At 41.5% G+C, this 231175-nt stretch overlaps 2 protein-coding genes across 2 annotated transcripts; one reads left to right on the forward strand and one right to left on the reverse strand.

Moving 5' to 3' along the window:
- Window positions 1-2519: 2519 nt before the first annotated feature.
- LOC137281872 (cyclic nucleotide-gated channel alpha-2-like) lies at window positions 2520-152645 on the forward strand. Its single transcript, XM_067813547.1, has 4 exons — window positions 2520-4060; window positions 99012-99305; window positions 140809-141114; window positions 147513-152645. Exons 1-4 carry the CDS (start codon window positions 2707-2709, stop codon window positions 148499-148501), a joined length of 2943 nt encoding a protein of 980 aa, XP_067669648.1. The 5' UTR covers window positions 2520-2706; the 3' UTR covers window positions 148502-152645.
- Window positions 152646-192887: 40242 nt separating this feature from the next.
- LOC137282726 (pseudouridine-5'-phosphatase-like) lies at window positions 192888-202175 on the reverse strand. Its single transcript, XM_067814512.1, has 5 exons — window positions 202028-202175; window positions 200635-200760; window positions 199234-199326; window positions 195530-195762; window positions 192888-195100 (listed from the first exon to the last, which is right to left on the reverse strand). Exons 1-5 carry the CDS (start codon window positions 202086-202088, stop codon window positions 194918-194920), a joined length of 696 nt encoding a protein of 231 aa, XP_067670613.1. The 5' UTR covers window positions 202089-202175; the 3' UTR covers window positions 192888-194917.
- Window positions 202176-231175: the final 29000 nt, after the last annotated feature.

Consider the following 231175-nt stretch of genomic DNA (forward strand, 5'->3'; position numbering starts at 1 on the left):
AAACTAGGTTTGCTTCAAAAAGAGTTAAAGAGAGGAACAGTAGTTAATTTCAATGCATTTAAACAGTACAGCTTTTCATTTCTCGCATACAATTGCAAATTGAGTAATTCTTTCATCCGTTCACATCCATCCACCTCAGTGAACTGTAGAGAGACAAGCCAACAGTTGCGATACCAACACTGTTCTCGTTCTGAGAAAATGGCGAGTTATGTAATATAAAAAAAGAAAAACGTAACTTTGTCGATTTTATTTACACCCTTTAATCACGTTTAATTAAGATTTTATCGCATTATAAATAATTGATATTATAACACAAGTGTAGGTTAAATTCCTATATCCATTAAAAATTTCCTTTGTTATAATGTGTAAACAAGCTTCCGTTTCTCTGTTTGTTAGTTAGTTTGTTATTCTTTTCGCTGGGGTGAGTAAACTTGGAGTTATGTTCTATTCTAAACTACGTATATTTTATTTTCAGTCAAGCAAGCAAACAAATCCGACTTTTCGGTACAATTCAGTCGACTGCCACAAGCATTTTACAGCGTTCTTGTGGCATGTTCTAACCCAGGCTTCAAAGGACGTTGACGCTTCCCAATACTTCATTACAGTAAATATACACATTACACAGATCTCAAGCAAAGGAAAGTGCTCGTTATCTTTAAACAGGATTATTAAAATATTGTTCTCAAGTGGAGACGCTTAAGTTCCTATCGCTTTATACTTCGAAATCGGTAATTTGTTCTAAGCATTTTGCAAGATTTGAAGGACACGCATTAGTGTCAACTTCAAACAGGATTCGAACCTGATTAGCAGTGACTATATGACAAAACCACTAGCCTACGCACAACAGTAGATTTCCATCAATAAAGGCATCTGCGCTAGCTGTGTGATCAGGCGTCCTCTCCTACATTTAATAATATTCCCCGATGTATTCACACCAATTGACGTTAAATATCAGAGGTAAAGCTCGCTGAAGCCGCTCAATGTTATAACAATCGCCATATAAGGTCATTACCGACGGAAGATTAATCAACTTAGCAATTTTATGATTGGAATCAATAACGAAGAAATAGTCCAATCCTTTCTGGAACAGGGGATATTTTCAAGAAATCATTCAGTCTTATTACTAGTTTGTGGTGCGATATTTAGCGCCGCTTCTGGGTAAAATAACCCCTGTCGTTGCCTGCGTGTGTACGTTGGAAATCTGAAAGCAATTATTGGAAATTGAAATGTTGGCGACTCAAGCGAAGGCGTATTGGTTCAGCCGGTTGGTCAGCAGACGACTAACAATGCCAACTAATAAACCCTCGGTCGCCCGTCACCTCTCGCGCTCTGCACGTGGCGCATGAGACATTCAGCACTGGTCTGGCGGATCGATACCAAGTCAGTGACTCTACAGATAAAACGTTTTCCCGCTGGATATTGTCAGCGATAGTAAACGCTGACCACTGTGAATTTTAAGCAGTCCTTGAGGACATATCGAGATGAACTCTGATTGAGGCATACCCTCAACATCTGGTGTCGTCTGCTCCTTTAGTAAGTTTCCAGTGCCACGTGGTGAACACTAGAACCCCCCACCCTTTATTTCCTTCCCTCCGGCGTAGTCTTCACATTCTGTCAGAGTCGATACCAACATATATCATCCTTCTGACCGCTGATTTGAGCTCGCGCGTGACGTCATAACACTCTGCCCGCCCTTTTCCCGCGTGTTCTGAGCTCGGGCTAATCTGCTCACTCAAACCATTGAAATCAATTTCTAATTGGCTTAGACTGAGAAAGTCATTACCTTGCGTCGTTTGTACCAGAACTCTGTAACAGTTCTATCTCAACATTCTAGCGGTGTATTTTTTTATCTTTATTCTCAGTTCGTAAATCGCTACTTTTCATATATGATAGCACATGGAATTATAAGCCAATGAATATGCACCAGCCTTTAAATCAGTCCTAGCTGGCCAAGTGGGTTCCATCTATATTTAACGTGTTTTACATTCAATACAACAGCCTGGAATGGCCTCTTGTGATAAGGACGGACCACAGCTTGAGATAGTTCGCCCAGTCATCAGTATGACTGTATTTCGGAATATGGAAGTACGCGTGATGGTGGCGCGCTGCATCGCCTGCCGCTTGAGTAGCCCTTAGTGGCAACTGCTGTGCGGAGGAACCAACGCTGTGTATACACAACTCACCAGATGCCCTGCCGCTGCTGCAGCCGTTTATATGTCCATATGTCGCAGTGTCTGCCGGCCGGCAGGTAGAACAGGGAGCTGATGATTCGACTTGTCTCTCATCGCGAGATGCAGAGCGAGGTGATGTGGATCCCAGTTGTTGCGTTGTAGCGGACTGTCCGGTGACAGGCGTGTTGTCACCACAAGAGCATGTGAAGTCACAGGTACCGCATGCGCGTCTGTGTACATGTTGTGGTGATATTTTCGATGTGACGTAAGCCTGTTTCACATACACACACTCACACACACAAACACACATACACACGTGGTATGCAGTTCCATCGACCTGACTTAACTGTCATCTGTCGTCTGCTCGTGTGAGGTGTTGATGCAGAAGTGGGATATTGTACGGACGCGTGGCATTGCTGGTGTGATATTACAGTGTGGTGGTTATATTCTCTGAAAGCTCAAATCTGGATGTGCCCTTTGGACGGAGTACACGTGAGTTTTTCGGTGGAGACACCCGTATGGAGGCTCTAGGACCATGTCGGGTGCGTTGGCGCGAAGAAAGACTAGCGACACTGGTTTGGCGGTCAGATACACGCCGTGCGCCAATTCAGAATTGGATGGGGATGAAATTGAGGAAATCGCCATAGTGAGTAAAGATGCAAAAGAGTCACTGGAGGATGAGGTTGAGGTGGAGGCAGACGTCGAATGTGGCGAGCAGACGACAACAGCCAACGGTCCTCGCTCTCTCCCAGGCTTGGAGATCTTCTCTTCACCTAGTGATCGCACCAAGTTGATTGGTGAAAGATTAAGTTCCAGCGACAAAATTAGCATCTCCTCGCCCATCTATTCAAATAAGGTTGTGGAACAGAAATCGAAGTCAACGTCGAAACAAAGTCTGTTGGATATTGTTAGCGGCAAACTGGATCTTGTCAAAACACGGAAGCGCTATTCCCTTGCACAGTCCTCGCTCATGAAAAAGCCCAGGCCTAGCGAGGCCAATATTGTGACATCGCGAGGCATTCGGAAACAACGGAAGAAAGAAATCGAGGACAAATTCGGCAAGAAGAGTGTTAGGGGTGAACGATTCGAAACTGCAACATCTGTGAGCTCGGATCGGGATGGATGTAACTGGACGTTTGTGTTTGACCCCTCAGGAAGACTCTGTTACTGGTGGTCTTCCGTGGTCAGTATGGCGTTCTTATACAACTTCTGGGTCATTATTTACAGATTTGCTTTTCAGGAGATTAACCCAGATAATCTGTCAGTGTGGTTCACATTGGACTACACCGCCGACTTTCTCTACGTCCTTGACATTGCCTTCCACTTCCGGACCGGTTATCTGGAAGACGGCGTGTTACAAACAGACCCAACCAAGTTAAGACTTCATTACATGAACACGACCACTTTCTACATAGATTGTTTGTGTTTATTACCATTAGATTTTTTGTATCTTTCCATCGGTTTCTGCTCAATTCTCCGATGTTTTCGCCTGGTCAAAGTTTACCGCTTCTGGACATTCCAAGACCGAACGGAACGTCACACCAACTACCCCAACGTTATCCGTACCGGCACGCTTCTGCACTACCTGTTGGCGTTGTTTCATTGGAATGCATGCTTATACTTCGTCGTGGCTACACGGATGGAGAAGTCCCAGGACACATGGAGGTTCCCCAAGGATAACACGAACACAGTCCTGCAGTATCTTCACGCGTTGTACTGGAGCACCCTGACCCTCACTACTATCGGGGACCCACCCTCACCCGTTACTATGGGAGAATATTTGTTTACTATTTTTGAAATGGTGTTCGCGCTGTTGCTGTTTGCAACGGTGTTGGGACACATCGCCAACATTGTGACAAATGTCAGCGCTGCCAGGAAGGAGTTCCAAGGTAGGTGATATTTACGTTACTTAATTCACACCTGATTATTCTTGTTTTCAGACGATCTTGACAACTTGTATCCGAATACTTATCGACTCCATGTCTGTATCCCATTACATCTTTCATTGTTCCATGGCTGCCATGTCTCAGGTATTGTCCATGGCATGTTGCGACATTTGGTGGTGTAACCAAATGGCGTTTACGTCACAAATATTTGCCATGAGAATTCAGCCTATATCAATTGCTTAGTTCATGATTATTTATAACCCGGCGTTCGTTCAACCCCAAACCCCCAACCTCCGTGCCATCTGTCTCTAAAGAACAGTACATTGGCCGCCCACATGCATGAATCAACATACACATATATTGTTCAGTTTCAATAGCGTGTATCGATCTTATGTGTACACGATGTACGCAATACTCTCAAGGACGCATCAGTTCCATTACTTCAGTGTCGACATGCCAATCCTCAGATCTACACATGTTATTTTGTTATTTGTATGCTGGAATATTCCATACAGTTCTGTCAGGACAACGCAAAATATGTGTTTTTCATTGCTTTACATGAGCTTTTCAGAGTTCAATATTTGGTGAAATGTGTATTTATGTGTCACAGCATGAGTCAGCCCCATTGAGTCGAAAGGTTGAATTTGTCAATATCTTATCTAAAGTTTATTATTATTTACTGTGTATTGCATCTGACGGCAAAACTATTTGAAATTGTTAATCACAAGTCGCCAAGCACTGTTACACATGTCCCACCCTGTAGAATGGGTGATATGTAAAGAGCATTAATCAAAGGAGGTGTATACAACATTGTCTGTCTCGCGGCCACTACAATGACCCAATTGGGTGTAACATTATCTTTTGAACACACTGTCACACTCACGTAAAACATAATCAAAGGAAGATTAGCCCTGATAACGCACTAAAACACTGACCACTACAATGTATTGTCATTGTCCATGATATATTGATAAGAGCTTTTCGAAATAGTTTTGAATTTGAATATACCACTGCGCTTTTAATCGCCGGTCATCCGAGGGTAATCTAAAATGAATATGTGACAAGTGACAAGAGACACTTGTCTCTTGTCACTATTAAATGAACATGAGATAACATGCTTTCTAAACCAAAATTATGTATGATACATCACAATATGTAGTAATAATGATGTTTACACACACTGAATGAGATAAAGTATATTGAGGTCAGTTTGACCTATTTGGCCTTATCACTTAGTGTAAGAGCAAATATATAATAGCGACACATCAGTGTTGTAGAAGAATAAACACGTGTTGATAAAGGATTTCAATAAATTTAACATTTCTACGTTTACACTATTTGGAATTCTGTTTATATTTTGCTATCATTATGTAGGATCGGGTTAACTAAGCGTCATGCTTTACGAAGCATACGTCATGGACGTTGAACAACGCGAGAACATCGTCATTACGACGACGAAAACACTCAGCACCATCTGCGCTTTCTGTTGTGTATATTTCTATATTACAAACCAAAGTACCTTTGTTCAGTAGGGAAATGAAATAACCTGCTCAACCGGAACGTCATGGGGCTACGTGCAAATATCGGCAGCATATGGCTTGGACCGGACGAAGCCTGGAGTAGCGAATTGTTGAGGATAGTGTAATTGGCTAGTCCAATAACTAGCCCTCATAACCTTATTGATCCTCGAACACTCTCACCTTCTAGCGCACCTCAAGGTCATAGAGCGTTAAGCTGCCGCTGTTAACAGCGGTAAACGATAAAAAGATATCTCCTGATCATATAGCGGGCTATATATGCCCTCATAGTAGCGGTGCCACCTTAACATGTGTTATATATCAGGTAACGTTTGGTGAAATATGTGATTTGAACACGTGCAACAGCTGTCGTCAGATGTAGTTGAAATGGTTTAACACGTTAAATGTGTCCCTGAAACCATCAAGAGAAACAAGCTTGAACAAAATATATAATATTAAAAAATACAAACTATATGATAATAAAATAATTAATACATCGTTTTTGTTGGCTTAACATGTTATCAGATTTTGTATTTATTAATAAATCCCGCAGATATGTAGCTTATTGCTGACGTAATTAGTTCATGTTAACACTGTCCATATTATTATTAATAACCAATATTTATGTAAAGGCAAGAATTGTATTGATGTGAACTTCTTTATTGTGATAGACACGGCTTTTATACCCTACTCCTTCGTGAGGTGATGAAACGTCGTGTCTGTCACAACTTCATCAGGTGAGAAAGGAGGAAGAATACACTCCGAAAGGTCCATCTCAATAAAGAAATTGACATCCATAAAATTCTTGCCTTGATGTGTGTCACTTCTCATTCAAAAACTCAGCGTTAATGTAGTTCGTACTAAGTGTTTATATAACGGTACATAGTATCATTTAACATTGTGATGCATTAAGTTACGGGCTGATATTGATACACAGTAATTGATAATTATGTTGCTATTTACAACACTGCGATAATCACGACTGACATCGCCCAAATATTATTTTCTATTTACTATTCTCATTGTCTATTTTGCCGCACATCTTGTGAGCTCTACCAACGTGTGTATATTGTGATATAATGTCGTATTCTATATCATTGTATATTATTACTTAGAAGTGTAGTATATGATATATAATTTCCACATCCATGTGTATTCTATATCATGGTGTATTAACATATCTAGATGTATGGTAAAACATTGTGTATGATAACGCCTAGGTGTATCCCGTGTGTTTTGTTTCACTTTGTATTGTTTCAGGTGTAGTCTACATTATGGCATTGTGCATCGTTGTCTTCAGGTATATCTACAACATTGCTATAACACCTAGGTGTATTATATGTGTATTAATACATCTAGGTGTACGATATAGTATTCTGTATGGTGCTATAACGTTGCTTGTTATAACACGTAGGTGTACCCCCTGCGTCGTGTATTATTATAATTGTGCATCATGTGCCAGGGTGTATTTGTTTACCTCAATATATGCTGTAACATTGTGTATCGCCCTCAAGTCTACTATTACCTAGATACAGTTACAACCGAGGTCTTTATTTTTGCACGTTGAAATTTGGCATCAAGGTGTAGACAGGTATACTGTATGTTTTTGCATAAAGGAGTAGACAGGTACATTGTGTAGTTTGCACCAGGGTGTTGACTGGTACATTGTGTATTAACAGGTACATTGTGCATTTTGCACCAAGGTGTTGACATGCATACTCTGCATTTTTGCATCAAGGAGTAGACAGATACACTGTGCATTTTTGCTTCAAGGAGTAGACAGATACATTTTGTATTTTTGCATCAAGGAGTAGACAGGTACATTGCTTATTTTGCATCAAGGAATGCATGAATACACCTAGATGCCCACAGCACTATTGATTATCGGATGATATCTCGCTATCTGTGTACTGGTTTTATTAGCGTCACCTCTTACCACGGCCAAGTGTTTCTCTAGTGCCGTCTTCCATCAAGCTCCTTACTGGCCGTGTATGTAGATTAGCCCTAGAATGGCAGTACCAGGCAGATAAACAGTTATCGTGACTTGGTGGCGATGCCCAGTGACAGCAGAGCGTAGTCTATACCCATAACACGACATAACTAGGCTATCGATAGTTACGAAATCCGTCGAGTGTTGCATAACAAGCGAGATCGCGCTCCAAGCTTTACTCTGTCAGTGTCGCCGAACAGGAACATTGTCGGCTTGGCAGAAAGTGAATGCGACGGCGGGATTCACTGTGTCTGACGTGGAATATTCGCGATTTGCTGAGGTATTTTCATCGTATGAAAAGCAGTTGCCGTGCAGACTGTGGTTTTGTCGCCGAATTCTGTTAAATATTAACACCATGGCGAGCACTTGAGTTTATGATTTACTGATATTTTACGACAGGGAGATCGATATGGCAAATATATTTGTGCTCTCGATGCACATGTGCAAATTAGTGTCAAAAGTACATGCTAATTCTGTGAAGTGCAAATTGTTGCTAGTATCAAGCACATGGCATTTTACTGATTTCATTTAGAAGGTTTTATTCTGAGTATTATGTGCTTATGAAAGCAAGAACTGTACAATGCTGCATTACGTGAAAAGGTAACCAATAATATGTTAATGTTCATGGTTTTGAGCTGAAATGTCAGTTTCTATCCCCAAAGATGGACTAGTCACTTATATAGACCAATTTCTATTGTTATGTTTCATGACAAATAGGGACCTTTGTGCGTTGGTTGAATACTTGATGACACAAATTGCAAAGACGAAGCCATATGTCATACGGCGGGCCGTGTCTTTGTACTTGCAATAAGAGCAGAATGGCGAGTCCAACTCAAGCGTTATGTAACATCCAATTGTGATGAGATCTGCGGGGATTATAGTCTAAGTGTACCATCCGCGGGGATTGTGGCTGTGTAATGGTAGATTCTCGTGATGCCGTGACATTGATTGTTGTGTTGGTTGATTCGAAGCACAGGGGACAGTTCAGTACATGCAATTACATTAAATTGCGGAATCAGAATATACTGATAATACGTCAGTTATACTTCCACAATGAACCATCGCAATGGCTTTGGATTACATTGGCTTACGTACACTCATCATGACATGTGACTTCTGATATCGATTTACGAAGGATCGTTTCGATATGTCTGCTGTCTCAACCGCAATGAATAGGCATTTGCACTTTGGGAACAGACGAAAACTAATACACATCTTAATTCATCATCACTGTTTCCATGGGATCTTGTATCTGCCTGTGATCTCTTCTTGATCGATAATATTAATTCGCGGAAAGTCAAATACGAACTTATCATTTTCAGGCGACTTGGATCGACTGTAGTCAGATCTGCACAGGGAATTGCGGCGCATTCCGTCACCATGCAGTCATGAGTTAACAAACATTGCGTTTCTTCTGTAATTAAAATTCACAAAGAATTCAGTAGAATTGCTGCAAGAACCATGTTCATTGTAAGATTACTACCGACTGTTAATCACGAAACAGACGTCAAAATAGCCACGAACAGCTCGGTATACGATATCATTTTGACTGATGCCGAGTGCGAATGTTTATGAAACAAATATACTTTTGTTTTTGATGTTAAAATCATTCATATGTACCTCTAGTAATGGCATATTCTTTCTTATTGCAGAAGTTCATGTGCCATGTTGTCACATCATGTTATATTAACTGCTTCTATATAAAGGAATTGGGTGGTCTTAAGTCCTTTTGAGGAGTATAAACCACTGTGACCCGTTGCTATTAGAATTCGGATAATAAAACTTGTGTTTGATATGATGAACACTTGATGCACGATAGCTACTGGTAATGGTTCTACACGTGACAGGCGTTTGGTAGTTCGAGTTCTGTTTCCTTGGACTTCTGCCCCCAATGAAACACGTACAGTACATATGGTCACGTCGTTGAATAACTGTTCGAAGTGTGACTCTTAACGTAGCAGTGAATGGGTACCCGTTAGGGTGGAATGGTTTTGTGACTGTAAACTTCCATTACCTCGTAAGTATCTTTGGTTGTACTCTCCCCAGGGAGCTGAGAATGGTACTGTAAACAACCACTCACCTGAAAGTGGAAACTTGGCTGTTTTAAGTTAAGCCCTTCTGTAACCAGATGTGTAGCCATGCAATCACTAGATCGATTAGGGTAGCCTCGTGCTTAAAGCGTTCGCTGGTCACGCCAAAGATCCGAGTTCCATTCCCCACATCGGCGCAATGTATGAAGACCTTTTCTGGTGTCCCCCGCCATGATATTGCTGGAATATTACTAAAAGCGGCGTAAAACTAAACACACTCGCACTAGATCCATAAGAAGTGATCAACAGCTTACTCCCACCGCCCATCGAACAGTCATGATGGTTTTGCCTGTTGTACCACATAACGTAGGAGAGCCCCTTTAAAGCCACACGATGTATATCACACACATAATGTTCTGTGTAAAACGAGCAATTTGCTACCATACACATAGATAGAATATATATCGATACTTAAGGGAATCAGTATTAACTAGAAATGATCTCGTTTAACCGAGAACCCAGACTGGATAACGGAAGTACAAGACCGTTTAATACAAATTCGTTTCCCAAATCGATTCACAAAGGGCCATATGGTTGATTTAATATTATTTCCGTATCTGTATTTGCAAAAGGACACCATATTTTTCCCTCTGTCGTATGAGCTCACATCATGAAATATTACTCAGAAAGAGTAATGCGACAGGTTAGCCATTGCATGCATTTACGTATGGAAATCGGTTCTCATAACAAGCTAAGAAAGATAGGCTGTTTTTAATGTAAGGAACTTGGACCACATGTTATAATTCACCGCATACTCCCCCGGGCGGCCCTATCTCGCAAATATATGTCAGTCTCCATGCGAAAACAGTTGGGCTGATGTCGCCACTCTGTCCACAATTGCTCTCAACCACCGGAGCCATCATTCAACATGTCTCCCTACTTTCGTAATTGTCTTGTACATGTCTTCATCGCGATAGCCGTGGTTTCGCACCTGGGTCACTTCCGGTAGCGAATACTTGTTTTGCGTCACAGGGCAATTACTGCGATGACTGTAGCTATCTGTGTTCTCTATCTGTCGCGGGACTCCGATTTGACGTGGCTACACAGTGATGGCTGATGGCTTGTCTGCTGGTTTCGCCTACAATCGCCTACATTAGTAACGTCTAACCGCAACTGGATTTTCTGTTCACCTGAGTGCAAATCATCCAAAATTCGTATTCCTGTGGGTTACAGTTCGACCAAGACTTTGATTGCCTTTTTGCCGAAAGATCAAACCTAGACACAGACAGATGACAACAGCAATTAATGCTTGTTGTAGGAGCGCACTAATGAGATCAGATGGTAAGGTTCGCTGACTTGGTTAATGGACGTAACTGTATCTCAGATATGTCGTTCGATGTTCATGATGTCGGTCACTGGGTTGTCTGGAAAGGCTTGATTATCAACCGATATTTCAGTGTGTCGCGTGAAACTACAAACGATCAAACTTTTAATTTGGTTTTAGAATACAAATAATGAAAGGAAAGACCAACAGGCAGGTCTCACAGGAGCGATTCCGCTTAACGATCAAAGAAACACTACATCATACGTTGGTTCGAGCCACAGGCGCCAATATTTTTGTTTTTTCCTGAAAGGCTGTAATTTAAGTCAGGGCAAGTCAGACATGAGGTCGAAATGACGGGCGACATCTTTCGCCGTCAGTCATTTAAAGACAAACATTGCTTGCTGGACCTTGCGATGTTTTGCCTTTTTGTGTTGGTCCAAACGATGGCATCACCACGATGCCTACACTGACGATGCCGGCAAACGGAGAGCTGTTCACGACCCAGTGCCCAACACATCAACGTCAGTGAATTGATCGGGTCAGTCTGCAAGTAAACACTTGGGTTGATCGTTTAGAAATGATATGATTAGTTAACGATATTAGAGGATTAAAACGCAATTAGAGTCTAATAATTTGATGAACATTGCCATAAACCGATGCACGGCTGTGTCGTTAGATCGCCGTGACATCTTATGACGTCATGGAATTGTAGAATTTGTCATGTAATTGAGTTATACCACCGTTACGGCTCCTGGGAGATATTTCATCCTGAGTTCCGATGGTGAAAACCGATCCAGGAGAATTCGTGGCCTAATTACAGCCCTTGCTATGTAGACACGCTACCAAGTGCTCAACGATCACGATATATCCGATGTTTAATTCTGTGGTGTTCTGTTGCAGCCGGGGCTTAACGATCCAGTTGTAGTCGGTTGCCAACGGTCCTGTTGCACCCGTTGCTGAACGACCCGCTGCAACCGGTGCTCAACGATCTCGCAGTACCGCTGGCGAACGATATGGCTGCTCTAGCTGGTTTACAGTCGTGTTGCAACTTGTGCTCAATGATCTCGCAGCACCGCTGCTCTACGATCTCGTAGCACCGCTGCTCAACGATCTGGCTGCACGAGCTGCTTTTTGGTCCCTGTGCACCCTGTGCTCAACGATCTTGCAGCAGCGTTGCTCAACGATATAACAGCACCAGTTGCTTAATGGTCCCGCTGCAACCGGTGCCCAACGATCTGGCTGCACTAGCTGCTTAGCAGTCCTGTTGCAACTTGTGCTCAATGATCTCGCAGCACCGCTGCTCAACGATCTGGCTGCACCAGCAGCTTTTTGGTCCCTGTGCACCCTGTGCTCAACGATCTTGCAGCAGCGTTGCTCAACGATATGACAGCACCAGTTGCTTAACGATCCCGTTCTAAAAATTTCCAACATGTATTTCGATGGAATCTGTTTCTCCAAAATGGCCCAGGCGTAGAATTTAAGAGAGTTAATGCACCAGAATCGTGTTCAGAATGAGAGAGCTGAACTTTCACATATTCGCGCATTGAAACACAATGTGATCTCGTCGGTTAATTTGCAGGCAGCATGCAACATGGTATGGGGGGATGTCGGTGCATTCAACAGAACAACCCATTCCTTGCTGCAGTCGTGTTTTTCCGCCGGCTCACCGCACCACCGCTAATTGTACTGGTTATTTCCGCAGATACCTCGGTGCATAGTAATATTCTCAATGCTGTCGTAATGGGGAAATGGCTTCTTTTCATCCTCTGCTAATCGGCGTGTAAACACTGACTATAGATCCACCTTTTCTCTGTAGTTACACAAGGATTTGAAATAGCATAAATCTTTACGTAACGTCTCGCGATTAATCTCTTGATGATATACTCCCGAGAAATTCATACAGATTTACAATTTGTCTCTGTTCATGCAGCAATTATCTGCCCTTTTCACGATGAAATGCTTGAGTAACACAACTTAATGTAACGCCTGTGGTTCTTGTCTAATGAATATTATATGAACACAAATAATTCACTTGTACCTGGCTGATTATGTATTGATTTCAATGTTTACTGTTCGAATATTTGTTTGAAGTAGATGGTAAACTTAGTTATGATATTAGGATGTGTTGTTTAAAGAACATGTGTGAGTGAGTGAGGAGTGAGGATGGTTTTACGCCGCAATATCCTAGCAATTTTACGGCGGGAGACACAAGAAATCTGTTTCACACATTTTAACAATGTGGGAGTCGAACCCGGGTTTTCGGTGTGACGACCGAACACTTTAACCATCAGGCTACCCCACCGCCCCAGGGACCATGTCATGGGTGTACATGGTCTTGTTGGTTAAGGTAAATCTCACCTTTTCCAATACACAGTCACATCAGCGACTCCATGAATTTGAATTTATATTCAATATTTGTTTAGCTTCTGTTTTACTGGCTGCTAACAGTACTGTATACTGTCTAATTATATTTTATATTATATTCATGTCGTGAATGCATCAACGTTTTCCGTATTTAAGTCCGCTGTGGGAGCTTATCTTCATTAGTCCTACCTGGATCCGTTGAACATCGAACTGATGACCAATCTTTCCAAAATAACTACCATCCACATCACTTTCAGCAACAATAAACACAAAAAACGACAGTGAAATGTTCCAGGCTTATTCACTCGACGTCGAATAGACCGGCATATACATGAAGTGAAAATAGGACTGTGTATTGGGAAATAAATTTTGTTGCAATATATTGCGATTCGGGCACTCGTGTAGCGGTACGTATTGCGATATATTGGGAACTTGTGTGTTTGACAGTAAGTGCCACTAACATGTCGATCCTATTTTCTACATTAGTCGCTAAACATATATACTCATGGAAACAAATAAAGGAACACGTGAAAGTACAAGTGATCCCATATTTATTTCCAGAATTTCATTGATAGTGCAATACATACCTTGTGAAGAGACCTGGAAAAGAATAAAGGAACACTTGTACGTTCATGTGTTCCCTTATTTGTTTCCATGAGCATATCATGTGATTCTGATAACATCAATCTCAAAATTAAGTTGCATAGTCAGGGATTCAATTTTTTTATACAATGCATAGTATCACAGGATGCCTCTTTGTCATTGAATAACGAAGGAAAAAAATGTTGTTAATGAAATTTTAATTCAAAACATAAAGATAATCACAAACGCAAAAAGCCCCACCTATATATGTTCTTTACCCAATTTACCGGTTCTCAGAAATAATATTGCAAGATATCGTTTGAAAAGCATATTTCGATATACCGGTATACCGGTACTTCAGTACAGAACTCTGTGAAATGATGACTTAAGGCGTTATGTTGCTAAAATATTGTCCTAAGCAAGTAACTCACTCGATATTCTCATTCTCAATGTGTGATTTGGTTATCGATGCTTTTCTCGGTTCTCAATGAATAATGACCAGTTTCATGTTGGCAAATATTCATTCAAACTTACAAAACACAATTTGATTCATGAAGTATTTTCACGACCTGTGCCTTCTTGACAAAGTCAAATCTCCGTTGGACTTTCGGATGCACTTGAGTGCGGAATAGTCAACATTCTGCCCGGGACTATAACGACACTTGTAGACACTTCCGTTCTGGAGTGAGCCCATCAGCAGCGGCAAGGTAATTAGTAAGTGTTTGATCAATGGTCTAAGAACAAGACCAACACTATACGAGCTCGATTATTGGCTAGTTGGCACCGCAGCGCCACCTAGGAGTAATCACAGCGCTAACTTGAGGGGAACATTCTTAGTGATGTCAAGGACCTTTGGCAGTTACAGTTTCTTGAAGATATGCCCACCCCAGGTCTTCTTGAAGATATGCCCACCCCAGGTCTTCTTGAAGATATGCCCACCCCAGGTCTTCTTGAAGATATGCCCAACCCCGCTTTTTGGATTCGTTTTTGCCCCTGTTGATGGTTTAACGTTATTGGAAATATGAATTCGGTACAATCATTTCATCTAATGTGAAATTCTTTATGTACGTCTTGGATATTATTTAGATTGGGTAGCTTAGTTAATGAGGTGTTCGCACGTCACGCTTACAGTCCGAGTTTAATTCCTCCCATGGGTACAATGTGCTGACGTCATTTGTGTAGTTATCTACCGTTTTACTGCGGCAGTTTTAAACTTGAACAAAACCACGCTCTCTCTGTCGTCATGACACCAGTTATGTGCACCTACTTTTTCTCTGAACAGTGTGTTACAAGCACATTCACATCTTTGATAAATTCAGTTGACTGATGATCAATCTTCAACATAAAAGATTCCATGATTGATTATTTTATGCTATCGATTAAGAAGGATCAGCTACTCCCTTACATTAAACCATGTACAGTAACGTGCAAAAGAAATACCTCTGAAATGAAATAGTAGGAGAAAATCCATAGTGTGCACCACCGGACTGACGTAATGCTAAAACTGATAAAGTTGTAGGTTAATGGGAGGCAGCTAGGTTTACACAGGCATTGTACGGGCAAACAGTCATTGGCACATATAGTGGCGCCCCCTTACGGCCTGTGCGACCCACCAGGTGGAGGTAACGATTATAGATAAATCCCAGCCTAGGCTTGTTTGGCTGGTGAAAGATGCTTTCAACCCGTCTCATGTCACTGCAGTGGTTTGTCAATACTGTACAACACAACACATTGTCTACGTAGACTCTCACGCACTGCATGCCAATAGCATCCCTTTATCAGACCAATGTTTGAAGGAGGAAGCGTGTTGTGTTATATATCTTCCTCCTATAGGTCTCGTATGTAGTTACATTGATCCTTGTTAGGAGATTGGTTTGGAACATGTGGCGTTTTTGTTGTGAGATGCGTTATCTATCACTCTATGGTAATTCAATAGAAACAGTGCGAGATTCGTTTTGTCGCAGACAAAGGCAAAATTACTTCCTCAAAGCATATTTCAGGGCGTCAGCTTGGCAATGAGTAAATCGTTTCTTCAGGAGTATTGATTACGATTTGTTGAAGATCAAATAACGCAAAAACAGCTGATTGTATGTGAATTGTGGAGACGTGGTCATGGCGTTAATTAGGTAAAGAAATTTCTTTTTCTTATACATGAGTTTCACGACAACGATACATGCTACGAAGTTCATATGTAATAACTGCACCAAGACACTTCCTAGTATATAACGGACTGATCTACTAGATGAACCATGGAGATCAATGGAGAGCCATACACGAACTACATTTACGGACAGACGACTAAGTACACTGCGAATATTACGAACTGCACTACTAGGTACACTGCGAATATTACAAACTGCACTACTATTTACACTGCGAATATTACAAACTGCACTACTAGGTACACTGCGAATATTACGAACTGCACTACTCGGTACACTGCGAATATTACGAACTGCACTACTCGGTACCCTGCGAATATTACGAACTGCACTACTCGGTACACTGCGAATATTACGAACTGCACTACTAGGTACACTGCGAATATTACGAACTGCACTACTCGGTACACTGCGAATATTACGAACTGCACTACTCGGTACACTGCGAATATTACGAACTGCACTACTAGGTACACTGCGAATATTACAAACTGCACTACTAGGTACACTGCGAATATTACGAACTGCACTACTCGGTACACTGCGAATATTACGAACTGCACTCCTCGGTACACTGCGAATATTACGAACTGCACTACTCGGTACACTGCGAATATTACGAACTGCACTACTAGGTACACTGCGAATATTACGAACTGCACTACTCGGTACACTGCGAATATTACGAACTGCACTACTAGGTACACTGCGAATATTACGAACTGCACTACTAGGTACACTGCGAATATTACGAACTGCACTACTAGGTACACAAAGGTGTGAACCGGACTGTTTTTGAAAGCCTACCACTTTCCTACAATCATCGATTTCAAGATTGGCAATACACTTGCTCTTTCTTACTGATAGTTGAACTCTAAGTAGATTTGTGACAGGGCATATTTAACAATATTTGGCATATTTGTTCGACAAATCAGTTCTACTTTTTCTTCCTCCTCTCTGGTATTCAATCAGGTGTGACACGATGTGCTTGTTCGTCCAGTCTGTTATTGCCGTTCATACCACACCTGGTATATATTGTACACCACCCTGCGGGAATAGAGATGACAAACGATCGTTAAGCATTGTTCCTGTACTTCATACATTCACCTTCATAATTCTGGCTACAGATGCGACACACCTCACTTCATCACTTGAGCCTAATTACTCGGGGATGCTGCTTGTGCAGAAGCCGTGTTTTAATTCTTAATGTGATCTCCCGTTTGGCCATTAAGTGTTGACATCTGCTGTAGGCAAAACGGTTCGACTTTGGGAAATGGAGTTTCGGTTATCCACTGGAGGCTGATCGGCGCTTGCAGTTCAGTACGTGGGTTGTAATCTTTGTCAAGGCTGTTCTTTTTATCCAGCAATCGGCTTGAAAATGCTCTCTGGACGCTGACCTGAAAATGATCTGGATTATTATCCCCCGCCGCGCGTTTAGCGCGAAGTGGAGGATATAGTACTAGGCTCCGTCCGATCGTCCTTTCGTCCGTCCGAACATCCTAAGAACCGTTGACTAAACCCTTTTCATATTTGGTACTGACCTTGACCTTCATTTCCAGGTCACAAGGGACATGAACATTTTGCTCTTGTCATCTCAAGAACCATTTACCGGATTTTGTTCAAATTGAATACCAAGCTTTATCTAGGGAAAATGCAAGGCCCAGTTGATTTTGGTGACCTTCACTTAATTTTCAAGGTCATGGCGACACTTTGAAGATTTCAGCATGTTAATCTGCACGTTAATGTTTTCTATATAAACTGTTAAGACTTTCCTTGAATGTATTTCAACAATCAGTTTCTTTATTACCATTTCGTACATATTTGGTACGCCATGACATTCATGTCCAGGTCAAAGTGAGTCTTGAAAATACCTGTGCGTTTGAAAACTATAGAGCAAGATGTCGAAAGAAGTTGACTGGTCATGTTTTTGTTGACATTTGACTTCGTCTTAAATAACGATCTTCACTTTCATTCCTTTCAAAAGTTCTTTGGATAATTTGCGGCAGAGGAGTATGCCCCCTCAGATAATGATAGATTGTATGGTATTAACATGTGAATTTATTGACCAAAGTCCACATGTTCAAAAGTATGCTAATATGCTTTTGGATTCGCGATAAGGAAATATGGTCATAGATGAATAACGAGTTGAGAGGGCGTTTGAAAAAGACGACTCGACAGTATAGTAAATATCTATCCCAGCTTGAATTGTTTATTGTTCGTAAATAGTACCACTTGTTTATAACTGAATTTATACTGTGGCTATTGGAAAAGGGGTTATCCCAGTGGCATGGGTTGGAAACCCAAGAGGATAAAATGTTTAAAACCCATTTCCGTTTCCCCTGGTTATGATATTTGCAGGAATACTGCTTATAGCGACATGAAACCATACTCACTCACACAATGAATGGTGGTGTTATTTTGTCGAAGCTTCATTTCTATAACATATAATTAGTGAGTGTGTGAGTGAGTAACGAAGTACTTGTCCTCTGTCGCAAAAACTATTTGTTTGTTTGTTTGATGTTTTACGCCGCGCTCAGCAATAGTCCCCATATATGGCGGCGGTCTGTAAATTATCGAATCTGGACCAGCCAATCCAGTGATCAACAGCATGACCATCGATCTGTGCAACTGGGAATCGATGGTAAGTGTCCACCAGGTCAGCGAGCCTGACCACCTGATCACTTTAGTCGCCTCTTACGACAAGCGTTGTCGTCTTTAGTGGCAAGCGTGAGATATAATTATTTTTTATAGCTTGAATGTAAGAGATATATACTATATTATAACTTGAACTTGAGTTTTGGTGATTCTCGTTCAATTCATCTACGTAAGGTTTGCAGTCGGTTACCCCAAGTTCGCTGAGAAATTCATCTTGGATGTACCCAAGTATATATACATAACAAATTAGTGAGTGCTTTCAATGTGTCTAAACGTTTGATGGTGGGTAGTATATAAGACAACAAACAAACGTAAGACAACAAACAAACATAAGCCACCGTCAGGCATATGGTTGGAATATGACTGAGTGTAGCGTAAGACAACAAACAGACATAAGCCACCGTCAGGCATATGATTGGAATATGACTGAGTGTAGCGTGAAACAAGCAAGGCAAGTCACCGCCATATAGCTGGAATGTTGCTGAGTGTATCGTGAAACATCAAGCAAGGCAAGTAAGTCACCGCCATATAGTTGGAATGTTGCTGATTGTAGCGTACTGCAACGAAACACACGCCACAAATGTCAATCAGAGCTCTTCGACAGGATTCAGGTTTGTGACTTCTGAGTCAATTACCACATACTTGATAACATGATATGACTGTTGTTTCAGTGCCCTAAGCCACTCAAGCACTTTAATATATTTAACGTGTCCGTGCAAATGGTTCGTAACTCACATTCTGGCAAATATTATTTCTTCTCTGTGGAAGGTTTTTTCGTCAATTGATAATAAACCTCCATTACTGCTTGACGTTAAATGACCGAATGTTTCCTTTGTCTTTGATCTCGGGAATAGCTGACAAGTTTAATTAATTTAGACCACACGGGCAGGATTTGAAAGTGAAAGTATTCACTGCTAAGTCATTGGTGAGAAACTCTTTTCGAACAGGCGTTCAATTGGTGACGTCATAGTGAGTAATCCACTTCGTACAGAAATTATATTGTGATATCATAAGGAGAAATACTCTTCAAACAGAAGTTTGATTGATGTCGTCAAAAGGAGAAATACTCATCAGGCAGACGTTCATTAGTGACGTCACAAATAGAAATACTCTGCAAAGCGACGCCTATTGGTGACCTCTTGTAGCAAATGAGGTGCTGGTACAGTTCAACTGGTTCGCCCAAATTTCATAATTGTCTCGTACATGTATACCTATCTCTCATCTAACAAGGCATCAGAATTACAAACTTCTTTCATGTTCTATTGATATGTCATAATTGATCGGAGCTCTTTCCTCATGTTTGGACAGCGCCCTTAAGTGAGTGAAAGGCAGAGCCAAAATCTTTGAGATACCAAAGATTTTGATAGGAAAGCTTTCAGGACTAAAACAAATACATAAAATACCGAAAGCTGAATGCAGATAATGTATTTCAGCTTAATTGAACAAGGTGTCATTATTAGGAAAGGAAAGGCACATGTTACTTTGTCTTTCGCCAGTTTGTTAAGGCATTTGTGACTTCGTAGGTGTCTGCCTCTGGATGTATATTTCGCCCACCTACTGTTGCATGCACGCTTGTGTAACATCAGTCTCAATCCTACGATGTACAATAACGCAGGCGCCGGATTGTGGTTGGATGGGTGACTCCCGACGATGTCTGTCATTCAGGTCTTCCTTCGAGCTGAACGCAGATCATGACGAGCGTTGTATCTCCTTAGCGACATAATTTGTACAACATGTTGTTGTTTTGTTTACCTGGCACAGGTTCCCCACATGGGTGCAATATGCGAAGCCCATTTCTGGTGCCCCCGCTGTGATATAGTTGCAGAATTTGTAAAAGCGGCGCAAAAGTAAATTCGCTCTGTGCCGAGCGACGCTGCATGAAAATAATACAGTCCTACAGATCAACCCCAGGCCGCTCCTTAGCCCCGAGCAAGCCAACTTCAACTTACAGAGCAGTCACAGCTGTTGAAAGTTATCTATTATCGATACCCGCAGCATCTGCATTTGTCTTATATAATAGTAACAATAATTTGCCTTAAGAGATTTGATTTCCATTCAGAATGTACATTATTAGAAAGACATGTCTGTGCAATTTGTATAAAATGTTTAATATCTATTGATGTTAGAGTAGCATTGTGTTGTCGGCAGCGCAGGCTTCTATCAAGTCATATTCACTGGAACACGAACCTGATTGTAGCGATATAATACCCCGCAGCAGCCAGCCAGTGAATATCTTTGTGAGAGAGATTCATAATCAATTATTTATACGCAATAAAATGATACAATCCTTGTAACTAAAGATGAAAAAATTTGATTTATTTCTCGAACATATGGTGTATATGTTAATACCTTATTCGCTAGTTGATGCACCAGTTAAAATGAGCGATTTCTCTGGCAGTTTATAAGCTACACACTATTACTGTGCTCCTCAAGTTTACATTCTGGTTAGAACTGGTCTTCAGCAACACCTGCCGGTCATAAGAGGCGACTAACGGGATCGGGTGGTCAGGATCTCTGACTTGGTTCACATTGCGTAAATCGATGGTCATGCTGTTGATCACTGGATTGTCTGGTCCAGACTCGATTATTGACAGACAGCTATAGCTAGAATATTGCTGAGTGCAGCGTTGAACACCCAACGTTGTGGTCCTCTCCAGGACTAAATGCTTTCTATTTAAATTACCATGCAACTAATACTGTGTACGTATAAATTATGATGTCATTGTCACAAAAGGAATGTGGGGATAGAGGGCGTGTAAACATGCGCACGCATGTGTGTGCAGAAGTCGATTCATGCATTTAGAAGTTGCACTGGTGCAGTGCATGTTAACATTTTCTTGTAACAAGAACACATACTTCAGATGGAAAGACGAAAGATGAACTGGCTTGAAGCTCGGTAGAGCGATGACTACACGGACAATGGCTGAATGGCGGTTACTGATGAGAGCAATATTAAATGATATCATCAACCCTTTGAAATACGCATTTATTAGCTCATAGTGTCATCTTGTCTGTAGAAACAGTGATCGTTTGTGGCCTTAACGTTATAACTACCGCCCTACTCACAACAGACACGGTTATGGTGTGTAAAGGATTAAACCCCGGAAGCATTCGTCCGAGAGTAGCTGCATGTATTTTTACAACGCACTCTGTCCAGAGATGGTTAATCTGCCAGGTGGCTTGAAGCGTGCCTACATTCTCGATCTGGTTCTCAAGGGTTAACTACTGTCGATGATGACTTCCGAATCACATCAGCGTCTTTTAGCAGTCTCAAAGACGTATTCGTGAAGATCTGTCTGGTCAGCCCACGTCCAGACACCCAGCGTCCTCCTATCCCCAAACCCTCCCCGCCCTATCCCCCTATGATCACTCCACCCAATCGAAGCCACAACAGAGCAGCCTTCCTCCAGAGGGAAATGCTCACATCTGTCAATATGTCGCTAATCAATAGCCCCAGTGTTAAATGAGAGTTGGAATCTAAAGCCTTTATCCAGGCTTTTGTTAACTATACTAATTAAGACTATTGACCACATAGGAATGTCTTCAAGAGGCGGCAGAGGGCGCTCTGTCCGGCCTTTGACGTAAGATTTGTAGGGAAGGATCTTGTGGCTGTCGTGAGCTGTCTCTAACGTTATGCGTGAGCACGCTTGTTATTTCCCACCATGAAGTCAGAGAGAAAAACAGTCGTCACTACGGTCATCCATCCAGATTGAACCCGGAGCAATTATCAGATTATTCACTGCTGAATGCAGGCCCGGGCTTATGGCTACTTCCGGGGTTTCCGGAAGGGATCATTCATTGTTTCCTGGCGCTGGTTAACGAAGATACAAGGCTGGCGTTAATTTTGACCTTCACAGGACGAGGGGTATCTAACGGCTGCTCTTGAAAGTGAAGTCGACAGGAACAGAATTCACGACCTGTTGGAACTCAGATTGTGTGAACAATAGTATGTTTAACTGATGATGAATTATCAAAGTGCTATGTGAAATTGTTGATGCGGAAAATATAGGGACAAATCGATGCGTTTGTTATTTACGATCAACTGAACATCGACAGGTAATAATTGATAGGTTTGCAGATTTATCACTAGGCGTAACTGAATCAACGTCCTGGTGACTAAATAGAGGTTTGATGGGAAATACAACTCTCCCACGTAAAACAATGGGTCAGAACTGGTCTTCAATATCCACCCTTGCTGTAAGAGGCAACCAGTGAGTGAGTCAGTGAGTTTTTGTCCGTCTTTAGCCATATTCCAGCAATATCACGGGGACACTCGTGGTCTTCACTCATGGGCTTCACTCATGCTCATTTGTGGAATCGAACCAGGGTCTTCAGCATGACGAACGAACGCTTTAACCGCAAGCCTACCGAACCGTCCCATCAGACTACTAACATGATCGAGTTTACGGACTTTGCTGATACATGTCAGCGTTGTATTTACGTACATTGTTGTTCATGTCAGTCACCGGATTGATTGACGGAGGTGCGATTATTTTTCCATGCCTACATGCTACACATATGTGATTAATACGATTTTACGCTTCTTGTATTAATATCCAGTCAGTATGACGATGTGGCACCAGAAATGAGCTTCACTCATAGAAACCGTGTTGGGATTCGATCCAGAGTTTCAGGCGTGACGAGCGAACACTTTAACCAGTAAGTCATTCATTATTCCTCACGTGTATGTAACGGTTATGGATTCAATGTACCAACATTATCTTCTTGCACGGTAAAATAAGATGCCAACGAACATGCTTTTGACTTTTTGGGGATCGAACCGGGAACATTTACATCACGAGCGAGTACGGCATCAACTGTGCTACCCTGCGGCAACCTTGCGCAATCAAAGGATCTATAGGCTTTTTATGTGGTGAAATTCTTTCCCAGTTTGATCGATATCAAAACAGAATGTGACCACTGCCTTTCGATATCTTTAACATGCACCCAATAGTATCGGCCAACAAGTAAAAGTATATGATCATAACTATATCCTGATATAATAAAGCTAATATCCTCCGTACGCTTTTCAACAAATTGTTTGTAATGCATTTCACAACGTTTGATTGTCAGTGCACCATAAGAGAGGATTATTTATTGTGTCAATCAAGCAGATGTTTCGATCAGAGCGGCGTGTTTGGCTAGTATGAGTATCGCCGTGGTGTATAACCCGTCTACACTATAGTACGGAGGCTTTCTATTAGCGGTTTGGAAATAGCTCGACAGTCTACAGCAATATTGACATGAGACAGACACTCTGAAAATATTGATAATGCTGCTGGATTTATTGGTATAATTTGTCGGCGTAAGACGGGATACATTTTCCAAGTTCATCCGGGTACTCTTGGAATCCGTTCAAGACAAGGTTGGATACCAGGGTACCCGGATGTGGACAGAGTAACGGGGCCATTAAACTGTGTTGGAGGTTACGGAAACCCTAGGACGGGCGTTACCGAGGATTTGATTTATCCCCAATCAAAACTCCGATTTATCTTAATCGAGTCACTGATTTATCCTCTCGAGACTCTGATTATCCTTATGGAGGAGACGGTTTCTCCTCACGGACGCTTTGATCCATCCTTATCAAGGCTCTGAGTTATGTTCTCGAGGCTCTTAATTGTCATTTGCGGTCCAGACGTAGCCTCTGGAGAATCTGACTTAAAATGTAGATTTTGATTTGTTTTGGTGAATATTAATTGTGAACGATATCACCTAAATACAATCAAATGGATGTTATTTGCTTTCTTTAATGTTAAAACTGTGGAAATTGTGATTTCGATTGAATAATGCAAGGACGGTCACCTAACTATTTTCAAACTCGTCACGTCATTGCGATGCCTTCTATCGGACGTTTTAAACCCAGGGGTGCCCAAAGAAAAATAATATTTACACCAATGCACGCTCAGTCAATAAATGGGTTTCACACATTGTATCTACTCTACTTACTACTAAATAAGCAGGTAGGCACACAGTGTACAAGCTGTTGGTGTTGTCAGTCACCCGTTCGCCATTGTCCTCTGTCTAGCTGTGTTTATATATAGAACACACACACACACACATACACACACAGAGACAGAGACACAGACACACACAGACACACAGACACACACACACACACACACACACACACACACACACACACACATACCATGACGCTGAGGAATGCATCAGCAGTGCAAAACAATACCCAATTTTGACTATTCTCAGATATGGACTATGACTGGTGTTAAGGGATAACATAGCTGTGAATCCACGTGTTCGAAACCGGTTACCCTCAATGTGCGGAGTGGTTTCCAAATTGTTCCAGTAAGTGGAGCTAGCTGAAGTTACTAGCCCACAAAGAGAGAGAGAGTGTGTGTGTGTGGGAGAGAGAGAGAGAGAGTGTGTGTGTGTGTGAGAGAGAGAGAGAGAGAGAGAGAGAGAGAGAGAGAGAGCTTAAAAAAGTGACCCACTGAAAATGCACCAGCCAGTCAGTGACTGTGGAGATTTACTGACCCGATTGCATTTTCACGAGCCACTGGCTAGCTGATTTCCATGTCCGGAAGTACGATTGAGTCGCTGAAGGTGGCTCAGTGGTCGAGGCCCTCAATAAGGAGTGTGTTCAGTTCCCATAATGTTACTTTCGCACAAAAATTGCCACATGCGCCAAAGCAGTGTTTTCGATCTGCACACTATCAGATCTATGATAGCAGCGTTTAGATAATCGAATCTGCCACCAGGAAACCGTGATCTATTTTGTGAACAAACGTTCAGAGGTGCGGTAGCTTGATGAATAAAGCGTCCGCTCATCACGCTGAAGACCCGGGTTCGACCCGCAATTGGGTACAATGTGTGAAGCCCAATTCTGCTGTGGTATTGCAGGATTACTGCCAAAAGCAGCGTAAAACCCTACTCACTGAATGCACCATTCTGAAGAGATCATCTCCACTGCTGAGTGCATGTTATAGTAATGTAGGCAATGCTCCGCTCGTTTAGAAGAAAATGTATGGTCGATTCCCAGCACTGGTTAATCCTGAATCAGGCGTCTTTTTTTGCCTGAAGGCGACAAACCGCTTTCGGTGGCTGCTTATTCGACAATTACTCGGCCTCTGGCCAGCTAAACTGACCTCCATTCTATCACTGACGGTGTTAACAGGCCAGGAAATTGTCGTCTCTTCGCAGTGCTGCTCTTTCTCTTACAGCTCCGTAAGCAAGCAATCATCGTTTACAATGCATTGTGTGAAGTCACTTACTGTACTTAGTATTCCATGGTGACAAGAACGTCGCTCCTGACCCTGGCCTTGAACTTGGACTTAAGTTATTCAACAGAGACTGTATGCCCCCATCTGCATATTATCTATGACTGATGTATATGTCATATTTTATCGTTTAACGCCCCAGTGGGCAGAATCCAAGCTGTATGACAGCAGAGGCCCGTCCTGAGTAGAATTGATCTTCAGTAACCCATATGCACTTATCGTTAGCACATTTCAGTGTAACCCATGCTTGTCGTTAACACATTTCAGTGTATTGTAATCGCGCATATTGATGTTCATGCTGTTGATCACTGGATTGTCTGTTCCAGACTCGATTATTTTACAGACGGCCGCCATATTGCTGGAATATTGTTGAATGCGGCTTTAAACTACAAACTAACCAACCTCTGACAGCAGCCTGTAAATACTCGAGAAAATCGTGATCTATATGATGAGCACCGATGAGGAGACACCATCGAAAAGGCCCCATTTGGTCTCCTCATCGGAGACCTGTTGACCTATAAATCATAACCCGAAACCCTTGTCATGTGATATACAAATGGCATACATTAAATATATCGACGAATGATTATTTTAAGCGATAAACAATGCAGATACACTCGTAGACTGCGGCTCAACAAGTGCCATCACCCAATCCTGAAACAGTAAGATGTGTCGATTTATCACGATAAAACAGATGGTCCATCCTTTAATAAAAATAACATCTGTTATACACATGATTACATGTTGCCAGTAAGGTATAAATGCTAATACCTTTCATTTAGACAGACTAGTATTATGATAAACTGATAGCGACAAATGGATATATTCACGGAGTGGTAGAAACATTGATAGGCTGCCAAACAAATAGAGTGAATGACTTTAGTCTTTTACCAACATTCCAGCTATATCACGGCGGTGGACAACAGAAGTGGGCTTAACTCTACAGACAAATAGAGAGGATGGCAAATTGATAGACAAACGGATAAAACGATAGATAGATAGGCATATAGGTAGATGAGAAGGTAACGTGACCTTTAAGGTAGGTCAGGTTAAAGACATCGCCTGTACGTACATTTGACACTTATACTAGAATGTAAACATGAACACATTAACGCAAATAAAATCACTTCACGTTTAAATGTGGGTACATAGTCACGGAAGTCAATAAAAGCCAAATTAAACGGAAGCGTGAAATAACTGACGACATGTTCCAAGTCGCCATAAGCCCTCTTAATCCCTCTACACCGTCTATGACGTTGCTACACACGTCGTAGACGTTAAAGGACAATTATTGTGAACAAGCCGTGCCAGACTATCAGCAGCAGCAGCAGCAGCAGCCAATATGGGTTGAGGCTGCTATAGCTAAACATGAATAGCGTTTGACACAGGTACATATTTAGATTTGAAATCGACTATCTACATATACTCTCAGCTGTTGCTCTGGTATGAATGCACATATTGCAGGCCGTCACTTCAGGCTGTCGCCATACATCAGGTCCACGACTCATTGAACGTATCGAGACCGCCATATTTCAACTCTCACACCAGTAACGATAAGTAGGGCTACATTGAGGCTTTTGCATTATGGATGCGTATATAGCTGTATGTTATTGGAAGTCGTCTGGATTTAATGCGTGGTGTATGTTGTGGAAAAAATAATGGTCACATGCGCATGCACCCCCTAAAAACTAAACGAGCAAACAATAAAAAAAAATAAAAAATAAAAAAAAAAAATACACGCACGCATGTGCACGCAGGTGCACCACAGAGACATTATAACACAAACACATGAACACGAACACAATTGTGGTATAGGGAGATACTTATATGAATTTATATGTGTGTGTTATAGTTATATACATACATATATATATACCCCTGCGTTCTTGAAAGTAGAGGGACGGTACGATATCCCAGTGGCTCAAGCGTTCGCTAGTCACGCTGAAGACCCGGGTTCGATTCCCAACATGGGGTACTCTGTGTGAAGGCTATTTCTGATGCCCCCTGCCGTGATATTGCTGGAGTATTGCTGGAAGTGGCGTAAAACCATGCTCACTTATTCAATACGACGAAATGTGTGCCAGGAAACCTTTCAGTCCATTCATCCGACAGAACATGCGGTCGCGAACACCTGGTATCATCACTGATTCTCAGCGGTCCATTTATAAGATCTTTACAGCTGTCGTGCCAGTTACTGCAAAGAGAATCTATATCTGAGGATAAGCAACACTTCTGAAAATGAAAACCCGACGACTTGAAATCTCGCGGACTTTGTGCCCTAGTGCTTATGTCCTTCAGTTTCGGAGTGCGGGTTCGTAACATGAAGTTGACTCAACTTAAAGTATTAAGTATTCGAATCTTAGTAAAGTACAAATTAATTATTTGCAGTTTACTAAGAAAGTGATTTCCAAAAATGTCTCATATTTGACCACTTTCTGGAAGACATTCAGAATCAGTATTTATATGCGGCAATTCTTGCTGAAGAAGGCGTTAAGGTGCTAATTTGTTTTAAGAAAAGTAATAGACACAGACTACAGGCAGATACAGGGTATTATAAAGTGTATAATATCTCACGTTATGAGAGCCCATGTCCTGTTAATTATCATCAGTATACTGTTTTATCATATAGATAGATACTTATTAATATATTATGTATAAGCTTTAAATATTCATATTAGCAAAAAGGAAGTTGTTATTAGAAAATGTAGTTTCTTTTCAATATGGCGCGATACAGGAAAAGATGCTGCATCAGCAAACATAAACTGCTACTCAACAGATGTTTAGAACCACCTGGATCCTTCATATTACTGCTATATTTGAACGAATCAGATGGTTCTTTATTTCATTTGAGCAGGGTAGATGTTTAAATTAAATACATTCCGTGTGTGCTGTACGTATATAATATTCATCAACGGTTTAGTCTTTAAGATGTTTTGCAAAATCTAGTTTACAACTGCTGACTGACTACTGTCTTAACTTTATATATGTAGCTGTGCATACTCAAGGACAAAATTAATGACCGTTACATAGGTATGTATGATTATCTCCCTTTAACCCTCGTTTTCGGAAACTCGGTAATCCAGCATAGACACATTTCATTGTCAGTAAGTCAACGAATGAGAACGGCTTCACATGACTCAAGCAATATTCCAACAATATCACAATGGCGGAGTCAATGGTTTTACACCTGTACCGGTTTAAGGAACCGGAACCGGATCTAGTGTGTGACTAGCGAACACTGATCCCCTTCACGATGTGAGCTAAGATTGGTTTATGGAACCCGGTCCAGATCACGACAGCTGATGTTCATTATCCTTTGCGCTTGTAGAAATTGAAATCCTTTTTCATGTTCGGAATGCCTCCATCGTTTTAAAACCAGGTTGACACCAACCGCGCTTGTTGCGGTAAAATTCGTCTTGATGGTTATATCTTCAAGACTCATTTGTGGGGAATCGGACCCGGGTCTTTCTTGTTACGGGCGAACACTTTATCCACTTGGCTACCACATCGACCCAGCAGGACGAAGGCGCATGAATGTTGTTGGTATGAGTTGAGTTGGTTGTCAGTATGAACCCAACACAGACGAAAGACCAATAATTGTCAGAAATAGACATGTGGTAACGTCTATTATCAGCTTATTGTGGATGTGTTTCTGATCGTGTTGACACCCTCATTTATTACCGTTAAAGGGAAGGAAGAACGCCATCACTTCGCTTGTCTCGAACAGTTCTCTAAATCGGTTTATGTTTAACAGGGGGGCGGAGGGGGATTGTAGCGAATACGTGCTCTGCCATCAGTACGTCGTTTAGGATGAAGTGATGGTATAGTTCCAGCATACTTCTGTCGACATAAGTGTCTAATTTCATCAGTCCTCTTGTCTCGAACAATGGTTATTTCTATATGATGGTAAACATGGCAAGAAGCAGGAATTAATTTCTTAAATCAGTCGTCAGTTAAGACGAATATACGAGTTTCTTCGACATGTCCAGTTTCAACGATCCGCATGTCTCGCTCAATGGTTTACTGGTCAGTTTTTCAGTGACATCGGAACTCTGTGAATGTCGACCTCATTCTCATTTCATCTTAGCGCAAAAGTAATCTTTTCTTTTTAGATCTAATTTGTGTTTGAAATGCCATTCAAGAGCGTTCTTGACACTTAAAGGAATTAATTGAACGTGATTACCATATAACTTTAGTAGTGCCAGCAGGAATTCTTGATGGCAATGAAAATTTCACGTGAGTGACACGTGTCTTCATTTGTGATTGATATCATAATACAAAATTTAGAGCTTTTGTTATATACCGCTGATTTTCAAACACAATACGTTTATCTCCATTCTACCATTACCGTGCTATTCAGATTTTAAACAAATACTTAACGTGTTGGAAAATCAGAGGTATATAACGTGATTATATACCTCTGGATGACTTCGATTAACCAATGACAATCCAGTATTTACTGAAGTCATGGTAGAATTTGTGTTTGAAATGCCATTCTAGAGCGTTCTTGACACTTAAAGGAATTAATTGAACGTAATTACCATATAACTTTAGTAGTGCCAGCAGGATTTCTTGATGGCAATGAAAATTTCACGTGTCTTCATTTGTGATTGATATCATAATACGACATTAATAATATTCAGAGTAATATTATATTTATTTGAGGGCACATTGAATGGCATACAAAGCCTCCGGGTAATCGATAGTTCATCACCATACATCCCAATACGAAATACATCGTTAGGGTCATACCAGATAAATATTGCAGCAAGTCATTGTTAATGTACGGGTGAGAGAAAACACCGGGACTTGTAAGTGTTGATGTTGTGGAGGAGAGGGTACGTTTCTTGGCGTCGTTCTGTCTCGGGGGGTGCCATCAGTCTCCGGGGCAGGGAAATGACGGGTTAAGTAGCCCCAAGGGGACATTAGGTCGGTGATGAAGTGTTAGGATGATGCTAGAGCGCTGTCAACGGTTGCCTACTCTCCATCAGCACTCTGTTGGTCTTTGAACCAAGATGATTTGGGGACGAATGATCAAAGTCACACACTGTTCTCTACAAAACGGTACTGGAATCTGATAAATGATATTTACATTACACGACTGGGCAAATAAAAACCTTCCCCATATGTGCTGTTGTACTGTTTTCACATTTAAAAATTGAATATTTGAAATCAACATTATGATCTTAGCCATTCCTTCTAGTCAGTTAGTGACTGTGTGAGTTTTGTTTCACGCCGCTTTTAGCTTATAGTTCCGGCAATACCATGTAAGCAATCGAATCTCAGTCTTCTTTGTGGCGAACGATCGCTATACCCTCTACTATAGCACAGAACCTCATGTTACAGCAGGGGGATATTGGTCGTAAAGATTTACCTCCCTTGATATTATCAAGATCCGGTGATCGTAGGTTCGATGATAAACACTGAGACACAGTGGGATGTATCCCCTCACTCACTCTATAACAACAAAATATACAACAAATAAGTTCATTACAATGGTGTCAGTGACAGGTACTGATGGAAACCCATTTACGCCGATGTCCATTGTTGGTTGCCTAATACAAGCCACCTGATATAGATGCGCAAGTTCTTTAGTATTGACACACGACGTTTCTGGGCTAATACGTATACTTGCCCCTTCGTCGGGGGAATGTGAAGAAAGGGCAAGTATTACCCCAGAAACGTCTAATACCAATAATAAAGAGGTTTGACACCCGTATCAAGTGTCTTGTATTAGTTACAGACCGCCATCATATAGTTGGAATATTGCTGAGTACGGCGTAAAACTGAGTGCGGCCAAGAGAGTTAGTGAGTGAATTATGTCACTTACACAATGGCGTATCAGTGTCAGATTGCACGGAAGTCCCGAATTTGGACTCACTAAACTCACGACCACAGATAAGGGACAGACAAACCAAGAAACATAATGACCTTTGGATTCGAACCACGATCGCAGTTTTATTCCAACACCTTACTGACAAAGATGGAGAGGTTTGACCGGCGCAGCAAACCCGCTTACGGGAAGGAGGTGTTGTAAGGCAATGAACAAACCCATTTAGTTTGTGAAAGGTAGAGTAGATGAAGGCTAGTGCACGTGCAGTACATGACGATGAAATTGGCTGCACACGCCTTGCTGATAAGACTCTCGCGTGGTCGGTGTGGCACTTGTTCGCGGACAACTTGGTACCTCTTCGCCCACAATGGCAAGCGCCATTGGACGGCACTCATTCTTCGGGTCAGTTGTCAGGTCGATGCTGAACTTATCCTTGTTTGCCAGTAAACGTCTGAGAAGAGGCAATTGTTTGCAACCAACGTCATATTCCGAGTTATCTGCCCCTGTAAGTGCCAATCTAAGTTATCACTGTACTTATTTCAGTACTACACCCACTGAAGGCGGTTAAACCTGTCGGATTCGAGTAGCCTTATGAAACCGCCTACCTAAATAAGAAGAATTCAACAGCCTGTCATAATTGAACGTGTGCCAGTTCCTGATACCTTGCGCTAACGCTAACATTAACAATCCATCTATCATAATCCTGTTTTCATGGCATAGAGCCAGTGTATATTGTTATGACCAAGTCCCACCACCACGCAACTCGCCAGGAATGTATTTTTAGCAGTATCTCGTTGAATCTCGCCCAATATCGCGTGTTCTGCCACATTATTCCCTGTTTCAAGTACAGTTAATGTAACCAATTTACATAGGAAGCGGGCATTTGCACGTGGCCTAGAGTGAGATTAGTGAAAAGGGCACGTGGTGCCCTACACACACACCAACAGACAATTCACATTGAGGCAGCCAGTTAAACCACAGGGCAAGCTTTGATAGCAATCCACTGCGCATGCCCCGGGGATAGGATCGCCGCCATGTTGGCCCCCCGCCACGGATTCATCTGTAAGCCATGTTCTTTTGGGTGAGGTATTATATCATTGCGGTTAGCGTATCGCGCCATAAAGAAACTTGACCTAGATTGGTCTGTCTCCGGAAGCAACGTCCAATCCCTTGAACAGCATCGTGCAATTAACGAGCGCATTTGAAGGCAGTCATCTAACGCTCCTACTAACTTGATGCCAAAAATTGTAGTATTTCTTCAGTATGAGTGTTTTACCGTGACGAGTTTCTTTCATTATTTTGTTTTGGTGCATTTTAGGGCTATTTCATTATCTGATATATTCAGTCAAGATGTTTTATCAATGTTAATAACTCTAGTGTTGTGTGCAAAAATGGGGATTACACGTGTCACGTGTCAAAGTAGATCGTCCATTTTGTGTATCCGTCAATCACCTTCTTTAAAGGAGGCTTGGGTTCCGGCCTTAGCTTGTCGTTTAATCTTTGTATTTCTGCTGACTCGACCTTCAGTGCCAGATCACTATCGTTATGTAGAGACTGTATCCCAGTTTGACACGAAGCACCAATTACAATGTCTGGACCGAGCCAGAAACTTAACGTGGAACATATTCCCTTTGTCATATCAAAGCCTCTGTTCTTATTCACGACATGAGTTTGATTACCATTGCTTTTGAAGATATCTGATTTATCACTTGTTTGTCGGCCTCTCAGCCAGGTTAGAACATAATTTAAAAGATGAAAAAGAGGAACTTTTCTTAGCAAACATTAATGCTTTGCTTTTGATAATAAATGTTATGTTTAGATTACTGGTTATTAATATTGCTTAGGTGGGGGTCGGGGGTGGGGAGGGGGTTCATAGTAAATGTTTTGGGCACTTAATTATGCTTAACCGATAAAAGGAGACGAGAAGCATGTAAATTATCGAGGAAAGACGGAATGTACGAGGGTAACACCACATACTCTTTCACAGTGCCACAAACATAACATTCCCCTTCCTCATAATGCCAGCCCTTTCTTCCACGCAAATTCACCAAAAGGAGTCAAGAATTTCCTCACGTTTAGGTTCTGTCCCAACGAATGTCTTTTCAGTTTAAATGAAGTTCTTTTTTCTACCATTAGTTTTTTTCAGTTACATGTACATATGTTCAGAGATTTAGCGTTACGTAGCAGTGCTGCGCCATGACACATACAATGCATTGATGACACCTGTTTTCTGGGTTTAGAGAGCTCGGACGGACAGTCACACAATCTCTAGGTTCTCTGGGTCTGTTCTACCTGTGGACCTACAAATCACCACGGAAACACATTTTGGAAAAGCCTTTTTCTGAGTAGAGCCACAGAGCAGTGTTCTTTAGCACCTTGAACATCTACTCCGCAGATGATGTTGCTGTAACATTGCTGAAAGCGGCGTAAAACCATACTCACTCACGCACTCATTCTTTTGTACGGCAACAGTTATGCAACTTTATTTAAATATGGAAAAGCTTAGAAGTTTTGACTTTATCACACCAGTGATTTTGCGAACACCTTGTGTCATCACCGATTTTTAATAATACATTTTGTTACGGCGGGTAATAGGAGGATTATTCACGGGGGTTAACGTTTTCAATTGCTTGCTTGACACACGATTGACCCACCTACAAGTTGAATGCGTTTGAGGTCTTACTGCATTGGTCTTTACGGTGGGACAGTGGGTAAGACTCCAGTTTTCTTTTTCCAGTCCACCTTTTCTATTAATGACCTCTTATTCTTTCATTTAGTGCCCTTGAAGTTTTTTGCTGTGCGATCGGGTAGCAGCATGATTAAATCGAAGACCATTGTTCGATTCTCACTGTGGATGTAATGTATCAGTTTCATTCCCGATAGAAATGAATATCTCGCAAAGGCGTCTTCTATGAAACAATCTACTCACGCCCGCAAGCAAATTCATGCACGGCTGGAGAGGCTGACCAAGATCTCCGTCAAATCTGTGACACTGAGGAGAGCAGTATGCGTTTTGTAAATTTCCATGACAGGTACTTATAGAAGACGGAGTGAGCTCGACATATTGTGCGAGCGTTAGTAGCAATATGTGTAGACTGCCGCTTCCATATATGGTATAGTCGCTGATGTAATCCAGCTGGCACGTGCAAACCCCCGCGTTTCTGGGCCCTACTTGGCTAGACCCTCCCTGGATACAGAAACCGATAAACACACCACTGTGGCGATGAAATCGATATTTTAAGAATGTGTCAATATAAAACTTGATTAAAAAGCAGGTGTCCCATTATATAAAATATTCATAACGAATTGCATGAAATACAGTAATATTGAATATTTTGATTCATTACACGGTCGCAGTAAGTGAATACTATAGTCAGAATTATTTCTAATATAGTTTTAGTATGTGTATTGTACGTACATATTTTTGTAAACTGTACATTATTGGCGTTGAATATTAATTCCGTTACACTATTGAGAATGTTTTTGTACTGCTGTCGTACCAATGTTTTGTGTGGGTACGTTCTATGGCCTCGACATTAACACAGACTTTGTCCATCAATTCATGTGAAATGTATTTCTATCACTAATAAATCTCATTTGGTTTTCTCAGTACAAGAAATAAATGAGACTAACTGGGCAGGTGATTGATTTTGCCAGGTAAATGACATACAGAAGACCATTGTTCGCTACGATACATTTATATTCATTATCATGTTAAACAATAAATAGTACATATTATAAACAAACACACGGTTACATACCCTAACATCCCAATTAATAACTCGCATGTATCATACCGGGAGGGTCACGCGTACTTATATATCTTTCCATAAAATAGGGGTATTTCTTAGTGCACATTTTATTTTCATTTGGACAATACAACAGTAGATAAGTCCCAACTAACAGCAACCCAAAAAACGATTCTCAAATGACATCACTCCTTCTTTGCAGTGGTTATCTATCCCTTGTATCTGATCATATGATTCAATAGTTGCGACCCAACTGCATAGATCTTTGTCCATAAAGTTGATCACAGTATTGTCTGGTCCAGATTGGATTGTTTACAGATCACAGCCATTAAGCGAGAATACTGCTGATTGTGGCGTAAAACTAAACTCACTCACATCATACCTTGAAGTAGGGGATGAGAGAACAGGGATGAGATTATGTCGTGTTTAAATAGAAGCGACAAAATTCTTTCCGACAAAATCTCTGCCAAAAGCAGTGTCGACTGCACAATTATGATTATATCATGAGCAAATATTATTTTTCAGCACTGTTACAGCTGTTTTATGGTGTTCGCTAACAAATCAGGTCTGAACCAGACAATCCAATGATGTTCTACCAATATGACGGCGGAAACACCAGAACAGGGCTTCACACAATGTACCCATGTGTGGAATCAAACCCGGAGTTAACGTGACCACTGGGCTACTCACCTGAATGCCTTTTGATATCGATAAAAAAAATACCGAGGCTAGTCGAGAATGTTCAATCCTTTGCAGACCAGTTGTGGTAGGTTTTATATAAATGACAATAAGGTGAATCTGTTTATCACCCCGAATATTGTTTAACACCTTTTCAGTTCCATATTTATAGCCAGTGGTTTAAAACATTTACATAGTCATCCATGGCGGAGATAGTTATAATATACCACCCACCACCATGGTCCCTCTTGGATGGTCAGGAGTTTATGTTTGTTTGGGGGCTTTTTGTGTTTGGGGCTTTTTTTTTGTGTTCCTGTTGTTCGTGTTAAGTAGAACACACACACGCACGCACACACACACACACACACACACACACACACACACACACACACACACACACACAAAATCTTTCATACCTTGTCTTGCCTTGAAAACCATGATTTCTCAGTTAACACGTTTAAGATACTCACTCACTCACTCACTCACTCACTCACTCAGTGTATTTCCATGTTGACACAACAATTACTATTGTAATAGCGATAACCATTTGATATGCGGTATTACAAGGTCGCGTGTGCCTCAACCCCTCCGGGCGTTCCACGTCGCCGACACAACGTCCCCAGTAATCGACGTTATTGACGCTAATGTTTCCTGTTTTGTGATTTCCCCTTTCGTAACTGGGTTCAGCGGCCCATTATTCAACTAGGTCATGGACTCAAGATCTGGCTGTCAGCGGGCACGGCTCTCTCTTGCACTTCTCTGCACCAATCACAATTATCATTCATAAAAACACACCGCGATCGTCCCAAATTTGATTTGAAAGTGTTGGTGTGATGTGCTAGTCACGCCAGGTGGGCCTGTGTGCGGAAAATTCTGGTACAGGTTTCAATTATTTCATTCTGTAATGAAGTTCATGACAGTTGGGTAGCTCTGCGGATAATGTGTTCGCTCGTCATGATGAGCGTTTGAAATCGATTTCCCACAGGTTTCGGTAATATTTATGAAACATTCTTGGCACATCAGGAACCTTACCCCTACCCACAGAAAAAAAACCTGTTGCTATCCGGTAAGATCCGTGTTCAACTTCAGCAACCCATGCTTGTCGACTAACGGGATCGGGTGGTCAGGCTCGCTGATTTGGTTGACACATGTCATCGTATCCCAGTTGCGTAGTTCGATGCTCATGCTGTTGATCACTGGATCGTCTGGTCCAGGTTCTATACACACTAACGGTTGTTTCACATAAAGTAGATGATGTTGATTAAACGTTTGATCTGCAATATTTGTGCAGTATCTTATGCGTCTCCTTGTTTGTAATATGATGATGCTACGAAATGCACACAGTCCCCTGGTGTTAGTGCTGAGGGGACATTGGGGTAGCCCAGAGGTTACAGTGTTAGTTCGTCAAGCCGAAGACAATGGGTTCGATTCCCCACAAGGGTACCCTGCGTGAATCCCTTTTCTGGTGTCCCATGCCTTACAATTGCTAAAGGCTGCACAATACCCTTTTCTAATTCTTTCACCCAATGTTTGGTTTCCCCATCATCAGTAGCATTTCTTTGAAAGACAGTGGTATAAAACGAACCAGTCATATTCCAGTCACGCGAAGCCGTGGAAGAATATGTTTGAATGAACCAAATGAATGACAGCTTTATTTCTCTATAAAACCATACACATTCAGGAAAATTCTGTTTGAAAGCATTGGCAACATAAGACAATAATTTCTTGACCAACCAGAGGTTGTATTGATGTTTGGAAGCTGAAACCAGTTCCTGCTAGATGTATCGGATCATTATAATAAAGTTTATCAGATCGATTTATCGCACACCATTGGTTCCATTCCAAGATGGCGTAGGCATCACAAACTTTGAAAACGCGTTACAATACTCTTTTACGTAATGGTAGGTAAGGTTAAGCTTAGGCTTAGCTTAGCTTAGCTTAGCTTAGCTTAGCTTAGCTTAGCTTAGCTTAGCTTAGCCTAACCCTGACGTTCTCAGGAGAAGATTTGGTGCTGTATACCGATGGTGGCAGTGTTTCTTTACCGTGTCCGTGAGTTCTGTCAAGATGGGAAACTCATACTCTCACTACCACCACCTCCCTCCCCCATCCCCCCTCCCCGCACCCCTCTCCTCACCCAAAAGACCCCGACACACCCATCTGTTTCACTCCCTTTATATGACTCATTTCTTACTTATTTCCATGAGTATATATTCTGATTACAACCGTATACAATTTATTTTCAAAAGCAGAGTGCATGTTTCTACCTATACTCATTTTCACAAAACACATTTAACAGATTTGAAATTTCTTGTCACTTGTAACAAACTCTGCCCAAGGTACATCTTAAAGCCACCAAAATACTTTGGTTCTCGTTCTGACGTTATAAACAGAGTTTGAAATTATACAATTTCACGTCAAGCATAACATCAGTTGTGCCAACAATGTACTCGTTAACTCCGAAATATCCATTTTCGAAAATAGTTCTTACGAGTCCCTTTGGCCGTTCTGTCGGAATTATTGGACCCGTAACCGAAAGCTAACCAGAAATCAGTGTCCTGCGTTTCATCGTCTAGGCTACCGCGTCAGATAAATGACCTTTTATGCATGAGTATCGTCCCCAGGTCGCTCGTCAGCCTGCGCTTTGGCCGTCCATAACGACTCATTATAACCATAACGGTATGCAATTCTTAAAAACCTATGAATATAATTGTTGCCCGAATGAGATTTACCACACAAGGGGAGATATAACAGGGACTCTTTCAAAGCGTTACTATAGTGACGTCTTCTGGGAGGAGCACGTGCGGGTTGGGCATGGCGGAGCATAAGGATTAAGACGACCAGCACGGACAAGGTCAAAAGGTTATATCTTCTTGTCAGAGCCGTCGGCCATCTTTGATTTGATTGGCCTCAAGAAGATTGGGTATAATTGTTGCAGTCCTATTCCTTTATCAACGTCTCTGTTTGGTAACAGTCCTTTGTGGTCGCCAACATCAATAACGAATCGAGGAAGAACCAGCTAGTTATAGCAGACATCTTGGGAACCAGGCCGTGTGCCAATTAAAGCCGTTATTTGTAATATTAAGCCTAAGTCACAGTCCTTACAAATGACCGACATGGAGGCCCTTGAAATTCGGTCAGTGATTCAGGTTAAAATTAAATACAATTACAATTCAGATGGGAATTTACGTAAAAATTATTAATGTTCTACTGCCAAATAACGCAGACAGTAAAATTTGTAATTGTCTTTATCCAACTGCTGTTTTGGGATTAAATTACATGGCGTAAAGTATAATGCCAGTAACGATACTAAAATGACTTGAAATATATGGATTTGAAGGTAATGTACCCGGCACATCTATCACTAAATATTCTAGATCTTCATGTCATTAACTCACTTTTATTAAGGTTCAATGGGTTTGTGGACCAAAATAATTCGCAAATGTGTAATAACATTAAGAATTAAGTACAATTTTTTTTTCTTCCCTCGAATCAGCTAACAATTTTCTGTAATGCAAAAAGACTTCAAAGAAGATCAATACTTGGAAGGGAGGTAACTCTTTGCCTGGCATGGAAAAAACATCTTAAAAGCACCGTTTTCTTTCCGTTTTTAATCCACATTATGGGCCAGTCACGTCAGTACCTTCTAATTCGATGTAGTTTTCTTTTCTGGAATATAATAAGTTTTCATAAATATGATTTTGCACCTCACTTACATTCTGATGGTTAGAGGTACTTAATCTGCCATTAATCAAACAAAAATATATTTCTCTGCGGTACTCCTTAATGATGTAGAATTGTTGTTTACAGTCAATATCATTATCTGTTTTGTTGATATAAATAAAGGTTACTTCAATTCTTTTGAATTAAGACATTTATAAATTAACGGTAAGGTTTTAAAAATGTCACTCCCACCCGCTGTCGATTCAATAGCATAGAAAATGAACACTCCCCCTCCCCCTTTCCCTTGAAAAAAATGGTTGATCCTTTAAATGCTTCGCGGACACCCTCTCACATCTCTCCATCACTACGCGTATCATCTCACAAGCATCAACACATCAAGGTCAAGCTAAAAAGCCCCTAATACGCTGCTTCGCTGTTGAAAACAAACTGGATGCAAAGCTAATGGCCTATGTTTCATGTCATCATTTAACAATTAGTCATGATTAACAACTTCAGACGTTCTTTGGTCTCATCTAAATGGCGAGATTTGTCGCCCATCGCAGTGGCCGACAGTTGTATTTAAAGTCAGCACTTTCTTCAAAGGGGAATATCAAGTAAAAAACACTGCAGTTGGATACAGGGTGATTGCTGGAAATCAGAATCTCGGCGGTGACGTCACCATGGTTACGGACGGTCAGGCCACAGTGACGTCACCATGGATACAGCAGACAATCGGTGTTGGAAGTAGTGAAAGAAAACACAAATTGCTGGCTCAGGAAAGGTCAGAGGAACAAGCTGTTGTTGTAATTGAAAAGCTGCCGAAGCAAAAAAGTCAGAACAGAAACGTGGGCAGGGCGAGTAGCATCGACAGCAGTTGTGACCTATGTGTCCAAAGCGAGGCCTGCCTGCTTGTGGCGCTTAGCTGGAATAATAACCTATGGAATACTCTTACAAGCAAAGAGGAATTTGACTTTCTAAACACCAGGCTGTATCAAAGAAGTGGTTTTAGTCCGGATTCATAGTATTTGGTGTTGGGCGTAACATTGACGTCACAGTCATGCTTGTGATAATAGCATGACGTCATCCGTTGCATTCCCGTACTAAAATACATAGGCTATAAAACATGACGGTATATGTGGGTCGAGCACTATTTAGAGAATGTAAAGGTCCCGGGGTAGAATAGGCCTTCAGCAACCCATGCTTGCCATAAAAGGTGACTATGCTTGTCGTAAGGGGCGACTAACGGGATCGGGTGGTCAGACTAGCTGACTTGGTTGACACATGTCATCGGTTCCCAATTGCGCAGATCGATGCTCATGTTGTTGATCACTGGATTGTCTGGTCCAGACTCGATTATTTACAGACCGTCGCCATATAGCTGGAATATTGCTAAGTGCGACGTAAAACTAAACTCACTCACTCACTCACTCAGAGAATGTAACCTGTGCAGTGAATATCGGGCTATGAGTCCCATTTGAATTATCTGGGTGAACTTTCAGTATTAACGCGTGGGGACAGATAATTTGTAATTCCTAATCGTGGGTAAGGTTTTCGCTAATACCCATTTGTGAGAATGTAGGAACATATTACTATCCTCATTTCACAGAAACACCAGCCCAGCTACTCTGTTATTGGAACGAGGTCACATTGACTAAAAATGACGTTATGCACAATGAGTGACGTCATTTGATGTCAAGCTGTCATGGGTCTCAAATAATGCCACAAAGGACTGTAATGCTCAGCGGAAATCGATGCAAATACTGTCACCTGTATTCTTGTTCTTATTAGTGGGTGATATATCTGGCCCCGATTTCTCGAAACAAAGTTAAATCTGAGTTTTGACTTAAGTTAGATTTGTTACTGAAATTTGAAAAAAAAAACCACAGGAAAACGCATTTCCCAGATTGGACTGAAATCGATTTTTAACTCAAACAAATGGACAATTTGAGTTTGATGGATAGATTACTTGAGTTGTTTGGGCTTCTTAATTAAAAAATGAAGCTGACTTACAAATTGAACTGTTTCAAATTGTGACATCACAGTCACTGGATTATGTAACTCAATTTAATGCATAGTTTACACACTGTCGTCCATAAACTGGACTATTTCTTAGCCTGGTGTTACATAAAAAACAACTTAATGCATGTGCGTAACGCTCATCTAAGCGGTTTGGTAGCCATGGTGATTAAAGTGAGTGAGTGAGGTGAGTTTTACGCCGCAATCAGCAATATTCCAGCTACACGGCGGCGGTCTGTAAATAATCGAGTCTGGAAGACAATGCAGTGATCAACTGCATGAGCATCGATCTGCGCAATTGGGGACCGATAACATGTGGCAAACGAGTCACCGAGCCTGACCACCCGATCCCGTTAGTCGCCTCTTACGACAAGCATAGTTGCCTTTTATGGCAAGAATGGTTGCTGAAGGCCTATTCTACTCAAGGGTACCAGGTGGTAAAAGTGTTCCGAGTATGATTCCCCTGAAAACAAAAGCCCATTTGCGAATCCTATATCATGGTGATACTTGTAGCGGCAAAAGAACGTTTCTCACATAATACTTCACTCACATTCAAGTTAATCTTCCACGACGCTTGGCGCTGAAACGCTTTAATGAAACCACAGCGCCGTTCAAAGTGGCGTTAAGTCAAACTCACTCACTCACGACCAACAACATGGGATGTCAACTGAGCATGATTACAGAACACCGTGTCTTGTTCAAGTTCAGGAAACAACTCGATTATAAAGATTTGCGACGGGTTCGTGATTGCTCCGTCTTAAACCCTGCCGTATCTTCAGCTTCATCAACGACGACTTGTTACCACACTCGCACATGCAACGGCTTCATCGCTGCAACAACACGCCAATCTAATCTCATATATGACATAAATTCGATTACCACAATTGAAACTAATGATCTTCTTACGCAATGAAAACTATTGTAAGTGGCGTTCATTCAAGTCATAGAACCCACTAGTTACTGGACGGATCAGTCAAAACTCAATTAGTCCAAATTAAGGGGAAAGTCTTGCGCTGACGGCTATTGAACTGTCCGACAGTTGCTTGAAATAGAACTTTAAATACTTCCATAGCTGAACGTAATAGGCTAAGGATTCCACAAATAAGCGAATTTCCTCCCCAAATTTATCATACATTTATCATACATTATGTTGTCAATGATTTCTGTCGGAGAAATTCAGTTGATTGATTAGTTCACTGTTGTCAGTCGTGTGGAAAATAGTGGAATGCTGGCATCAAGCCCCAGACCTGCATTATCAATCATATTGGGCGTTCTTTAGGGTAATGTGTATCAGACAGTGTTGAACCGGAATATGAATAGTTGGGGCACCTGGGAGTGGATTGTCGATGCGGAGTGCTGGATGCTATTACCCTACCAACACAATCAGACTCGATAGTTTACAGACCGTCGGGATAAGGCTGATAACTGAGATGTAGCGTTACTTTCTGCGGCGTACAACGGTATTCACTCGTTGACTTTGCTAGGGATCAGGATAAGTGAGTGAGTGAGTGAGTGAGTGAGTGAGTTGTCACACCGAACACTTAGGTATGATGGGGGTATGGTGCCTAATGGGAGCATTTTGTGTGTGTCCCTGTGGTTTATTACTAAAAGCGGCGTAAAACTAAGCTCACGCGTTCTAAAACTCCCAGTCACCTACTCTGGCACTCATTCACTGACCGACTCTCGCAACCACTCTCTCACCCATGTTGAGACAGTTTCTATGACGATATAACGATTCCTACCAAGGATATATCCAGTCACGTTTCTAAGATCGCTGGGCACCATTTCTTTTGCCCTGGCATCATATCTGCTTTGGGTAAAGCTAAACCTTAGCTCATTCAAACGTCATCAGGTTTATGTATTATGTTTGTAGTGATGAAATACTCAGTATATCAGAAATGATAAAAAGCACTTAATTGCGGAACCACTCAGATTCCGCTTTACGTTTGCATTTAAAACAGACTGATGACGTCCATTACGGGAGTACATTGCAAATGGGAAATGTGTCATTTCTTGTCAAATAATATATTCATCTCACCCAGTGACCTGACAGCGTGAAAGAGCCGCGTTTCCTGTTTGTGACATATGTGTGTTAAATTTGGAGTCGCGTTTAACAATATTCTATTATCTAAGACGTTTTCATTTCGCGATGAAAGCCTAAATTTACTTTGGTGAAACCCGCGAGAAAAAGGACCGGTCGTTTGTAGGGGATTGCCTGATAAGAGACCGGGGTACGGGGTAGAATACTGATCTTATGTAACCCATGTGTGTCGTCAGAGGCGACTAACGGGATCGGGTGGTTCGCTGACTTGGTTGAAACAGATCGTATCCTTTTTGCGCAGATCAATGCTCATGCTGTTGATCACTGGATTGTCTCGTCCAAACTCGATTATGTACAGACCACCGCCATATGGCTGGGATATTGCTGATTGCGGCGTAAAACTAAACTCTCTCACGTTAGAGGATTGTTTGAGTTTAAATACGTCGGGGAGAGACACCACAGAAGTATTTAAAGACTCTAAAATCTACTTTTTTTCGTAAAAATTAAGTGATTTTGAATTTTTGTTTTCGGCCATAAACGCTGTAGAAGCACGGGGAAGAGATCATCCCAAAATATAGGACTTGAGTTTAGTTTTACGATGTGTTTAGCTATGCCTATAAGTGTTGGGTAATTTTCGGAACATGTCTCATCAAAAACGTTTTGCCTCACCCTCTAATGATCTAACCGATCCCTTAGGTTACTGTGCACGAAGAGCAAATCTGGATTCGAACTCTTACCAGCAGATGAGCGGATCGCCACAAAGGGATCCCATGTGGGGAATCGAACTCTGGCCTTCAGCGTAATGAGCGAACGCTTAAATCACTAGGCTAGCCCACCGCCCCTTAAGTAACAAGAGTATATTGCCCTGTTCGGTCTTGGTCCCATATAAGCCTTTTCTCTCATAATTTCATCCCGCGACTTTTTTCCTGACGGCGTCTTGGCGTTTCCTGTCGTAACGTTGCCTGTCTTGCACTATTCTCCTGCAATCCCCAGGCTACCTGTTGTAATTAGTTTAAGAGTCACTCCACGACTGAATGGGATAAGTGGGGACCGGCAATCAGGAATAACGCCAAACAATACACCGCTATCCACAGCTACTCAAACCAAACGCATCCCCATGTGGCGCCCACGGCAAAATGCTAACTGGTTAGATCAGTTAGCTGCGCTCCGTTTGGGTTTACAGCCCATATGAGTACTTTGCACGTCATTTGGTAACTAGTATCCGTCTGGGAAACTACTTTCCTCGCAACAACTTACATATGACGCGTGCTGCAAGACACTTTGTAACGTTTTGACCATCACGCCATCCCAATGCGTTCAGGCCGCTAGGATCGATGTAGAAGTGTTGACAAAAGGGCTAGAATCGGCCTTTTGATAACATGGAAGCTTGTTGAAGCACACCTGGCGCTGTGTGGCTGGATCGGTCGGCTTAATTAATCAAACAGCGTCTTAGGAGCCTATACATGATTTGATGATAAGCCATTGAGGGAGTACAAGGTGCTTCGTAAATAGCGTTGCCTGGTTCATGGCTAGGCAAGTTTCCCGGTAGATGGCGCTATGATGTTGCCATGGCTGTGGATAGCATGCAAGATTTCACAGAATGCGCTGGCATTATTTATTTATTTATTTATTTATTTATTTATTTATTTATTTATTTATCTATTTATTTATTTATTTATTTATTTATTTATTTATTTATTTATGGCAATATCATATAACATTTTGTAACGTGTTTTTCAATATATGATTATTAAACATACTTCATACTGATTGCTGCTGAAACTGAATCTAAACTACTACAAGTTCTATTTCTACTACTACTACTACTACTACTACTACTACTACTACTACTACTACTACTACTACTACTACTACTACTACTACTACTACTACTACTACCATCATTTCAATTACTAATACTACTGAATTTCTAATATACAACTTTATGGCGCTCATATTACTATTACAATTGTTACTACAACTACCACCACCGCTTACTACTACTACTACTACTACTACTACTACTACTACTACTACTACTACTACTACTACTACTACTACTACTACTACTACTACTACTACTACTACTACTACCAGGCATAATACTACTGTGTAAAACTGCCATGAATACTGCTATTGCTGTTCATATGAACTTTTGAAATGTTACAAGTTTGAAATATTACAAGTTTGAAACTACAACAATGGTTGTCAATTAATAGTTGCCCATTTCAACTACATTCAAAAATTTAGCAAGTTTCGACTAAAACATACGATTTTCCCAGCCGTTTAGTGAAATCTCTACCTTCCTATTACATAACTCCTGGCATACACAATCACATCTGTGCCAGCGTTCCTTAAGTCCAGCGTTGTCGACATAAACCCCGAGGTCCAGCGATACCACTTGAATTAATAGCGTGAGCCCACCTCGCCTTCTCCAACGCTGAACAGACCTAGAGTAGGAAGAAGCAATTAGGTCTCTCAGCCGATCATTATACGAAATTGAAATAGTATGTGATGGTCCAGAGCTAATAAAATACTTTGGCGATATTACTTCGTGGCATCTCTAAGAGAGCCCTTACATGCCTTTTAGTCATTGCACTGTCCAGCAAGGCGGTGTTGATAATGAAGATATACGCAGTCAGATGTGATGAGCAGTACGCTCATATCGCCGCGCCTGGTGCGTTGTGACGTCATGGCTTACAGTGTGACGCCATTGCTTTGTTTGTAGCAGTGGGGTTAAAGGTTGAGCTTACACGACTCGGTTGGTCTGCAAAGCTAACGTTGCTATGCCTATGTTAAAGTATGGTCACGACCTTATCGCTACGACGGTTTGTACAAGGGTTGAACCCAGCACAGGGACCACGAGTCCCAAGCTGTATTTGTCACGAAACGAAGCAAGTAGCCATCAATGCAGTAGCAAGCTGTCAACATATTAATAGCCTAACGACCAATTTTATCCACAAATGTTGACGTACCATACGACAGTCGTGTGTTTTTATATGTATTGTTTTCCTTTCGTTTTCCATATTCTCTGTATATACAGGAAAATGGATATCGGTTAAATAGCAATTGTCACCATACCGTTAAGATCTCGTAATGGAGTACAAATCAAATATAATCAATGGCGGTATTGTGGGTAGATAGCACGTCCTCCGCCTTATACATTTTGTGAAATATTTACAAACTTGTTGTTAATTATTGATGCTATAATTCACGCATTGACTGTACAAATACTCAGCCCGCATTGACAACTAAAGATGGCGCTTAACAAGGTATTTGTGTACATGAGCGTTCCAGGCTGGCCTGGAGTTAATTACCCGTTTTGTGAATACGAGCCAATCGATACGCTGAGCACATAATACCTCATTTGTGTGGCCCTGACATTGATGATAAGCGTTTCAGATAACTGCCCGTCTCGTGGAACTTGCTGTCACGCGTGACCGCATAGACTGTAGAAGCTGTTTCATTTTAAAATGTTAAATTTAAAAAACAGTTCCAAATTTTCGTATTGCACTCTCAGCCCTTGTGTTTGACGAAAGAAATATTTATTATACTAAGGATGTCACTTACAATCACCCGAAACCCTTTGTCACCACCACCACTGTCATCGTCGTCATCGTCGTCGTCATCATCATCATCATCATCATCATCATCATCATCATCATCATCTTACGAAGTCGCCTGTTTCATCGGCGGATGGTTGTTTACCTGTAATATGAATAGTTAGGTTTTATGGCACTTCGCAGGAACTGATTTTCTGAGTTTTTCGCACAAATATTCCACCAATTAATCAGGCGAAGAGTGTTGTTTTGTGGTCGTCATTTCCATGTCGGGATCAAGTCCTGCCAATGTTTTCCTTTCAAGGCAACACGGAATTGATGTGAAAAGTTCCAGATAATTGACCATGTTTTCATACAGTGGCAAGATAATAGCTGTCATCAATGGCGAAGGTTGTTCATGCAGCTCAAGTTGACCTGTAAACCACACAACGTGTATTTAGAGAGAAAATAGTCTCCATCAATGTCTCGCTCGTCATCACGCACCTGTACTCTTGCATCTTTCTGTTCTTTGTGTCCTTATACCTAGTGACCATTACTACTACTACTGCTGCTGCTGCTGCTGCTGCTGCTGCTACTACTACTACTACTACTACGACTACGACTACGACTACGACTACTACTACTACTACGACTACTACCACGACTACTACTACTACTACTGCTACTGCTACCACTACTGCTACTTCTACTACTATTTTGCTACTATTTTGTAGTATGTTAATGTATTATTATGTATAATGGTCCAGAGGCTTATCATCTACTACTACTCCTACTCCTACTCCTACTCCTACTACTCCTACTCCTACTACTACTCCTACTCCTACTCCTACTCCTACTCCTACTACTACTCCTACTCCTACTCCTACTCCTACTCCTACTACTACTCCTACTACTCCTACTCCTACTCCTACTCCTACTCCTACTACTACTCCTACTACTACAGCTGCTGCTGCTACTACAACTGCTGCTACTATTTCTGAGGCCTGATGATTAGTAGTCCTTGGTCCTCGTCATTCTTGTAACGGTGGTTTCATTGACAATGATCATAAAGCAAGTACAAGCTTGCGTACCTGTATTGATTCTATCGGCAATATTCCGCTTTGACCGTTAAGATTTTCGTCAGTCGTCAGTAGCGGTCACACTTTCAATAGCTGTGTTGACGAAGTCTTGTGTAAACAGCACCATCGTCGCCGCTCAGATCCCGGAGTGATTAGCATGAAGACACTTCACAATTGCTTCTCACACTGAGGTTCGGAGAACCGATCGATAGATGTCAACCTTGACAGTGAACCTTTAAAAACAAGGTTCAGGGAACGTGTTACTAGATGTCTTACTTGACAATGGACCCATGCCAACAAGGGTCGGAGAAATGGTCCATGGTCACGTTGACCTTGACAGTAGACCCTTATCTTGTAAAGTATTTTCTTGCTAAAGCAGGAGCAAGAAAAAGTCTGAGTTATGTCGAAGATGAACGCGACACACGTGGTGACGTCATTTCTGATACGTAGCTATGGTAACGGACGTGTCATGGGTATGTTGCATAGCAGAATAGATCGTTGATGTTGGAAATAGACTCCTGGGTGCTGTGATCTCCGGTGATCAGGCTTTCTGTCTTGTCTCGTATCCCTGTTGCATGTGTTGATGCTCATGATATCTGTCATTGGATTATCTGGTTCAGATTTGATTATATTTACAAGTCATCGAGTTCCACTGGAGTATATCAAGTACCTGTGGTGTCAGTCATTGGATTGTCTTCTTCGGACTAGACAACCGTTGCAAGTCATTCCATTCCTATGGCAACCATAATCATTACAACATCTTTTACAGAGTTCGCAGTATTTTGAGATTTTTTCCCTTGAGCTGATTTGTACACAAAACAGTAATATGTCTTTAAATTGTGGGTAAAAATACATCAAACAGTACAATCTATGTACACCAAAGAAATTGTGGGTCAGGGTCAGGTGAGATCGTGCAATGTGAAATGTGTAAATTATAGATATATAGATAGGTTTTGGCGGAGGCTTGTACCTTACGATGCGTTAGCTTTCATCTCTTCCTCCAAGGTTCTCATCACCCCCTCCACCACTACATCTATCTCCCACCGGGATCTCTTCCACCTCCTCCCCACACATGCATAAATATTTTCCGCATCCACCACAACGACCTTCCACATCCCTAAACAACCGCCACAACCTCCGCATCCACCACAACGACCTTCCACATCCCTAAACAACCGCCACAACCTCCGCATCCACCACAACGACCTTCCACATCCCTAAACAACCGCCACAACCTCCGCATCCACCACAACGACCTTCCACATCCCTAAACAACCGCCACAACCTCCACATCCACCACAACGACCTTCCACATCCCTAAACATTCGCCACAAACCTTCATATCAACCATTACGACGTTCCACATCACTAAACATGCGCCACAACTTCCACCACAACCTTCCTAATCTACCACCACGACCTTCTACATCCCCAAACATCTGCCAAGAACCTTCCGTATCTACCGACCTTCCACACCCCTAACATCCACCTCACACACCCCATATCAACCACAACGATCTTCGGCGTCTCTAAACATCCACCACAAACCCTCACATTCGCCAAAACCTTCCTACTCCACCACCACAACCTTCCAGACCCTGAAACATCCACCACAACCTTCCACAACCTCCACAACCCTCCACATCCACCAACCACCGACCCTTTAAGTATAGCTTGTTACGTCAACGTGACAGACATCAATCGGATTATATCCAGTGCTTCGATCCCACCCAGGTCCATCGATCTCCCGTCTTCACAATGTGCCGTGATTCTGCTGAAGTCGACTTGAGATGCCCACTGTCGGTGTCCGACAAGATACCTCCACTCCCAGACCATTGATCCTATGTTCTGGTCGATGAGTGTGTGTTTATCATTGTTAGACATCCACTTACCACACATCAGTGTAAACTCAGTCCCCAAACACCGGTTTCCTGCAATTGATACGTCCATCGTTGTTGTTAGCCAGGACGTACAGATTCATGATAAACATTTGTTTGCCCTGTCTTGATAAGACATGGTGAATATCAATCGGCCGTCCCTTGTCATTATGTCCTTTGTTCGAAGTAATAAGTATGACCTAAAACATATCGGCTCCATTTATTCGAAATGAAGGGAACCTTCAGTGTCTATTTCATGTGAGGGAGGCAGGATAGCCAAGTGGTTCGCTCGTAAAGGCGATGATCGGATTCGATTCCCCACTTGGGTACAATGTTTGAAGCCCTTTTTTGGTGTCCCCACCATGATATTGCTGGAATATTGCTAAGGCGACGTAAAACCCAACTCATTCACTTGATGTGAAAATAGCTAGTAACATGCCTGTGAAATTGTGAGGGACTAGCATATCCCAAAGAGTACCGTACAAAGCAGTCTTAGCGCTGTGGTGACAGTATCCTCCATACCTTAACACAGGCATACAGCCTGCAGTCCTAACGCCAAGGTTGTTTTGTACAAAGGCATCCAGATTTCCAATACCTCACAGTTGTCGTGGGAGGCGATCAACAGGCAACCTGTTCGCGTGGTCCAAACTAAATTGTTTAACATTCCTTATACTACTTCAAAGGATTTCGTTTTCGGAAATGCTGTGCAAACATGTCTCTTATACTGTTGAGAATGTATTTTATGGTAAACATTTCATTAAAACCTTTGGCGTTGAATATTTAGAGTTACATTTTGTCAGTTTGGGAAAGAAGTGAAGCCTGTTTGCAGAAAAGATGAAATTCTTCGCATTCAGCCTCTCATCACAAACTCCTGCTGTTTGAAAACCTGCAATACCCGTTGGATTAAACTTCGAAAGCATGCCCAAGCAATGTTTACGCTTTGTTTGAATTGCTTAAAATAGGCTTGATATTGTTCAGAACCATGGTCAGGACAAATTTTGTTCACTCCAACATTTCCAAACCTCCATTCAGATCTTACCCCACTTCTGAACACTCAGATGATCCCTGTCAGTTGAGGTAGTGTATGTGAAGATGGTTAGACGTGATACTCTTGCAATAACCGGCGTCAAAGTCCCTCAAAGGGCGTCAATATCCGCCTTCAGCAGAAACGACGCAGCTCAATTTTGTGGTATATGCTAATATAATTCCGTCTTTTGTTGCAAACTATAACTCCCTCCCATTAAGAACCTAGCTTCCAGAAATAGCTACATTATTAATACCATTATCTAAAATTACATGAATGAGTTCTATTTTCGGCACTTTGAACGCTAGTGTGGGTATTTCTACCGCATCCTTGATGTCGAGCCGATACTCTTAACTTCCCCGTGTTCAATAATTGACAATTGCGACTAAATTAACCGCTGCGCAGACTCGCAAGGTCCCCCCTGCGCTTATTTACAACTTAGTACTTCTTTCAACTTCTTGGGGTATTATTGACCTCGTGTATATAAATAACCAGGTGTATATGGGGCTGATTACAGGTGATGGATGGGGAGGAACGCAGGTTGAATGTATATTTGGTCTTGAATTTCGGTACTCTGTATATATTACCTGTAGATTGTGGCAACGTGACATGTGTTTGAGTGTGAGTGTATACACGTATACAGTGGAGCCTTCTAAACCGGCATTCGTTTGACCGGTTAAAAATGCCGGTTTAGATATTAACCTTTCTGAGGTGCTTGACTGGTCCAGGCATAATGACACGGAGCGACTCACAAATTGAGACACGACAATTAATTTGTGATAAAGGTACTACAGATGTTTCTTTGTGTGTGTATGTGAGTGTGTGTGTGTGTGTGTGTGTGTGTGCGTTCGTGCGCGCGCGCGTGTGTACTCATCAGATAAATTAAGGACTACCCCAATATTTAATATTTAAATATTACATGGATCATAATATAAACAGTTCAATGTTAAAATATTGATAATTGCAACTTTTTTGTTTAGTAAATTATAATGATGCCCACTGACATCTAATGCACAACACATATTATCATTCCGTGTGTGTGTAACATGCATGTGGCATATACAATAATAGGTTTGTCGGGGGTTTCTTTGGGTTACGAACAATTTTCGTGACATACCTCCTCTTCTCTCTAACTGGTGTCACTGAGAGAATTCTTATAACTATTATCCCTGAGGACCCAATACAATTTGTGGACGTTTTGAAGCTCACCTCCGGGTAATGAGAGTGAGTTTAGTTTTACGCCGCACCCAGGTATATTCCAGCTGTATGGCGGTGGTCAGTAAATAATTGAGTCTGGACCAGACAATCCAGTGATCAACAGCGTAAGCATCTATCTAAGCAACTGAGATTCCATAATTTGTGTCAACCATGTCACCGAGCCTGACCACACGATCACCTCAGTCGCCTCTTACAGCGAGCATGGATTACTGAAGATTCTAATTCTAGCCCATATCTTCACGGGTCCGTAACTGAAAGTAATTAAGTAAATTAAACATGGTGTGTTTTAGACCCTGGCCAATGAGGTGGTAGTAAGACAAGTTATCCTTTTTACCCACCATGAGCATACACAGAGAAACTCTACAGCAGTATAGAACAGCATTGCTTGATGCTGCGCTGTTTAAACAGGATTACCTTCCTTACAAGGAGCTTACCAGAGAGAACTGCGAATCCGCCATGTTGAGAATCCTGAAACATAATTACTAACCCAGATTTCACGAGGAAAACACTGATTTCAAAAGCTTTCTCCTAATAGAGTTAGAGGTCAAATTGACGACTTTGTTGCTTCAAGTGCCATGGCGAAAAGCAACACTTCACCCTTTAGCCGCCGGCACCTGCTGTACGGAAGCCATATTGAAATTAATACTGTTACAATCCTGTAACACCAGTTTCTATTTTAGCGTGTCTGATTAACAGGAAAAAGGTTAAAGGGAGTCATTTCGACTCAGAACACATAATACAGGGCGTTATCTCCCTGAAGCCTGCACTGGGGCTTCACAGGATCAAGTTTCGTTCCGCCAGAGGGCGAAACGCCATCGATAGTTGAATTTCAAAGTGAATTCTCCAAACATCATTTAGAATCAGATTTTGCGTTTGCGAAAAAGGTTTGATAATAGAATGAAAAACTTACTGTAATCCCTTTTGCGGAATTAATACTTGGGGTTTTTTTTCTAAAGGACTATTCTATATGGAATTTCAGCGTTTAATATGCGGTGATTTTAATAATATTTACTGATATTGCAACAATGTGGGGGGTTATCGAAACTCCGAAACAAAACAAGATCCGGATTTTAGTTGACCTTTAAGTCTGCACGTTATTTTGGTACTTGGGAAGCGTTTCAACATTCAAAGCTTCTGTGACACGCTCGACAAGTGTTATGGTGGACACGTGGAGAACGCTTTCAGAAGCGACACAATAGGTTGCATAAAAATAATTAAATGTTTCTCGGGTACATTTGTTTTCAAGTGACAAGGGCATTAGAACTTTTCCTTAATTTTTGATAGAGGAAATGTGACCAGGGTACAGGTTTTTCTTCTTTTTTTTTCTCTCTCAGAAATAGAGCTTGGGAAGTTTGGCACGTGTTAATGAGGTGTAAATTCAGCCACACTCGTTCCTATACACACACATTCCTATAGTGGGCAATGTCAAAAATTGTCTTTTTTAAATGGCAATACAAATTGTTACAAGTAAAAAGGGACTTGTCCATACCCGAGAAACATTTCATTTTTTTTATTTAGCCTTAGTGACAAACGTTATGTCCTAGCCTATTCCCTACTTGAGGATTAACGTGGTTTGTAGGTGAATAATTGACTTGTCTTTGCATGATGGTCTCGATGGGGCAGGATACGCTCAACTTTCCCTGAACTTGTATCATTGCTGTTTAATGGTTTATAAACACCTGATATAATACAATCGACTCTGACATCGAAGTGGGTTTGTAGCTTTTATTTCAGTGATACATAATCCTCCAGCCTAAAGGATGTCATCACAGCGTTAATAATGGTATTTACTTTCCTTGTCTCGGATAGAAGCTGAAGCAAGACCTTTCCGAGGATGGTAAATGCTGTTTCACTGTGTCAGAGATATCTTGCTTTGCCAACATAATTCAGACATTGTTGAATATATTCACTTTACCCAAACATACTTTTGATGCTGTCAAAGGAGGCTCCTGTCCAGTCCTCTAAGCTGTCAACACATGCATAAAATCTCAGTCTCATCCGTGGCTTGTACATTTATAACCAGCTCTATAATCCGACACATTGTCTAAACCGGATTATTTCTTCAGTCCCAACCGGTTTAGACAGCTTCCACATATACGACATGGCAAATATATCATACACAACTTGGTAACAATGTAACATGTACAGAAGGTATGCATACAACGCACAGGAGGGTAAATATATACTAGTAACATACACAGCCGGGCAAACATATCGCATACTCAACCGGGCAAACATATCGCATACACAGCCGGGCAAAAAATACGTTTTTAAAAATCGATGTAATCTCCAAACAGAACTAGGTTGACAACAGTAGACGGCATTACACAGCCATTTCTTGTTTGTTTCGTCTAAACCACCATTCAAAATGGGTGTATACTTTATTTCGTTGGTCAGTATATGGACTATGATATAATCACTGATTGTTGTTTTGAAAAGTGAAATGATATTATACATGATGGGACATACTTTTTAGCCTTGTGAAAAAACTGTAAATGACATAGATGGAACTTGTTTTAAAAACACACAAAGCAAGGTGTTGTTTCTCAACCTTCCTCCCTTGTGACGATATCTCATGGGAGAATGAGACTTGAGTTTGCGACTTTCTCTGCAAGACTACAGTTATATTATTTTATTCTGCCCTTAGTTTGATTGTATGCTGCCAACAATTCTTATCGGCTAGTAAGAACTATTTTGCGTTGTAACCCTTCGCGGCACAAGGAAACCACGTCTCCAGAGCGACAGCAACGAGGTTCCAATACCCCCATTAGACCCACAATACACGAAAGGTCACCGGCTTCATCAGGTCCGACAGCTTCTGATTTGCGTCGTCTAAGAAACATTACTTGTCTCTTTTGACAGGGGAGCTTCTGTGTAATTTAGGACCCAACCATTTTATCTGACAAGCGTCTCTTGAACGGTGAGAGAAATCTGATTGTAGCTACCAGTGTGACTCCAAAGGTTATATCCACTGCAATGGCGGCCATAGAGTTACGTCTTACGAATTGGTGAAGTCCGAACATCTTCATGAAATATGAAACCATCTTACTTTCCGGGGGAAGCTTTGTGCGTGTTAAACCATCTTTGAAAACGCATGCAGTAAAGTAGTAATTTGGGTATCGATTTATCGATTACCCTGAGTGCATGTACACGGATTAAGGAATTGTTACTGAATGTCAGCACGTTCATCAATGGTTTCCTGGCTGAATAGAGTTGTGTTCTTGCCGGTTCCGACACGTGATGTAATGATGTCGATTAGCAGACATGAGACAAAATCACGTGATTAATTGCCCCGGCGACATTTATTCGTTGACTACAGCAGGCCCTCTTTGGACGATATGTAATTTGGGAAATTAAGCGATCGGCCCATTGAGCGGAGTGTTCTGCTGAAATGATCGAATTATCGAGATTGTGGTCAGTTAGTTAATGAGTGTGTACAGTTTTACGTCACTGCGAGCATGGTTTTAGTAATGTGGTGGACTCCAGATATGTGCTTCATTTTTTGGGATTCAAATCCAAGACATCGGTGAGAACGATCTAACTGATCGGCCTCTTCTGAGATTTTGTGTATGACTACCTTCTCATATATTGCTGAATCATCATGTTTTACAACCATAGCAATAAAATGAGTATGCTGTTACACCGCTTGTAGCAAAATACCACAATACCAAGGCGGGGGATACCATCAGCTTCTCATACCGTACCCACATTGAGAATCGAACACGTGTCTTTGGCGTGACGAGCAAGTGTTGTAACTTCTAGGACAGCCCACATAGTTATACTAATGATAGGTGACACGACATTACGCCACAAATATCTGTTAAACGTATACGAATACCAATGCGGGGGATACCATCAGCTTCTCATACCGTACCCACATTGAGAATCGAACATGTGTCTTTGGCGTGACGAGCAAGTGTTGTAACTTCTAGGACAGCCCACATAGTTATACTAATGATAGGTGACACGACATTACGCCACAAATATCTGTTAAACGTATACGAATACCAATGCGGGGGATACCATCAGCTTCTCATACCGTACCCACATTGAGAATCGAACACGTGTCTTTGGCGTGACGAGCAAGTGTTGTAACTTCTAGGACAGCCCACATAGTTATACTAATGATAGGTGACACGACATTACGCCACAAATATCTGTTAAACGTATATGAATACCAATGAAACCAGTACCGTTATTGGGAATCTGTGGCACAATTCCTGACAACCATTAACTGAACGTTCTTATTGTCAGGAACAAGGCCATTGTCTTAGAGTAATGGGGATCGTTATTACCTGCATGATTGGGCTGTATTTGAGAAAGAAGACAAACGAAGCGATGTTCAGTGGACATGCATGAACCACGTTTAGACTGATAGTTTGCCCGCGCCTAACCATCTAATAACAACTTAACGCAGTGTTTTCCAAAAATATAATTACACTATTAAATGTTAGCAATTCGTTTGGTGAAGGCGTTCTCGCGCCATACTCTCATTTTGCTTTTTACCCTGAAGAATTTTCAGCGATTAGAGACAACTAAATGTACGTCGAACAGACAAGGGGTTTCTGTACATCATGGGTGTCGTCGCTACACACATTTCCGCCATTCATGTAATTAATGTAGTGTTATTAACATACAGACTGCGCCACATTGTCCTGTCGAGATAAAAGAGTGTTATAGTTTGTTTTATCGCATACCCATCGGGAGTCAGATTGATTGAAATTGCCACTAAGCAATAAATGATATCTCAACCAACAGAGAAGAGAGATGTGTTATTTGTCTGCCAAATTACAGGTTCCTGTAAATCGTAATTCGTACGTTTGCTAGGCACGTTGGGGCACAGACAAATAGACAGTTCTATTAATTCCCGTTACAAGATGGCTGACGTCAGCACTACTGATCGCCGGGTAGTAAACCATGTCTAAACTGACACGTGCATTGGAGCCAGGGCTATGAGAGCCTCGTTCTAATGTCGCCCTCGTGAGCGGACCTCGTTCTGGTGCCCCTTGTGTGGGACAGCAGTATCACTTAATCTGTAGGATGACCCCGAACGGAATCGATCGGAGGGGAGCTTGAGTGCCAGTTTGGTTGTACCGTCGCTCAGACGTCACAGATGATGCTGACGTCGTTACAACCGTTGCTGATAACAATGAAAGTCTTTCGCGGCGGAACAAGACACTGGTCTGAACGAATCAATCGAAATGGAATTACAATAGATATTTATAAGTCCTTTACTTCCCTGTCGTATATATTTGAGAAAGAAAACCACCTACAACACATTGTCTGATTTACGTGCCTTTGAATATTCTTTACAAAACAATGTACAGGCACATTTTCTTTTAAGAAACGGGGCAGACACTTTAAGCCCACAAGGAATTGCAACAGGGTTTATTAGGTATCACTGTCTGTACATGATGATTTGCATGTTTCGATTTTGTACATTTATGCTTTGGCTTGCGTAACACAGAACTCAGTATTCTTTTCGTGAGATAGAGTGAGTAAGTAAAGTTTTACGCCGCACCCAGCAATATTCCAGTTATATGTTGGCGGTCAGTAATTAATCGAGTCTGGACCAGACAAACCAGTGATCAACAGCATGCGAATCCTTCTATGCACGTGACATACATGTGTCAACTAAGTCAGCGAGTCTGACCACCTGATCCAGTTAGTCGCCTCTTACGACAAACTTGGGTTATTGGAGATCAATTCAGGTCCGTGAGATGGAGAGCTATACTAACGTTTGTATATCGCCGATTGCTCAGATGCTCATGGACGCTTTGTTTTTCTCTTGATCACTGGTTGTCAAGCTCAGAGGCACGTCGTATTATCAATCTCAGCTTCCTGGGGATAATACAGGGTCGAGTTCTTAACCACGTTAGAACTGGTCCCCAGCAACCTGTGTGTAGAGTGGGACGTATGCTGAATAATTACTGCATGATGTCATTGAGATATATTCTCCCATATTAGGAGTTACTTGAGCTAAACAAGCAGAAGGCGCTGTGTGTAACCTTTGGAAACATGACGATCGTAAAGTAAGAGCTGTATGGTATACGACTGTTAAACACTGGTTGGGCAATGGAGTAGAGCGTCCGCTTGTCACACTGAAGACCCAGGGTCGATTCCCCACATGGCTACAATGTTTGCTGATGTTTCTTGCTGGTGTTTCTTGCTGGTGTTTCTTGTCTGGTGTTTCTTGCTGGTGTTTCTTGCTGGTGTTTCTTGCGTAAAACACCAGCATCATCTACATCGATGATGATGATGGAATAGTCAGTCTCGCTACTTGGTTGACACGTATGTCATCTGTCATCATACAACCCAACTTACCGGTGCTCATGCTATTGATCACTGGAATGTCTGGTCCTAGATCCGACCATTTATAAACCGCCGCCATGTAACTACAAAATGGCCTAGTGCGACTCAAAACAACAAAACAACATTTTTGCGACAGAGGACAAGCACTACTTTAATATGCATCCAAGTAATTAGTTAATTAATATGCGGTGGTTTAAAGGAAGTCACTTGACAGGAAATGTCTACCCCGTGTAACTTCTTTAGGGTTTCTGCGCGACTCCTCCATGTTCTTGTGCATACTACTGGTAGTTAACCGCAAATCGAATGCGTTGATGAGTCTATTTCTCCCTGGCCCCCAACCACCATTCCTGGCACAACCAGCCGTCTTTGAGACCTACTTTCAACCACTATCGACTCTGTAACGGCAACTCTAACAGACAATCATGTTTGGCAATCGTGTCCTGTTCTTACAGAGTATTGTGTTCTGTGAGCGACTGACCACATTAGATACGCAGGTTGTGTTTTTCGAAGGCGCTTTTCAAGCTTTTAAGAAATTAACAGTTACGATGATCATCCGGTTATAAAGTAAGCACCGATCAAAACACGTTCTTTCCAATGTAATCTGGAGGGCAGATGAGTGTGTCTTTTCTGTGATACGTTTATCAAATCAGTGAATGAATGTTGTATACTGTACAGGAAGTAGGTCTGCTGTATACACTCGAGTCGAGAGGTTTTATAGCAAGTAAACGTGAATTATTTTTTATGGCACGTAATCGTGAATTATTTCATGTTACCTTATCAGTGCAAATGAGTGCGCAAGGTTTTACTCCTCTCAATTCAGGCTATATTGCTACCAGTGAGGGAGTGAGTCTGTTTTGTTTTCGTCGAATGTAGCCATATTCTGGCAATATCACGAAGGCGGGGTTCCAGTAAAGGGTTCACACACTGTGCCCTTGAGGGAATTCGAACCCTGATCTTTTTCGTGACGAGCAAACGCTTTAACCACCAGGATATCCAACTGACTAAGGATGGACTTTACACACGCGTAGTAAAACTAACCCAGGGTGCGCTGTACAAAGCAACCTTAGCGCTTCGCCAGTCGTAAGTCTATGCTAAGGCATGGCAGCTGCGATCAACTAAGCATTATGCTTACTTTGTACAACGGAATCCTGGTCTTCCAGATACTGCTTCAACCATTGGGCTATCCCAGCAACCGTTAGCCTGAGACGTGCTGTTCTGTACAGTGAATACGTGCTGTTGGAAGCTCATTCAGAGGGGGATACCCATGAGGCGGAAGAATTATCGAATATCGATATATTCATGGTAAAATTATTCTCGTCACATCTGATTTGATACTTTCAGAAAAAGCAATGATGCTTAAAATGTCAAATATGTTGTCGGTTGTAGCAAGTAAACATTTCATAAATTGAAAGGACAGCATGGCTATTTCGCTTGATATAATCCGCGAAATGAAATTATCCCATGTTCAGCACTTGTATCATTAAGTCACTTCACATGGGAATGCCGGGTAAGATGTAGGTGACAGCTGCTGTTGACGCCGCCGCTAATGCAACTACGACCACTGCTACTGGTCCCTGTGGGGACTGTGGGTTAGATTGAATCCCCGTCAACGTATGCTTGTCGTAAACGATGGTTAGGATCGGGTGTGCAGGCTCACTGGCTGAGACGTGATTTATTGATGCACATCGTCGTATCATTGTAGTGTATTGTGTCAGTCACTTGATTGTCTGGCCCAGATTCCATTATTTACAGAGCGGGTGATGTAGCTTGGATATTGCTAAGCGTTACTTTTAAGAACCAACTAACTAACGGTCTTTACCCGTTGCCATCTTATGGGGATTCAGGTTAGAATTGGTACCCCAGCAACCTGTGCCGGTCTCCCCGTGAGGATTCAGGTTAATTGGTCCCCAGCAGCCTGTGCCAGTCTCCATGTGGGATTCAGGTTAGAATTGGTCTCCAGCAACCTGTTCCGGTCTCCCTGTGGGGATTCAGGTTAGAATTGGTCCCCAGCAACCTGTGCCGGTCTCCCTGTGGGATTCAGGTTAGAATTGGTCTCCAGCAACCTGTTCCGGTCTCCCTGTGGGGATTCAGGTTAGAATTGGTCCGCAGCAACTTGTGCCGGTCTCCCTGTGGGATTCAGGTTAGAATTGGTCTCCAGCAACCTGTGCTGGTCTCCCCGTGGGGATTCAGGTTAGAATTGGTCCCCAGCAACCCGTGCCGGTCTCCCTGTGGGATTCAGGTTAGAATTGGTCTCCAGCAACCTGTGCTGGTCTCCCCGTGGGGATTCAGGTTAGAATTGGTCCCCATCAACCTGTGCCGGTCTCCCCGTGGGAATTCAGGTTAATTGGTCCCCAGCAACCTGTGCCGGTCTCCCTGTGGGATTCAGGTTAGAATTGGTCCCCATCAACCTGTGCCGGTCTCCCCGTGGGGATTCAGGTTAGAATTGGTCATCGGCAACCTGTACAAGTCTCAATGTGGGATTCAGGTTAGAATTGGTCCAAGTTCCTGTAGGATGGTACATATAGTGCTCAAGCTAGTGCTGAATTGTCATGATACCACACAACGTGGGATATTTCATATAAAACAAAACTCATGATTGTCCAGGACTGATTTGCATACTTGCAGGTCGCTATTGTCTGGCTGCAATAAGTTTTTCTGCAGTGCAAAACAACATTCAACCTCTCATTATTCTATCAATTACACATTGTCACTTTGTCAAAACAATACAGGGGAGATGGGGTAACCCAGTGGTTAACGCGTTCGCTTGTCACATCGAAGACCCAGATTCGATTTCCCACATGGGTACGATGTATGGAGCCCATTTCTGGTGTCCTCCGACGTGATATCGCTGGAATATTGCTGAACACGGCGTGAACTAAACGCACTGTGTACAATACTTGCATGAAGTCTTTGAATGTCATTTAGAAGTGAAAATACATAAGAATGAAGATTTTTATGGATATCAACTTCTTTATGTTCTCTCATAAAGAAGTTGATATCCATAAAAATCTTCATTCTTAAATACTTGCATGCGTCAGTGATCGGGCGTGGATATTGTGAGCATTCTCGCCCTTCACGAATACCGCAGGTGGTAATTTCAGCTCAAGAAGTGGAATAAGAAGTAAATAAAACACCACACATCCTTTTAAATATGCATCAAGCATGTCCCCCGAATTTAGCAGTTGGTCGTACTCTGACAGATCACGTGTTCAATGATGTTCCTTTCCGCAGCCTGGCCAATTCAATTGACAAGGACCTCGCAGTCATCGCAAAAAAATCTCAAATCTAACAAGTCGCAGTATTTTGTTTCCTGAACATCTTCCAACGCTTCTGTTTCTTTTCACAACAGAATCGCCTTTGGTATACTCAGACTCTCTGCAGGCTTAAAGTAATGCGCTTCAGCCCATTAAAGAAGACCTCCACGGTTCCGATTGAAAAAACAGCTCCGCACAGGGAAGCCACAAACTGGCTGTACTGTAAAAGAACGCCAATTTCCATGAGTGACCATGCCTGGAGCTGTCATCGTATTCACCTCACACCGAAAGCGAAATGTTCCATTAGTGAAGGGGGCGTTAAGAGTACTGAATTATCAAAACAAAATTGTGCTCTGTTTAGACCAATCAGAGAGAACCTCTGTACGTGCATTACCTGAAAACTTGTCTGTTCTTTGTCATACGGTCTCTCTTGGTATTTGTCGATGTGAAAAATCGATAGTATGGTAACTATATTTTTGCATTTTGTTTATACTTATTTTATATATCTATGTGATTTCTTACTCTAATACCCGCAGAATTTGCGTCTGCAAAAATCGATTTGGAACGTCAGGGAAATGCTATGAAAGTACGCTTCTTTTTAATTTCAGGTTGATGCTCTTAATTTAGATGATATTTATCCTGATACTTCACATTATTTGAGGCAACATTTAAGGGTTACTTTTCAAACGGCCCCTTAATTCCTAAGTAAACAAAAGGAAAATAATCACGTGTTTCCGAAAGTTTTAAAACGCTTCTAGATGTATGAGCCTTGCGTACATATTGAACTACGGGGGAAATTACATAACGCCCCTCTTCGGAAATTGCATTAAGAACTTTATAGCCAAATACTCCAGTCCCGCACTAAATAATTCACTGCGAGACTGACACGCATGCGCAACTTCTGCGCCTGAGTTCATTCAGCACACACAATCTCCAGCTCAGTGAGCTTGCGTTACAAACATTTTATTGTTCCCTTAATTGAAAGAAATTGAGTTTACCTGTTTTATGGATTATGCTTTGTATAGAGCGTCATTTGGGTTTTAAAAAAGTTTTCCTGGACACTGTGTGAGCAAACATTCCCAGTAGATAATTACGTTTAATGAAAGATAGGCTTGTTAAACGAAACAAGGACATGTTGGTAGCTGTATCAAAGGAGCGGAGATCAGAGCCAACAGCGGTTTTACTTTGGTAAAAGAGAAATGACACTTGCAAGAGATGCAGTCGGGCGGTTGAAGATTTTCGTTAGATTGGATTACTGACTGTATGAATTATACCATACAGGGTTGTTGGGTAGCCCTGTGGTTATAGTGTTCACGGATCCCTGGAGCTGATTCCGAACATTGTGTGAATCGGGCAGAGAATGTCCAGTTCTCCATTAAACAGTGATGGTTGAATGTTGCAGATCTGGTTGAATCGGGGCCCGAAGTTTTAGCTATAAATCCTAAAAAATGTTACTTATACAAGTAGAATTATATATTGAAATATTGATGGCATTGTATGAAATGTACTTGTATGTGTAATTAACATTAGCTCTTGCGAATAATATAAATACCTGGACATAAGTAAATCCTGCGAACTATCCTATACCGCCACCACCACCACCACCTTCCCCTGTGGAGAAGGAAAACTGTTCTGTGTTGTGTTGTATTGTGTTGTATCGTGTTGTCAAATAGAGAAACAGGTACGTGTTTTACATTATTTCTAACAACATTTTGATCCACACATTTCTGTAAACCTGGGCCAAATTTATGCCTTGGTAATAAAATTTATTTTCTGGAACACATTATTCCAGTTTATGAAACGACCGGCCCTGACTGCCGTGTACGCTCCCATATCCATTTAGGTGAGTTGTTGCTTTCCTTATAAAAACCGGAGCGCAAACCAGTTAACATGTGAAAGAAAACGGCGGACATGAAAGGGCTCACTTCATGGGCTATTTACGCCCGTGTCTTTTGATCACGAATTCCTGGCCGTCGGTTTGGGGGTTTTCCTAAACCCAAATGCCAATCATCGTCTTTTTTCGTACCATTCCGCTGCATGAGGCCATATAGCGATGTCTTGTGTGTTAATAACGAATCCCCGTTTTCTACCATAGCATCATTAGTCTAATGTATTTCAAAGACTTCCTTCTCTGGTCAATATTAAACGTGCTTAATCTCTTTGATATTTTTTATGTCTTAAATTCTATTCAGACATCGTCCACACGCTGAAAATAGAGAATAAATCATTATTAGGCTGTGAAACGGGTTGTCCCTGATTGTGAGTTGAAATCTGAGAACTCAATACACGGCGTTTTCAGACGATTTGTTTACTTATATATCGATACATTGTGATTGTCCAAATGTTTTACATTTTACACACGGTGTGGCCTATTAAAAAGATTCAGCCTCGTTTTCATTTCCGTTTGTTTATCAAACATGTCCTCGTTTTGACTTCCGTTCGTCGATAGTTTGCCACGCGATCGGCTGCGCTGACTCCATGCTTACAATGAGTCTTGCTTGATCTTCCGCTCGATTATACAGAGCCTTGCTTTCACTTCCGTTCGCTTATACAGCGCCTTTTTCAGTTCCGTTCGCTTATACAGCGCCTTTTTCACTTCCGCCCGCTTGAACATAGCCTTGCTTTCACTCCCGCTTGCTTGTACATAGCCTTGCTTGGACTTCCGTTCGCTTATACAGAGCCTTGCTTTCACTTCCGCGCCCTTGTACATAGCTTTGCTTTCATTTCCTACACAGAGCTTTGCTTTTACTTCTGCTCGCTTGTAAACAGCCTTTCTCGTTCTTTCGCCTGTTTTCACTGCTTGCTTATACAGAGCCTTGTTTTCACTTTCTCCCTCTTGCACACCGATTTGCCCGAACTTCCGTTTGTTTATAGACTATAAGAGCGTTTCCTCCACTTCCGCTCGCTTGTACATAGCCTTTCTCTCACTTCCGCCCGCTTTCACTTCCGCTCGCACATACACATTTTGCTTCCAGGTGCAGGTACTTCCGCTTGGGGATCAACATAAGTTTTCTTCCACTTCCACGCTATATAACATCGCTCGACTTTAATTTCCACTTTCGTGCGATGGTAACACCTAGCCTTTCATCACACTGAACCTCGCTTTGGCATAAAGTTCGATTCACCCGAATATTCATTCATTGATACAGAGCCTTTTTCTACTGGTATTTGACCGAAAAGCTTTACTTTCATTCCTTTCTATAGACTATAAATATTTTCAAAACAAGAGCAGCATCAGTTAGTAGCCACAGCTTCACTATCATTTTAGCACAGTGGACACTACTATTCGAAATGAGATAAATCATTATGATGGGGGTCGTGTGCATAGACGGTATATTTTCACCTGACCAGATTTCCGCGATTCACGCTTCACGTACAGAGATAACGGGACATAGATGAAAACTAATCACACGGAGTTACCGGTTTTCTTGTTGCGCATTGGTAATAATAAAATTATGTTATCGATTTTAGAAGTCGCCCCTAGTCATACATTTGCTGGCATGGATGTCAGTAGCCCTGCACGTATATCGCTCCATATCCTATCAACACAGAGAATTGATTTTTCTTTACAGTTAAGTAAGTTTTTGCTTAAATAACATTACACTTCCCGACTCCGGCTGATCTCTTACATGAATTTGTTGTTTTGGAGAAAAAATTCCAGCCGAATAGATTGTCGCTTTTTATCACTTCCATTTCACGGTTTGCAGCTGAGGCTTTTGGTTTATGCAAACAGAAACTGACTCTGGACGAATTTTGAGTTCTCACCTTCTTCCTTGACTTCATTTCATAATTTCAGTTTCGACGAATGTATCTTTTTAAAGTGTTTAACAGTACCCGGGTGGCAATGGCGCTGTTAACACTGAACTACCTCACACGAAAAATATACCTAAGCATTCGGGAAATTGGGCTGATTTGCTGTGAATGGTCAGGGTGGTAGGGGTAAGGGTATTGACTGGGTTCTGGGTTCGACTCCTAACATACATTGTATACAGTCACAAAAGTGTTTGTTGTTACTGTTGTTGTTTTGTTTTGTTTTTGTTGTTTGTTTTTTGTTGTTGTTTTGTTTTTTGTTTTGGGGGTTTTTTTTAGGGGAGAGAACCTTCAGTCATTCCGATGGCTGCGGTTGCAGGTGGAGACAGCGATATTTAGCTTTAACAACTAACACAGATTGTTTGTATTTTATGTGAAATACGACGGCAAACACATGGGGAGGTGTCCTAGCTATAGGTTTTCCATCCTAGTGACGGTTGTCATGTTGTCATGTTGTCATGCAGCTTAACGTCATCAAATCGCATAGTTATGTTCATGCGATATGTTCTTTCCGTCACGTTAACTAACTTTAGATTTGTATTACATTTGACCGATTCGAGCACCTTACGTAATTTTCTCTAAGCTTTGCGGTATCTCGTAATTCGCCTCAACGATACATGGGCAAGTCACCGTACCGGCTGCAGTCAGTTTTCTAGGATATTTACGGCATGCCATGACACGCGATGCCGCTGTTGTCAGGCCGTTCCTGCTTCTATGCGGGTAATTTAAGGAGGTGTTTACGGTATGCCTTGCGACGTCATTAGCGGCGTAATGGTGGGACCATCTGCATCCCTCCACCCCGGCTCGATGTTCTACCGACTTCCATTTCCTCATCTGTAACCAGAGATTATTACTTCCAGCCTTCTTTCCTCTCATTTACCGGAGTTTTTTCCGCACTATAAGAAATAGATTCTGCCCCATACAATTCCGACCCGTAGGAAAACCTACGCAATGCCTGCCGACTCCCGACTCTGCGCCGCTGTAATTTGGATGTTATTCTTCCGCCAAGGGGATATAGATCCAGTGAAATCGGATTTGGTTCTATTAATTTATTTTGACTATCAATTTGGCCGTGTCCATGCTCCATAAATGTGTTTGGATAACGTTTTGATGACGAAGTAGGCTGTTATTTCAACGTACTGGGCTTTTTGCGTTCGCCCAAAACGTCCAAAAAAGGAGAGATACTATTTTAGTTTAACTGAAGGCAGTGTTGACCCTGACAACAGTTGCGGCAGTTTGATATGATTATGGATCGAACAATCTACTTTTTCAAACATGCATTTGTTTTCATTTTTTTTTTTTAGGAATCAAGATCCAAACGCGGTCAGGGCTGTTGTCGTTGTCGTTGAATCTGCAACGTTTTGACACGTTCATTGATGTAATTTGTGCAGCCTCTATATATCCTGTGAACCGGTTCCCCCGAAACCCGTTAATCTAGACGAAACCCGTTAATCTAGACGAAACCCGTTAATCCAGACGATTACGATCAGCAATATGTAGGTCCCAAGATATGGCCATCTGTAACAAAGATTCACTTATCCGTCCATTTACATTTTTGTCTGTTTCTGTCGCGTTCAACAATATTCAGAAGGCACGTTGTGAGCATTTATTTGAATACAGATCAATATGTCATAGTTATCTGGTGTAGTTTGTTGGGTTGAACAATGGAATGACCTTAGTGTAGGTAGCCAGCTGCTGTAATTAGCACTGTGGCCTTTGAAAGATTATAACCGCTGTCAGAAGCACAACTCCCGAATGATATCAGGTGTCATGGCGTTAGCTGTGGTGATGAACACATGCACGCGAAGACGTGCGGTCACGATGTATTGCGTTGCACAGTCGTCACAGCTGTTGACGGTGGGTGGGTGGGCCCGGTTATTTGGCCGCGGGGACAAAAACAAATGTGCATGGTACATTGCTGGGATCAGTATATTAAATATGGTTGAAATGCCATTCCCTGGGCGAATGGAGTCAACCCATCATACTATTTATTACATATTACATTAATTTTTAAGGACTATTATTTCAGCCAGATGATAATCAGCACTACCCAAACCTACACCAATTTCACCCTCAACCCATGCCTTAGCCCCACCCTCCAGATCCCGATCCAAGCCCAATGCACCCTTAACCCCGACCTATCATAAATATTACAAATATATATACTTATATTTTATATTTATCAGATATGCTGAATATTATATATATAACAGTTAACATCGATAATAGGAACCGCCCGATAAAAGCAATCAATATGTAATTCGATACGAAAAAATACACATTCCAGAGCATGTCCAGGAGAGATTTGTCTCTTGCACGTGTAATGCACGTGCGGAGAAATCAATACTGGTAAATATGCTGAATTACATATCAGCGCCAAGATGATCGTAACTTTCATACTTTAACATAGACTTAGGAGAGTCCTGGTGTTACGATAACTTTGTGAAACGGGCCCTTCTGTAGGATACAATTTTAGTCTGATATGAGTCAGCATTCAATTACCATTGTGCAGTTAGTACCTGAGGGAGATGCATGACTAAATACGTGCTACAAAGAGTGAGTGAGTGAGTGAGTGAGTGAGGAGTGAGTGAGTGAGTGAGTGAGTGAGTTTAGATTTTCGTCCCACGAAGCCATATTCCAGCCAGAGCCGGAGAGGGGTTAGACGGGGTGGACATTTTCCTGTCACGTTACTTGTGATCACGTGATTTTCTTTAAATCACCGCATATTAAACTAATTACTTAGATCCATATTAACGTAGATCCATATTGCCCTCTGTAGTCAAACCGTTTGTTTGTTTAAGCCGCACTAGGCCATATTCCAGCTGTATGGCGGCGGTATGTGAATAAGCGAGTTTCGACCAGGCAATCCAGTGATCAACAGCATGAGCATTGGCTTGCGCAGTTGGGATTCGATCCCGTTAGTTCCCTCTTATGACAATCATAGTCGCCTTTTATGGCAAGCATGACTTGCTGAAGACCTATTCTACCCCAGATCTTCACGTGTCCGGTACAAAGGGTGACTGCATTGCCAACATAAACGCTACAACGGGAGACTGCATTGCAAACATACGCGCTGCAAAGGGAGACTGCATTACCAACATAGGCGCTGCAAAGGGAGACTGCATTGCCAACATAGGCGCTGCAAAGGGAGACTGCATTGCCAACATAGGCGCTGCAAATGGAGACTGCATTGATAACATACGCGCTACAAAGGGAGACTGCATTGTCAACATACGTGCTACAAATTGGTTTTACTTTGTGCTGTTGCCGCCAGACTATATAAGCTGGCAAGTTGAATCAACTAAGTATACTCAAACTAAACAGTTGGGTAGCCTAGTGGTTAACACGTAAAGTCGTTACAGCGAAAGCCTGGATTCGGGTTACTACATAGGCTCAATATAAAACCCATTTTTAGGTGCTCCCTGTTGTGATAGTCCTCGAATATTTCTGAAAACGGCGAAAAGGTACACTCACTCATTCCTTGCAGAGCCAAGCCTGTTTATCAGTTAGCCCTGCGTGTGTCCCTGTATAAAGCACGTGGATATAATGCTGGTGACAGGCCTAACGACTGTGTTATTGTGCCCTGAACATGAATACATGGGCACAAAGGTCCGTTGATGAATGATTGTATAGAATATCCTTCTTGTATTAATCTTTGTAAGTAAAACTCTTAAAATTAATTGCTTTATCGATCATTGGTGAGTTGAATGTAAACCGCACCGAATAGCCCAGTGCTGGCTGTCAGACTTACAATAACCATTCTCCCTCAACATCAGCTGGGGGTCGATTCAACGATCACATTTGTCATTAGGTCAAATCCAGAACTTCGTTTTAAGTGAAGGAATAATTCAACTACACAGATCCAGGGGGTACTCTTTGAAAAGGAAAAAAATAGGTTTTATTCGAGTTATATGATCTCGGTCTGTAAGTAATCGACACTTGAGCTGACAATCGTGTGATTGACACTATGAGCATCGATGTACACAATAGAACTGCTACCAATTCGTCTTTGTCGGGTTAGAGGAGCAGCTTTGGGTGCAGGGTTCTTCAAGTAGCAATGTATATTTCCAACATATACAAATATCAACAGAGAGTGAATTTTAACGCGGTTGTGGGTGTTCATGCGACAAGGAATGTTGTTATTGTGAAAGGAGGAAACAGTGATGAGCGTGGCGCTGGATGAAGAATGCTGATTCTTGACCTCCCAGGTTCTACCATTCCAATAAAGCCCAACAAGGGCTTGTTATGGCCGTCCGGAGTTCCTCTTAGGCTCCCTCTTTTGGCCCTGTGCGACGTGTGCGATCCCGAACATAGAGGCACATAAGGGTCTTAGTGTCAGTAGGCCACTGTTTTCATGTTACTCTCGTATCTGTAATATTATAAGGTTGAATACTAAGTAACTCATACCTCTGGTAAGGGGTTACTAAAGCGATCGGATGGCCAGACTCGCTCCCAATCTCCCTGTCAACTTATCCCAATTGCGTGGATCGACGCTCATGCTGTTGATCACTGGATTGTCTGGTCCAGACTCGATTATACACAGTCCACCGCCTTATAGCTGGAATATTGCTGATTGCGGTGTAAAACCTAAGGTTAAATGTGGGTAAAACAATGATATGTTTGTGTGGAGACCTTCTCTCATATACAGTTATCTACAGTGAAGACTCAATGACTACTGATTCGATTTAGTTCGAAACCTAGTTAGTTTTATGCATTTCCACTATAACACTAAAACCAGTTCGTTATAGCCGAAAGTTCGTTATAACCGTAGTTACTCGTACCTTCACAGACCTCAAACGGTCTGTCATAGGACAAAGTCGCTTATGCAGTTGTACGACCGCGAGAGTGTTCTTCTAGCGCTGGCAATGGAAGCTTCCACTCCCCGTGATTCGGAAATACGACAAGGAGAAGCCGTGAGATGAAGAGCCGGAAATAATCCCAAGGGGAGATAAATCACTAAAATAGCTATGATGCTAACTATTGATGTTCCAGATAGGCCAGAGCGGGCGTTGAACGATTTCTCTCTTTGACAGAAATATATTTTGCCCATGAGATTCTTTAAAATAAATAGATGATACACATGCCGTGCTTTGACAGAAGCTATATCTTGTTCTACAGAGCTACCTACCGCGTATGCAGCCAGAGAAGGTTACTGCTAATTACTGGATTTCTTTAACAGTAGTAGAAATTTTACCTTCGTTTTTAAGTTGATTTTTCAAAGAAGATATATTGCATGAGGTCATTGCATTACTAGCCATGAAATCAAAGAACAGGCAAGACTGTAACCATGAAGAATCATCCGAGCAGCTCTCACGTGTCGTATTGTAAACTTGATCTTTTCAAGGGAGATATGAAACCAGGAACTGTCCTCGATCACTAGTTGCTGAAATAATTCCTATAGGAGGCTACTCTCCATCTGCAAATATCTGTCAAATACCGGGCTGGGCCTAGATTTTCGAAGCTGTCTTCGCTCTAAGATGGTCGTAAGTAACTTAGTGCTAAGAGAACTTTGAAAATCTAGGCCTTTGTTATGACGGAATCATGCTAGAATGGTGTTACTTTGGAAAAAAAATTGCTAGGGATTATCAAACGTGTATTCATGGAATCTGTGGGAAGTCTGTAACGAAAGGTATTTATATAGGAACGGCACTTAAAAGGCGATTATTTTTTATAACGATGGTCCTCTGCACCACCTCCCACAAAGCGTAGCGCTACGACTGACTGTCGTAAGCCCATGTTATAAGATGGAGTTACGATCACGTTTGTTGTACTCTGCCTGCATAGAACGCGGACCAAAGTGCTGTTGTACGAAGCAGGGCCCAGATTTCCGAAGCTCTCTTGGCGCTAAGACAGTCGTACGTCAGTGTTAGTGTATGACAGTCGTACGTCAGTGTTAGTGTATGACAGTCGTACGTCAGTGTTAGTGTATGACAGTCGTACGTCAGTGTTAATGTATGACAGTCGTACAGTCGACAGTGTTAGTGTATGACAGTCGTACGTCAGTGTTAATGTATGACACTTACTACTGTCTTAGCGATATGAGAGCTTCGATAATCTGCATCACTACAGCTCTTCTCTCCATTTGTTAAATGGTGACGAGGATGCGGTTGTTCAAAGTGACCTTAATAGGGAAATGGTTGTCGTAAGTCCATGTTTAAGTGTGCAGTCACGATAACCTTAGCTTTACGAACTCTTCTGTCAGGGGACACTGCATTAATCATGAGAAACACAGCGATACAGTGAATAATCGAAGGTGGGTGTTAATTCACTACTCTCTGACTATTAATTATAAATGCTAATCTAAATACTAATAAAACTCCAACAGACTGGTTTTAAGGGAGGGAGGGCATTGTTAGGTATGAGGGAGAGCATTGTTAGGTTCTACTACATTAAATTAGGATCACTTGAGCCAGTTGCTTGTGTAACTATCTGGCAAGATAGCTAGAGCCATTTAGAAGCTGTGATAGGATGAAGTGTAAGAATTTTATGTTTCCATACAGTAATTAAAACTGACAACTGTAAGTATTTAATAGTCATGTTTATTTAAATTTACTATGACTTATGCTTAATGTGTGCACAGGTATTTTCAAGTACGTGGCACTTGATGCGGAACTGGGGTTGATTCAGCTTCCTGTGTTCGGAAAATTTGCAGAATAAGCTGGCCGCAATTTGTGTTTTTATTGTAGTTTAAATGACGTAGTGTAGCCATGTGTACATGGAATGGCTGTAGGCAGACTTGATAAATTTTTTAAAATACAACCTTTCTTGTAGAAGTCTATGGGAATACGTTTGGCTCTGTGTAACCTGCAGTCGCCACTCACGTGAAATTGCTGAACCAGAATTGCGACATTTGGATTTTTTTGCTTGATTGATCACCTGTTTCGTAGAAGTAATGTCAGCGTTATCTATTAATGTTATTAAGAAAGCGAAGCTTTGACAAATTGCACGGACTTAAGGTCGCTTAATCACCCTTTTGTGTTTCAAAGAAGTGTTCACTGTCAGTATGTTCCTTGTGAATACAAAGTTTTACGTTACAGCGTATCAGTACCTCATGACTCTTAACACAGAAGAGTAACCTGTTGTCGTGTCAGCGTTATCTATTAATGTTATTAAGAAAGCGAAGCTTTGACAAATTGCACGGACTTAAGGTCGCTTAATCACCCTTTTGTGTTTCAAAGAAGTGTTCACTGTCAGTATGTTCCTTGTGAATACAAAGTTTTACGTTACAGCGTATCAGTACCTCATGACTCTTAACACAGAAGAGTAACCTGTTGTCGAAATTATCCAACATAAATATTTCTCCCCTTTTTAGATTTGATTCAGCTTGTCTTATTTCGCTGGGAACGTTTTGGTAGCTTAGTGGTTAAAGCGTCCTCGCGTCATGCTAAAGACCCTGGTTCGATTCCCCACATTGGTACCATGTATGAAGCCCATTTCTGGTGTCCCCTGACATGATATTGCTGGAATATTACTAAATGAGGCGTAACACCAAACTCACTCACTCAATAACTGAATTCTTTCACTGGCTGTTTGAAAACAACACCATGTACTTTAAAATATGGTTCTAAAAGGTCGAGAGGAAAAACTGTTCACCTTGCCCTTTAGAAAATCTGGAACTGATGAGAAATATGTTTTTTGTGGCCAAAGTGCCAGCGTTCTTCCCGAGCAATACCCTCAGGAGATCATCGTGTCCTTGGTTTTTCTCTTGTTAATTGTTAAATGGTTGTTTGTGGCGTCTTTTATATATCATATCCGGGCTTTATAGACCACTTTCACGGGATTCAAGAGGGACAAAAATAATTACTGATTACAAAGAAATAGAAAATATAATTTGGCTTTAGCAAATGTTTTGATTATGTTGCAGGCCTATCTAGCTATTTTATTTCTGTTTATTCTATACTATTTTTTTACTTCTTTGTAGATTTTGTTCAACAAGAAATGGGAGCAGTATTCACAACCTGCTTCGCCAATGACATGGACCCACTTGCACAAAGCGATCATGGCGCTAAGACTATCTTAAGCCTATGTCGAAGAATGGGAATTACAATCATTGTAGCGCAAATATCGCTCTGTGCAAGTGGGCCCTGTTTTATACAAGCTTCAATCGAGACTACGTATTGTTAAAAAATACCCACGTTTAATTATGGAACAGTCGAGTAGTCTAGTGGTTAGAGGGTACGCTCGTCATGCCTAAGACCCGATTTCGATTCCCAACATGGGTACAAGGTATAAAGCCCTTTTCCGCGTCGCCCGCCATGGCATTGCCGGGGTATTGCTAAACGGCAGTACTGTTTAATATTACCAGTTTCGGTGTAAATATATTTTGTACTCGTCATCATCCTACACAAGAACGCTCAGTAATATAACTGTGACAATGAAACCAGCATGGGTTTTGTAATGTGGGGTTGATTATTTTACATTTACTTATTCAGAACATATAACATAAATATTCAGGAGTTAGAATATGGATATTATATGTATGGAACATGCAATAACCTACTATATGGAAGTGTCGGTCTGTTTTGTTAGATTTAATCCACAATAGGAGAGTCAATAAGCCAAACGCGTATTTCGTCACTATTTAAACTTATCACGAGTCTCTATGCAGAAATTGTTTTGACACGTGGGGAGTCGAATTTTACGGGATGAATGCAAACGCTGTGGTTCATGGTGAACTCACAATGCATTGTACGAGATTATCCAAAACCTTCCGATATCTAGCGAGATCTATCATGAAACTGAAGATTTAGCAAAAGCTTGAATAAACGCCGCTTCCACACGTTATGTAGCAATGATTTCTAATTACATAAATCAACCCATGGAATATACTTCAAATGTTTTTGTGTGTTTTCGTGCGAATGGTCAAATCCGTTTAAAATTCAGTAGAGTTGTAAAATAAATGCCAAGAAAATGTCAAAATAGTTGTCCACAATCAAATATCGCATTGCACTATATCCAATAGCGTCTCTGGAATTTTGGAATTGATCATGATACAGTGCCAGGTATGATATGATTGGGTCTACAGCAGGCAGTAATTGTGTTACAAGCCCGTGATAGGACTGGCGTCGTGTCACAGAGGCGTCAGCATAGGTGACAGGTTGACGTGGTCGCGTTGTTAACGTGGTCTACCACGGCTGCACGTCGTGTGAGCCTTACCGTCGGCGAGGAATCAGATTGTTCTTGATCAAATTGTCGGAATCCGTCTAAGGGCTGTTAATTATCCTTTACTTTGGGGATAGAGCTCACAGCTTTTAGTGCTTACAACCTACTGCCACTCATTGGAATGAGTGAGTGGGTGAATTGGTGTCTTACTTTGTACCTTAAAAACTGCAGCCAAGGAGCAGTTCTGAAGTCTTCAAATGCATATTACCAAATATTCTAAATTGGAGTCTTGTTTTCATATGTAAATCTGAATTACAACAGCTTACGTCGACGATCTATTGAGAGACAGGGATAGGGTCACTTTAAATGTGGGAACCGGTTTGTCATCCTCTGCATTGTTGCAAGCATGGTAATGTATGCGGCAATATCATGGAAGGGGACACCAGAAATGGGCTTCGTACATTTTACCTATGTTCGGAATCGAACACGGGTCTTCGGAGTGACGAACGAACGCTTTAACGACAAGGCTACCCAACAGCCCCGTGTCATAGTGACTTATCTTTACGTGTAAGTTAGACAGAACCCGTTCCGTTTCCAGTAAATATCTAAAAGTGAATGACTAAGTACATCTGCTCTTCTTGGTTGCAAAACTAGATGGGTCTCTATGGACACTATGACGTACAATGGCCTTCTTCCTCAATGAGTAATGGTAGTGTTTTGGCGATGTGTTTTCATCCATGTGATGCGATGTTTCAGCGATGTTTTCACCCTTATAATGACAGTATTTCGACGATGTGTTTCTACCCTTGTAAAGGCAGCGTTTCGGTGATATGTGGTGTTTTGGCGATGTGTTTTCTGCAGCGCATTGGCGATGTGTTTTCACCCTTGTAAAAGCGGTGTTTCAGCGATGTGTTTTCACCCTTGTAAAGGCAGTGTTTCGGTGATGTTTTCATCCTTTTAATGTTTTGACATCATTTATATATTGGGGGGTCAAATTCAGTTGTCAACAGTATATACTTTCGACAGTCTACAATTTCATTTGCATTGTGGGCAGTATATTGGTTGAGGTCGAAAGGCAATCGCCGAATGTTAAGCTGATCTTAACAACATCGTCGTATAAGACTCGACATGCTGCTCACAGTGATCGTCATAAGCTATCTTACCTTATCGCAGAACACAAAGTGAGATTTACTGTAATCTGACATATCAACTTGCTAAACATTCCGTCTTTTGACAGCAAGTGCCACACTCTTCCAGTAGATTATGGCGTCAAGTCTCCGAGGGGTTGGTGAGAGCGTCTGTTACTTGCTACATTGTGTTGAAGTTCGTTCATGTCTGTGTCGCAAAACAAGCATTATCACAGACAGACTGGTGTATATGCGTGTTGAGGTTCGTTGAATGACCTTTGCGGACTGATTGAGGCGCTAAGCGGATAAAGCGTTTGCTTGTAACACTAAGTATCTGTGTTCGATTGCCACTTTGGTACATTAAAATGTGAACGGCGATGAGGTGGTTAAGTGGCCAAAGCCATTTATATGTATTTGCCTTTGACAAGAATTGCGTATGTATATTTGCGCAAAGTGTGCCTACATTTTAAATCAAAATCGAGTATTAAACGTAAGTATATCGTTTCGCCAAAAAGGCAATGTTATCTTGTGCTATCAAAACTTCCATTGTCTTGAACAAAGGATTGCTCGAATGGTGGACTTTGACCTTTCGTTTCACTGTTGCAATATCGATTCCCAACATGGGTGCAATACGTGAAGCGCATTTCTGGTGTCGCCTGTCGTGATATTGCTGGAATATTGCAAAAAGCGGTGTAAAACTCACTCACTCACTCACTCACTCATTGTGGCAGTCATACTGCCATATTCCGGTTTAGTTTTGAGTCTGCGTCAAGCCACACGACAGTAAACAGCGATCTAATTTAAGTGGGCGCCTATTAGAACACCCGGACTATAGTCTAGTCTGCCTGACATATATTTACTGTTAATAGTATCGCTGACATTTACGACCATATTCGTAATTATAAGTCGTTGATTTATGATGGTGTGTGAACAGTGCTGTCTCGTTTGTCAGCGCTAGTATAACATCAATTTCAGGGTGAACTATCACACAGAGGAAGGTGGTGGTGCTATATGGGCGTATGCTTGCGTGTGTGAGTTTTAGTCTTGTTTTGTGTGGGTCTTTTTTTGTTTTGTTTTGTATGTGTGTTGGGGATGGGTGATTGAATACTTGGTTGGTGCCCAGGATTGTATCACCGATATAATGGTTAATGGCCTAGCTCGTCACGCCGATGGGTCGGGTTCGATTCCAGTCTTAGATAACTTGTGTGAAATTCCTTTCCGTTACTGCTTAAAGGCGACGTGTAAATTCACACTCACTCATATCCCAGTAGGAAAAATCGATCCTCACTGTCAAATACTGGGATGCCTGGAACAGCCTCGACAGACACATTGTTAGTAGTGGTTTAAATACTGTCTAAATACAGCTACAGTAATGTTTTAAAATCATCAATTAAATATGCATTTTTTGGTAAATACATGAAATTTTAATTACCAAATAATTAAAGAAACAATGTGGACAATAGCCCCAGCAGACATCTGTGAACGGGAAATGGGCATCTTATCTTACCAGAAGTAACGCGCATTACTGCAAAATTACTAATCAGCCTTTTTCCAAACACAAATTTTCTCTCTTTGCTGAACCGACTTCCCCAGATGTTTCTTTCCAAAGGTGCACTTATTTTGTTTTTCATGCCTTAATTTCATTGGTTCTTTCCTGTATGTCGACACACCGGAAATGACTCCATGCGAATGACGCTCGCTTAGGTCGGTGTACATGTGGTTGTCACGTGACCCTGTTGAGTTCGTGTGGACGAGCAAAATAATTCCGCCTATTTGGCCTTCTTTGATAAATCACTTTGTGTTGCCTTTGGCTTCGATTCTAAAACCGCCCTAAATCCAATCCGAGAATCGATGTTGGTTAGACTTTCTTCTGGAACCATCACTTAACTATCGTTTGCCAGCAAACGTTGAACCGAGAGATAATTTCAGTTCAAGTCTGTCCCCATATTTAATAACCAACATCGGATGCAGGAAGACCAATATACGTTCTATTACCAGAGATACGTGTTATTTTGCCTCTGGTCGAACTATGTGTGTGGATTGAGCAACGGGCGGGTTATTTCCCTTAATGAGTATCATTCGCTGTTACGTGATCCTCGCTAGGGGGCGCTTTATATGGAGGACAGGGGTCAGCACGTGCTGACATTTGCTAGATAATGATTGACCAATTATAACAAGCTTTAAATGGAAGCTCCTCAGTGGGTTGAACCACCGTGGCTGATCGAATTCACTGGTTATGTTTGACAGAGGAATACATGAAACGCTGTTTAAGAGAAACTCAGCACTCTGGGAAATTTCTTCATTTCCGGTTGAGCGGTAACCTTGACCTTCATATCTCGTAGAGTGTGATTTCTGCAGTAGGTACTGTGATCGATCTCACTGATGAGTTTCTGCTTGCGTCAAAACATTACAGCAATATCTTTACCGTAAGGATTACTGCGACTCAGCCAGGAGTTTTGATCTAAGACCTCTTCCAGATGTTGCACCGTCATTCTTAGGCGTATGAAGAACGAGGAAGTAGCAGATTTTCCGTTCGATGAGTAACTGATAAACCGCGGCCGCTCACCAATGCCATGAGTAAACACCTTGGGCGCCCGTCGGCTTTTGATCACCAAACATAGGTTTTTGGGGCGAAATATCGTTTCCTTTCTTTGATCAGTTTTAAGAATGAAACTACTTTTAGAAAATATTGATTGTTCCTATAAGGAATTATGGTGGCCGTGTTTTCATCAAAGGCAGCCATGCGTCCAAACATAAAAACTCAGCCCTTTGTGAAAGCTCTGCAGCGTTAAGATGTCCCGTCAACAAAGCTCCTTGTGTGCCGGAAGTATGACACCTGGCAAAAGGCAGTTCTTTGATGTCTGTTTCATATGCAGATATGCACACATGATGTATCTTCGAGGAGGGTTGAAACGTTTTGAGCCTGGCACATACATATTGCATTGATCTTTAGTTTCTGATTATTTTTAAGCATAATCTCTTTCGATGTTCACCTACAGTAAACAGCAAGTCCGTCATCGTAGTTCTAAGCTGGGTTTGCGCAAGCGTCCAGAACGCTCGGGTACAGAATGCAGTATGTATGTATGTATGTATGTATGTATGTATGTATGTATGTATGTATGTATGTATGTATGTATGTATGTATGTATGTATGTATGTATGTATGTATGTATGTATGTATGTATGTATGTATGTATGTATGTATGTATGTATGTATGTATGCGTGTTTTTATGTGCGTGTGTATGTGCGTGTGTAGGTGTGTGAGACTTATTGCCAAACATCAGCTTGGTCCTACAGTTCTACACGACGAATATTCATGCTTCATATGGTGAATCGGGAACAGCAGAAGCCTTTGTCATGCTCTCTTCATTAGTTTCCGTCATTCCTGCAGAAACATCATGCCTAGTTGTATATTTCATTCAATACAAATTTGGTAACGTTAGAAGTATTAAACCCGACCCTTAGATGGGCTTCTCATTGTGCGACTCTTAGATGGGTTTCTGTTTGTTTGTACATTATAACCCGTTATATATCTCGAAGTCTCAGGAAGCAGGTACCGCTTAGACCCCAGCTCCGTCGTTGAGTTAATGTATGAAAGAGACTTTGTGTGAAACTGCGCCCCCCCCCCCCCCTCTCTCTCTCTCTCTCTCTCTCCCTCTCTCTCTCTCTCTCGGTGTTTGAGCTAATCTCACCCTCTTCTCGGTGACGTATGGCTTCAGGGAAGCACGTGACAGACAATTCCATCATCAAACTTGGTGTGCAAAAGTACCAGATAGATTCATGTCGACGGTGGACTTACAAATTAGGCCCACTATAAATGCACCAGAGGATTCTCGCACGCAATCCTCTCATCACGCAATTCCAACAGTCCCGTTTTCATTTGAACGATTAGGTCAAAGGTTAAATAATGTTGGCAAATTGGTCAGGTAAGAAGTCACCCTATCAACAGATGGTTGAAACCCTACCAGCTGCGATGTCGTGATAGAATAAATACTGTTTAATTACAATTTTAGATTTCATCGGTAATGTTTCAGGGGTATAGCGACTAACACCGTCAGTTCAGGGGAATTAACTCTACTGAATTTGTTTACTACCAGCAGGGGCGGTGGTGTAACCTGGTGGTAAAAGCGTTCGCTCGTCACGCTGAAGATTCGGGTGATGCTCATTTCTAGTCTCTCCCGCCATGATATTGCTGGAATATGGTTAAAAGCGGCGCAAAACCATACTCATTCACTACTGTTAGCAAGGTCGTCAAGAGATATGAAATATTGCTTTTATCCTGGAATAAGACGAGAAAATCTCTGTTAGTTGATAAAGCCATTACCGTGTGACCTTCACGTCAAGGTCAGTGTTGCGACAATGGATTTAACGATGTTGAAGAGACCTATCTGGTCACAGAACGGATATCCTTTGCGTTCGTTAACGAGCTGAATACATGGTTGGGACAGAATCAGAACAAATGTCGCTACTTCATCAAGAGACATCCGCCACGGAGTATGACGTATCACATCCGGGCCTTGTCCCTGCGTGAACAGAACACAACATGCAGTAAATAAGCGTTAATACAAAACCCGTGTGAAAGGTGACGAGTTACGGCGTGTTTGGGTCGCGAGTGAATGTACAGCTATTGTTATAGATAATTAATTACCTGACAAAATCACCTCGTGTCGTGTGTTGAAAAATCACAGATTGCTTTATCTAAAAGTAACAGTCGAGATGTGCATAAGTATATAGCTGATTCCCTTTATACAACTGAACATAATGATAAAAGTGCACAGGGAAATGCTGCGTGTAGAAGTATACTACCCATCAAGTACCTTAAACTCACTAGTGTAAATATAACCACTGACTTCAATCGACAGTTCTAAACTAGATTTTGCAAAATACTCTACACTGTTTAAAGGTCCTGTTACCACATGGATTGGCGTGTTGTAAAATACATTCGTGATGCTGAAAATATTGTTGTCATGAGTTCAATAAATAATGAAACGCAGCTGTTCACATGCACTACATTTTGAACATGATTTTCAACAGTTTGATGCATGATCACCGTGCAATTCATCTGCATAAGGTTTGCAGTTTTTTTCCCCCAAGTGGAGAAATCAATCTTCGATGTCACATATATATTTTCATATCATACAGTGAGTGCTTTAAGTGAGTCTAAACATTTGACGAGTAGTATACATACAGTGTGTAAACAGGTACAATGTATTCATAAAATGCGCTAAATCTTTCAGGAATTTGATGTCATCTCGTTTTCCCAAAAGGCTACTATAATACTGATGTATTTTGTTTCCGGGATAAATACGTATACGCGACAATTACAGCTGTTAATTTTGAAAAGATGACGTCGTAGGATGGGCAGCTTGGGGCATAAAACAACATGAGGTCAGTCAGTCCTTACATGCACAATTGCTCTCCACAGAAAACCTGCATGAAACCATAGTGTTAACATCAGTAACGGGCCGGGACGATGGGGTAGTCTAGTGGTTAAAGCGTTCGCTCGTCACGCCGAAGACACGGTTTTGATTCCCCACATGGGTACAATGTGAAAAGCCAATTTCTGGTGTCCCCTGACATGATATTGCTGGAATATTGCTAAAAGCGGCTTAAACTCAAACTCACTCACTCACTCACTCACTCACTCAATAACAGCAGTAACAAATCGAAACTACTATTATATCACACATGATATCGGGAAAAGCACGTATGATAGACAAAAGAGTCTTTTCCTCTCTGTTTTACCACTTAAAAATCGTTTTAAATACATTTGAGAAAATCAGTTATATTATGCTGAAACAAGGAACTGTTCTGGGGCTATGTTACAACTTAGAGAATACTTGTACATAATGACTTGATTTAAAACTTTCAAAAATGACATAAGGAAATCGCAAAACTCACAACTTCTAATGGATACCGAAAGCAAAATATATCTGAAAATGCATGAAGAAGCTCTTTCGGTGCATATTTACATTTCAAACAATTGGTCCTCTGTGGCTACAAATTCGTTTCTTCGTTAGACCAGTTTGTTTTAACACACAGTACCTAACCTAAGAATCGTGTGTCTAAGATGGACAGTGAAAGGTTGATTATAGGCTGACAATGTCATAGCGGAAAGACAGGGGTTTCAATATCTGTGTGACCTTCCTCCTGCTGTTGGCGACTCCGCACGCCATAGTCACATCAACACTTTGTGGTGCTCAAGTTGTATGTGGAGTTAACCAGCTCTCGTGGTGTGATGAGTTTTATTAGCCACGGATGTCGTAGAATCCCAAACATGTCCATTTCCGGTCACAGTCTCAGATGTCCGAGAAAATGTGGCCTCTACTTAAACATGGATGGCAGATGGATGGCAGGTTACACCACTCACAATGTCACGTGGCATGATGCAGTAGAGAATCTATATAAATCAATAATCAATATAAATTTCTAACCTCAGGACGATTAATTCCATCTTAAACATGCAGTGATTATTTAAAAAAATTCTTCAAAATTTTTTCGTGTGTAAATAATAATAAACATAACAAAAATGGTATACGAATTCTGTGTAAGTCACTATTGTGTGAACGTTTGGCAGTCGGACGTAATAAAACATAAAATATGCACACTTGTGTTTATACCTCCACAATAATGCACACTGAGCCAATTATTTTAAATCAGTATGTCAAGGACAATAGTTTCTTAGAGTGTTTATTGGACTATTAACGCACAAAAAACTGCAGGCAAAATAAGTCAGGCAGGCAATTGAAATAGTTCAACGTAATGTACCAATACATGCTCTGTCCATTCCTGTCATTTTGAAGAAATTCTTTGCATATTGTATTAACTACTGACTAAACCTCTCAATCAACCAGTCAAAAAAAATGATCTCTCAACTATTCATCCATTCACTCACTTAACTACCTACTTAATCCTCACTAAACGAATCACTCAATTAATCACTAAACTCTTCTCTCAACTATTCAACCATAACCACTCACACATTTGATCAACCATTCACTCACTAAACCATCCACTCAGTCCTCACTCAACCAGTCACTCAACTACACAGCTATTCACTCAATAAACTGTTCTCTAAACGACCCACTTAATCCATCAGCAATTCACTCAACCTCTCCACCACTCTCTCAATCGCTTTCTGTATGAACCCACTCATTCATCCAAAGACTAAACCCCTCAGTGCGTTTGTATTAAGCTTGTAACATAATTACAAGAACGTAGAAACATGACTCATGTCGCAATCTGATATATGGTTTTGGTATACACTGAACTACGACGATAACTGATGCATCAGCATATAACCCTTGTCCAGTGGTGATGCCAATGTTTCTTCTCAAGTGGGGTCTCTAAGGCAACTACAGCGCATTAGTTTATCACATTAGGATTACAAATGATAATGTATGATACGTGTTGGATCTTGGCATCGATATCCTCCTAGATTATTACTTACGAGTGAGTGAGTGAGTTTAGTTTTTTGCCGCTTTTAGCAATATCACAGCAATATCAGGGCGGGGGACACCAGAAAATGGCTTCACACATTGTACCCATGTGGGGAATCGAACCCGGATCTTCGGTGAGAAGAGCGAAAGCTTTAATCACTAGGCTACCCTTCCTAGATTATTACTAATGAAAACAATCTACCCGGTTCATGAAGTTTTCACACAAGGCTTCAAACATGCTGCAGAATTTCTGCCATTTGCCCGGGGGCAACAGAGAGAGCAATACTAAGTAGAATCTAGATGACCTTTTCTCAAAGACAGAAATGTGTAACCAAATGCAAAGATGACATTCATGAAGGTCAGGCATGTGCCTCTCTAGACCTCGAAACACCTCCGAAATCAAAACTTCATTACGAAAGTACTTTGAAATTGTTGTACACAAATCCATGCATGGAAGCGCGTTTCAGAAATGTTTGTGTTAGTATTATTAAGGAAATCCACCGGTATGTTATTGTGTTCAGTGTGGAAGAAGTAATGCCTTCCCATTGAGAGAGGTATTGTATTCAACGTGGGTATTTTATAATATTGTATTCAACGTGGATATTTTAGTGTTTCGCGGTGAATGTGGTTTTGTATTCACCGTTGGTGTGATATTGTATCATTTGTGGATGTGATATTGTATTCCCAGTACAGTTCATTCTGACGTGTATCGGGTTGCCCCAATAACTCATCTTCACTACATCTGTCGCCAGCATGGAGTGGCACAGATTATGGACAACGAGCTGCTCGACAAATAACCCTGTTACACCTTAAACAAAACGTTCATTGCCGTTTGCGCCAATATACTGTGTATGGCTGTAGTAAATAGTGCCTATTGTGGGGAACTGAGTGTTTCCATTAACAGAACAGTGATGCCTTCCATGAAAGCACTACCACAAGCAAATTTACATACCACTCGACCAGACTGTTCTCTTGTTGGTAAACAAACTCGTCAATACTGCGATCAGCGAAGTCTAGACTCACCGAATCATCTCATGGTCATTTGCTGGTTGTTTTGCATAATCAGGAAGACATGCCTCTACAACCGCGACAGTGAGAGGTATGGCAACATATGAGTGATTTTAGTTTTACGCCGCACTCAGAAGTGTTCCAGCTATATGGCAACGGTTTTAAAATAATCGAATCTGGACCAGACAGTCCAGTTACAGACAGTTATAGAACCGTGGCGTCATTTCATTGCATCCTCGTGATGCCATCAATGGAATGTGGCAGCACTTCAGACAAAGAGAGACATATATTATGACCGTTTCTACCCCCTGGGTTTGCAAGGGAAATGACATTTAGACATTCAGAAATTTAAATAACAAGAATACGTGAAGCTTTTTAAGGATAAAAACATTATCACGACATTTCAGAACTAATGAGTGTTCCTTCAGCAGGCGATTGTGGCATCAGCATTGATCAGATGAAGAAGCAGCAATAACCATAGAAACGTTTTGATTTTTTTCTTTGCATTGTTATCCCTAGAAAAAAAACCACATATACAAGCCGTGTATGGTTTCAATATGTTTAATGTCATACACAAAGCTGAATATTGTAAATGATCTGTTAATCTAAACTGGGATCTTGTTGGAGAATTATGCTATGCTATGCTATGCTATGCTATGCTATGCTATGCTATGCTATGCTATGCTATGCTATGCTGTAAATACTTAAGCTGCGAAAGGTAATTTTTTATTTGGCTCGTGATTAATCACAGCGAGTAGAAATACAACACACAACTATCCCCTTTTTTCACTGAACCAAAAAAGCATTTTTCACATCAATAATTAGACAAGTTAACTACCCTTACTATGGAATAGCTCATTTCCTTTGGACACGGAGTATTTCTCACGTGAGTTATGGCGCTGGATTTCCGTGTAACTACTCTACTAGTCGTGCTTATTTCATCGTAAAAACCGCGAAAACCGTAACTGAAATTGACAGACCGCATTGCCGGGCGCTGTCCCTTTCATCGTTAAATGATTAGAATAGTTTACACTCGCATAATAAGTCCGGATGTCTTCGGAATTACCTATCACTTTACAGCAGCTCGTGAACAGTGTTAACCGTGTTAGGAGCTTTTGGTGAGGCGTACGGCCATCTTTATGATAGCCCCAAATTACGTTAAGAGCCCGGCGCGTTCTGTTTAGCCACTAAGGAGCAGAGATATGTCTATTCAATCAGTTGAAAATATCTTGATGATAATTTATTGCGATTTCACCCGTCTTCAACGTCGCCGAATTTTGAAACCGTCTGGAAGGCTTCCCGCTATCTTATGAATAATGTACGAAAGAACGTGGGTAATTGTGTTTGTAGCGATGAATTAGGGCCAGGGAGAGGGAGGGGGAACACATCATCAGTTTGGGGGAAACAAGTGGAAAGATGTAACACTTGATTCTAAATGAAGACGGAGCGCTGCTGCAAAATATGAAGTATTTGGTCCTCCTTATGTAACTGCGTAGCCAGCTTTTAACGCTTTTTTTCTATTTAAGCGTGTATTTATTAGATTGTGTTAATGTGGAATCATTACTTCTTTGCACAGTCCAAACGTAAGCTAGAATCAGCCTTGGAAGGCTTTGGTATCCCAGGTAGATGTGTATCCCTGGTATTTCAGCGCTTTGCACACAGGAATGTCAACTCCACTCTTTGACAAATAAAAGCGTCTCTCTGCGACATAGGGTTCGCTAATTGATTTTGTAGATACAGAATGAACTATGTACAGTTTTGCTATTTTGTTTTATTGGTTTGACTTTAATAAAATGGACCTGCAGATTTCATTCAGGGCCTGTAGATTTTACAGCTTGCAAGCGGCAGGAGGTAAACTGAAGTATAGCAAACACTTTGTCAGATCTGTACTACGCCTGTCGAATGTGTGAAGCAGGTGCGTTGCCATTTTGTCGTGAAAGCTTGATGGATTGGAAGGCTTTACATTTAGATAATATTGAGGGCTTGCCCATCTTTCACCTCTTGTATGAGGCCTGAAGTGTTATCATTTGACGTTTGATTATTTCAGTATTTCAAAATATTATCTTATCAATATTTAGAAACAGGAAACCTTAAAGAGGTCTACCATTATTTCAGACAGAATAACCATTTGACTGAAACGTGACTTCCTCATATGTATATATGTTTTGACATTGTTTAACGCATGTTTGCTGGATTGATACAATACCATGCCTCCAGTTGATGTTTTGTAACACAATGATAAACAAATGAAAAATAAACAAAGATGAATTAAGTCTTTTTTCAACTCTGGTTATGTAGTGTAATGTTAAACTCTGGCAGAGGACTTCACTGAAGCCTGAATACCATTTAGTCTTAAATGAACATCAGCAATCAATTGAATGAAAAGTTTGAGTTTGTGGAATGATAGGCCATTTTGAAACCTTTGTGATTTCCATCTACAGGTGCGTAGCAAGCCAATTTCTTTCGTGTATGACCGATATATAGGTTGATAAGTTAAGTACGTAGGCTGTATTAGAATTCTTTTCAACTTTCATTTTTATGAGACCGGAAGTGTTATCGTTCAAACGATGTTCGAAATGTTATTTTATCAGTATTTTGAAATCATAACCTTTTATTATTAGTATCATTACTAGAGGCATTACCATTTTAAAAATTGTGTAAATGTTTACTGTACATGGTGACAGTATTTGTGATGCTTTGTTATCCAAGAATATTGTCAATATATGATTCATAGAAGGATTACCGTTTTATATAGTGTTCTGATAACGTTTTGTAGGTATTTTCTGGCAAGAATTAAGAAAAGAAATTTCAGCAAAAATCATGTGCAATATAAGGGTATATAAGGGTAGGTACGCCCCTGGCAGAGCATAGTTTTGTGCCGCTTCCAGCAGTGTATCGATGGTGTTTTCACTAAGGTTTGTATTCTAATGCAAAAACTGTGACCCAATTTTCTAGTGTGTTGAACAAGCGGTTTCACCACCAGTCTCTTCCGAAGACGACCGCCGTGATGTTGCTAGAATATCGCGTAAAACCATACTCACTCACTCTTCCGACGACCCGAACATTGATTGGTTACAGTTCCGTTATATATTTACTGCATAACTAACCCCCAGGAGAATAGGTTTTTGACAGGAAGACACAAGATCGAGTCTTTTACACCCAACTATCATTTTTATTGCGTGAAGATTAAAAGGTCTCCTGACAAATTGTATAGGCCTATAGTCTCACGGGTTAATGCTGCTACTCAATCACAAAGTACAAAACTATATGTATCCCATTACTTGGTATAGTTTTCTTTCAACTACCGTGGGCCTACTTACAAACCAGAACATATGCTTGACGACCAGTTGTCCAGCCTATACGACCCCCGTCGTGATTAGAAAGGCCGGTAACTCTTCCCCAAATGACCCCTGAGCTGTTTAAAGCGCATAAGTACTGCTTGTTAAACGACTAATCCCATTGAGTCAGTCCTTGCGTTGGGCCCAAGAATCTACAGCAGTCTCTCATCACGACTGTCTGAGTCCTCGATGACGTCAGTTGCATGATCTATATTCTCCACGGAGTGGTCTTGAGACGAAGGGATAATTAGACAAACAGAAGCTCACGTTACGGACGTGTCTTTACTCGATGACGACTCGTGTGACACGTGGTCCATAACAGGAGCTTTTAGCACTATTACAAGTTGTCATTACAGCACTCGTAGAAAATGTCATCATGTAATTCCGTGTTTATATCAATGCTTGCCAATCTGATGATTTAGATGCACAATTTAGCGTCTGGCAGACGAGACACCTCAATTAGGCAATCTTTAATCAAAGACGTGCGGTCTCCTGCAAAGACTCTTGGCACAGCTTGTAAGACAGGTCTGGCTTGAAGAGCGGGGGGGTCTTGCGTGTCATTACATGCCCCCAGTTAAGTGCTTCGTGTGATTATACTTCATGTACCAGTGCAGTATATATTATTTAGCTATAGCCTTTGTGTCTGCCGTTGCGTCTATTGGTGAGTGTGTGCACGTCAGCTCATTTATTAACAGGAATGTTCAAGATTTGCCTGTCTGTCTAGACGTAGCGTCTATCTGGGAAAAGGACACCAGATATCATATCTCAATATATGGAGTTCCAAAAGAAGCGGACAGGGTCTCATTTTCGTACAACTTTATCATTTTTTCTAAAAAATATTTACTGTTTGACCAAGCACCACGCACACTTTAATGCTCACAAGCTGGTGAACCTGTTAAACTCTCGCGTATCCTTTGCAGACTTCGACAGATAGGGAAGGATTGAGTAACACTGACCTTACCTTTACAGAAATGATGATACTTAAACGTGTGGTATCTGTTAAAAATAGCGCAGCAGTGTATGGGTACCCGGAAGCACTGTATTCTAATATTAGACAAATCGTTTGCAAAGAATGGTGAGGCCACCCCAAGGAATCGGAGAATGCAGTATCATCATCATCATCATCATCATCATCATCACCAAATCTTCATTACGTCTGAAGGCCACAGGCGCAATATAATTATCAATATGCATGTTCCTAACAAGTATAGGAGCGTTCTTTACAAACTATCAATTTACTTAAGGTATTACATGTAAATCATTATAATATCTGTGACAGTTGTTCACAGTGGGAAAGCACTGGGAGGTTGTCCAGGAGCCAGTGGGCATAACTCAGTTGGCAATCACTTGTCTAGACTCTAGCAGGCTTCATTAACCAGAGGTGCGACACAGATCCACACCTACACGTTTGTAGCCTCTAATAGAGAGGGAGAGAGACAGTTGTTTCACAGTCTCCTAGCTGTGGCCGACAAACAAGCTTTGTTTTGCTGAAAATACTCCACTTCATTTTTGTGTTTATAGTGAAAATGAAGAGATTGCCTGACGATAGTCAATAAATAAATAGTTTGATGGATGCTAATGGAAAAATAAGGAGGCATGTTATCGTTCACTGGACATGATGAAGTACAAGCATGTTTTGAAGCTTTGGCAGCAGTAATAACATGTCATTGTAACTGACATGGCTATAAACCACCTTGACCTCCATGTGCCATTTTGAGTGGACATAGTGCCTTGGCAACCACAAAATAGCCACAAATACATGTGCCAATGTGTAATTAAATGAACAACCCGTGAGGATGATATTAGAGAAGACATCTGTTGTTTAGTGGCATGGAATCATCTTCCTGCCATTCCTTGATTCATTTTCACAATTAGCAGGTAAGATCACATTGCACGTATCGAATTTACGCATGAACGCAGGCGTGATCACTAATCACGTATTTTCACCCGAAGTTTCGCATGAAAGCAAACAAGATCACAAGGCACGTACTGTCATCCGAATTCACGCAAGCAAGCAAGATCACAAGGCACGTACTGTCACCCGAATTTACGCAAGCAAACAAGATCACAAGGCACGTACTGTCACCCGAATTTACGCAAGCAAACAAGATCACAAGGCACGTACTGTCACCCGAATTTACGCAAGCTAGCAAGATCACAAGGCACGTACTGTCATCCGAATTTACGAAGGAATGGAGATAGGATTACTAGGCTCTTACTCTCAACCAAATGTGCTCATGAAAGCAAACAAGGGTCTTTGGGTGCCCATACTAACACACATTTCCCTCTATGAAACTGAAGACGTTACCTCAGAACAGGGATAAACTACAACATCTCTACATAGGCTCCCTGCACAGAACCACTGTTCAATGAAGGACCCACAAATGTGAGGTGTTTCCGCTCTCCGGTCCCTCTCAGCAGCGGAGACTATTGCGTGAGCAATACCATCTTTGACAAAGAGAAACATCTGAATACCTATGTTTAAAGGTATTATGTGCCATGGCCACTCGAGTCACCCTATATAGCAGATGGAATGGTACTTCCGTTTCAACACCAATGGTACCCGCCACTATAGTCCCGATCGGATAATAGGCTTGGTATATGCTTACGGACAATTCTGTGCAGGACTCGATCGAATTTTAACAGCTCAGGGCTACATTAAACGGCTCGAAATGGAAAGTTACGATAGCTCAATGCATAGGAGAGATGTAATGGAATCTATATTGACAAATGATATACAGAGAGTGGCAGCGATGTTGATCTATGTCATAAATCTGATGATGCAATATATAGACGTCGTCGCTGTGTTTAAGCATTGTAAAATACCACGTGGAATACTTGAGGCTCGTGTTAGCAGTTATCTTGCTGAAGTCGTGTCAACACACCAAGATGGAGGAGTGGAAAGGCACCATGTTCGAGCATCAATACCGGTGTCAAGAGACTCTAAGAAGTCCTTAACGTCCGACATAGCTGATTTGATTCCTAACATGATGGATTTTCTCCCGCGATTGGCCACGGCTTGTCCGCGATCCTTGCAGAAGAAAGGGAGGCTATTTTGGGGCTTTGATTTGTAGTCATTGGACAATCATCGTTTGAGAAGGAGCGAAAATTGCTTAGACTTTGATATCTGAAATGTGATCAATGCTGTACGTTGTCAACGAAGAGACGCACTTCCAACGTGGGGAAAGGGTGGGGGAGAATCCAACCAAGGTTTGAAGGGCAGCCAATCGATTCACATCAACGTGGGGGAAGGGTTGGGGGTGGGGGGAACGAATGGACAGTTTCACTACCAACTGAAATATATAATACATGTATCTATATCCTTGACAGAAAAAGCAGAACAATTTGGGTTGTCAGGATTGGGGAAAAGCGACATCTATGTTGTATAGCGGATCTGTACAGTTCCTGCTAATGTTTTACTCTTTCATGACCATTAGTTGGAATAGATCGATTCCAGTAGAGCCCGTGTCTACTGCTACTGTTGTATAAATAATTCCCAGCACGGAAGTACAGTGTTAATATCTCACACTAGCCGTATTTCTCGAAAATAAATTGCCTTGTTGCACTTTCCTTGGTAGATTTACGGAGGATCTATAAGATACACCGAACACCCTCAACGGCAGCCAAACATTGAATCCTTGATTTGGGAAACTATTAACGTGACGAATTCAGCCTGAAGATCACCGTCTGGATAAATGAGATTTCCCGTTATTTGAATCAGACAGAACGGCATATTCACACGTCAGTATAGAGCAAAGTAGTATTTCCTAAGAAAGGTGTAGCAATTCAGATTCACATATATTTTAAAACAAGGACCTCTTGGTCCGGTGGTTAGTGCGACTAGCCTGGTCCCAGTCAGGTCTGGTGACCGTTACCTACATATCAAGGTCACAAGGGGACTTTAACGTTTTACCCTTGTCAGTAAGCTATCTCAAGGAACCTTCACTGGAATTTCTTCATAGTTCGCAAAAAGGTTTATCCAGGGAAGGTGCAGGGCCCAGTCGATTTTGGAGATCTCCGTATAATTTTCACGGTCACGGCGACACTTTGATGATTTCAGCATTTTAGCCTGCATAAGCTTGTCAGCGAAATATCGCAAGAACCGTTCACTGGACTATCGCCATATTTGACACCAAGCTTATCTAGGGAAGGTGCAGGACCTGGCAGAATTTGGTGACCTTCATATAGTTGTCAAGGTCATGGTGACACTTTGAAGATTTAAGATGAAACTGCGTCTGCGAGATAACTCGAAAACAGTTCATTGGATTTTCTTCATAGACTTTCAAGACTTTCCTTGAATGTTTTTTCATGGGCAATTTCTTTAATACCATTTTTGCATATTTCATACATTCGGACATTCATATCAAGGTCAAAGTGTGTCTACAAAATATTTGTGCGTTTGAACAACTATTGAGCAAGATATCGAGAGAGGTTGACTGGTCATGTTTTTGTTGGCATTTAAATAACGACCTTCACTTTCATTACTTTTGAACTTTGTTTTGATAATTTGCGGTAGGGGATTATGTCACCCAAGTGACCACGCTTGTTTCTTGAAAAATCAGATATATTGGTGCTTAAAAAACGCAAGAGTTGTGTTTGTTCCTCGATTATGATGTCATGAGCGATAGTATGTATTATTGATAAGTTGTCATTTCTATTGCACAATGGCTGTGATATTGGAGACTGTTTATTTATCAAATGTTGTATCGATAACTTTAACATGTGAAATCAGCTAATCCATAACTTCTGTGAATATTCAGTTAATCGAAAGACGAAAGAACTTTCAGTGAGTCATTATTTTTATATATATACAACCAACTAAGCTGAATGAACGAGGTGAATAATTTGATGAAAATAAATTAAGGTATTCTAATTACTTCTATTATTCACGTGGAGTTTCTGTTACGCGAATGGTAACGTTTGGTTGTTATGGGGGCAATGTTATGTCATGAATTGACTGTATATACATCAGACGTGCGCTTGCGCTGACATTTCCTTTGGTCTAGTTAAGGCCTTATTGTACACTGTGTAATAAGCCTTCAGTATCGTGTAACAGGCTTACACAATACAATAAGTCGGCGCTCGACAACAGGCGGTTAATCTCTCCTTCAGCACTGCGGCAGTGAGATATACGGCATACCAGAAACAGTCAGCTCAAGTTGTTTTTTTACGACTTCCCGAAAATAGAATCCCAACGGCGCATACACAGTTCTGGGGCTTTGTCTCTAATTCATTTTTGCAATTAATTTGATAAATACCGAGATATCCTGGTTTCATAGCCCTTATGCGGTCAGGATTGCGGATAATCGACTGTCGTGTACCTCGTCGGCTAGCATTATTCGTCCGATGATTACAAGACAGACCAACGGAGGGCGTCATCAAGTGTTACGACTATCTTTGATACGCTAGCTTTGATGGCGTTTTCCCGAGGTTTTCCGAGTGACACCATTTCACGACTGAAACTTACAGAAAATAACGTAGTTGCTCTCATCGTTGCGATATTTTGAAGTCAAATCACACGGAAAGGTCATTATCGTTTTTTTGCCCCATTTCTCATTTCAGCCTTGCTTTTTTTTCTTAATTCAATATTGAAAGATAATACCCCCTTGCTGAAAGTTGTTTTTTTTTCATATTTTCAATTTGGTTTCCAATTAATCACTACGGATGTGATAACGGACTGATGTGCGTATACATTTAATTAAATTTAATTCCGTAAACGGAGCTTCGTGTTTTTAGTTGTTTTCGTTGATTGTATTTTTGTAATTATTATGATAGGTTCTACTCCAGTTTCATAGTATAATGAAAGCAGAGTCGGTCGACTTCATATTCACTTTTCACGGAAGGATTCTTTTCATTCTATTTTAACGGTAGCTAATGTTTACAAACTGTTTTAAATGAATTATGAACACAGAGCGGGACACAAATTCATGAATGTTGAGGTGTCTCATTGTAATTGGATAATTAAATGTAAATGAACTGAATGCATTTAGGTTAATACCCCGACCTAGATTTGGTATTAATTTTTAAGAGTTTAATCAAATAAACAGTTGTATACAGTCAATCCTAATCTGTGCAGTCCCGTCATTATGCGCTTATTAATCAGGATTGTCAAGACTGTTAGTGCGCCTCAGTTGAAACCCAAGTCTGAGGGTACTGATACAAGTGGTGGGCAGGGGCAGGGGCAGAGACAGGGGCAGGGGCAGGGGCAGGGGCAGGGGCTTGGTATGGGGAATGGCAAATAAAGAACACTGGGGGACGTAGGGGAGTTCGAGGGGTAAGGAGTCATGAACAAGAGATCTACCAGATGACGTTAGTGCATATAGTTGACCTGTTTGCCGGTTACTATATCTCTTTACATTACCATGATGGTGGGTTATTTTGGGCAAAAATCAAAATTGAGTGTTCTTGGGTCATATTCTGTCTTCGAACAATCAAGAATATAAACGAGGCGCTGGATTGAAGAGTATTTGGTTACCATGGCAACAGATAGCCTCGAATCCCTCTGAGAATAACTCAATCTTGTGTCTTCGCCACTTGCAGGCCGCTCCGCTCTCTGATACCGGCTCTAGATGTAAGCGTCTTAAAGCTCGCTGTGCTTGGACACCAAGTTCGTTGGTTAAACAGACATAACGCCATTTTCAAACACTTTCTGTTCCCTTGTGGGAGCGCTAAACAATCCGACATTCCAAAGTGGAACAAGCGGCAGACGATAAAATAAAATTGATTTTTTTGGGTTGTAACAATGCATCTAGAAACAACTTGTTTAATTCACTGAGATAGAAAAAATGACTTACATTATCAGCAGGTTGCACGCTTCTTTTACTGCTGGGCACTTTAAAGAAACAGATAATGGCGGATGTTCACGAACTGATTGATTTGATGTTAACAATGTGACCTGGGTTATGTACTCCTGCACTCCAGATTTAGACGAATCAATAGACGTACTGGTATGTCGGATTGTAGGTGACTGACCCATCTGAACCAACAACAGCCAAGAAATAGGGGTTTTACAGATGGCCCTGTGGTGAAAGTGGCAGTTCATCACGCCGAAGACCTGGTTCGAATCTCCATGGGGTTTACGATGTATGTACCCCGGTGATCATGCATAGATCTGGAGAGGGAGAGAAAAAGGGTGGCGTGTGAGAGAGAGCGCGCTCGCGATCGTGTGCGCAAACACTACACTAGACGAAACATTCTCCATTTAAGCCCACTAATCTTGTTATAAACGTAAACAACAACATTAACTCATTTATTTATGACACTTTTTCTAACCTAAAGCTGTAAAATTATAGAAAATTGATCCTTTATATAACTGGCAAGGGCGTTTTGTATCCATATTAATTTGTTTGTTTGATTCATTCCTTATACACAACTGCCCTTTCCAAATAAACCGCATCGGCGCTGGGTGATATTGGAATATCATTTCATCTACTGTAGATAGCGCATGAAGCTCCAACAATCTCATTCGTTCACTCTAGTTATTGTCTATATTTTATGCAAATTTGAAAATATATTTATATTTATTGCAAGAATTGATGCGTGGTGGCTCGTGTGTATGTAAATGATGATAAATACAATAGCTGTGAGCAGAGAGTGTGTCTAGCGTAGCATGTTTATGCACCGTCTCATGTGCATTATTGTCACAGCTGATACTGTGAACATATCCGTCAACAAAGATACGATACTGACATGAATATTCTGTGTTGTAGCAAATGGTTTCATATTCCTGGCACTCAAGCTTGTGCCATTTCTGCATTGGCCGCCATGTGCAAACTAAAATTAATTTTTACGCTTGTTTCGGTTGTTTGTTTATGATATTTAATTCCAAGCTTGTTAAATCGATATGAAATCAATCATGGTTACAATATTAAAATATTAAATTTCACATATCTAACCGACATAACGACAGCTGCGATGCGCACAGTCGGTAAAAATCGCTACTGGAAAGTCGGTCTGTGTTAGAAGCTTTCTTAATCAATGTCTGATTGACTCGTCGACTTTCTCCGTGCATATATTTGCATATTAATGATAAAGCTACGCATAAAGTTATTTATTCTTTTCATCAACAAATATTTAACCTGAATTGCATTGGAAAAATGTTTGAAGTTCAAAGTTATTTATCACTCGATTGAATTTCGTTAAGCATTTCAACTGTATTAAGCTGTCGTCACACTGACCTCTGTGCATCAGTGGGCTATTAACCACATTGGTCTCGTGGTTAATGCTTTCGCTCAGATCGCTGCATGTCTGGGTTCAGTTCCTCACATGGATATTCCGTGCGAAGCCAGGGTACGATATGTCTGGATTGTTGCTCTTGCTTCAGGGGCACATTCATACCTTTTCAAAGACTAAACGAATTGTACATCCCAAATAGTTAATAATGAGCATGTTTATAGGGCTTCAGTCTCAGGCCAAAATACATACAATGCAAATGAACACAGTGTGTAATTGCAAAGTGTACTTAACTGATCACACCGTCTGATATTCAGGACTGCATCGAAAATATCATGAAGCGATGCATTCATTTACTTAAAGGTCACATGCAACGTAAAACACAACTTTGCAGATTCTGGTACCTTTCGGTGTGCACTTACCGAAACAAATCATAAAAAATGCCAATTCAACCTATAAAGTTGAAAAAAACGCAATGAAAAAAAAGCCCGCGAAATCGGAGTTCAAACGTTTCACTAAATTCCCCCCAGCGCTGGGGGGAAAACTGGTTTCAACAACTGTGCTGCGCTGCGTCTATAAGGCATGCGCAGTGAATAGTTTCGCGGAGCTTGGAACAGTATGCATGCCCAGGGTCTAAGGTCGTGAGCAGTAGTCTAATCTTGGTTGTGTACACAAACAAGTAAATAATCTACTCGTTACGCAAAACAGCTTGTTGATTGTGGTAAGCAGTCTCTGTCACAGAGAAAGCTCAGTGTCTGGTTTATTAACACCTATATGTCTATCTGCCTGTCTGCTAAAGACAACATGCAATACACAGCTTCAATCATTGACCACGTGCAATTTGAACTTAACACCTATCAGATTATACGACATAAAGAAAATGAGTTGATTTATGACTCGTGCACCCGAGTCCCGTGTCTGCCACATTATGTAATTAGGCACGTGTGATACACATGACAGGTTTTTATGTCTGTGGGTTGCAAACAAACTACATGTACATTCATTTTTTTCGGATGACTGGATCTGACGGAAACTGGTGCAAACTCTTGTCAGTTTCAAGTCCTGCTTTGTACTTGACGAATGACAGATTCCAGCCATGCAGTAGTTTACCATTTCTACTGACATGTTTTTTTATTGGATCGAGCGCAAATTCAGAGAACATGTATTTTCCAAACCCAACATCTCTATATACATTCTTCATGGATAACGACTTCTTTTCGTGTATATGATTTTGTTTGACAACAGTATATGAATCCATACTGAAACGACGCATCAAGTACACAAAAAGAAGTTGTTATCTGCAAAGGTTCTTACTTTCTTGTGACTGGCTATACTTCTAAAATGCCCATCAAACAGATCATCTTTCTGTACACACAATGAACCCTCAGCATATCAGCAAATGAAACAGCCAATCGGAAGCCGTCGTTACACTTGAGTGCATATCCACCCGCTATGACTGGGTTCGGTCTCCCGAGGGCTTCGTTTCAGGGGAAGTAAGCCCAAGTACAAAATATTGCACTTTTGAATCGCGATTGTACGCTTATAATTTTGTTTATTTGTTTTTTTAAAAGCAGCAATGTATATTATATGTCATGAATAAGTGATAATTGTGTTTTAATTATGTTTGATTTTTTGGTTGCATGTGACCTTTAAGTGGGCACATGTTGCCAAGTCGTGTAAGGCGCCATAATTCATTTACAGGGTTGCCTCCGTTTGCAAACCCGAACCTTACTGCCTTGGGTTCGAATCCCGTTTCACCTCTACCGTCTGTTTCCAAACACGTGCCTGTGGCTCTCTAAACGTTAAGGTGACACATTAGATCAAGCCTGATATAAGTAGGAGGTGTTCACAGCGGCGACTGACCCCGCTCAATATGATTTAGTGTTTTACAGTCGTCTAGTGCTAATATCCAATAACCGATTTGCGTAGATGGATGATCATGATGATAATCACTGGATTGTCTGGTCGATTAATAAAATACCGACGCCATGTGACTTGAATATTGCTGAGAGCAAAGTTAAACAACAAACAAACAAACAACATTCAATAACCTGAATCTTAAATGAGGCAAAGATACAAAGATACAAAGATACAAACATGCAAACATGCACGGGTCAGATACTTACCCTCACCTGACTCTATGGGTATGTATAATAAAATAGACTTGACACAATCATGCTAATCCATGCATTTCTAATGTAGGCAGAGGTCCACAAATTTATTCATGGATCTATCTATATTCGTTACCATTTTAACACAAAATTTTGAAAAAATGTTAGTGATCAGCATCTGTGAACATGTCTCAATTCAAGCGAACTAGTGAAGAGATTAGAAAACGGGCTCGGTTAAAACAACTGGTCACATATCAGTCAAAGTTTACAGTTTACTAATCAGATGTTCTCGCCTTTCCAATGTTTCGCTCGCATGCAAAGTGCAAGTGCCAACCGTCATATAGCTCATATACTGAGGCATTAAACAAAAACGAAAAACTAATGTCAAATTATACGTATCTAGTGAAGTAAGAGGACCTGCGTCGTACGTTAACCTTACAAAAAAACATCACTGGTGTTGAAATACATTCACCTCTGGATTATTACTAATAAACACAACCCTACCGAAACATGAGGTTTTCACTCAAGGCTTCACTCACTCACTCGCTCACTCACGCAAGCACGCACGGACGGACGCAATCATTCACTCAAGTGATCGACACACACTTTCTTCTTATTATATTGAAAATTACACTATTGTTTCACTGAAATTCAGTTCACAGCCTACATTCTCTCTTTCACACTGTGCACTGTGTCTGTTTCAGCGCGACTTGACGGCGTGAAGACCTACATGGAGTTGAGACGGGTTCCTTTAAAACTTCAGGATCGAGTGATAAAGTGGTTCGATTATTTGTGGATGTGCAATAAATCTAGTGATGAAGAAAAGAACCTCGGCTTATTACCGGATAAGTTAAAAGCTGAGATAGCTATTCATGTACATCTGGACACACTGAAGCGAGTGGAAATTTTCCAGGCCACGGAGGCTGGCTTTCTATGTGAACTTGTGCTTCGACTGAGACCCGTGCTGTTTTCACCTGGAGATTATATATGCAGAAAAGGTAAGTGTATATCACATATTCTACAGGTCAATTTTCATAATAAGTAATACTTTACGATTCCATAGCATGGCATTGTCTTAACGTGCTTATATTTCCTTTCATATTTTCTTCAAGCAAAATTAGACCACGCTCACTGGAATACTGTTTCCTGATTGGCTGATCGTGTAATGGGCGGGCCTTCAGTTGTATTATTACGCTGAATGACGTGCCTAATTTGTACCTTGGCCAACAGGATGTTTAGTGTGATTATGGAAGCAGTCTATTGTTTCCCTGACATGTGTCGTTGTGACGATTAACGTCAATATGTTTTTCGTTTATGAAGCTATGGACGTGAAACCCGAGGGAAATGTCCATTGCACTTTATTTTCATGTGTCTCAGGGTTACACTACTCCATTCGATGACTATAGACGTTACGGTGGTCAGCTAACTCTTCAGACTTGACAAGGCGGATCATATGTTCTATTTTCTTCCTTACATAGCGGTGGACTCAGCCGATCCTCTGATGTTTTTCCTATGTATTTTGGTTCAAGATTTAAGACCTCAGAATCTGGAAAATGTCGTGTTTCTGTTATTTAATTACTTACCCATGACCATTCAAAACGAAAGCTGCATACGGCGAGTGACTCCCTATCTTTACCTCCCTTGGGCCGCTTCCACCGTATCTCTCTTGCACATAACTGTGATATGATTGGACGATTATTCATCTCAAATCGAGGCTACATTTGTGTTAGAACGCCACTTGATTGCATGGAAAATAGAGTTTGGACAATTATCTCACTGTTTTATGTTACAACTTTTATATGTGTGATTTATTGTATTCGTATCATTTCTATGTTTTTATTTCAGCTGTGATATTATACAATATTGTCAACACTTTATAGCATATTATGTGCAACAGCGGTATTCATGGTATGTGTTCATTCGAAAGTAATAGCCTTTAGGAGTGGTATTCACGTATATGAATTAGTCAGAAATGAAACGCATCTGCTTATAAACCATCCAGTTACATAATGGAATATACAAAGAAAAAGGTTATTCTAAGATATTCTAAGTATGTTCAACCAGACTCAAAGTGAACAAAAAAATGTTGTGATGTGCAGCTTTAAACATGAGCTCATTTGTCCTCGTGGTCAGGTCGGAAATGCCGCTTGGAGGATAAGTGATGACTACTCCACTTTACCTTTGGAGAAATACATGTCATGTGAATGTACCTTGTCTAAAAAACCCTGCTGACGTCAACAAGCCACGATATGATTAGCCAAGTGGGACAAGTATGATTGTTACAGATTACAGTTATAGAGGCCGGAACAAGTATACTCAACAAGAAACAGGGGAAATGAGTAAGTTTAGCAATATCACAGCCGGGACACCAGAAACTGGGCTTCACACATTGCACCCATTTGGGGAATCGAACCCATGTCTTCAGCACGACGTGCGGACGCTTTAACCATCGGCCACCCTAACGTCCTACACAAGATAAGAGATAAGTTATTGATGGAATATATATGCTAATTTGCTCTGCAGAGGGGCGATGTGGTAAGCCAAGCTTTGTGTATGCATACATAAATATATAGTCTCTTAGTTCAGCGCCACACTTCACAATATTCCAGTTATATCACGGCGGGCTGTAAGTAATCGAGTCTGGACCAGACAGCCCGTGATTGAAATCATGAGCATCGATGTACCCAACTGGGACATATGTCAACCAAGTCAGAGAACCTATCACTGAAATTTGATAGTAATCCGATCGTCTCAGCTTGACTGCTTGTTAGATAACTAGTGTCTGAGTGAGTATAGTTTTACGCCGCTTCAGCGATATTCCAGCAATATCACGGTGGGGGACACAAAAAGGGCATCACAGACAGGTTTGACATATGTGTGTACTGAAAACTTATGGATTGTTTGAAATGACATTCAGCGTTACTTCTGGTCCTCAATAGACCTTGAGTCAACGTGTGTGAATTCATTCAATGAAAATAGGTCTTGGTACGATTGTGACGTGAGGAGATTGTCATGACATCACAAACTGTCGTTGTTTTACATGGCCAGACTATTTTCATACATTCAGCCAGTATACCTGTCTGAACTATCAGTGTTACGATATTTATTTCCCTCATTATATACACCTGAGGATCTCGGGGTTGACAATATCCACATCAGTGTGTATTGGTGATCAGATGTCGTTGTCATGGTACCCTCGATTGCGTGACTCGGTGCTCATAATGTCAATCGCAAAGACCCCAGTCTCCACTTTCCACAGCTGAAATATCACTGCTGCGTTACAGTGACACAAATGACAAGCCTCACACGCCCACGATTCCATAAATATCGTTGCCAGGCAACAAATGGTTGATGTCATACTACCTAGTGACCTTTACCTGCCACCCGTGCCAGTGTAAAATCTCAGGGAAAGATCAAACCGGGTGTATCCGATTGAAGATCCGAGGGTTTCTGACGTCCTGCACTCGTTGATCATCCGTCAAATGTAGGGCTGATATGTCATGGTAATGGTGCCAACTTGTCTTGTAAATAACACGTCAAAACGCCTCTATATGCAGGAAGCAAACACCTCTATCCGCGAGGTGGTATAAATCAGTCATAACACCACACACAGGCTTCTCTCATGCCTTAAATTGATTTTCCTGCCAAATTGAATTCTGAAGACGTCATGCCAGAAACACTCAACAGAAGTCAATGAAGTGTACCGGGACTGAAGCCCATATGAACATTACTTTAGTTTCGTAACGTTAAATGTTCAATTCAGTTCAGTTACAGCTGTAATCTAATAAAATTGTGTATGTGCATACATGTGTTATCATATTTAGATGTTGATAATCAACTTATTAACTTACTTGGCAATATAAATGCATGGTGAATAAACATCAGTCTAAATATTGTACTGGTTTATTTGATATTGACGAGACAAACAGTCATATGAAGATGCATCTAGTTATATGTGTTTATATCTTTATATGCAGTTCACGTAGGTTTATTATTTATAATGTGTTTATATCTTTATATATTCCATTTCGCGAGCATAACACTAGCCACCGAGGGAAACAAAGAAATGAAATAAATTGTCACATTCTCCCTTAATTTCCGATAATCATCTGTTTCCTCCTTGGTTTTATCATGTGCATTTTATCAACATCGTAAATATAAATGGTATATTAACGTCTATTAAAGCCTCGACTAAAACATGGATATCTGTCAGTGTTATTCACGACCACTTTAATCACAATTAATGTATTCTGCTATTTAGCATGGAAGCTGGATATTTTAGGCAGCAGCTTCCAACAGTGCATTCTCGGTGTTTGAAAGTCTATTTTGTTTTGAGGCGTCTGCAGTATGCCGTTTCAGAGAATTTACTTGGACACCTATACCATTCCATATATCCCCACTTACTCGTATCAAACGACGAACACGCTGTACAATTGGTGAAAACAGTTGGGTGTCCTTGTACCATAACAATATATGATTTCTGCATATCATTAACCTCACTTTCGGCTTTTTTAAAACTACATTGTCATTAGTTCAGCGCCCCACTATCCGGGAATTCAAAATGACGTTAGTATTAGGTCAGTGCCCTCAGGTACAGAGATTCAAAATGACGTTAGTGTTAGTTCAGCACCCCAACTACCAGAGATTTAAAATGACGTTACTATTAGGTCAGTGCCCTCAGGTACAGAGATTCAAAATGACGTTAGTGTTCGTTCAGCACCCCAACTACCAGAGATTCAAAATGACGTTACTATTAGGTCAGTGTCCTCACGGACAGAGATTCAACATGACGCTAGTATTAGGTGAGTGCCCTCACGGACAGAGATTCAAAATGACGTTAGTGTTCGTTCAGCACCCCAACTACCAGAGATTCAAAATGACGTGAGTGTTAAGTCAGTGTCCTCACGGACAGAGATTCAAAATGACGTTAGTATTAGGTCAGTGCCCTCATGGACAGAGATTGAAAATGACGTTAGTGTTAGTTTAGCACCCCAACTACCAGAGATTCAAAATGACGTTAGTATTAGGTCAGTGCCCTCACGGGCAGTGATTCAAAATGACGTTAGTATTAGTTCAGCATTCCAACTGCCAGAGAATCAAAATGATCATGTTATTGGTATCCAGTGTCAAAAGTGTCCGTTGGAGATTTAAAAGACACCCGAAGCCATGTTCGAGTTACATGCAGCGTTATTCGTCACAGCAGATCTGTTTCTTAGCGACACAGAGTGTTTAGTAACCCTCGGTCAACTTGTTAGCACTGGCGGAACTGTGTTCAAGTAGCTTCCGCTGGAAGGTACCCCCTCTATGTTTGTCTGGAGCAGGGCATTGCTGCTCTGACACGTCCAGTTGGGTCAAGGTCAGGTGGTATTTGGGCAGTGCTGACCATTTCTTTCTTCTGTGGACTCTTTCTTGGTGGCCGGGCTTGAAATGACCGACGCTAACCTCTTGCCTGATTAACTGCTCATGCTTCTCACAGAATAACGGATTGTGATAGTCTTAGCAAACACCAATGCTTTCCAATTAGATTATTTTCTTTGTTTCCTTGTGAAATCTGTTCGTTTTCGGATCTGTCACTCTTATTCATGCCTGTTCTCCACAACTTGAAACTTATTCACATGGCACGTCTCTTCGTTCGTCTCCTCCAACGGATATCCGTGCCACGTGACTTTCAGAGGGCTGCACAGGTCTCAGAAACTGTATCGTGTATCGAGGCTAATATCTTTGAAAGCGTGGCTTCAGTTCGACATTTCTTTGTGGGTATTAAATGTCAAGGCGTCGATGCACCAAATTCCGTTGGCCTGTCCTGATGAATGTCAAAATTTAAAAGATAAACCCAAACTATAGCTCTATGTGATAGATTTATTCTGTTAGGGTAATTCTCTTATTCTGGCGTGGTTGTATGTTATAGCCTTTCGTTTGTTCCACAACGTGGAAGCGCTTAGCTGTCGGTGAACCTTTCGTTCAGAGGAAGATCGCACTTACCACAAACTCGGGCTTACATGCAACAAAAAGCCTGTGCCCTTGATGTTTAACAACTCCATATCCGTGATCTTGGTGTTTTATTTGGTCCTATTTTTGTGCTTGGTGCTTTATTACCCCACAAGCGTGACTTTGTGCTTTATTACATCACAAGTGTGACCTTGGTGCATAGCGTAACTGTTGTGACTTCTTACGTCACACTCGTGACCTTGGTGTTAAATTACTTCACATTCCTGCCTTGGTGCTGTATTACTTCACATTTGTAGCCATATCTACGAATACTACCTCCATGATGGCCATGTGTCGAGTTATCCCTACTTCGAGACAAGCGGAGTGTCGACATATAGCCATAGGTATAATACTGGTTCCCCCAGTGCCGCACGGTTTGGTCGTCTCAGAACCCACATCGACTACAGATGGTTTTACCGATATCTCATTGTAACACTGATATGACATCTTAACGCACCATCTATAAGTATAGAGCAACGCAGGCCTTAATTCATTCTTAGCTCCCTGTGGAATATACACAATGCATGTGGACGTCCTGCACGGTAGCAGCTAGCCTTCATTGAATGTATCACTGTGACAAGAAGAGAGTGGTGTAAGCTCTTTTGGTGGTGTTTTTTATCGGTCAAGGAAACTTCATCAAGTAATTGAATTAATTACCAGTTCGTTTTAGTAATCATGCAACAGGTTCCTGTTTGGGGCAAAAAATCTGCCTTTGCGTGCGGAGGGCCCGTCAGTAATCCCCTATACGTCCAAGAAGAATGCCAAATGTAGTTTTAGTGCAGAATAAAGCACTTAAATTCTACTCTGTGCTGATTTTATGTTACACTGACATGTGCCCGGGTTATAGACGGGCGAGGGAATTACACACGATGCCATGTTGGTGCCGCGAACAACGTCCTCTCTGTTCTCATCTCACGAGACACGAGGACTCCCAGAATGCACCTCGCTAGGATGTGTGTATGCGGTCTGTTAAAGTGCTGCGCAACATGCAAATTACACGAATTCCTGGTCTAAAATCTCTTTGATGTTTTTGCGTCTCCCAGCTCTTACTGCTCTGTGACGGCGAATCGCATAACCTAATTTGGACCAGATAAGCCAATTTTGATATGTTGATAGAGAAATACCCCCAGTTGGTGACGACACACATTCAGCCTCGTCACCGAGCATGGTTACCATCCCATTGCCTCTTCGACAACCGCGCCATCAATATCAATCAAGTAGCGAGCATGGCATCATACCCCGTCAGTGTTGATACACCATCAACCTCTGGTTGGATTGTGTGTGTGTGTGTGTGTGTGTGTGTGTGTGTGTGTGTGTGTGTGTGTGTGTGTGTGTGTGTGTGTGTCTTGAAAGAGTATCCTAATCTAGCCAAACGAAACGTCATGAAATGTACTAGTTTAGTGATTTTTGTATTTCTTGCAATATTACCCCAATACAGTTGAGTGTATTTGTGAACTATAACATCACATTCCAGGGATTCCTTTTAATAACATCGCGGTCTCTTATATCACTATGGCGCAGTCCATACGCTTGTACAGTCTGCCTAGTTCACAGTGGTTGTGTGGTCTATATGACACAAGCATTTCAGCGGAATGTTGACATAGACACCGAAGTAACCCTTGTCATTTGGCGCATCTTATTTTCTGTCTTGAGGACACAATCAATATTATCGTCCTAGCGTCAAATACGCTTGAACAGCACGACCTAGCGCTGACATTAATATTTGACACTGCACTGTGATATGTCATGTTGTAACACGCCATATTAATGTTGCATGAAATTACCTCCACGCCGTGATGTGCCGTGAATTTAACGCCCTAGATTGGGAAAGCATTGTATAACATCATATATTAATATTGACGTATCTTTTATTGTACATCCCCACGTGGTATGTCATGTTTACAAACACATTACTGTGACCAATATGCGTAACATTTAACCGTGATATGTCAAGTAATTAATATGTCATCGATATGTCATTTGGTTACTACACTGCAATGATATATTACCTGCTTGTCTCAGTCTAGTTGTATATCATGTATTAAAGACAATGATTGTGTTCATAATATATGTGCCTCTCTTTAAAACACATCGTAGATGTACCACACGGCAATGGTGCATAGTTGATTTACCACCCAGTATTGGCGCATTATAGATGTATCACACTACAATAGTGATAGATTTACCATTTTCAGTGACTTGATTCAGTTACCATATTGCAATTGTACATCGCAGTTTACCATCATGTAATAATGGTGCACCGTCTATTACCATCATGTAATAATGGTACACCGTCTATTTACCATCATGTAATAATGGTACACCGTCTATTTACCATCATGTAATAATGGTGCACCGTCTATTTACCATCATGTAATAATGGTGCACCGTCTATTTACCATCATGTAATAATGGTGCACCGTCTATTTACCATCATGTAATAATGGTGCACCGTCTATTTACCATCATGTAATAATGGTGCACCGTCTATTTACCATCATGTAATAATGGTACACCGTCTATTTACCATCATGTAATAATGGTACACCGTCTATTTACCATCATGTAATAATGGTGCACCGTCTATTTACCATCATGTAATAATGGTGCACCGTCTATTTACCATCATGTAATGCTGCATGGCCTGTTTATCATCATGCAATGTACCTCGTCTTTTTACCACCCTTTAATGGTACATTGCCTATTTATCATCCTCTATTTGATGGTACATCGTCTGCTTACCACCCCTTAATGGTACATTGCCTATTTATCACCCTCTATTTGATGGTACATCGTCTGCTTACCACCTTTTAATGGTACATCGTTTATCACCATGTAATGCTACATCGTCTATTTATCATCATGCAATGGTACATCGTCTATTTATCATCATGTAATGGTACATCTTCTATTTATCATCCTGTAACAGTGCATCGTCCATTTATCATCCTGTAATGGCGCATCGTCTGTTTATCATCCTGTAATGGTGCATCGTCTGTTTATCATCCTGTAGTGGTGGATTGCATCGTCTGTTTGTCATCCTGTAATGGTGCAACGCATTGTATGTTTATCATCCTGTAATGGGTGCAGTGCATCATCTGTATTTACTATTTTGCTGTAGTGCATTATGTTTTGACCACACTGTAATCGTTCATCCTGTTTTTGCCATCCCTCAGCGTTATCTCATCTTGTAACCAAGCTAAATTGAGATCTCTTCCATTTGACACATTACAGTGATAAATGACTTGTTTACCACGCGGAAGTGATATCTCTTTGTTTGATGCATTACCATGATATGTAACATAATTACCAACCTAAATTGATATCTTTTCTTTGATTTAATAAAAGATCATACATTTACCCACCAAAACAACAAACCAACCCATCTCCAACCCAAACCCCACCCCCACCAAAACCCCCACCAAAACCCTTTCCATCCCACTGTCTAAGGGAACCTTGGCAGCACTGATCCTTCCCAATTGTAGAGCAAGATGGCCAAGTCACTTCCGCTAAATGGTGAAGTGTGTTCTTGAAGTGAATGTTGTTACCTGGGGAAATATAGCATCATAAAAGTAGAGCAAATCTGTTTTCCTAAAGCTTACATGCAACCCCACAAATAGCAAACATTATTAAATCCCAATTATCATTTATTCGTGACTTAATATGCATTTCTGATTATGAAAATTATTTTCTAATGTTAATTTGCATTTTTGATAATTTGTTACTGTAAGTCCATACCGAAAGGTATCCGAATCTGCAAAGTTATTTTTTACGTTGCATGTGACCTTTACATGTATCATCTTGAAATACCCTGGTCCGTAACGTAACACCCTCGCATTTACCATATGGCTGCTGCCCAACAACTATGTCATGTATGGTATCTGTATTTCTGGGAAATCCCGATTCAGACAAGTCAGAGGTGTCAAATTACAATTACCACCTCTGAATGAAATATGCATTTGAAACCGCCATTGATGTATGCCCCTCGTTCAACTTGAAGTGAGAATGATCTAATGTACAGTTGGTCTTTATCAAATGTCTATACACAGTGTGTTAACGTTAGATTTGATGGCATCTTCCTTGATGTGATAGGTTGAAGAAGACGAGCCCTCTGATGTGGAGCAGGAGCGATATATCAGACTTACTTGCAGGAGATTCCTCGCCATACGAGCCTCTGCTAGGGTTTAGCTGACTGGAATTAGTGAACAGGAAAGTTCATATCTTACCCCACCATTGTTCATCCTCTGAATATATGCACAGTTCTTGAACGTTAAACTGGTTTTATTTTTTGTCTTACACTACCTCATACGAAAAGGTGCCAATTTTATTCTTGTGACCTCGACTAGGGACAGCCGTTGTCCTTTCCAGCCCCAACTGTGCATTCCTAGTTTTTGTTCCATGGTTGTTATTTTTAATCCAGATCATGTCAGCGGATCATGTGATCTCTGGCCCTTAATCTGGGTGATTGATTGTGTTCTGCTAAGAACTAAACTCCAATTGCCTTCTGTGCAGCGTCAGATTGCTAAGCTCATGTCTTTGAGGAGATTGCTGTATTATGGGTGATCTCTGCCTACAAGATGTGAAAGCAATGGACTGACCATCGCGGAAATACTCTTGTCTACTTAGTTCAGCTTGCTTCTATGTAGTCATTTCCGTATGGTACCCCACGTCCCTCTTTACGTAACGCCCATGAACAGTTCCCGTCGCCCACATACTTCTTACGTAACGTTCATGTACATTTCCGGACGTCCACATACTTCTTACGTAATGCTCATGAACAGTGAGTGAGTGAGTTAATATTCAACGTCACATCGGCAATATTGCAGCCATATCGTGACGGGAAAAACACTGACATGGAATACATGTGTATTATAAAAACCTGTCGACAAGAAACAGTAAAACAACTAGAATATCACAGAAAAGAATGTAAAACAAGTAATTAGACCTAAACAGTGTGTCTGTAGAGGATAATACAATATAAAAATAGGCTATAGATTGCAAACAACTGAAGGTAGATCACCATACTAAGGACCATGGGGACTTATCCATGAACAGTTTCGGTCGCCCACGTACGTTTTTACTTAACGTCAATGTATAGTAACGGTCTTTCATTTATTCACTGTTCATATTTTCACTACTTCACCGAATCACCCACTAACTCACTCACCGAGTTTGGTCCAATTCTCAGCACCCGGCACAGCGCCTGGGAACCGGCAGTGTTCAGCGTAGGAGGCGATTTAACTGAAGTAACAGGGCAGTGAAGGTTTATAAGGCTACATGAAAAAATTAAATGTTTCTAGGGCACATTTTTTTTCAAAAGTGACTAGGGCTGTTGGACTAATTTTTGAATTCTTGATCGAAGAAAACGTGACGAGGGAGTAACATTTTTTTCTGCCAGAAATATAGCTTGGAAAGTTTAGCGCGCGATAATGAATTGTAGATTCAGTCACACTCGCTCGTACAGACACACATTCTTATAGTGGACGGGACGAGAAGAAGTCCAAATTATTTCTTTTTCTTAATGGCAATAAACAAAATTTTACGAGCAAAAATAAAAGTGGGGAGCCGATGCCGGCGAAACATTTCACTTTTTCAATTAGCCTAATCACAGTATAGAGGAGGGAAGCGATGTCACCGGAAGCCCACATACAGAGGAGTATTAGCGACCCCTTGTGGAGACTGAGTGTAAGTGTGCATGCAACGGATACCATATTTGTAGCTCCGTAGCTTTGCCGATGTAGGTCCCGATGGTAGAATCTCATCTCACCATAGTCAGTTGTGTGGGGAACATGACGTCCGACTGAAGGCAGCAGTTCATTTTGAATATATTACAAAGGTTTTGTTGAACATCTCAAAATAAGACCAAAAATATAGTTGTTGGGCACATATTGCTTTAGTAACATGACTGTTCACTTGGCATGTTGTAGGGAACATGCCAATAATGCATGCCCACATGCAGTGGACATCTCCGTGTTAAATTATGAGAAACACACTCGTGAAAGAATAAGAAGTTGCTTGGAATACATAATATGCGCCGGAGACATGCTCTTGATGACAAGATTAACGCCCACAATAAATTGTGTGGAACGTATTACTCATTGCAGATTAATGCAGAAATAGATTGTTAGGAACCAATTACTTGTGAAAGGAGTTTGTAAGTTGTTAAGTTGTTTGAAACACATTGCTTGGAGTACGTAAGTGGACACAAAAAGTTGTAAGGAAACTACACTGTGATTTTTGTGTGACAAATGGCCGCCAACCCACGTGCTTACACTAACAAGGACCCTATTTTAAGAGTCCACGCAGGGAACAAACGCAGTTAAAGGTTTGATGACATCAGTCTTGAAATGTTCCTAATCAACGGACACACCATAACTAGACATTCAATTTCCTGCCGCGTCTATGCATGGAACTATTTGCAGTCGCATCACTCGTTAGGTATGTGATTAAATGCTCCCGACAGATTACTACGCATTTCAGTGTCGCAAAGGTTACTGTGTTTAGTAGAAATGATTAGCGGGTTGAAGCCCCACGCCCTCTTCAGTCCACGCGTCAGTTACAGAGATGAAACCGTCTGAGAGATGACCGCAAGGTCTCGGTATTGGCCCTCGCTAGTCTCCACCGTCAGTAACTGCTCCCACGTCGTCGTCATCTGTCACACACCACAAGCTTCAACATTCAGAGACTGAGTAGGCTCCGATACCTTAAACTCCATTCTTGCCTCAGCTGGGCACATGTTCCACGGGTCCATGTCGTCAGCTGTAGATTCCTGGCCTGGGAGGTCATTTAATCCCAATACTTGCCTCCCAGCCCAATCACTATTTTAGACCCAAAGGCGTTCTGTTTACGGCACTTTCGGCTCCAGACGGTGACTTTAGGGAAGCACTTATCAAGGTACAACAATAAAGGCCACGACAAAACTTTTAAAATGTTTGAGTCTTTTTATGTGCGCTCAGATGTAACATATCAGTGGCATAAATGATATCCGATGCAGTTCCGAATGTTTGCATCTATTTGTGTCCGATACTCAAGGGCACAGCTTTTTTAGAAGGGGACGGGATGCATACTCTTGATAAAGGGTGGTGCGCACTGTATTTTCACCCCAGTTTCAATGGTCATTTGATACACCTTCAGGACAAACCCCACTCCCACCCCTCTGGATTCACCTAGGATACCACTTTACACGAGTGACGCGTTGTACTTGTAGGATGGGAATCGTAATATGTCTTCCTGATTTCTGATGACTCTGGAAACGGTCTACTGTTATGCTTGGTTTGTTCGCTACCTACTTTTGTTGTGGTGTCTCTGATGTGGCAACGTCGACACACAGTATGTCAGAATAGACGTTATTTTTATTTGCGTATTGCTTATAAAGTAGGTTTTTTTCTTCAAATATCTGAAAAGGTGGATATTTGACGGTGCCATTTCTGGGCCTATATTCACAAAGAACCGGTGTGATCGTATGTCACTAAGCGAAAATTAGCGCAGTGTTATAGACTTAGTAAAGGTTGCTTCATAAAAGGACGCCCTGGGCTGGTGCTGTGTAATGACAATGAGGATTACAGTCACGCGTTCTTTGTAGAACACGGTATCCTGAGTTCTATCATACAACTGCGTGTAAGGCAATTGAATATAACCGGCATGTAGATGGAATATTATTGAGCGTAAAACTAAACTCACTCACGCAATTGGATATAACATTGACTATGAATGATCTGACTCTTCATAAGCCAGTCTAGCTTTTGGAAAAACCTTTGACCTTCCTAAGAGGGGTTATTAGATGTTACCATTGTTTGGTGGCGGCTTTTGGTTTGTCTCTGGCTGGCAACCCCAAGAGTTTTACATTGTCAAAAAATTGTTCAACAACTCGGTTTGCTTCAAAACGACATAAAAGCTTGTGCAATTCTAATCAGTGACCCGAAGCACTGGAACCGTGCCTGCCGTAGAACAACCCAACTCAGTCCCGCACACTCGTGCCTCATATCAAAGAAAATGATTTATCTGATGATAAATTGTTAAATATGTCGGTTCGATTCCCGATTTTTATCCAAGGTCTATCATCCCCATACCCCTACGTCCGGTGATGAATTTATCGTATTTCAGCCTGTCCTCATATATAACACGCGGTGGTCTGAAGCATGTACTATTCAATTCGACGTTATACCGTGAAAAAACAACCGCCTACATATAGAGTATTGGAAAGTCCGACGTTTTAGTGGAACTCGGTAAAATGTGAGTCATTCATCTGCAAGTGGAAATTCAGCCAGAAATTGGTTCTTTGTCCCAGTTCAGCAGACGGACCATGAGACAACAGGCGTCTGATAAGCAAAAGAAATCAAATTTATCTGCTGATCTATTGTCTAGGGATGAACCACCGTGTGTCCTAGTAAGCTTGATTGCATCATCCGAGTGAAGTTGGTCTGTAAACTGGAGGTTAACCAAGGTACAGCTCACCTAGATAGCCACTTATCTTAATCAGATAGTAATTAAATTATATAGCTGGCAGTAATTAGGTTGTGCAGATCGTTCGTTATTGGGGGCAATACCTCTAGATATATCTTCTTTAAGTCGTTTTTCAAAAGACTCACTGGTTCATCGCAGCGTTTATTGAACATAAAGTGTGATCGGTGCAGAAGGTACACTGACTGTGGGCGACTGTACTCACCTACAGACGGTGTAATGTGGTAACTGCTGTACTTAACATGCGAGCTCCGACTGACAGACGAGATAAGCTTAATCCACCTTCTTAAATATGTATGCTTGCATTTCCTCCCCCTCGGCTGTCCTCGACCCACATTCAGAGCTCAGTGTATGTACTTTCACACACTCGGGGAATGCAAGGACGCTTGGGAAGTCAAGGGAAGTCATCCCGTCAATATTGATGCTACTTCCGGTGATGGCGTGGTTCGCAGACGACTTCACCAACCTAACTGTCTTGAACGGCATTGATTCTCGTGAAATCTCACAACTGCTGACAGAACGAGATTAGATTCCCTAATTCTGTCACCTCAGACATTGCCCCGAGGCGGCAGGCTACACGCCTTTGGATTGATTCGCCAAATTAGTTCCCTTGTACCTCGATCTGACCGCCATTTCAGGAACAGATGCCTCTGTGACGACGGGAGTAGTCTGTTTGTCGACACCGAGTGCCATAACCAGTCCAATGGGTAAATATGCCAACTTATAATCAGATTGGGCCGCGAAACGTGGCACTGAAACTGTTTGATCCAAACACACAATCCACGCAAAGCAGACTCTCGAATAGACTGCCCAGTGAGACTTTATCGCGAGGTCCATTGACCAGCAGACCATCCTCGTTGTCTTTCAGCCAGTATAGAGTACCAGGGAATCGTCAGGCTATATATACACACAGAAGCTCACACAATCATCATATTTTTTCACACCAGATCTAAAATAGTTCAGCCGAGTGATATTTTTATCTCGTTCCAATTTGTTTTGGAAAACCCGAAAGATGTGTACTTAATTTTTCCATGGTACACATGCGTTTCCAAAATCATAGTATTTGATGTTGAAACCGGATAATACAATATGCACTATAGTGTCTTATAATAATGGACTTTTGTCCCATTATGTCTTGTGCTAAAGTATCATAGAAACCGAAAACAATATATTTTGTCAGCATAATCTCCGTTTACATCGTTTACATGCTCATGCTTTATTAAATCTCAACAGACGTATTTATCTCCGTCCTCAAAAAGGCATGGACGATGTTGATGGTGAAGATGTAGAAACTACTGTGAAGGTGGTGAGTGTTGTGGCAAGCGAGATAAAGCAACAATCTGCAGCTGCTGCTGCAGGTACCCAACAGCACGTGCACACCCAAAGGGAGCTACCTTGATGTTTTTTCTTGTTAGTTTCTCCAAAGTGAGGTAGCTAGATGGCGAAGTAATGTCGTTTGTTACACCGACATCATTACTAATGGCCAGTCATGATGATCTTCCTTTGTGTGCAAGGAACTCGAAGCCATGATCTTACCAGTTATCGCCACCTGCCTGTACTCGTTTGGCCAGAGGAGACCAAATGTTTTTGTTGTCTTGATGACTTCTCTGGGATATCCTTCTGGGCTTCAGATTCCTCACTGATAGACTGAAGACGTTGGTTGTCAGTAAACATACAGTGGACACACCACTGTAGTTTGCAGACACGCCACAAACCGTTCCATTTATCCTCTGAACTCTCAGTAGTATTACCCAAACCTACAATATATCGTCCTCAGCCAACCCCATGATATGTCTTCCCACTAACCAACCCTACGATATATCCTGATACCAACCAACCCTTGGGTTAATCTTCATACCAACCAACCCCAAGATATAACTTCATACCAGTCAACCCCGAGATGTATCTTCACACCAGTCTTCATCCCAACCAACACCAAAATATATCTTCATACTAACCAACCATATGATATATCTTGATACAAACCAACCCCATGCAATGCTGTCATATCCAACACCAAACATGCACCGTTATATGAGCCCACCCAATGACATATCTTCAAAGCTATCACCCCAGTGATACACACTCTTCCAAAAAAAAGAAAGAAACACAAAACCCAGATATTAATTAAACTTTGGTGTTATTCACGGACGTGTAGATCAGCGGAAATATTTCGTGAGAATAACAGTCATCATAGTCGTTACTGCTATCCACCAGGTGGTGTTGAAGTCAGTACCTCGTGTGGCCACCTAAGCTGCTACCACTGCCCGACACCTCCTGGGTGCAGATCGAATCAGTCGTTGGATGTTGTGTTGTGGAATCCTTCTCCATTCCTCCTGCAGCATGTGGAACAACTGTTGAAGATTCTGTGGTGGATTACGACGTCGACGTACCCGTCTGGGGATCTGGAGGGCCAGGGGTGGGTATTGATGTTGTTATTGGCCAGGTAGTCCATGGTGGCACGTGTTGTGTGGGGCCTGGCGTTGCCGTGTTGGAAGAGCTGCCGTTCACGATCAACAAGGTGAAGGATGTGCGGATGGAGAATCTGGTCGATGTATCGATTAGCCATCAGATTGCCTTGGACAAGCACAAATTCTGATCTTCGGGTGAATGAGATTTCACCCCACACCATAACACTCCTACCACCGAATCTGTCCACCTGTCTGATGCAGTTAAAAGCAAAACGTTCATGACGTCGTCTGTAGAAACGGTCCCTACCATCACGTCGCCTAAGGAGATCACGGGATTGATCGCTAAACTACATGCGCCTCCAGTTTGCCAGGTTCCATGACAGCACCATGTTGCATCATCTCACTCGTCGACGTCGATGTAGTCGTGTCAAGGAGGGGGCAACTTTTGGACGTTTGACACGTATTCCTACTTCTCGGAGACGGTTCCTGATTGTCTGATCGGACACTCTTCGGGCTCCAAACTGTTCTTGTGCTGTGCTCCGGGCGGTAGGATGGCGATCACCAAGCGGGATGCCCTTATGTACCGATCTTGGACAGGTGTGGTAAGTCTAGGTCATCCTGATCTTGGACAGTCATTTAACGACTTTGTTTGACGAAATCGATCCCACAATCGAGTTATTGTCCTGGGATGAACGTTCAAGATCCTTGCCACCTCACTCTTTAATTCGCCAGCTTGCAATCGTCCAATTGCGTGATTTCGATCGGCACCATTAAGACGTCCCATTTTCGTGTACAACACTTGCAAAGATCGTGGATGAAATTGTGAGATTTATTTGGGTCTTTTATAGTCACATGGTGTACTCATGCTTTGCACGTGAGAAAAAATCATTGTGCCTGATATTCGTGCTGCATCATAACAATCCTGATAGATAAAACCGTTCAAAATCATTTTTGGTTGCTTTTGGTCAAGCATGATCTTCTAAAACATTCCAGAAACAATGTGCAATCCCCAAAACGTTTGGTTTAGGTTTGGTTTTTGGTTTTTGGTTTTGTTTTTATAATAATAATATTTTTTTCTTATTATTTATCATTTTTATTTTTATATATTTTTGTTTGTTTGTTTGTTTGTTTGTTTTGTTTTAAGTGTGCCTATCCAACTAACCAACCATAAAATACGAGTATAACCTTATACCTCTCAGCCCCAAGGTATATTTCCATACCAACCAGCCCCGATATATATCTTCATTCAGAGCAACCCCATGGCATATCTTCATATCATCCAACCCCATGGTATCTTCATATCAACCAGCCCTATAGCATACCTTCATACCTTTTCAACTATATGGTAAATCAACCCGTCTTTATACCATCAGTTTCATCAGTCCTGTGCTATGCGTACCTAAATCACGGATAGATTCCCTTTACTCGGGCTATAGTTAAATCAATTATTGTTACAGCTTTAAGTAACTCAATTATAGCTGGAGTAATCTAGGCAATGTCGCTGTTTCTATGCTGGAAGTGATGGAATTATGCGTGTCTCCAGTGGGATTGTGACCTGCCTTATCAGCACCAAAGACTGACACATCTTGTCTTCAGCCATGGCAACCGGAAATATTGTTCATGGATAAAAACAATTAAATCTCTATTAACATCAACACAACTGAGTCCATTGTTTCGTGTTTTTTCGTGTGAACTCATGCTTCCCTGAAAGACATGCATAACCTGAGTTTTCACCTGATGTGTTTTTACGAGACTCTTCATATACTACAAGCAATGACCTAAAAACTCAACACTGTTTTTTACCACTTGGACGCTGTAAACTTGTTCTTGCTTTACAATTATTGGTAAAATGTCAAATGTTTTGACAAGATGTTTTCGCCCCGAAAAGTGAATAAAATCATCCGTGAATAAACTGAGCACAAACTGCATTAGATATGTACGTTACCAAACATACATTAATGATCACGTGATTGAACTTACAGGAACTGAAATTATCTCATGCTGGACAGATAGTGTCGGCGATGTTGACGTCAAAGCATTCTTAACCACACACCACTTCATCCCCCGCCCCCTGTTCGTAAACCCCATCCCTCCGTCTGTGCAGATGGATCAAGTCGTCAAGCTTTCACTGTCTTAGAGAAGCACTCGGAGTCTTTGAACCAACACTCTACTTCGATTTCAGCTCGTGCTGTTATACCACGGACATATAGATCGCGAGTTCAATAAAATCCTTCTACCTTGCTGTTCAGAGTAAATAGGACACACGTGGTTCTAAACAAGTCAGATAACTTATTAGGTGTTGCGTATACACGTCGTGCGACATCGAAGGCCTTTCTATGCTGTTTGGTCGGCCTGGCGCTCTGCCAGATAAGCGAACTCGTCCGAGCAATTACACTGAATATGATGTGAAGGAAAACCACAGTAATTGAAACCTGAAGGAAGCCAAACCGACAACTGCGACCCTAGGGGCTTGTCGGTTTTAATTAATGTTACTTAATGACATGCGTTATCTCCGAATTGTGGCCCAAGCCTGGTGGTAACTATTTGGAAAGAATCTTTAGGGAGCACTATGGTTAAGGGAGGGCAAAGGTGATCTGATCATGACCTTTGTGGCTTCTGTTAGAGGCTAAAAGTAAATTCTTAAGGTCTTTAAGCCAGTTAAAATGCAGATGTCGGCGTTACCGGTGTCGTGGTTCAGCTGTTGAAGTCAGACGCAGGATGGATAGCAGTAACTACCTCATCCATCCAGACAGCATTGACTGAGACGGTGACATGGACGAGTCGGGGCGTTGACGAATTTACAGGAGACGTTGTATTTACAGCGTACATACAGGATCGCATTAAGCCTTTGATATGAGCTGATTTACTCAATATATGATTTCCCGTTCGTTGTTGTGCGGTCAGTGAATTCTTGAGGTGTTCTCAGGAAATGTATGGTCGTGGGTGGAATGAAGGACGTTCGTTGTTGAAGTCGGTGATGAGCCAACCTCACTCTCTCATTCTTGTACTCAAAGCGATTGGTCGTCTGCTGAAGGCGGTGATGATCTTACTCCTCCCTCTTACTCTAATGTTCAAGGAGCTCGGTCGTCTTTTGAAGACGGTGATGATCTTACTCCTCTCTCTTATTCTAATGTTCAAGGAGCTCGGTCGTCTGCTGAAGGCTGTGATGATCTTACTCCTCCCCCTCATTCTAATGTTCAAGGAGCTCGGTCGTCTGTTGAAGACGGTGATGATCTTACTCCTCCCTCTTACTCTAATGTTCAAGGAGCTCGGTCGTCTGCTGAAGGCGGTGATGATCTTACTCCTACCTCTTATTCTAATGTTCAAGGAGCTCGGTCGTCTGCTGAAGGCTGTGATGATCTTACTCCTCCCCCTCATTCTAATGTTCAAGGAGCTCGGTCGTCTGCTGAAGGCGGTGATGATCTTACTCCTACCTCTTATTCTAATGTTCAAGGAGCTCGGTCGTCTGCTGAAGGCTGTGATGATCTTACTCCTCACTCTTATTCTAATGTTCAAGGAGCTCGGTCGTCTGCTGAAGGCTGTGATGATCTTACTCCTCCCCCTCATTCTAATGTTCAAAGAGGCCGGTCGTCTGCTGAAAGCTGTGATGATCTTACTCCTACCTCTTATTCTAATGTTCAAGGAGCTCGGTCGTCTGTTGAAGACGGTGATGATCTTACTCCTCTCTCTTATTCTAATGTTCAAGGAGCTCGGTCGTCTGCTGAAAGCTGTGATGATCTTACTCCTACCTCTTATTCTAATGTTCAAGGAGCTCGGTCGTCTGCTGAAGGCTGTGATGATCTTACTCCTCTCTCTTATTCTAATGTTCAAGGAGCTCGGTCGTCTGCTGAAAGCTGTGATGATCTTACTCCTACCTCTTATTCTAATGTTCAAGGAGCTCGGTCGTCTGCTGAAGGCTGTGATGATCTTACTCCTCCCCCTCATTCTAATGTTCAAAGAGGCCGGTCGTCTGCTGAAAGCTGTGATGATCTTACTCCTACCTCTTATTCAAATGTTCAAGGAGCTCGGTCGTCTGTTGAAGACGGTGATGATCTTACTCCTCTCTCTTATTCTAATGTTCAAGGAGCTCGGTCGTCTGCTGAAGGCTGTGATGATCTTACTCCTCTCTCTTATTCTAATGTTCAAGGAGCTCGGTCGTCTGCTGAAGGCTGTGATGATCTTACTCCTCTCTCTCATTCTAATGTTCAAGGAGCTCGGTCGTCTGCTGAAGGCTGTGATGATCTTACTCCTCCCCCTCATTCTAATGTTCAAAGAGGCCGGTCGTCTGCTGAAGGCGGTGATGATCTTACCCCTACCTCTTATTCTAATGTTCAAGGAGCTCGGTCGTCTGTTGAAGACGGTGATGATCTTACTCCTCTCTCTTATTCTAATGTTCAAGGAGCTCGGTCGTCTGTTGAAGGCTCTGTTCAACCGACCTTTTCATCACATTTCATCGTTCAAGGAAGGTCGGTCGTCTGTTGAAGACGGTGGTGAACAAACCTCACCCTCTCATTCTTGAACTTCAATCTCTGTTGTTTCTTGAATATGCGGCGTAAAACCATACACACTCACTCCCATACACACTCCTTAACTGATAATATACGTATCTCACAGCGGGAACTTTAACAACAAAGTATATTACATAGATAATCGAAAACTGAGAACACACGATACGCGTGCTCCGACAACTCTTGTCCAATTGACAAAAATCTGACATTTACAACAAGATTGTATCCAGCGTTTCAGTGAATTAGGGACAGTGGGTAATGTTTCTTGCATATTTGCAGACGTTTTCAACAGGGTTTGCTTAGAGTGGTAACGAAGCTGATATATATGAGATGTGCTGAATTCCACACATAGTAACCAGTATCTTAGTGAATCATGGGCAATGGGGAACATGACTTGTATATATGAGGGTATTCTCAGCAGTATTCGCGGAAACGGTGTCTGAGGCGACAATATATCAGACATTTTTTTTTATTTAAATTCTCATTCTTAAAAGACTGCGCCGATGTATATATAAAAATGTGAAATCGAAGATAATAATAACTCAGAAAATTTACACAGTAAAGATCAAACATTGTTGTATGATTCTTCAGACGTATACGAAATTTATTACTCGGCCGTTGAAGTATGCTGCAGTGTAATATTTTTTACGGCAATATTACACTATTGCGGTACCGCTTGACGTATGACGTCAAAATGGTCCAAAGTTGTGACGTCACAATGCTAATGTCGCTGTCGCAATTTTACTAGACCTTGCTTGACTCGCGGACAGCCGCTTTCGCCCGTCTGATGCCAAATCACTGACTCGTTTAATAAAAATGGTATTATATATACACGGAAGGTCGTTAAGTACCCTCAGGATATTCACGAAAATCAAACATTATTGTATAATTTTTCCTATGTTTGATACAAAATACGAAAATCATTTTTATATGATTCCTCCAATGTGTAAGCAAATGGACACGAAAATCAAACATCACAAAGTTCAAAGTGGCTCAGAGGTAAGATGTATTGGATTAATGGGTGTGACCAGCTTTATATTCATCATGAAGTCCAGCTCGACTGTCGTGTGGTTTACATGACCGCTTCGGGATACTTTACTTTCGTTTGTGTTTAATTTGCAGGTTACCGTATTTCCTCTAATACGGGGAAAGGGCACTTTTGAAAGAAGAGCTAAGTCTCTGCTGTTATTTTCCCTCTTTACAACCTGATGCCATTTTGTTTAAACACAATCGTCATACTGTGGCAAATACAAAGGAATAAGATCAAAGCCTCTTATGATGTCCATCAGCCTAGCGGTTTAACAGACAGTGTTTCCAGCGCTGATGTTGACTCAAATCGCCCCCTGCTGCTAGTGGTGACCGATGTAATGCACTATCTATGTCAAGACTTGTCAGTATTCGAATCTGTTATTGCTACAAGATAATTGTCACCCAATCCGATAACATCACCAGCAAAGCCATACCAACCGAACGACGAGCTGAAGAGCCTAGGAGTTGGGTTGCGTCGCCCTTCACCATAACTTACTTGTAATTTACAGAGGCGGGACATTGGCAGGTCTCTTCCGTTTTGTCGCTACGAGCTCGTATGTTGTCATAGTAACTGTGTTGTTGACGTCATAAAGCGCATCGCTCGTGACAGGAATTATAACCCGTGCATTATATTGTGATCTTTCCGCGTTTGGTCAACCAACTGGCACCGAGGCGGATCATAATTCTCCATTTACAGTATATGACGGTTATTCGTGGCATTGCATTCTCGACAAGGCCAGGTCATCTAACATAATGTTGTGGAACGCCATGATGTCGAGAAAGAGTTTTTTTTAGTGATAAACTGTTATGGGTTTCCATACGGTCAAAACTATACATCAGTTGAAATAAACAGTAACGCTACTCTATAATTGCTCAGTAATAGTCCAAGATTACGTGGGGTCGGGGATGGATCGGTCAGTGTAGCGTCAGGTTGTCTGTGCATGGTGTTAACCGCGATAAGTTGGAACCATGATATCGTTGATGTGTGAAAGCACCAGGTGCTTTCAGCAACGCTCTGTGATATCATTCACATATATCATTCATATATACGATAGCTGCATTGAGTATGTTATGGGGATTGCTGCCGCTGATATCACTCACATATATCATTCATATATACGATAGCTGCATTCAGTATGTATTTTATGGTGACCCGAGAAGGTCCGGGGTAGAATATGCCTTCAGCAACCCATGCTTGCCATAAAAGGGGAATCTGCTTGTCTTAAGAGGCGACTAACGGGATCGGATGGTCATGCTTGCTGACCAGGGCCTAGATTTTCGAAGTTGTCTTAGCGCTAAGATAGTCGGAAGTAAATGTTAATGCATGGCACTTACGACTATCTTAGTGCTAAGAGAGCTTCGAAAATCTAGGCCTTGGTTGACACGTCATCGGTTCCTAATTACGCAGATCGGTGCTCATGCTGTTGATCACTGGATTGTCTGATCCAGACTCGATTATTTACAGAGCGCAGCTGGAATATTGCTGAGTGCGAAGAACTCAACTCACTGACTGATTATATGGATGGCTGCCGCTGGCCAGGCAGTTTCAACGCATTGTCACGTTGTGGTACTGCGGGACCCTGTGACGTCAAGATACCCCATGCCTTCCTCTTCCTAACAGTTGCACCCCTAACTAGCATGTGCCCATCTGTAATGAAGCTTATCATTAACAGGACCTGCAGGTTAGGGCGTAGAGCAAGGAAATGTATACCGTGTTTCCCTAACAAAGAGCTCTGGGTTTTATTAAATTCAGCTTTAGACCCGCGCACTTTAGGAGAGCAGGCATTATTCCTTGGTGTCAGTGGTTAAAGCCCGTGTGCGTCCTGACTCAAAACACATGCACAGTAGGTGAAGACGATACTTCAGGTCCACACACTCATTCACTCACTCACTCCCCTGAACCATTTAGACATTCAGTCAGTCACCCAGTCATTTAGTTGCTTTTAACATTAAATGAGAAACCATTCGCCGTCTATTCTTTCAAAGTGCACTTTCTCCAAGTTCAATTCTTTACACAACGCGCTGTTGGAGAAAGGTTCATATTCTAAATAAATACCAAATCTTAATAGGATCACTGTGCGTTATAGAGGAAATACGGTACGTGACGTTTATCACTGCTGAACTTTCTTGACCCTGGAAGTGAAAGAAAGGATGAGTTGCATAAATACCCGTTTAGAAAACATATCCCAGGAACAACAATGTGTCTATTTGTGCTTGGTTCCAACATTCCTGGTGACTTCTCAAAGACCATCATGTGATATCACAGATCGCTCTCACTGATACATATTTCTAGACTTAAACCATTAACCCAATATGTCTACTTCATCTTGCGGATAAAGGGAGATGCTACACAAAATACATAACACTCTCATACCAGATGCATCTAGAATTAAACAGGTCACCTCTCCCTGCAGTTATTCTTAGTTCCCTATGTCATTCAGATGTGATCGCACTATAGATGCATAGTTTTACATAACCATCTTCAAGATTTATTCCAAAGCATACCCCTTTAAATCATAGACGCTAGCATCCCACGTCATTGCTGTGCTCGGGGCACCAGTTGGCTATAAGCGCCCACACCAACATATTACCCATGAAGCATCGCGATGACTGTATGTCATCCCGAATCACAAATTGCTCAGGCAAATCTTAGATATTAAGTCGTGTGCTTATTTGTCATTCCTTATGTGATGTAAATCCCAACTGATGAGAACTATCGATGCAACCGGTCTAGTAGCATTCCTATAAGACCCCTGTCTCCTATTCTCTATCAGAAGAGCCTTCGTGCCAGATCCCTACCTCGAAAAAGGAACCGGAAATCCCCGAATAAACACGAAGAGCGTTCGCTTATTGACAGTAGCTTCTTGATACGTCTCCCAAATCTCCTCAAATCTCGTAAAGAGCTTTTCTGGCATAGGAATATGGCTAGAATTTCAGCATGATATTCGTCGAGGGATGTTGCTGCTGAGAATATGCGAGTCAAGTGGTTTGAGAATGTTGACTTTATTGTGAGGAAATTGAATGTTCGACTACTAGATGGCAAATTCAATTCCCGTTGGAAGTGAAAGAGAAAAAACGAGATTTGGTTTGCCATATCATGTTTTGGTAGGTCTATTTTGACAGCAAGTACGTCAGCATGCTACAATAACGTAGACATGTCTATACCAAGTGAGTATTAAATGCTGATAACAACAACACGCGCACGTCATGTTTCTCAGAAACGACAGTTTAAATGTGTATGACATTTTGCTAAATGGCTGTTATTGCGAAATTTGTGTCTCAAACTTGAGCTGTGATATTTTTTGATCTGATAATGTAAAACCATATTTAGTTTTCAAGAATGAGAATATCCGTAATTACTTAAACTATATATTTTTATGAGTACAGTTTTAGACTTAATAATTGCTTCGAAATCATAAAAGGTAAGGTCGTGAAACTGTATTCCCTTTGATAAAAAATTACCCTCGCTCTATACGTTTGACGTTGTGATATGTGTTCCCTTTTTAAACATAGACAGCCCGTCTGTGTAATCCGAGTCAGTCTTATATTATTCACAAGCTTTACATCAAAATATTTTAATAAACTGAGAAACGAAGTAGCTTTTAGAACGACATTTAAAGCAGATGCACTTCTTAACATCTTCTTACTTTGTCGTTGTTGCCGTCAGATTACGTCATCTGGCGTTATATGACGGTGCATGTTCTCAAACTGACCCAAGTTCGACATATGGGAAATAAAACAAATACTCGGCTAACAGGACATACACTGTGTCCGAGTAATGACTGCGGCTTGGTCTTTCATTGGACAAGATCTGACCACTGCTATCAGTCCGGGCTGGTAGCCACAGTCAGCTGCTGTCAGGTTAAAGTGCTCGCTCGTCGCACCGAAGACCCGGGTACAATGTGTGAAGCTCATTTCCGGTGTCTCCCGTCGTGATATTACTGGAATATTACTATAAGCGGCTTAAAACTAAACTCTCTCACTCACTCATGTCAGTGTTAGTACGATAATTTCTCACTTAACGTAAAACCATAATTCATTTCACCTATTGCTTTTGTTTTCCTTGATATAAGTGAAAATGTCCATAGTGTATTTCATTTAATGCGACGATATGTGTCATCAGTCGCGATAAAACACTTAGTTACCGGTGCTGTGTCAGAAATACGTTCGATCAGTCGATACAAAATGACGCATCCAAGGACGTCACACGCCATACGCGAACTGTAGACGATGACGTCACTTCCGGAATGAAGCAGCTTTACCTATAGGGATTCTGTTGAGCATTGGAGTTGATACTTTTCTACGTACAGGTCACGGCACCAGTGCACCCCATGGGAACGCGACATACAATCACCCACAGACACGTGTACTTTTATTATAGAACGAGCTAGGATCTGGATGCACTCAAGGGACTAATGAAAGCCATGCATGATATAATAAAGTTATCATATGATAATATCCCAAATAACGTCAGAAAATATTTTTATTGTAAAAACTGTGTTGAAGACGAAGTTCATGTTTTTTATTAACTGTCCGGTTTATAGAGATGAACGTCTTTTAGACTTTTAAATACTTGCGATGGTCGATGTCAGAATTTTAATAATCTTACTGATATACAGAAAGCTACTTTATCCTGCCCAATAGCAATATCTGTTTTGTAGTTGTCATGCTATCTTAAAAAGAAGAAAATTTACATTATATAACTTTTAATTATTGTTACTGATAGTACATGTACATGCAACTTGTTTAAAGAAGTTTAGTCTCTCATAATTCCGTATGGAATAGCCCTCATGTGAATATAAGTTTATTCACCATCTAATCCCCGCTGGGACTCAACCAAAAAAGTACTAGAATTTGTACATTACTAAGAAAGTGAAATCCCAAATATGACATATGTTGCATATGTTTATTTAGTATAACAGGGGTGAGACTTTAATAAATAATCTGTCTGTCTGTCTGCAATGTCCGGGTTTCTAGAGAGTGGTCTATGTCCACGACACAAGCTCACTCACTCACTCACTTAGTCAATCAATCAATCAAACCCACCCACCCTTTCAATCACTCACTCACACACTCACTGGGTCACTCACTCACTCACACACACCCACACACTCGGCTACTCACTCACTCACTCACTCACTCGCTCACACACTCACTCGACTACCCACGCGCTCGCTCACTCACTCTCTCACCCACGCACTCACTCACTCACCATTTTCGTTATCAACCTACGACTATAACACACTTAAATGGACCAATAATCATAAGTCGCCATAACTGGTACTTTTTTCGACCACATTACGCCAAGGCCAAATTCAGTGTACAGCACTTCTGCATTGTTCATTTGTATCAGTTTGTATCACTATTTAATAGACAATGCCATTTAGGAAGAGGTCGAATGTTGCATGTGTTATATATTTGGGATTACACTTTCTCAGTCCCTAGCATGCTTGCCAGTTGGAATCCCGTTCGTTCGAACCCTCAGTCTATGAGTCAGGGACGTAATCGCCGGCATCCATTGTGTGCGGTGGCTGAGTGGGTTAGAGAACTGACTTTAATTGGCTGACATTGTTCTCAGCTTCAAACACAGTCCAGTCGAACACAAAGTCATCGATGAAATATTGCCCATCTGCTGAACTTATTTTTATGATGATCCTTTGTAGTGGCAATAATTAGGCTGTGGGCATTTCGCCGAAGGCCATATGTTAAAATGAATTCATCAGCGACCACAATCTCAGTTTAATGTTCACTGTAGTGAGAGATAAAAATGAAACATCTCGTTTGTTGCAACTTGCGTGATTATGTTTCATCTTTATAACACGTCAGTGGATGTGTGATATCATTGTATCATCAAGACTTGGGAAAGACAGTGAGGTATAATGGACATTTTATGTAGGTAGGGGAACGAGTCACGGCGGAATTCGCAGTGCGAAGTTAAGTCGCTTAGTTGTGTAAAAGAAGCCATAGGTTCGAATTCAAAATCCTTATTATATATTTTTGTGATGTTACTAAAACGTTAAACTAACTCACTCTTATTTGAGTGATATATGAACCTATTATTTACCATTCTTGAGTCCAAGAAGCTGATACTGACCTCGGTCAATGTCTATGGTTTCTCTGCGCAATATAACATGATATTACCTCAACCATGGCAATATGGGGAAAATCGATACATGTTTCAATTTGAGTTTTATTAATTACTACTGCTTCACAAATGCCTTGCTTATGCTGTCGATGATTGGCCGAGCATATTTAGCACCTCTATGCACTAGGCCAAATGATCCTCTAAAGATACAGATTTATTTTGTAAATGTAATAAATAAAATTGTTTTTTGTGGCGTGAATCTGATAGCAGACCAAGGTCAAAACATATGGATGACATGTAGGCATTGGAACTAACTGGGCACATTCTGGGCGTGTCATAGCTATATTGGAATGTGTTGTGTATATTTTATTGATGAGTATAGGATACTCGGATGCTGTTATCTATTTGATTCATCTGCTGTACATATTATATTAGAGTATTTGCCCTTAATGGGTTTACATGGAACCATTTGTTTGTATTTGTGACATCTTGAACACGCACTACGGACGGTGCAGCGTATGTTAATAGGGGAAGGCATTCATAAGAGTATTCTAAATACTTCATGGGTTTGTATTCACATTTGATAGACATGCGAATACATATGGATGTTTCGAGGTGAAGTTGTTACAAACGAAGCAAGCGAAGGTGTGCTTCCAACGCACGGAAACCATGGGGTATCAGACGAATAGGTAATATACGCATTGGTACTGTGTGTACATTTGCAATAAGATTGCTAGAGTACATGCATGTGGTACCGCTTTGGATAAATATCCTTGTTTTGAACTATGCCTCTTTTCAGCCGGCGGAGAACGGATACCCGACAGTATTTGAATGTGATGTGACTGTTAAATTTCCAGTCACTCTGTACAGAGCAGATAGTGAAATTGACTCAACTCTGAAACATGGGGTTATCATAATGGTGTAGTAGCAGCAGCAGCAGTAGGAGTAGTAGTAGTAGTAGTAGTAGCAGCAGCAGCAGCAGTAGTAGACGTTCCCACTACCCCCACCGAACTGTTGCTAGTGTAATGGCTATCCCCACTTAACCAATCAGATCGCGGCTTTCACGACATGCTCGGCAGCCCTGTATTAACCAATCGGGACACCGCACCCCTGACGTAGAACTTCTGCCTCAGAACCCAGAAAGCAATTGCAACCGCGTGTAATAGTCCCTGTATCGGTTTTCTTTGCCTCTGAATCTCACATCATAACATTGTTGCAATAGTTGCTTAATGCCCAGTAAGATTTGTCTTCAGCAACCCTAGTCTGTCTCACGGTCCCTGGACCACACTATTTTCCTTACGGCCTAGTCCTCTCTGCTCTGCTAAGGCCTTAACTGAAGCAAGTCTAGACTTCCTCAGGTTCAGGTAATTAAAATATGCCTGATACCGTTATCTGAGTCTCTGGTGTCTGTGAGGCTCCTTTTCAGTTCATATGGGTTGGTTTGTTGCTATCAAAATTGTATATTCAGAGGCTAAGAATAAGTCTATAGGAACGCGTGCTTGTTGTAAGAGGCATCTAAAGGGTCTGGTAGTCAGGTTAACAGACATTTTTGACACGTGTCATTGTATCCCAGTTGCGTATATCAATTCTCATGGATTGTCTGGTCCAGACTTAATTATTCATAGTCATTTGGAATATCGCCGAGTTCAGTGTTACACATCAAATAAACCATCTACGCCACTGACTCGCACCAGTTTACCCTTTTTTGATTTCACAAGACTGGGCCCCGTTTCACAAAGCTGTCGTAGCGCTACAAATCTACAGTTGCTACGAAAAAAAGGTACGAGGTCTTAGGCTTACGAGAGCTTTGTGAAACGGAGTCCTGGTTAAGATCTATGACCTGCCTTACTTCGGGTTTTCCTCCCTTGTCAAACCAAAACACTATGAGATAACTGGAATATTGCTTCAAATGGTGTCACATCTTACAACCCAATCACTCATTATGGTCACTAGATTGTTCAATAAAATTCATTAAAATATTTAATTATTACATTTTTATTTAGTACGCTCCTTTAATGTTTCGTGTAAAATATAATCAAACATTGAATGAAAGTAATATTATAGGATGGATTAATATAGTGATCTTACTTCTTACGCATCATTATGGCGAAGGCTCAAAATTAATCATCTGTCGCCCTTCATAAAAAAACAGAAATGTTTTGATTATTTTCATTTCTCTCTGTGATGCACATAACACTAGATGCTTGGCTTTAGCTCCACAGGCAGAAACTGCAACAATCCAAACGATAAAAAATGATGTATCGACAGTTACCAGGTCACCCTCAATGGCAGTGTGTTGCTGTGCTTCAAATTCGACAACCATTGTCTTACATTAAGCACGCTCTAACTTCATCCGTTGCCAGATCCTGTTCGTATTTTATATTCTCCCTGCCGAAAAGTCTGCAGTAATTCCCTGCAGAGATTTACTCATCACACAAATTGATTTGATTCCGAGTCCATGTTTGAAACAGTTCCCACTTTTTTGCTTCACGTGACATTTACGAACAGAAGACGCGCGTAGGCAGCAGCTCTGCCAGCTCATGGAAGCAAATTAAAGGCCGAGCGGCGGGATGCGGGGAAAGAACACTACTCATCAGCCGGTAGGTGGCCAGTCACGCCAGTTTTTCATATTTATTGCCGCGGTCTGTTTTGCGTGGGTTGATGACCCGAAGCACCACCATGGAGCCGCTCCGAGAAACATCCAATACTGTTGCATGTACACACGCAAGCTGTTTCCTTCAGTTGTACCGGAGTCTGATGACCATTGGGTTCGAATCCCAGTCCTTAGGTAATTTTTTGCAAGGTATATTTAAGTCGTCCATATTAATTTTAGGGAACGTGTATATCTCCATCTTCAATCTTCACTTTGAAGTCGTATAAAAGTTTTAAAACATCCACTCTCATGTTGTAAGATCTAGCCATTTTTAAAATCTAGGACATAACCAAAAATCGTTATAATCATTATTACGTAAATATAGTGGTGTCCTAACTCAGAGCAAATTTCATCCATATGACCTGAACTACAATAACTATCTAGCCTCGTATAGCAGAGTTATGCTCCTTGTCCATGTACGTGCGTGACCTCTCCGTCGCCGTTTGACGTCATAGGGAAAAATCAATGTCGTCCATTAAATATCATAGCAAGCCGTTTTTCATGTTCAGTGTATAATGTTATGAATAAACATACAATTCAGTTAGGATTATGCTTATGACGCTCAGATCTAAGACAGTTTATTTTGGAACACACGTAAAGATACCTATTAAACAATTGTCATACGGTGCTATTATTAGTTCTCGAACACCTCTTTTCTGTGATAAATTACAAAATGTCTCAGAGCGTTTACCAGTGTCTTTGTTTCAAACCGCCTAAGTATTTGCCATCGAGTTTACACCATCGGATAGGACATTTGACATTTCTGTGTAATGTTATAGACGCAGGTAGATCCGGTTCTGTGTGACTGCAATTCTCGGACAAGGTTCAGTTTTCAAACCTTACGAAAAAGTGCGTCGGAAAATAACCTTTTTGGCATTGTTAACAATTTACAGGTAGAACGTTGTCATCTCTTACAAAGTGCAATTTGGGGCACTTGAGTAACACCATGATATGGACACTGCTTGTGCAGGTGTTTTGATAACGGAGGCACGGGGACTTGTAACGCTGAAAACTGCCAACAAGGTATGTACTGTCACTGACGGGGTCTCAGCACTATATCTAAAAAAGCCAGGGAGCTCTCTGGCTATAAATAAAATATGGCCTATCAGATCGGCGACTCTTTTCAGAGCGTGACAGGTTAAGGCCAAGGTCGTAAATGACGAACGTGCACGATACAATCCTGTCACGATGAATAGATGTACGTAAACTCATTGTGACAGTAATGTGTACATACTTTTAATGAGATAAATCCAGTGACCATTGTTGAATTCCCCCTGAAACGCATTTGGTGTGATAACCTCGTTTTACCTCATTCCTTTGATATAATGCTAAGACCCCGTCAGTGACAGTATATGCTTTGATGGTAGTGAGGGGAGGTAACTCTGATTCTTCCATGGGTACGGTCGTGTGTCTCACAGCAAGGCGTATAGCGATCAAAACGAATGGAACTTAAGAACGATTAACAATATTTGGCCATTCCATTACGTTGTTCACAATGTTATTGTAACTTTCTATCGCACTTAGAACAATACTGACATATCGGAGTTTAGGCAGTCGGCCGTTTCTCCCATTTATAACTGAAACAAATTAGCTCGGTGTTCCAGAAACCTAGATTCACCCTGATAAGGTTAGCCAGCGCAAAGTTCTTCTCGTGGACTCCACCAACTGGGTAATCGTCTGATTATTCGGCTATCCTCCCGTCTCAACCTGACTCGACGTGTTGTAACGGAAATACGTGGAAAGTGGCGTTAAAATACACTTTAACAAGAGACAGGTTGGTATCCATTATGATCGCATTCACGTCTAACAGACGGTGAACAGTTATCTCCCTTAGCTCCCGAACGCCTTTCCACCGCCAGAAGGCCAATTCGTCGAATGAGTTTAGGACGTGTTAGTCTGATTCCTTGAGCTGAAGAAGGAAGCCATTTGATTACCAAATCAGAGGTAACTCGCAACCACAGCACTGTATCATTGTCTCGAACGCCGGAAAAACAACCGATCTTTAATTCATGTGTTCCGATAGAACACTAAAAATAATCGACAAAAACAGACACTCGTTGGCGTATGCTAAAATGGAGACTGTGAATCTGTCTGCAGTTCTACAGCAAGTGTCACATTGTCACGTACATGCCGTCTCCTTGCTAGAAGACCAGTCACCAGTATGGTCACCTAATACGCAGGTGGTATGGTTCGACTCGCAGAATGGTTGTAGTTGAAAGTCTCTGAATGGCATGGTTCCAGTTGTATATAATATAACAATCCTCATGATCAACCGTGTGATGGGGTAGTCTAGTCTTTAAAGTGTCCGCCCATCGCTCTGATGACCCGGGCGATGGGTGCAACGAACCCTATAGCGCCCCCTGCCGTGATATTACTAGGATATTGCTGAAGGCGGCGTAAAATTATTCTCACTCACTCATTTATGATCAGCCGCAAACATATTTCAGAATCTGGGAAGAGCAAATTGAAATCCGTGAGCTATATTCAAGTAGGTCATTTTATAAGGTGGTTTATAGAATACAATTGCTCATAAAAACGAAATTGCCTCATTTAGATGTTACCAAAGGGTAAGGACATGTTTAATGGCATTGCGGAAGATGAATAGTAAGGCATCTGTAGTTAAAACCTGGCCCCAGAACAGATCACGGCGCGAAGAGACAGGGCGTGATGGGTTTCGTTGGTGAGTTCACAATTTGAGCAATCGCCTCCAATCCCCACGAGTTTAATTGCGCTTCCACATCCATTGTGATCAGACAGGGGAGGTAACTACCTGTCGATGATCCGGCGATTAGCTTCATTCCTTGGCGCTGTAATTCATTATATAAGCCAGGGACAGATCGTTGCAGTGACGCAGTGTCTGGAGCTGGAACAACAGCGTGTGTGGCGAGATGAAGCTCCTGCCTGACGGACGTGTCTGGGACGCGCAATGAATGTTGGGATTATCTTTCATCCAGAATAGCTTCTTGTTTGTAAATGGTGCCATCAATTTTAGATCCACCCTTGAAAACGATTGAAAGGATCACTTATAACTCATGCTTGTCTCCCAGTCCCGAGTGAGTTAGTTGTTGTGGAGCGAATCAGACTTATAACACAGCATAAGAGCTAAGGGAGAAAAGCCAAACCCATGCTTCTGGGTATGCTGCTGACAAACCTATCACAGGTGCCTTGAGTGTCCAAGGGAGACAACTCAGCGAATGGCAACAAATTCACTCGTAGCCCTTCTCAGTATTATGTAAATATATTCGGGACATGACATAGATTTTCCAATCACAATTGTGTCAGCCACTGACTAATATTTTTAAGTTCAGTATTTATACGTTTTAGCTCTACCGTCGCCTGAGTGGTCTCATGGTAACTGCATCGACCGAGGACTCGAGGTCGAGCCCCTCACAACAACATCTTGAATGTTTTCTAGGTGTCTCTCGGTGTATTATGGCGAGAGTATAACTAAACGTAGCATAATGCCAAATTTTCCTCTCACATTATTCAGGTTTGACATCAGAAAATATACATCACCATGATATCTGACTCCGGAAGGTGGAGCTGACTGAGTAGAAGCTGATTGATGTTATTCCCCTGGCAAGTGTTATCGGGCACTACATTCCTAACTGGATGTAAAGCAATCTGTGTTCTATATTCTGTATACTATCTCATCAATTATTCCAATCGGCCTTTACAGTTTCCAAAAGACGAAAGATGTCGTGATCCATAAAACTATCGCGATTTCATCCTCATTATGAATTAATGATTTTCCTAAGTGGCCATTTACATTTGTTGGGTCGCCTGTAGCCGCCTACAGCATGTATAGCTAGTGTCTTTATAACGTCACTAACTACAGGCTACACGTTATCTACAGGCGAGCAGGAGCGACTACAGGGCAAGGTCCATAATTCGCTCACAGAGGTTGTCATAGATGCGCCTCGATTACCTCGTTTCTATTGGGCGCGGTTAACTCAGTAACACGAGTGAATGAGTGAGTTTAGTTTTACGCCGCACTCAACAATATTCCAGCTATATGGCGGCGGTCTGTAAGTAATCAAGTCAGGACCAGACCAATCAAGTGATCAACAACATGAGCATCGATCTGCGCAATAGGGAACTGATGACACGTGTCAACCAATTCAGCGAGTCTGACCACCCGATCCCGTTAGTCGCCTCCTACGACAAGCATAGTCGCCTTTTATGGTAAGCATGGGTTGTTGAAGGTCTATTCTACCCCGCATCTTCACGGGTCTCAGTAAAACGATGTGAGAAGATGAGAAAGGCAGCTATTTATCAACTGGCGTTTTGGTTAGGTGTCGACATGAACCCGTACTACATTACGTCAGCTACAGGCCGACATTAGTAAATTGGGTTACAAACATATCATAAGTATCGTCTGATTTAGGGACACCTTGGTCGAGTCGTCCAGAACTTCCCTTCTGCGTAGCAGAAGACGAGTTGCATCAATTCAGACTGTTCTCCCACGAAATACAAACGAAAACGTTAAAACAATAGCAAAAACACTCTTGAACAGAGCACTTGTAAAAATACTAGTATTTTTTCAAAGCTACTCTTGAATGGAATTTGTCAGTTTGAAACTAGTGCCACGTGTCTCTAGAAAGCTGCCTTCTTGCGTTGACGTTCCGTTATTTCATAAGTTGGTCAAATTCCGAAAAAGGTCATTCTGACATTAAATGGGATGTCATCAGTCCTTTTGTGTGGTAGTCAGCCTTGCCATCGTTAGTGCTTTAATTTGCTGTAGCGCGTTACGTCCCTTGCCCCCACCAGAAACCTGTGACTATTGGTTCAAACCAATACTATACTTCCAGATTTGCAAGCACCATTACCATGATTGTAGGTTTCAGGGAAGGTGTAAACGTCTAATACCTTCATCACTCCTTCGGGATTTCCTCCCGTTTTAAGCAGGCCCATAGCAATGTAACTGGAATGCTGTGGTAAAGTTTAACGTCGTCACTTAATAATGCTTCGCTCGTATGACGACATGCGTATATGCGGCTGCTTGTTCTAGCCCATACTTAAGATGGTTTCATAGTGTCAGGTCTCTCAGATTCCATGCCATAATTAAGTATGATTACCCCACGCAGACACATTACACTCTGAGCTGATCAGTCCGTGTACCCATTAATGACGAGCACCGGGCTAAGGCCAACAAATACCATACACTAATATCTTTTGGCATGACGAGGCTAGGGATAGAACCCGCGACCTTCCGCTTTCTAGGCGGACGGTCAAGCCACTACACCACGGATGCGGGTTGAACGCTGTCCACAGCGACTGTAAAACGGCTCATTCACTGACTCAATCACTCAGTCACTGTAACTGAAAGAGTCTCGGTAATCTGATGTCAAATTGTGTGAAGATTATTACTGTATCCTTTTGTTATATTAGCATTGTTATGTGATGTAATTTACATTGTTAATTGTTAAATATGATTTCCTATTTTAATTCACCTGAAAGTGTTTAAGAACTGTTAAAGATTAGTCTGAACCATCTGACTATTTACAATGTAAATTGGCAAATTGGAGGGAAGATTTCCGTCCCGCAACACTGTCAGGATCCGCTAACTTCAGGTTCAAATCCCACATAGATCCTTCCTCTATCCTACCATTGTCGTTGGGTTTTGCCACATGGCAAATGACAACAACCAGTCTAAACAGTCCGACAACAAACTTTTGTGGTAAAACTGTAGAAATGTTCAAATAGGGGCGACAAAACCTTTTCCATAATCATCGAAAACCTCTGCTAAAAGAAGACACCAACTTGCATATTCCAGCTGTGTCATTAACACTGGCTTGCAACTCAAGCAGCAGGTTTTAGAAGAAATATCCACAAAAGCAAGTAGCACTGTTACGTCACAGTCGTGAATAGTTCGTAAAATTAGACATTACACGTGGTTAAAAGACTTCATGTTTGTCAGTGATGCGTGAAGTTTGGCGATTGCCTCCTTTCGTCTAACATAAAACGTTCAGAGAGCTTTACTGAAGCCTTGGGCGCTTTAGGCATTAAACAACATTTATGCAAGAGACGTATGGTGCTTCTTTGAAATCCCCCATAAAGAACTTGCTCGATTGTACTTCAAAAGTTCTTCCATGGTGCGGTAGATGCTACAGTAGTGTTCAGCGTAATGGGAAAGTTCACCTTTGGAAAGTTGAAGACATCGCGTCTTGTTCCTGGGTCATGCAGACTTGTGAATGTTATCTTTTTGTCCGAATGCGCAGATCGAAATGTAGAATAGGCGCTTTATTTGATCTCGCTCTTAGTCTAGTGTAGGTTAGATCCTCTTTAACAAATTGCTTCGTTTTGAGTTTGCCAAACAAGTAGAGATTTCTGTCCATATACGTGCAGACAGCAATAGCTCTGATGCATGGTTTTGACTTCATTGGTTAATATGACTTCATATGCCTTGAATACCCATGAGTTTTTCCTGTTTTTGTTTTTTTCGTTCTGGTTTGTATTGTATTGTATTATTATCATTTTATATTTTATATATCAACCACTCTACTTTGAAACAAGGTTATGTTAAGGGAGGTAACTGAAAATGAAAATAAATGTAAAGTACTACTTTGGCGCGTTTGACCTGTGATTGTTTCTTTTGACTATATTCAAGCCATGGCTTCACACATTTTACCATTGTGGAAATCGAACCCGGGGCTTCGGCGTGCGTGTGGTTTTACGCCGCTTTTAGCAATGTCAACAAAACATCACGATGGGGACACCAGAAATGCGGTTCACACATTGTACCTATGTGTAGCAGCGAACCCGGGGGTTCGTCGTGACAAGGGAACACTTCAACCGCTTGGATACAGTACTAGAGAACCCACGTTCGTGAATACGCATTGTTCCACATAATCAAGGTTTGCTTTATTGCGACGTAAATTCTCGCGAGAAATCACGATCCTTCTGCGTGTCCAAATAAGCGATTCGAAGCATTGGACCCCAGCGTGCTTTCAATCTTTTTCATGCCCTCTTCATTCCACAGAATCTACTCGCCTTTCTCATGAGACACGCCCGCTGCACGTACTACATGACGCGTGGAGAGTAATCGATCATAAAAAAGTCGTGTATTTAACATACATCTGCCTTAGAGGTGGGCACATAAATAAAGGTCATCCTGATCTTCTCGCGGAGCTCACGCCCACTCTTGAACACCGGAAGAAGTATTCGCCTAAAGTTGACGCCATGTCCCCATGGATGACGGTTTGCACGAGGCCGTTTGGCTTGGTGTACGCGATGGCAGCGGTAGCCAGATTCTGTTCATTTGCATCAACGTAGAGTACCTAGGTCTTTAAATGGCATTTAGAACATGAGGAAGAGAGCTTAATGGGTACCAGCCGATGCGATTCCAATGAGTACAATGTGAAGCCCATGTTTGGTGTCCCCTGCCCTGATATTGCAAGAATGTTGTTAAAGCGGCATGAAACCTCACTCACTCACTCAGGTGAATGAATGTTATGAGGAAGAGAGCGTATACATGCACATGTCTTAAAATACATGTACATGTTACAAAGAAGTAAGACAGCAAAGTAGAGAGCGTCTTGTTGATGCCTGTGGAAATATGCTGTCTGGTTGTGGAAGTGGGTCAAAAGCACCCTGTGCGTAATACATGCAAATTGGTTAGGGCGCACTATAGAGCAATTGTTTCGGCCAGCTCCAGCCTTTCTAGGGGGTGCCACTAGATACAATTCTCGCGTCCTGCAACAAGACTTTGAATGGCATCTGTCAAGGACATAATGGGTTCAATCCAATTCTGTTTCCTCTCTTTCACTTCATGTATTCCACCAGTGACAACATCGTGCATTGATTTAACCTACTCCCAAAGACGGCCAATTGGTTCATCGTCTCTGTTGGCTAACATACGGGATGCGCTGAGACAGTATCTTTAATGATTTAGAGGTTTCATTTATAATTGGTTCGGCTGTTTGCGATCTTGTTTGAATAATTAAACATGGTTGTAGTTATGTACTGCAGAGAAATCACCTGTTGTGATATAAATGCCCAATTCAAGTCTGGTAGCCACAAGTGGATAAGTGAGTGAGGTGGGTTTTACACTGCTGCTAGCAACATTCCAGGATTATCACGGCGGTGGACACCAGAAAATTAATTACCTCCACACGTTGTGCCCATGAGAGGACTTGAACCCGGTCTTCGGCAGCAGCCACAGGTATTGGAGTTTACATCTTGAAGTGCCAGGTCCACGTTCTAAAATACGTAGGGCGGTGGAGTAGCCTAGTTGGTTAAAACGTTCGATCCCCGTGCAGAAGACCCGTGACTTCTTCCCCTAGGTACGAAGTGTGTAGCCCATTTCTGGTGTCCGCTACCGTGATATTGCCCAACTACTGAAAGCGGCGTAAAACATAACTCACTCACTCTAAAGTACGTTATTATTAAACATTTGTACATGAAAATGACGACTGTCTCCCCCGCTGACATTCATTCCACAATATGATTCCAGTAGCCTACCTGCCATTAGTCACTTTAGCCACATACGTTTTGGGGCAATTCATCTCAGTACATCAAGCGAAAGATTCTTCAGTGCAATGAGGTGGATCAAACCGTACCTTCGGTTCACCATGGGTGATGTATGTCGTCACTTGCACCTCTCCATGTCCACAGAGACGTGACAGTAAAGTCGGACCTTGTCCTTGAACAGTTTGCTGCTCGGAAGTCGAGGTGTATGGATTTCAGACTGTACATAACATAAGTTGACTCCTCTGAATAGAAACTCTCTTTTCTTATTGAACATAATTGTTCAAATTAGGTCCATATATAAAGTAATCAGGAGCAAGTATTCTAAGTTTAGTATTCAATATCTACTAGTATTCACTACATGCAACACTACCTTTAACTGTTGGCTTCAGCCGATTTACTACACGTTTTTATGTACGCGTATAATCAGTATACTGACTTTAGTTAAGAAAGTGCATGGACAGTTTGGGGGTTTTATGTAATTTGATCAAAAGTAAATCAGCTGGTACATAACATTTCATAACACAATAGGTTAATGAGTTTTTGTTGAAAGAGCTATTTTGTCGTTGCTTAAATGTGTTCCCACGTCCAGTTGTGCCTACACTTCATTTCTGTCCTGGGTCCGCCCTGGATTCCGTTCTTACGTGAACAATGCAGTTTGATATCGTGCCATAGCACTTAGTAAGACCGAACTCTTCCCCAATACTTCCTGTACCCGGCGTTCACTTGTACAAGCACATTACTGGGCTAATTTGGTATAGGCAAGGCACGAACAGGGTTTGATTGTTGTTTGTTAATGTGATCGCTGATCGATAGTACAAGAAGGTTACGTCAAATATATTTAATGGATTGAGTCACTCGTCGGCTTGGGCACAGAGAAAGGCGGCGGTGGGAAGGAGTGTACGATTTCAACAGGAATATTAATCTCTATATTGTTGAGATGAGACTTCGAAGGATACACAAGAGTGCGATGTCATTATTGTCTCTGTGCATGGTTCTGTGACCAATTCGTTGTTAGTTATCTATTACCGTATCAGATTTTTTATTAGCTGTTTTGTCATTAAGTGGTTGGTTTTTCTTAAGAAACCTGTGTTCGATATTGTCCGTACCATCAGTTAGTTTAAAATTTGTTGACTGTGATTGTAATGGTAAAGATTCCTTGATTCCACAAGCAAGCACAATACATGCAAATGTTAAGGGTGTACAGTATCGACGTTGTGTCCAAGATATGGTTTATATCTAATCTTGTAGCTTGTCCTGGCATATTCAATAAGATGAGTGAGTGAATTAGTGTTGTTTTACGCCGCTTTTAGCAATATTTCAGCAACATCACGGCGTGGGACACCAAAAGTGGGCTTCACACATTGTGCCCATGTGGGGATTCGAACCCGGGTCTTCGGCGTGACTAGCGAACACTACGCTACACCACTGCCCCTGTTAATGAACGTCATTGGTAAAATTGCAGAAATATTGATTAGAACGTACCTGGTTTAACCAAACAACTGGTGTCTCTCCGAGGTTTCTGCTTCTTGAGATCAAACATCTAAAATCTGGATTTCACATGAATGGTTGATTATATCAATATCTTTATTTCAGTACTTAATAAGGCCACAGGCCTATAGGACATTAGAATACAAAATATGCAATCAGACAAAGTGTATAAATAAATAGAATCATGAAAGTTCACCCTGCTGAACTGCAGACTCTCGCTTGCAATTACGTCAAATCTGTACAGGACGGCATGCTAAATGAACATAGCTAAATATTGCAGAAATTAACATTTGTGTTTGATAACAATAAATTTAATTTAGTTAAATTTGGGTATGTAAAGTAAAAGGGCTGCAGATATTCATCTCTAAGTTGGAAGTAAACAGGACAAGCAGAAAAAAATGTGTTTGTCGCACAAATATTTCTAAAGACGTGGTATTTGCGAATAAAATGTCCAAGACTTCAGTCACCATTAGGTTTTCTTGGAATAATGGTCCAGATTAGCACATTTCATTGTATTCCCGATGAGAAGCGCTGTCACGAGGGTAATATTATAGACGATAAATGTATATGTACATGTATTTACTGGAGTGTCTGTTTCAGTAACATATTTGTCTCTAGGGTCCGACCCCGGAACCTCCGCGTGACAAGGGATGACTACACGATGCAGGAAAAACGTATCAACTTTATTCAGCAAATAAGAAATATAGGATGGCCTGTGTGACGGGTGGTTCTTTGCATGGAGGTTTTCTGTTGAGCTGTTTTGTACCTCATGTTCAGTGGCGATGTGTGGTTTAGTAGCAGTGCTAGGTAACTATGTCCACTGTTGAAGGGAATCACAAGGGGGAATTCTGTTCCTTCAAGTGTTACGGGCAAACACTTCACAGCCGTTTCTGTTTCAGGTGGCAGTTGAATCTCCTATTTCACATATTCATTTTATTTTAAATATGCTTAATATTTACCCAAGAGTCGCGTTTTCAGAGATGCGAATCCGGTTTATGTGGTGTGGTTTATTTTGTGCCCTCTATTTCAGATGATATACACTCAAATATTATCAATATTTCTGTTTGTTTCATACGGTATTCACGTCCAGGTATTCACAAGTCTTTTTCGTACGTCCATGTGTCTTTCTGTGTAACTTATGCTGTTGATCATTGTATTGTTTGGTTCAGACTCGGATATTAAAAGACCGCCATATAGCTGGAATTTTGCTGAGCGCAGTGTTGAACAACAAATCAGCCAATGTTTTCTGTGTTGTATGTGCTCAAGTAATCACAGGTGAGATTTTACCATGTGATGAACGCGCTCAGGTGTTTCCAGGTACAGATTATACATCAGACTTCCCTCTATTCTAGATGGCTCTCTCTTCTTAGACGTGTTCATGTATTTACAGGTGTGTTTGTGTTTCAGGTGAGGTGGGTAAGGAGATGTACATTGTCAACCGCGGGAGATTGCACGTGGTAGCGGACAACGGGAAGACCGTGCTCGCTACTCTCAAACCAGGCAGCTACTTCGGTGAAATCAGTATATTAAACATGGGCACTGCAGGCAACAGGCGGACTGCTTCCGTGCGCTCGGTCGGGTACTCAGACCTGTTCTGTTTAGCTAAAAAGGACCTGTGGGATGTTTTAAAGGAGTATCCCGCCGCAAGGGTGAAACTTGAAGCAATTGCTGTAAAACGTTTGGAAAAATATAAAAAGGCGCCATTAGAAAAAGGTATGTACGGAATAGGTATTCTCTTTCAAATAACAATGTTTAACATTTTAGTGCAGTTTACTTTCTGTGTAATTTCACCCTTCATTGGCTGGCTGTTTTACGATTGCCTGTTTCTTGCAGCATAACTTGACGTTGTTGTTGAAAGAAAACAATACATATTGTATGTTTTCCTGTATGACTTTATGTACGATGTATTCTGCAGCCCAATATTCTTTAACTTATTAACTGCATATTAAAGGAAACTCGTTCGAATTTATTTGATAAACGGTCTTTGGATAATCTAGCCCTCCTTAACGATTGGCAAGAGGGCTTCTTAGTAATTCTTAAAGATTTGGCCCGGTCACATATAAGTTCTTCTTACAGACTTGGTCAGGTCACATTTAGGTTCTTCTTAAAAAAAAACTTGGCAAGATCACATCTAAGTCTTTTGTTACATACTTGATCAGGTCACATCTAAGTCCTCCTTAAAGACTTGCACCGGTCACATCCAAGTCCTTCTTACGGACTTGGTCAGACCACACGTCTGACTTGCTCTGTCCTTGGTCCTCTTTGAGGTCTTAGTCCAGTCACATCTTACGATCATTTAAGTGTACGACTCCGATCCCAAAATATATTCAGGGGATAAATAATGCACGTGTAACTATTTAACGAAGGAAAGGAAATAATTTTGTTTGGAAGGAATAAAACGTCGCAGCTAATCAGTTTATTCGCTTCTCATCCCGTGGTGTCACATATGGTTATATCATCAGAGTCTTTTCAATCACGACGACTAACCAGCGCGAGATCCAGGCGTCATCTCAACCATAAATATCGCTCAGTTGCATCTTTGACCTTTATGGAAGCAGACGACAGATAGCGAGAAACTGTCCCTCGTGACTTGTCATGGCGGTTGATAGCGGAGGCTGTAAGCCACGTAGTCGACTGATTTGCTTATAATAATTGCCAAAGACGCCACCTAGATCACCCCTTTCTCTCCCACCACACTACAAAAAAACAAAAAATAAAACAGTACAGCTACACTCCCATATCTCATCCGCCCCCTGCCCTTAACTAAACACCTAAAAACCTATTACCCATACCCTTTTAAACCACGTCCCTCGAATCCCGTACGCATACACCCCTCAACTCTTACACACACACCCTCCCCTAGCTCTCAAATCCTACATCCTACAACTCCCTGACGCCACACCCTCAAAACCTACGCCCTCCTCAACCTTTACACTCCACAGACCCCTGACGCCAAACCCCCACACCCCAGAACCCCTGACGCCACACTTCCATTACCCACAACCCCTGGTGCCATACACAGCAGTCCCCTGATAACACACCCTTACACCCAGCAGTCACACACCAAAACCCCTTGACGCCACACCCCACAGCTTCTTGGCGCCACACCCTTACGCTCCACAGTCTCCTGACGCTACATCTCTACACCCCTCAACACCAGGAGACCTACAACCCACACGCTCACTCCTACACCCCACAGCCCCAGGGCACCCACACCCTCAACTCCTACACCCCACACCCTCAATTCCTACACCCTACATCCTCAACTCCTACACCCCCAACCCCAGGAGACCTACACCCCACACCCTCAACTCCTACACCCCACAGCCCCAGGACACCTACACCTCACATCCTCTACTAATACACCCCACAACCCAAGGACACTACACCGCACACCCTCAACTCCTACACGCCACACAATCAACTCCTGCACCCCACAAATCCACAATGTCTGACGCTCCATACAACTACACACCACGCCCTTTACTACAATCACCATTCGCCTGTATCTCGCAACCCCCGACACCTACCACCCATACCCCTCAGCTCCTACACCCTTAAATCAACAGCTTCCTGATGCCTACGCCCCCCAGCACTAAAACCCCATACACCTTATCACATCACATACCTTCATCCTATAGTCCTCAACCCCCATACACCTTCACCCAGTAGTCCTCAACCCCCATACACCTTCACCCAGCAGTCACCAACCCCAATACACCTTCACCCAGCAGTCACCAACCCCCATACACCTTCACCCAGTAGTCACCAACCCCCATACACCTTCACCCAGTAGTCACCAACCCCCGTACACCTTCACCCAGTAGTCACCAACCCCCGTACACCTTCACCCAGTAGTCACCAACCCCCATACACCTTCACCCAGTAGTCACCAACCCCCGTACACCTTCACCCAGTAGTCACCAACCCCCATACACCTTCACCCAGTAGTCACCAACCCCCATACACCTTCACCCAGTAGTCACCAACCCCCATACACCTTCACCCAATAGTCCTCAACCCCCATACACCTTCACCCTATAGTCCTCAACCCCCATACACCTTCACCCAGTAGTCACCAACCCCCATACACCTTCACCCAGTAGTCCTCAAACCCCATACACCTTCACCCAGTAGTCCTCAACCTCCATACACCTTCACCCAGTAGTCGTCAAACCCCATACACCTTCACCCAGTAGTCACCAACCCCCATACACCTTCATCTTATAGTCCTCAACCCCCATACACCTTCACCCAATAGTCCTCAACCCCCATACACCTTCACCCAGTAGTCCTCAAACCCCATACACCTTCACCCAGTAGTCCTCAACCCCCATACACCTTCACCCAGCAGTCACCAACACCCATACACCTTCACCCAGTAGTCCTCAATCCCCATACACCTTCACCCAGTAGTCCTCAACCTCCATACACCTTCACCCAGTAGTCACCAACCAACATACACCTTCATCCTATAGTCACCAACCCCCATACACCTTCACCCAATAGTCCTCAACCCCCGTACACCTTCACCCAGTAGTCCTCAAACCCCATACACCTTCACCCTATAGTCCTCAAACCCCATACACCTTCACCCAATAGTCCTCAACCTCCATACACCTTCATCCTATAGTCCTCAAACCCCATACACCTTCACCCAGTAGTCACCAACCCCCATACACCTTCACCCAATAGTCACCAACCCCCATACACCTTCACCCAGTAGTCACCAACCCCCATACACCTTCACCCAGTAGTCCTCAACCCCCATACACCTTCACCCTATAGTCCTCAACCCCCATACACCTTCACCCAGTAGTCACCAACCCCCATACACCTTCACCCAGTAGTCACCAACCCCCATACACCTTCACCCAGCAGTCACCAACCCCCATACACCTTCACCCAGTAGTCCTCAAACCCCATACACCTTCACCCTATAGTCCTCAACCCCCATACACCTTCACCCAATAGTCCTCAACCCCCATACACCTTCACCCAATAGTCACCAACCCCCATACACCTTCACCCAGTAGTCACCAACCCCCATACACCTTCACCCTATAGCCCTCTACCTCCATACACCTTCACCCAATAGTCCTCAACCCCCATACACCTTCACCCAGTAGTCACCAACCCCATACACTTTTACCCAATAGTCCTCAACCCCCATACACCTTCACCCAGTAGTCCTCAACCCCCATACACCTTCACCCAATAGTCCTCAACCCCCATACACCTTCACCCAGTAGTCCTCAAACCCCATACACCTTCACCCAGTAGTCACCAACCCCCATACACCTTCACCCAATTGTCACCAACCCCCATACACCTTCACCCAGTAGTCACCAACCCCCATACACCTTCACCCAGTAGTCCTCAACCCCCATACACCTTCACCCTATAGTCCTCAACCCCCATACACCTTCACCCAGTAGTCACCAACCCCCATACACCTTCACCCAGTAGTCACCAACCCCCATACACCTTCACCCAGTAGTCACCAACCCCCATACACCTTCACCCAGTAGTCACCAACCCCCATACACCTTCACCCAGTAGTCCTCAACCCCCATACACCTTCACCCAATAGTCCTCAACCCCCATACACCTTCACCCAATAGTCACCAACCCCCATACACCTTCACCCAGTAGTCACCAACCCCCATACACCTTCACCCTATAGCCCTCAACCTCCATACACCTTCACCCAATAGTCCTCAACCCCCATACACCATCACCCAGTAGTCACCAACCCCATACACTTTTACCCAATAGTCCTCAAACCCCATACACCTTCACCCAATAGTCCTCAACCCCCATACACCTTCACCCAGTAGTCACCAACCCCCATACACTTTTACCCAATAGTCCTCAAACCCCATACACCTTCACCCAGTAGTCACCAACCCCCATACACTTTTACCCAATAGTCCTCAAACCCCATACACCTTCACCCTATAGTCCTCAACCTCCATACACCTTCACCCAGTAGTCACCAACCCCCATACACTTTCACCCAATAGTCCTCAAACCCCATACACCTTCACCCAATAGTCCTCAAACCCCATACACCTTCACCCAGCAGTCACCAACGCCCGTACACCTTCACCCAATAGTCCTCAACCTCCATACACCTTCACCCAGTAGTCGCTATCTCCCATGCACCTTCACCCAATAGTCTTTAACCTCTATTCACCTTCACTCAATAGTCCTTAACCTCCATACACCTTCACCCAGTAGTCGCTAACTCCCATGCACCTTCACCCAATAGTCTTTAACCTCTATTCACCTTCACTCAATAGTCCTTAACCTCCATACACCTTCACCAGTAGTCGCTAACTCCCATGCACCTTCACCCAATAGTCTTTAACCTCTATTCACCTTCACTCAATAGTCCTTAACCTACTCATACCTTCACCCAATAGTCCTCAAACCCCATACACCTTCACCCAGCAGTCACCAACGCCCGTACACCTTCACCCAATAGTCCTCAACCTCCATACACCTTCACCCATGAGTCACCAACCTCGTACACCTTCACCCAATAGTCCTTAACTCCCTAACATCTTAGCTCTGGTTCTTCCCCTCCACGATTCCTCCACAAACTACCCCCACCCCCCTGCCATCCCCAGTCCCATATACCGGTGAGCTACGATCTCATCTTCCTTTCATCCGCCGCAAAATTTGTTTCATCAAAAGCGATCCAATGTACAACAACAAAAACAACATACGCTCACGTTTTTAGGCTATCTCGTCTGCCGATATATCGAACGAGAATGTAAATGAAAAGGCATTTCTAATTTAAGGCTTCTTTTTGTCCGAACGCCACATACGTTCAGCCTATGTTAACATGTTCGAGAGTTGGGAAGAGGAACAGTTTTCTCTGTCAGCAAAAGGTTGTTAATTCCTTATTCCCAAGTCAGTTGGGAAAACGTTATTTGTACTTAGGAAAACACGATAGGTTTTTAAAGGTGTTGATTGGACCGAGGCGGTGTATCGTCTAATCCGGAATACGCCAGTGCTGGGCGGTAAGTGAGTTAGACCTCCTGTGGGGATATTATGGAGGTTCTGTCGACCTTTTAGATAAACCGATTCTCGTCAATATTCCTCAGAATAAGATTAAAGCTGTAGCCTCAGCAGCTTGGTTTCATGAAGCGCGTCATGAAACTGCCGATCGAGAGTGATAGCCACCAAACAAACGTGTGTTTTCTTTGCAGCCAAAACCACGCGTGCTAAACTTGCGGAATGTCTCTGATTCACTCCGGCGTTGGTTTAGGTGAAACGCAAAATCGAATTGACCTTTCGATTGGAGAAAGAATCATTGTGCTCAATGGCCCTGGAATCCTCGTTTATTTTCGTGTTAACACTGGGACTTTCACATACTTTAAGAAACTTTACATCCTATTTTGTCACATGTCATCAAAGAAGTAATATATTTTATTAGATCAAATATAGCCATATCGTACATCTTCACTACAAACCTTTTGGCATATGCAAATTAAGACGCTGCCAGTATGGCGGTGTGTGGTCCTGTGCCCAGAGCTGAGGTCACAAATCAGTTAAGCAAGGTTTGGCTCGGGGAGTCTTTGGATGGGTGACAGTGTGTGACAGATGAACTCCTGAGAGTTTCTAGGACTTCAGCTCTGTGGCCCAACGAAGCACGTGTGATACATGTGGTCTCCCGTTAGGCACGTGAGTTTGTTCACCCAGCAGAAAGTGTGTACCCTTTCATAAAACCATTAACCTTCTAGCGCCTCACAAGCATCTTGCGTTATCCGGGACACTATTGATCAGATTTTGTGCTTTGAGCAATATCTAAGCCTGAAAAAGTGCGTTTTAGATATTTTCATCATCATCATTAGTATTATTTAAATCAGAAGAGCTACCTTCCTTGGTTAAACCAGAATCATATGACCGGTTGTCAGCACAGCAGTTTTGCTATTCTCTATGCTGAAGTCTTGAAGGACCAAAGCCACTGAAAACAATTCTAGCAAGACATTTTTTTTCAACTACACCTTTGTTGACCTCACTTTTGTTGACTTTCACCTTTGTAGACTTTTACCTTTGAAGACCTTCATATTTGTTGACCTTCACCTTTATTGTTGCAGTTGCAATGTCTAGGAGTAAGAGCACGCCTGGCCTTGTGGAATCAGCCGGCAAGGTCCCGCTGGAGACGATGCTTGTGCACCGCCACCACACTCTCCCTGCCGGCCTGCCCGCCCACAACAGCACGGAGGAGCGACACGACCAGTATGGTGCGGACTACGGGGGAGGTATGGGTCAAGCGTCTCGCAGCGAGGACAACATCATCGCTCACTGCGACGACCACGAAAGAAACGAGTCGCTGGAATCAGCGCAGCACGTTGTGTGCAACATGACCACATCAATGACAATATCCAGTATGACGTCATACGCCAGTGGATCGCCGCCACAGAGATCGCCAGTGGTCACGGAATCAGCCAAAAGTCCATTCAGTCCTCCACCGTCGCCTCGACAGACCAAGTTCTCTGTGGCGGGAATTTCCACCGTCAGTGCCAATACACCTCCGACAATGTCCGACCATTACCAGCGGACACACGCCCAGTACCAGGGGAACTTGAACACCCTTCCACAAAACTACCCATATGTCAACCAGCCCCAAATGGCGTACCTGACGCCATTCTCAGCATCCCCTGTCTACAGCCCTCCCTCCCCAAGCATGATGCTGACTAACCCTAACAGTCTGGGGGCATCTCAGTCCAGTCTCGTCCCCCCTCACCACATCCAGCACCCCCTGCAAACCCATTCCCCAATGGCGATGTCTCCTATGACAGCTAGCATTAGTCCAGTGAGCATAGGGTCGCCATGTAGACAAACAGATACCCAAGCTGAAATTTTGCTCAAGGAGATATCCAGGTTGAGAGAGAGACTCGCCCAGTTGGAGAGTGAGAACTCAGCTCTGACTGTGAAGCTAAACCAGCAACAGTGGGACGTGGAGAACCGCTTGACCGAACTGGAGATGCACATTTGCCAGAGTGACAGCGTGGCCAGTACGGGCTCAGGTGACGAGAAGCAACAAGACAAACACGCACCTGTTAACAGGGAGTCGATCATATGATAAAAGGACGGAAGCATCGTGAAAGTATGAAGCTCCTGGCCCTGCTATCTGATCGTCTGATCAAAACAGCACTAGGTCTGGGTAAAGCATCTTTGAATGCTAGTGTGCATCATCGGCTGTGAAGGACACGGCACGGGTAGCTATAGTGTCAAGGGAAATGATTCCACAACCTTGCTGCCAGGTGGTCCATGTTACCCTGGCAACCGACGAGAACGTTTTGATTGTGATGGAAATTTCTGCTGCTCTAACTTCGATGCACATCACATTAAGGGACCAGTCTTTCAGAAGCCTTTTCTGAGATTTCAGGGATAGAACAATTAATCTTCCACTTCTAAAGGACTTTGTGCTTCATCTCATTAATTCACAAACGAAGGCGGAAGCTCCCTTCTGAAAGATACAAAGAGTAGTTCCCCTTGAACAATTACCTATCTTCAATGTGCGAGAGTACCAACTGACCATTGATGGGTTCTCTCCCTTTGCTCCATATCACTGCCAAAGGCCCTGTCAGCGCCATCATGCGGTGAGTGTGTGCAAGGGTAGACTACCCGTCTCCAACTAGAATGCACTAGCTATGGTTGTGAGTTTAGTCGAATATTTCTGCTCAAAATGCGGAATGTTATAAGATGTTATATCCAACATTGTGAGCAGCGTAGTTACGAACAGACATGTGATGACATCAGAACTACGTAAGACCTTTGTACATCAATGTATATAGTTCAGTGCAGGCCGTGCATTGATTGGATACACCTCCATAGGAAAACCAAAGAAATGTCCACAAGGCAAATAATCCGTGAGAAAAAAGCAATGGTCGTGATGTCACCGCAAAGTTCATATCCACTGCAATACAAAACTGTCCAACATTGTGTTCTCAGTGCTGAATGTGATTGGACAGATATGCCACATGAGGGTGAGCCACGTGACTACTAGTGTCAAGGTGAGGGTCGAACTCAGTGCAAGATGAGAACAGCATCCTTTCGTGAGATGCAAATTAGAACCAAAATAGCATTTAAAGAAATGTGGCACATTTTATTCATTGAAATTTACTCTGGGTAGATATCCATGCATTTTTATAAACTATTTAGGGACACGCGCTGGAAAATCTAAACTGGAAAATTAACCGTGGAACCTTAGGATGTGATATAGTAAACTTATTAAACAACGTTTGTTTCACATATAAATGGGGATTTCGGTTCAAAAACTGATTTATCAGCGGTTCTTTTGAAAGAAAGTGAACTGTAAACGAATGATGTTTTATCTCTATATGATAAATAGGTTATAGCAGCTTATAGCCAGGGTTCACTAAATACAACATTTAGTCCTTATAAAGATTGTTTGCCCTCCCAACATACTCAATTGAATATAGGCATGTCCTTTATCTGATTTAAGATATATATTGCTACTCGCATCATTGATGCTATACGGCCGTTATATCCGAAGTTGCATGTACATAAAGTTAAATTGCCCCAACGTAAGCATAGTAGACTCTTGTTATTTCGACAATGAGGAAATGTATTTTGCCTTATCTCGATGTTTGGAGACTGTAGCACTAGCCGGGTTAGTCCACGTGTCGCACGAGTCGAGCAGCTTGGCTAGTCCGCTTGTTGAACTAGTCGAGGAACCTTAGAGCGGAGTAAGGATAATCATGTTCCCACTGTGTCAAAGTGGAAATCGAACCCAGACTTCCCATGATGCGGAAGAATACTTTACCGACAAGGCTACCGGATAGCTATCTCAAAGTGATGCAAGAAATTGAAGACCACATGAGATGTTGGTCGAAGATTTATGAAAAAGCATGTCACTATTTGTCTAAACGTATCTTCACATTATCCAAATTTGAAATAATTAGAGTCTACCATGGCACCTTCCATTTCTACCTCTGTTCAAAATTGTTTGAAAATGGGTCGTGAGACGATCTTGAAACCGACAACGGATTTGTTAAATACACTGTGCAGCAAACTTAAGGATGTCAGTGTCGAGAAAGGGATATTACGTATAAGAATATTTATCCATGCTGTCTCCAAACATTTTGTTACTGTGACACCCTGATATAAGAATCAAGATCCTGTTTATGGAGGTCTGTGAATCCTGGCTTCGTTTCTACTTTGCTGTATCGTATCTTCACAACCAATAGCCTCTAAACCCGGAAGTGCCGAGCTCTGCCAATCAGACAAAAAGCGTCAGCGTTTTCTGTTTCCCTGTTCTTGCAGACTTTGTCATTAACAGGATGGTGAAACGGAGACTTTCCAATCGCCATTTATGTTCTCCCACTGCTTATTATTCGATCGAATGTTGGCGGAAAGCCCCGAAGGCGTCCGATGTCACGTGACCACGTCACGTGTCGTACCGATATGGAATGTGATAACCCTCAGTTTTGAGGTTCTCAGTGACATACAACATAACATTCAGTGTCACGTTTGTTTTATGTATTTTCATTCCAGTTTTACCTATCATACCCACGTTTCTATGTATCTGAATCTTGGGTGGTGAAGTGACTTGTTCTCAACGTGTTTGTCATTTCAGAATTATAACTGTTTTGGTATTTCTTTATCATATCATTCCATGACACATGACACATGACAATATCATCATATCAGTTATCAAAACTTGTTGTCTTGATGCATATTGTTTCAATGACACCACCACGTGCAGGGAATAAGTCTGACGTCATAGATATGTAATGGTATTGAATGGGGCGAGTGCGGTAGGCACATTAGATATATATGAGTGATCGAAATCCGTGCAGTTGATATGTTGAAAAGTACTATGTACAATAATTGCAATATAAATTCAATATTTTCATTACTTTTCCAGTCATATTTTAAATACAAAATAACCTCATAGTGTATCTACTTTGTTCTAGCGGTTAACTCAAAAGTTCTTTCTTTTCGAGGGAAACCCCTCTTTCCTGACAGGGAATCTGGGAATCTCGGTATGGGGAATCCCCTATATGGTTATTTCTGGAATCGCCATTGTGGGGAATTCCCTGAAATGGGGTTTTCCCTACATTCGGAATCCTGTGAAAGGGGAATGTAGATTGTCTTATTATTATTGGCGAGGTTAAGTTTGATCCAATATTCAGCGCTCATTTAACATAGATTTGAGAAGGATTTTGGAGGAATTCGGTAGAAGAGGGTCGTTTGGCTTCATCGTACAAAATATCTGAAACTCACACCTGATCCGCCTCATTGGCGTTATTCCACGAAGTCCTCCACCAGTCCAGTAACCAAGGTAATATTTACTTGTATGTTTTATAAAGTTAGTACGATGACGCGAGACGGCTGAGGATGAGCTGTATACGCCTGGGGATAGGCGTGTCTCTACGGCTATGTTATGCTGTACACTGGCGGGATTACATGCCTGGAACTGGTCAGTTACATCCGAACCATAATCAATAATTACAGAACCTCTTCAAACACTGCAAAACACTTCCAGTGATCACATAATGTGATTGAGGGGTAAAAGCGTCCGCTCGTCACGCCGAAAAGCCGGGTACGATTCCCCACATGGGTAAAATGAGTTAAGCCCATTTCTGGAATATTGCTAAATGCGGCATAAAGGCAAACTCACTCACATATTGTGTTTGACCCCGAAATAGTGTCCCGCTGTACTGGACAGCCATGTTGATTTTAATCACTTACAAACATTACATGATTTTGTTTATGCAAACAAATATGCATAATAATTAGAGTACATGTAAAAGTCAACATTACAAATAATACACAAATATCTGTAATGATGCCATGTTTGGTAGAGGGTTCCGAAGTTCGTCCCCAGTCGTATACTACGGAAAACCCAATACGGAAACAACCGATGTTAACCGATCAGTTCCGAAAGTGTATCCCTGCCAAGTGTTGGTATGTTGTTCTGTCAGTTTGTACAGGCCAGTAGGAGCATTTATAGTTAAATAAATATTTCATTAAATTGATTTTCACGTTTACATTATTGTTATGAAATGAAAGTGTGATGGCAATTTTCATTTTATAATTTTATTCTCTTGTTTCTCGCGGTCTTCCAGCCTGTTCCTTAATCTCCTTACTCAGTACGCGATGCATGGAGTTTACGTTCCTTGCAGGGTACATTGAGTTGCGGGTTTTGGCAGACCTTGGAGCAGTGGAATAAATGAATAAACGTTATTACTTACATATGTTCGCGTTTGAATTGTCTTTTCCTTTGCTGCTATGGCCATTAGTTACAGAGAATGTCACCGAAGACCAGTGTGGACGCACTTCCGGTTGTGAAAATTAGTCCTCAACAGTTCATGACTGTGACAGCACTAGTCAGACGGTCATGCGCGTTTTTATGGCGTGTTAGCGTGTTGGTTGAAAGATGCTTATAATGTCAATCTGGCTGTATGGATGAAAAAATACCGATGCGACGATAATCGTAACTCGTAATGCAAATCCCCGGATTGTCCAGCCCAGGCTCGATTTCGTTCATGCTGCCGTAAGATTGAAATATGGCGGATTGCGGGGTACATTGGACTCGACATGCGAGACAGCACACTACCAGAACCAAAGCAAGATACAATTATAAGGCAGTATACTGTCGATTTTCTTAACACAAACAGCATATTTATTCAAATATAGTTTACAAGCAGTACAATCGTGTGCCATTTTGATTAGTCTCATAAACATATTACTGACCGCCAAGACTCAACGTCAGACATCGCACTCAACCCTGGGGGTAGACGGAACGATTTCACAGATCACACGAGATGCCATGTAAGTTAGCATAGCCATTAATCTCACCGGTCAGTGTCGTTCAAGTGAGTGAGTGAGTTTAGTTTTACGCCACAGTTAGCAATATTTCAGCTATATGGCAGCGGTTGATTCCGATAATGAAATAGATACAAAACTACATTGCGAAATCTCTCACACAAAATCACTGAACAATCAGCAATTGAACACATGACTGACAATTAACTGAAAACATCATAAGGTAGCTGTATCATAAAAATATTACCAGCACAGACGTTAGTCAGTAGAAACCTGCGTCTTCGTGGTTGTATTTTGCAAAAAGTTTCATTTTATGACCCTGAAATTTACAACATGGCAAGACTGTTGCCAGCATATTTCTGTCTAAACCCTGTATCCACTGAATAAAACAAGAGATGGCCTTCTCGGAGAGAGCATTAAAACCAATCGCACATGCATATTTTTTTTTTTTAAAAAAAAAAAAAAAAGAGTAGAAAATATTACGTGTTTGATATGTTAACGTCTTTGGTGTGGGAGCTGTGGGTGGCCAATGGATAAAGCGTTCGCTCGTCAGGCCGAAAACTTGGGTTCCATTCCATATGTGGGTAGAATGTATGAGGACCATTTTCTGGTGCCACACTTCCAGAGATTCCTGGAATATTGCTGAAAACAGAGTAAAACCTTTCTCATTGACTCACACTTCAATATTATTTTGAAAAGATCCATTGTACACTGGGGCGTAATGTATCGGTAAGATAAAGAGATATATCCGGAAAAGGACGGACGAGTACAAACGAGCACACACGGTCTCATGCGTGCCCTGACGTACATCACTCTGTGTGAAAAGTTCGTAACCGTTATGTTAAGCCCGTCTCGCTACTCTATGCCCTTTTGAATCTGGGTTAGAACATCCCGTGACTCTCTTCTTGGGAATCATCACTCTGAGACATGGAGAACTGCTGAAGACACAGTTACGATTCCCCACAAGGGTGCAATGTGTGAAGCCCATTTCTGTTGTACTCTGACGTGATATTGTTGGAACGTGAACTAAAAGGGCGTAAAATCCAAAACCCTCACTCACACTGCGACATGGCTTATAGTCAGTCATCAGAAGTCGACGGTGTTCGTGCTATTAACCACCAGTTGTCTGGCACTATGCCAAAGCAGTAAAAAAACGTCAAATAGAGTTTTATGGGCCAAAATCCTCAAATGCATATTCGTGGGAAGACATCTTAATCAGAGAAGTGAGATTCAGCAATTATGCCAAGAGCACGTTTGAGATTTCCCCGGAGACGCGCTGACAGGCAGAGAAAGTACCACCAAGATGGAATATCATTATACTAGACATCGTGCCAGTGGCGTTCTGCACTCTGCGAGTCCACGGGTGACAAGGCAATATGTATAAACTTCGGCGTCAGAGGCTACAACGACACAATGACAGATGACGACATCGACTACAACGATCTGTGGCATCAGAGGAAGAACACGTAACGCCGCGACAGACCTAGACAGCGAAGAATTCTTGTTAGTCCTCAGGGTGAAAATCAATTCTCTTGAAGTAAACGATCATAGATGTATCGTTTCAACACGGTTGCTAGGCAACCTGGAAAACTAACAAGATTCAAGCGGAAACTGATAGACTGATTCAGTGGAAACAGTCTTAGGTGCATAAATAATGAGAATAATCATAATACACTTGTACACCATCTAATTTCCTACCGGTGGCTGCTCAGTGGTGCTTCACGAAGTTAAAAATAAGAATAAGACAGACAGAGTTATTAGTTGAAGAGGTGGGTTTCAAGTCACGGCGGAATGACAGTCAAATGAAGCTCAAATCACAAAATGAGTTAATATGTCTTTAAATGGCCCATGCACGGTTTTACAGGGCTTTTCTTACCTTTTTTGCTTTGTTTGTTGTTAAATTGGTAATATTCGGTCTGTATGTCAGCAGTCTGTAAATAATCAAATTTGAGCCAGACTATGATGATATCATGATCATCAATCTACCCAACTGAAACAAACATGTAATTACATGCATCAGCCAAGTCAGCGAGCCTCACAACCCAATCCCTCTACATCCCTCTTCAACCGTACGTAAAGATCCACTATGATGAAACAGGTAATGATATACTGTATGTGTGACAAAAAGAAAATTACATTGATAGAAAGAAGCTGCTCCGATTGCGATTTTTTTAAGGACACAAAAAAGGTTAATTTCATATGGCGCTACGTTGGGGATTTGTTTACAGACTGGGCGGAAAGATTTACAAGACTCGAAATTTTGCAAACACACTATTGGGCAGAAGCGGAAATGACATTATAAAGAAACAAACGTCTCACCATGATGTCCGACACATTTTGTACATGTAATCAATCTGATTCTTTATGTAGAGGAAGGGGCACAGTTAAACCTCGGAGACTTTAACTCTTTGAACGCTTTTAACTTTAACTGACTTCTTGCTCCAGTAGATAGATCGTCATCCCGGAGAGTGGAAGTTCGGGGTTTGATCGGCGCCTGACATCTGTGCTCCAGTCTGGATCAAAGACTCATCGAGCCGTCATTGGATTTAGGTATTCAAAACTGCGGTAGTGTATCATAGTGTAAAAAATCAGAAAAGCTGGCACATTACCCGATCTCCTGGATGCGAGTTGCTACACATGGGCAATAATCTCTACAAAAGAGGTATAAGATGGGATCACACTACAAACATACACACGTACGTAGGCACAACTCTACATATATGTGGATCACGACAAACAGACACACGTCCGCACTCGCGCACGCACTCACGCACGTTGCTATAATTCGCAATGAATTTTATACAATGTAGATAATTGCAGGTTAACGTCAGAATCACAAAAGTCATTATTCTGTGTATATATTTACAGTGTAGCACAGGGCCCATTGTTCCACGTGGATATCTACAATGTAACACTGTGTTCCTTCTTCTATGTAGATATTTACAATGTAACACAGGGCCCATTGTTCTAGGTAGATATCTACACTGTAACACTGTGTTCCTTCTTCTGTTTAGATATTTACAATGTAACACAGTGCCCTTCCTCTACGTAGATATCCACAATGAAACACTGTGTCCCCTCTTCTATTTAGATATCTACAGTGTAACTCTGTGCCCCTTCCCCTACAAATATATCTATAATGTAACACTGTGCTCCTTCCGCTATGTCGATATCTACAATGTAACACAGTGTGCCTTACTTTGTGTTGATATCTTCAATGTAAAAGTACACCTGGCACTGCAGAAGTACTGCCTCCAACATGTAAGAGTCCTCTCTAAGGGGACGTAACCGACAATTAACATTTGAAATCTCCAATTACCTTGGGAACAAATAGCCTATTTAAACACTATAGATTCCCCGCTGAATACGCCCTGCGTTGGATCCGAGATTAATTCTCAATTAATAATTCCTATTTGTAGCTAATCAATCGATTTTTCTGTAGGCTTCATGGAAGATTTTACTCCGCCATTATTGCATCATTAGGGAGATGGTAAAAGTATAAATCATCAGCACTGAGAAAAATCGAAACGAAAGATTCCGGTAATAGTACTACATAAATGCAGCAGAAATCATTAGAAGATCGTAGAAGCAGGTTTGGGTGTCTATACACATGCTTCGACGATCATTGCTGGCTAATGGACAAAAGTGTTGGTACGCCATGGAATGAACTCGAAACTGTTCCTGAAGGTCTTCAGATGATGTTCTGCGTTCCACACGCTGCAGAGAGAAGCGTTACTTTTGTTCCACTACTTTTCCTTAATGTCCAGTAATAGTTCTAACGGCCGATTGTTGTCAACATTTCAAAACTTTTGAAGCACTATGAAACTTCCTCTTTCAACAAAGATTTCACACGGCGTAGTGCTCTCATGCTCAAAGGGTGTTTGATCAGGGATGCGACATTTCTGATCCTTAGTAAAGCTTTCAAGAAATTATTAGGTAGGCGTGTGTATGACATTTCTAAATTTAACATTATAATGTCTTATGCAGTTCCATCTTTGTACTTCAGTCATACGTCCCCGTGAACTGTCTGGTAAACAACGCAAGCGTCTGTGTACGTAACGGGTGTCCCTGTAATACGTTAACATTTTCTTGATCACCAGGGCCCCGATTCACTAAGATCTCTTAGCGCTACGACTATCGTAAGTCAACAGTGACAGTATAGGGGGTACGAATGCTATCAGATAAGTTACGTGATCTCAGGACGATATCTTAGGCTTACGGAAGCTTTGTGAAACGGGTCCCTGGTTTCATCACTATTTCATAAACATGTGGGCCTAGATTTTCGAAGCTGCCTTATCGCTAAGGTAGTCGTTTAATGTTAATGTATGTCACGTACGACTATCTTAGTGCTATGAGTGCTTCGAAAATCTAGGTCATGCTTATGAGTCAGAATCGTACAATGGACTTTGCGTATAGATCGGAAGCTCGTTATATTATGATATAAGATCGCATGTTATAAGCTCTGTGACTTAAAATCGGATGTTAGTAATTATTTTCGTATGTTTTTACTATGTACCTTAATACATGGCTTGACACCGTGAGTTAATAACTGCATAACATTACATGACATATTATGAACAGCATGTTGTGAAACCGTACAATAATAACTGCATATTTTGAAACCGTATGTTGTAAACTGCATAGCGTAATATTGTATGTTATAAACTATTTGACGAATCGTAGGATATTATTTACATGTTTTGATATCGCATATCAAATTGCATAATTAAACCAACATGACATCATATCGCATGTTATTAACTGCTAGAGTTGATATCATAAATTATCGTATACCGTGATACTGCATGTAGTCGATAGGGTGTCCATGTTGGAATTTCAGTTGTATACATTTCGACTTAACCATAGCCGGGAAATCTGTTCGTTATAAACTCCTTTTGCAGAAAGACTGATTTAGTGATATTTACACACATCTCGAAAAGCCAGAATGGTATTGAAATGTAGTTGCAAGTCCTGTACATGTCTCAATAGGAAATGACAAGGACATCTTTTCTGAGGGCACTTTTACTTAGCCGAATTGAGGTAACAGTTACCTTTCCACCCAGGACGTTTTTACCGAACACCCCTAGTAAACGTCATTGTAATAACAGTATTACGGGAGGTCCATTGTTCTTGTTTGTTGTCTCACAATCAACAGAGGAGGTAAATCCTCATTTCCAAAAGAGAAATTGATAAAAACTTCCAGCCCAGCACTATGAAAGCAGCATCACAATAGAACACTAGAAACGTTTTATGGAATTGCTTTTAGCAATATTCCAAGATAAAGGAAATGCGCTTCACATATTGTACATTGTAGGGAATCAAACCCGAGTCTTTCCCGTAACGACCTAACGGTTCAACCTCTGGGCTACCCATCCAAGCCAAAACTTAACAGACTGCATTATCACGTCCATGGAAGGTCTGCTTCTGTGTAACTCAATGTCGCGTCATGTCATCATTGTGACGCTTGCCATCAGCAAAACAAGTTTACAGTTGGCATAAATATATCAGCATTGATCTGTCACGGGAGTGAGTGCTGGGCGAACTAAGTGAGTATGGTTTTACACCTCTTTTGGCACTATTTCAGCAATATCTGCAGAGGACAACTGATATGAGCTTTCGAGATAACAAACGTGAAAGTGACGACCACACTCTCGAACCACAGTACCGTAGTTAAAGTTCTCGCTTGCTGCGTCAAATGTCAGAGTTTGATCCGATATGGTACCCCCTGCGTACATTTTACTGAAAAGTGTTCAATGTTGAATGAAACCCAACTCGCTCACTCCGACACAAGTTATCTTGAGTTTTGATGGTCTCGTCAAAGGGAGACAACTTCCAGGCATTACGAGATGTTCATCGTTATTAGCTTCCAATTACTGGCGAAGGCGAAAGAGCGACTTATAACATCTTGACACGACCCGACCAAAAACAGCTCATCATCGACCATGGACAGTCTATTAAGCTTATCGTGTGTTAATATGCATCATTAAATTCAAGGTGACTAGCCACAAAACAGGTTGTGGGAAATGGCTTTGATGTTGCCGCTGTAATTGATTGCGGTGGTGATTGCGTCACCGCATACACTGAGTCTCTGTGTGATCTTTGACTATCTCAAGGTGGCACTTTTAACAAGTGTTGTGTAATCAGGAGACCAATAGGTTCTAGGTTGCGTGTACTCCCTGACTCGCTGCCGCATGTAATAACTGGGGTCACTTTGATCTGGAGTCTTGCGCAGCTGTTCTTTCTTATGTGGGGAGCGCGGAGGGTCCAGATGGTGGGTTGGTATTTGGGTTTTAGTGTGACGGACCTTAAAAGATCTGTTTGTCGTTTCCCATCAAATGACAGTCTAAGAGCAAAACGAGTAATGCAAATGAGGAGATTAACCAATATTCTTCATGAAATAGAGTAATGAATAAGTGGGTGAGTTTTACGTCACTTTTAGCTATATTCCAGCAATATCGACACCAGAAATTAACTTCAAGCATTCAGCCTTGATGTTTTTCATTGTGGCCATTGTCGTATTGTCGCTGTCTCCCTTCGAATATTTTTTTCATATTTTTCTCATAAGCAGTCTTTACGGTCAAAATATGACGCGTCGCATTGTCGACCTTTCTAAGATGTGCAAAAAAGCGTCAAAGTGTCATTCATTCATTCATTCATTCATTCAGTCAGTCAGTCAGTCAGTCAGTCAGTCAGTCATTCATTCATTCATTGTAAAATTCCGACTGATACAATGAAATGGCTGAAGTACTGTTAAACGCAGCCGAAGTTGCGCTGGGAATGAATCAAGTCACTGTGTGCGTCTAACTATGATGAGGCACACGTTAATTAGTACAAACGGTAAAGAAAGCAAGCGAGTGACCTATCCCTGTTGTAGATTATCCCTACTTCAACATATCACATATCTCGTTGACAGTGCATCGCTATTCTTCAACAGTATAAATATTTTCCATATGATTAAAATATGAATTAAATAAACTTAGATGTGCAGTGACCAAACAGTAACATTTCATTATTACCCGTAGCAGGAAGATATTGTGATATATAGAGTTTCGAGGCCATTTTGTGTCTGTCATGACGTTTCATCTGTACACAAATATCATGACATTTATTTGATTAGCATGAACAAAAACCGAAAAACGTCATGTGAAAGCAAATAGTCATTAATTCCGTCTTGCTAACCAGATCATGTTGCACATGAATAAATCACTTCCAGACAGATTAGTGAGAGTCTTCATAAATAACAAGATCGTTAGTTTTGGTATTCTTCTTACTCTGTATGTTATATACTCAGTTCCAAAAGAAACGCGAACCCATGCCGGTGAGCATGTGGTACTATGTGTGCCAACAGAATGTAGTCATGGTCGTTACTGCCCAATGATACGTCTTTGAATAACATGTATAGATGATAGTTATCTCATCCCGCTACACTACTAAGTTCGGTTTAACGTTACCGGTACAAGTATTAGCTGCCTAACATGTGAATTTGCATTGAGAATATCCGCACTGAACAGACAGTCAATGCGTGTCTGGAATAATATTGGGCTCTGCACGTAGAAAGGAGCTCAACCCTGTGGCAACATATGTCATATTTGGGATTTCACTTCCTCAGTAAAGTACAAATTCTAGTACTTTTTGATTGAGTCCCATCCGGGATTCGAACCCGCACCTTCAGAGTCAGGCACCTAATCGCCAGCACACAAAGTCAGCCGCCTAACCCGCCCAGCCACCGCGACTTCCACAAAATAAAAGTCGGGCAACTGGTAGGCTAGACTGTGTACTTTGTGTACCCCTCTGAAATCCCAAATATGGCATATGTTGCATTTGACCACTTCCTAAATGGCATCGTGTAATCATAGCTTTCGGATGTGGGAGTCGTGCCAATTCACACTTATCAGAGGGGTACACAAAGTACGCAGTGTGCTGGCGATTAGGTGCCTGACTCTGAGGGTGCGGGTTCGAATCCCGGATGGGACTCAACCAAAAAAGTACTAGAATTTGTACTTTACTGAGGAAGTGAAATCCCAAAAATGACATATGTTGCATTTGACCACTTCCTAAATGGCATCGTGTAATCAACCCTGTGACGTTCTTCTCTAACATGTTTTCTTCTAGATTTTAGGCATGTTCATTAAGATGAGTGATTCAGTGAGTGAGTGTGCTTTTACGTCGCTTTTAGCAACATTTCTGCAATATCACGGCTGGGGGACACCAGAAATTGGCTTCACACACTGTTCTCATGTGCCGATTAAAATTTGGGTCTTCGGCGTGACGAGCGAACGCTTTAACCACGAGACTACCTCACCGCCTCTAAAGATGAAGCTGGCGGACCGACTGCATGGCGTTAGAGTTTAATATCCCCACAGCTACAGGGAAATATGATACAAGAAAACTTTCTTTGTTTTGTCATGTCGGATTGAGTGAGTGAGTGAGTTTAGTTTTACGCCGCAGTCAACAATATTCCAGCTATGTGGCACACAGCGATCTCTAAATAATCGAGGCTGGACCAGACAATCCAGTGACCAACAAACATAAGCATCGATTTGCGCTATTGGGAAACGGAGACATGTGTCAACCAAGTCAGCGAGTCTGACCACCCGATCCCGTTAGTCGCCTCTCACGACAAGCATAGTAGCCTTTTATGGCAAGCATGGGTTGCTGAAGGCCTATTCTACCCCTGGACCTTCACGGGTCATGTCGGATTGAAAAAGAAACGCAACTTTTTTAAAAAAAATTTCTATTTTGTTTGTTTGTTTCCGTCTGTGTGTGTGAGTGCGTGCGTGTGTGCGCGCGTGCGTGCCAGTTTTTCAAATAGAAGACGTAAACATAAAACCTTACTATGATGAGATATCAATTTGTTTTTCCGAATCTAGTTGATGGAATGCTTCCACTAAACTGGATTGTGTAGGTTTAAAGGTCACATGCAACGCACAAAAACAACTTTGCAGATCCTGACACCTTTTGGTGTGCAAATTCACCTATCGAAAAATAACGCGGTCAAAACACCCTTCACCTGTTTTTCTTGTGTAACCTTCACTAAATGTGTGTGTTTCTGCTTTGTGTTGTGTATTTTCCTGTTCCACAGGTATGTTTCCCACAGGAGGGTTCACTCCGGATGTAAACCTATTCATCCGCCCACAGAATTCCTGTCCATGCTGCTTCCCCAGTTTCTGGATGCAGCCATGTGATTCCGAACATACAAGGGATTTCATTTCAGCACATTATTGACCAATAAAAACCCCAAAGCCCAAACTAAATAATACAGCATACATTACTGGGAAGTGTATTACAAAATTAGAGGAAATTATCAGCAACTCAAACCCATTTCCAAACCAATGCAGGCCCGAAATATACAGCTAAATGTATCCCTAGCACTAAATATACTCTGCAAAAACAGTAACGCGAAATTCAAAAATCATACTTACAATTTTGCACACATATGTAAACTCAAACATTTTTTAGGGTTGCACATTGTTCCTGGAATGTTTTAGAAGATCATGCTTGACCAAACGCAACCAAAATGATTTTGAACGGTTTTATCAATCAGGATTTTCATGGTGTCATGCAGCACGAATATCGGGCACGATGATTGTTTCTCACGTACAGTACATGTGACTATAAAAGACCCAAATGAATCTCACAATTTCATCCACGTTCTTTGCAAGTACTGTACACGAAGATGGGACGTCTCAACGCTACCGATCGAAATCAGGCAACGGGACGATTGCAAACTGGTCAATGAAAGAGTGAGGTGACAAGGATCTTCAACGTTCATCCCAGCACAATACCTCGATTGTGGGATCGATTTCGTCAAACAAAGTCGTTAAATGACTGTCCAAGATCAGGATGACCTAGAGTTAACACGCCTGCCCAAGATCGGTACTTCCGGGTTACCCACCTACGTGACCACCATCGTACCGCCCGAGACACAGCACAAGAACAGTTTGGAGCCCGAAGAGTGTCCGATCAGACAATCAGGAACCGTCTCCGAGAAGTAGGAATACGTGCCAAGCGTTCAAACGCTGCCCCCTCCTTGAGACAACTACATCGACGTCGACGGGTGAGATGGTGTAACACTGTGCTGCCATGGAACCTGGCAAACTGGAGGCGCATATGGTTTAGCGACCAATCCCGTGATCTCCTTAGGCGACGTGATGGTAGAGACCACGTCTACAGACGACGTCATGAACGTTTTGCTCCTAACTGCATCAGACATGTGGACAGATTCGGTGAAGATAGTGTTATGGTGTGTGGGGGGATCTCATACACCCGAAGATCGGGACTAGTGCTTGTCCAAGGCAATCTGACGGCCAATCGATACATTGACCAGATTCTCCATCCGCACGTCCTTAACCTTGTTGACCGGCAACGGCAACTCCTTCCAATAGGACAACGCCAGGCCCCACACAGCACGTGCCACCGTGGACTACCTGACCAGTAACACCATCAATACCCTCCCCTGGCCCTCCAGATCCCCAGATGTAAACCCAATCGAACACCTTTGGGATCAGATCAATAGACGGGTACGTCGACGTCGTAATCCACCACAGAATCTTCAACAGTTGTTCCACATGCTGCAGGAGGAATGGAGAAGGATTCCACAACAAAACGACTGTATCGATCTGTGCGGTAGTTCCGCTGATATACACGTCCTTGAATAACCCCAATTTGCACTGATATTTGGGTTATGCGGGGGGGTTTTTTTGGTTTTTTTTTTTTTTGGTTTTGTTTTGTTTGTTTTTTTTTGTTTTTTGAAGAGTACCTTTATTCCCCGCCCAGCCACCTGTACATATGTTCACCCTACTATGATTTAAGCGAAAGGAGGTGTTATCTGTTTCATATCGAAACAAGGGCTGGTCCCTTCTACATTATCACAAGGCAAATGGGAAAGCTGTTTCGTCTCGAAACAAGGGCTGGTCCCTTCTACATTATCACAAGGCAAATGGGAAAGCTGTTTCGTCTCGAAACAAGGGCTCACTTATCCTTGGGTGTCTCCAACTCAGACGATAAAACACCTGTCGCGCGCTCCTTATGTACGCGACAGGGGGCCTGTCCAACTAAGCGCGGCGAACACCCCCACGATTGGAATGGAACCTTCCAGTGCGTACAGCCTGTCGCTGCGCCTGAAACGGCAAGTGAAACCTCGCAAACCAGCGTCGGCCACCACCCGCGTGTCTCCGCGAACACGGTAAGAAAAACCATTTGGTATTACTGTTACGGTTAATAATTTGCCGTGGCAAAAGATACATGTAGAAGGAATCCCCTCAGAATCAGCGAAATATAACACAGACAAGTCTAAACATTTCAATAATGTTGTATTGAGCAAAACCGAAGGCAAGATATAAAGATTCACACGAGAGGTTTCATGTACAATGCAGCTGAGTCAAAGCCAAAGTAATGGGTCACAAATGCATTCTTTTTCATAGAGATCGTCCTTGGGGTACATATATGCATTTGCTGCTGACGGAAAATGTCACGTGACAGTTGTATCAATGTTTTAATAAAATATTGTACAATAAACAGAAAGTCTTTTTTGTTCATTATACGGCCCCTCACTACATGGAGTCACCTCTCTGCCGCGCATGCGCAGACAACCAGGTAAGCATCCAAGCCCGTATCATCATTCCTTCTGCTGTCACCGTGTTGTTTAGACGTGTGTGCTGGAAAACAAAACTAGAATTTAACTCTATCCTTATGCGTACTGTGAAGATGACTGAGTCTTCCTCAACTGTATGTATGGTTTATTTGTTCAGTTATAGGAACAGAACGTATATGTAAACCAGGAGTTGACTTGTTTGTCTGTGACTTTGAATTTGCGCTGGCTTTCCCGTGGGTTACGCACCTGTTGCTTTCCCATGGCGGGAAGCCGGCGTCCCCGCATGTTGAAATATTGCGTTTTGTACCAGCTAGTTCACGATGCGGGTATTCACGTAATTTTCAATGTTTTGTACGTGATAGTTATAACGATATGTGCTGCTGGGTTCGCCGTTAGTTTATGCCTAGCATATTTGGCTTTCAGGCTTTCAGGCTCAGCTTGCTCCGCTAGCCTGGAGGTGTCTGTCAACCCGTGGCCTTTGGACGTCTCGGCTACCTCGGAGTCCCTCTCTCGGTCTTGGCGCAGGGTCCATTGAGGATTCCTGGGGTTCCGGTCTCTGCGCCACCCCTCCCCATATGAGCGGAGGATTCGGTTCTGTCCGAGCTTCCTCCTGCGTCTCGGAACCAGGGTTCGGATGGTACTAGCTCGGTGCCTGGAGCGGAAGGTACTTTGGGCTCTTCCTTCCCCACTGTCTTTCGCTCGTCCACTGGGTCGGGGTGTTGGTCCTCTTTCAGGGAGGATTCCGCCTCGGTCTCGGCCTCGGATGTCGAAGTTATGGACTTCGGGGAAGTGGAGGAGCCCGAGGGAGCTTTCCGCTTTTCCTCGGCCTTGCGGGAAGTGCCCCAGCGGATTGCACAGGTTATTCCCCGGGTGGCAGTCCCAACTAGCCATCCAGACTTGGCTGAGTTCCGCCTGCCGGGTGAGGTGTTTGCCCCTAGGCAACCCTCGCAGACACAGCTCTGCAGTCTTCCCCCCTTGGTGCAGGATGTGATGGATCACCTCCTGGTTGGTACCCGCCTACGCTTTGATCTACCTGACCTTGTTTGGCGCTACCAGGTTGGGGACGATTCTCTCTTCCTTGTGCCGGTTGTGGACGAGTGCGTGTTCACTTCAGTCGCCCTCGGGGGAGACTCGGATTCCTCGGGAGCAGCTCCGGCTGCCAAGCAAGGGCGTTTTGTTCCCCCTTTTACCCAGTCGGGAGCACACTACAGTGCCGGCCTGTCCGATCAAGGCGGGTATTCTGCACGATGAGGTTCAGGTTTTGCTGGACATGTCCGCAATAGAGCGTTACCTAAGGGGGAGGAACAGGCAGGATTTTACTCCACATACTTCCTTGTTCCCAAGAAGGACGGCGGGTTCCGTCCCATTCTCAACCTCAATTGATTGAATCGCATGTTAGAGGTTCCCTCCTTAAAGATGGAGACATTTCGCTCGGTGATCTCCGCTGTTCAACCCGGCGATTGACTTACGTCGATCGACCTGAAGGATGCGTATCTTAACGTGCCGATACACCCGTCGTTCAAGCAGTTCCTCCGGTTCTCTTACGACGGGGTGTGTTACCAGTGCACGGTGCTCCCCTTCAGCATCTCCACGGCCCTAAGAGTGTTCAGCGAGCTCATGATAGCCAGGTCGCAAGGAAAGTTGTCACCCTTACCTGGACGACTGGTTGCTCAGTGCGTTATCTCAGCCAGCGAGTCCAGGCTCTACTCACGCAGTGATAGATATTCTAGTTCGGCTGGGATGGATCATCAGCCTAAAAGAAATCCGACCTGGTACCCACCCAGGACTTGGTTTTTCTCGGGGCGAGGCTCACAACACATCAGGGTCTTGTCTTTGTCGCCCGACCGGGTCATCAGAGTACGAGAGATGTTGTCTTCCTTCCTCTCACAGCCGTATGCCGAAGCACAAACTTGGCTTTGTCTCTTGGGTCACATGGTCTCTGTGGTATGGCGGGTGCGGTTGAGGATGCGCCCCATAAAGCAAGTTTTGACGAGTCTGTGGGCTCTCTCAGAGGATCTTGGGAAGTGTCTCGCAGTTCCCGGGTGGTTGTCTCCTCACCTTCAGTGGTGGACCAATGTCGGGAATCTCTCCAAGGGGGTCCCTTTCGAGCTCCCGATGCCAGCTCTTACAGTTCAAACCGATGCGTCCCTCATGGGCTGGGAGAGGGGGGCGTTCTGGGCAGTCTGCCGGTGTCTGGAAGCTGGTCCAAAACCGAAGCCACTCTTCGCATCAATGGCTTAGAGCTGAGAGCTGTGCGGTTGGATTTTGAGCGCTTTCTGGATCATGTCATGGGCCAGGTGGTTCGTCTTCAGCTAGACAACCATACGGCCGTGACTTACATCCTGAAGCAAGGCGGCACGGTGTCCCAAGCGCTCCTTCGGGAGACATGGGATTTTCTTCTCTGGTGCGACATGTACTACTGTCAGGTGATTCCGGTCTATCTCCCGGGGCTGGAGAACGTACGAGCAGACGCGCTCTCTCGTCGGATCCTGGCCGGATCGGAGTGGATGCTCGATTGGCCGATATTGGGTGTTATCTCCCAGTTGTACGGATCGTTCCAGGTGGATCTGTTTGCGTCCTGCTGGACGAATCAGATACCCGTGTTCTGCTCTCGAATACCGGACTAGAGAGCGTTGGCCTCCAACGCCTTCCTGTTGGATAGCCTCGAGGCACGCGGAATTCCTGCGGCAGTTGCAGACACAATTCTGGCTTCGAGGCGGGATTCGACAAACGTTCAGTATGAGGATAGGTGGTCCCGCTATGTGCGCTGGTGTTCAGATAGGGGGATTGCAGATCCCTTTTCTGCGGATTTAGTCTGAGTATTGGAGTTCTTGCAAGCCCGTTTAGAAGAAGGCCTGGCGGCTTCGACCATTCACGGCTACTCCACCGCTGTTTCCACCTTTCACACCCCTGTCGATGGTGCTCTTCTGGGGCAGCACCCTCTAGTACAGCGCTTTCTAGCTGGTGTGGATCGGGTTCGACCTGTGTCAGGCGAACCAGCCCACCTTGGGATTTGTCGATCGTGCTTGATTGGCTGTCCGGTCCTACTTTCTCACGTCTATCGGCTATTTCCATTCAGCTGTTAACATGGAAGACCGTGTTTCTGGTGGCGGTAACATCTGGGAGAAAGGATGGTGATTTACATGCCATGTCTGCAGACCCGGCGCTGATTGTGTTTCACCCAGACTGTGTCAGTATTCGCCTCCCGTATTCTTACCGTCCGACTATGAAATGGAAATGGACTATGAAAGGTATGGCGGAGACAGGGTGACATTGGTGCTTGCTGAATGCCTGCCTAGGTTGCCCATTAAAACAGGACGTTGTTACAGATGTAATACATGCACATCAACTGTTTTGTGATGACCGCCACGTGATATTATACACCCCACATATTACACTGTCCAGCACATTCATTTCTTTCGCAATATTAACATTTCTGTAAGCATACTAATATTGAAAAACTAAACAAATGTGATTATTCGCCTAAACGTATAAAATTTATCAAAACTGGACTTATCAATATGTTGCATGCTCTGTGTCACAACATGTGATTTTTCAGAATGTCTGTTCTTTTCACAAGTTCCAATTACGCAGCTAAACCCTAAATAGATCGGGAAAATCCATTTTATCAGATAGGGGAGTAAGGTGTGTTTTCTTGCCTACTCCACTGTCAAATGGGAAATCTCACAAGTGGTAGCAGATCGCGCGGTTTGACCCGTGGTGCCTGGATGGTTTATTCCAAAGAACTGGTAAAAACACAGCAAGTGATGTGTGCTGGGATCACCGCTGTGGCCGAAGGCGGAGAACACAAGATACTTCTTGTGGTTGTAAGCGTCTTGTCTTTGCAGTAAAAAATACACCGGTTCCATACCTTTTCTCATTTTTTTCACATCTTACTTTTGAGGGGATTGGCAGATTTACAAACCAAGTTTTCAAGAAAGTGTAGCATTAGAAATACTGGTACCAGTGTTTAAAAATGCTCAGCTTGAAAACTGAAATGCTTTAATTCATATCCATGGATTGAAACATGTTGATTGTGATATACAGTTTCTGTCAGACAAAATTCAAAGTCTGTACTAATACCCATGTGTCTACCTATCTGTCTGTTAATGAAAATGCACAACTTCAATCATTGACCACATGCAATTTGAACTAACACCATTCAGGCCATACACCATTGATGTCTCGTGCATCCGAGTTCTCTCTGTCACATTATGTAGTTAGACGGGCATGCGGCCGGGTGTGACACTTTTACACATGACATGTTGTGATGTCTGTTGACTGCAAAGAAACTACATCCATTTTTCACGGATGACTTAATCGGACGAATTGTCAGTTTCAAGCTCTGCTTTGAAATTGGACAAGTGATAGTTTCTACCCAAGCTACCTTCTCAGTACTTGTTGATTGGATCGAACGCAAATGCAGAAGAAATGAACATATACTTACAAAACTCAACATATTAAATACACACATACACACCTAAGCGTATGGGTGGCAAATGAACCAGCCAATGAAAGTCTTCGTTACTCTTGAGTGCACGCCCTGGGTTCGGTATGAAGGCTGTTTCGTTTCAAGGTTAATAAACCCAAGTACCAAATATTGAACATTTGATTGGCGATTGTTCGCTTCAAATTTGGTTGTTTGGGACTTTCTTCAAAACAGGAAATGCACATTGTATGTCATGAATAAATGACAATTGTGATCTAATTATGTTTGTTTTGTGATGTTTTTTTGTTTTGTTTTGTTTTTTGAGTTTTTTTGGTTTTGTTTTGTTTTTGTTTTGTTTTTTTTGTTTTTGTTTTGGTTGTTGCATTGAAGCTTAAACATATCACATATCTCGTTGTAATTCAGCGATATGATTTACAAATATATTCAAAATGATTAAATGACACTGTCAGCTTTGATGAACAGAGAGCAAACAATGTTTTCTATATAACTGTAGAAGAAATCATTTGCGGCCATAAAGAGAATCTGATGGTTATTTGGTGTCTGTCACAAAGCTTCATTCGTAGTAAACAAACGTCATGATATATTTGAACTTTGAATGGGCGTGAACACAACCCAGGAAAACATCATGAAAATGTAAATACTCATTAATCTATAATACGAATATAGTGTTGAAAAAATGCATAGTCGAAAATATTAATGTGAAACAAACGAATTGAGGTCAGAAACACAATATCACAAGCCTTAACATAACCAGGGATAAACTAAAACAGGGATAGGCCAAGGGCTTGCGTTCTTTACCATTTGTACGAATAAGCATGTGCTTTGTCATGCTCCAACGCACTCAGTGACTTGATTCGTTCCCAGCGCAACGTCGACTGTGTTCAACAGTTTTTCGGGGGTTTTTTTTGTTGTTTTTTTGTTTTTTGGGGGTTTTTTTGGTTTTTTTTTTGTTTTGTTGTTGTTGTTTTTTTTTGGGGGGGTGTATTTGAGGGGAGGGGGTGTTTTGTTTTTTAATTATGAAACTATCACCATTTTTATTTAAAAAAATTAAAGGTGTGCGTGAAAGGAGCTTTTAGAATAATAATTAGAAACAGCCAAACGACGCAATTTAGTACTTCAATGGCGGATCAGATCAAAACGGGGCTTTTGTTAGTCTCCCTGACGTAACTTATTCCCCTAACAGGTGCTTGTTCCTTCATAGACCTAAGAACGACGCTTTTCTTACAAAGACAGGCAGTCACCAGGTATGATCTGCTCCGGGTGTGTTCGATGACGGAAACAGTTTCTGCTCAGAACCTTGTTTATTGAAATACATATACTCCAATGGTCAATGGTGAGGATTATTAAGATAATCAAGTAACATGATATGCTAGGAGCCTCATTTGTCCCGTGTCTAACAAATATATATATGTATCTCTATGTATGTATGCATCTCTAATGATGTGCTGGGACAAACTAGAAACATGACTCTTGATACACGAGTAATTGGATATGACGCCCATTTTAAGGTTAGGTTAATTAAACATCACCAAGAACACGCGTAGAAAAGAAGGTACACCTAGAATATCAACATTTTGTCTGTTTTATAAGAATATCTTACAGGTGAGTATGCCATGCTAGAATTCCCAATTTTATAATAGGCTGTGACTAGAATATATGACGTTATCAGGTTAACGCTATATTTCAGGGCAACATCATTTGCAGAAGCCCAAGGAGTTTCATTAACTGAAAATCCGTGAAGGTCCGAGGTAGTATACGCCTTCAGCAACCCATGCTTGCCATAACAGGCGACTCATCTTGTAAGAGACGAGTAACGGGGTCGGGTGGTCAGACTCGCTGACTTGGTTAACACATGTTATCGGTGCCCAGTTGAGCAGATCGATTATGCTGTTGATCACAAGATTGTGATTTAAACATATTTATTTCAGTGCAAAGAGGAGTAAACATGCCACGATGAATGTACAGTGTTAATGATGTACGGTGTTGCCAGTACGAGAAGTAATGTCAATCGTTCTTACACAGTATACATGTATGAATGTCATGTACAAGCAACTGTTTTGGATCAAAGCTGCCTTTTAAAAATATAACGAGTGCACTGAAATTAAAAGTTCTTTATTTTCTATTGAGGGACAGTTTTTGTTTCCAAACAAAATTGAATCTAGGTCGAAACCTTAGTGTGAACATACATATTGACATGTATCGTTTTAAAGAGTACACGAAAGGAAATAGTGAACAGAGTCTTCATAGTTCTTGGCCACAAGAACAAGATGATGTTGGAGATATGAATCTTCTATATTTGTGCGCATTAAGGTGAAGGTCCCGGGTTAGAATAGGCCTTCAGCAACCCATGCTTGCCATAAAAGGCGACTATGCTTGTCGTAAGAGGCAACTAACGGGATCTGGTGGTCAGACTCGCTGACTTGGTTGAATCGGTTTCCAATTGTGCAGATTGATGCTCATGTTGTTGATCACTGGATTGTCTGGTCCAGACTCGACTATTTACAGACCGCCGCCATATAGCTGGAATATTGCTGAGTGTGGCGTAAAACTAAACTCACTCACTCATTAAGGTCACTACATTCAAGTCGGAGACGAGAATGTATGATAAGACAGAATCTGCTTCCGAAATCTAAGTCAAAATTAATGTAGATCGGTGAATCGTTCGAAATTGCATTTTTGAATATCGACAGGCTCATTGATTCTCTAATGAATTCCACAGTTTAACAATATCGGAGAGAAAGCGTAATTTACAGATTTATAGTTTATAGTCTGAAAATTTGAATCATCGCGCAGATTATAACCAACGACATCTGATACTCTAGGCGGAACAAGGTTGCTAAGATACCTTGGGGTAATGTTATTAACCATTTTGTAAAACATACTCATTTTATATTAAAGTATCTTCTACGACATAAAGGGTGACAATTGGTTTCTTTGTATATTTTATGGTGACTGGTACCACAAACTGCGCCACACACGGTTCATAAAGCATCAAGATTGAGCTTTTCAAGTACACCAGCTTGCTGTTTGGTACAATTATCCCATATATGACTGCAATAATAAAAAAGACTGGCAATATGAACTGTTTGTACGTGGTTTCTAGCCCTTTCCGGTTTAAAGATATTTTAGACTTCCTAGACAATTCACCATTGGTGCAACGTTTTTAGCACAGTCGGTAATGTGCTACTTCCATGAGCTATAGTCTGGTTCATAATTATTGAGAATTTTTCTTCTTACTTTGAGCTATCCTAACACCTCAACTGATTCACTGATACTGAAAACTAAGTAATGGTATAAGGGAGGTAACTCATCTTGGCCTACTGAGTATAGTACAATTAGAGTTACCTCCCCTGAATTTGTAGCAGACGTCATTTTCCTCAGCACTGTCAACAATGTCTGCTGAAGATAAAAGAAGGTTGATTTTTGAGTTGTGTAATCAAGGAATTGATGATGTAAATACATTGGCAGAGAGAACAGGAACTCCTCTTTCTACTGTGTATAGGATTAGGAAGAATTTTAAAGAGGGAAAGGATTTTGGGCACCAGAAAGGAGCAGGGAGACCCAGAAAATTGGACTTCTCAGATCGTGTCCGGCTGGGAATTTTAGTGTCTAAAAAGCAAAGGGCAAGCATCTCCAACATCAGGTATGAAATGCTAGAAAGGGGATCAACAGTTGTATCAAAATCTACAGTTAGAAGAAATTTGATTGATCTTGGATGGGAGAAAAAGACTGGAATTCCTTCTCCTCTCATGAAACAAGAACATAAAGACAGGCGTGTTGAGTGGTGTTTGGCACATGAAAACTTTGACTCGGAAAATGTGATTTTTACTGATGAAAGCTCAATATGGGTATATCCCAATAATGTGAAAATATGGACAAAGTCTGCGTCAGCACCGTTGTATCGACGACCTAAATACAGCCCAAAGTTTCATGTATGTGGAGGGATATCCTTATTAGGAACGACCCCGCTGTGTGTGTTTGAGGGAAATCTGACAAGTCAACGCTACACTAACATATTAGATAATTTTCTCCTTCCAAGTGCACATGTGTTTTATGGAAATGACTGGATTTTGCAGCAAGATAATGATCCTAAACACACCGCAAAACATGCCAAGCAGTGGTTTCAGGAGAAAAATGTGACTGCATTACCATTTCCTGCATACAGTCCTGACTTAAATCCCATTGAGAACATTTGGGGGATGATGAAGGAATGTGTGAATCAAAAGGGGTTGACAAAAATTGAAGACATGAAGAGAGAAGTAGTCCGATACTGGGACAGCATAACTCATGAGACTCTAACCTCTCTGATAGGAAGTATGCCTACCCGTCTTAGACTGTGCCGTGAAGCTCAAGGAGACTTGATAAAATATTAAATTGTTACCTACACAACATGAAAAGGTCAGTTCACTTTCACAATACATTCAATTTTATCTGATTTGTTCTCGTTTAATAATATGAAATGCTTTAGCTATTCTCAATAATTTTGAACCATACTGTATCATGCTGAAGTATAAGACCTGAATGTTGATGACACGGGATTGTCTGCTCCATGCTCGATGATTTGCAGACCGCCGCCATATAGTCGGAATATTGTCGAGTGTGGCGTAAAACGAAACTCACTCGGTCATTCACACTTTACCCATGTTCTTAATGTATGTTTATTTATTTATTTATTTATTTATTTATTTATTTATTTATTTATTTATTTATTTATTTATTTATTTATTTATTTATTTATTTTATGTAGATGTGTTTGCAAAGTATTCTAAATTCAACTTAACCCCCTGGATGCCGAGGGGTTTTTTTCAGGCGCACATTTTCGTAAGGTTTGAAAAGTGAACGTTGTGCGAGATTTGCGCTCACGTGGTACTGGATCGGCGTACGGCTATAAAATTGCACAGAAATGTAGAATATTTAATTTCCTATCCATTGATATAAATATAACTGCGGCTACCTTAGCTGTTTGAGAAACTGACAATGCTAAACGTTGTCCAAAACTTTTGTGTGTGTTAAAAAACAGCACATTTCTCCGTTTTTCATCGTGCACCAATAAAAGCACTCTGCTACGATTTTTTTTAATTTGGCATCTTTACGGAAAGTGTGAGCGAACAAAATACAGCTTGATATCTGAACGACATAAGTGTATTTGAAATGGATGTATGTGCCAATGCATAACGCCATACTCACAAAATCAAAAATGACCTGCAATAAATGTCAAAAATCGATTTTCTTCTATGACGTCAAACGTCGACAGAGAGGTCATGCACGTATAAAGATAAGGGGGCATAACTCCGCTATGGTTTACATTAGATCAATGTACCTCCGACCACATGGAGAGAATTTGCTGTGGATACCGACAGTATGTAATTTTGTTATGTTTTGTTCACAGTGAACCAAACTATTCCAATACAAATTGCCCCAATGTGAGAGGATACCTTTTGGTAGTTTCACAATTTGTAAGAAACGATGCCAGTGTACTACATCAAAAACAGGTAATAGCGATTTAGATGTCCCTATCCGATACATATTTTAGTTCTTAGATTCCCATATTCTCCTGTTTGTGTAGATGTATTTTTATTAATTTCCCATCATTATTAACGGAGTAACAGCCACATTTCCAAATGTAATGAAATAACTGAAAATAATGCAACATTTTAGTTGACGTCACGGCATGTTTTGTGAATTTTGTGACGTCGGAGAAAGACGACTCTGGTTGCTGATTAGTATATATCTAACCTAATTTCCACAGTAATCAATGTGTAAAAGATCTCGGCTTCTGTGTCAGAATTCAACATTTTTTGGCCAAAATATAAAATGAATGGTTTTATCACTGAAATAGTGTCCTGAATATATCAACAATTACACGGCTTTACTACATATCTTATTGTGAGCAACGCGCGTACCTGCCTAGCATCAATTTAGCGTAAATGAAAATTTCACAACTCCTGAATATTCACTGAGTATTCATTTAGGAAATAGGCTTCAAAGTGAGGTATGTAGAAGGACATATATGTCCCTGTGGCATCCAGGATGTTAAAACTAAACTCACTCACTCCATTTAACTGTCCCACGAATGAGAGCAATTGAAAAGACCAAGGGCTTCAGCAACTGATAATGCCCTAAAGGCGTTACCTGTGTTACAGCTAAATAGAATTCTTAATAAAACGAGAATAAAAACAATGGCATCGGTGTTGAAGCATTTAATCCTAAGAACAGATGGCAGGGGTCACTGGCATGCGTTATGCAAATGTGGAAACGTTATCTAGAACAAAACAGGTGACGTCACTATTGAGAGTGACGACATTCGACCTTGACCTTTGCCCAAACTATCATTGTTTTCTGTTCTCAACAACGTTAGAGTTCCAGTTGATGTTTTCCTTGGTTTATGTTGTAACTTATGGCACAAGTTGTTATGGATGTCACAGGCAAGAAAGTGCATAATTGCACAGATCATGGAACACCGTCAAGTATGGCTGAAAGTGTACCCATGTGACGCTAAATGTTAACTCGGTCACTCTGCATTGTGGAATAATAGAGATGCTCTTCTCCTGACTCCTAGAGAAAATGTTTCCGATCAGTTCTCTCTCTTAACTGGCAGACATGAGCATGGAACCCAAGTTTTCATCGGAAGCCCTAAAACAGCGCCTTTTTCCCCAAACCTAGTAATGCATGCATAGCGATTTGACGCTTTGACAAACTTTTTAACAATACATTTTCAAGTTTAAAATGTTCTTTCAAGCGTGGACTCGTGGAGATCTGGGGTAGAATAGGTCTTCAGCGTCGCATGCTTGTCGCAAAAGGCGAGTATGGAGGCCGGTGGTCAGACTCGCTGATCTGGTTGACACAAGTCATCAGTTACGAAATGTGCAGATCGATGCCCATGCAGTTGATCACTGGATTGTCTGGTCCAGACTCGATTACTTACAGATCGCCGCCACATAACTGGAATATTGCTGTGTTCGGCGTAAAACTAAACTCACTCACTCTTTCAAATGTGGATTTTTCAATCAGGCGAGGCAGTGCCCTTGACCTGAGCACTGGCCCAACAGCGGCAGATTTAAAGGGGCACCGATGCGGAGCAATTTCCGTGGACTGTTGGTTTCTTTTGCTATTGTTTTTCTCCCGTGAGTACTCGGATGATATCCCAGAATTCGTGACTGGTTCGTGATCTCTGCTGCGCCTCCCATATGCGCAACTGATAGATTATTGCAGAGTGATCAACGGTGATGAAGTCATTATACTTCGTTATTATGAAAACAAATCAAACACCTTGAAGTTTACTCATCTGCCAGTGATATAAACGTTAGGACTGAAAATAACGAAGTCAGTGTAGGTCTTTATATTTTGTCTTATAAACCTAATTAGTTCCTTGTCATATTTGTATGCATTTTGAAAGTTAATAAAAAAAGCCACTCGGTCTGCTTACACTTAGTGATTTTCTGACATGATTTTAATATATTGCCATGCCAACGTGAATCATATTTCACACACACCCTATTCGCGACCTAGTGCATGTTTTCTGTAATACAGGTTCTGGTGAATGCTACAAGAAATAAAAATCAAAACAAAATGCAAATATTAAATTTAAGACAGACGAAAGTTATAGCAACAATGCCAGGCTATTACCCCGTTCAGGAATGTATCCATCAATATCTACATAAAAGAACAATATTCCATTCACCTGCAACTGCTAAATAATCCAGCTCTATGTCTTGTCTTTCAACAGTCTAATATGCGAAAAAGTGACACATCGTTTGAGAATTTTTCACACTGGTGTATACATAATCTCACTGGTCACCCAGGACACCACACCTGGCAACTAACTGCATGATGTCTGCCATTAGTGAGCCAATAATGAGCAACAATCAATCAATCAAGGCCGTGGCGGTTAATTCTTTGCAAGAAGGATGTTGTTTTACACTCGTATTGTACGACAGTGTGTATTCAGTATAGATTACGTAAATCTACACTCAACACTGCCTTTTGGACAAATCCGCTGTGGAAGTAATTAATCAATCAGTGTGTTATCGGTTAATCCTTTGATCGATGTTTGTTTTTGTAACTCAGCTGATAAACACTCTTGCATCACTTACATGCACATATTATATAACATGCAATACATTTGCCACTACAGACCTTAATTTATAATGTTGAGTATTTACTCCAGGCAGGAGAAATGCCAAATGGGAACCTATGTCGAGTAATTTTAGTAGTGTTACCACTCTTTATACCCGCTATAACTTCATTAACTGACCATCAAGTGAATGATGACAAATAACACGTGTAGGTTAATACCATCAAACGCGAGTTACAGCAAGGAAGATGTAATCTCTGAGTCGCATGCAGCCTGGAAACACTTTTTGGCCGAAACTGTTTTGAGGATACCAACGGAACTTCGTTGTTACATAAGAAATGCACATAGGTATTTGCTGTGTGCTGAGTAAATGGATATAATCAGCTTTTCAAAGTAAGAAGATTTTCAGATTTCCCTACCAATGGCAAAGTCGTTGTTGTTAGTTTACGAATTCAGATAAATCAACTGTGTGTGTTTTTATTGTCATAGATGATAAACCAGGGTCGTAGCTACCAATATTTACGTATGATGTTTGCTATGACAGCTGGGCCAACCCTCAAAACTATCTAAATATAAAGCATTGCAATCTTTCGGACTTACATGAAACATATGGCTTGCTACGAGTATGTAGACATCATATTTTCTAATGACATGATTTAATATCGAGGTACAAAACACAGAAATAGGACCAAATTGGATCAGTCACTATACCATCCATGCATCAGAAAAAAATACACTGCTGGGATATTTTGTTACAATCAGATAAGAAATACCATGGATATTTTTAAATAACGGCATGTGATGGGCATCAGGCCTCCTCACTTTTTAGGGTGAAGAAATTCTGCTAATGTGGACAGGAGCCCAGTCCCTTTGTCCGTCACGGTCGAAGGAGCGGGTGCAGACCAATTTGCTGCTTGGTTTCGTAATTAGACCGTTGGTGAGAACCATTATTCGACCCGCATCGGTGTCCCTTTATGTGAAAATGTAGACTGGAGGAATACGATATACCTTTGTGGGCAACCAGGATTTTTGTCATTTTAACTATTTTAACCTAATGATTCAGGAGATGTATGTCCCTGGAGCACAGAAACCCCCTTTTTAATACAAGGCCTACGTCTCTAAGTTGCACTCGTGGGGTTAACAAGCAGCGTGAAAAATGCTCTGAATGGAGATTTCGTTTATTGTTTAGAAATGGCGATATTTTCCGTGTAATTTTCAGAGGTTGTTTGCAATGGGTCGGCTTTGGTAAGGTGCTTGTGGTGGCATGTGGAACGGAGAATGTCAATCTCTGAAATGTGAAAACGTTTTGATATGTGTCAAGAATTTAATTAACTCGACCTCAAAATGAATCATGTATCATTGGAACCCAAGGGACAAAACTCACTGAATATAATACGACATATGTCATGTATGATATGGGGTATCTGATTTATCACATCTCAATTCTATGGTAATAAATTCCCATGACATATTCGCCACCGCTCACTGGGTTGAAAGCCCCGTGCGAATGGCAAAGGCAGGCCGTTAAAAAATGGCCGTTGCACCAAATGACTCTCATGAGGGCAAGAAATAATGCGTAAAGTAGGAGGTATGAGGAATGGCTTGGTGTCGTCATTTTCGAAAAGAAGGGGTTTTTAGCGAATTGATCATGGGTATCTATCAAAATGAAAGGGATTTATCACCTCAAACTGGATTCCACAGAAACTACACTTGTCTTGGACTACATTTACCAATGACAGACCGAACTGAATGTATGATTTCACCGTAGTGTGTTGATACAGTGTCTACCCTTCAGAACCTATTGCTTTGCTTGTTCGATATCTAATGGCCGTGCAATATTGTCTTCGTGCTAAAACGATTGTTGGTTGTGGTGGTAGGGTGGAGGTGTTCGTATGGCTTCAAAATTTTCGTATAATTCATTCCGGCTATTGTTTGACATGCTTGAACGTATTGTACGGTAGCTTAGTGGTTAACACACTATACTTGTGAGCCAAAGCGCTAGGGTTCTAATTCAGTGTAATGTCAAACGTTTTGCAAATTTAGATCACATCACATCACCTAAGTCTTTTCCAAAAAACTTCATGCAAAGTCTGATTCACTGTGCTACCCACATGGTCACTTGGCTGTCTGCAAACCTGTCGGTATGCAACACAAGTGTGAGTATGTTTAATCATATAGTGTGTGTGTGAGAGAGAGAGAGAGAGAGAGAGAGAAGGGGGGGGGGGGGAGAGAGAGAAGGGGGGGGGAGAGAGAGAGAGAGAGAGACTTGAAATCCTTGAAATCCTGTGTTTGAAAAGTTCAGAAAAGTTATAGTTAAATGCTGAAATTAATGTAGTAGTTTAAAGAATCATTTCGTCTCTTTTAGTTTCTGAAACCTCATCGTTTGATTGAGTCAATAACTTGTCAACTTTAATACATCCCTGTCGATGCGAATTTTGGAGTTGTGTTCTTGCATCTGCAATCAACGTTGGCATTCCTGGATTTGTTTCTTGGGTAAGTGTGCCGCCCGTAACCCTGAATATATCTGAAATGTATTCTATTTATTATGATCATTTCTAGGGGTTAGGGTTTAGATTTAACATTATGTTTAAGGTTTAGGGTTATGTTTAGGGTAGACTTCTCGCCACTCTTCACAAACTGCACTTGCACCTCCTCGCGCCATCTTGTTACATCAGCATCCGAATGACTTCTATCATTGGTTCACCATGCCGTCTCATTCTTCATATCAGTTTCATGTAGCGATGTAGTAATAAAACCGTTTGGATCTGTCCGTATTTTCTTCCTGTGTAAGGCAGCGGTGTTCAGTGATCAATAATCAGTAATTGCTCGTTCTTTGTTTATCACCACACTGTTCAGCTTTTGCGGCGACGACCTGTACCAGACAATCCTGTGATAGCGGTACTGCGAATGACCTTCCACACCAAGAGGCACTACGACATGTGATTCACTGACACAGTGCGACGACGACCTGGAAATAATCAAGGCTAAACCAGACAATCCGCTGATAGCGGTACTGCGAATGACCTTCCACACCAAGAGGCACTACGACATGTCTCGAACCAAGTCGTCAAATCGACCCCGAGATCAATATCGTTGCCTCTTGTGCCAAAAATCGGTTGTTGGAGACCAGTCTTACAAGACTTCCTGCGTGGGCAACCTAAGTAGTTCAAAGTTTTGTAAATAGCAACTGTAACAGCTATGTCGGGGGATACCACCTAAATGTCGACCGCGCCCACATGAACGTCAATCACTCCCTCGGGAACACGAACAGAGATTTAGAAGTTCACCAGCATCTTCTCAGCGGCTTCTGCCACTCGTTATGAAACTCATATAATTGTCCACTCTCAATCATCCACAGTTTCAATATCACAAGCATCATTACTCATGGTGAGAGCCACAAGAAAGAAATAGATCCAATCTGTCGTATAAGACCTGCTGGCACTAATGGCGGTTGTAGGGTAAAAGTGCAGTTGATGGATTTAGTCATTCAAGTAGTCTTTGCGCAGCGTTCTACCAATTTTATCAAAGTGTGTTGCATTCAAATCATTATATATGATCTACTCCCATTACCCATGCCGGGTTGAAGACCTAAATAGTCAGCGTTATTAAACTAGATTACAACATTCACTGTATTACAAAGAGACAGAATTGCCAATTGGAATTGCCTTGTGTGATGTGAATTATACTGGCTGTGAATTAATTCGTATAGTTCGTTATGAGTTATTAATCGATGATTACTTTATGAAACGCCATGGTTAAAAATTCACTAGCTGTAAAGGGTGTTGAAAAGGCCAAATTTATAGCCATCGTTTCAATTTACCGGCCTTGTCATACGGGAGTTGCGTAAGTGGGGCTTTAGCCATTTTGAAAAGAATTTACAAAATTTGTATGGAGAAATTATGAGGTGGGGTAGAACAGTGCGAAAAGCGTTTGCTCATCGGGACGAAGATCCGAGTTGGATTACTGATATAGGTACAGTGTTTGTAGCCAATTTCTGGTCTCCCGCACCGTATTATTACTTGAGCGACATAAACCCAACTCACTCACTAATGTGTATGGAAAGTCACTGGGGCTTCTGGGTCAGCATTGGACCCCAGCAACCCATGTTTATCTCTAAGACATGCTTGTCAGTCTCCGCGGTTGTTTGAAAACATACCGAGGGCTTCTGACGTTGATCACGACATCTCACCAGTTTTTCGTCAAAATAATTACAAACTAAATATCAGAGGATACGCGTGGTATATTGAAAACGGTTACATAAAGACTGTTAAAGAAGGCTTGTTGTTAGTGGTTTAAGAAGGCTTGTTTGGTTGGTTTAAGATGGATTGTTTGTTTGGTCAAATACAGCTTCTTTCGTTGGTTTGATTTTTGTTTAATGCACACTCAGCAATATTCCTTACAGATATTTGATTAAAGTCTCACCTCACAACGGATACATATATACGTATACTTATAACATATAACATATGTAAGACACCTTTTAAGGGTTACAAGAGATTATAATGCATTATAAAAACTGAAAATGAAAGTAAAAAATTGTATAATTAAATACAGTATAAATGCTGTCCATATGAAGTATGTTTTCTTCGTAAAATAAAAAAGCAGTTTTTGCCACTGAAATATACATGGTGTTTAAAAAGTAACTTATCACCACAGATCTATGAAGCTGGGATAGCCAGTAAACTTATCCTCAGTGATTTTCGTTACACTCCACCACCGAGTCTATCGAAACCTTATGAGAGGTCGCGTCAGGTCACCTTTGAGATTGACCAATCAGAACACAGCTTACCAAATCGCGAAAGTGGACATTCGCACATACCTTTTGAACTTTTTATCTCGGAAAGGTTCGTATCCGAACGATCCCTTCCGGGTGATGCACACGGTGCACATTGCAACCATGACAACGGTGAGTAAACAGTCCCTGAAAATAGTGTTTTTGGCAATATTCAAAGATGTCATCTTGCGGAAATATTGGCTAATGGTAACCATGTCAACAGAACCCCCAAAGCGTATATACAGCTGGTCAAATAAGTGTATTATATAGAGATTTTTGTTTGTGGAGAGATCTGTGTCGGTAACCTGAATATTTTGAAAGTCCCTCCGATCCCTAAATAGAAGCCGTTGTTTGATTGGTTAAATCTAGTGAACTGTCTCGCGTTTGATTGGATGGTCATTGGTTACTCAAAGGTTACCTGACGCGACCTTCTACTAGGTTTTGTTAGACTCGGTGGTGGAGTGTAACGAAATACACTGAGACTAAGTTTACTTAGACTGCTGGGATAGCTAAAACAGACGTTTCTGTATAAAGCTGCACGCAAATCATCACACATAGGGCAGTACAAGGAACGTTTTTTTCATCCTCAACACTGTCACTATATTGAAAACATACGTTCTCATTCACATTCACATATATTCACCTGCCGGGTTCCAAATCTACCTGGATCTGAATTTGGAGAAGGCAGAGCGGAAAGAACGGGGCACACTCGTAACTTTCACAGCTATATACATCCTTAACATTCGATACATTCGTTATTTGTTACATCCCGGCTTACTGCTTGGCTTGCATAGCAACTCGTACCAGCCATCCACACATTTCTGCATACAAATATCTCGCATATTCTCACATACACGTTTAACACCAACATCAGCCTCCACACTAAGGCCGTATTCAGTTAACCTAACTTTCACTAGGTAATTCCAGTTTCTCGCACATCCACTCGCACATCTCTCCAACCACAGAGGTACACACTTGTTTATTCTAAAAGACATTTTCATAAAACGGCAATATTGTCTGACAATACACGCCCATTGTCTAACACTTGGAGGAATCCATCTTATGTTTCCATTCGTAGCAACGTTTTGGAGCATATTTACCCACCCCTAGGAAAAATCTCACAACACGATGGTGGACAGCATTCACAACGGAAACCTCATGGTGTCCCCAGCTATATGACCCATAGCTTAAAACTGACCATTATACCATATAACTTTGCGTAAGCTGTGGCCCTCATTCCTCCAAGTGCTTTATATCTACAGATAAGGACTTAAGCTCTGCTGGAAGACATTGCTGCTGTCTCAGCAGTTGCATTATAGTCAAGATGCTCCGTGAGCAATAGGCCTAAATTATTATAATTGGTAACTCGGTTTTAGAAATTGTTACCAACAGTAAAAACCGCACTTGTTCTTTGTGCACTACTATGTCTAAAATGGATGTTCCATCTGCATGGCATCTAGCTGTTACTAGTCGGGTCTGGACCAGAGGTCAATGGCAGTTAGGACGCGATAACATGAATCAACAAAGTCAATGAGTCTGACAGTCAATCCCGTTAGTCAGCTCTTACGACAGTCACTGGTTACTGAAGACCTGTTCTAAACCCTGACCTTCACGGCTTTCTACATGAAAGACGAAAAAAGACAATACAAAATTATAATGGCCGCTGATTTGAAAACGAAAACCCCCAAAGAGTTTTGGAAACAAAGCATTAGAGGTAAAAGATCATCACACAAGCTACATGCCTGTGACTTTTACCAACGTTGTCAGTCTGTTCTCTCTGATCTTGACTTCACGAACACCGTGGAGGAAGACGATTGAGTTTAGTTTTACGCCGCTGTAAGCAATATTCCGGTAATACCACGCCCGGGGACACCAGAAATGGGCTACACACATTGTACCCATGTGGGGAAACGAACCCGGTTCTTCAGCTTAAAGGAACGTCTTAACCACTAGGCTACCTCACTGCCCCGGAAGAAGAATTACCGAGCATTGAACGAGCTGTCAGTTGTGAGACATCCAACACACCAGGACAATAAACGAGATCAAATCTCTGGGTGAAGGTCACTTTCTGCCAGAATATTCGGGATTTTACTGGAGACAATGATTACAGACATTATTGCACTCGTTAATGGATGTTAGAATCTGTGTATTTCCGAGAAGTTGGTCAGCTCCGAGTTGTTACATTACACAAAAAAAGTCTGTAGATGAACCCAACAAACACAGAGGAATGACCTTTGATAACACATATCATTGGTCCCGTTGGATGAAGGGCATTTTAACTGTAAACGGTTCATATTATGCATGGTTTGAAGCACTGGGTATTCATGTACCAGCAGCAATAATTACAAGATCACTACATCACAATCTCATTTTATGTTTTGTATGAACAATTTAAAGTACATTTGGATCATTACTTAATAAAAACACTACTTACGCTTTTTATAAACATGTATAAGTGCATTTTGGTTATGAATAAATCTACGTAATAGTCTATCTTATAAACAAGGATGTTCCTTTAGCAAAATATGAAGTCACTACATGATGAAACTGGGAGACAAGATAGCAAGAGTATGTGCGAACTGTATGCAAATTAAAATGATTGAACAGATGAATTCTATGTTGCCATTAATGTCCAATATTTTGTCGTTTGAAATTATTGAATCAAGCCATACTGTTGTAAACACCACTCATTATATGACTCTCTGCACTCTATAATCTGATTGTTTGAAAAAACATGATCAAATGGTATTCGATTCTCGGAAACTGCAAGACTGTTCGCTGTGTATTGACACGTAGAAACATCGCAAATGTTTTGTTGTGTCATCAACAGTGGTGATGTCATTCAAATCATATTGTGACGTAAAGGTAGAATGACGTCACAAATTAGTCTGTCACACAGACTCTGAAGTATATATATCCAAGAAAGCCCACGCAAGTCTACAAAATGTGGCAAGTCTATATTTTTCCTTAGCTTCAGTGTCTGTACCAATCTGCTGAATTCATAGCCAGTACATGGCTAGTATTCATCAGTTGATCTCTTGCTGTCACTGGTGTTTAGTATAAGTTCATGGGGAGGCTCCCCTCCTGCGCCCCCATGACCCCACACTTGGCTAAGACCTCCTGCCCTGTCATCTCACCACGAGGCAACGTGTGTCGGGTTTTATCCAAGATTCCTCACTCAGATCTTCCTTCCTGGAATACTAACTTTCTGAGCGAGTCCCTCGACTCACAATGTCTTCGGTAGACTAAAAACACTCTCTGAAATGAACATATTTCAATGGGAAAAGGTCATAGTAAAAAAGAAGATAATAACATATTAAAATGAAGAGTGAGACTTTCTTCACTTTCAGAAGCTACGGGAATCTAGACTTGCCACATTTTCTAGACTTGCGTGGGCTTTCTTGGATATATTTGCTTCAGGATCTGTACAACAGACTGTTTTTTATCTCAGTTGTTTTGTGACTTCAGTTCCACAGGACTGGTACAATTCGATGACAGTCTTTTCAAAGGGTTTTACAAGAAGGCACAAAGTATTGTCCATATGAGTGACCTCGTATGAACATTTTACTGTGAGTGTTGAACATTTTCTGTTAACTGTTACTTGTAGAACATTTCAATCAAAGGTATGGCTCTGTCTTACTACTTCCAATAAACAGTTTTCTCCTGTTCCATGTGATTTCAATCAGACTGTCGTATATAATGCAGACAGAATATTTTGATTTGAGAGAAAAATTATATTTGATATCTTTGTTGGAGTTTTGGATACATCCAGTTTTCCAGCCATAACGTTAGTCTCAAGAGATGCTAACCCTGAGCTATGTGGTTGCGACACTTGATACTTCCCATGAGCTGCCCACACCACACTGAGAGGGAGCACGGGTCGGTCTAAGTAGGGTGATGTTGGGGGCAATTAAAAGTCCTGTCGCATACACCGTCTGTGTTGTGTCAGTAATAGGTGATAAGAATCTTTGCACGTGTTGAGAAATTCCAAGAAAATATCGCTCTGCAGATTTGTTTAGTCTCTGAAAATGAAAGTCTCAGGGCTCCATTTCATTATATTATTTTTTTCAGTCTAGTCACAAATGAGCAACTCCAGATGCTACTATGGGAACCAGCTGAAACGGTCAGCTGAAGACACTTCGCTGCTGTGCCCGTACTCGATGTAAACGAGTGCAGACAGTTAAACCCCTTGGTTTAGTTATGTGTTAACAATGTCGATAAACATCATGTTTTGGCCAATTTTCGGGTGTTATTGAGTATTTAAAGCACGGGAATGTTCCATTTAAAACCTCCGGCTGAAATTGGCCAGCACATGATGTTTATCTCCTAAATGTACCAAGTGTGACCAAAAGCCTTCATGTTCTGTGACAAAAAGGTCTCTTGTCTTTGCAGATGTCTGTACATATGTAGGATAAATCAACAGATCTGCCAGATCCTGATATAACTAAGGGAGGCAACAATGACACGCGAGAAGAAAGTTGCGAAACTGTCATTAAAACACGAACAAACTGATGAGCAAAACACACGCCACTAAAAGTATGGTCACATGGCCATATTGTCATGAACCCGTATATCAGTCAGCAACACATCCCTGAAGCACCACATGCGTTTCGAATAACAATTCTTATTCTGCAAAAAGGTGGAAAGGCGATACCGCCATAATGTCCCTCACAGCATTCCATAAAAACAATACTGAATGAAATGAATTATTATTTACATGCGGAGCTTACCTAGTTGCTATTCTTGGAAACTCTTGAAAAAAGAGTTCATCTCCGTGTGTTTAACAAAAAAAACATACCTCTCCTTCTCTGTCAGAGAAATGAGCCGGAGAAACATTAATTATCTTGTGCAGCACTGCATTTCACTGGGGAGTACTTACTGCTGACGTGTGAGTTAGAATATACAGTACACTCCAATCAGAGATTCAGCGAGTGTGCTTCAACTGTGGATTTGGTTTGGTAATTGAATTGGAGGTGAAATAGTCATTACCATTAATTATTCGAAAGCTTGAAGAAACGTTCAGAGGACAATTTGTAAATGTGTTTATGTCAAGGTGCTCCACTAAAGAGCCTGGTATGTTTTAGTGATAGCTTACGTTTCACTTATCTTGCGGGCGAGTGTGCGTGCGTGTCTACGTAAATACGTGTGTGTTTTTCGTGTGGACTTGTTACAGTGGCAGTCGACACGCCCTGAATGACCTACTCAGACAGGATTCCGAGCTGTGTTAGTCTGCTCCCACCTCTGGACACACGCTGTATCTTGAGGCCGCGGAGGCAGCCAGCTGTCTACCTTTAGTGCACCCTACACGACATTTCAAACATGGCACTTCGACAACACCGTGACAACATTACCACCAAATTATTGACGTCTGCTTGAGGAATTAGATTCTATTGGTCCTCCAGCTCATCTGCCGGATCCAATCGAATTGAGGCAGACGTCTGTCTAAGTAAGGCACTATCCTCTACCGGAAACCAGAAAAAAGCATTCATCCATATGCAGTTCTTCAAGATGGCACCAGCTCTACGTAGCCATCCCATTTGCAGTTTTCTGTTGCTGGAGCGCATCTTATGCCTGCCTGTTGGGAATGTGATTGATTCTGGTCCTCTGAAGTACTCCATAATTATTCTTGTCCTCCTAAGAACTCCGTAATGATTCTTGTACTCAGAAGTACTCCGTGGTGTTTCTTGTCCTCTGGAGTACTCCGTGGTGATTCTTGTCCTCATAAGTATTCCGTGGTGATTCTGGTCGTCTGGAGTACTCCGTGGTGATTCTTGTCCTCTGGAGTACTCCGTGGTGATTCTTGTCCTCCTGAGTACTCCGTGGTGTTTCTTGTCCTCTGGAGTACTCCGTGGTGATTCTTGTCCCTTGGACTACTCCGTGATGTTTCTTGTCCTCTGGAGTACTCCGTGGTGATTCTTGTCCTCTGGAGTACTCCGTGGTGTTTCTTGTGATCTGGAGTACTCCGTGGTGTTTCTGGCCATCTGACGTACTTAAGGATGAACTATATTCATGTGCAACATCTTTATTTACAGTGAGGACTGTTGCCATGCCAGTACAGCGAAACATCGATATCGGTGGCTAAAAAAGAAGTTGATCATCCTATATCTTATTCTTACTTAGTGCCTGTTTTTATACCGTATTGTCCATATATCAGTTTTCATGATATCAGTTTGATTTTTCCACACAGGTTTTAACGCTAATTGTGATATTCTAGTTGTTTTACTGTCCTTCGTAGACAGGTTTTACAATATACATATAGCCCTTTTCATTGTTAAATGTTCTGTCCCGATGTGGCTGAAATATTGCCGATGTGACGTTAAATATTCACTCACTCACTCACTCACTCACTCATAGTAGTTCAACTTCTATTACTAGTACCCTGCTTGGAACGCGGTCTTGGGGGGGTAACGCATGGGAAGGTCGGGGCAAAGACATGCACGTATGCACACTTGCGCACATGTGCACATGCACGCAATCATTTAACCCGCTTGATTGAGTGACGACGTACTCGTACAAACCACCGTGATATTACTAGACTACTGCTGAGAGCTACATCCATCAACAAATATATAATTACGTTTGTTAATGGTTAAACTACCTGGACGATCTAAACAGCTGAGCTCAATCTGTGATCACATCGATCTCACTCAATCAAAGCCCATTTTATGTTTGTCGAAAATCCAAATTCCCGCACAAGATCACCACACCGTTGAAATAATATAGCCAAATCTGTTCCAATATTGTGCAGCCGTCCCATACTCAGTGAACCAGTTACCAAATCATATTTGAAGATTTAATAGACTTACAAAGCAGGTCTAAATCAAACCCTATTTGCTTCATATCCAAAGCAAACACAACAATCTAATTTATAAATGAGTTAGTCTATTTTTGCCTGACGGCCATAAATCTCTGTAATAGGTGCAGATATTCCAAATAATTCCGAAGGACCATTGGCAACCATGTTCCTGGACTATTCCGGGTTCAGGTTCGGCGATACTGGCCGCCTACAGCGGTGTTTACTTTCCGATTAAGATAGCGTGAATAATTGAGTGACTGCAATTTGTACTGGCAACCAATGTTCTCGCAAAATTAAAATAGTAAGATCGTTTAGGCTTCTTTAATGTGTTTTAGATCATGTTAGAAAACAAATTTCTCCGTCATCCACTATTCCGACTCTGACATGTATCACGCAATTCTTGTCTCCGATTGTGAGTTCACGCTTACGGTAGTCTTTGACAAATTGCCCACGTGCTATTTAGTTCTATGTGCGTTTTAACAATCTCGCCGAGGACAACATGTGCCATTTTATACATGTCCTTCTAATAATTAAATTTGTGTTTCTTTTCGGAGTGAGTCTATGTCGGGATGACTTCATTTTACAGTGTGTAGTAATCAAACTTCAAACCATTACAAAACAAATGGTTTGACATTCTCCTGGTAAAAGACTCAAACCAATGTCATTAGAATGAATGAGATTAAATTAGATCTTACTGCTGGCGGGCGCTGTAAACCAAACGGAAAGCTCCCATTGCAAGTCACGTCAGACATTTCGTGAACTTTGATCTATCAGTAAAATGATTAACAAAAAGTCGACATTAGCCAATCTCAAAACAGCTTTCTTCAATCGTACAGTGCAGGTCTAGTTGACGACTTCCAGACTTTGCTTCGTAAAATAACAAATTTAAAATATGAAAATGAACAACAAAGAAAGAATCCCGGTATGTCTAACGATGTTCGAGATTCAATTCTGGTACATGTAGTTCCCTATTTGTCCGAATTGTCATTCGGAAGATCGCGTTAACAGTTTCGAGATCGCATGATTAGACAACACAATCCGACTGTCAGGACACTCCGACTGATAGGAAGAAAGGTCAGTATGACGTCAACTGTAACATTGTGTGCTAAGATCATTGTTTAGTGGTCACATGACCTAAGATCATTTGAACCTCCTTTCTGTCATGTTGAATTTCAGATTTAAATGTCAGTCGCCCATCACGCCCTAGCACAGGAAATCCTCCAAGTCAAGCCTTCAAGCTGAGGTTCGAATAGAATAGTTCATTGGAAATTAACGCAGCTCCGTGTAGGCTACAGAAAAGTTCGCACCCGGGACACACAAATCCTGTCATTACGTAGGGAGTTATGGTGGAGGTTTTATATCAATTCCATATGACGGCAGTTTTGCAATACTTAAATTTGACAGTTGGCCATCAGAGCCTGCTGCCGCCAGCAGGCTTTAAAATTTACACGCCCTGAATGGAATCTGCAGGCCCATTTTGTTAAAGGTCACGTGCAACTTTGCAGATTCTGATACATTTCGGTATGCACTTACCGAAACAAATCATCAAAAATGTCAGTTCAGCCTAAACCGCGAAATCGGAGTTCAGACGATTCACTAATTTTCCCCCAGCGCTCGGGAGAAAAGTGGTTTCAACAGCTGTGCTGCGCTGCGCCCATACCCATGCGCAGTGAATAGGTTCGCGGAGCTTGAAACAGCATGCATGCCCGGAGTATGAGTTCGTGAGCAGTAGTCTAATCTTAGTTGCGTACACAAATAAGTAAATAATCTACTCCTTAACTTACCTAAAATAGAAACATGTTGATTGTGATAAACAGACTCTGTTACAGAGAAAGCTCAATGTTTGGTTTATGGACACCTATAAGTCTGCCTGCCTGTCTGCTCATGACAATATGATATGCACACCGTCAATCATTGACCACATGCAAATTTGAAATGAACTCTTCCGTTAAGCGTATCGGCAAATGAGCCAGTCAATGAATAAATTTCGTTACATTTGAGTGCACACCCAACGGTTCTGACTGGGTTCGGTATCCTAGGTCCTTTGTTTCGAGCGTAGTAGACCCAAGTACAAAATAGTGCACTTTTGATTTGCAGTTGTACGCTTATAACGTTGTTTATTTGTTGTTGTTTTTCATAACCAGCAATGCATATTATCTGTCATGAATAAGGGATAATTGTGTTTTAATTATGTTTAAATTTTTGGTTGCATGTGACCTTTAACGTCAAACCAATAAAAACAAAGTACACTACATACACTACAATTAGTGAAGACCATGGCACAGGGAGAAATTTGTGTTTTAGTAACGACTGGTGTTGCCATTGATAAAGCGTGGGTGGTTCTCGAGCGTTAATAAAAACAATATGGGAATTATTCTGGCTGCTAAAAGTGGACAGATAACTCACTGAAGACCACAAGGGCCTGTAAATATTTGGAACTGTTGGCTGCATGGCGACTGACACCGACGACGGGTTTAACACGATAGTCTGATATACTCTCCCTCCCGTTTGCAATGTCGAAATACTTTCGCACTGTCGTAACGTGTGAGATGTCGTTACACGTGTATGATGTACCAAGTGCGTGATGTAATACTTTTGAGATCATGGGGACATGTACCCAATATCTAGACTGCCTCTCATCCGAGAAAGTCCCAGGTAGAATAGGCCTTCAGCAACCCATGCTTGCCATAAAAGGCGGCTATGCTTGTCGTAAGAGGCGACTAACGGGATCGGGTTGTCAGGCTCGTTGACTTGGTTGACATGTGTCATCGGTTCCCAGTTGCGCAGATCGATGCTCATGTTGTTGATCACTGGATTGTCTTATCCAGACTCGATTATTTATAGACCGCTGCCATGTAGCTGGAATATTGATGAATGCGGCTTAAAACTAAACTCACTCACTAGGTTGTATCTCAGTGTTTTATTGTAACCGTGTTATTCCACAAATAGCCATGCAGTTCCACATGAATGTGTTACTTAAAAGTATAATCTTGACAGAAATTCTGTGTTGGTGATCTAAGCCACGGCGCTCATGGTCAGCTTGAGCTTTAATAAAACTAGTCTAACTCCAGCAACCCTTGAAATAACCAGGTACCTTCTCCATGGTTTTGATAACCAGACTTGCCGTCCTTTAAGGCGACCTTTTCTGTGGATAGTTGTAGGAGGAACCTTTGATTGTTGTATGCCAAGCAGATCACTCCAGTCTCTCCTGTAGCTTTTAAGAATAATTCAGCGAAATAGAATGTCATCACTCTAGACACAATCAACACCAGTTGTTTGTTGTTTGTTAAATTCTGGCCTTTTCGATGTTTCAATCTCATTACAGACATTAGTTAAACGCAAAGGAAAGAAAGACTGGTTGGAGACCCCATGCACGCGATGGGGATTTCCTTAACGGACGAAAGATCACTGTCCATGACTTCCCCGAAACAGTTTACTCGAGAGAAAAAACATTATTTTCATCTCTTCGGTGAAATGTAAAACCTAGAGATATCACTTTAAATTTGAAATGTGCCAATACACGAAAGACTGATGAGAAAAGGCGATAGGCAATTTCTCTGAGGTGATTTTTTTATTGACGGCTGTTTTTATTGCTGTAATTCTTCAAAATACATTTTTCATCTTCGAACATTATTTTTTCAAAATTCGACAGGCATCTGAAATGAGAGGAAGTTTGTTCTGTAAAAACTTAGAAATTCACTGGCGAATTAACTTCGAAATAAACGAAGCATCCTTTGCTTAATTACTGATAAGCATTTAAAGCCCTTTCACGAATGTACGGAGAAACGATCTAAGGGGAATAACTCTAACGTGTTACCTCGATATGTTGGTTCTCTAATGTATGTCTATTTTGTTTCACGTTCCAATCCCAGTATAAAAATATACATTTTATCTTTTCATTACTTGGATAATACGTATTAAAATACAGACGGTAGCTAAACTCAGCATGGAATGTTTAAAAGTAAACAACATATGAACACATTCTTCAAGTATATTGTAAGTAAGTAAGTTTATTGGTATAAAAATAAAAGTCAACACGACATTAACATATGTTTATAAACCACTGATGTGGGGAGAAATTGTACATACAAATGTATACAATTTTTAACCATCAAGTCATTTTAAAAAATGTCAAACAAATGGCAGATGATGGGACATCCGATTCTTTATATACCCCTAAAACAGTTGCTAAAACACAATTATAATCATTGACTTTTTTTATTCAATCCTTTCAAAGAGGATTGCAGAAAGCATACCTATAAATCTTCAAATAAAAATTCATTATGAGATTTCAAAACAAAAGCAAGAAATTGGACATCATTCGTGTAATTTCAAGGATAGCTATAACACACACACACAAGACTACATAACTTGTTATGAATTATCCTAAAATATTTAGTTGTCCTACAAATTCATGTTAAAATCATGTACATCCCTGAATAAAGTCTGCACCACAGCACCTGCAGCTCACCTTACGAATGTTTAAAATAGTTTGTAGCAAAATAAGGCGAATTTAGGAAACTCTGCCAATACATCCATGCCTCAATAAAAATGAGTGAGGAAAACACTGTTTGCTTATTATTACTAAAGTTAATCTTTTCTGAACAATATCAAACAAGGCAAATGTATTATCTTTGGGACTGTCATCACCACACAGAAACATTTTGATGCCTGAGGTGCACAATTCCTGGTGCTACCATACTGTATTGCGTGAGGATTTGTTTAAAGAAACACACTAACCTATGGCAGTTACCTTACACTTGAAGGCTGTGAATGCCCAAACAGAAATTTGTTGAGTACAAGTCAAAGAATTTTGCTTTATCACTCATTCTACAAAGTTCTACATTTGTCTGTGTTATGGGATAGGGGTTGACATTGCCGTTGTATTAATATCTCCTTGACAAACAGGGCCCCATTTCACAAAACTAGCATAGCATTCTCACAAATGTTATACCTCCTGTACTGTAATGCAGACTTATAACAGTCATAGTGCTAAGATAGCTTTCTGAAATCTGGACCATAATGCTGAGAACCACTGACATCTGTCAACCAGGATAGCGAGTCTGACCACCGGCCGCTTATGACAAGCATACTCACCGTTTGTGGCAAGTATGGGTTGCTGAAGACCTATTGTCACTGGTTCCATGATGCTGGTGATGGATAACAGGTTAGTTCAGTACGTACAAACCATAATGTGCTTGCAAACTTGCTTTCTATGTTCCATTTCCACTTTCTTTTAGCAAAGGAATCAAATAATTGTAGTTGTGTTCCTGGTTTCACAAAATATCTCTGTTTTTTACGAAATAAAACACAAGTTTAAAAAAAATGAAATAATATAAAAGTTAGCATTCATGTTTGTCTTCTATTTAAAAACTTGACAAAAAATCAGTTGTGTTCCTTATGCTGTTCAGTACACATACATGCATTAAAGAAACGCATTGACCAATGACTAAGAAAGAGAGAAGCCCAAAATGTAGTCTGTGATTTCTAACTGCTGGTTGGTCTGTTGTTTTAAAGCTGCAATATTCTAGCTATATGGCGTTAGTCTGTATATAATCAAGTCTTGACCAGACAGTACAGTCGTCAACATCATTTTCATTGATCTACACAACTTGTCAACAAGTCAGGGAACCTTGCCACCCAGTCACCTTTTACAACAAGCATGGCTTACTGAGGATCAATTCTAACCCTATAATTATAGAAAGTGTTCAAATGTAACATGTTGTATTTGGGATTACACTTTCTCAGTAAAGTGCAATTTCTAGTATTTCTTTAGCTGAGTCCCATCCAGAATTCAAACCCGCACCCTTGAACCTGGACCTTCATGGTTTAGTATCTAACTACCAATATGTCTGTAAGGATGAGCTGACCAATAACAACGGACAAACAGTAAAAGTCTCACTTGTACCATTGATGCAAGTGAGCAAGTATACAAAACATGTGACTTTAATAGTATTTTCCCTAGTGAAAGTCCTGACATGTGGTCTGAGTGCATCCTAATGGGGGATCTATCATCAACTATCATAAGGGGGGAGGCCAAAGGCTTCTGGTTTGAATTCTTCCAAGGAGGTCAGGATTTGGTTGGCAATGTCCTTGAATGGAGATTGGTCAGCTCGAGGGTCAGGTACCCAGATCACCTGCATCCCAGCGTCATGGCCAGCGATCAGTCCATTAGCAGCATCTTCAAACACAAGACACTGAAACAAGAGTGAGTGAGTGAGTGAGTGAGTGAGTGAGTGAGTGAGTGAGTGAGTGAGTGAGTGAGTGAGTGAGTGAGTGAGTGAGTGAGTGAGTGAGTGAGTGAGTGAGTGAGTGAGTGAGTGAGTGAGTGTTTCATCAATATCACTGTGTTAAAGGTCATATCTACCATGCAAACATATGACAAGCAACCAAATTCAAAACTGCAGTAACCTGTTTGTGAGCGAAAAGTAACAGCTGACCAACTTTGGAGGTTAGTGATGTCATTCAGTTGTCACATCACAGTATCTAAACATGTCATATGCACTGCAAAGCATTGCCAGGAGATAAGGCTTGTTTTCACTCCACTGACAACACTTATGGAAGCTACGTTTCCACCACGATTAAGACCCAACCAATCTGGGAATAAACAAGTATGTTATTTTTACCTTTTCTGGCGCTGGACTATCTTTAAATCTTTTTGCAGCAACAATGAAACAGTCAGGAGCAGGTTTACCATTCTTGACCTCAGGGTCATCACTACTCAACACAATGTGGCTGAAGAGACTGAAAAACTCTTTGTGATTGGTGACTTTCAGCTCGTAGTTGTAGCCCGTAGACCCAGTTGCCACAGCGATTGGAATGTTGTGTTTGTGAAGATGCCTCACTAATCTCTCAGCCCCTAACAACAAAGCATGTACAAATCTTCTCACTATAAGCATCAATCGTCAGTCCATCACACATCGATTAGAAATAGAAACTAAATATACTGATAAAGCAGCCATAACAACTCCCCTTTCATTTCAGTCTGTTTTTCGTCATCTCAAAACACACCATGACCAGTTCCAGTATAAGACCCAATGACCACTGCCAGCCTTACATAGCTGCCCAGGTTCCTCCCTAAGCTACTCCATGAGATACTACCTAAGTTACGGTTTGCGCTACTTCCCCAAGCTTCTCAATGAGCTATTTTCCCAAGATAATCCCTGAGCTACTTCCCAACCTGTAGCCCAAGCTACTCAATCAGCTACTTCCCAACCTGCAGCCCAAGCTACTTAATGAGTTACTTCCCAACCTGCAGCCCAAGCTACTCAAGCAGCTGCTACCCAACCTGTAGCTCAAGACTCTCAATGAGATACTCAACAAGCTACTCAGCGAGCTACTTCCAAATCTATAGCCCAAGCTACTCAATGAGCTACTTCCCAATCTGTATCCCAAGATACTCAATGAGTTACTTCCCAACCTGCAACCCAAGCTACTCAAGCAGCTGCTACCCAACCTGTAGCTCAAGACTCTCAATGAGATACTCAACAAGCTACTCAGTGAGCTACTTCCAAATCTATAGCCCAAGCTACTCAATGAGCTACTTCCCAATCTGTATCCCAAGATACTCAATGAGTTACTTCCCAAACTGTAGCCCAAGCTACTCAATCAGCTACTTCCCAACATGTAGCCCAAGCTACTCAATCAGCCACTACCTAAACTACTTCCCAACCTGTAGCCCAAGTTACTCAATCACCTACTCCCTAAACTACTTCCCAATCTGTAGCCCAAGCTACTCAATCAGCTACTTCCCAACCTGCAGCTCAAGCTACTTAATGAGTTACTTCCCAACCTGCAGCCCAAGCTACTCAAGCAGCTACTACCCAACCTGTAGCTCAAGACTCTCAATGAGCTACTCAACAAGCTACTCAGTGAGCTACTTCCAAATCTATAGCCCAAGCTACTCAATGAGCTACTTCCCAATCTGTATCCCAAGATACTCAATGAGTTACTTCCCAAACTGTAGCCCAAGCTACTCAATCAGCTACTTCCCAACCTGTAGACCAAGCTACTCAATCAGACACTCCCTAAACTACTTCCCAACCTGTAGCCCAAGTTACTCAATCAGCTACTCCCTAAACTACTTCCCAATCTGTAGCCCAAGCTACTCAATCAGCTACTCCCTAAACTACTTCCCAATCTGTAGCCCAAGCTACTCAATCAGCTACTTCCCAGCCTGTAGCCCAAGCTACTCAATCAGCTACTCCCTAAACTACTTCCCAATCTGTAGCCCAAGCTACTCAATCAGCTACTTCCCAACCTGTAGCCCAAGCTACTCAATCAGCTTTTTCCAACCTGCAGCCCAAGATACTTAATGAGTTACTTCCCAACCTGTAGCTCAAGACTCAATGAGCTACTCAACAAGTTACCCAGTGAGCTACTTCCAAATCTGTAGTCCAAGCTACTCAATCAGCTACTTCCCAACCTGTAGCCCAAGCTACTCAATCAGCTACTTCCCAACCTGTACCCCAAGCTACTCAATCAGCTACTTCCCAACCTGTAGCCCAAGCTACTCAATCAGCCACTACCTAAACTACTTCCCAGCCTGTAGCCCAAGTTACTCAATCAGCTACTCCCTAAACTACTTCCCAATCTGCAGCCCAAGCTACTCAATCAGCTACTCCCTAAACTACTTACCAACCTGCAGGCCAAGCTACTCAATCAGCTACTTCCCAACCTGCAGCCCAAGCTACTTAATGAGTTACTTCCCAACCTGCAGCCCAAGCTACTCAAGCAGCTACTACCCAATCTGTAGCTCAAGACTCTCAATGAGCTACTCAACAAGCTACCCAGTGAGCTACTTCCAAATCTGTAGTCCAAGCTACTAAATGAGCTACTTCCCAACCTGTAGCCCAAGCTACTCAATCAGCTACTTCCCAACCTGTAGCCCAAGCTACTCAATCAACTACTCCCTAAACTACTTCCCAATCTGTAGCCCAAGCTACTCAATCAGCCACTCCCTAAACTACTTCCCAACCTGTAGCCCAAGCTAATCAATCAGCTACTCCCTAAACTACTTCCCAACCTGTAGCCCAAGCTACTCAATCAGCTACTCCCTAAACTACTTCCCAATCTGTAGCCCAAGCTACTCAATCAGCTACTTCCCAACCTGTAGCCCAAGCTACTCAATCAGCTACTCCCTAAACTACTTCCCAATCTGTAGCCCAAGCTACTCAATCAGCTACTCCCTAAACTACTTCCCAATCTGTAGCCCAAGCTACTCAATCAGCTACTCCCTAAACTACTTCCCAATCTGTAGCCCAAGCTACTCAATGAGCTACTTCCCAGTCTGTAGCCCAAGCTACTCAATCAGCTACTTCCCAACCTGTAGCCCAAGCTACTCAATCAGGTACTCCCTAAACCACTTCCAAATCTGTAGCCCAAGCTACTCAATGAGCTACTTCCCAGCCTGTAGCCCAAGCTACTCAATCAGCTACTTCCCAACCTGTAGCCCAAGCTACTCAATCAGCTACTCCCTAAACTACTTCTTAATCTGTAGCCCAAGCTACTAAATGAGCTACTTCCCAGCCTGCAGCCCAAGCTACTCAATCAGCTACTTCCGAATCTGTAGCCCAAGCTACTCAATCAGCTACTTCCCAGCCTGTAGCCCAAGCTACTCAATCAGCTACTTCCCAACCTGTAGCCCAAGCTACTCAATCAGCCGCTCCCTAAACTACTTCCCAACGTGTAGCCCAAAATACTCAATCAGCTACTTCCCAACCTGTAGCCCAAGCTACTCAATCAGCTACTCCCTAAACTACTTCCCAATCTGTAGCCCAAACTACTCAATCAGCTACTCCCTAAACTACTTCCCAGTCTGTAGCCCAAGCTACTCAATCAGCTACTTCCCAGCCTGTAGCCCAAGCTACTCAATCAGCTACTTCCCAACCTGTAGCCCAAGCTACTCAATCAGCTACTCCCTAAACTACTTCCCAATCTGTAGCCCAAGCTACTCAATGAGCTACTTCCCAGTCTGTAGCCCAAGCTACTCAATCAGCTACTTCCCAACCTGTAGCCCAAGCTACTCAATCAGCTACTCCCTAAACTACTTCCCAATCTGTAGCCCAAGCTACTAAATGAGCTACTTCCCAGCCTGTAGCCCAAGCTACTCAATCAGCTACTTCCCAATCTGTAGCCCAAGCTACTCAATCAGCTACTTCCCAGCCTGTAGCCCAAGCTACTGAATCAGCTACTTCCCAACCTGTAGCCCAAGCTACTCAATCAGCTACTCCCTAAACTACTTCCCAACCTGTAGCCCTAACTACTAAATGAGCTATTCAATGAGCTACTCCCCTTGCCTCATTAAACTAAACCCAAACCTACTACTGACCTGGGAGAAAGTCCACCGTGGGGAACACCTTCTTGTGTTCCTTACCCAACTTCTCATTGAGTTCTCTCACAGTCAGCGGCAGATTCAGCTCATCTACAACACAGCATCAGTAAAGGTACATCCCCAGACACTATCTCACCCACAGGGTAAGGCTGCTGTCAGATAGATACATCTATAAAGGCATATCATCAGACACTGTAGCTCACCCACAGGGAAAGGCTGCTGTCACATTGATACATCTGTAAAGGTGCATCACCAGACACTGTAGCTCACTCACAGGGTAAGACTAGTCAGATAGATACATCCGTAAAGGTACATCACAAAGCACTGCAGCTCACCAACAGGGTAAGGCTGCTGTCAGGCAGATAAATCAGTAAAGCAGGGCTCCAGATAAGGGCTGTATCGGTGTACGTACAGATAAAAAATATGTACAAATACAGTAGGGAAAAAAAGTCAGAAAACGTAGCAGTAATGTAACAGTAATGGTGTATGGTCTTAGAATCATTTACAGATGTATCTATATGAAAGAGTTTGCTTCATTGTTTATTGACCTCTTTAAAGACGAGTAGCAACATAGTGGTGCATATATGAAATGAAACATGAGATTACTTACACGCCATTAAATTCCTTTCAGTACACTAACTTTTCCCAGTACTCTTATATTGAAAAAATAAGGCGTACATACTCCTCATGTTGAAAACTTATTTGGAGCCCTGGTAAAGTTACATTACGCGAGGATCAGCCTGCTGTCACACACACATCATTGGAAGTACAGGTCGATGGTCAAGACAAAATCAAAATACAAAGGAAACTATTAATAGAAATACCTAAAACATTAGGTAACTAAATGAATTCACACTATTGTTCATAACATGTGTATAGCAAATTACACATTTATGAATCAAATAGCAAAGGAATGGGCAAAAATGATAATTGAAATATATCTGCAATGGTGTTCTTTAGAAATATATTGATGAAGACTGAAAGCAAAGCCAAAGCTGAGATGAGCCATGTTTTTGTTTATGGTTTCAGACGACAGAAATCTTAACACTCCAGTTCCCTGATTATGAACTTACAGAGTGGGAATGAGTCTTGCACCACCTTGAGCATGCACTAGTGCGTGGATGTGTGCGCTATATAAATATCCGATATATCATTGAGTGAGTTTTACAAGACTTCAGACAACACTGCAGCAGAGGACAGTTGGACTCAAGCTCTGTGTCCATGTGGGGAATCAAACCAACACTTTCAGCATGACAAGTGAGTGATGCAAACATTGAGCATCAAACACTCCTTAGTTTTAGAGGAAGTGGGGGAAATATCAGCCATTGTCAGACGTGCAAACAAACAGATGCCAAGGTTCCCCCCTTACTCTTCAAACATGTTATTTCACTAACTCACCAATCATTATTTGAGCACTTTCATCCTGCTTTCGACCCATTTGCTTTGCTTTTATCTCCCATGTGAATGTTTTGCCGTACTCATCCAGGACATTTTGTGTCGCCACGGAGTACAGACGTTCAGTGTCTGGAACAGAAGTTGAAATGTTACAAGGATGCCAGTGTCAAAGACGATGGATATCTACAGCCTGTAAACAGTCATGATAAGACACAGCCCTGAAACATTGTTACAAAACAAAGATGTTGATATCCATAAAGGTATCATGTCTTCAACCAGTGCTTGATATCATGTACAATGATATCAAGTTGTTTGGGATACACTGACATTCAAACAAGTCATCGGGGCTAAGTGTCCAGTCCATTGCTGTAGCAATAGTAGCAGTTGCAGAGTTACATATATACATGTATATACATATACATTGCAGGTATGTTATTCTTTGTGTACATGACCCCTGAAGGTCCAGGTAGAATTGGTCTTCAGCAACCAATGCTTGCCATAAAAGGCGACTGCTTATCATAAGAGGTGACTAACAGGATCAGGTGGGCAAGCTTGCTGACTTAGTTGACACATCATTAGTTCCCAATTGTGCAGATCGATGCTCATGCTGTTGATCACTGGATTGTCTGATTCAGACTCAATTATTTACAGACCGCCGCCATATAGCTGGAATATTGCTGAGTGTGGCATTAAACTAAACTCGCTCACTCACACACTCACTCACTTTGCTTACATATTTTGTGTATGCATGTACATATGTACAAACTTTGTGGAAGATGTTACCAACAAATCATTATCTCATCCTGCTTTCAAGTGTATTTCACGCCAAACACTGACTGATGATTGAGTTTATCTTTAGGCTGCACTCAGTAGTATTACAGTTATATGGTGATCTGTAAATAATCAAGTCTCGAAACAGCAATCTCATCAACATCATGAGCATCAATCTACTTAACTGTGACACAATGACGTGTGTCAACCAAGTCAGTGAGCTTGACCACCCAATCCCATTAGTCGCCTTTTGCGACAAGCATGGGTTGATCAGTGACCATATGGTCTCTGGGTTGATGTAGATCAATTCTAACCCAGATCTTCAGGGTGACTGATGAAATCCCACCGTATCTTGCACCACACAAACTGTGCATGGAAATTCATTCCCGTGTATCAGCATGTTACAATCTGAAATATCAGCCATACACAAAAGACAAATGCCACTACAGAGTCTAATATCAGTGAAGGCTGTCAATTAACCACGAAAGTATTTAACGGTTCCACCTTCCCACAACACTACGCGATAATGTCACGGATCTTTCATTCCGCTGTATCTGACCCAGGCTCTCGGCCAACCTCAATCTATTCACAATGACGAAATACTCGCCAATATACCAAACGTTACCTAATAACAATCCATCCATGTCAAATATAACATGAGTGACCGGCTTGAATGCAGCTGCCATGATGACAATTTTAGGTCTCGTACGCCTACCTCCGACCTACCTCCGCCACATGCGGTTCACTAGCAAATTAGGTTTTTAGAGTTATCTGTCCTTGACACGGTATAGAAACTCAGCGACAGGGCTACAATGCCACTGTGAGGAGCTTGAATTATTTCCAGAAGCACCCGTACAATCTTCATGGGCCTCCTTTCATGTCAGCAAGCGGATTTATTTATATTCTGACCTTCATATAAGGAAGGGTATGATTGATTTATTTTGTTTGTTGCCCTGAAGTAGCAATATGAAAGCATATTTTTCTTCTTTACCATTCAATTATACATCTTGGAATAAACTAGCGTCATAATATATCATTGTGCGTGTTCTTTTTTTACAGATGAGAATCTGTTCAACAATATTTTAGTAATAACATTCATTCATTCATTCAAAGAGTTCATGACGTGTAAAGGAATGGACTACTATATCTGTACAGAGGCGAAGGACCCAGAGCTCTCTAAATAGTCGACATAAAAGTAACATTGTTCATGGCTTCATATCTTATTGCCCAAGTCTTAGGGACTATTGAATAAGAACATCTGACATAAAATGTTCCTAACCTGTATTGTAAGTTAAGTTATTCTTATTGAATAAGAACATCTGAAATAAATTTTGTTCCTAACCTGTATTCTAAGTTATTTCACCAGCTCCGACCACGATTCCGAAGCCACCAACTAGTCACTAAAATGAACACATTTTACAGAAACTTTCTTCATTTTCAGCAGATTGATACATATCTTGAAGATGTGGAGATCTAGACATGCCACATTTCTAGACTTGTGTTTATTTTCTTGGACGACCCGGGAAGGTCCCGGGGTAGAATAGGCCTTCAGCAACCCATGCTTGCCATAACAGGCGACTCAGCTTGTCGTAAGAGGCGACTAACGGGATCGGGTGGTCAGCCTCGCTGACTTGGTTGACACATGTCATCGGTTCCCAGTTGCGCAGATCGATGCTAATGTTGTTGATCACTGGATTGTCTGGTCCAGACTCGATTATTTACAGACCGCCGCCATATAGCTGGAATATTGCTGAGTGCGGCGTACAACTAAACTCACTCACTCACTATTTTCTTGGACACATTTACTTCAGGCTCTGTAGGACAGACTACACGATACTCTCCTTGCTGAGATGTCGATATGACACCAGAAGTCTACAAGAGAAATAGACAGTAATATCTTACACAAACGACAGGTTCAAGAATAGGGTCGTGTTGGAAAGCTGACTTTCTTATAGATATTAAACTGCCTCTTGTAGTTGACATAGAAGAGTTGGTAAACCGATTTAATCCATCCCCCCTTGATATCTCCAGGGTATACTGGAGGATGCTATAATCCAGAATAGGTTACATCTCGATTACACGAGTTACGTCTTGTAATCACGGACGCTGGTACTGACAGCTTGAATACACGATGTATTATCTCGGGTTTTCTAGGGCAGCGACAAAAGTTTTTCCATATTCATGAGAAATCTGAGCTGAAGCACAGTCGATTTTACAATTCCGAATACAGTATGAATATATGTTTATGAGTAAGTATCAAACACTGCTGGTGCCAGATGATCGTCCAAAGGTGAGCACAGTCTGCCTCTTTTGTGACATCGATGACAAACACACACAGAGGCAAGTCAACTGTTCCCTAAACACGGGAATATGGAGTCCTAGTAAACATTGGGTTTTCATCAGTGGATATCTTGGTCCTCCACATGTCTACCGAAACGTTTCGACAATTTTCCTCAGACCTTCAGTGTTGCAACGTCGATCAAACAACCCCTGAGAATGTGTCGTTTGACGTACTTCGAAATCCAAGTCGAAAGAGTCAGTCCGACTGTACCGCAACAGCTGTGAAATGAAAACAAGAAAGGCTGGTGCTGCTTGGTGTGTGTGTGTGTGTGTGTGTGTGTGTGTGTGTGTGTGTGTGTGTGTGTGTGTGTGTGTGTGTGTGTGTGTGTGTGTGTGTGTGTGTGTGTGTGTGTGTGTGTGTTTGTGTGTGTGTGTGTGTGTGTGGATCGTTTGGATGTACATATGAATCATATCAAACAGTTCTCTGAGGCAGATCATTCGGTGAGTTTCTTATCCTGTAAGATATTTACCAAGCTTCAATAGCACTACTTTCTTTGATATGAATTAAGTTTCCTGTCTACATAATGGTCCGGTCAACAGCTGTTTACATTTATCAATAGACGTTTTCACTGACTACAGCCAGAGAGTGCCCATAGCAGTAGCACTCGGTGACCTCTTGGGCAAACCTTGTACACGTCCAACAATACCTCTTTAAACTCGTTTCCGATTTGTGTCGTCGGATTTCGAGAAGTTGAGAAATAGGTTACATCCATAAAGATTACTTGGAGTTTTACACATTTCCATATATTTTGGTGCACACACTATGAGGTAAACTATGAGGTAAACTATGAGACAAACTACAAGGTAAACTATGAGGTAAACTATGAGGTAAACTGTGAGGTAAACTATAAGGTAAACTATGAGGTAAACTGTGAGGTGAACTGTGAGGTAAACTATGAGGTAAACTGTGAGGTAAACTATGAGGTAAACTGTTAGGTAAACTATGAGGTAAATTATGAGGTAAACTATAAGGTAAACTATGACGTAAACTATAAGGTAAACAATGAGGTCAAAATTCAGGTAAACTATAAGGTAAACTATGAGGTAAACTATAAGGTAAACTACAAGGTAAACTATGAGGTAAACTATGAGGTAAACTATAAGATAAACTATGAGGTAAACTATAACGTAAACAATGAGGTTAAACTATAAGGTAAACTGTGAGGTAAACTATGAGGTAAACTGTGAGGTAAACTATGAGGTAAACTATAAGGTAAACTACAAGGTAAACTATGAGGTAAACTATGAGGTAAACTAAAAGGTAAACTATGAGGTAAACTATGAGGCAAACTATGACGTGAACTATGAGGTAAACTATGAGGTAAACTATGAGGTAAACTATAAGGTAAACTAAAAGGTAAACTATGAGGTAAACTATGAGGTATACTATGAGGTAAACTATAAGGTAAACTATGAGGTAAACCATGAGGTAAACTATGACGTAAACTATGAGGTACACTATGAGGTAAACTATAAGGCAAACTAAAGGGTAAACTAAAAGGTAAACTATAAGGTAAACTATGAGGTAAACAATGACGTAAACTGTGAGGGAAACTATGAGGTAAACTGTGAGGTAAACTATAAGGTAAACCATGAGGTAAACTGTGAGGTAAACTGTGAGGTAAACTATGAGGTAAACTGTGAGGTAAACTATGAGGTAAATTATGAGGTAAACTATGAGGCAAACTATAAGTTAACTATAAGGTAAACTATGAGGTAAACTATAAGGTAAACTATGAGGTAAACTATAAGGCAAACTATAAGGTAAACAATAAGGTAAACTATGAGGTAAACTATGAGGTAAACTACAAGGTAAACTATAAGGTAAACTATGAGGTAAACTATGAGGTAAACTATAAGGTAAACTATAAGGTAAACTATGAGGTAAACTATGAGGTAAACTATAAGGTAAACTATGAGGTAAACTATGAGGTAAACTATAAGGTAAACCATGAGGTAAACTATGAGGTAAACTATGAGGTAAACTATGAGGTAAACTATGAAGTAAACTATAAGGTAAACTATAAGGTAAACTATGAGGTAAACTATGACGTAAACTATAAGGTAAACTATGAGGTAAACTATGAGGTAAACTATGAGGTAAACTATAAGGTAAACTATAAGGTGAACTATGAGTTAAACTATGAGGTAAACTATGACGTAAACTATGAGGTAAACTATAAGGTAAACTATGAGGTAAACTATGAGGTTAAACTATAAGGTAAACTATGAGGTAAACTATGAGGTTAAACTATAAGGTAAACTATAAGGTAAACTATGAGGTTAAACTATAAGGTAAACTATAAGGTAAACTATGAGGTAAACTATAAGGTAAACTATGAGGTAAACTATGAGGTAAACTATAAGGTAAACTATGAGGTAAACTATGAGGTAAACTATAAGGTAAACTATGAGGTAAACTATGAGGTAAACTATAAGGTAAACTATGAGGTAAACTATGAGGTTAAACTATAAGGTAAACTATGAGGTAAACTATGAGGTAAACTATGAGGTAAACTATAAGGTAAACTATGAGGTTAAACTATAAGGTAAACTATGAGGTAAACTATAAGGTAAACTATAAGGTAAACTATGAGGTTAAACTATAAGGTAAACTATGAGGTAAACTATAAGGTAAACTATAAGGTAAACTATGAGGTAAACTATAAGGTAAACTATGAGGTAAACTATGAGGTAAACTATAAGGTAAACTATGAGGTAAACTATGAGGTTAAACTATAAGGTAAACTATAAGGTAAACTATGAGGTAAACTATAAGGTAAACTATGAGGTAAACTATGAGTTAAACTATGAGGTAAACTATGACGTAAACTATGAGGTAAACTATAAGGTAAACTATAAGGTAAACTATGAGGTAAACTATGAGGTAAACTATGACGTAAACTGTGAGGTAAACTATAAGGTAAACTATAAGGTAAACTATGAGGTAAACTGTGAGGTAAACTATAAGGTAAACTATGAGGTACACTATAAGGTAAACTATGACGTAAACTATAAGGTAAACTATGAGGTACACTATGAGGTAAGCTATAAGGTACACTATGAGGTAAACTATAAGGTAAACTATGAGGTAAACTATAAGGTAAACTATAAGGTAAACTATGACGTAGACTATGAGGTAAACTATGAGGTAAACTATAAGGTAAACCATGACGTAAACTATGAGGTAAACTATAAGGTAAACTATAAGGTAAACTATGACGTAAAGTATAAGGTAAACTATGACGTAAACTATAAGGTAAACTATGAGGTAAACTATAAGGTACACTATGAGGTAAACTATGAGGTAGACTATGAGGTAAACTATGAGGTAAACTATGAGGTAAACTATGAGGTAAACTATAAGGTAAACTATGACGTAAACTATAAGGTAAACTATGAGGTAAACTATGAGGTAGACTATGACGTAAACTATGACGTAAACTATAAGGTAATCTATGAGGTACACTATGAGGTAAACTATAAGGTACACTATGAGGTAAACTATAAGGTAAACTATGAGGTAAACTATAAGGTAAACTATAAGGTAAACTATGACGTAGACTATGAGGTAAACTATGAGGTAAACTATAAGGTAAACCATGACGTAAACTATGAGGTAAACTATAAGGTAAACTATAAGGTAAACTATGACGTAAAGTATAAGGTAAACTATGACGTAAACTATAAGGTAAACTATGAGGTAAACTATAAGGTAAACTATGAGGTAAACTATGAGGTAAACTATGAGGTAGACTATGACGTAAACTATAAGGTAAACTATGAGGTAAACTATAAGGTAAACTATGAGGTAAACTATAAGGTAAACTATGAGGTACACTATGAGGTAAACTATGACGTAAACTATAAGGTAAACTATGAGGTAAACTATAAGGTAAACTATGAGGTAAACTATGAGGTAAACTATAAGGTAAACTATGAGGTAAACTATAAGGTAATCTATGAGGTACACTATGAGGTAAACTATAAGGTAAACTATGAGGTAAACTATAAGGTAATCTATGAGGTACACTATGAGGTAAACTATGACGTAAACTATGACGTAAACTGTGAGGTAAACTATAAGGTAAACTATGAGGTAAACTATAAGGTAATCTATGAGGTACACTATAAGGTAAACTATGAGGTAAACTATGAGGTAAACTATGAGGTAGACTATGAGGTAAACTATAAGGTAAACTATGAGGTTAACTATGAGGTAATCTATGAGGTACACTATAAGGTAAACTATGAGGTAAACTATGAGGTAAACTATGAGGTAGACTATGAGGTAAACTATAAGGTAAACTATGAGGTAAACTATAAGGTAATCTATGAGGTACACTATGAGGTAAACTGTAAGGTAGACTATGAGGTAAACTATAAGGTAAACTATGAGGTAAACTATGAGGTAAACTATGAGGTAGACTATGACGTAAACTATAAGGTAATCTATGAGGTAAACTATAAGGTAAACTATGAGGTACACTATGAGGTAAACTATGACGTAAACTATAAGGTAAACTATGAGGTAAACTATAAGGTAAACTATAAGGTAATCTATGAGGTAAACTATAAGGTAAACTATGAGGTACACTATAAGGTAAACTATGACGTAAACTATAAGGTAAACTATGAGGTAAACTATAAGGTAATCTATGAGGTACACTATGAGGTAAACTATGAGGTAAACTATGAGGTAAACTATAAGGTAAACTATGAGGTAAACTATAAGGTAAACTATAAGGTAAACTATGACGTAGACTATGAGGTAAACTATGAGGTAAACTATACGGTGAATCATTGTGATGGGAGAGAAACCGTTAAACAGTTGGTCTTCACCAATTCATTCTTTTCGTAAGAAGTGACGCAAGGGTCTGACACATGTCATCGTGTCTCAAATGCATGTACCGATGCTCATCATGTTGATCACTGGATTGCCTGGTCCAGGCCCGAGTAATTACAGATAGCTGCCATTTAGCTGGAATATTAAACAAACAAATCTTAGGGTCAGGTGTAGACAGATTTCATGGCAATGTTGTTAGAGCAGGGATAATCTACAACAGGCATAAGTCACTCGCTCGCTTTCTTTACCATTTGTACCAATTAACGCGTACCTCGTCGTGCTTCAGTGCACACAGTGACTTGACTCGTTCCCAGCGCAACTTCAGCTGTGTATAACAGAACTTCATCCAGTTTATTGTATCAGTCGGAATTTTACAATGAATGAATTGCGGTAAGAATTAAGAGCAAGCACTATACGTATACGAATGAAATAAATAAAATAATAATAATAAAAGAAAGAAGTACATATGTGAATAAATGAAAGAATACATAATACACCGTGGCCTTCCCTCCCAAAACATGTTAAAGAACGCAAAAGTATCGCGAGAACACCTGTGTTAACATCAGCTTTTTAAAAGATCTGCTTTGAGACATTTTTGTTTACATTAATGATTAATTCAGATATCTTACTGCATATAGGGAATGGAATGGACATTAACAGAAATAACTGACACTGTCACACACCCGTTAAAAACAGAAAGTTTATAACTAGTACAAATCGTTGTAAACACCTTTCCAGTTTTGCCAAATAATAAAATCAACAAAAAATATTAAGATCAACAAGAAAGAAAGAAGTTATAGAACAATAACCCTCAAACATCACAAGCATCAATGACGGATCAGTTCAGATTGGCGATATGTCATATTTTTCACACAACTCAAATACACCCTAACATTCTTTTTCAGATTATGCAACTATCACTATTACTTGCAAACACATTTCACCTAATAGTATATTCCCCTCATAAGAAATAAAGGTTTATGTGAAAGATGTTTTGAAGAAATAACTAGAAGCACTCAAACAACGGTATGTAGCATTGTAATGGCGGATCAGAACAGATCGGAGATATGTCATGTTTTTCACACACCTCAAATACACCCTAATAACGTATTTAGTCGTAACACTATCACTATTACTTGAAAATACATTTCACCTAAAAGCATGTTTCCTTTCTAAAAATTAAACGAATGTGTGAAAGAAGGTTTTATCGGCAAAATTTAGTCTATCCTCGCGGTGAATCGAGAATGGAAGCCAGTGAGCTATAACATACCGACTTGAAACTTTACTACAAATCTACTGTCCTAATACTGATACTAATACCAACTGTGACTTAAACTGAAGTGACAAAATAGTTAACTTATCTTCTACATGTAGTTTTACAGTTGTCACAACACTCGGCCAATTTAATCAGCTGTTGAAAATATACCGGGCTCAATTTTAAATACTACGCTGCCGCCATATTGGCTACACTGGTTACGTAACAACCCGAGACATACGTTCAGGGAGTTTCTTCTCCCTCTGTATATAGTCTCCCTGAGGAACAACGGCAATACTGAAATCATTCACCTATGATAGGTCACTACTGCCGCCATTGGTTGTTCTATATTTTGTCCAAAAACACGGAAACACTAAAATACATGCAACTAATTATGTATGTGTGTGCATATATTTATTATCTGTTCAACGAAATCGGCAAGACTCGTTTTATCATAGATGCAAAAGTGCATTTTTTGTCAGAACAAAATTACCGCTGTGTTTATTCAGATGACAGATAACATTCTGAGAAGAACACCTGTATTTGCTTTTTAGTACTTAAAACATGTTTTTCGGCTTAAAACACGAAAGACATAAACGACAGCAACACCCATTAGCCTGGAGCAAGAGCGTGCCGGCTGAAATTAAGATTTATGCCCAAACCAGGTGACACTCACCTGAAGACAGCTCGTGCGTCAGGCACAGTTAATTATCCCCAGGTGTTAATGACCTATGAAAACATGACGAATGTATGTCGTTGCTACAAGCAATTAGCCTCAAGTTACCTTGAATGTAAAGTAAATGAACTTCCTCAATATGTCTGATAAATTGTTGGAATAATTGATAATATTTAATTATTTTATTAAGCCTATCGTCACTCGTATACTTTCGTCAGTCGACAGACATGTGATCAGTTTTCAGTGCTCCAGTTTACACTAACAGATTCAGGATGAAAATGGTATTTTATACATTAAATAATAATGCAGTGACATTCAGAGAGCTATTTATGTGGGATGATACAAACCTAATTTATACCTAAAGCTATCATACAAGGGAAGTAACTCCTCTCGCTTTAACGGCGAGATACCTACATCGGACGCGTATGTTGCTTCGGGTCTGTGTTCGTACGCGTGTGCGTGCGTCTATACGTCCGAAATAACGCTGTTTTTTCAGCGGAATGAGACATAACACCTCAGTCTAACAAACATACCCAACTGTGATACCGTACTCCGTGTAACGTTTGTTTCATTTCCTTAGCCGCGGTGCGCCAGACTACATATCTGCATAATTCATACAATGTTTTGGTGTGAACAGACCATGCAGGGACCCGTTTCTCAAAGCTATCGTAAGCCTAAGATCTCGTAACTTTTCCCGTAGCATTCGTATCTCCTACACCATGACACAGACGAACCAACTACAGTTGGTGTTTCCGCAAAACGTAGTCCCGGAATCGAACAAACAACCTTCGCCGGCCACCATGGATATATAGTAAGTGAGTGAGTTTAATTTTACGCCGCATTCAGCAATATAAATTCTGAATAAGAGGGTTGGTTATAACGTTTCCACCTGTTTCGCGCATATAAGAGGGGCGGTGGGGTAGCCTAATGGTTAAGGCGTCTGCTTATAACGCTGAAGACCAGGGTTTGATTCACCATATGACCACAACGTGTGAAGCCCATTTCTGGTGTTCCTCCCTGTGATTGCTCAAACTGCGTTAAACGAAACTCACTCACTGTTTGGCGCGTAACCACGTTGATACGGTACATAGTCGGATACAGCTTGTCTGGAATAGAAGGTTGAGGAGGTGTAGGTTTCAAACCATTTGTATATCGTGATTACCTAGTGATAATCTTCGACCTATTTACATCAGCATCTCCGCTTTCAAGCTGTAGGTGCGGATACAGGTTTTCCACAAGGATGCAGTTGACGGGTCGCTACATGTTTCCATAATTAGGGCAATCCTTTATATTTCCGTTGCTCATCGCCCGACCAACATTTCTTGCCCTCAACATCTGTAAACTGCTCATTCGTTTGGGGTGGTGGGCTAGCCTAGTGGTTAAGGTGTTCGCTCGTTAAGCCGGAGACCTGGGTTCGATTCCCCACACGGGTACAATGTGTACCTGGAATGTTGCCAAAAGCGACGTAAAACTAAACTCAATCAATCAATTTTCCCTCCCTGTGTCAGTGTACTGAGGACGGATGTAGGTATACGACAGGTAAAGCTTCATTGAAAGTGCTAGGTATTCACATTCTTCTTTCTTCATTCATACACTAAAACCCTGACCGAAGTTCCTCAATATGTAATATCTGATTCAATCTGATTCAATGTAGGCGTTTCCTACATTTTTCTTAGTTGTTCCCTGCTACTTTTGCTTGCGGTGCAATTTGCGTCGTGGGTGCAAAATCTGTAACTTTGACAAGAGACGAATTTGTTGTTTACATTTTCTGTTTCCTGAATAACAAACAAAACAGAATGAATCAGGGTTTTTGTAAACCAGGTCTTTGTTTTTATCCAGATACCAGATACAGGATATGGCAGAATCAGAGTCGCAGATGTTGCTGTCTTCCTTTCTGTTGTAGACATGAACAAGTAAAAAAGATTAAATCTCATTTTTCTTCAAAATAAAAACGACCCAAATCACGGTTGCTACGTGAAACATATAAAAACAGTTTGCCCTGATAAAACAAATGCCCAACATCATCGTGTCATCTCGTGAAAGGAGATAATGCAAGCTAAGAGTGCGTGGACTCTATTTCATTATCGTTATAATTACTCCTGTGTTATACCATCCTGGTACAGTATTATACCATCCAGGTACTGAATTATACCGTCCCGGTACAGTATTATACCATCCAGGTACAGTATTATACCATCCCGGCACAACATTATACCATTTCGGTACAGTATTGTACCACCCCGGCACAGTAATATACCATCCCGGCACAATGTTATACCATGTCGGTACAGTATTATACCATACCGGCACAGTATTATACCATCTCGGTACAGTATTATACCATCCAGGTACAGTATTATACCATCTCGGCACAGTATTATACCATTTCGGTACAGTATTATACCATCCCGGCACAGTATTATACCACCCCGGTTACAGTAGTATACCATTTCGGTAGAGTATTATACCATCGAGACACAATATTATACCATTCCGGTACAGTATCATACCATGCCAGTAAGGTATTACACCATTTCCCGGTTCAGAAGAGGAGATAAGTACTTACAGATGTACATAAAGATGTATGCTGTATAGCAATCGTCGCTTAGTCAGCATTGTTACTGCGAAGGGCGATAGGCAATGAATCAACCGACTGAATGTATAACACAGTATACCGTTTATTATACGAGGAACCAGGGGTTGCCATGGCAGTGTGTCCCTGAAACACATATTTCCGTCTCACAGTCCCTGTACTGCGTTATTTGCCCTGCTGTCCAACCCTTTACGCTAAAACCCGAAGTGAAGCAAGTCTAGATTTTCTCCGGTTCAGGATCTCGAGTCTTACTGGGACTTCTTTTCCATGTAAATGGGATTATTTGGTACTATCTAAATATATTCAGAGCCTCAGTCCCAGTCTCCGACAACAGTCGAAGGTTAAAACTGGCATTATTATGGCATTATCGTGTATTGTAATGAATCGGCAGGCCAAATTAACAACATATGATTTACTCTTACACCAGACACAAAAGGTTTGTTGCAGGGTTCACCTTTCACTTAAAAGAATTTTTTTCTGGAAATCAGTTGCACAGTACTATCACTGCCACATTTTGACAACAACAACAAAAGCAACAACATGAGCAACAACAAACCAATTATTGCACTCTTACATGCATATTACCGGCGGTGTTCTAGTTTTATTTATGTTAATAAAGAACAGCGCTCTTTGATATCAACATATATCTTTTCTGCCGGCCACGTGCACGTCCGTGACTTTTGACACGCAATACGTCACGCCCCCGGCTCCACGTGCCTGTTATCAGTATTCTCTGACAGTATTACGTCATAGTGGCCTGTAACCGTTGATAATCCTTCTTTGACTAATGCGTTAATTAGATATGGTTGTTTTCCTTGGGATATAGATACAGCAGGGATCTACTGAGTGACAGGGATTAGACAGTGTCCATTTACTATCTCCATGAGATATAGCCATTTCTGACAGCGAAAGCCACACGAATAATAATCGATGACCACTGTATTAATCAACAAGGTTGTAAAATAAATGAAGAGAGAAAATTATATTAATGATATAATGATATTTACGTAATTAGGGTCATAATGTGACGATTTCTCTGTGTAAGTCTGATCATATCTTGATTCACTGAACCCCACCCATGCACTCAACACTCCCATCTTTATCCCAGTACAATACTGCATCAAACAGGGCAGGTGTTTCAATTGCCCCACATCCCATACCGAATCGCTAACAAATCCCTACACTGAAGTTAAACATTAAAAGTTTATACATCCGACATCTGCAAAACTACCTTGCACGACAATTTTATTTAAATTTAAAAGGCGATAGATAAGAAGTATGACATTTCAGTGTATATATTGTCTGTAATTAGAAGGGTCCTAAACACATTTTTGAAGACCTTTACATACAACGCGCATTATGCTAATCTAATTAACATTTCTAAAGAAATATAACACAAATAATTCGGTCCAGTTTTCCGAGGAACCGGAATCCGGGTTAGAACGATTGTCGTAAAAAGGTGATCCTAACATGATCGCGTGGGTCTGTAGGGTCGTTGTTCATGATATTGATCACTGGATTGCCTGGTCCAGATTCGGTTATTGTCATATCTGGAACGGTTTCAAGCACTAAACAGGACAACACTTGTTCACAGCGATAGTTTTCAGTACAGGTACTCTCTCTCTCTCACATACACACACACACACAGTGGACTCGTAGCCTTGACCTAAGACATTATCAACCAACAAACCTAGATAAACTGCCGGTCAAAGACGTATTTATATGTAACCATGACTGATAGTGGCTCACAATGAAATGGAAAAGAAGCGGCAGTCCGATTGCTATTCGATGTAGCTGCCTTTTCGACCCTTAGTTCGCAGTTTTTCGGTGAATGTTTATTTTTAGAGTAAGTGATTGAATGTTTTGTTTGTTGATTTGTTGTTTAAAGAACGCCGCACTTGGCAATATCCTATCTAAGGGACAGAGGTCTGTAAATATTTGAGTCTAGACCTGAAACTCCAGTGATCAACAGCATGAGCATCGATCTACGTAATTGTGATACAATGACATGTGTCAACCAAGTTAGCGAGCCTGACCACCGGATCCTGTTGGGGGTCTACGTATACTGCGGAGAGTTCTTGGTGGGTTCGACCCGGTAGGGTTTCCTGGGAGACTGTCTGGGGTGAATGATAAGCTTTACCAATCTGACTGTATAGCGCCTTCCTTCCAACTTTTGCTGCTCGGTGGCGCTTATATGTTTCTGATGAGTATGTCAAGTTTAAGAATTGTAAATGTAGTTTTAAATCGCCTTTAGCTCTGTTTCAGAAAATACGAGGCTGGGGGCCTCGGAATGGAACCCGGGTTCGAGCGAGCTGATGCTTTTACCACGAGGTTACTCCTGTAGAATGTTTTAGACAAACATGTACATAATATCAAAATCGTGTTCCTTATAAAAGACTTTTGTTTCAAATTTGTTTTGATTATATATACTATTGAAGATGTACCAGACTGGTCTAAGTCGCCACTGGTAAGGTATGCGACTGATTCAAGGATGCTCTCGCGAGATCACACAGTCAACACATACTTACTGGCACACTATAACTGTAGAATTGCTGAGTGCGCCCCTACACAACAAATAGAATAACCTTATCTTCATGTAATGATATGAAACTACGTGCAGCGTACATTGATAAAATACACGAATATGTAAGAAAATCGAGGATTAGGTGAACATCAAGTCTCACTCTCCGCACGTGAAACCCCCGTCAAGTATCGGAAAACCTGGAAATAAACAGGACCTCGTGCAAAGCTCCGTACAGCGATAATCACAGGGTATCTACGTCATCACCCTCTACCTGCACGTGTCAACGCGCTGCACGGTTGTAGTAGCAGAGAGCGCTCTAATCGTGGGCCGCATCCGACCATACCTCAACCCAAGTTGATTCGGAAACGGTGAGAGTGGTTAGAGTGGGTACCACTTGAGTTGAGTGTTTGGGAGTCCCATAACACAAGACCACGCATAATGTACGGGGTTGTATTGTATATATTATACTTATATTAGATGGTTTTTATATTTTGGTATTTATGAAAGGTTTCGTCGACATCTAGCGGTATCAGATTTAAAAAGTAACAGTTAATTAGCTTGAAAACACAACAATTGTATGTGTGGACAAGATCAAATGAAGGTATGTGGAGAAAAATAGTTATCTTGTCATATCCTGATGAAATAAATATTCAGATTGAATACATCTTCTAAGATTAGGCACATGTCGGCTACTTCCTGCTTATAATTCGTTAAGTGCAGGATATTGTCTCATTTACAGATGTGATAATTTACATGATATAGTTTAACATGACGGTGGAGATTGGGCCGTCATCATCACCATCATTAATACACTACAAATAAAAAGTATGGGAATACCCGAGATTGTTTTAGTCATGTGTAAATCCAAATGTGGTGAACGTTTTGAATGGTAACTTTACATGACATGTTAGAACATGCAGTGAAGCACTTGTTTAATATTTGTGGATTGAAATTAAACATTATCAAAAACAGCAAAAGACAAGTGTGCTGAAGCACACCAGCACCATGTATGAACCAAACATGTCACCTTTCCCATCATCATCATCATCATCATCATCATCATCATCATCATCATCCCGGGGTAGAATAGGTCTTCAGCAACCCATGCTTGCCATAAAAGGCGACCGTGCTTGTCGTAAGAGGCGATTAACGGGATCGGGTGGTCAGGCTCGCTGATTTGGTTGACACATGTCATCGGTTCCCAATTGCGCAGATCGATGCTCATGTTGTTGATCACTGGATAGTCTGGTCCAGACTCGATTATTTACAGACCGTCGCCATATAGCTGGAATACTGCGGCGTAAAACTAAACTCACTCACTCACTACTATCATCGTCATCATCATCACGAACATCACCACCATCGTGAAAATCAATATCATAGCCTGCGATCACTTTCATCAGCATTATTACCATCATCGTCACCGTCATCGTCATCGCCATCGCCATCGCCAAACAAAACAGACATTACTGCCATCATCGCCCGAGACATCTGCGGTGTCGACTTGACAGTTGACGACAGCGTTTAAATATGCATTAAATCTACAAGAATGCTCCATTCTGCAACGCTGGGTAAGGCGTTGGTGAACACTCCACGTCAGGAACGTGGCGCATTGTGAGGAAGATTTCGTTTGATTTAATTTATAATACATTCCAGAAATTATTTCCAATATTCAATAAATTATGAACCGGCGTCACGACCGTTGGCAGATACAATTTGATACCTGTACTTTTTCTGCCTAAATACCACATGGTGTCACAAATGTGTTTTAAAACAACTCAAAAAAATTCCATGAATAATAAAATCAGGAATAAGTCAAAGAATCACCATCTTGTTACGAGCTCTGCGTATGTTCAGTATTGGGATGAGTATACCGTGCCAGGCACAACCCATGCTTGTCTACATTACTGCCTTCTACGGGCTTCTTTTCAATATATTGTTTTCTGGAAAACATATTCAATTCAGCTGCTAAAGGTTTGTTAGTCTAGAACAGTGTTTATAACACCGGTATATACTGAAAAACAGAAGAAATGCAGGTTTCAAAAAGATGAAATCTCATAAATGTAAGCGTTCATGTTTATGTCGTCTGTCTGAAACCTTGACAAAAAAACCGTTGCGTTTGTTTTTACTTGTCAGTATATCTGTTTTTTCCGATTGTTACACAAATGTCACAGTTTGCCCGTCATATTATACCACGGTGTAGTGTATAATATATATTGTGCGTATCGACATTAAGCTGTTCAGTGAGAGGAAAGCACAGCAGCGTACACAAATAGGTTCTTGTATATAGTACTATTCCATTCATTTGGAAATGTTTCATCAGCAAGTATGAATAAGCGATTCCATGCAATATTACATCGTGTAAACGCACTCCGTACAATACAAACACATACATCACGGTGAAGGAACATACATCATTGGTTGACTCGCTATTGCTGGCGGATTTACATCCTGTAGTAGATAATCACTCTCTCATTGGTCAGTCTGACATGACCACGCCCACCGTGCTGCCTCGCGCTGTCGACAGGTTCGCCTGGGGCATTTTTCATGTGAAAGCTACTCAGTTGTAAAGCCGTTTTTAGATGTCCTATCCCAGTCAGGTTAAAGCAAAATTTAGCAATACGCTGTGTTCGTCTGATCATTTCTGTTTAGTTAATTTGACATTCTGCTTATTCGAACGATTAAATTTGGTTAGGAATTAGATTTCACTCATTCGGATTGTGAAGCAAACCTCACGCTTTTAACCCCAACTGATTTAAATGTTATGAGAAGTTGATTTAAAGACAAAGACTTTCACACCGAACTGAAAACATACCTGGTTTCTCTCATCAAGGGAGATAACTGTTCCAGGCTTACCACCTGTGAAGATTACGAAAAAGGGTGTGGTGACTTTGCAACACTTGCGTGGGCGAATGTCAAAGGTCAAACTGCGTCTTAGCATTAATGCTATGAGTAAGTGGGTCGGTGTAGTTCTTGTGTTACGCCAGTGTTTATCGTTGTGTGGGGAACATCAACAACCCACTACATCAACCCAGATGACAAGCACCCACTCTCAGCCGAAGATGTTTTAGCCGTAGTCCAGCATATCTAGGCCTGCAGAACCCCATCTAAACCATTCCATTGTTACTTACGAACAAACACTTCCAAATAAAGTTTAACAATTACTCAGCATAAATGACGACGATGACGACGACAACGAAGAAGAAGACGTGCAAATATTTAAAACACTAAGACATTATCTTGTTAAGGTTCTTGAGAGGCATACGCAAAGTTGGTGTTCAAATATAAGACAAAATATTACGGATATCAACTTCTTTATTGTGTGTACAGCGTTATTCGCCTGAGAAAGGGGTTGAGGAAAACCACAGAAATATTGTGCATAGAATAAAGAACTTCGCATCCATAATATTTTGTCATATAATTATATTGTTAGTTATAAAACATAGAACTCTCGTTCATAAAGGACCTAAAAGATGCAAGAAAACAACAAATGTTAAAAAGTAAATAAACTGATAAAATTGCATCAATTAATAAACAGTGTACAGGGCGTTTCGCGTCCCGCGTCGAGGTCAATCTCTGTTCAAACGACAATACTTTGCACCTGTCTACAAACGGGTTTCGCAATTTGAGAGATCAGTCTCTGTTATGAGCACAATATATTGTACCGGTCACTCTGGCTCTGAATCTAAATAAACCCGTTCTTTTCTTGGCTTCCACGACTTCATTACTATTTACACTGTGCATACACGTTCGCGTCTATATGTTCAGTTCGGCGAATCTGATACTGACTAGGCAAAGTCTGTAGTGTTTAGTACATGCATAGTCTTTCGTATAATCACAGAAAAGCACCATTAAGGATCGAAGCCAAGCTATAGCCGATAGTCTTTCGTATAATCACAGAAAAGCATCATTAAGGATCGAAGCCAAGCTATAGCCGATAGTCTTTCGTATAATCACAGAAAAGCATCATTAAGGATCGAAGCCAAGCTATAGCCGATAGTCTTTCGTATAATCACAGAAAAGCATCATTAAGGATCGAAGCCAAGCTATAGCCGATAGTCTTTCGTATAATCACAGAAAAGCATCATTAAGGATCGAAGCCAAGCTATAGCCGATATGTTATCAATAATACATCATTCTCAAAGACAGTGGCTTGGTGTGTCTTATTTATCTGAGAGGTTAACGATTCCACTATAAAACAGCATGGTGGCTGAAATCAATCACATTTTTCATAGACGGTAAGCACAAGTGTGTGGGAACGTCTACCCCTGACCATAAACACCCGTCATCGTCTCCTACCCAGCGTCGTGCAAACGGGTATAGCCGGGTAGATGAAACATCCACACCGCGGTTTATCTCCTTCGCTATCAGTAATGACAAACGCCAATCTGCCCCTTGGTGGCCGGAGATTATCGGACATGGGAAACTGTCCTGCAATGCAAAACCCGACCAGCGGGTTGAGGCGGTTTGAGGGTTACGTAACGCGCCGATCAAACCGTGCAGGTCGGCCATTGTTACCGGCCTGATGTCTGGGCGCGAGAAACGAACAAAGGTTCCCCTTTGAACTTACGAATTTTGCGACAAATACCTTTAATTATTCGCTCAATTAATCCCGCCGGTCCACCCAACATCGTTGCGGTCCACGCCCAGTCAGCCCTTACTGTGTATAATTAGCCGGACTAGTGTCTAATACGTGTTATTACATACTTACACCGTATTAAAGTCTTGCGTGGCGCCGTCTGGATGTTATGTGTTAATGTATAAATATACTTGCGTTAAAACCCTGCTCTAACTATTTGGTAAAAAAATAGAATGTATATTTAGTTAGCTTAACGAAATTAGTTGTAATCGAAAAAAATACCAATTTGATACCAGTTTTTTTCACATTCACGTAAACTAGGAGTGTTCAACTTTGTAAAAATAGTAACTAAGTCATTTTAAACACTGCTGAATGCAGAGGTTAAATTGTGCGGGGCATTAAAGCGATAACCCATCAGTATCAATTGAGTAAAAGTCCATCGTAACTCAACCACAACCTTTTATGTAAGTTATGAAAACAAATTTACTTGAGTTGTTCTAAAACCCTATTATTCTAAATTAATACACTGTAATCTATAACGAGCACAATCGTTGTGTTTGTTTAATGGCTTTGCACGGCGGGTATTTGTAGTTGTGAGCTGATGCACTAACGATTAACTTAATTATTTTCCCTGCAATAACGCTACACTGTAGCACAAAGATACAAATCATTACCCGCTACATGTAGTGTTTGACCGGTGAAGGCACCGTTCTTGTACACACATATCCCACGGTGGTCAATGCTACAGGTGTTAAGGATACATGACGGTGCCCTTTTCAATCAATTAACCATAGATTGTCGCTGTTCAGCCATACGTGAATACGAAAAGTCGTGCTTAAATAAATAATCAGCCATATTTATTGATGACAAATCGAGCGATCCTTAAAGCCATGAAACCTGTTTTAACAACCACCCTCGTGAAATATGGACTGTGTTCGATGAAGACGTGGACCACATCCGCTCTCAAACGTAATGTCTATTTTTTGAAGCTATGTTTGAGGATGCGGGGGTGTGCTTGCCCGAAACAATAACCTCACTGTTCCCGTGAATGAACACGCGGAGGAATACAGTACCTGCGCATGACTGTTTCACACACCTGATCAATCGTCTGATCAGCGCTCCAACAGGTAACCCGACACCAAGGAGAGCCTCGGGCCAAGACGTTGTCGCATCTGTTAAAGTCATCTACAGAGAAAAGTGAAGTTATAGGGGTATCGCATTTCTTAAGACGCAGGTTTAGATCATCAATTATACAAGGTTTAGCCGGCTCGACACAGCAACCGAGAAGTGAAATATCCATTATACTATAAAGAGCATGAAATCGTATACTGTGGTGATTGGCGCTATCTATGTTGAACACGAGTTAATAGTTCATCTGCAAACTTCCTTTGTCATTGTGACGTGTTATCGCTTGAGTCAATACGGCTGTGAGACATATACATGGTTGCACTGTTTTATCCGGCACTAACCTTCGTTATTGCCTATCATGAAAACTACCGGGCGAATCCTTTCATTCACTCTAATAACATGTAATTATCTTCTTTTACAGAAAAAAACACAACCATTAGGAAATATTTTACTGGATGAAGAATATCAGAACGAGGAAATGGGTGTAGTACGGTAAAATCGAAATGACAGCCTAACACTGACATTTTCGCGTGGGAGCGAAAGTGTCTGACCTGTCTTATTTGAACAAGTACATTATAGTGGTACATGTTACCCATCTAATACACACAACACCAAGCGTTTTATGTCACCCAGTCCCCAGTCTTGTTTCTCTATTACTGTGTTAGCCAAAAGGTTCCTGCGTTTGCTTGTCGCGCCGGTGCATTCTACAAAGCATTCGTAACCTTACAACCTGTCTTAATTCTGCTGTGCCTTTGGGTTACGGGGGTTATCTCCCATTTGACAGACACCCATTTGCCAGACAGTCGATTGGCAGACAGTGAACTAGCAGGTTAATTCAGGTAACACCTACAGATATAATGGAACAGCCCACCGTCTAGTGAGTAAGGGTAAGGCTGAAACAGGCTCGTTACTGAAAAGTTTGCAGCGTCTGCGAACTGTCTGTCAGCGTAATGGGTGTCCTCCCATTACGCAGACAGGCAGTTCGTAGAAGCTTTAAAACAACAACATTTACGGTTCAGTGAGCATATTATAAATGGAATAGTTCAAATAAAAACGTCAGAGAAAAAACTGAAGCCGTATTACACAGAAAGTCGGTCGAAAAGACATTAATTTGAATTTTGATTGCTGCAATGTAAAAACAGTTCATATAAAATCGGTTTGACCTTCTCGTCTTCTTCTGGACGTTGGAATCATCATCCTATTTGACCCATGATATCATTGTGGTCATGGATACGAGAAGGTTTTGCATTACTTCTACAAATGTCCATTGCATGTACAGCATTCAAAGACATAAACTGTTAAAGTGTTAGGAAAGTACCGTTGAAACCAAAACACTGACTGGTATTAATCGTATCTTACATATCAATGCACGTCTCTCATTTACTGAAAATCAAAATGTTTTCTAAACAATAGTTACAAGTCGTTGTATTTTGACATTTTACATATTACATGCTTTCGGTTTTATATCAAGAAACATTTTTCATGGATATAAATGAACTCGTTCATTCATATCAAATCGAATTCACATCTTCATATAGAATATTTTAAAGAATGTGTTAAAGGACATTTTAGGACTCGAGCTCATATTTTCACAAACACTGATTAATGTTTTCAAGGTTTGTACTGAGGCTTGTTTTGTGTGTTTGGACCAGGTAGGGTTATCAGAGAAATATAAAGCTATACTTTTCTCCGTTAACGTTTTCTCGGTTAACTTCCTTTGTACAGCTCCTATTATTGGGGAAGGGCTTTTCTGAGTTAGAAAAATTGTGCTCATTCCTTTATCTTGAATGAATGAAATATGTCTCCATCAATTAACTACAATCAAACCTCTCAGTGACAAACTTGTATACATATTCGATTTACACACAATCAAACTTCTCAGCAACAAACCTGTTTCAGGCTCATCCTATTCTACTCACTAGACAGTGGCGTGTTCCGTTATACCCGTAGGTGTTGCCCTAATCAACCTTCTAGTTTAGTGTCTGTCAGCTGACAGTCTGCCAAATGGGTGTCAACTCGGGGATAACCTTTCCACCCGATGTAATATTACTGCAATATTTCTGTAAGCGACATAAAACCAGACTCAAGATGTCAGTTCCATACGCAGTTATAATCCAAATACATAACAATCTCGCACAAGTTAGAATAGTCTCGAAAACTGTTTGGACCTAGAACGTTCAAACCTTGAAAAAAGTCGCCGAATCACTGTAAAGTTAAACGCCCAAACACTATAAGGATACCTGTATCAAACACTGTGAGGATGCCCGAATCGAAGATGAGTTTCATCTCTGGTCTCTTTTTAGCCACCATCAAACGTTGGCGTATACTTTCTTTTGCACGTCAGCATATAAAGTTTGCCCAGGTCTGTATATGCTGACCAAGTGAAATGACGGGACGCATTTGTAACCAGCAGATGACATTGTTTTCCGATTTGTACATACATATATGGAATAAACAGCAGACATTATATTTCAGGTCGGTGTTTAGTTTTATAGAAAACACATTTCTGTAATGTTCTCTCAGTTATATCCGTCAGCATATCAGTTTCTAAGACTCTGATGTCAGGGTGACTCTTGTCGACATCAGCAGTATTCCTGCGGGACACGTACATCACGTATATTACGGAAACCATGACCTATTGACACTGGACCGTATCTTGAATGATATCGTAATAAACACCGCGGATTAGAACCTGATCACCAATAAACTCTTCATTGTGTTTAATCATATCACGTGATTTAATATACTTGTATGTAGGTCTTGCGAACTCATAGGTGTTCATAACCTGCCCTGTTTATACCTCGTCCACGTGAATTAACATGACATACACATACAAATATAAACCGTTGAGCGGTATATCGTGGGTTTGTTCATTATGACTACATGTTTAAAATACATACATCCTTTAAAATACATACATCCAGTACCTACTTCTTGATGTTTATTTAGTATTCATGTTGACCTCTGTGCAGATGTAGTACACGTCCACGTTGACCTTCCTGCAGCTGTAGTACATTTTAACGCTGGCCTGTCTGCATGTGTAGAACACGTTTACGTTGACCTCTGTGCAGCTGTAGTACACGCCCACTTTGACTTGTTCACGTCCGTAGTACGCGCCCACTTTGACCTCTGTGCAGCTGTAGTACACGCCCACTTTGACTTGTTCACGTCCGTAGTACGCGCCCACTTTGACCTCTGTGCGGCTGTAGTACACGCCCACTTTGACTTGTTCACGTCCGTAGTACACGCTCAGTTTGATATCTGTGCAGCTATATTACACGCCCACGTCCACCTGTCTGCAGCTGTAGTACACGCCCACGTCCACCTGTCTGCAGCTGTAGTACACGCCCACTTTTACTTGTCTGCAGCTGTAACATCCAGACTTCAAAGGAACCGTCGCTGAAGCAAAGAGTGAGCGTTGTGTTATATCGCTTTTAGCAGTATTCCAGCAATATCACGTCAGGGGACACCGGAAATGTGCTTCACACATTGTGCCCGTATGGGAAATCGAACCCGTACCTCTGGAGTGACTAGTGAACACTTTACCCACTTGGCTACTCCGCGCCCTAAAGCAAACATTAGACGTGGTAGTCAGATCCTTGGCTTGTAAAGTCGGTTGCTTACTACAGTGGTACAAGTTTCCGACTTACTTTGATTTTGTTTTTCTTCTTACTTGTTCGTTTCAACCGGATCACAGCATTATCTCAGCCATATGAAGCAGGTCCGGAAATACAGTGTCCAGTTTAAACCCGGACCTCCCAATAGGACATCCTATTGTACACCGCCAAACAGACTCGCTACTTAGTCTTAGTCAAAGCCTTGTTCATCCCGTGTGATGACACCAACGCCGCTTTCTCATTATTCCATGGGTGGTATTAAAGCGTTCGCTAGTCATGCGATTCCCCACATAGGTACAATGTGTGAAGCCCATTTCTGTCCACAGCCGTGATATTGCTGGAATATGTTAAAGGCGACGTAAAACCATACTCACTCACTCACTCACTCACTCACTCACTCACTCACATTATTCCAGCCATGGGATGGCGATCTGGGCCAGGCAATCCAGTGTTTAAAAGCATGAACATCGAACTCAGGCGCCAGGGAGCAAAAACAGCTAAGTCTGAGAGACTGAGCAGGTGCTCTCCACACTGGCCAGCTAAAGTTTATAAATAGAAAACAAACAAATATATAAACGTTATGTAAGTACTGACTTTCCATACCATACTACCCAACAAACGTTTAAACTCACTAGTGTAAATGTAACCACGAGTTGCAGTCAACTACTTCTAAACTAGATGGGAGGGGATCAAACTACCCTCTTACACCTATATCGATCACTGGTCCGTTCGAAACTCGATTATGGCTCCATCGTATATGGTGGAGCCTGCAAAAGCAACCTTAAACTTCTTGATTCTGTCCACCATCAAGGCCTAAGACTTTGTCTGGGGTCGTTCAGAACTTCACCTATTGACAGTCTCTACGTTGAGGCCGATGAACCATCTCTTACTCAACGTCGCATAAAATTATCTTTACAGTACATTACTAAATTATATTCTAATGAATCTAATCCTGCATATAATTGTGTGTTTAATCCACTTTATGAAAATTTATACAAGAGGTCTTCTCTTGTTCCACCTCTTGGGCACAGAATTCTTTCTTCGGCCGGCATTGAGCTGGAAAACATAGCTCCTTCCCGTCTTCTTTCTTCTCCACCTTGGCAGTTGGTTAAGCCACAAGTTGATCTAACATTAACTTCATTTAAAAAATCAGAAACTAATGAATTACAATATAAACAAGAATATCATCAATTAAAACATAAATATAGCAATTACAAATCCTTATTTACAGATGGTTCCAAGGACGGTGGTGCTGTTGCTTGTGCCACGGTCATTGGATCCAGAACAATATCTTCTAGAATTCCAGGTAACAGCTCTATTTTTACAGCTGAAGCTAACGCAATACTGACAACTCTTAAATATATTAAAAGACACCCGAAACATAAACAGTATATAATCTATTCTGACTCTCTTTCTTGCCTCCAGGACATTAAAATATTTCTTGTAATCATCCACTTGTAACTGAAATAATTGAATTGTATAATAATCTTGCGACTGGCCAATACGACATCGTCTTTTATTGGTTACCCAGCCACGTAGGCATTTCTGGTAACACAATGGCCGATCTTGCTGCCAAGGCAGCACTCAACAAATCTGTGACACCACTTCTTATTCCTTACAGTGATTACAAAGCTAACATTAGAACTTACATCCGTGATCTGATGCAGAAGAAGTGGGACACCCAAGTGGGTGTAAATAAATTGCATGAAATCAAACCGTATATTGGTTACACCCACTTGGGTTGCCAATCCAGATTTGAAGAGGTTATTTTAAGACGATGTCGTATTGGCCATACACGATATACTCATGTATACTTGTTGAAAGGTGAGGATCCTCCGTTTTGTATCCCTTGTGATGAGAGAATCACGGTCAAGCATATCCTGCTTGACTGTATTGAATTCTCCATCACAAGGGATAAATATTTCAATGTCAAAACTGTCAAGGATCTTTTAAACACTGTTAATTCTCATTTAATCATTGGTTTTTTAAAGGAAATTGATTGCTTGATTGAATTATGAGTAGTATGTGCTGTAAATAGATGTATTTTAATTATCGGTAGTTTATATTAGTAACTTGAATTGTTAGTGGCTGTACCCTCAAGGGAGGTTGAAGTATTGTAAAATTATTGTCCTCCTGAGAGGGTACGTAAGTCCCAAAACATTCTATGTAAATTTAAATCTACCAGGTTTTTAATTGTAGTATTCTTGTTGTTTTAATTTTGGCTAGCATTTTGTACACTCGCCAGCAGCTGAAGGAATGATGTAAATCCAGCTAGGGTCCATGCAGGTAGCAAAGGTACTGTAAGTCCCCATGGTCCTTAGTATGGTGATCTACCTTCTGTTGTTGGCGATCTATGGCCTGTTTTTATATTGTATTGTCTAAATAGTATATCAGTGATATTAGTTTTAACTTTTCATGCTAGTTTTAATTGAAATTGTGATATTCTAGTTGTTTTACTGTCCTTCGTTGACAGATTTTTACAATATGCATATATTTCATTTCAGTGTTCATTCAAGTGTTCTCGTCACGACATGGCTGAGATATTGCCGACGTGACGTTAAATATTAACTCACTCACTCACGCTCTAAACTAGATTTTGCAAAATATTCGATACTGTTTAAAGGTATTAGTTACACGAACTGGTGTATTGTAAATCAAATTCGTAACGTTGAAAAGATTATTGTCCTGAGTTTCAATAAATAATGAAACTCAACGCAAATTGGCGAATTCTGGACAAACCAATGTCAAAAAGCATCTGTTCACAAACACGATATGTGCACACGCTTTTCAGCAATTTGATGCATAATCCTCGCGCATTTCACGTGCATAAGGTTTGCAGTTAGTGCAGACTTTCATCCTCGACGTAACAACATGCACATACATAACATGCAGTGAATGCTTGAACGAGTGTAAACTTTCGATGGGTAGGATATGTTGACATTTTTTTATTATTTTAAGGCGTCACTTAAACGACTTGGCGAGACTTAGTACTGTGCAAGTACGTTACGTTCTATAGATTATTTCTGTACTGTGAAATGTGTGTCATTCACGATCTGTCTGTAATGGACATAAATACACCTGTCGCTGATAATGTCTACGGTCAAGGCTAGAAGTCTCGTGAATCTATCTGTGGTATAAATAACTGTTCATATTCTCCAGAACACTGTGTCATTATGGCCTCATAGAAAGACAGTTTTTGTTCACACGCACACGCACACATAACTAGACCTCGTTCGGGATAATTTTCGGGATTATTTGTGTTTCTTTTTTTTGTCTGTGACCTATCAGGATTTCTACAGGATAGTTGTTTGGTGCCGCACTCAGCAACATCACAAGTATTTGACGGCACTTGAATGAACACCCTGAGCCTGACCACCCGAACAACAGTGTCGCCCCTAACGACGAGCACAGGTTGCTAGAATATACCATCAACGATCTCAGCGAACCTGGCCACCCGATCAACAGCGTCGCCCCTAAAAGCTAGCACAGGTTGCTGGAAAATGCCGTCACAGATCTCACCGAGTCTGGCCACCCGATCAGCCAAATCGCCCTTAACGGCTAGCACAGGTTGCTGGAAAATGCCGTCGCAGATCTCACCGAGCCTGGCCACCCGATCAGGCAAATCGCCCTAAACGGCCAGCATAAGTTGCTGGAAAATGCCGTCACAGATCTCACCAAGCCTGGCCACCACATGCAGTGCCACCCCTACCGTAATGCTCAGACCGCTGGAGACACAGTCAAAACGCCAGTGTCGTCTCACACCCTAACACATGGTGCATTCCGTTCCACCCAACTCTAACTGTAATGTAAAACCATTTTACTCGACTTCAGGGTCTGAGTCTTCCACATTTTACCCGACTTCAGGGTCTGAGTCTCCCACATTTTACTCGGCTTCAGGGTCTGAGTCTCCCACATTTTACTCGGCTTCAGGGTCTAAGTCTTCCACATTTTACTTGGCTTCAGGGTCTGAGTCTCTCACATTTTACTCGGCTTCAGGGTCTGAGTCTCCCACCTCATGGCGGCTCTTTTTCAGTTTTCAAATAGAGTAATAATTATACATGCTGAGAGACTTTGTGAAAGTCTAACCCGACGGGTTACAGTATATCAGGCATATATCACCGGGTCGCCATATATCAGGCATATATATCACCGGGTCGCCATATATCAAGCATATATATCACCGGGTCGCCACATATCAAGCATGTATCACCGTGTTACCCTATATCAGACTTATATCATCGGGTCGCCATATATCAGGCATATAGATCACCGGGTCGCCATATATCAAGCATATGTATCACCGGGTCGCCACATATCAAGCATGTATCACCGTGTTACCCTATATCAGACTTATATCATCGGGTCGCCATATATCAGGCATATGTATCACCGGGTCGCCATATATCAAGCATATGTATCACCGGGTCGCCACATATCAAGCATGTATCACCGTGTTACCCTATATCAGACTTATATCATCGGGTCGCCATATATCAGGCATATAGATCACCGGGTCGCCATATATCAAGCATATGTATCACCGGGTCGCCACATATCAAGCATGTATCACCGTGTTACCCTATATCAGACTTATATCATCGGGTCGCCATATATCAGGCATATGTATCACCGGGTCGCCATATATCAGGCATATGTATCACCGGGTCGCCATATATCAGGCATATGTATCACCGGGTCGCCATATATCAAGCATATGTATCACCGGGTCGCCACATATCAAGCATATGTTCAGACCTTCCTGGGTTCCTGCTTCCATCAGCACATCGTGCCTAAATTCCTTCAGACGAGGCAAGCCGCTTCATGTGTTTTCGGATTTCTACGCTTCCTGAAACGCACATCTTCAGAATCCAAGCTCGATTTATGCATGTGAGTCACATCCGTCTGCAGAAAAATGTGGATGACAACTAAATATTTAATTTATTGTAGCATTTTAGTATTATGCTTTCATAACATAAAATAGCGTTCAGCCCCTGTGATCTGAGGCAGTCATAAATAGCTATAAACCTTACGCTATTTGTCGAGGATATTATACACATGTATTTCACATGCAGGAGCTATTCAGTCAAGAATAAAGCATCGGTATATAAAATTCGATAGTTGAAGTGAAGCCCGCGGGTTATATATACTCACGGAAACAAATAAGGGAACACATGGAAGTACACGTGTTTCTTTATTTATTTCTAGAATTTCACCCACAGTGCAATACATACCTTGTGAAAAACTTGGAAAAAAATGAGGGAACACATGTACTTCCGTGTATATATAGTCTGGTTCATAATTATTGAGAATTTTTCTTCTTACTTTGAGCTATCCTAACACCTCAACTGATTCACTGATACTTAAAACTAAGTAATGGTATAAGGGAGGTAACTCATCTTGGCCTACTGAGTATAGTACAATTAGAGTTACCTCCCCTGAATTTGTAGCAGACGTCATTTTCCTCAGCACTGTCAACAATGTCTGCTAAAGATAAAAGAAGGTTGATTTTTGAGTTGTGTAATCAAGGAATTGATGATGTAAATACATTGGCAGAGAGAACAGGAACTCCTCTTTCTACTGTGTATAGGATTAGGAAGAATTTTAAAGAGGGAAAGGATTTTGGGCACCAGAAAGGAGCAGGGAGACCCAGAAAATTGGACTTCTCAGATCGCGTCTGGCTAGGAATTTTAGCGTCTAAAAAGCAAAGGGCAAGCATCTCAAACATCAGGTATGAAATGATAGAAAGGGGATCAACAGTTGTATCAAAATCTACAGTTAGAAGAAATTTGATTGATCTTGGATGGGAGAAAAAGACTGGAATTCCTTCTCCTCTCATGAAACAAGAACATAAAGACAGGCGTGTTGAGTGGTGTTTGGCACATGAAAACTTTGACTGGGAAAATGTGATTTTTACTGATGAAAGCTCAATATGGGTATATCCCAATAATGTGAAAATATGGACAAAGTCTGCATCAGCACCGTTGTATCGACGACCTAAATACAGCCCAAAGTTTCATGTATGGGGAGGGATATCCTTATTAGGAACAACCCCGCTGTGTGTGTTTGAGGGAAATCTGACAAGTCAACGCTACACTAACATATTAGATAATTTTCTGCTTCCAAGTGCACATGTGTTTTATGGAAATGACTGGATTTTGCAGTAAGATAATGATCCTAAACACACCGCAAAACATGCCAAGCAGTGGTTTCAGGAG

The sequence above is a fragment of the Haliotis asinina genome, chromosome 4, assembly GCF_037392515.1.
Source record: "Haliotis asinina isolate JCU_RB_2024 chromosome 4, JCU_Hal_asi_v2, whole genome shotgun sequence".
NCBI classification, from domain to species: Eukaryota; Metazoa; Mollusca; class Gastropoda; order Lepetellida; family Haliotidae; genus Haliotis; species Haliotis asinina.

Excerpts from the sequence above, each read along its gene's own strand:
- LOC137281872 (XM_067813547.1), top strand. The coding sequence starts at position 2,707 with ATGTCGGGTGCGTTGGCGCGAAGAAAGACTAGCGACACTGGTTTGGCG. Across the intron at positions 99,306-140,808 it reads AGATTATATATGCAGAAAAG|GTGAGGTGGGTAAGGAGATG; the intron begins GTAAGTGTATAT and ends TTTGTGTTTCAG. Across the intron at positions 141,115-147,512 it reads AAAGGCGCCATTAGAAAAAG|TTGCAATGTCTAGGAGTAAG; the intron begins GTATGTACGGAA and ends TTATTGTTGCAG.
- LOC137282726 (XM_067814512.1), bottom strand. The coding sequence starts at position 202,088 with ATGGCAGCTGCATTCAAGCCGGTCACTCATGTTATATTTGACATGGAT. Across the intron at positions 200,761-202,027 it reads CATGGATGGATTGTTATTAG|ACACTGAACGTCTGTACTCC; the intron begins GTAACGTTTGGT and ends CTTCTGTTCCAG. Across the intron at positions 199,327-200,634 it reads AAGTGCTCAAATAATGATTG|ATGAGCTGAATCTGCCGCTG; the intron begins GTGAGTTAGTGA and ends GCTGTGTTGTAG.